The 288358-nt window shown below is 38.2% G+C and overlaps 6 protein-coding genes, 1 long non-coding RNA gene and 1 pseudogene across 21 annotated transcripts in view; 4 read left to right on the top strand and 4 right to left on the bottom strand.

Annotated features, from left to right (window-relative positions):
- Positions 1–539, top strand: part of FNDC7 (fibronectin type III domain containing 7) — a 29971-nt gene extending 29432 nt beyond the window's left edge. The window contains exon 13 of the mRNA XM_019457698.2: positions 1–539. This exon is cut by the window's left edge and continues 425 nt beyond it. The gene's annotated coding sequence lies outside the window, so the exon portion shown is untranslated.
- A 5187-nt stretch (positions 540–5726) lies between these two features.
- STXBP3 (syntaxin binding protein 3) lies at positions 5727–62527 on the top strand. Its single transcript, XM_019457699.2, has 19 exons — positions 5727–5861; positions 19115–19164; positions 19747–19828; positions 24312–24388; positions 26821–26899; positions 28227–28327; positions 32302–32456; positions 36984–37074; positions 39902–40026; positions 42543–42638; positions 42773–42830; positions 47256–47321; positions 48083–48163; positions 50782–50920; positions 51212–51318; positions 51861–51953; positions 54328–54413; positions 57984–58132; positions 58917–62527. The coding sequence occupies exons 1-19, from the start codon at positions 5813–5815 to the stop codon at positions 59009–59011; spliced, it is 1779 nt and encodes a 592-aa protein (XP_019313244.1). The 5' UTR covers positions 5727–5812; the 3' UTR covers positions 59012–62527.
- A 3701-nt stretch (positions 62528–66228) lies between these two features.
- Positions 66229–108008, bottom strand: AKNAD1 (AKNA domain containing 1). The gene is made up of 14 exons (XM_053891645.1): positions 107895–108008; positions 103480–104572; positions 101319–101358; positions 100561–100709; positions 100405–100467; positions 95354–95484; positions 87951–88107; positions 81400–81485; positions 77929–78026; positions 74241–74363; positions 74042–74149; positions 70007–70088; positions 67417–67558; positions 66229–66661 (listed from the first exon to the last, which is right to left on the bottom strand). Exons 2-14 carry the CDS (start codon positions 104467–104469, stop codon positions 66530–66532), a joined length of 2301 nt encoding a protein of 766 aa, XP_053747620.1. The 5' UTR covers positions 104470–104572; positions 107895–108008; the 3' UTR covers positions 66229–66529.
- Positions 75483–102270, top strand: LOC109271973 (uncharacterized). Of its 2 annotated transcripts, XR_002082194.2 has the most exons (5): positions 75483–75530; positions 75906–76077; positions 77537–77720; positions 78188–78297; positions 102149–102270. It is a non-coding gene; the product is annotated as an uncharacterized LOC109271973 (long non-coding RNA). The 2 variants fall into 2 exon arrangements; XR_002082193.2 differs by lacking the exon at positions 102149–102270 and having other exon boundaries at positions 78188–78427.
- A 20948-nt stretch (positions 108009–128956) lies between the features above and the next one.
- GPSM2 (G protein signaling modulator 2) lies at positions 128957–176674 on the top strand. Of its 4 annotated transcripts, none has more exons than XR_008418275.1 (15): positions 128957–129285; positions 149289–149510; positions 149893–150028; positions 150358–150500; positions 151044–151167; positions 151281–151396; positions 153930–154085; positions 155210–155318; positions 156495–156624; positions 159107–159177; positions 163450–163626; positions 166149–166308; positions 167172–167389; positions 174461–174644; positions 175913–176020. XR_008418275.1 is itself a non-coding variant. In XM_019457709.2 (15 exons), exons 2-15 carry the CDS (start codon positions 140843–140845, stop codon positions 176138–176140), a joined length of 2046 nt encoding a protein of 681 aa, XP_019313254.1. In that variant the 5' UTR covers positions 129172–129285; positions 140594–140842; the 3' UTR covers positions 176141–176674. The 4 variants fall into 4 exon arrangements, 3 of the variants coding, with proteins under 3 accessions (XP_019313252.2, XP_019313251.2, XP_019313254.1); XM_019457709.2 differs by lacking the exon at positions 174461–174644 and adding an exon at positions 140594–140898 and having other exon boundaries at positions 129172–129285; positions 175913–176674; XM_019457707.2 differs by lacking the exon at positions 174461–174644 and having other exon boundaries at positions 167205–167389; positions 175913–176674.
- A 2273-nt stretch (positions 176675–178947) lies between these two features.
- CLCC1 (chloride channel CLIC like 1) lies at positions 178948–203384 on the bottom strand. 5 transcript variants are annotated; one of them, XM_053891622.1, is made up of 11 exons: positions 203307–203384; positions 193981–194122; positions 193461–193562; positions 190310–190417; positions 187622–187843; positions 187240–187380; positions 185541–185634; positions 183955–184052; positions 183549–183695; positions 180944–181285; positions 178948–179525 (listed from the first exon to the last, which is right to left on the bottom strand). In XM_053891622.1, exons 2-11 carry the CDS (start codon positions 194107–194109, stop codon positions 179268–179270), a joined length of 1641 nt encoding a protein of 546 aa, XP_053747597.1. In that variant the 5' UTR covers positions 194110–194122; positions 203307–203384; the 3' UTR covers positions 178948–179267. The 5 variants fall into 5 exon arrangements, with proteins under 5 accessions (XP_053747597.1, XP_019313256.2, XP_019313255.2 ...); XM_019457711.2 differs by lacking the exon at positions 203307–203384 and adding an exon at positions 202945–203234 and having other exon boundaries at positions 193981–194121; XM_019457710.2 differs by lacking the exon at positions 203307–203384 and adding an exon at positions 202950–203234 and having other exon boundaries at positions 193981–194121.
- A 3589-nt stretch (positions 203385–206973) lies between these two features.
- On the bottom strand, positions 206974–208567 carry LOC109272183 (proline-rich protein 11-like; annotated as a pseudogene).
- A 2161-nt stretch (positions 208568–210728) lies between these two features.
- On the bottom strand, positions 210729–280346 carry WDR47 (WD repeat domain 47). 7 transcript variants are annotated; one of them, XM_053891574.1, is made up of 16 exons: positions 280238–280345; positions 265220–265267; positions 261645–261811; positions 259352–259435; positions 254640–254745; positions 251424–252226; positions 246230–246356; positions 238358–238536; positions 234412–234672; positions 231881–231956; positions 229238–229395; positions 226780–226949; positions 225839–226009; positions 225026–225157; positions 215371–215589; positions 210729–212082 (listed from the first exon to the last, which is right to left on the bottom strand). In XM_053891574.1, the coding sequence occupies exons 3-16, from the start codon at positions 261800–261802 to the stop codon at positions 211940–211942; spliced, it is 2787 nt and encodes a 928-aa protein (XP_053747549.1). In that variant the 5' UTR covers positions 261803–261811; positions 265220–265267; positions 280238–280345; the 3' UTR covers positions 210729–211939. The 7 variants fall into 7 exon arrangements, with proteins under 7 accessions (XP_053747549.1, XP_053747557.1, XP_053747562.1 ...); XM_053891582.1 differs by having other exon boundaries at positions 246230–246353; XM_053891587.1 differs by having other exon boundaries at positions 254661–254745.
- Between the last annotated feature and the right edge of the window lie 8012 nt (positions 280347–288358).

Below are 288358 nucleotides of genomic sequence, written 5' to 3'. Positions count from 1 at the left end.
ACACAGAGACACTGCTCATCTCAAGACAGACCCCCAGCAGGACCTTGGCATAGTTTGGAGAGCAACAGCTGCCAGGGCAACCTGTAGTAACAAACACCCTCATCTTAAGTTCGGAGGAAGCCAAGTTGCTGGTAGTGTTCGCCGAGACAAAGCATCGTGTGATGTTACCTCTGAGCAAGCATCTGGGAAAGCCAAACTGCCGGTCTGTTGCTAGGAGGATTGCAGTCATGGTTTTGAGTGAGCAAAGACTTCGATGGAGGAATGGCCAAGGCAAAGCCTTACACTGTGGCAGACTGACATCCATGCATCTTTTTCGGGGAGGACCATCGATCTTGCTGGTGGTATCCCCCACTCACACTGTGCTATTTTCACCTTTGGAGAGGAAAGACAAAGATATCTAATATAAATCTGTCATACCTGGAAAAATGTTTGTCCTTTGAATGTCAATAACATTATTAAAAAATAGTGTGAGTGGGATTGCATAACACACATGACCATAGTGCTACTCCCCAAAAGCATAGCCATGGAGCCAAGAATGTCTGTAGTTAGGTACAACCATAAAACTCTGCCCAAAGGGAAGTGGAGCATGGAGTTAAGGCTTGAGGTAAGCTGGGGGGGGGGGGCAGGGAGTGGGGAAGGAACTTTTTTTTTTTTCTATGCCTCCTTTCCCTTTCTGTGTAAGACTGATGGGAGATACATAATGTGACACTGATAAGAGATACTCCCCAGGGCATCTGCTCTTGTAAAGGAGGCAAGACACAGGTCTCAAAAAAATGGAGTTTGCTGCATCAAAGAGCACCAGAGAGGAGAACTGAGTTTAATTCACTTTTGTTCTTTTTTTTTAAAAAATTTTTAATGCTTATTTATTCTTTTTAAACAATTTTTTTTTAACGTTTATTTATTTTTGAGACAGGGAGAGACAGCATGAACAGGGGAGGGTCAGAGAGAGAGGGAGACACAGAATTTGAAACAGGCTCCAGGCTCTGAGCTGTCAGCACAGAGCCCAATGCGGGGCTTGAACTCACGGACCGCGAGATCATGACCTGAGCCGAAGTCAGCCACTTAACCGACTGAGCCACCCAGGTGCCCCTAATGCTTATTTATTCTTTTTTATTTTTTATTTTTTTATTTTTAAAAAAATTTTTTTTTCAACGTTTTTTATTTATTTTTGGGACAGAGAGAGACAGAGCATGAACGGGGGAGGGGCAGAGAGAGAGGGAGACACAGAATCGGAAACAGGCTCCAGGCTCCGAGCCATCAGCCCAGAGCCTGACGCGGGGCTCCAACTCACGGACCGCGAGATCGTGACCTGGCTGAAGTCGGACGCTTAACCAACTGCGCCACCCAGGTGCCCCAATGCTTATTTATTCTTGACAGAGAGACAGACAGAACGTGAGCAGGGGAGAGGCAGAGAGAGAGGGAGACACAGAGTCCGAAGCAGGCTCCAGGCTCTGAGATGTCAGCACAGAGCCCAACACGGGGCTCAAACTCACGAGCTGTGAGATCATGATCTGAGCCAGAGTCGGACACTCAACTGATTGAGCCACCCAGGTGTTCCTAATTCACTTTTCTTCTTAAAAATAACAATTCCCTTTTGCTCTTTTTAAAAAGTTTTATTTGTTTACTTTGAGAGAGAGAGAGAAAGCGTGCAGCAGAGGGGCAGAGAGAGAGAGAGAGAGAAAGAGAATCCCAAGTAGGCTCCACACTGTCAGCACAGAACCCGATGTGCGGCTCCATGAGGTACTCAAACCCACGAACCTTGAGACCATGACCTGGGCTGAAATCAAGAGTCAGACGCCCATGGGGCACCTGGGTGGCTCAGTCAGTTAAGCATCCAACTTCTGCTCAGGTCATGATCTCATGGTTCGTGAGTTCAAGCCCTGCATTGGGCTCTGTGCTGACAGCTCAAAGCCTGGAGCCTACCTCCAATTCTGTGTCTCCCTCTCTCTCTGCCCCTCCCCCACTCATGCTCTGTCTCTCCCTCTCTCTCAAAAATGAATAAACCTTAAAAAAAAAAAAAGATGCCCAACCAACTGAGCCACCCAGGTGCCTCTTACTTTTGTTCTTAAACACCAGTATATGAACAGGAGCCATCCACATCACTGGGAGAACTCATTGCTTAATAAAGATTCCCAGATATCACCCCTGGAGATTCTCATTCAGTATGTCTAGGACCAGGCTTGGGAATCTATATCTTCAACAAACTCACCAAGTAACACGTGGCCAGGTTTGGGAAACTTAACAGGTTTGCAGTGGTGTGCTCTTCCTTGAAGCAAAATTTCAGTGATGAGAGTCTGAGAAGTGTCAAAAGATAAACTGAGGCATACTAATAAATTTGAGAGTTTTACCAGAACCTGATTCTAATTCAGCACCACCAGAACAGAAGTAGTTAGGAGTACTCCACTGACAGGATCTCAAGAAAAGACTTTCATAGAGAAGAGACAGGAGCAAATCAAGTGTATTGTTTAATTGGCTATAGCTTAAGTGGTTTCTGTATTTGGGAAAGCCTAATTGGCTGTTTGGTTGTCCTTAGACTTTGATTTCTTAATCTTGAGATGCTTACAGGCTTAGGTTTTGGTTTGCTTACACAGGATGTCAAGGCATTAGAACCACCTTGCTTTAATAGATTTCTTGTTTAATTTAACACAAGATAGAGGGATATGGCATGTGAGGAAAGATTTGGTGAGAAGATCTAGAAGGGTCCATGAGGTTCAGAGTGGTTCCATGCCCTATGAGGGCACCATGAACTGGGGCAACATTCTGAGCTGTGGTCCAGGGCCCATGTGAGACTGTGTGTTGATCCCAGTTGCCAGCAGGGTGTTCTGAGTAGAGTTGTGTCCATGGCTGATTGGAATGGCCAAAGAGCCAAAGGCCAAGGCCAAACAAAGGTCAGAATCCCTGATTTTAGGACACCAGGGAACTGCATCCTATATACCTATACCTTATGAATACCAGAACACAGAAAATGAAATGGTTATCTATCAACTATTTTATTTATCTATTTTTTAAGTTTATTTATTTTGAGAGAGAGACAGAGACAGAGAGAGAGAGTGAGGAAGAGGCAGAAAGAGAGGGAGAGAGAGAATCCCAAGCAGGCTCTGCACTGACAGCCTAGATACGGGACTCAAACTCACGAACCATGAGATCATGACCTGAGCAGATATCGGACACTTAACTGACTGAGCCACCCAGGCGCCCCATGCCTATTTTAACTAGGTATCTGAGGCTGAGGTGCTTCAGTCAGAATTCCACAGAAGACAATGGGGTCCACACTGGTGAACATAAAACCAAAACATGGATGTGGCACATATCATGTGCTTCTAGGTGCTTTCCACATACTCATTTCGTTCTCAGAACAACTCTATGAGCTAGATAATATTCTTTCATACAGATAAGGAAAATGAGACTCAGAAAGATCAAGTAACTCACTCATGTTTACATAGCTAACCAGTTGAAACACAAATTCTCAGGGCACCAAGTAAAAGTCCATGATTTTTTTTTTCATGATATTTTTATGGAGAATATTTCTCTGGATTATCATGATTAAGTCATCAGTTATTGATAAAGAAGACCTGAGAATAAGATGTTGGGTGAATGATCTACCCTAATTCAGCCCTTGGTTATTCTGGCTGTTTTTCTGCTTTTTGGGTTCTGGGTTTGTTTGTTTTTTTTCCTGCAAAGCAAATTTTTTGCCTCTGACCAGTGTTGTTGGATTTTACCTGTAATTCTGCCATGTCATGTTCAGGGAATTCAAATTCCCTGTTCAATTTGTTTAGGCAAATAAAGTAAAGGAGACTAGAGATATAGCTCAGGGAGGTTATGTGAAATTAAGGCGGCAAGGGAGGGTACGCAATATGGTACGATAAAAAGGGCAATAGTCTTGGAGCTGTCCTGAGGTCTTACATGATTTATTTAACTTCTGAATCTCAGTTTTCACATCTGTAAAATGGCAATAAGTATTTCATCTTGTTGGGCTGTTGTGAGGTTTTAGATATTACACTCATATTTAACACATAAATGCAATCACACTGCTACTGAGAGGCAGAGCCAGGATTTGTAGGTTGTGGACCTGTGTCTTTGTGCAGCTAAGGACCACATTTGTTCTCCTATAACACACTCCCACCTTGGAATCTTCAGGGGCATGAACCACAGCTGTACTCCATGTGGTCCGAGGCAAACTTCCTGCCCCAAAGGGCTGTACTGTTTCATTCTCTGACACTGGGTCATTCTCCTCAAGGTAGGAGATGGAGGAATTTTACCCCCTCACTCCTCTGTCTTGGTTTGACTGTCTAGGGCAAGGAGCTCCATTTTAGAAGGATGAGTCGGCAATGTCATGTCTTTCTCTGATGGCTTGGGGCTCTATCCTGCCATACTAAGCAGAACCTGATTTTAAATTGAAAAGGGAGAGGAAAATAAATGCGTTCATTTGTTTAAAATTCTGAGGAGCTGAGTTCATTTAAAGTAGGTTTAAGAGGCCAGAGCTCCAGCTTCCATTCCCATATAAGCCATGAGTGGAAAAACCATTTATGCCACATGTTGTGCTTGAACCTATTTTATGGCTGCTTTTATTCGTCATTCTCTTTCTCTCCTAAAGAGCAAATACTGCAGCTTGTCCCATTGACTACTTTGTTGCTTTCTGTGTAGCTTATGCCTTATCCTAGTTCCCACTATACCACAAGCTGAGCATCCTTGGGAAGTTATTTCACTATCAGTTTCTTTATCTTTAAGGGTTATAATCCACTTACCATAATACCTTGTATGTAGTAAGCAGTCAGTAAATATTAGCCATTATCATTAAGAGTATATTTCCACTTTCCTATGTGACCAACTTGAATTAAGACCATTGATTCTTTGCAAATCTATGGGAAAGTCTACTTTCTGACAGTGTAAATGATGGTTAGTGACAGATGGGGCTCTCAGCACCTAAACTGATTTCATTCATGACTGATTACTGTGATTTCACCTCAAAAGCACCATCTCAGGAAATAACTCTCTGCTTAAACTTGCTAAGTCTAAGCTCAAATCACCTCCTTTGTGAATCCCTTCTTAACAATAACCCCTTCTTTTAAATCCTAAAGCATTGATGTTCTCTCTCACACAATTTTGCACATGAATTTATGCTTGTTGAGTAAATAATTACTGTTTTATTGGTTCATTTACGTATATTATCATCATGAAGGCATTCGCTTTTTCAACCAACTTTTGACTATCTTCAGCATACCAGGAATTGAGTTCTCCAATGAGATTTATAATTCTTCGGAAGTGGGTCTCTCACTTCTTTGAGTTTCCTGAAAGTCCTGCATAGGTCGGGGCACACTGGAGGGAACCTCAGAGTTCTACACAATTACTATGTCCTTGAAAAATGAATACAATAGACTTTAATGGGTAAATTTTCTATTCAGTAGTTGAGGGGGCTGCTGAGTGGAGTCTATTATGAACGGCTTCGCCAGGTGAAGAGTTCTTTTGCAAAGCGAAAGAATGACCCATTCCTTTTTCAAATACCGTCTGCGTGAATTCGGAATTTTTTATATCAGGTTAACTCGTAACACACAGGCACGACTTCGCTTTTTGACGTCACGGGTCCTTGAACTTCGGCTGACAGAGTCCCGCTAGGGGGCGCACGACTGCCCACACAGATTCCACCCGCACTGCGCAGCCTCCGTCCAGGCGTGGGCGGGAATCCCCTGGCGGTCGCTCGTGACGTTACCGGAGGGCGCGGTCCGTGAGTGGGGGCGGGGCCACTCCGAGCTTCTTTCTCCTAAAGTGGGTTGCCAGCGGGAGGCGGCGGCTGCTCCTCCGCAGTGTTGGGAAGATGGCGCCGCCGGTGACGGAGCGGGGGCTGAAGAGCGTGGTGTGGCAGAGTGAGTGCGGTGGGGCAGGGGCTGAGAGAGGGAAGGCCAGGAGGCCGCCGCGCCGTGCCTTGCTATCCTGCTCCAGACCAACAGTCTCTTGGGAAGCCGCCGCGGGCACTTGTTGCTTTGGGACCCAGGTCCCTGTTAGGACTTTTTCGTGCTCGCCTTCCCAACCCTGTTTCCTGCTAGCCTCAGGGATGGGCAGGGTGCGGGAGCCTGTGGCCTTCTAGCTGTCGTCTGGCACCCCGTCGCCTCGGCCCGGCTCTGGCCCCGAGGCCCCGCCCTGGGTGAGCGGCCCCCAGTCCGGATTTTTCTCCCTCGGCCCCTGTGACTATCCTCGGCGTTGCTCTCGACGCTCCTTGGTACCCCCCCCGGAGCCCCACCAGTCGGTGATGTCTCTGCACCCAGTACGGTCTGGGCACTGTGTTTCTGTAACCCGCCCCTCCCCTTCTCCTCACACTTGTTTCCAAAGACTGCTTGCTATGTTTCTTCATTTTAGTACCAAGCAGGGTTCTGGAATTACACTTTTCAATGTCTTCTAATAGAAGAAAAAACAAAAACAAACGCTGACTGTTGAACAGATCCTTCTTCCTGTGTTTCTAGAGGAGCTCACTTTTCTAAAGAGTTCATGAGAAGGAGCCATTTGGATGATTAAATTTCAGGGCAAAAGCTGCACCTTCACATTTCTGTCTATACTCTGAGGCCCACTCACTGCTGTTAGGGCTGTACTACTGCATGTTGGTTGATATTCTGCTTTTCTGCAATGTCACCTACGGCTTTCATAAAAATCTCTCCAAACTTAGGTCAGCTAGGTTAGAGAAGGAATGAAACCACCAAACCGGAAGAACCATCATTGTTTGGCAGCTGGGTTGAAAGTAATTATGGTCTAGTAGTGGAAAGGGAGTGACATCTAATTAGTATCTCTGACTCCAGCTTGTTGAGCAAAGGACAGAAGTGACTGAGTCAACAAAATTTTGGGAGATACAGTTCCTCGTGCAAGATTAGAACTCCACATCAGTAACTGTCATAGTGCTGAACGTACTAGAACGAGTGTATAAATAAAAGGGGGGAAAAGGTTATGAGACATCTTTTTAAAAATTTGATAATTATAAGGTTGGCATTCTGTTTTTTAAGATTTGCATGGGTGAGTTTTAAGATTTGGTAAGATTTTTATTTGTTATATATATATATATATATATATATATATATATATATATATATGTTTATTTTTGAAAGAGAGAAAAAGTGCAAGCAGGGGAGGGGCAGAGAGAGAGAGACACGGAGCCCCAAGTAGGCTCTAGGCTCTGAGCTGTCAGCACAGAGCCCCACGCAAGGATGGAACCCATGAACCCTGAAATCAGGACATGAGCCAAAGTTGGTTAACTGAGCCACCCAGGTGCCCTGTAAGATTTGGTAATATTTTTATTTATTTATTTTTTTTTCAACGTTTTTTATTTATTTTTGGGACAGAGAGAGACAGAGCATGAACGGGGGAGGGGCAGAGAGAGAGGGAGACACAGAATCGGAAACAGGCTCCAGGCTCCGAGCCATCAGCCCAGAGCCTGACGCGGGGCTCGAACTCACGGACCGGACCGCGAGATCGTGACCTGGCTGAAGTCGGACGCTTAACCGACTGCGCCACCCAGGCGCCCCGGTAATATTTTTAAATCACAGTCGTACTTAAAGTACATTTCTTTGAAAATGGGTAGTGAATTGCATTGTGTAAATAGTTTGCAAGATGTACATGGTCCTTAACATCAGTATTTATGAGGAAAAAAGGTTGATAGTAACATCAGTTTTGATAGCATGGAAACTGGGCAAGAGGGAGATTTTAGAGAAAAGAAAATTTCCATCTAGCGCTATTAACTTGAAGCAGCACCAGGATGTCAGATGGAGTGTAAGATAAGACAGAAGAGTGAAGGGAAGGAAAGCAATGTTGAGGTTAAAAAATAGTTCCTTGAATCTTTGTATAAATAGAAACATGAGCAAAACACAAGATGACATTCATTCAGCATTTAGGGAGTAGAAAGAGAGAAAGAAGGGGGACTGTGAGTTCTGTTAGCAAAAGATGACAGAGTCTGTAAGAAATGATGAAGGAATATCCTAAGAGGGAGGAGAAGCATACATTTGACTGGGGAAAGGTTTTGCTAGGTTGAAGATAGTACAGTTGAGTCGTGGTAGAAAGATAAATTACTTAATCTTCAGTTTACCTAAAATGTAGGGACAAGGAAACTAATATTTCTTGGACATTTATTCTGTGCCAGGCATTATTCTTTACATCTTTTAAAACTTGATAAGAATTACTATCTTTATTTCATAGACATTAAAACTGATACATCTGTTATCATAGCTGTATTAATCATAATAGCCAAAAAATCAAACAACCCAAATATCCACAGATTGATGAATAGGTAAATAACAAGTGGTATATCCCAAAAATGGAATATCAGGCAATAAAAAGGAATGAAGTACTGATACATGCTACACTATTGATGAACCTTGAAAAAGTTGTGCCAAATGAAATAAGCCATTCACAAATAACCACTGTGTGAGTCCATTTACATTAAATATCCAGAATTGACAATATATAGAGACAGAAAGTAGATGAGGAGTTGTGTATGTTGGAAGGTGTAGGGGGTGGGGAGATTCAGGGATAATGGCTAAGGAGATGGTTTCCTTTTGGATGAGTGAAAATATTCTAAAGTTGATTATTATGATAGATACACAACTCTGAATATACTGAAAACCATTTATTTAATTGTACGCTTTGGGTTAATTATATGCTATGCAAATTATATCTTAATAAAGCTATTTTTTAGAAAACTGATAGAGGTATTAAATATAGACTTAGTATTCCACACCCAGATCTTTCTTGTTTTTTCCCCACACCTAGATCTTTCTGACTGCAGAGTTAACATGTCATGTGTCTATGACTTTCTGTAATGTTTAAACCTTAGTTCAGAGCCTTATGCCCACTTTGTTGAAGTAACCTCCTAACTAAGCCTCCAAGCACCTATTCTTTCTCACTCCAGTCTATCTGGCCAGTCGCTGCCAGAATAATTTTCCTGTAACAGTGCTGTGCTGAGATCATGCTCAACTGTTTGAAGACCTGCAGAGAGAGACCCCTCCAGTTGTGTAGAGATAATTTCAGATGCTTAGTCTGCTTTTGAAGACTTACAACCTGACAGTAACCTACCTTGTTATCTACCTTTCCCTTGTGTGATCTTGATGTTCAACTAGTCACTCTTATTGAAATCTTCTGCCTCTACATCTGTATGCCAATTCCTGTCTAGAATGCTCGCCTTATGCCTGTTCTTCACCTATCCAAACTCTAGCTAGCCTTCAAGTCTTGGCTTAAATGGGGCTACTATCACCATAGTGACTTATTTTAACCCAGCCTCTTATATTTCTGTAGCATTTGATTTATCCTTCCAAAATGGCACTTCTTACTACTGCCTAATGTGAGCATCTTGATAAGCTTCTTAAAGGTGGGTCCACCAGTTTTTCTTCTAGAGCTTTAAATTTGGAACAGGCCCTAGAAAAATGGAAATGTTTGTTAAAAGTAAACAGTAGATCAGCTTTATAATTTTCTCCATTTTTTGCTACCTAAAGTCCCCATTTACTCAATAAATATTACTGAATTCCTGTGGAAATACAACAATAGAAGGCAGACAAGTTCCCAGCCTTCTTGAAGCTTGCATTCAAGTGGAAAATAATAGAAAATAAATCTGTAAACAAAGAATAAACATTATTTCAGTTTGTGATACATATAGAGAGAGGGGGCTACTTTGGATAGATGGATCAGGAAAGGTTTTCTCTGAGTAGGTGATATTTGAGCTGAGACCTAAAACCTGAGAAGGGATCAGCCTTTAGGGACTATCTCAAAACACTTAAAAAAAAAAAAAAAAAGAGCTTTAATATTTTGAGTGCAAAGGCTATATTTATTTACAAAACGAATTTCCATACTTAAAATCAGTGAAGTTTCTAGTGCTCAATATTGCTCCCTTGCCACTTTTTACTACAGGAAAGTGGTAGCAAAAATATCACTGATAAAAGGGTTTAAATAAAAATTTGATGAAGTTTATTCAAAAAATAACAAGAGTAATTAAATCAACTACAAAGCAAGCTCAAGCCACCTGTGGCATTTTTCCCCCTTAGTGCAGTCTTTTTTTTCTCCTTATCTATAAACAATAGTCTAGTGTCTGTGATTCATACCACATATTTGACAAATGTTAAGAGAAAATTAACCCAGAAAAATTACAAGTAAAAGTAATCAGAATGTATTTAAGCCAGTTCTTTACATGTTTCCCCTTTTTTCACATTTTCTTTTAGTCCTTGTATAGCTACAGATATATTTTTTTATTTGTCATTCTGTGATTTCCTTTTTAAAAATATCTAATGTTGACATGGCATTTTCCATGCCATTTCATAGTCTTTGTAATGATCATTTTTAAGTACTTAAAAAAATTTTTTTATGTTTATTTATTTTGAGAGAGCAAGTCGGGTAGGGGCATAGAGAGAGGGGAGAGAGAGAATTTCAAGCAGGCTCTATGTCATCAGCACAGAGCTTGATGCGGGGCTTGAACTCATGAACTGTGAGATCATGATGAGCTGAAATCAAGAGTTGGACGCTTAACTGACTGAGTTACCAGGTCCCCCTTAAGTGTTTTTAAATACCTGACTTGGCAAAGAAATTTAGATAGCAGAAAAGATTACACAGCCTCCCTTTTCTGACACAACTACTCTTAGGTTTCTTACAAATTCTTCTAAAGTTTTCTATGCAAATATAAGCATGTGTAAAGCATTTTTGTTTTAATTATTTTAGTTTTATGTGTTTTTTTCATTCTGGTCACTTTTTTTTTTTTCTTTTTCTTTTTAAAAAAAATTTTTTTTTTTTTTTTACATTTATTTATTTTTGAGACAGAAAGAGACAGAGCATGAACGGGGGAGGGTCAGAGAGAGAGGGAGACACAGAATCTGAAACAGGCTCCAGGCTCTGAGCAGTCAGCACAGAGCCCGACGCGGTGCTCGAACTCAGATACCGCGAGATCGTGACCTGAGCCGAAGTTGGACGCTTAACCGACTGAGCCACCCAGGCGCCCCTCTGGTCACTTCTTTAAGTTTATCTTGTTGAGCAAAATTGTATACTTTAATTTTTGGATTTTTCCAGTCCCACATAGTTATTTAAATCAGTATTTATTGAGTATCTACTCTTTGCTGTACACTATTTCAGGTGCATATCCCTTGACTTCCTGCAATTCATAGTTCAGTGAGAGGAGACGGTACACAAGTACTAAGTACTATATTAGCATTGTGGAAAGGGAGAGGAGAAGAAAAAGGAATTATTTCCTCTGTGGGAGTGGATCAGGGAAGACTCCCAAGAGGAAGTGCCATTGGAAGGTGGTAAGATTTTGCCAGACATAGGGAAATTGGAGCCAAATTTGGCCCAAAGAGGAAAAAGTGCATGAGTTTTTTGGAAGAGGGAATAGTTCCTTTTGAGTATAGGGTATTTGTTGCAAGGAATAGGTTGATGAAGACTAAAAGGTAGGTTGGAGCTAAATAGAGTAGACATTAGGCAGTGGGGAACCAGTAAAAAGGAAAGGTTTTTTTTTTTTTTCTTTCAAATATCAGTCACTACCAGCACTGTTTCAGCAGTGCTGAAAGGAAGTCATTTTCTTGTTTCTGTTTTGAAGGGAAATGACTCTAAGATTTCATTTAGTGTAATGGTAAAATGCACTACTGCTAACTGTACAGCTGGATGAATTTTTATCCATGTTAACTACCACCTAGACCAAGTTACAGAACGTTTTCAAGTACTCCATAATCCTTCCCTCTCGTCTAAAAATCCTAAATTTTTAGATAGTCTAAAATAGTGTAAATAGTCTAATAGTCTGAATCCTACCCTCTCCTCCAGAGTAACTACTCTTCTGACTCATACTGTCATTATGAATAATTTTCTAACAGTGGCTTTTTATTTTACACTTTTATGTTCATGAGAGAAACCCTCTAAACCTTACATTGTTATTTTCATTACAGAAGTAAATACAGAATTTACTAACCCCCTACCAAGAAATATTAGCTCTTTAATGTTTGTCTTTGTATACATTTTAGTAGGTCTTCTATTAGTTCTCAGTTTTCATATGTTCTACTTTAATACAATTTTTATTTTTATTTTTATTTATTTTTATTTTTTCATACAATTTTTAGTGTACCTTGATAGCCCTAAGTGGTCTTTTTCATGCACAATTCAATTTGTTTTTATTAAGCTGACTAATAATGAGTATTGCATTTGTCTTTGCCCCAGGCCTCTGGCTTTACCTTTATAAAGATTCTTACCTGCTCACTAAATAACTTGGGCCACAGGCCTGCAGAATCTGTTGGAATCATAATTAGGAATTTAATAATATATTTTGGTTTTCTGAGAATGTAAACTCTTTGTAGCCTACAAGTCTGCTTTTGATTTTTGGCTTTTTGATTTTTCATTATGCATTACTTATAAAAGCTGGTTTATTATTTCTCCTCATTGGACTAATAGTTGGAAGACTTGATTTCCACTCCAGATTGTACTTCACTTTCCTAGCCTAAACAATGAAGAGTTTGAACTACATGTTCTCTAAGTCTTTTTCAACTTGAATTCTTCATGATTCCATTTTTTAGATCTTCATTTTGTTATATTTTCTTTATTTCCACTTAGATTCCTGATAGTTTTCACTTATGCCATGGTTTTCTTTTATGCCATGGTTGTTTTGTTTAGGTCATAAATATTTAATATTAGGTTTTCATTGTTTAATAACATTTTACAAATTTTTGTCTTAAGGTATTTGTTCTGACATCTACTTAGCATGATTCTTTGCTCCTTATTTATTTACTTAGGCATGATCTTAATCCAACTTTAGCAAGTTAAAATGAATTCCATATGTATAAAGATCTAAAATGTAAAATAAAACAATAAAATGGGGAGAAAATATAGAGTAACATGGGTTACACTTTTAAAAAAATTGATAACCCAAATCCCATAAAAAATTTGTTAAATAAAAATTATAAATTCCTATATGGTAGAAGACACCATTAACAAAAAAATCAAGAGCTAAACTCTAGATTCAAAGAAAATATTGACCACACATAGAAGAGAAAGGGTCAATCTGTAGAGAGTATCTGCGCATTGATAAAGAGAAGATAATGACACAATAGAAAAATATAGGATGTGAACAGGTGACTTGCAGATTAGGACATTCAGTTGATTGTTTTTTGAGTGGAAATGCAAATAAAGACCAGTTCCTCTTTTTAACCCATCAGACTGGCATGCTATCGTTGGGAAGTTTGCTGGTGGGAATGTGAATTGTTAAAAACTTTTGACAAAGCATTTGGCAATGTATAGTAACACGACAGACACATCTTTTGATGCCAGCATTCCCACTTATGGGAACCTTTGCTTCAGAAATAAAAGTCTGGGCACTTGGGTGGCTCAGTTGTTTGAGACTAGATTTCAGCTCAGGTCATAATCCCAGGGTCATAGGATCGAGCCCCAAGTTGGGCTCTACACTGACCAACGCTGTGCATGGAACCTGTTTGGGATTCTCCCTCTCCCCCTCTCCTTCCTCTGCCCCTCCCCGCGCTCTCTCTCTCTAAAATGAAGAAATAAAAGTACTGATAATAAAGATATATGTATAAAGATCTTCACTGCAACATTATAGTGGCAAAAACGGAAACAGGATGACTGCCTCTCATAGAGGAGAATAGTTGAATAAATAATGGTGTGCCTGCACTAAGAAATATTATGTAGCTATTAAAAAGAATTATTTAAATCTATATGTTTATATGCTGTATAAAGGGTATCCATGATGTATATTTATTGAAAAAAGCAAGTGATAGAGTAGTGTATATATGTTGATTATCATTGTTGTAATAATTTGATTATTAGAAAAAACTCAGATGTTAGAAGCAGGGGTGCACTTGGGTGATAAATTGGAGTGGGTGGCAGAGACTGGTACTGTTATGGTGTTGGTCCAAGGACGAAGGCCAAAATGTGGCAAAGGAGGTAGAAGATGGCTGAGAGTATGAGAGCAGTTCTGGAGAAAGATTAAATAGGATTTAAGCTGGGGGAGAGTCATCCTAGACTTGGATTCAGGTCTAGGAGTCTAGGTAGTAGTATCTTTATTGATAAAGGGAAAGAGAAGGAACAGTTTTGGAGAGAAAAAATAGTTTAGGTTTAAAATACAGTGAGTGTAAGTGCAAGTTGAGGTATCTAGAAAGCAGATGGAGATACATAGGTATAAATTACAGAAAAGGGAGCTGAATTTGACATCTGGATTTAGATAAGGAAGACCAGATAAAGAGAAAAGGGTACCTTTTCCAGGTCCCTGTTGAGATTGTCTTTAGTGCTAGTATTTTTTTCCCCTCTTATTTCCTAATTTATGATTTAAACGTTGCTAGGCATTTTTGTTTCCTAAAAAACTGTTATTTACAGATGATTTACTATTTTCCAGACAAATCAGTTTCTCTTACAATGTTACCATGTTTATTAACACTTTCTCTGTGGTTTAAGATAGTTGTGCAAGTATACTTTCTGCATTGCTGATCCTGCACAAAACTTGGTTAGCTCTGTTCTCATTTTTCCCTTCCATGTTTTCATTTCCTCTTTGGCATTAGTTTTTTGGGGTTTTTTTGTAATGTTTGTTTATTTTTGAGACAGAGAGAGAGCATGAGCGGAGGAGGGGGAGAGAGAGAGAGGGAGACACAGAATCCCAGGCAGGCTCCAGGCTCTGAGCTGTCAGCACAGAGCCCTATGCGGGGCTCGAACTCACGAGCTGTGAGATCATGACCTGAGCCGAAGTCGGACGCCCAACTTACTGAGCCACCCCGGCGTCCCATCTTTGGCATTAGTTTTAAACACATTTCCTTTTGCATTTAGGAGAAACAGGATGAGCAAAGAGAGTAGTTGGTATTAATAGATAATTATTTGGATATCATTTGGACTGGTGGAAGATCAACTTAGTAGGCAGAGGCCACTTGGTACAGGAGGTTGAATAGTAAAATCTAGATTTTATTCTGAGGCAAGAGTGAGCATTTGAGGGAATTTAGGTGGGCATTGATTAAGAAATTTGTGCTTGAGGAAGATCACTGACAGCAATGTGGAAAATGGATTGAACAGGCAAAAGGATTGGAGGTAGAAAGCAGGAAATCCAGGGGCACCTGAGTGGCTCAGTTGGTTAAGCATCTGACTCTTGATTTTGGCTCAGGTCATGATCTCGCAGTTCATGAGTTTGAGCCCTGCATTGGGCTCTGCACTGACAGTGTGGAGCCTGCTTGGGATTCTCAATTTCTATCTCTCTCTCTCTCCCCCTCTCCTTCTCTCCCTCTCTGTCCCTACCCTGCTCATGGGCTCCTTCTCTGTGTCTCCCTCCCTCTCTCTCTCTCTCTCTCTCTCTCTCTCTCTCTCTCTCAAAATTAAATAAACTTAAAAAAAATTAAAAGCAGGAAATCCGGATAGGAGGCTATTATAGTAGTTGAGTGAGAGATGATGAGAACCAAGGCAATGCTGAGGACTGTGGCAGTCACCAGAAAGAACAATCAACACTGCATGATTATTGGATATGGGAGATGGAGGAACTATCCAAAGACTATGACTAAGAAAATGTCACTAAAACTCTTAGAGAAGTCTAAAGCAGTTTTTAGGGAACTATAATCTCAATTTGAGGCAGGTAGGTGCTTAAACCTGTACTGTATAATTGAATGATGGAGAGTTAGATTTGCAAAAAATTGAAGACTGATGGGGGTTAGGGGGAATGAGGAGAAGCTGGTCCAAGAGTACAGACTTCAGTTGGTAGAGGAGTAAGTTCTGGAGATCTAATGAACAGTACTGTGATTACAGGTAGCAGTACTACTGTGCTATATACTTGGAAAGTTGCTAAGGTAGATCTTAAATGTTCTCACCTCCCAAAATTACTAAAAGAATGGTAATTATCTGTTAACTAACATTACGGTGGTAATTATGTTGCAGTATGTGTATCAGATCAACACATTATATATTTTGAAGTTGTGTTATGTGTCAGTTGTATCTCAGTAATGTTGGGAAAAATTGAAGGCTAGATCTAATAGACGAAACTTTTAAGGACAAATATGGTTTCTGAGAAAGAGACTAGAGCAAGCAGAGAGTAAGAGAATTGAATCAAATATATCCATATTTGGGGTGCTAGAGAAATGGATGTAAGGTCAAATAATTTTCATTAGTATTTGGAGGAAATACTTTTTTAAAAAGTTGTCATATTAGTTGATGTGATTTCCTTTGACTCCCCTCCAAACATACCTTACCTTTGACCATATTACTTTTTTTGGATGCACCTAATTTCTAGTCCACAAAACTGGTTGTTTATCATTTATTGGTTTTTTTTGAAGTTTGTTTATTTTTGAGAGAATCCCAAGCAGTCTCCATACTGAGAGCATGGGGCTCCATCCCAGGAATTGTGAGATCATGACTTGAGCCTATTTTAAGAGTTGGATGCCCAAGTGATTGAGCCATCCAGGTGCCCCTATGCTTTGTTGTTAAGATGCTAACACTAACACTGTCTAGGTATCTTCATATTCCAAGGCAGCACTATCCAGTAGAAATATAATGCAAGCCACATATATAATTTAAAAGTTTCTAGTAGCCACATTAAAAAAGAGAGAGAAACGGATGAAGATAATTTTAATAATAAATTTTTCAAAATATTTATTTGGGGGGAGGGGGCAGAGAGAGAGAATCCCAAGCACTCAGTGTGGAGGCTCATGCGGGGCTCAATCTCATGACCACAAGATCACAACCTGAGCTGATATCAAGAGTCAGATGCTTAACCAGCTGAGCCAACCAGGTGCCCCTAATAATAAATTTCTAAAATATTCTCATTTAAACATGTAAATATAGAAAATTAATGATATTTTCTATTCCTTTTTTTTGTACTAGGTCTTTGAAATCTGGTGTGTATTTTATACTTACAGGACATCTCAGTTCAGGCTAGCCGTACTTTAAGTGCTTAATGGCAACATGTGATGAGTTTTTACCATATACATCAGTGCAGTTTCTGAGGGTTTAAAGACTATAATGAGATGAGTTCTTCCTAGGGAACTCTTCAATCTGCTCCATCATAAATTCCATGAGCATTTATTTCTTTGATTTTCAGCTTGTTTGAGGTATACAGAAATAAAGCAAGCTTAGAAAGGGAAGTGGCATAGTATTTTAGTGTCTGAACTCTGCCTGAGAAAATCCTTTATCTCTGCCTATAGAGTAGAAGAAACCAATGCTTTGGGTTTAAGTTCCCAAATATTAAACACTTTAGGCTTTTGCTGTAATTCTCATTTAAAATTATAATCTTCCTGGCAGGGGCGCCTGGGTGACTTAGTCAGTTGAATGTCTGACTTTGTCTCAGGTCATGATCTCACAATTCCTGAGTTTGAGCCCTGCATCAGGTTCTGTGCTGACAGCCTGGAGCTTGCTTTGGATTCTGTCTCCCTCTCTCTCTGCCCCTCCCCCACTCGTGTGCACTTGTGTGCGCATGTAGTCTCTCTTTCTCTCTCTCAAAAATAAATAATAAACATTTAAAAAAGCTACAATCTTCCTAACAAACACATATAAGCACCTTAACTAGTATTTCTTAACACTTTCAAGCCTTGCCAATCAAATAAAACCTTCCAGATCACACCTCTTATGATGAGTATTAGTAATCCTTATTAAATATACCCTCTGCTTGAACATGTCATTTAATGTGATGCCAAAAATTGATGGTATATTTCCACAAGCATTACCTTAAAACAATTAAAGTTTAGGTATTAAATTAAGAAGTAGAAAAGTTTATCTTTTAATTTTTTTATTATTTTTTTTTAAGTTTATTTACTTATTTAAGTAATCTCTATACTCTCCCTGGGGCTCAAACTTACAACCCTGAGATCAAGAGTCGCATGTTTTGACTGAGCCAGCCAGGCCTACCCAAGAAGTAGGAAAGTTTAAATGAATTATATAAACATCTCATTACCAGGAATTAATGAAATTAGAAGTTACTGTAATTTACATTTTAATTATATTTTATTTGTTACATACTACATATCAGTTTTCAAGATTGAAAATTAGTAAAACTTTGTGAGGAATTGTCTTATTATGAGGTAGAACAACAGATATTTGTGTTGATTGCCTATGTGTGTTATTTAATACATCAGAAAAAAATTTTTGTTTATCAGTGAACTAATTTAAAAAATATGTTTAGGTTAATTTTAAAAATCATTACAAGGAACATGTTAATATTTATTGATTATAAATCAAGACTGAATATCTGTATCCTAATGTTGTAATATAAATTGTTGAAAATTGTAATGCAGTAAACCAGGAAGAAAAGTGCTTACCCAATTTTGATTGTCAGATATAATTTAGCAATGGGCTAGTTAGGGATTTTCCTATGAGTTTTTTTGTTTTCATCTTGTTTACTTGGGGTTTAAGTAGAATAGGAAAAAGCAAATCAGATAATAGTTTCGGAAATATTTTCCAGATATATTTATATACTTATATTAATCTTTTATAGTACTTTTTTTTAAACTTTTTTAAAAATATGTTTTTAATGTTTATTTTTGAGAGAGAGAGAAAGAGACAGTGTGAGTGGGGAAGGGGCAGAGAGAGAGGGAGGGAGACACAGAATCTGAAGCAGGCTCCAGGCTCCGAGCTGTCAGCGCAGAGCCCAACACGGGGCTCGAACTCACAAGCCATGAGATCATGACCTGAGCCAAAGTCAGATGCTTAACCGACTGAGCCACCCAGGCATCCCTTAACTTTTTTTTTTTTTTTTAATGTTTGTTATTTATTTTTGAGAGCAGGAGAGACAGAGCAGGAACAGGGAAGGGGCAGAGAGAGAGGGAGACACAGAACCTGAAGCAGGATCCAGGTTCCGAGCTGTCAGCACAGAGCCTGACTCAGGGCTCGAACCCAAGAACTGTGAAATCATGACCTGAGCCGAAGTTGGACGCTTAACCTACTGAGCCACCCGGCTGCCCCTATAATACTTTAATTCTCAAAAATTTAAAAATATATTGCAGTTTAAATATAGGTTAGGTATTAAAGAGAACTGAATTTTTACTTAGAGATTAACAGGTATATATACTTTTTATGTAAGTTAACAGATTTTCAAATTGGGTACTTCCCCAATCTTTTTGTTCTTTCAGTAGTTATTATGTTTCTAATTGTTGATTTAAATTTGTAAATAATTGTGTTTTTTGTGTTTTGTTTGTTTTTTTTTTGGCAGAGATAAAAGCAACAGTGTTTGATGACTGCAAGAAAGAAGGCGAATGGAAGGTAGAATGCATATTTTGCCCTTTAATTGAGGACATCAATCTATTGTCCTTATTATACTTCTGTAAGAGTGTAGAGTCTGGAACCATACTGACTGCATTCACATCATAGCTTCACCACTTGATAGCTGTGGCTTCTTAGGCAAATTGCTTGACCTCTCTGTTATTTGTCTCTAAAATAGGGATAGTCTTACCTCATAGCATAGTTGTAAAGATTAAATTAATTAATCCATGGAAAATAAGAACAGCACCTGGAACAATTATTATTTTGTAAGTGACATTTTATAATTGTAAGAAATTTGATGTTAAACACAAGATACATTTAAAATGAACAAGTTTTCTGCTTCAAAATGGAAATGTTTCTATTTGCTTATGTATAATATTATATGTATGTATATTGAGAAAATAAATCTCTAGGTCATACAAGTTAAGAGGTGAATTGATAATTTTGTTTACTGTCCTAATATTTTCATTTTATGTTATAAAAGGTTTATGTTTGAGTAAGTTTAATGGATTAAATTGTGTCTATTGTGAATTCTTGGCAATCAGGTACTTACACTATTTCTTAATATATATTCATTTTAAGATAATGCTTTTAGATGAATTTACCACTAAGCTTTTGGCATCGTGTTGCAAAATGACAGATCTTCTAGCAGAGGGTATAACTGGTAAGTGTTACCAATACTCATCATAAAAACTTTTTTATTGTGATTAGGAAAGTTTGAAGTAATAATAAATTTTAGTTAGTCATTGTGTTTTTGATGGGGTTATATTTCATTATTTTTATAACCCTAGCCATAATAATAACACTGGACATTTCTCTGTGAATCTTCAGAATAACCCCTGGAAGTTTTTTCTTAAGATTTGATTGGGGGAGGGGCAGAAAGAGAGGGAGACACAGAATCTGAAGCAGGGTCCAGGCTCTGAGCTGTCAGCACAGAGCCTGACATGGGGCTCGAACTCACAGACTGTGAGATCATGACCTGAGCTGAATTTGGATGCCTAACCGACTGAGCCACCCAGGCGCCCCTCTTAAGCTTTGATTATAAATCAGTGCCTCTGACCAAGAGTAAGTCAATTGCCTTGTTGAGTTTGTTACTTAAATTTTTATTCTTGCATATTTGATAAGGATTATATATGCTGACACTATGTTTACCTCAGTGTTTTTACTAATGTTGGTGGTTTTCATGTATTGCTTTTAAGTAGATAGTAAGATTTATGTTATAAAATCAATTTTTGTACATATTTACAAGTGTATAATACTGACTTTGTAAGTTTTTCTTTATTACCTAGAAATGAAGCAGTTAATTACAAGTTTAAATCAGCTTTATGGGGCGCCTGGATGGCTCAGTCGGTTGAGCGTCCAACTTCAGCTCAGGTCATGATCTCACAGCTTGTGAGTTCAGGCCCTGCGTCGGGCTCTGTGCTGACAGCTCGGAGCCTGGAGCCTGCTTTGGATTCTGTGTCTCCCTCTCTCTCTCTGCCCCTAACCCACTTGCATTCTGTCTCTGTCTCTCTCAAAAATAAATAAAACATTAAAAAAAATTGTTTTTAATCCGCTTTAGAATAACATTATGAATAAAACCATACTGCCATAATCTTTCATTAGGGCAGAATTGTTAATGAGATTTTAATCTCTTTGGGGGATGATACCAATATTTTATAACATTTATAATCTTACCATTATCCTTAAATTCCTCATCCTTTCACTCATTTATTTACATTTGATCTTCATGACAACCCTTTAAAGAGATTTTAAATACCCCCACTTGTAATGAGGAAACTAAGACTCAAAGTCGAATACAATTCTTTTATATTTTGGAATTTAGTGTAGTATGTGTACTGCCTTGTCACTGCTACTTGTGAGGTTCAAAAGTACACTTGGGGTGCCTGGGTGGCTCAGTTGGTTAAGTGACTGACTCTTGATTTTTGGCTCAGGTCATGATCTCATAGTTTGTGGGTTCGAGCCCCACATTGGGCTCCGCAGCTGGCAGCTTGGAGCCTGCTTGGGATTCTCTCTGTCTCCCCCAGATGTCTCTGTCACTCTCAAAATAAATAAATAAATCTAAAAAAAAAAACCAAACTACACCAGTATCTTCAAGAAAACCTGAGCAGTGTATACAAAGGGAGGATTATCTAAAAAATTTTGTAATAATTATTTTGATACTTATATATAAAATCTTTGCTATATGATACTTTATTATTGATCATATATTCAGCTTGTCTTCCTGGTCTTTATGGCCTTTTCAATGGAAAAACTCTCAATTAGACATTAAAAGATTGAAGCCTTGATTTTTCTGACACTGGACAAATATAGTATTGATTAAGCCACGAAGTTGGTTTTTTTTAATGTTTATTTATTTTTTTTGAGAGAGACAGAGACAGAATGCGAGTGGGTTAGGGGCAGAGAGACAGAATTGGAAGCAGGCTCCAGGCTCTGAGCTGTCAGCACAGAGCCCGATGCGGGGCTCAAACTCACGAGCTGTGAGATCATGACCTGAACTGAAATTGGATGCTCAAACGACTGAGCCACCCACAGGCGCCCCAGGCCATGAAGTTTTTTAAGTTCCAGAGGCCATTCTAATTAGCAACTAAAGTGAGAACCATTTTTTTAAGGTTTTTTTTCTAAATGTTTGTTTATTTTTGAGAGACAGAGACAGAATGCAAACAGGGGAGGGGCAGAGAGAGAGAGAGGGAGACACAGAATCGGAAGCAGACTCCAGGCTCTGAGCTGTCAGCACAGAACCCAACACGGGGCACGAAATCAAGAACTGCAACATCATGACCCAAGCTAAAGTTGGACACTTAACCAACTGAGCCACCCAGGTGCCCCTAGAACCATTTGATAATATTTATGAAAATATAATGAAGCTACAGAACCATTTTGCACTGTAAGGAGGTTTTATTTCATTTTTGTAACCATTGTTTATTACTGTGTGTTTGGTGTTGATAGATACTCTTCAAGGAAAAAATTCTATTGCCAAGTAAGTTGGGATATAGCATTAGACAAAGCTAAACAGGTTTCTTTTCTTTTTTTTTTTTTAATGTTTATTTATTTTTGAGAGAGAGACAGAGCAGGGAAGGGGCAGAGAGAGAGGGAGACACAGAATCCGAAGCAGGCTCCAGACTCTGAGCTTTCAGCACAGAGCCTGACGTGGGGCTCAAACTCCAAACCGTGAGATCATGACCTGAGCCAAAGTTGGACACTCAACTAACTGAGCCACCCAGGTGCCCATAAACAGGTTTCTTTAGGACTTTCCAGAGTTGTTTTTTTCCTTAATGTTTATTTATTTTGAGAGAGAGAGAGGAGAGCATGAGTGGGAGAGGGGCAGAGAGAAAGGGAGAGCGAGTATCCCAAGCAGGCTCCACACCATCAGCACAGAGCTCAACTCAGGGCTAGGACACAAGAACGGCGAGATCATGTCCTGAGCTGAAATGAACAGACACTCAACCGACTTAGCCACCCAGATGCCCCTGACTTATTTAACTTCTGAATCTCAATTTTCACATCTGTAAAATGGCAATGAGTATCTTGATCTTGTTGGGCTATTGTGAGGTTTTAGATTAATATTTAACAGCCATTCAGGCATCCTGTAAAAACCTTTTTGTTAAATCACTTATTAGTATGTATCCATTTTTCAGGGAATTGAAGAAGTGGCACTTTCTGCTATTAATAACCAGACATTTCAGATTATTTTCAAAGTCTGTGTTCTAATAAATCATAGCACAATATTTTAACATTTTAACATGTACATTACTCACCAAGCATAATAGTATGTATGCGTAAGATGACTATAAGGCACTTGATTTTGAGTATTAAGTAATAAAAGTAAGTTTGCACAGATTTAACTTTAATCTTTTAAAGGTGAAATTACAATAGTTGGGAATGGAGATTAAAATTAAATATTTCCTTGGAAACCTTATTTGATATCCTGTCTAATAGAAGCTGTGATAAGTCTATACTTTACTAATATAAATGTAAGAATGAGAAGGTGAATCACCATATTTACCAGAGAAGTTCAACAGTAGCCTTCCTTGCCTATCAGGTTAATCTTTTTAATTGTTTCCAGGGCTTTTGCCAGCATTAGTCTTGAAAAGTGGTTCTCTTGATTTGTAGAATAATGCTTAATTTTTTTAAAATATAGCTTTAATAGTTAATTTGACAATTTAGAGTTTACTAGTTTTTTGTGGTTTTTGTTCGTTTTTAATGTTTTGGGGTTTTTTTAAGTTTATTTTTTTGAGAGGGAGAGACAGGGCAAATGCAAGCGTGGGAGGGTCTGAGAGAGGGAGAGAGAGAATCCCAAGCAGCCTCCACACTGTCAGCACAGGGCCTGGCCCGATGCAGGGCTCAAACTCCTGAAACTGTGAGATCCTGACCTGAGCCGAAACAGAGTTGGATGCTTACTGAGCCACCCAGTCACCCCTAGAGTTTACTAGTTTTAAATTCACTTTGTTTTATATTTGTTAATTTTATGAACTTCTTAATTTCAATAATAAAAATATAACAGTAAATTATGGCGATATTTCATTGTTAAAAATACTTTAAAAATATTGCGTAGTTTTAAAAGAGTAAGAGTTAATTGGCAGTGTATTTAAAGAATATTATAGCAGTTAAAAACTTGGGTTCTGGAGTCAGACAGATCTGGGTTAGAATCCTACCTGTTCTACTTTCTAGCTTTCAAGTTACCTAACTTCTTTAAGTCTCAGTTTCCTAATTTGTAAAATACTTATTTTACCAGTTTGTTATATAATAATTATTAGAAAGTTTAACAGATAAGTAATGTTAAGGACTTAGCCTGATATCTGGTATTATATTTGCTATTACATTAGAATATTTTTAAAAAGAAATACAAATTTTAATTTTTAATGCATTTTCTTGCTTCATGGCATGTTGATTGCTTACACTGGTAGATGTAACTATGAAATAGCTGTTTCATCCTTTTTTCTTATGATGATTACTTAGCCCAGAATTTAGGTTTAGGGAAGATACAATTTTGGGATTTTTTAATTTATCAAAGGGAGGCCAAAAAAATGTTAAACCCAGGATATGTTAATGTGTTTCCCTATTATAAATAAGTATAGTTTTATTTTAAAATTGTTTCAAGTGTATAAATACTTGGTTATATAAAATGGACTTTTTTTTTTTATTAGTTGTGGAGAATATTTATAGGAATCGAGAACCTGTCAGACAAATGAAAGCTCTTTATTTTATCTCTCCAACATCAAAGGTGAGTATTTTGAATCTTTAAAAAGTATCTTCCTCATTTATCATTGACATCATTTTCTCATAGGCAATTCAAAGCAATAAAACATACTTTATTAGAAAAATAGTGCCATAAACTAGTTTGCTTAGGAAAGTTTTTCTGTGTTAGAAAATTGTTTCATTTGCACTCTTAATGAGAATGTATAAATGAAAGAATTCTCCCCTCATATCTGAAAGCAGAATTTAATTGTATTAAAATGATGAAGTTTGAGTAGTTTGTTACTCATGCTATTCCTATGCAACCATATTTTTGGAGGATAGAAATGTACATAAAAGAAATAGTCTTGGATTAATCCTTTATCGTAGTTACTTCCTGTAGCATACATGTGTGTATATACACATATATGCATGCATATATATGTAAATATATCTTTTACGTCAAAGGAATTAGTTTATAATCTGTGATTGAATGCATATTAATGCCAAACTTTTAGAGCCAAGTAAATATCAGATTCCTTTATTCTAATTTTTTTTTTAATGTTTATTTATTTTTGAGACACAGTGTGAGTGGGGAAGGGGCATAGAGAGAGGGAGACACAGGATCCAAAGCAGGCTCCAGGCTCTGGGATGTCAGCACAGAGCCCGACGCAGGGCTCAGTTGTGCTACCCAGGTGCCATGTCAGATTCCTTTATTCTGTACAATATTTGAGAATGGATTTTCTAACACATTCTTTGGCTGTTACATTCATCCAGAATGTTAAGTTGGCAATTGCAGTTTCATTTCTTTTGATTCTAGCAGACAGCAGGAAAAAAAACAGATATTCACTATTTAGTTTCTATATGCTGGCTGCTGGTGGGTTTTAATGACATTTTATATCTTAATGCTAATTCTTATCATTAATAGATTAATAGTAGAAAAGACTGTGTGTCCATTGAAAATGAGATTTCTAGGAAATTTTAATGATTTAGGTAAATGTTCATTTTTAATGTTAAGTGACAGAAGCAGGATACAAAATTGTATATTCAGTAAAGGAGCAAAGGGCTCAGAGAAAATAGTACCTGAATGTGACTCTTTTTTCTACTATAACCAACTCCAGTTTCTCTTTCTGTCCTGAATCAATTACCTATTGGGCCCCATAGCCCTATGGGTACCAGCGAGGGCTTGAGCTTATTGGGTAGTAGTGGAGAAGCCTAGTGAGAGACTTCCTTCCTTAGTAGCTGGGTAAGCACCTTAGACACCAGCATGAGAGTGTTCCTAGCCAAAGTCATAAAATGACAGATTTCTGAAGAGTTTAGCTGTACGAGATCTCTGAACCCCAGGGGAAAGGTCATTTGGTGAAAAAGCAAAGCCCTGGTGGTTTGTCTGCTTATATACCTACAGCCCAGAGAAGGAGAAATCTTTTTGCCTTCCCCTCTTGTAGAACTGCCTGTATTTAGGATTCTCCAGCAACAAACCTAAACCTTCAGTGAGTTAACAAAGGAAAGCATCAACACATCTAAGTGAGCCAAGCTGCCAGAAAGAGGAAGTTCAGTAAGAATGAAGAAAATATAAAATATAGCTGCTTAGAGAGAAGGATGATGAACTGAACAGAAAAATGATAACACATAAGAAGAGTCTAGTACAGCATATAAAAAACTTCCTGAAGTTCAAAAGTGTGTGATTTCTCCATTAAATGGTTAATTGCAGAAGAGGATAATCACTATTGAAATTTGAATTAATAGCCGAGTTAAAATGGAATATCTCAAAGCAAAAAAACCCAAAAAACAAAAAAAAACCCCAAAGTCATGGAAATCATGGGTGAAAGATAAGAGATTGCTGGATTGATCTATGAGGTCTAACAGAAATAGTTCTAAAGTTCCAGGAGAAAAAGGAACAGATGGAGGAGAGATCATTACATTCTGTATTCCTCATTTTTGCTTTTAGATCATTGTATCTTTAAAATTACCAGCACTGAGGCATGCAAGAACTACCAGACTTTATTACCTGCCATTCCTCTCCTTGCTGTCGTCTACCAACCTCTCGGTCTTTCATTATCCCTTAACAATTTTACTCCTAGCTCACTGTCACTCTCTTCAGCACTTTCCCAGTTACAGTCACAATGCTTTCATCATCCAGGTAGATAACATTTCCAGTATGCTTATTGGCTTTTCAGTTCCTTGATTTGTTATCTTCTAATGGTCTGTGTGGCTTCAGCTTCCCAGTCACTGGATCGTTCCTGGATCTTCTCATTGCCAAAACAGTACTCTGTTTATACATATTACCTTACTACTTCTTAGGTTTTTAGCTGTTACTGCTAGACAACATAGCATTTAAAAAAAATCAGCTTATAAAGTAAACTTTGAGATAGTTAAGGTTTTGTTTTATTATTGAAAAAGAATAATCTTAGTTACTTCAAAAGCTAGCACGTTTAAATTAGTATTTTGTTAAATGTGTATTAACATCTAACCTTTTTTAAGTCTGTAGAATGTTTTTTACGTGATTTTGCAAGTAAGTCCGAGAACAAATACAAAGCAGCATATATATACTTCACTGACTGTAAGTAGCTTTGTAAAAGTATTGCTTCATTGTTTAAAATCCTATTAATTATAAAGTATTTCTTATAGTACTATTATAATATTAACTTTCTATTTATTGCTTGTTCTAATTAGATTAGAAAAAATCTAAAAATATAAGATCATATCTATCCTAATTCATATTAAAGTGATAGAAAATTAAATTCTGAGTCAGTCATTTTTGCTGGTATACAATGGTGGGGGGTTGGTAGTGAGAGCTGTATCTCAAATTTTATGCTGATGAAGGAGGAATTCTTTTTTAAATCTAAGTTTTAATTGGGGATTTGATTATATAATCAAAAATAAGACCCTTTGGGACGGTACTGGAGAAATTGCCATCTGTTTGGCAAATATTAATGGAGAGAATCTGTCACATTTCTCTTGCAATGCCATATGTTCAGATAGAAAGCAGCTAAACAAAAGCATCACAGAGAAGTCCAGACACACATATAATTCTGCTTTATGTTATATCTTACATAATTATTTTGCAAAATAAAAATGCTGTTCATCTAAGTGTAGTCTTAGTCTGTGCTATTAGAAATTCATTTTAAGCAGTATATTGTTTTTCCTAGAAGTTATTATTTATCTCATGCCTAGTAATAGTTTCCATTTTAAATATGTCATGCCATAAGTATTTGTGTTTTAAATAACTGTATTACACAGAAATTCATGTTTATAGAAGTTATAAAATTTAATGAATGTGAAGCCTCTTTTAACTTAAGGAATCTTGAGGCTAAAGAACATCATGTTAAAAGACACTAGGACCCAATGGTTGATGTTCCAACCTAGATTTAATAGAGATATAGACAGGTAAAGGGAGGGTGGAGAGAACAGGCTCTGGATTAGTCTCAGGATTTCCTGACATTAGAGAAGGTCTTGAGATACAAGGAAAAACTAACTATTTGTGTGGGATGGTTGCACTTAGTGCCACATTTTGAAAAGCAGTATAAATTCCTAAGAAATTCTGAAAGTCCTATGAAAGTTTATTAAGCCATGAGTTTGGATCTGATTTTCCTTCCTAACAATTTTAGTTTGCTGTGTAAGCAGCTCTCTAAGGAAATAATCATAAGTTATGGTGCCTATGAATGGGGAAAATGGAATTTCTGTTATAGCCCTGTTGGCTAGAATACGTTTGCTCTGTAAAGTGAAGAAAAATATTTACATATTGTCTCTGTCCTCATAGTAAATTGCTTTGTGAAAGTCACTAATTATATGTAAAAAATAAATATTCTTGCATGTTAAAATGATTTATTCCAAAGAATAAAAATTTAGATGGAGTTATATGCTTTGATTTTTCCCCCCCCTCTCAGTTTGCCCTGATAGTCTCTTTAACAAAATTAAGACTTCTTGCTCCAAATCAATAAGAAGATGTAAAGAAATAAATATTTCCTTCATTCCACTTGAATCTCAGGTACTTTCTTGTTTTACTTTTAATTTTAGTTTATAATGGATTTAAAATTTTGGTTTTATGAGCTTACTTATTAATAAGGTATATCTTAAAGATGTTTTATATGTTATGTATTTGGTGAATTTTGAATGATCCACAAATAAATATTTCTCATGATGAAGGAAAGGAGAGGAGCATAAATTGGAACAGAACATTATGAAAGTGGAGCTTAAATTTCACAGCTGCCACTAAGTGCTGTGTATGTCAAGTTTTACAGAACTATTAGATTATGAAATGAAAAGATTTTGAACACAATGTTAGATGACTCAAAAGAAATAACCTTTAGCTTCTGTAACCATTTGTGATATTAAAACAAATGTTCTTCAACAAATTTTTTCTATAACATTATATAGATTGCATTAATTTATAAAATGAAGGGTTTTAAAAATTCATTTTGACTTTGGAATAGTTATGATCCTTCAATTAATAATGATGGTGATAGGAAACACCTATGTAGTATTCTCCATGTGCCAGACACTTTCCTAAATATTTTCCGTAAATATATTCATGTAATCCTCATGATAGTCCTATGAATGGATGGTAATTCTGTCTTCATTTTAAAGATGGGGAAATCAAAGAAGTTAAGTAACTTGCCCCAGATCACACAGCTAGTGCATTGCTCAACTTTGTTGTGCTCTGTTCTCTGTGTTTGGATTCTAGCATTTCATAGAATTCTAATAGTTTACTGTTGTTTGGAACTATAAGGTCAATATTTTAAGAGAAATAAGGGTCCTAGAAGAGGAATTTTTCTTTTTCTTTTCTTTTTAAATGTATGTTTATTTTTGAGAGAGAGAGAGTGCAGGGGAGGGGCAGAGAGAGAGGGAGACAGAGGATCCTAAACGGGGTTCTCCCAGCCTCGACCTCACAAACCATGAGGTCATGACCTGAGCTGAAGTGGTCGCTTAACTGACTGAGCCACCCAGGCACCCCAAGAGATTTTTCTTTTAAGCTATTGCTATTTTGGGCAAAGAAAGATTATAATCCAGATTGTAAAATTTTAAGATATCTGTTTAACGTTACACTATTGCCAAAGGTTACCTTTAGGCCTGTTCCTTTTAATGTGATATGTAAGTTTAAAATAGGGTGAAATGGGCTTTCTAAATGATGTGGGATATGAATAGTAGTGTGATAAATATTATAAACGGATCCAGAGCATCTGCTGTACAGATGGTAAATATAGTTTTAGCCTCAAAATTCATCAAAATTCTGCAGTTGCTCTATTTGAAGGAGAGATTTGTGTAGCTATCTGACCAATTTGATTGGTGATGAGAATAACTTGTTTTTGTCTATATAGAGAAATCTCATGAGAATCTTCTTACTGTGTCTTTGCAAAATGTGATTATTTAAGGTCCTGTCTGGTTTGTTTTTCCCCTAAGAAGTTTTTGCTTTTATTTCCTTGATAAGCATCTGAGAGTTTACTTAGTAACTATAACTGTTACAGAGAAATTACAGTGAAAATGTTTTCAACTTTGTTTGCAAGTGAAGATATAAAGGAAATACTACTAAGTGCTTTGAGCTAAGAGCAAAGGCCTATGTGAGCATTTATCAAGGTCTTGTGCAGTGGATACTGTCTGCCAGATGCAAAGTCAGATAGGATAGTGCTCCAAAGAAGACAAGTTGGACGGACATTAAACACATTTAGAGGTTGCATGGAGAGGAAGGAGGTTGATTCACTCCTGAATTTATGAGTCCAAGAGATTAAAGAAACCTCTTGCTTTACTTCTTACAGGATTTAAGATAATTAGTGCTATCACATATACATTAAGGCAATTAGAGGGAAAGCATTTAAGAATGTAGGGAAATTTGATTACAGTGGATCTTACAGAGTACAAAGAGTCTGGTGTAGTTAGTAGGGAGGTGTTTAGGTAGAAATAGAGCTAAGCCAGTTGTAGATTAGCAAAAAAAGTAGATGAAAGTGGCAGGGGTGGGAGGAGTCTTTATTTAAGGAGCTGACTGTGGGTCATAAAGTTGAAGAAAATATTTGGCAATGGTCTGAAGGAACATGTATGGTGGTAATGGAAAGTGGAGAGGAAGAGGAGGAGGGAAATGGAAGAATGGAAGAAATGTGAGAGTAGAATGAAAATAAGGTCTAATATTCTCTTTGGTTCATTGGAGTATTAGCTTAGGTTAAACTGTTGTGATAACTCCCTAAATCTCAGTTCATTACTGTAGCCAAGTTTATTTCTCATATTTTTGTCCATTGTGGTTTGTCTGGGGCTTTGCTGTATATTCTCTTCATTCTGGAACTGAGGCTGAAGGACTAGCCCTTGTCTGGGACATAGCAAAAGGAAAAGAGAAATGTTGGAGACACACAATGGCTTTTAAAGCTTTTGTGGGGAGTAGCATGTGTCACTTCTACTCATGTTCGAATACCCATAGCCAAGGCTGACTTTAGTGAGTGGGAAGTATACTCTTATAGGGAGAGGCCCTTAGGGAGGGGCAGTAAGTATTTTTGAACAGATAATATTATCTACTGTAGTGTAATAGTATACTAAGAGAAGTGCTTGTTGGCAGTTAATATAATAGCCAAGATTTTGAGCAACACAGACATAAGTGGATTAGCTATGGCTAAATCTGAATCCATGTGCAGCCTGCTGCTGTTGGTTATGTTCAGAGAAATGAATGTACAATGAAAGGAAACTTTTCATGAGCAGGTTTATTCATAATGCAATAGTTTAGCATGTAATGTTTATTACATACTTACTTTTACACTCAATACATCATCCTAGGCTAAGAGAGATTATCATCATTGTTTAAAAAAAATAAAAATTGGTTTAATGAAGAACTAACTCCCAACCCTAGTAAAAGAGCTTCTTCTTTTGTATTCATTTTTTAAAAGTTTATTTATTTAGAGAGAGAGACTGCGTGAGTATGAGTGGGGGTGGGGCAGAGAGAGAGGGAGAGAGAGAATCCCAAGTAGCCTCCACACCATCAGCACAGAGCTGATACCACTATCAGTGCGATTGTGACCTGAGCTGCAACCAAGAGGCGCTAAACCGACTGAGCCACCCAGGTGCCTCACTTTTGTACTCTTCAAATAACATAATAATAGTAAATTTCTAATGCAGTTCTTTTTTTAAATATTTATTTTTGAGTGAGAGAGAGCCACACATACACAAGCGGGGGAGGGGCAAAGAGAAGGGGAGAGAGACTCCCAAGCAGGCTCCATACCATCAGCACAGAGCCTGACACAGGGCTCGAACCCATGAATGGAGAGATCATGACCTGGCCGGAGATCAAAAGTCAGTTGCTTAACCGACTGCGCCACCCAGGCGCCCTTCTAATCCAGTTCTTTGCACATAAGTAAATGTTTTTGTTAGTTGAAAAAATGTGTCTTTGAGGTTTCAGTGTGGTCTATGATTAGACCAATTACTATGTCTGGCACAATACTGTGTCTTTTTGGGAAACATATCTCTATTTTAAGGACATGAAGAATATAAACCAAAGAATTGAAGATACATATCAACTATGGAAAATTTCTAGGTTATTCTCTAACAGATTAAGATTTTTAATGTATGTCAAATATATAGACCAACTTTGGCTTTGTTGTATTTCTTTGTGTCAGGTATTAGATTTTTAGTTTAGTTTGACTACCTCAAATTCCTTCATCTGTTGCACAGGTAGTAAGAAACAAATAGTACAGTATGAAACAAGAAATGAAGGAGAGAGGTAGACTAAGCAGGAAAGGAGAGTGGGAAAAGAAATAAAGGATGAAATCAAGATGACTGAGAGAAAATGAGATTTGATTAAGGTAAAGACACAGTGGTCTCAGGAAACAGCATGGTTAAGCAAGTAATTTTTTTAATGTCCCAAATAATAGCCACATTTGTGTGTGTGTGTGTGTGTGTGTGTGTGTGTGTGTGTGTGTGTGTGTGTTAAACCAAATCACCAATTGACACAGTATGACCTTATTTTTTTTTTGGGGGGGCCTAACTTAGGTTTATACTCTTGATGTACCGGATGCATTCTATTACTGTTACAGTCCGGACCCTAGTAATGCAAATGGAAAAGATGCCGTTATGGAAGCAATGGCTGAGCAGATAGTTACAGTATGTGCTACCCTGGATGAAAACCCTGGAGTAAGATATAAAAGGTAGAACACTCAATACTGTCTGTATATGTTATGCTTTCTATTTGATCTCCAATATAGAGGTAAGTAATATCTCTGGGCTAAAGTGTATTGGTTTGCAAGGTTTACTTTGCAAACTCCATGTAAAATTATGCTGTTCAAATAGCAGATTTAAAGTTTAAGGTTGAAATTTCCAAGCAACTAATAGCCCCCTGTTACTAAATTTCAGAGCTTAAATTTGGTATAATTTGCAAGCACTTTTTTAAAAATGTTTATTTTGAGAGAGAGCATGTCAGTGGGGAGGAGGTAGAGAAAGAGGAGAGAGAGAGAATCCCAAGCAGGTTCCACACTGTCAGTGCAGAGCCCAATATGGGGTTCAAACTCATGAACCCTGAGACCATGACCTGAGCTGAGATCAAGAGTTGGACACTTAACCAACTGAGCCACCCAGGTGCCCCTCAAATAAATAAATAACTACATTAATTAATTAATTAATTAGTTATTTTAAAAATTTACATCCAAATTAGTTAGCATATAGTGCAACAATGATTTCAGGAGTAGATTCCTCACTGCCCCTTACCCATTTAACCCATCCCTCCTCCCACAACCCCTCCAATAACCCTCTGTTTGTTCTCCATATTTATGAGTCTCTTCTGTCTTGTCCCCCTCCCTGTTTTTATATTATTTTTGTTTCCCTTCACTTATGTTCATCTGTTTTGTCTCTTAAAGTCCTCATATGAGTGAAGTCATATGATTTTTGTCTTTCTTTGACTAATTTCACTTAGCATAATACCCTCCAGTTCTATCCACATAGTTGCAAATGGCAAGGTTTCATTCTTTCTGATTGCTGAATAATACTCCATTGTATATATATACCACATCTTCTTTATCCATTCATCCATCGATGGACATTTGTGCTCTTTCCGTATTTTGGCTATTGTTGATAGTGCTGCTATAAACATGGAGGTGCATGTGTCCCTTCGAAACAGCACACCTGTATTCCTTGGATAAATGCCTAGTAGTGCAATTGCTGGGTTGTAGGGCAGTTCCATTTTTAGTTTTTTGAGGAACCTCCATACTGTTTTCCAGAGTGGCTGCACCAGCTTGCATTCCCACCAACAATGCAAAAGAGATCCTCTTTCTCCACATCCTTGCCAACATCTATTGTTGCCTGAGTTGTTAATGTTAGCCATTCTGACAGATGTAAGGTGGTATCTCATTGTGTGTGTTTTTTTTTAAATTTTTAATGTTTATTTATTTTTGAGAGATAGAGATACAGAGTGTGAGCAGGGTAGGGGCAGAGAGAGAGACATACACAGAATCTGAAGCAGGCTCCAGGCTCTGAGCTGTCAGCACAGAGCCTGACATGGGGCTCGAACTCAGGAGCGGTGAGATCATGACCTGAGCTGAAGTCAGACACCCAACCGACTGAGCCACCCAGACGCCCCTCATTGTGGTTTTGATTTGTATTTCCCTGATGATGAGTGATGTTGAGCATTTTTTCATGTGTCGGTTGGACATCTGGATGTCTTCTTTGGAGAAGTGTCTATTCATGTCTTTTGCCCATTTCTTCACTGGATTATTTGTTTTTTGGGTGTTGAGTTTGATAAATTCTTTATAGATTTTGGATACTAACCCTTTATCTGATATGTCATTTGCAAATATCTTCTCCCATTCTGTCGGTTGCCTTTTAGTTTTGCTGATTGTTTCCTTTGCTGTGCAGAAGCTTTTTATTTTGATGAGGTCCCAGTAGTTCATTTTTGCTTTTGCTTCCCTTGCCTTTGGAGACATGTTGAGTAAGAAGTTGCTGTGGCCAAGATCAAAGAGGTTTTTGCCTGCGTTCTCCTCCAGAATTTTGATGGCTTCCTGTCTTACATTTAGGTCTTTCATCCATTTTGAATTTATTTTTGTGTATGGTGTAAGAAAAGTAGTCCAGGTTCATTCTTCTGCGTGTCGCTGTCCAGTTTTCCCAGCACCACTTGCTGAAGAGAGTGTCTTTATTCCATTGGATATTCTTTCCTGCTTGGTCAAAGATTAGGTGGCCATACGTTTGTGGGTACATTTCTGGGTTCTCTATTCTATTTCATTGATCTGAGTGTTATTTTTTAATGTTTATTTACTTTGAGAGAGAGCATGTGTGAATGAGCGGGGGAGGGGCAGAGAGAGAGGGAGAGAATTCCAAGCAGGCTCCCTGCTGTCAGAGCAGGGCTCAAACTCAAGAATAGCAAGATCATGACCTGCGCAGAAATCAAGAGTCAGATGTTCCACCCTGAGCCAGCCAGCTGCCCCCCAGTGGCCATTTTAAATAGATTTTCTGTTTTTTTTAAAGAGCTAAAGTTTGACTTTAATACCGTGTACCTTTATTTATTTGCTTCTTTTTAAAAATAAGATGTACTGTGAGGCACCTGGGTGGCTCAGTCGTTAAGCATCTGACTTTGGCTCAGGTCATGATCTAACATTTCACAGGTTTGAGCCCCACATCAGACTCTTATGCTGACAGCTCAGAGCCTGCAGCCTGGTTTGGATTCTGTGTTTCCCTATCACTCTCTACCCCTCTCCTGCTCGTGCTCTCTCTCAAAAAAAATTAACATTAAAAAATTTTTTTTAATAAATAATAAAAATAATAAAAATTTACTGTAAAGTGCATAAATGATATATATATCGCTTGATAAATCATTCCAAAGTGAACATATCCCTCTAAACCTACCAAGGTCAAGAAATAGAACATAAACAGCATCTCAGAGGTTCTGCTCATGATCCTTCTTGATCACTACCCCCTTTTTTCTCCCCAAAGGTTACTACTATCCTGACTTTTAACATGTATTTTAGTTCTGCCTGGTGTTGAACGTGGTAAAAATGGAATCATATGAAATTTTTGTTTCTGCCTTCTTTGTTCAACATTATGTTTTGAGAGTCATCCATATTGTTGTATGTAACCAGACAGCTTGGATTTTAATCTCTGCTAATTACTAGCTGTGTGACCCTTCTGCCCTCAGTTTCCTTATCTATGAAATGGGAATGATAGTACCCACCTTATTAAGTTGTTGTTAGAACTCTGTAAAGCATTCGGGATAGTACATGACACTAGTAAAATGGTAGTAGTAAATATACTATGGTATTACTAGTAAGTATTATCACTCATTTCTTTTTTAAAAGTTTCTTTAAACATTTGCATGTGTCATGTTTGTTGGCTGAGCTGTTTAATTTCAAATTCATATACTTTAAGTTACATTAAAATCCTACTTGTAGTTTCTCAAAGCATTCCTTTATGTCTTATGGACTGTTAAAGTGTAATTCTGACATAAAATTATTTCCTTTTGAAAATACTCTAAAGCTAAACATGTAATAAATTTTTCTTTATAGTTGCTATTTTATTTTTAAGGTATAAAACCTAAAGAGTCTTTCACTCTTGGAAGCCGTCACAATGAGATTTTTGAGATTGGTGTGCTAATTGAGGAGCCTTTCACAGAATTTTTCCCTGTAGATTCAGAAGTTATGCTAATGCCACTGGTCATGAAGTTGTAATTTAAACTATGATTTTATCATTTTAGAAGACTGATATACAAGACTTTATGCAAAAGATTATACTGGAAAGCTAATTAAGTGTTAGCACATTGGGATATCTCACACTGCTAGTAGGAAGGATAATTGGTCAACTCATTTGGAGAGTAATATGCTAGTATCTAGAAAAGTAAAAATGTTCTTCATGATTCAGCAATTATACTTTTAGATGTAGAAAAACATACATGGAGGTATATTTACAAAGATATTTGTTTCACTCTTGTTCGAAATAGTATAAAATTGAGAATGATTTAAATGTCCATCTTTAAGGGGAGGCTGGGTGGGTATCTGACTTCAGTTTAGGTCATGATTTCACAGCCCATGAGTTTGAGCCCTGCATCGAGCTCTGTGCTGACAGCTCAGAGCCTGGGCCCAGCTTCAGATTCTGTGTCTCCCTCTCTCTCTGCCCCTCCCCCCACTCATGCTCTGTCTCTGAAAAATGAATAAACCTTAAAAAAAATTTTTTTTTTAAAGTCCATCTTTAAGGGGATGAATACATAGAATCCAATATAATTATATGATGGAAAATTGTGTAAAACTAAAGTGAGTAAATTTGGTATGTGTATATCAACATAGATATCAAACATATATAACATATACTATTAAACATATGTAAAATAGTAAATATATATAACAGCATTGACAGGAAGAATACACACCAAATTCATGACAGTGGTTGCTATTGGAAGTGGATGGAGGTAGAGGAGAAGATTAGGAGTTGGGAAGGAAATAAAGGGACCTGCAGTTTTATTTATAATATATTATTTTCTTTAAGAAAATTTGAAGCACATATGATAAGGTTTACATTTGTAAAATCCAGACAAATTGGTATAATATTGTATTTGATGTATTATTTGAACTTTTCTGTGTTTATAAAGTCTTTTAAATTAATAAATTATTGCATGGTTTAATTTTAGAATTCAGCTTTATGCTAGTATAACATGTGTTTTGAAAGAAGGATAATTGTTTGAACATTTTTTCCACTTATAGTAAACCTCTAGATAATGCCAGTAAGCTTGCCCAGCTTGTTGAAAAAAAACTTGAAAACTACTACAAGATTGATGAAAAGAGCCTAATAAAGGTAATGTGTAAAAGGCAAATAGTGATTATGAACAAAGTCTGTCTTACTTCTTCATAAACCAAAAAAATTATTGTTCATTTCCAGTGTTGATTTGAGAATCATTGATATAGATCCCCAGTATTGATTTAAGAATAATTAATATAGATGGTAGAGGGAACCTTAATAATGTTGTGGTTTAGTGGGGAAGATAAGAGTTTTGAAGTAAGGACTGTGTCCAACTCCTGGTTCTGCCATTTTTAATTCATAGATATGTTAGTTTGGACAAAAAATGTAAGTTCTCTGTGCTTAAGTTTTTTAAACTGTAAAATGGGGATAATAAGGATACCTATTTTATAAAGTAGAGGGTTAAATGAGTTATTACTTTTAAAGTTCTTACAATGATGCTTGCTGAGTAAACATTTAATAGTTATTCTTATCTTACTGCTAGCTCTGTGACTTTATACAAATTATTTACTCTGAGTTGTATTTTCATCTATAAAATGGATGCGATAAACATATAGCTTGCTTGGTTGGCATGAAGATAGGTGAATTAACATGTTCAGCACGTATAGGAGTTTAATAAATGGCAGCTGTTATTATCTTATGAAGACAGTATAAAGTAATCAGAGACTGAGGTTGAGTCCTGGAGAATAGCAGCATTTAGGCTTGCGTTGGAAAATGAAGAGTCTGAGGAAACTGAAGGAGGTGGGGCCAGGGGGCTCGGAAGCCATATTAAATGAGCAGAAGAAACTGTTGACAGTTTAGAAGAGGAGATGGGCAAGGGAAACCACTGATACAGTGTTCTTTAATAAGTGAAATGAAAAAAATAATACATAGAATGTAGTGGGAACATAGGCAGTGGATTAATCTTCTAACTGGAGTCTTGGAAGGCATCCCAGAGGAGGCTCTTGAACTTAAAGAATGAGTACAACATGATGGAAGAAGGGGTTTGTTGCTTGGATAACAGGATTCTTTGGCAGAGGCATAGTGAAACAGGGAAATTCACAAATACCTGCACTGGATTAGGAGGGTATAAGCTTAGATATAATGTTAGCTTACAACTTTTAAGAGTTGCTAGAGGTCTGGTGAAAGCTGTTCTGGTGTAGTGATGAAGACAGTGGCTCAGTGTGTAGCATAGTAATAGTCAATGTATGTTGAATGCAGGAAGAGATACATGATGGGTATGTTAGTAAATATCCTTTTGTCAGTATGTTAGTAAATATCCTTTTGTCCTTTATGATTTCAATGAAAAAAAACCAAAAAACGGCAAGATCCACACAAAAAAACAAACTTGTACTTTCCATTTTTCTGCCTGGGAAATTATACATCCTTCAAATGCTTGGTATTTTTCCTTCATTTGAGAACATGATGAAGTGTCACATTCTTTTTGAAGCATTTCGTGACTCTTCAGGTCAAATGATACTTCCTCCCACGTATTGTCATAACCCCAAGCCCTGATATAACACTTACATTGCACCATCTTTTTCATATTTGTATTTTTGAGGACCTATAACTTAAATGTATTGAAGGCTTGCCAAATCCTAGGCACTAAGTGTTTCATGGTGTTATTACATTAAATCTTTTTCTTTTTTTTAAGTTTATTTGAGAGAGAGAGAGAGGGAGGGAGGGAGGGAGGAAGGGAGGGGAGGGGGAAGGGGAGGGACAGAGGATCCAAAGTGGGCTCTGTGCTGATAGCAGAGAGCCTGATGCGGAACTCAAATGCACGACCCGTGAGATCATGACCTGAGCCCAAGTCAGACCCTTAACCAACTGAGCCACCCAGGTGCCCCTACATTAAGTCTTTACAATAATCTTATACAGCAGAGGTTCTGGTTATATTTTGTTTTACAAATGAGAATACTGAGATATTTAAGTTAAGCAATTTGTCCAAAGTCATTTAGCAAGAAAGTGGTCAAGACTGGGCTGATACCTGGATCTATGTGATTCCAGAGCCTGTATTCTTAACCACTGTATCATACTGTCTCAAGGTTTAAATGAGTAAATGTTAAATAAAACAATTTTTAAAGGTCTTTCTCATGTAATTTACTTATATCTGATATATGTAAATAAATAGGAAATATCTATCTAATGAGTTGTAGTTATTTCTGACTGCTTTAAATAATAATCCAAATAATTTATTATTTTCTAAAATAGAGCATATGAAAGATACTAGTATTAACAATACTTTTCCTAGCACTGTTATTCACTGTTTAATAATTACTGCTGTTTGTGAATTAATGATAACAAGGCTTTCATTTTGATTTGCCATCTTAGCTGGTATCAGTATAATCCTTTTAAATAGCATAATGGTTAAGAGCATAGGCATGGAATGAAATTGACATGGGTTTGAATCTCCATTCTGCTACTTACTAGCTATGTCATTTAGTCAGGTTGCTGACTTTTAAGCTCTAATGCCTTCGTCAAATGGAGATATAATACCTGCCTCATAGGGTTGCTATAAGAATTGAGTAATATATATTTTTTTGCTTAGCACATGTGTAATACAAAGAGCCTAAGTAGTGACTGCCGTTCATAATTTATATCAGTTTTAATGTTTATGGAACTAAATTCCTAAGAAAATGGGTTTAGTGCAAGGCAGATGTTGCTTTTTTAAAACAAATTTTCACAATATTGTAATATCAAGTTTGGCTCCTTAATTATAAGTTTTCAGTTTTGTAGTCTTGGTTTTTCCCCTATTGTGCCACTCCAATTTTTCTGTTTTAATAGAACTTCACATTCTTAAGAATGAGACAGAAGTTAGGAAAAGTCTGCTTTTGTTTTCTGAGATATTAACAAGGTGTTCACACAAATTGAAGTTTCTGAAGATAATTTTATCTTGTTATTCCAGGGTAAAACTCATTCCCAGCTCATAATAATTGATCGTGGCTTTGATCCTGTGTCCACTGTCCTGCATGAACTGACCTTTCAGGCAATGGCATATGATCTACTGCCAATTGAGAATGATACATACAAGCAAGTATATTTTGAAGGGCATATAAAGGGCATATACAAAGAGCATATAGGATATGAGCATTTAATGATTTGTGTAGGCACCAGAAATCTAATGCCCCTGTAACTTTGTTATTCAGAAACTTTATTATTCTCTTACCCCTATAATCATAGTGTATTAAAAAATACCTTGACCTTGTAAGTTAATGGGTAATTTGACTGCTTTGAAGCTTCTTTGATGTAGTTGCTTCCTTAACTATGTCTACAACAAAGTTACATTTAAACCAGTGGAATTTGGGCTTCTTGCTTATGTTAAGAGTAAATACCTGGCCCACTATTATATTTATTGAAGTGGAAACCATATTCAAACTTATTAGGCTGTAATTATTCTGAATCACCCACCCAAAGGTATCTGTGTGTATGTCTTGTCAACGTAATATCTTTAAGAAGATTAGAATACTGGAAAACTGAATAGGATAGCTATTGAGAATAGATATAGTCTTAACTAATTTAGTACCTATTGACTTAACTCTGATATAAGCATATTTACTTTAAAAGTGAGGCCAAATAGCTAAATGAAAAGTGAAATAATTTTTCTATTAGGGATCCATTTTACTGTATTTTTGTGAGTCATTATGAGTATATATATATATGTACAGGCATATGTATATTACATGTTGTTTGATATCATAATCTCTAAGTCCAAATTGGCGTTTTTCAGCTAAGATTTACTGCTTGAGCATAGTAGTAAAAATGAAAATTAGTTTTCTGAAATTTTGTGTAAATTACTTCAGTAATTTTAATAAATTAAAAAGATCTTTTTTCTGTTGTATATATTTATGTATTTTCTATTGTATGCTTATTTGCATTCTGGTCAAATTCTGGCTTCTGAATTTCCTTCCTGTAATTTATATTACATCTGGTGACATAGAGAAATCAATATAGCTTATTTTTCTAACATAAAAGTAGTTTCAAACAGTTTATTGAGAATTTTCAGGAGAGAATAATACTGTTTACCTCTGTTGTCCTTTAGGTCTGTAAGCCTGCACTGCTCCAGAGATTAGAAAGGAATGAAACTAATAGACACTGAAGGACTTGGCTCCAGACATTTCAGGCAGTTCTAACCTAGTATTTAAAATATTTATCCCCTTTAAATTTGCTGGCAAGGAAAGAAAGTTTTAATTTTTTTAAGAGTAAGGGAGAGACCTATTAAACAAACAAACAAACAAAAAAAAAAAAAAAAAAAACACCAGCAATACTCCCTTTTATGAATCAAAAAAGTCCAGGGATAAAATGAGATGAAAGTTTGAACTCCCTATGGTTTGTGCTCCATTACAATTGTTAATGGAGACAGTACAAAGCAGGAAATTCAAAGTATCCATACTCTGTTTTTTATATTAGTAATTTCTTTAAATGTACTTTTAAAATGGGGTTGTCATCATCTTTTAGTATTGTCAGGCTTGCTGTCTTAATCTTTGTTTATAAATCAAAGGTTAAAAGAATTATGTAAGTACAAAGTTACATTTTAAATGGCAGATAGGCTGCTGTGTCCTTAATGTATCTTCTGATTAAGCTCTCATTCTACCTTTGGGTATTTGCAATTAAGACTGCATAGGTAAATGGTTTTATACGTGGGGCCTGTAATTTTTGGAGCTATGGAAGTGGGATTATATTCATATAGTAGAAATCTATATTTATTATCTTCAGTTTAGAGCTGGGAAAGTTCAAAGCTGTACTTCCTAATCTTGGCTCAGGAAATTGACAGTTCCAAGGATGATTGAATCTCCTTAGCACTATAGATGGAAGGAGGCTATCTGCATTAAAAAAGAAGGGAGATGTTACATTTGGGGAGGCAGTCAAAAAGCCCATTTTGAGTAGGTTCATGAACCTCTTGAATTTCTACTCACCTCGGTAGGACTTATTAAGGCAATCAGAATTTTTTATGACTGCGTTAGTTTTTCTCTCATATCCTTTCTCATTCTTCATTGGAGATGTGGTTATAGGATTAGGGAAGAATGTAGAAACAGATGACATGTGTTTATGATTTTATATACTTGGATACATGTTTGTGAAAATGTGAACTCTGAAACACCTTCAGTATTTAATAGGCTACATTAGGGGTGACATTTAACAGGTGTTTAATAGTTGTGCTGATGGTTATTAGCACATCAAAATAGTATTTTAAGCAATTAGAACACATTGTTAATATAAATTCAGTCTTGTTCTTAGAGTTGATTGTAGAATGTTTAATATTTCATAAAGTACCATTTTGCTGAGCTAAAACTCTTTAATGTAGCTGAATCTAACATTTGAAAGCAAAAATGTCTTGGTAGACATACAACTTTGATTTTGAATGTAAGGATACCAATATGCCTTACTTTTGAGTAGATATTCATTATCCTCCTAAAATTAATGGATTAAATATATATATGTATTGTTCAGTTTCTTGAGCTATGTCTTAAAATTATTGTTTGTAAAGATGTTTCTTCCACTTTAGGTGGGAGATAATCCAAAAGTTTTATATTTCTGCCTGCTTGTAGATACAAAACAGATGGGAAAGAAAAGGAGGCCGTCCTTGAAGAAGATGATGACCTCTGGGTTAGAATTCGACATCGGCATATTGCAGTTGTATTAGAGTATGTGAACCCATTTTAATTCTTATTCCATATTTTTTAGGCACTAAGTACCTGAAAGTACATTTTGTAATCTTAATATATTTCTGTAAAGAGTTAGACCTTAGAAATCTAAATAATTTTCTCAAATTTGACAGGGAAATTCCCAAACTAATGAAGGAAATTTCATCAACAAAGAAAGCAACAGAAGGAAAGGTAAGAATTTTATTTAACATTCAAACTAATGATGGTGGATTTTAAAGTGTGTTTAAAATGTGTATTTTAACTATTTAATTTTCCACTTTGGGAAATTTCTAACACACACTAAAGTAGAAGAAATGAACTCCCATGTACCCATTACCTAGTTTCAACAGTTGGCAACATTTCGTCTGTCTTGTTTCATTTGAGTTTATTTTTAAAAGGCCATTTGGGGCGCCTGGGTGGCTCAGTTGAGTGTTCAACTTCAGCTCATGTCATGATCTCCTGGTTTGTGGGTTCAAGCCCCTCATCGGGCTCTGTGCTGAATAGCTCAGAGCCTGGAGCCTGCTTCGGATTCTGTTTCTCCCTCTCTCTCTGCCCCTCCTGTGCTCACACACACACACACACACACACACTCTCTCTCTCTCTCTCTCTCCCTCTCTCTCTGTCTGTCTCAAAAATAAATAAAAAATATTTTAAAAAATTAAAAAGCCATTTAGTCAATTTCATAAATGCATTCTTGTTGGATTTTTTAATAATGAGGTGTGATTTACCCAAGTGCACAAATCTTAAGTGTATACTGAGTAACTTTTTACATATATATGTATATGTATACACACACACACACACACATATATATATATGGAACCACCACCTAAATCAAAATAGAGAACATTTCCATCATTCCAAAAGAGTACACAATAATATCATCTGTGAATAAAGAAAATTTAGCCTGACCCTTTTCAATTTTATACATTTAAAATAGTTTTTTTAAGTTTGTTTATTTGTTTTGAGAGAGAGAGTGCACGTACACGCCCAAGTGGGGAAGGGTCAGGGAGAGAGAGAATCCTAACCAGGCTCCCTACTGTCAGCACAGAGCCTGATGCAGGGCTCAAATCCACAAAACCGTGAGATCATGACCTGAGCCAAAACCAAGAGCCAGACATTTAACCAGCTGAGCCATCCAGGTACCCCGACAATTTTGTCTTTAATTGAAATGTTTAGTCCATAAATATTTCATATAATTATTGATATAGTTGAGTTTATGTCTACCATCTTGTTTCTATTTGTTTTGTCCTTTTGTCTTTTTCTTTTCTGTCACCTTTATGTATTGTATTTTTTTTAATGATTCCATTTTATCTCCAATATAAATTTGTTTTATCTTTTAGTATCCTTTTTATAGTCATTATGCTAGGTATTACTAAATGTATTATCACAGTCTACCTTAAAGTATACTTTTGCCATGTCCTGAAGAATTCAAGAGCCTTGTAAAAGTTTAACTACATTTTCCTCCTTCCTCTTTTGTGCCATTGTCATCGTGTATTTTACTTTAACATGTGTTTATAAACTTAAGTTGTTATTATTTAAATTCTCAATAGACTTTTATATTGCCCTCATATTTATGAGATGTATTGTTACTTATTCCTTATAACTTCAGTTTTTCCAAGGGCCAGATGAATTCTCTCAATTTTTGTTTTATCTGAGGTTATCTTTGTTTTGTAAGCTTTTCAGCTACACTTTTGCTGCATTTAAAATGAAAGGTTAGCAGTTTGCCTTTCAGCAATGTGAAGATTGTAAAACATCACCTTCTGGCTACCATATTTTATATTAAAGAAAGCAGCTGTCATGTTATCTTCCTGAAGATAAAGTGGCTTTTTAAAGATTTTCCCTTTATCTTTGATTTTTAACAATTTGGCCATCATATTTCTTACTATAATGTGTATAATGTATATAATATATATATATATATAAAATATGTATCTTCCTTGGGTTTGTTGGGCTTCTTAAATCACTGATTAATAACTTTCATCATATTTGTAAAAATTCTTGGTCATTATTTCCTCATGTTTGTCCTAATCTTTCTCCTTTCCTTCTAGGACTCCATTCACTTGTGTTTTAGAGATTTTTTTTTTTTTTTTTTTTTTTTTTTTTACCATATTCCACATCTTTTACATTCTGTTCTTTCCCCCCCATATTTCCCTCTCTACTTTAAATTGAATATTTTCTGTTAACCTTTGAGTCTCCTATTTCTGTCTCTTTTGTGTCCAGTATACTGTTAAACCCATTCTATCTATTATTTTTAAGTTGATTTGTAAAGTTTTCTCTCTATAGTATAAAATTCTATTCGTTTTGACAAATTCATACGATCATATAACTACAGTCAAGTTATAGAATAGTTCCACCACCTCCCCCAAATTCCCTTGTGCCTCTTTGTAGACAACCTCTGTATACAACTCTGATCTCCTGGCAACCACTAATCTGTTTTCTGTCTCTGTAGATTTGCCTTTTCTAGAATGTCATCTAAATGGAATAATACAGTATGACTTTTCTCATTTACGATAATGCACTTGACATTCATGTTGGCTGTAACAGTGGTTTTACCCTTTAATGCTTAGAAGTACTCCACTGTGTTTATTCCCATCTTGCTGAACATTGAAATTTTTTTCAAGTTGTTGGCAATTATGAATAAAGCCACTATAAAACATTCAGGTTTTGTGTAAAAAGATGTTTTCACTCTCTTGGATAGACCATTAAGGGTGAGATTGCTGGGCCATACAGTAAATATATGTTTAACTTCATAAGAAAATTCCAAAATACTGTGGCTGTACTATTTTATAGTCCCTCCAGCATTGTAAAGGAATCACTATGTTTTTGATTTCTAATATTGCATTTAGTTCCAAGACATCCATTGAATTTTTTAAATAAATTCTAATTTTTTATTGAAGTACTGTATCTTTTTATCCATTTAGTCCATCTTTTCCTCTGTTTTCTTTAACATAAATATGCTATTTTTGAATTCCTTGTCTGCTAACTCCAACATCTGGATTGTCCTGGGTCTACCTTTTTTTTTTTTTTTTAATACCAGTATAGTTAACGTACAGTGTTATATTAGTTTCAGGTATACAATATAGTGATTCAGCAATTCCATATATGATTCAGTGTTCATCATGATAAGTGTACTCTTAATCCCCTTCACCTGTTTCACCCATGCCTCCACCCATGTTCTCTCTGGTAACCATCAGTTTGTTCTCTGCAGTTAAGAGTCTGGTTTTTTTGGTTTGTCTCTTCTTTTCTTTGTTCTTTTGTTTTGTTTTTTAGATTCCACATGAGTGAAATCATATGATACTTGTCTTCCTCTGACTTATTTCACTAGCATTATACCCTCTAGATCCATCCATGTTGTTGCAAACGGCAAGATGTCATTCTTTGTTTACATCTGGTAGTATCCCATTGTGTATATATACCGCATCTTCTTTGTCCTGAGTCTACTTTTACTATTTTATCACTTCAATATTGATCACTTTTTTTGTCTTATATGTCCAGTAATATTTTCGTGTATGTTAGACATCACAGATTACATTGCAGAAGCTCTAGATGATGTTCTCCCTGCAAAGAGTATTGAGTTCTGTTCTGGCAGGGATTTAATTTGCTGATGAATAATCTTAATTTTGTTGCCACTTCATGTCAGGCACTGTTATGGTTAGCATATTTCCTTTAGTTCAGAGACATAGTCCTAGACTAGAACTTAATCTCTGGGGATATTCCCTTAACACTGTCTTCTTTGGATCAGAGAATGCCAGTATTTTCTTAGCACTAAGACCCCTCTGAAATCTCTGTTCAGCATTTAGGCACCCAGCCGTTGTTCTCTGGTAGGCCTTTTTTTTTTTGAAGTTTTTTTTTCACGTTTTATTTATTTTTGAAAGACAGAGACAGAGCGCAAGCAGCGGAGGGGCAGAGAGAGGGGGAGACACAGAATCTGAAGCAGGCTCCAGGCTCTGAGCTGTCAGCACAGAGTCTCACGTGGGGCTCAAACCCACGAACCGTGAGATCATGACCTGAGCCAAAGTCGGATGCTTTTAGCCAACTGAGCCACCCAGGTGCCCCTCTGTGTTAGACCTTTAAAAGTTTTGCCCTTTACATGTGCAGGTTGGTGTTTGGCCAGGGATCCAAAGACAACCCTTCTTTGAGTTATATCTTTGAGTTATGTTGTGACTGCCTCTTTCCTAGCACCCTGCCCCCCAAACCCTGTCTCACCAGCCCCAAACTCTGACCTCTTTTTCCTCTGCCTGGAGAGACTAGTGCTTTTTAGTTGAATTCTATTTCCTTTCACCATGTTTTCTAAAGTGCTCAAGGGAAAAGCTAGGGTAAGTGCAGGGATCGCCTTCAGTGCTTTCTTCTGCTTACGTATCTTAGCTGTGAGCAGTTTTTCTTAGCCATTGCCTGAGAGTTGTCTTATTTACTTTGTCCAATTCTATTTTTGTTTATGGAGGTAGAGTAATTTTGAAATTAGCTACTTTATTGTGACTGAAACTGGAAGCCTCTTGAATTTTTTTAATTTGCCAAATACTTAGAAAATTAACAATAAAACTACAAGATTTAACAATTTTTATATAAAATACCAGAATTATAAGTTTGCTTTAAAAATGTTTGATTTTTTTCTAGACATCACTTAGTGCTCTTGCGCAACTGATGAAAAAGATGCCCCATTTCCGTAAACAGATTACTAAGGTAAGCAGTATTGTATATGAGATACTTTATCATTTTTAGTTTGTTAGTCGTCCAGTTCTATAGTCAGGTTTAGTAGTGGGTGTCATGGGATAGTTGGTGTTAGTTAACCTCTAAAATTTTAGTCTAGGTCTGGGAAATTTTCCAAATACTTAAGCTTCTCAGTAGTATTCTCTGTATATAATGTAGATTCATCCAAATCCAGCTTAAACTTTTTATACCTTTGTCTTGAACAGCCAGACAGAGAATTTTGTATTTATCAACTTAATAAGAAAATTTAATATTGGATTGACCATTGGTTGTTACTCTACTTGGTTCCTTAATAGTTATGTGTTAGTAGTTAAGAGCAGTTAAGCCACGTTGGTAGGTAAACTTTTGTTGGTGGTGGTGGTGTATCATTCTTTCTTATGAGTCATTATCAGAATAATTTTAACTCATTTTTTATCATATGGCACCCTAATCAAGAACCAATAATATAAATTCAAACTTTAAGGACTTAGCTGATTTTCTTTCTCTGCTTCTTTTTCATTACTCTTAAACCCAACACATACTCAACCCTTCTGTTTTTTGCTGTCTGTTGATTGTCTCCTGTGGACCATGTTAATTGTCACTTTTTTCTTTTTCTTGAGCTATTTTCCTTGCTTTACACGGTACCTACTTTCTGCCTAAGCCCATAATTTCCTTCAGGCCCATCTTACAAGTTTAGTATTATCAGTTGCTTAAAAAGAAATTAAAATGATTTAAATGATTGATTTGTTTTTCAGCAAGTTGTCCATCTTAACTTAGCAGAAGATTGCATGAATAAATTCAAGCCTAATATAGAAAAGCTCTGCAAAAGTGAACAGGTATGTGCAGAGTGAGAAATACGTATGTCCTAATACATTTCCGGAATGAACTTTGTAAGGTGTGCTAAACCACAAAATCTCTCTTAGAAGGGGACTCAACTAGGCAGTATTTAAATACATCACTATTCACCAACATTATCATGTAGCTATAAGTATCATAGTAAGCAGTTCCTCCTAATCTGTGATTATGTGTTTTTGGTTAAATGGAATAATTTAAGTATTTAGAACATTGTTTCAGAGTAGCACTGTTGGCAGGCCTTTCTCAGTAGGTACAACATTTAATGCAGCATCCTGCAGAGTACTGCATTGGCACATTTAACTTGTTTTAGAGGCCCCTCTTTAACGCCAAACTATTTAGTGCAAAGAGAAATAGAATGCAAGCCATATGTGATTTTAATTTTTTTAATGTTTATTAAAAAACATTAAAAGAGAGAGAGAGAGAGGCAGTGAGACAGGGAGAGAGGGAATCCCAAGCAGACTCTGCATCATCAGCACAGTGCCTGATGTAGGGCTCAAACCCACAAACCGTGAGATCATGACCTGAGCCAAAACCAAGAGTCAGATGCTTAACCAACTGAGCCACCCAGATACCCCATGTAATTTTAAATAGTATAGTACAGTTGACTCTTGAACAAGGATCAGGGGCGCTGACTGCCCACACAGTAAAAAATCCATGTATAATTTTTGATTCCCCCAAAACTTAACTACTAATAACATCTGTTGGCCAGAAGCCTTACTGATAACATAAGCAGTTGATTAATACATATTTTGTATGTTATACATATTATATACTGTATTCTTATGATATTGTAAGCTAGAGAAAATGAAATGTTTCTAAGAAAATCATAAAAGAAAATACATTTAAAGTACTGTGCTGGGGTGCTTGGGTGGCTCAGTTGAGTGTCCAACTCTTGATTTCGGCTCAGGTTGTGGTCTCTCTACCCCTCCCCCACTCATGTGCCTGCACATTCACACATACATTCTCCCTCTAAATTGATTAATTAATTAATTAAAATGAAATAAAATAAAAGTGCTGTGCTAAACTGGTGCAGCCACTCTGGAAAACAGTATGGAGGTTCCTCAAAAAGTTAAAAATAGGACTACCCCATGATCTAGCAATTGCACTACTAGGTATTTACCCACAGTATACAAAAATACTGATTCGAAGGGCCAAATGCGCCCCAGTATTTATAGCATGTTCAACAATAGCCAAATTATGGAAAGAGCCCAAGTGTCTATCGACTGAGGAATGGATAAAGAAGTGTGTGTGTGTGTGTGTGTGTGTGTGTGTGTGTGTGTGTGTGTATACAGGAATATTACCCAGCCATAAAAAAAAGAATGAAATCTTGCCATTTGGAACAATGTGGATGGAGCGAGGGACTATTAAGCTAAACAAAATAAGTCCAAGAAAGACAAATACCATATGATTTCATTCATATGTGGAATTTAAGAAACAAAGCAAATGAACATTGATGGGGAAGGGAAATAGAGAGAGGCAAACCAAGAAACTTAGAGAACAAACTGATAGTTAACTGGAGGCGAGGGGAAGGGAGTGGGTGGATGGGCTAGATGGGTCATGGGTATTAAGGAGGGTACTTGTTATGATGAACACTGGGTATTGTATTTAAGTGATGATGAATCACATAATTCTACACCTGAAACTAATACACTGTATGTTAAATAACTGGAATTTAAATAAAAACTAAAAAAAAATAAAAATAAAGTCCTGTGCTATATTTATTGAAAAAATCCAGGGTGCCTGAGTGGCTCAGTCAGTTAAGCATCTAACTCTTGATTTTGGCTCAGGTCATGATCTTAGGGTTTGTGGGTTCAAGCCCTGTGTCAGGCTCTGTGCTTTGTCAGCACAGAACCTGCTTGGAATTCTCTCTCCCTCCCTCTCTGCTCTTCCCCCACTCATGCTTGCTCACTCTCTCTGTCTCTCTCTCTAAATATAAATAAACTTAAAAAAAAAAAAAAGGAAAAGGAAAAATCCATGTATAAGTGGACCCACACACTTCAAACCTGTGTTGTTCAAGGGTCAGCTGTAATCATATTAAAACGTAAAAAGAAACACATATAGTTAATTTTAGTAATATACTTGACCTAACATAATAAATTCAAAATGTTATTTCAACATGTAATCAATATAAAATTATTAGTGAAATATTTTACATTCCTTTTTAAAAACTGAGTCTTCAGAATCTGGTGTTTTCACTTGTAAGCACATCTTAATTTAGTCTAGCCACATTTCAAATGCTCATTGACCACATGTGGCTCAAGGCTACCATATTAGCATAGGTTTAGATTAATGATTTTCTTTGAATTATTTTTTGACTTTTTATATTTTAGACAGTCAATAGTTTACAAGTGATGCCTACTTTTTTGTGAAGTATCATCAGTGTTACATTAAAATTTGGCATAATTTAAGGTATTTTTAAAAAGATGTTATTTTTAAGTAATCTTTACATCCAACATGGGACTTGAACTTACAACCTCGAGATCAAGTGTCTCACACTCTACTGACTGAGCCAGCCAGGCACCCTTGGGTTTAAGATGTTTTTAATTAAAAAAAATGAATTTGGATTATAGGCCGCTGACTATATTTAATTTTCATTAAGGACCTGGCACTTGGAACTGATGCAGAAGGACAGAAAGTGAAAGATTCTATGCGAGTACTTCTTCCAGTTCTACTCAACAAAAATCATGATAATTATGATAAAATAAGAGCGATTCTACTTTACATCTTCAGTATTAATGGTAATTGAGACTTTATTTCACGAATATATTGAAATACTCAGCTCTAAAATCACTTTATAATTAAGTACTTTACTATTCATCATAAGAGAGTCTTAGAAAATTCAAAGATAGTAGCTGAAGTTGGTTAAGATAAACATAAAGAAAAATAGGAAATTGGGAGAACACCAAAGGGGGTATGTAATTAAACATTTGTTTTTTATTTAAAAAGCTTTATTAATGGGTACTACCTGGAACCTAGAGATGATTGTGGTGGCAATTATGTGACTGTTCACTCATATATTTTTATCTAAGGAACTACAGAAGAAAATTTGGACAGGTTGATCCAGAACGTAAAGATAGAAAATGAGAGTGACATGATCCGTAACTGGAGTTACCTTGGTGTTCCCATTGTCCCCCCAGTAAGAAATCTTACATTTGGTATATATTCATATACATGCATGTGTGTGTTTACATTAAATATGTTTCCTCATATGGGAAATCCATGTGGATAGCTTAATTTCACTCGATAGATTTGGTAAGTAGAAAAATTTTAATTTTATTTTCTGTATATGAGTAATTTGTACAAGTACATTTTCTAGTGAATTTGTATCTTTTGTTTTCTGTTGTAATTTGCTCTTATACTTTTCTGTATGATTCATTTATAGCAAATTTTGAAAGAATTCTGTTAAGAATCCCAGTCTTTACCATCAAGTTTTATAGCACTTTTGAGTAAATATAATTTCTGACACTATTACAAATTGTATCATTGGAGCACAAAATACTGTGAAATTTTGTGACCACTCCTATTCAGATTTTTTTTGAGTAAGCATTTCCACTCTTAGTTCTAAGTCAAATACACATAGTATTTGGTGTAAATTACGTATGTTTTTAAGAAAATATAATAAGTGAATATTACTAAATAAAATTACTGGTTTTTAATTTTTTCCTCTATTTGTATTAGTCTCAACAAGGCAAACCATTAAGAAAGGATAGGTCTACAGAAGAAACTTTTCAACTCTCCCGATGGACACCTTTTATCAAAGATATTTTGGAGGTATAATTCATTAAATTTTACTTATACGCTAAGCGCCTTTCTGTAGAGTATTCTTTACTCTTTGTATATTTGTCCGTCTGAGCATATCTATGGGTCAGGAATTTTCTGCACTACTGGGAGAGTTCACAAAAGAAGGCTGTATCTGGGGTCAGGGGGAGAAAGGAAACTTGAAGATTCTTTCTGTGAAGATATCAAACAAACTTACACACTAATGGCCTCAAGATAAAAATAAGTACACATACTGCCTTATGAAAAAAACTATTGTTTTAATAACTCTATGTAGCATAAATATAAATAATTTATTTGAATGAAAGTTCAACAAAATAACATTTGTATGTTACCACTGTTAGAAAGTGTTAGACTCCAGGGGTACCTAGCTGGCTCAGTCAGTTAAGCATCCGACTTCAGCTCAGGTCATGATCTCACTGCTCATGAGTTCAAGCGCCGCGTTGGGCTCTGTGCTGACAGCTCAGAGCCTGGAGCCTGCTTCGGATTCCGTGTCTCCCTCTCTCTCTGCCCCTCTCGTGCTCACACTCTGTCTCTTTCTTTCAAAAATAAACATTAAAAAAAAGTTACACCCTAGTATTCTTGGAAATGTATTTGTGATATTAAACTGTAAATTGTAGTTTGCTGTTATATCCAACAGATGGTTTATGCCTTTAATACTGTTTCCTTTTAGAAATTAATATTCATTTATAGGAAATTAGAAAATGAACTAATAAAAATTATATTATGAACAATAAAATCATGGCATTGATTCTTCAGTTATAATCATATAGTTCTATTTATTCCAATTTTCCTTTGACTTAAACCCCAATTTCTATTTTGCTTTGGGAACTAAATGTTTATAATTTATTACTATGATTTTCCTCTTTTGCTTGGCTAATTTTATGTCATTCATACATGTTTAACATAGATGAAAAGTTTAAAGAATTTAGACTTTGTTATATAGCATACGATTTTTTTCCCTATCCATAACAAGGATGTAGAATTAAGTAGTCTTTCTTGGCTAGTACTTTAAAAAGTATATATCTTAATGTTTGAGAGCAAGAGAGCGTGAGCAGGGGAGGGACAGAGAAAGAGAATCCCAAGTAGGCTCGGCGCTGCCAGCAGAGAGCCTGACAAAGGGCTTGATTTCTTGAACCTTGAGTTCATGACCTGAGCCAAAATCAAGAGTCGGACACTTAACTGACTGAGCCACCCAGGTGGCCCTTGGCTAGTACTTTTAAAATGAGAATTGACTATCCTGAACCCTGTAACAAGAATTTGCATGTTAATTAAACAATAGTCTGTTTTGGCTCAGTGACATTCTAAGGCCTTCAAGATTTCTCCTGAAACTTGGTTTCTTTGCTTCTTACAATCTTTTTATTTATGTATTTATTTATTTAGTTACTTTACTTACTTACTTACATGCAAGTTAGGCTTCTTACAATCTTAATGAAATATTCTTGGACTACTCAGTACCTTGTGCTCATTCCTTGTGCCCACCTACTGATACCTATTATACTACCATGCTGTAAAGCAGTGGTCTCCAAACTGTTTTAATCATGTACACTTAACCATAAAAATTATGAACATGAGTTATAGCATATGAACTATCTGTGAACTATGCATTACTGTACTGATAAAGCATAATGTATGTATATAGTATACCCATGCATATAAGTATATTATAAAATGTAACCCTTAAAAAAAATTTTTTAAACATAAAGGAAAACTTCTCTCATCCCCTTGGATTGTCTTGATTACCCCTAGGTCAGGAGCGCACATTTTATTTTAGAGCCATTGCAATGAAGGGCAAAACCTGGACTCTCCAGTAGCCTAAGAGGTATGTCAGGACTAGGATGGTATTTAGAAACCTGTAGTGCTCTAGAGATAAAGGTTTTGATAAAGTCTCTGTAATCCTTACACCAGTAGACCCTCCAAATGAAACTTAGACATTCAGTAAATATTAATTTAGTAAGTAAATAAAGGATTGCATTAATTTTTGAAGCAAGTAAGGTTTGTAAGTTTCAGAGAGAGGGTTAACCTTATTTTATTAAATATTTATATATCTTGAGATTCCTTAATTGTTAACACAAATTTTGAGTTTTATGTAAAACATACAAATAAAAAATCCTGGAGGGGGCACCTGGGTGGCTTAGTCGGTTGAGTGTCCCACTTCGGCCCAGGTCATGATCTCATGGTTCATGGGTTCAGGCCCCGCGTTGGGCTCTGTGCTGATAGCTCAGAGCCTGGAGCCTGCTTTGGATTCTGTGTCTCCCTCTCTGTCCCTCCCTGGCTCGTGTTCTGTCTCTGTGTCTCTCAAAAATAAATATTAAAAAAATCCTGGAATTTACATTTTTTTGATGGTGTTAATTTTTTTCTTCCCTAGGATGCCATCGATAATAGATTAGATTCAAAAGAATGGCCATATTGTTCCCAGTGTCCAGCAGTATGGAATGGCTCAGGGGCTGTAAGGTAAAAGCTATAGAAGTATGATATTATAGACTAATAATTGAAAGTACTCTTACGTTGAGAAGTACTCTTATTTTGAGAATTCTCCTGGAAGAATAGTTACTTAGAAGACAGTTTTTCCTTAACTGTGACCTGTTTTAAATGAGTCTAGGTAAGCAATATGAAAACATACCATACTGTAGAACAAATGAATGTCATGATCTTATGTAATGCAGGGGTGTCAACTCCCAGACCCTACTTTGCACAATACCTAAGGCTTTGTCTCCTTTGTTCATTAAACTGGTAAACATCCTTGTTTGCCAAGACTAAGCTGACATTCTACAAGGCAGACCAAGCCTCACCTCAGTTTACCAGCCTAGTTTTTAGCTTCCTTTTTACTGCTGGCCTTTGGGAGATTTCTCTTACTTGTTTACTTTCAGCTGTGCTTTTAAAAAGAGTTTCACTCTTATTTTAACCAAAGCTTCTAGATGCTTTCTAGAGTGAGATTTTTAGGATCTAGGGATTTTAATTACTATTTGTTTAATCTATCAGAATGTAAAACACTAGCACAGCATCTTATACATATATGTGAAACAAATTAAATATAATCCCTCAAAACTGCTATTCAGAAGTTTAAAAATTGTTAGAATCACATAATTGTTTTGAGCAGCATGATCCCATTTTTCTTCCCTTTTTTTTTTTTTTTTTTTGCTTCCTTACTCTAATTCTCTTACTTTGGAAACAGTTTTTAAACCAAAATTGCACTTTTAGTATCTCCTTGATGTATCTTTTATGGGAATCATGAGTGTATTCCTGTTTCATCTTTCAAAACCAGTTACTGATTCTTACTTTTTTTCCTGTTGTTGACTCCTTCGTCATTCCTTAAGATGTCAGATGGAAATGATGTAAACAAGAACATTATTAAAAGTTTACTATGGGATCCTACATTGCAGGATCTTAGAGGTCCTCTAGAACATGGTCTCCACAGTGGGTGACAAGATGATTTGAGGGTATTTATTTTTATAAAAGAGGGAGAAATTAAAGCTTTATTAATATGCACCAATACACATATAATTTAAAAAAATTTTTTTTAATGTTTATTTATTTCGGAGAGAGAGACAGAGCATGAGTGCGGGAGAGCCAGAGAGAGAGGGAAACACAGAATTGGAAGCAGGCTCCAGGCTCTGAGCTGTCAGCACAGAGCCTGATGCAGGGCCTCAAACCCACAAACCATGAGATCATGACCTGAGCCGAAGTCGGACACTTAACCAACTGAGCCACCCAGGCGCCCCTAGATGTACAAAAATTTTATTTTGAAATATTTACTTTTGAAGTAAAAGCTCAAAATTTTGACTAGTGAAGTGTGGGAACATGATTCCTGTGAATAGCAGTGCTATCCAGTAGAACTTTCTTGCAGTAATGGAAATGTCATATATCTGTCCTCTATAGTATGATAGTCACTAGCCACATATGGCTGTTGAGCACATGATATGTGGCTAGTATGACTGAATTTTTAATTTTATTTAATTTTAATTAAATTTAAGTAGCTTTGGGGCACCTGGGTGGTTCAGTCGGTTGAGCGTCTGACTCTTGGTTTTGGCTCAGGTCATGATCTCATGGTTCATGGGTTCGAGCCCTGAATCAGGCTCTGTGCTGATAGTGCAGAGCCTGCTTGGTATTCTCTCTCTTTGCCCCTGTCCCACTCACGCTTGCTCACTCTCTCTCTTTCTCCCTCTCTCTCCCTCTCTCAAAATAAATAAATAAACTTTAAAAAAATTTTAATAGCCTCATGGAGCTAGTGGCTCCTGTATTGGACAGTGCAGATCTAGAGCAATCTGGGGGAGGAAGTGACATATAAATAATAGCTATTATTTATTGAGTGTTTCCTTGGTACCAGATTGCATACTTTGTGTATCCTGTACATTTTTTCATTTAATCCGGAAACAACCCTTGAAGTTTAGAAAGAAGTTCCGTAACTTGGTGAAAAGTGCAACTGAATTAGAAAGCAACAGAATCAGAATTGTAACCCAGGTCTAACTCCTTTTATCTTTTTTTTTTTTTAAACAACTTTATTGAGGTGTAATTGACTTAGAAACACTGTATATATTCAAGATCTACAGTTTGGTATTTTGATACATGTATATTGTAAATGATCACCACAAGCTAATTAATGTATCTATTACCTTTACAAAGTTATCATTTTCTTTCGCATGTGTGTGGGTTGGGGGGGGGTGAGAAGGCTTAATTTAATAATTTAAGATCTAACCTTTTAGCAAATTTTCAATATACAATATAATTTTTGTTAACTATAGTCACTAGGCAGTACATTAGGTCTCCAGAATTAATTCATCTTGCATAACTGAAACTTTGTGTCCTTTGATCAACACTACCTCATTTCCCTTTCCCGCCCCCAACTCCTGGCAGCCAGTAATCTATTCTCTGCTTCTGTGAATTTGTTTCATATTCCACAGAGAAGTGAGATCATGCAGTGTTTGTCTTTGAGTCCAATGTAATTTCACTTAGTGTAATGCCCTGCAGGTTCATCCATGTTGCCATTAGCAGAATTTCCTTTTTTTTTTTTTTTTTAAGGCTGAATAATATTCCACTGGATATATACACTACATTTTCTTTATCCATTTCTCTACCAGCAGACATTTAAGTGTTTTCCGTATCGTCGCTATTGTGAATAATGCTGCAGGTAACACAAAAGTACAGATATATCTTCAATATCTCCTGCCATCATACTCCAGTGAGTTCCAGCATGGAATGTCCCAGTACCACATCAACTGCAAATCCATACCTGTGCCTCCCTCCCTATACCTATAAATACAGCTGACATTCTCATTTATTTCACATGAAGAAATAATATACCTGAGAAGTCTGTGACTTTGTGAAGTTAAAAAAAATGGAGAAAGTGGCACTGAAGCAAGAGGGTTTTAAAGACTCCAGAAAGTCATAGACTTTTCAGGTATATAGAGTTTTATCTTATTTTTATTTTATATTTTATTTTTTACGAGAGCCCTCAGAGACCACTCTTTTTAAAAAAAATTTTTTTTAATTTTTTTTTTTTTTTTTTTTATCTATTTTTGAAAGAGAGACAGAGAGAGAGTACAAGCAGGGGAGGGGCAGAGAGAGATGGAGACACAGAATCTGAAGTAGGCTCCAAGCTCTGAGCTGTCAGCACAGAGCCCATTGCAGGGCTTGAATGCACGAACTGCAAGATCATGACCTGAGCTGAAGTCAGGTGCTTAACTGACTGAGCCACACAGGCATCCCCCCACTTTTTTTTTTTTTTTAAGTTTATTTATTTTGAGAGAGAGAGTGAGCAGGGGAGGGGTAGAGAGAGGGAGAGAGAATTCCAAGAGTTGCACCGTCTTCCAGCTGAGCCAGCCAGGCACCCCTGATCAAAATTAAACTTGAAGTGACGCTGTCCTATCTAATTCTTGATCCTCCAGTCATACCATAGTTAAGTCATTTCCATAAAATCAGTGTAGTTGGTGCCAAATTTGAGTTTGCTTGAATTAGCCTTTTTAAGAAATCTACAAGCACTATGGTTTTGGAAATGTTTCTAACATGTTTGTGTTTATTTTTTAGTGCTCGCCAGAAGCCCAGAGCTAATTATTTAGAGGACAGGAAAAATGGCTCAAAACTGATTGTTTTTGTAATTGGAGGAATTACATACTCTGAAATGCGTTGTGCTTATGAAGTTTCTCAGGCACATAAATCCTGTGAAGTTATTATTGGTAAGTCTTTTTTTTCCACTTTTCAATTTTATTTTAAACAAACTCTAAATGCAAGAATATATATGTAAAACTTTATGTTGTATTTTATATGTAAGACTAAATTGTTCAGTGCAAAAAGATATTAATCATAGTGTGTTTTATGTGATGTACTAGTTTTTCCTGGTTGACCTTTTTGATAATTTGATTTTTAAATACTCTGATTTTGAAGGAATAAGCTTGAAGATACTATATGACTTAAATATTAAGTATCTTTTAAAATATTATGTTCTGCTCTTATGAAATAAATTTTGAGACATAAATACATTTTTATTACAGAAATATTTTGAATATTTTTGTGGATGTGACATTGGCAAGTCTTGTGTGGAATTTAGTTTTAAGAATTTTATCAAAGCCACTGATATATAACCTCTCCTCGTCTATGGAATGCAACATTTGTACACCAGGTCTAAATCTAGAGCACTGCTTAATGATCCTGTGGTTGAACAGTGACTATTGTGTTCTGCCACAGGGATAGAATAACTTCCAGTTTTGCTGTTCAGCATATCAATATATAGCACAAAGAAGACAGAGCCCTAGGAGTGAATTATTAAGCCTACTGTTCAATGAAGAGGAAGGACTTGAAATATTGTGGTATAGGCAGATTTCAGGAACGTGTCCTATAGAAATTTTGCTAAATTGCTCCAAGCTATGGCACTTTGCAAATTTGAGGGACAGGGCAATATAATTAACCAAGAAGAATCTATTTAAGTGCTGGCCTCTGAAAATTTATCTTTTCTCCTACCAGGTTCTACGCATATTTTAACACCCAGAAAGCTTTTGGATGATATAAAGATGCTGAATAAACCCAAGGATAAAGTCTCCTTAATTAAGGATGAATAGGGATTTTTTTTTTTTTTTGAGATTCTTATTAATATGTTCAACTAAAATAGATCAAGACAAGGTTGCTACCATGTAATTTAACACTGTAAATATTTTATGGAATAATGATTTTTCAAACATACTTCTTAAGGGACTTTATGATTACATATCTTTGGATTTGCCATGTTTAATAATTTAAATAGTGTTGCTTTGTAGATGATGAGAAGAAATGTTAAAATGCTTTCTAAAAGGAAATTTTTCACCTTTGGGACTGAATATATTAGAATTGTGGGTAATTTTTCACAACTACCTATGTACATATTAATTACTTACCAGATGCTTATCTGTCTTATACTGAAATATAGTTTTTTGGGAAAGAATTATTTTAAGTGAAAAGGTAGTAAAAGTAAAAACTTTAAGTGTGTGTATGATAGAATGATTTTCTATAAGTGCAGGTTTTTTTCCATTTGAAATTCATAATTTCTTTTATGTGTAAAATAGTATTGTCATTAATAGAAATAATTTCACAGTGTATACTGTCTTCCCAGATACTTCTAAAGAACACAATTTTATGTAATTTCAGAGTCATGTATGTTTAAATTAGAAAGCCAAAATTAATTGTGAATATTCTAAGAGAAAATAAATGTATAGTTACAAAAATTATCTTTTGGGGGGCAGGGGAGGAAAGGGAAGTTGGGAACTTAAAAATTCTAAATCAGAGAGTTACGAAAAAAAAAGAATGCACCATAATCTTCCCATCAAGATAGCCCGGGTTGATATTCTGTAAAAACAATGTAATATTTGTATAGGTTGGATAATATAAGGATGTGTTTGCACAGGTATTACACAAAAGGAATGTCTTCATTTCAAATATCTCTTTTAACCTGTCCTCCTAGTGTTGTCACATTATGGACCATAATTTTATATATTACTCATCTTCAGAGTTTTGCTTATATATAATGCTGCATTATTTGGGTACATAACCTTCGCAAACACTCAAATTTTTATAATATAAATTTCTGGCAATGGCATAGCTGGTCAAAGTATTTGTGCGTTTAAAATCTAGCTGACCCTGGGGCGCCTGGGTGGCTCAGTCGGTTAGGCAGCCAACTTCGGCTCAGGTCATGATCTCGCGGTTCATGAGTTCGAGCCCCGCTTCGGGCTCTGTGCTGACAGCTCAGAGCCTGGAGCCTATTTCAGATTCTGTGTCTCCCTCTCTCTGACCCTCCCCTGTTCATGCTCTGTCTCTCTCTGTCTCATAAGTAAATAAAACGTTAAAAAATAAATAAATAAATAAATAAATAAATAAATAAATAAATAAATAAAATCTAGCTGACCCTTGAACAACATGGGTTTATGGACACTGACCCCCACCCTCCCCAACCATGCAATTGAAAATCTGCATTTACTCCTCAAAAACTTCACTACTAATAACATACTGTTGACCAGAAGCCTTAGCAATAACGTAAACAGTCAATTAACACACATTTTGTGTTATATGTATTATATACTGTATTCTTACAATAAAGTAAATGAGAGAAAAAATGTTAAGAAAATCATGAGAAACAGGGAGCCTGAGTGGCTCAAGTTGGTTAAGTGTCCAACTCTTGATTTTGGCTTAGGGTTCAAGCCCTGCATTGGGCTCTGTGCTGACAGCACACAGAGCCTGCTTGGCATTCTATTCTCTCTCCCTCTTTCTCTGCCCCTCCCCTGCCTCTGCGTTCTCTCCCTTTCTCTGAATGAATGAATGAATGAATGAATGAATGAATGAAAATCATGAGAAAATAACTTACAATACTGTACTGTATTTTTATCTAAAAAAATCTATGTTGTTCAAGGGTCAACTGTGCTGATAGGTATGACCGTTATGTAGTAAATCCATCACTTTTCCTTTATGGCTTTGGTATTATATGTTGTACTTAGAAATACTTCTTACGCTCAATATTATAAAGTCATTCACTGTTTCTTCTGGAACATTTCAATAAGTTCATTTTATTTTTACAGATAATTCATCCATCTGGAATTGACTTTAGTGTGAGAATATATGCTAGGTACGGTCTCTTAGCACTTGACATTATGTCCCATGCCTCCCCATCTCATACCAAAGGGGATGAAAGGCCAAAAATGAAGTTTTGTAGACTCCAAGGTAAGTAGGGTTCGTTCTGAACAGGTTAGGTTCTGCCAGGGATTTGCATTTGGTCAAGATTTGGAAGGTAGAGACCATATACCACGGCTGTGCTAGTGGATAAGCAAGCTCCTGCCACCTGAAGTTTGTAGCAACCAGACTCCATGTTTTAGTGTCTGTCACCTGCTGCATGGGCACGAGGCAATGCTGGTGGCAGTAGCAGCACTGAATTTATATTATCTGGATCACAGAAGGTGATATAACCTTGAGTCTAAAAGCATGTTGGCTGGGGCATCTGGGTGGCTCAGTCAGTTAAGTGTCCGACCCTTGATTTCAGCTCAGGTCATGATCTCACAGTTTGTGAAGTTGGGCTCTGTGCTGACAGCTCAGAACCTGCTTGAAATTCTCTCTCTCTCTCTCTCTCTCTCTCAAAATAAAAATTTAAAAAAAAATTTAAATTAAAACATGTTGGCCCCCACTTTCTGCCCCTGCAGCTTTTTCTCTTGATTTTTAAGGACCTATATTCAGTCCCATTCTTTGAAATACCTAGCAGAGTTTCTGTTCCTACAGTGAACCCTGACTGATAAATTATTTAATAGAGATCCAGCTTTCTTCTTAAATACCCAGATATTGTACAGATTTTATTGGGCAATTTCTCCTTCCCCAACTAGTCTGAAATACTCCCTTTATCATAGACTTTATTTGCATTTCGGTCTGTTTCTGAATTCTGTTTTATTGACCATTAGTTTGTATTTTTCCCTATTTTAATTCATGCTGTATTTTAATGTGTGATAGATATAATCTCTACCTAAATCACTGTTACTTTTCAGAAATTTTCTGGCTATTACATTTTTCTAAATGAACTTTAGTATCATTTTGTTAATACCACAAGTTATTTTGGTATTTTTATTAGGATTGCAGTAAATTTGTAGGTTAATTTAGGAAAAATTGACACCCCTATAATATTGAAATTTGAAATTTAGGAATATATAATGTCTTTTTATTTACCTAAGTCTTTATAACCTTCAGAACCTTTATTTTCCTCATATAGGTACTGTATATTTCCATAATATCTTTCTTTTGTGATTCCATGTGAATTGGATCTTTTATGTTATTTTCAAACATTTTTTATATAGGAAAGCTATTGTTTTGATATATTAATTTCATAACTTGCTGTTTTACTAAGTAACAATATGCAAGTGCTGACTTAGAGCATTATATGTGCCAAGCAGAAGTGCTTATATTACCTCATTTAATCTTCTCATTTAATCCTATGAAGATAGGGACTATTATTATCATCTCCATTTTAAAGCTGAGGAAACTAGGGCACATAAAGGTTATGTAATTTAACCTCGATGTTTATGTGGAGAGGAAAGGCTTGACATTAATAAACAGCTCTCTTTGAATATCAAGCGTGGGAACAGTACTTTGTCAGTGAAAGGGCTGGTTTTGGGTGTCTGCATTTTATTTGTGGTCCTTGTAAGCCTTGGTTACTATCAGTCCAAGGTTAGTACTTGTGTGGAACAGAGATTTAGACTAATCCAATGCCCTGTGACAAATGGAACCAAGAGTGTGATGACAGCAAACACTGGCCCATTCATTGAGTCACTTAACACCTCAGTGATGATTTGTCCTATCACAATGATGTGAGATCCTTTGAGGCCTCCATTTTACATGTATTTTAGTCTTAGAATTGGAGTGATCCTTTGTTTCCTAAATCTCTTACTGAATTTGAAGATGTAAGTGTTCATCTCACATAAATTCTTAGTATAAGCTAATTCCACCTTCAGAATTAGCAATTACAGATTCTGATACCAAGACCCTGAAGAAGACATTTCACTGTTACAACTAAATGAAACCATTTATTCAGTATCTCTGAAGCCCACATTAATTCCTGTTGATGTGTGCTTGGCTTATAAAGTATAGTGGATTCACATTGTTCAACCATATTCACAAAAAAATAAGAAAAATATCAGTCGTTCACAAAGACAAAAATTCTTGGATTTGAGCCCAAAAGCCCAGATCCTGGCAGTTTATTTTTGTAAGATGTGATGCCTCCATAACTCACTTCTCCTGTAGGTATTTGTAACTTTCTGTGAATTCTGTCAGGTTGCAGGCAGATTTCTTTTAAAATCAAAGGACCAAAAAAGTCTTCATCCCACAATAAAATTTCTGCTACCAAAACAACAATTTGGGCATTAAATATATTCGTATTTAATATGAATTAGGTCTGTTTTAAATCTTTAAGATTCAGGGGTGCCTGGGTGGCTCAGTCGGTAAAGTGTCTGAGTTCTACTCAGGTCATGATCCCGCAGTTTGTGAGTTTGAGCCCCGCGTCAGGCTCTGTGCTGACAGCTCAGAACCTGGAGCCTGCTTCGGATTCTGTGTCTCCCCCTCTCTCTGCCTCTCCCATGCTCATGCTCTCTCTGTCTCTGTCTCTCAATGATAAATAAATGTTAAAAAAAAAAATTTTTTTTTTACGTAAATCATTAAGACTCAAATCAGTAAGATTACAGTAGAAAGGAGTGATAAAAAGATGGGTTTTCATTTGTATAATCTAATAGTTAAAGTGGATGGCTAGAATTTTTTTTTTTTTTTAGGATTTTACTTTTGAATAATCTCTCTACACCCATCCTGGGGCTCAAACTCAAAATCCTGAGATCAAGAGTTGCATACTCTCCCAACTAAGCCAGCCAGGCGCCCCCTAGAATTTTATTTTCATTTAGTTTTATAATTTTAGAGAATGAAAGCTGGGGAGAGAGGCAGGGGGAGGAGAGAGAATCCCAAGCAGGTTTCATACTCAGCACGCACTCTGACACTGGTCTTGATCCCATGACCCTGGGATTGTGACCTGAGCCAAAATTGAGTCACTCAGCTGACTGAGCCACCCAGGCACCCCTAGAATTTTTTATTAAAGAGATAAAAGCATTCCCCCCTCATCCTGCTTGCTTGCTCCTGGCAACCTGAAGCAGCCAGAGCACAGCTACACATTGGAAGTAGACATGAAGAGGCCTCTGGACAGTGGAAGCTGCCAGATGTTTTTTTACCACACCGCCGCCCTCAACAATGGTGAGTCCCTTGACTCAGCATTGGAAATAAACAGTTAACGAGCTCGTTTTTCTGGTCTGTTACTGCATCAGAATTAAAAGAGAGATCTGTCAGAATTTACACAAACAAGGGAGGAGACAGCCAAGACTACATGATCAGTAAATATAAAATTACCTTTGTAAATCAGAGCTTAGCACTTTTCCAGGACTTCTTAAGGACATAGCTCTATTTCTGTTTCTTGGATTAAGCCTGTCACAGTGATTGTTCATAATGATCCTCAGTCATTAAGGAAATATAAAATTAACATTTAGAATATAGTTTAATAAAGTAGAGGTGGGCCATATTTTTAAATAAATGATTACAGGGGTTAACTTTCTATAAAGGTTAATTGAGGGCTTAGGAACATTCACTTATGGTGGTCCTTTCTAACTTGGATTGCGTGGATTTGCTTCAGGTGTCTTTGAACTTTTAAAAATTGTGTGCAAAATTGTGTGTTCTTACATCCCTTTTCCCTGCAAGAGTGGAGTATGGGGGAGGGAGACTCCATAGCTTTCATCAGATTCTCAAAGAGCGTTGAACTCAAAAAAGGTTAAGAACTAATGAATCATATAAGAACCCTTACAGCCAGAGAAGTATAATTTTAAACTTGAGGACAGGATAGTGATGCTTGGCACATAAAACAGGTTATCAAGTGGTGATTAAATTTAGGTAAGTGCTGAATCTAAAAGCCTCTTGAAAGAGCATATACACAGTTTAAACTCCCTTTTTTCTCTTACAGTGCTACTACCAGTGTTCACTATCTTCCTTATAATGCCACAGCTTAAAGTACCTGTAGCCACAGAGTCAGAGGCATCTTCAGGCTGGCTCTGCTTTATCTCTTCTAAGGCACTCTTAACCAGTTTCCAAGCTCCAAAGTTAAAAATAGCCTATTCTCTAGCCAGCTCTAGACAAATAGCAGCTGCCTTGGCCACCGCAAAGATCTTCAAAGTGGGAATGGATTCAACTCTCTTTACCACTAAGCAAAGCTCTGGGGGTTAGGAAACCATTTGTTGACTGTTTTGAGTGAATACAGGCCTCAGGAAAGAGGGAAAGAGCTAATGATGTGCTGCTCTGTCATTAAAGAGGTTCTAAATCAGCCTTAAAGAAGCAAATCAGAATCTTGTTCTGGCATTCTACATGAAATGTAGTTAATACCTGGTACATAGTCGTAATGAATTGTCTTTACTTTTGTCCCAAATTCATTAATACAGGACTAACGTGTTTGCGTATTTCTGACTTTAAGAGATCTTCACATAACTTATGATACAAACATAAGAATTTCGTATTATACAGAAAGTAAACGAAAAGGAAAGATTCTTCCTTCCCTGGATGACTCCCATCTCCATTTCTTAGAGGTCCACAGAATATTTCTGTGTGTGTTTCCAGAAAATATGTATGCCCTTTGAAAAACATACACAAACGAAGTCACACTGCATGTATTATTACGTGTTTGCCTTTTTTCACTGTCTTCCCTACCCACCCCCACCCCCCCCCCCCCCCCCCCCCCCCCCCCCCCGCCCAGTGGCTACATTTTTTTCAGTGGCCGCAGAGTACTGACTGATTGCAGGACTGTTGTTATTTATGATTCCTCATTTGGGTGTTTAGATTAGCTCTACTTGGGGGCTCTTCCCATCAGTGCTTCGGTGGCCATCCCATGTGTAATACCATGGCCTATTGTGGGAGTTACCTAAAGTCATTGCTAATAGTGGAATTGCTGCTCAGAATTTAAGTGCTTTGACATTTGTAGAATTTGGTACCAAGTTGCCTTCTTTCCACTAGGTTGCACCAATTTATACTTCCACCCTCAGTGTATGAGAGCACCTGTCATCCCCAGCCTCGCTGATGCTGGGTTTTCTAAACTTTATTTTTTGCCATACTAAAAGGCAAAAGTATAGTCTGTTTTGTTCTGTCCTTTTTTTAAGTGTTTGTTTTTGTTTTTTGTTTTGTTTTGTTTTTTAGTAATCTGTATACCTAACATGAGGCCTGAACTCATGACCCTGAGATCAAGAGTTAGATACTCTTCCAATTAAGCCAGCCAGGTACCCCTAGTTTATTGTTTTAATTTCTTCCATTATGAGTTAGGAATAACAGATTTATTTGAAAATAAATACTTGTTGATTTCAATTTAAGAATCAGGGTCCATTGTGTTTTTTTCCTTTTAAGCACTTGGTGCCCCCCATTTTCTATGGTTTTGGTATTGTCTCTAGAAAGTCACCTTCCTAAATTGTGTAATAAAATACTTTTTGAGGGAAGATAAAGTTTTCTTTGCATTTTTCTTTTCTTTTTCTTTTTTTTTTTTTTTAAGTCTTTGGTTGCCTTGGGTCAAACTAGTATTTCAGCCGATTCCTCCATCTCTGTACTTTGGCAAGATCTTCTGCAATAGTTCTAATCATTCGATCAGTAGTTTCTTTCAAAATGGTTGCTGTCCTTAGGGCATGATCCAAAGACGAGTTTAAAATCTACAGAGGAAAAATTCACATATTTAAAGTTACTGTTTCTGTTAATTGGGTTATCTCATTATTAAACATTGCAAGGTGGAATTTTTGGAGCATTCTTTTCCCACCCGGTCTATTCCTGTTTTTAACGGTTGGTTTCCTAGGAAACCAGTCTGAGATGGAATATATTTTTTAGAGAAAGGGACAGAAAAGAGACCCAACACGTGACTGATGAGTGTGAATCAGAGGGTGAGGTCAGCAACCTGCTGGGCTGTTGCCCTGGTGCAGAGGAACAAATTTGTGAGAAAGAAGGAAAGCTATTGGGGCTGATTGAAGAGGATTTAGGGGTCATAACCCCTGAGAGGGCACCCAGGGGCATTAGTGCTTGCATTCTAAAGCATTTGAAGGTGGCCTGGAATTTGATTTGAAAACAGGGAAGTGCTGGCAGCTCTAACCCCAGTGTCACTGGAACAGACTTGTGAGCAGCTGGAAACAGTCCACTACCTTCACTCCTGGGCCAGGGGGATCCTGTAGTGGAGGCACCACCCACAAAACACTTTCTCCAGGAAATTTCCCTTGGAACCAGTTTAGGAATAATACAAACCATGTGGCTGCTCAGGCTGTGTGTCTTTATGTTAGTGCTGAGCACAAAGTGTTTTTATTAGCAGAGCATTTCCTGGTGCCACCATACTGTAATAATTTAAAAGCCATCAGTTTTGTGACCAAGACCATACTTACAAGCTGCAAGGATTCTGGTATGGATTTTTCTAAGTCCTCACCTCAGATTCCGTTTCCATACTGTGCAAGTTGCTTAAGGATTTGCTTCCAGAAATCCTGCAGAAGTGGAAATGGGGTGTGGGTGTAGCAAGGTCTGAACTGTAGGTCATGAAAATCTTATTTTTTCTGGAAGGCAAAAGCACACTGATACTTGTGTAAAGCTCCCCTCTCTTCCCTAACTCTGTGGTTCAGTAATGGCTGTGTGCATGTTGGGTGTTAGGACTTTGTGCACTCTCCGCTTTTTGTAGCTCTTATAGTCCCCGTGTGGCTGACCACAGATGAGCTTCAGAAAAAGATGGTTCCATGACCATGATCTGGGAAGTGTTTCCTCCCAGAATCTTTCCATTGTCACAGAAAGAGGCAACACTCCAGTTTATTCAGTTTTCATTCTTTAGGGGCCAACCTTCTACCTTGGCATATTTATAAAACAAATGCACACAAATCTGCCAATTGTAGGCACTTTGAGTTCGCTTCAGCACCAGGGAGCTTACATAGCAATTAGGCAGCAGCAATAGAAAAATAAAAGCTGGGGTGCCAGGGTGGCTCAGTCGGTTAGGTGTCCAACACTTGATTTCAGCTCAAGTCATGATCTCACGGTTCATGAGATCAAGCCCCACGTTGGGCTCTGCACCAGCTCTCCTTGGGATTTCTCCTTCTCTCCCTCTCTCTGCCCCTCCCCCACATGTGTGCACTCTGTGTCTCTCAAAATAAATTAAAAGAAGAAAAGCAGCACCTCTTTAAATAGGCACCTCTGGACTACTACACTAAGTATGACTGTCTCTGATGATGGTCTGGGTGAATAAGGAGAGCCAGGGTCACTATGTACAGTTGTTCGGTTGTGCACTGCATAGCTCTGGGAGGTTTCATTCACACATTCTCTGTGAAGGGCACTGCCTGGAGTTATGCCATGAATAGTGGCTGTAGGGGATGCCACAAGTCTTGCCTGTTGACAGGTGGGCCATGGAGCCATCTTAATATCTCCCCGACTTGAGAGTCCTTCTGTTAAGCATTGACTTCTTTGGTACTTACAGCACTTGTAAGCAGTCATCTCCAGGAAGTCTGATTTCAAATGTTTGTGACTCTAAGCCTCCCTTCGTGTCTCTCCTCTACCACATTAACAGGAGTTGGTTCTTCAGGTCACTTTAACACTTTGGATCTATTATCCGGTTGAGAACATCAAAGACCATCAGCGGCCCCTAGCTAATAAAAAAACTTCAGGCAAGGCAGGGCAGTGTGGTGCAGTGGGAAGGATATGGGCTTGAGAGTCCTCTCTCTCTTCACATCCAGTCTGTCATGATGATCAACAATAATCACTTGCCATCACTTGCTGAGTGCCATGTACCTTTCCACGTGCTTTATATGTATTGACCCAATTCTTAGTTTGGTACTACTATTATTCCCATTTGGAGAATAATGAAGACGCACAGTGGGGAAAGGGAGGCACAAAGAGGTCAAGCAACCAGCCCAAGGACACGGAACCAAGATGCAAACCCAAGACCTGCCCAGAGGCCACATTCTTAAACACTGCACTGCATATGGTAGTAACTAGTGAGTTCAGACTGAGTGCAGAACCTGAACTTTTAACCACTCTGCTACACTATTGATTTTGCCTCCTAAATAGCTCTTGAATACTAGACCTCTGTCTCTCCTTCTCTTTCACCCTTGGCCAAGCTACCATCACCTCACTTGGATTATTGCACTGGGCTCTTACTTGGCCTCCGTGCTCCAATTCTTGACATCTTTAATCCATTCCCATTCCTTTAGTAGTTAGAGTGATCTTTTAAAAACACTGGGAAACTTTTTAAGTTTATTTATTTTGAAAGAACACAAGCAGGGAAGGGCAGAGAGAAAGGGAGAGAGAAACCCAAGCAGGCTCTGCTCTGTCAGCGCAGAGCCTGATGGGGGCTCAATCTCATGAACCTTGAGATCATGACCTGAGCCAAAATCAAGAGTTGGATGCTTAACCAACTGAGTCACCCAGGTGCCCCAACACTAGGAAACTTTAAAAACAGCCTCGTTAAAAAACTTCATTGGCTTATTATACCCTTGAGTCTGAAATACTTCCTGTAGCTGACAAGCCCCTGCATGGTCTAGCCCTACCCATCCCTTCAGCTTCCCCTTGCCAGCCCCATCTTGCCCCACAGCCCCTCGCACTACACTGTTCCTGAACTTGCCAAGGGGCCTTTCGGCTCCAGGAAGCCTTCATAGACTAGATGCCCTCTTACCTCCACATCCCTTTGCTAGTTGATTCACACTTATCCTTTGGTGTTCAGCTTCCCTGAACCCCCAAATTAGGTAATAGCACTCTGTACACCCCCTTTGTGGCACTTAAAAGACTGGCTCTTCTACCAGAAAGGTAACTTCCATGAGGGTAGGGACAGTGGTTTAATTTTTCACTGTGTCCTCAGGACCTCGACCAAGACCCTGCTATTGACACTCAAAATACTTGTTGAATAAATAAATGAATGAAGTATTAGCCATACTTTGGTTTGAATCTTGGCTCTACGATTTATGATCTCAGTGACCTTGAGCCAGTAATTTAATGCACTAAGCACATTGCATGGTTATTATCATTAATAAAATCATACTTACTTTTCTGGTATGGGCTCATGTTCGTGTTGAGAGGATTTTGGATTCGATGTCTGGGAACAGATCCATTCTGGTTTTGAACAAGCTGAAAAATGTTAGCTATGATTAAATTCAGAGTATCAAAAATGACCCCCAAATGGTGGACATATGGGTAGCATTTCCTGAACTTTTCTGTATGAATGTAATATTTCATGAAATCTTAATAAGAAAACTAGGGAACATAGAAAACAAAGAACTTTCTTTCTGAATTCAGGAAAAGAAATTCAGCTTATTTATTTATTTTAAGAAATTCAGCAATCCCTATCAAAATAACACCAGCATTCTTCACAAAGCTAAAACAGACAATCCTAAAATTTGTATAGAACCAGAAAAGACCTCAAATAGCCAAGGCAATCTTGAAAAAAAAAAAAAAAAAGCTGGAGGAATCACACTCCTGATATTCAAGATGTATTACAAAGTTGTAATCATCAAGACAGTATAGTACTGGCACAAAAACAGACACTCAGGTCAATGGAACAAAATAGAGAACCCAGAAATGGACCCACAAACATATGGTCAACTAATCTTTGACAAAGCAGGAAAGAATATCGAATGGAATAAAGACACTCTTCAGCAAATGGTGCTGGGAAAACTGGACAGCAACATGCAGAAAAATGATCCTGGACCACTTTCTTACACCATCCACACAAATAAACTCAAAATGGATGAAAGACCTAAATGTAAGACAGGAAGCCATCAAAATCCTCAAGGAGAAAGCAGGCAAAAACCTCTTTTGACTTTGGCTGCAGCAACTTCTTACTCAACACGTCTCCAGGGGCAAAGGAAACAAAAGCAAAAATGAACTATTGGGACCTCATCAAAATAAAAATTTCTGCACAGCAAAGGAAACACTCAGCAAAACTAAAAGGCAACTGACAGAATGGGAGAAGATATTTGCAAACAACATATCAGATAAAGGGTTAGTATCCAAACTTTATAAAGAACTTATCAAAGTCAACACCCAAAAAACAACCCAGTGAAGAAATGGGCAAAAGATATGAATAGACACTTTTCCAAAGAAGACTTCCAGATGGCCAACCAACACATGAAAAAATGCTCAACATCACTCATCATCAGGGAAATCCAAAACCACACGATACCACCTCACACCTGTCAGAATGGCTAACATTAACAACTCAGGCAACAACAGATGTTGGTGAGGATGCGGAGAAAGAGGATCTCTTTTGCACTGCTGGTGGGAATGCAAACTGGTGCAGCCACTCTGGAAAACAGTATGGAGGTTCCTCAGAAAATTAAAAATAGAACTACTCTACAACCCAGCAATTGCACTACTAGGTATTTGCCCAAGGGATACATGTGTATTGTTTCGAAGGGGCACATGCACCCCAATGTTTATAGCAGTGCTATCGACAATTGCCAAACTATGAAAGGAGCCCTAGTGTCCATTGATGGATGAATGGATAAAGAAGATGTGGTATATATCTACAAAGGAGTATTACTTGGCAATCAAAAAGAATGAAACCTTGCCATTTGCAACTATGTGGATGGAGCTGGAGGGTATTATGCTAAGCAAAATTAGAGAAAGACAAATATCATATGACTTCACTCATATGAGGAATTTTAAGATACTAAACAGATGAACATAAGGGAAGGGAAGCAAAAATAAAAACATGGAGACAAAACAAGAGACTCTTAAATATAGAGAACAAACAGGGTTGCTGGAGGGGTTGTGGGAGGGGAGATGGGCTAAATGGGTAAGGGGCTTAAGGAATCTACTCCTGAAATTGTTGCACTATATGCTAACTAACTTGGATGTAAATTAAACAATATATAAATTTTAAAAAATAGATAAATATACTGAATTCTTTCTGCACTGAAAAAATAAAAACTAAAACTCTCAGAATTCTTACCTGCGGAGAGCAAAATGGTTATTGGGGGTAGTCTTTGCACTCCTTGATCATCTCTAAAATTCTGTGATTATGTTGAATCTATTAATTTATTTGGAAATAATTGACATCTTAGAATAGTCATTAAATTCTAAAAAAGAAAAAAAAAATCGACTTTTTTTTTTAAGTAGGCTCCACACCCAGCATGGTGCCCTATGTGGAGCCCGAGCTCACAACCCTGAGATCAAGAGTCAGACACTTAATTGACTGAACCACCCAGATGCCCCTTTAAAAGGAGTTTTTTCAGTAGACAAGAGACCAGGAGTCTGGATTTAGGTTCCCTGGGTGCTAACTCTGTGACACCTGGGCATGCTGTCCAACTTCTGTGGACTCAGCTACTTCATCTGACAAGTGGAGGGATAATCCCTTTCAAGAGCATGGACCAAATGGATTCCTGGAAGTCTTCAAATTCAGGTGCAAGGATTCTGGGGAGTCAAAAACTAAATTATGTTACTAAGACAACTCCAGAAAATAGAGACTAAACAGAGAAGATCAATGTAAGAAAGTCACCATGGAAGACAATAATAAAGCCAGGGAAAGGAAAGGAGAAGAGTCAATGCCCAACAGCCAATAAATCTGCCTTCTCTGTTGCTGGGTCTCCTCCCACGTCTTCTATCTTATTCACCAGTCTCTGGTAGCTAGGTTTCACTCCCCCTCAGGAGGGTCCCATTTGACAAGCAATCTGGGAAATACTGTCCCTAAGACATGGAAGGTAGAAGCTAGAAAGCCCAAATTAATCATGCTGACCACCCAAACGTAAGTCCTGATGAGCAGAGGCACAAATGAGTTCAGTCTTAATCCTTTGCTAGTCTCCAAATATAATTTTGGATTTTATTTGAAACATAGAAACTCAGAGTTGGGAAGGACCATAGTGTCATCAGTTCTGATTCTAGTCCAGTCCACAGATTTGCAGCATCCTGACAAAGTACATTGGCTCTGGATGGGATCTGTAGAGACATCTCTACAGATGGGGCTCACGTCCTCCTACAACAGCCCACTCCATTCCAGTTTCTGAAAGGTTCTTTTCAACATTGAGCAGATATGCCTCCCTATGAATCTACCCTCTTAGCCACTATACATTTACTAATGTAGTTCAAGGTCACACTTCAGATGACATAGTTGATTCCCTCATGCCCTCATATATCAGAATAACAAGTCCCATGGGCTGTAGACTCAAAGGCCAGGGAGATGATAAAGAAATTAGCCCTGTTGCTTCTGCAGTTTTAGTGGCTGTCGTCTTGAGAGAATACATCCAGTTGGAGGATTTAGCAGCTGGGGGATGGCGGTGTAGGGGACTCACCAGCTGAGTTCAATCAGGTAAATGGCATTCTTTCGTCTTGGAAATTGGCAATTGTGAAAGATAAGAAACATTCTCCCTGACGCCTTGTCACTCAGGAGAGAAAGAGCTCTGGAGGTATGAACTTTCCCACAAGGAGAGGATGTCGAAGAACCAGATATGACTGTCATTCAGAAGTACAACAAGGAACAGGTCCTTCCCTCCTTTTTTGTACCCTTAGCACACTCTGACTTTGTTAATTCTAGCACCACGTTTTGCCATGAACTTTCCTTATTTGGGTATGAGTTCCTCTTAAGAGATTGTGAACTCCTTGGGTGGGGGGCATGTTTTATTCATCTTTATAAATAAATGTGGGATTTTAGTTTTTTCCAAATTGCTAATTGAAATTAGCAATATGATGTTTAAGGAGTGTAAAAATAGTCTATTATTTTACATGCTGACTTTCAGTAGGGATATATTTAAGGTTTTGACCACTCCTGAATAACAATAATAGTGGCAATTATTTAGTTGGTCATTTGTTTAGCAAATATTTGCAATTTGTTACCAACTTACACTGAGTTAGCCCTTAAAAACTTTTAGAGTCCTTTATTGCTAGGATTTCTTATCTCCCAGCCCTGGCCCAGCCTTTTGCCATCCAGGATGTGGGAGCGTCAGATGAGTACTAGAGATCCAGACAGCACACTGGAGAGGGCAGGGCCTCCCCAAACAGAAGCAGTGTCTGGTGTGATGTGGGTCCCCCACGCCTGGGAGACCAGGTTGTTTACAAAGATGAGATCATGCAGCAGATGTACTTACAAGATGAAGAATTTTTATTTTCATTTAAAAAGCAGAGCTGGACAAAGTTGCTTCTTTCACTATGATATAAGTAATTCTCTCCTGGGGTGTTGTATCTATAATGAAATTCTAAAAAGAAAAGAGAAATACAGCTCACTGCCTGGGAACAACAGCTGTCCCCACTTATGCCTTCCTTCTAAGGCCCCTAAGTCTCACTCACCTTCAGGTGGTTTTTTGCCACAGGTTCTTCCAGAATTATGACTCTTAGTGCCGCAGTTCTGACATTTATCACTCAGCAGTCCGGTCCCAGGAGCAGAATAGCAGCTGTGGCCTGTATCAGAACCTGAAAAATCCCAAGTTACACAAAGGACAGGTGAGTTTCTTCATTATAGTCATAGAGTGTGTGGAAAGTAGAGCTCTAACCACGGGAGGTATGCATTAGGTGCAGAAGTGTTCAACTTCCCCAGCTGCATTACCAAGGGGAGTCACCAGCCTCAGGATGGCATTTGGAATCCCCTTATGACAACTGAGAGATGTTTTCAGAAGTAACAAATCTGATAGGAAAGTCTCAAGGTTTTCCTAGCACATGTAGGTGTTTAGTGAAGGCCTGCTGAACTGATGGGTCTGTGAGAATTTGACCCCCTGAATTAACTACAAACGCAAGATTGGTATTTTTCCAGATTTGCCCTGACACACCCACATTCTCTTCTCAGACCCTGTTTTGGCCAAGAACTTGTGTTTTGTCATCCAGACAATTGAAAAGATGGTTTTACTCTACATCAAATTCATGAGGTGATATGGGAAACTGAATTATAGCTTTGCCCTCATCTCTGCCAAAGAGGGGCTAGTAATAGAGAGTGTGTGTGTGTGGTACCGGTCTAGAACCTGGCAGGCTGTGGGCAGTGGAGACTTCCAGATAATACCAGAACATGAGATCCTGGGCCGGATAGGTAAGCACACAGGCTTGGGTGTTCAAACAACATCTCAGTTCCAGGAGAGATGAGGCCGAGTGACAAAGCATCTGTCAGGGCTACCTGCCTTACTTCTCTCGTGATTACGCTCCTTTGTAACATTATCTTTCAAAGAGTAAGTCATAAATGGAATGAGCTCTAGGGATGGTTTTCCCACCCCACCCCCCCAAATCTCAGTCAGTCAATAGTCATTGAATTCCTTCTCAATCCAGAGCTCAAGGAAATTACAATAGCATGAGGTTCAGACAGACCTGAGTTTGCAGTCTGGGTCTACCACTAGTTAGCTGTGATGGTTGAAAATATGTCCACAAATTCTTTTATATGTTCTTCAAAAGGTATAGCGTAATTCCACTCTCCTTGAGTGTGGACTGGACTTAGTGACTTGCTTCTCACAGATAAAGTGGTAGTGATGGTGTATAACTTCCAAAACTAGGTCATAAAAGACCTAGATCACTTGGCTGCCATGTCATAATGACACTCAAGCAACCTACTGGAAATGCCCACATGATGAGGAACTAAGACCTCCTGCCAATGGCCACGTGAGTGAACCATCTTAGAAGCAGATTCTCCAGTCCAGTCAAGCCTTCATATGATGGCAGTATTGGCCAACATCTTGACCATAGCCTCATGAGAGAACCTGAGCCTGATTCACCCAGCTAAGCTGCCCCCAAATTCCTGACCCATAGGAATTATGAGATAGAAAATGTTTTTTGTTTTGAACCATTAAGTTTTGGGATACTGCATTACACAGCAGTAGATAATACAACTGCTCTTTGACTGGCAAGTCATTAAATTTCTTTGAGTCTCCATTTCCTTATCTGTAAAATAAAAATCATAATTCCTACTTACAGGGGTATAAGGATAGCTAAATGTTATACACTATGTCAGCAGTTCTCAATTTTTTTTTCTTTCAGAACCCTTTTACACTCTTAAAATTGAGGACCTTAAAGAGCTTCTGCTTATTACAGTTTTTATCTATCATATATCATAATATGCACCCTTTTTTATACCTGTGGTGAAAAATCTCCCCCTGTATTGGAGAAGAGCTATTATACAACAGTCAGTTGATGATGGACTGGTATAGAGGTACCTATTTATAAATTTCAAGTCATTTTTGCTTGTGCAGAATCATTCAAATTTTCCCAAGACTGAATGGACCGTCCTAGGGCTTTAAGTTTTTTTTCTTTATTTATTTTTATTATTATTATTTTTTAAGTACGCTCCATGCTGGGTGTGAAGCTCAACACAGGGCTTGAACTCATGACCCTTAGATGAAGACCTGAACTGAGATAAAGAGTCAGATGCTTAACTGACTGAGCCACCCAGCCACCCCAAGGCTTTTTTTTTTTTAATAGAATGTTAAACTGAGGCATTTAAAAATATTTTATTTATTATGTCATTTAAAACCAACAGTAATTCATTTTATGCTCACCAAATAACAGGTTTTTAATGCAAAGAGGTTTTTTTTTTGTTTTTTTTTTAATGAAGAGTATTAGAAGAGGCAGTATTTTATGTTTGGGCAAGTGTCTTGAATATCTGGCTTAATAGAAGGCGGCTGGATTACATAGCTGCACCTCCATTCAATCTCCTTCAGTATTGGCTTTGCACAGATATGTAACTGGGAAAGAGAGGACCTCGTGGTCCCCTGAAAGGGTCTCAGGGACCCCCAAGGGCCTTCTGATCACATTCTGAAAGCTCTGTGACAGCATCTGATATAGTAGGTGTTCAGTCAATGAAACATTACTATTACCATCAGAAAATGAATCATCTGGGCGCCTTGGTGGCTCAGTCGGTTTAGTGGCCAACTTTGGCTCAGGTCATGATCTCTCGATTCATGATTTTGAGCCCGGGTGTGGAGCTCTGTGTTGACAGCTCAGAACATGGAGCCTGCTTCATATTCCATGTCTCCCTCTCTCTCTCTGCCCATCCCCCACTCATGCTCTCGCTCTCTCTCTCTCTCTCAAAAATAAGTAAACATTTAAAAAATTTTAAAAAGGGAGGTGGGCGCCTGGGTGGCTCAGTCAGTTAAGCGTCTGACTTTGGCTCAGGTCATCTCATGGTTCATGGGTTCAGGCCCAGCATCGGCTCTGTGCTAACAGCTTAGAGCCTAAAGCCTGCTTTGGATTCTGTGTCTCCCTCTCTCTCCGCCCCTCTCCTGCTCACTCTCTGTCTCTCTGTCTCTCTGTCTCTCAAAAATAAACATTTAAAAAGTAAAAAAAAATGAGTCGTCTGCAGAGAAGAAGTAGAACTCCATGTGACATAGCAAAAAAATACTGACTTGAAGGAAAGGCTCTTGACTAACAGCTTGTATGAATGTAAACAAGCCTCCTTAGCTCTCCGGACCTGGTTTCTCACGTAGAAACAGGGTAGACTAGGCTCAGGTGGTGATTTTCATGCTCAGGAGCTGCCTGAACAGGCAGGCCTTGGCCTCACCTCTTCCTCACCCAGGGCGGTTCTGCCAGGGATGTTTTTCTGCTTAAACTACCTTTGGAGGAAGGCTCCTATGACTAAAAATCATTGAATTCCATGCCCTGGTGCTCTCCAGGTCCCCTCCCAGCTCTCATTTTCTTTGCTTCTGGGAAATGTTATGGACAAGTCGGCAGCAACTCTCCCACGTCCTGTGAGCTCACCAGGTGCAGATTATGGGTCGTGCTGCAAGGATGACACATAGAACTAAGGCCACTGCACGACTGAGTGCATGGAGTCCTGTGGCTCCCACACAAACAGAGGTGGGCACTTTCGCACTCTCTGACCACACTTGATCTGTTTGAATCTATTTAATTATTAATTTTTTACGGTTTGCAAAAAAACACAATATGTAACACCCTAGTCTGGGTAATGCTATTTGGTGTGGCAGATGGTCTGCCTGAAGTGGGCAGACCCCTGGAGAGGGACCTTGAAGACAGAGCACCCACAGCACCAGGCCCCTTAACTTACCGAGAATTGAGTCTGCGTGCAGTGCCTTTTCTTGAAGGGCAGTGGGACACCTTCCACAGCTGGGCCTTCTGTGCCCTTTTTTCTCCATATTTTCCTTCCTAAAAAAAGATGCATAAGATCCAATAAACATTTAACATACTTCTTCTTTTTTATTTTTTTTACTTATTTTTTATTTTTTATTTATTTTTTTTATTAACATACTTCTAATAGAGATCGTGAGAGTATCGGTAAAACTGAAATGTTAAATTTCTTGTATCAGAGACTGGGATGATACGGGCGTGGCATGTTGTCCTCTACACAGAGATCCCTTCTGCCTGCCTTTCTGAGAGCTTCCCTATAAGAAACTGCACCCAGCGACAACTTGGCCTGGTAAGAACAGGTCTACCAGATGTTGAAAGTAAATCTGGTTTGTTCCCCAGAGGATAATATCTAATTATCATGCACACATATGCAATATAGAAATTTGAAGTATGGAATTATATTTGGAGTTTTCTTCATACTCATGTCTCAAATTCAATTCTTTTTAAATGATTTTTTTTTTAATTTTAGTGAGAGTGTGTGCATATGAGTAGGGGTGAGGGAAAGAGAGAGAGAGAGAGAGAGAGAGAGAATCTTAAGCAGGCTCTACGCTCAGTGCAGTGCCCAACATGGGGCTCGATCTCACAAACTGTGAGATCATGACCAGAGCCAAATCAAGAGTTAGACACTGAACCGACTGAGCTACCCAGGCACTCCTCAAATTCACTTCTTATCAGGGGAAGAAGATGTGCCACATGGCAGTACTAGGTCCCGTGCTTTGGCTCCGTAAGTATAAGCTGAATGTGTCTAAAAAGCCCAGCAAGGTGGATTTTGTCCGGTGTGTATGGGGCTAAAAGCTAAGGGAGGATGTAGGGTTAACTTTAGCTATACAAGGCCACCAGGGGGCATCAGAAAGATGCCTTACAATTTCAGTTACCAGGACACCCTCTGACTTGGCTGTAGCTTCTGCCTGCCTTCTTCACAGAAATCCTAACCCTTTCAAAGGAATTCTAGTTAATCACAATTCTTAACAAAGCCCTTGCTCAGCCCCAGCGATATGGTAATAGCCCCTCCGGGAAAGTGGCTCATTCTTAGTGTGGAAGGCACTGTGCCCAAGATCTGCTGCACATGGCTGGTGAGAAATGAGGCTGATCCCCTCGAGGATGGGGTGAGAGCCCTAGGAGTTGCTTGGCAAATGCAGCACACCCAGCTATGCCTAGGCCTATGCCCAGGCCGGCCTTCTGTGGAGAGAGCCACTGTGCTCTGGAGTTGGTGGGGTTGGGGGCTGATGAGCTGGGCCCTTCCCCTCTCCTTGGAAAAACATGCTCTCCTCCTGAGTCACATATTTTCTCACACCTCATTTTCTGTCTCCACCCTCCCCCTTCGGGGCATTTGAACATCTGCTCTCCAAAGTGGAAAACTTGGATCTCTTTCAAGTGAGTTCAGTCTAACACATGACTTTCTTTTTCTGCCTCTTTTAAACTTCTTTGTGCGCTTAAAATCTTCTTGCCAACCATAAGAGCTAAGGGCAATTCTACTTGAGAAGACAGTTTTCCAAGAAGACTGAGTAGCTAAAGTGGACTCTAAAATCCCAAATCCTGCATCAGACATAACACAAAGGGATTTGCATTTTATATGTAGCATATAGACCATTGATCTGCATATATATAAAAATATCCCTCAAAGGCCAGCTAGCTTCATAAAGCACATGTCTTGTCTGAGAGATATCAAATCTTTTAGAAGAGCAAAGAGTATATATAGCCCTTTGTTCAATTAATTCCTCGGAGTATTAGGTAGTTTACCAAGATTTCAATTTATAAATCGTGTATCTCCACTTCACACCCCAGCGTTAGATGCATTGTTAGATCTGATTTCGCACTTGGTTGTGTTTTTCCTTCCCTCTTGTCCATGATAAAACAGAAAATTTAGTCTGGGACATTGGTCCTTGACTTGGTATGTAAAGAGTATCTGAAGTTCTAGACTAGGAATCTGAAAGACAAACATTTAGTACCTTGAATCCTTCATCAGAATGGTTTTGAAATGTCAAACTATCTTTATTATACTTAATAAAATCTAAAAAAAAAATCCCAAAACCTAGGTTTAACTCAATAAATAAAAATAGTGGGCCTGTGGTGACTCAGGGAGTAGGCATCACTATTGCCTCCTATATTTAAAAGGAGGGTCAAAGCTGATGACTGGCATGTCAGTTAAAATAATGGTCCACACCAGATGACGCATGGTCATATTTAGCACAAACAGCATGCTGTTTCCTTTTTCAGGGGGCGGAAACTCAGTAGAACACTTATGACAAGTGCCCATTCCCGTGGCGGAATGCTTTCTAACTTCAGACCTTGTCATCTGCTTCTATTAGAGCTTATTATGTGCATGTAATAGTGGTTGCTAAACCACAAGGAATGGTTGCTCCTCCCTCCTTGACTCTTGACCTTTGGAAGGTAAATTAGCCAAGCTTTGGCAGAAGTCCACAGTGCCTCCTGAGCTTGGAGTTGGTGCCTCTCACTAACTGATAGAAGCTTCAAATAAAGGATTTTGAATCCATATGGCCTAACAGTTGAGCCAAAGAAAGTTGTTTTTTTTTTTTAATTTTTTTTTAACGTTTATTTATTTTTGAGACAGAGAGAGACAGAGCATGAACAGGGGAGGGGCAGAGAGAGAGGGAGACACAGAATCGGAAGCAGGCTCCAGGCTCTGAGCTGTCAGCACAGAGCCCGACGCGGGGCTTGAACTCACAGACGGTGAGATCATGACCTGAGCCGAAGTCGGACGCTTAACCGACCAAGCCACCCAGGCGCCCCGAGCCAAAGAAAGTTTTAAGAACACGAAGGATTTCTCCTTAGGATTTTACATCTATAGCTTTTTTTTTGCACAATTACAGCTTGTAACCTCCAGATTTCTTGCTGAAGAATGGGGAGAAGTAAACCCCTATACATGGGATTAGGCTTATTTCCAGTGGGACTGGGGACAGAGGGAAGGACAGGGAAGATTTTCACTCATCATGAGAAGTTGCTATATAATGGTGCCCAATAATCTCCCGTGGGGATAATGTTCAAATGCAGCCTACAGGACAAACCACCCTTCGTGTTCCGCAGCCCTGATTCTTAACCAAGGGAATTAGGAGAATCTTGAGCAGATTTAAAAGTATTCCTACTAGGGCTCCAGCCCTGGTGAGTCTGATATACTAGGTGAGGTTGAGGCATGTGCATGATCAAAAAATCTCCCCAATGACTCTGATGCTCTCCTCACTCGAGCCACTGCTAGAAGGGTTTGTGAATCAGGAGGGAGGCTGGGCATGCCCAGCCCTGAGATCTGTGATTCTGTGACTTGGCCAGTGGCTTCTGGCACCTGTTCCAGTAGTTGACGCCCACTCTCACTGGAGCTATTATACCAGAACCGGCTTCCACCCACCCTGGGAATTTAGCAGTGAGAAGCCCTCACCATTCAAAGACCAGGTGGCTACAGGCACAGCTTGGACTGGCTGTCTCTGCATGACTGGGCCTTCCTGAGGTGTTGTTGGGGTTCTCCTGCACCACAAAGCACAGACAGATGTGGATGTGATTGAGGAAGTGACTCATCCCTCTGCTGCTCACACACAGAGGCAGCCAAACTCACCACTCCAGGACTCCTTCAGTTCTGATTTCTCACTCCCTCGATGGGGTCTGTGTTGTAATGGCCTGGGGCTCAGAGAAAGAAGGCCGCAACACTGGCTTGGTTTCTTTCCTTCTCCAAACATTTGAAAATCTAGTTTACAGATGAGAGAATACTTCCCTGCACCCCCTTTTTTTCTTTCCTTAGTTTCAAATGACCCCAAGCTCCACCAGGGGATGAACAGATTTAAGAAGATACTTAAATCCATCAATCTGACCACTGTTAGTAGAGGTCTAAAAGCTTTTCCAAAGAAATGCATTAAACTGAATTAAAATGAGATTTAGAAATCATTTAGAGGCTTAAAGTGTCTATATGTCCCTTTTTTTTTTTTTAATTTTTTTTTTTCAACGTTTTTTATTTATTTTTGGGACAGAGAGAGACAGAGCATGAACGGGGGAGGGGCAGAGAGAGAGGGAGACACAGAATCGGAAACAGGCTCCAGGCTCCGAGCCATCAGCCCAGAGCCTGACGCGGGGCTCGAACTCACAGACCGCGAGATCGTGACCTGGCTGAAGTCGGACGCTTAACCGACTGCGCCACCCAGGCGCCCCTATATGTCCCTTTTTAACACAGAGAAATTACACTACTTCACCGAAAAGGCCTGACGCCGCCCCCACCCCCGCGCCCCATGTGTATTTTTTTACTATGGTTTTACCCTTTATGTAAACAGAAACCGTGCTCTTCTCGCCATTATAAACAATGCTGGCATAAGCATCATTGTACAGATAGCTTTTTCCATATTTTGAATTACTTCCTTAGGAAATGTCTAGGTCAAAGGTTGTGAACATGTTTGCATGATGATACATATTGCCAAATTGCTTTCCACAAACGTGGTAAGAATTACACAACCGCCAAAATGTGGGCAGCTCAGTTTGACCACACCTTCCTCTGCATCAGGAATTATCCTTGAAAATGTTTTTGGTAATTTCAAGAAGGGGAAGGTGGCACCTTTTGTTAATTAGCATTTCCTCTATTATTAAAGGAGATAAACATTTTCCCATGTGCTTATTTATTGGCTGTGTTTCCTACTTGTGACTTTTAGTTCATATCCTTTGTCCATTAATTTTTTGGAGGGTTTCAGTGTTTCCCTATTAATAAAAACAACCATTTGTTGATCACTCATTGGGTCACGTGCTTCTCATACAGCCTCCTTTGTTCCTTCCCACCATCCTGAAACGTTGTGCCCATTTTAATGCCCATTTTTAATCATCTGAGGCTCAGAGGATTTAAGCAACCTGGCAAGGTCACACAGGGTGTAAGTGGCAGAGCTGGGATTTGAACCTTTACCCATATGTTTGTGTTATTAACCATAATTTTACTACTCCTTTGTGCATTTGTCAGAGCACTTTATGTAATAAAAACCTCAATATTGAACATTATTGGTTCTTAATATTTTTCAATATGTCTGCCTTAAAAAAAGTGGCTGCGGTTTCAGTTTTGCAAATATTAGTTAAAATGTTGATGTTGTCAAATGGCCAAGAAACGTGAAAATGAGTTAAATTTCATAAATAGTCAAAGAAATAGAGATGAAAACAATGAGAAACTGGTTTCACTTATCACTTTAGCAAAGGTTGGAAAAAAATACCCAGGGTGCACTCAGGTGAACACATCTCCTTTCCCGTGCACAGCTGGGACAGATACCACCTTGCTAAGGGCCAGCTTATCAGAATTTGCACTCTGTGCCTCTTGAACCATTAACTGCACTCCTAGGTTTTTATTTTAAGGAAATATCAAGTATGGCCAAAAGCTTGCATATAAAATGATGTTACTGAAGCAGTGTTTATCGTATCAAAGAACTGGAAAAAACCTGAATGTCCATCAACAAGGGACTAGTTAAATGAATTGGTATAATGAAATACAATGGAATCCTTAAAAATGAAGCTATAGATCTATTCTAAGTGATTGTTGAGATGCCCACAATAGAATGTTAAATGAAAAAAAAGCATCATAAAACAATACGTATGGGGCAACTATATGTATAGCCTGACTGGGTGGCTCAGTCAGTTAAGCATTTGACTCTCAATGACCTGAGATTAGGTCAGGATCTCACGGTTCATAGGATCAAACCCTGCATCGGACTCTGTGCTGCCAGTGTGGGGCCTGCTTGGGATTCTCTCTCTCCCTCTTTCTCTCTGCCCCTCCCCTACCCCACCCCCCTCAAAATAAATAAATAAACATTAAAAAACATCTATAAAACACCAATACATACAGTATTGATCTCATTTTTGCAAAAATGTATATGTATGCAGAGAAGAAAAAAGACTGGGCAGACACACACTAATATATTAGCTATGCTTTTTCTTTCCGTGAAATGTTCTTTATACTTTTTTTCTACCTTCTAATTTTTTTTTTTTTTTGCAGTAAGCATGAATCATTTTTATAGTTAAAAAATAAAGGGTTTTCCCTGTGTTTTCTTTGATCAGTTCTCACTTTTAGGCCTACAGGGGTTGCCCTGCACTTCACATTTAAGGCAGATTTACATGAGCAGAATGTAGGCAGGTGCCCCCCACCTGAACTGGGGGATCCAGTGTCCCGTGATATTTGTCCTGGGCAAATCTTACCTTCTTAAGTTTCCAACTCTTCTTCTGCCTAATCTTCACAAACTGTGGAGCTTTGAACCACCAGAACTATTACTGTTTACTGCTTATTATAGTTTTGTCATTATCATTTTAGACCCAGGGGGGTTATTTAATCCCAGTACTCCCAATTCATTCATAATGAAATACTCTCAGGGTGCCTGGGTGGCTCAGTTGGTTAAGCATCAGACTTTGGCTCAGGTCATGATCTCATGGTTCATGGGCTCCGTGCTGACAGCTCAGAGCCTGGAGCCTGCTTTGGATTCTGTCTCTCTCTCTCTCTCTCTCTCTCTCTCTGCCCCTCCCTCACTCACACTCTATTCTCTCTCTCTCTCAAAAATAAATAACATTAAAAATTTTTTTTAAAAAAGAAAAGAAATACTCTCAAGGTGTGGTCCCCAGACCAGAAGTATTGGCATCACCTGGGAGCTTGTTAGAACTATAGAATTGCAGGGGCGCCTGGGTGGCTCAGTCGGTTGAGCGTCCGGCTTCGGCTCGGGTCATGATCTCACACTCCGTGAGTTCGAGCCCCGCGTCGGGCTCTGTGCTGACAGCGCAGAGCCTGGAGCCTGCTTCAGATTCTGTGTCTCCCTCTCTCTCTGCCCCTCCCCTGCTCATGCTCTGCCTCTCTCTGTCTCAAAAATAAATAAAAACATTTAAAAAAATTAAAAAAAAAAAAAAAGAACCATAGAATTGCAGGCTCACCCCAGACCCACTGAATCAAGCCTGCATCCAGTAAGATTTGCAGACAATTCCTAGATGCACTGCAGTTGGAGAAGCCCTGATCTAGAACAGGTGCCTCAGACTGGTGTTTCCTGAGTGCTGAGAGAGTGGGAAACATTAGCAATACCAGCAGCTGTCTCCAGCACTAACACCCAAGGTGTTAGTATAAGAGCCAGGTGATCTCAACAATGCCAGTTTCAGAGCCACATTCAGTAAGTAACACTGGTTATGGTCAGAGATTCAACCGAATGAACTGAACTAAGCAGGACTGGGCTGCTGGACATGACCCTGGAATCAGAGGACAACCTTATGGCCATTTGATCTAGTTACTCCGTGTTGTTGTTGTTGTCGTTTGGGTTTTGGTATTTTTGTTTTTTAAGGAAGTTTTTAGAATCAGTTCTTAGGCTACGTGAGAGTCTCACTTTGGGGGATTATTTGGCTAACAGTCAGTGGGAATTTAATTTCAGCATTCCTGGGATAATGGGAAGGAGCAACCTAAGGTAGGGTGTGATGGGGACATCATGTGGCCACTCTCCCTCTTTCCTCTGGGAACTTGTCTGAGAAGGAAGGGGCCTGTCGCTGTGTTGAGGGAGCTGGTAGGGGGGCCTGCAGGGCTGAGGACTCAGGGCTGTGGGGCCAGGCCACCAAGCCCCTCGGAGGAGGGGGTCCTCCTGCTGGGGTGCCCTTTGTCCCCTCACGCCCACATGGGCTCCAAAGGATGGCCCCAGTGTTCCTTGGGAATCCACGGAGCCACACAGAGGGACTGCCTTTAGGGTTGCAGTCCCAGGGGAAAGGGCTCCAATCAGTTCCCATGGGAAAGGGCACCAAGGGCTCCAGCATCACCACCCCACCCCTAAGGCACCATCACATCCTACCTGGAGTCCTTGTCCCCAGACTCCTCACCTACCTACTGCCTTCTCATCCCTCCCTCCCAACCAACTCAATTCAAATCTTACCTTCCCTGACCATGTCTCCCGAGTGACTTTGCCCTCCCACAGTGAGTGACTTTTGGTCACATTCCATTACTTAACAGTCACGAAAGCTAACACCCAGGTAGTATGCTTTCTATGAGCCAGGCTCTGTTTCACATATTTTACTTATATTAACTTGACACTGTAGCATCATGCCAATTTCTAACAAGCTGCCAGGTGATGTTAATGCTCTTGGTCTGGGGACCACACTTGAGGTTATTTCATTATAAATTAATTGGAAGTGCTGGGATTAAAACTCTGTGGGCCTAAAATGATAACAAAATTATAATGAGAAGTAAACAATAATTCTGTTGGTTCAGAGCTTTACAGTTTGCAGAGACTTTTTGCAGAAGAGGACTTGGAAGCTTGGGCAGATCTTATTATCTTTATTTTACAGAGGAGGAAACTGAGGCACAGAGAGGGTTATGTAACTTTCCCGAGGTCACAAAGCTGATGAGTGACAGAGCCAGTACTCAGACCCAGGCAGTTCGGCTTCAGAGTCACAGGAATGTATAATGTTAAATGCATCTCACTTTTAACATTCTGTAACCACACATTAATTTTGTTTATTGTATGTGTCCCTCACAGAAATGTAAGCATCTTGAGGGCAAGTAATTTGTCTGCTTTTTTTTTTTTTTTTTTTTTTTAGTGTTTATTTATTTTTGAGAGAGACAGAGTGTGAGCAGGGGTGGGGCCGGGGCAGAGAGAGAGGGAGACACCAAATCTGAAGCAGGCTCCAGGCTCGATGCTGTCAGCACAGGGCTTGATCCCAGTCTCAAACTCACGAACTGTGAGATCATGACCTGAGCCAAAGCCAGACGCTTAACAAACTAAGCCATCCAGGTGCCCCTGCTTTGTTTATGTTATACCCCAATACCTGAAAAGTACCTGAATGAATGAAGGAATGAATGATCCTAGCAGTAGACTCTCTTTTCAGGGCTATTTATCACAAAGTTACAGAGTTCTCATTATTTCACAGCAAGTGCTGTAAACTTGGGACCAAATAAAGGAGAGCAAACCCAGACCTGAGGGAGCTGCTGGGCGGAAGGCTAAGCTGACTCCTGGGCTCCCTCGCACCACCTGGAAGCTAGTTCAGGTTCAGAACTGGAGGCATAAAGTGCTGTGAACCTTGGAGACAGTTGTGAGGTGTTGAAACTCTTAAATCCACAAGGGCCCAGAGGTTACTATACAGAGCATTCATGCTACACCAGGCGTTTAGTCAGATGTTTGGGATAAAAAGATAGGTACAAAGGCACAGGGACAAATGAGACACAGTGCTGTGGGGGCACAGAGGTCTGAACAAAGAATTCTGCCTGGGATGGGGAGGCATTGTGTCAAGGTTATATAAATGGATGAAATTTTGCTGGGCAGGTTGTTTTGAAGGGGCAACTGCACTTCTTTGGCAAGGCTGATATTTATATAATCTTCAGCATTTTGTTCTTAACTCTAACAAAAACCTATTCAGATTTTGAATGTCAGCCACAGGCAAATTCTGTCTGAAACAAAAGAGTCAATTTAAGGCAATTATCCAGATGATTCAGTTTCTCAGAATTTTAATTTAGTCTGAATGTTCTGATAGTTGAGGCCACAAAGACAAAAAGTGTAGAAATACTGGGTGGTGATTGATTTGAATTCCTAATCTTGCATATGTAAACAATCCAAAAGAATTGAACTTGAGAGAAGGAAAATGCAGAAGTGGACTCGTGGAAAATAGTTCTTCCTGCTGAGTATGTTATTCTTTATGTAGAAGAGGGAATATAAAACTATTAAGAAGAAAAATTATTTCTTCCAGGCATGATCCACAAAAATGTTGCTATTCATCCAGAAGAAATAGCTTTTCAGTGGTTCATCAGTTTAAACTGAGTTGTTACATCTTAAACTATTAAGATATTTCAAAAACCAACACTTAAAATAGCTTCTAATTTTTAAAAGCTGGTTCCATGGGACTTTGGAAAGTTAAATTTCCATGAGATATTAAAATAGAATTCATGAGTTCATGAATTAGGATTCTATAAATGCATAAAAAACATCTTTTCCTGGCATAAAATTAGGCTGTAGGTTGTTGTATTACCTCATTTGAGGGTGGAGAGGATGTGGATGCCAACTCATCAGGGATGATTGGAGAACTCCCGGGAAGACAGACGGCTGACGTATATTTGCCCTTATTAATTTTCTCCTTAACATCTTCAAGTAGCATCTCCAACTTGAAGATTTCACCTTCCACTTCTCTAATAAACATAAACAAGCATCTTATTGGATATGCAGTCAACATTCTAATTAGTAACAACAGTTCTTGAATATAGCATTGGTCTATATTATTAAGGTGGTTTGGCTTCAGACAGGAAGGATAATGGACACCCGCCCTGACATGCATCCTGTTTAGAGTTTCATTCCAAAGGCCTGGGCTCTAATCCTCTATTTGTTATTCCTTAGCTGTGTATCCTTGGGAAAATCACTTAATCTTCCTGTGCCTCCAATGTCTCAACTATAACATGGGAAAACAATACTCTGCTTATCTGGATCTCTGGATCTAATTATTTTGAGATCCCTTACTGTTCTTCTTTTTTTTTTTTTTACATTTATTTATTTTTGAGAGACAGAGAGAGAGAGAGAGAGAGAACAAGTGGGAGAGGCGCAGAGAGAGAGGGAGACGCAGAATTGGAAGCAGGCTCCAGGCTCTGAGCCGTCAGCACAGAGCCCGACATGGAGCTCAAATCCACAAACCACAGAGATCATGACCTGAGCTGAAGTCAGATGCTTAACCGACGAAGCCACCCAGGCACCCTGAGATCCTTTACAGTTCTAAGAGCTATGATTCCATGGAAATAATGATTTATATCAATTGAAAAGAGGAAGGAAATGAACTATCTGAAGAATTTGATTAACAAGCTGCATCTATATGCATCTGTACACATATATATATATATATACATGTATACATATATGTATATGTGTAAATGTATCTATAAATATAAATACCTATTTTACCCAGGAAGAACCCATTTTCCTCAAATCCATTACATTTATAAAAATTTACCTTATATTAATCCACAAAGAAGAATCTCAACAAATTCCAAATCATTAATAATTATATCACTGTTTTCTCACTAAGATCAGGAAAAAAGCAAGGAAGTCCCTTCTCACCACTCCTTTTCAACATTGCACTGGAAGTCCTACTTAATGCAATAAGACAAGAAAAGAAAATATAAGGTATACAGATTGGAAAGGAAGAAATAAAAGTGTCTTTGTTCACAGATGACATGATTGTGTAGAAAATCCAAAAGAATCAACAGAAAAACAGGAACTAATAAGCAATTATAGAGAAGTTACAGGGTACAAGTTTAATATACAAAAGTGAATCACTTTGCTATATACTATCAATGAACGAGTAGAATTTGAAATTAAAGACAGTACTATTTACATTAAGATCCAAAAAATGAAATACTTAGGTATAAATCTAACAAAATATATACAAGATCTGTATAAGGAAAACATAAAATTCTGATGAATGAAATCAAAGAGCTCAATAAATGGAGAGATATTCCATGTTTATGAACAAGAAGACTCAATATTGTCATGATGGCCATTCTTCCCAACTCAACCTATAGATTCAATGCAACCCCTGTCAAAATCCCCGCAAGTTCCTTTGTGGCTATTGACAAAATGATTCTAAGTTTATATGAAGAGACAAAAGACTCAAAATAGCCAACATAATATTGAAGGACAAGAACAAAGTTGGAGGACTGACACTACCCAACTTCAAGACTTACTATAAAGCTACAGCAATCAAAGCAGTGTGGTATTGGTGAAAGACTATACAAACAGATCAGTGGAACAGAATAGACAACCCAGAAATAGACCCACATAACTATAGTCACCTGATCTTTGAGAAAAGAGAAAAGGCAATTCAGTGGAGCAAAGAAAGATAGTCTTTTCAACAATTGCTGCTGGAACATATGGACATCCATGTGGAAAAAAGAATTTGAATCTGGACACAGATGTTATATCCTTCATAAAAATTAACTCAAAATGGATCACAGGCCTAATGTAAAATGCAAAAGTATAAAACTCCAAGATAACATTGTAGAGTACCTAGATAATCTTGGGTATGGTGATGACTTCTGAGATACAACACCAAAGGCATTATCCCTGAAAGAAATAATTGATCAGTTTGACTTCATTAAAATTAAAACTTATGTTCTGAGAAAGACAATGTCAAGAAAATGAGAAGATAAGCCACAGACCAGGAAAAAATATTGGCAAAAGACATTTCTGATAAATGACTAGTACCCAAAATATACAAAGAACTCTTAAAACTCAACAATAAAAAAAACACACACAACCCAATTTTAAAATGTGCTACAGACCTTAATAGATATCTCACCAACGAAGATATAAAGATGGGAAATAAGCATATGAAAAGATGCTCCATATTATAGTTCATCAGAGAAATGCACATTTAAACAATGAGATACCACTATACATTATTAGAATGGTCAGAATATGGAATGCTAGCAATACCAATTGCTGGCAAGGATGTGGAGCAATAGGAACTCTTATTCACTGCTGGTGGGAATGCAAAATGGTACAGCCACTTTGGAAGACAGTTTGACAGTTTTTTAAAAATTAAACATATTCTCACCATACAATCCAATGCACTCAGTATTTACCCAAAGGGGTTGAAAACTTATGTCAACACAAAAACGTGAACACAGATGTTTATGGCAACTATATTCATACTTGTCAAACTTGATAGCAACCAAGATGTCCTTCAGGAGGTGAATGGATAAATAAACTATGGTACATCTAGACAATGGAATATTACTCATCACTTAAAAAAAATGAGTTATCAAGTTGTGAAAAGACATGTAGGAACCTTAAATGCATATTACTAAGTGGAAGAAGCCCAATCTGAAAAGTCTACACATTGCATGATTCCAACTATGTGACATTCTGGAAATAGTAAAAAGCAATAAATAGTAATAGTAAAAAGATCAGTGGTTGCCAAGGGTTGGGGTGGGGACAGAGAGATGAATAGGTGGAGTACAGATGATTTTTGGGGCAGTGAAAATTCTCTGATGCTATAAAGATGGATACAAGTCATTATACATTTGTCCAAAACCATAGAATGTACAGTACCAACAGTAAACCATTAATGCAGAAAATGGGCTTTGAACAGTTAGGATCTGTGTAGGTTCATCAGTTGTAACAAATGTACCACTCTGGTGAGGGGTGATAATGGTGATAATGCATGTGTGCAGGCAGAGGTATGTGGGAAATCTCTGTATCTTCCTCTCAATTTTCCTATGAAAAATGCTCTTAAAAATTAAAGTCTTAAAAAATTAAAGTCTTAAAAATTTGATCACTGGAAATTAATAACAAAAAGATAGCAACAACAAGAACAAACAACTAATTGGAAATTTTAACACTCATCTTACTAACTCTTGGGTTAATAGACATTAAGGATACTCTATAAGTGAATAATAAATGTGAAAAAAACATATAAAACCAATGTAATGTAGCTAGCGCAGTACTCTGAGAAAAATTTATAGCTTTAGCATGCATTTACAGGGGAGCAAAGTTCAAAATCAATAAACTAAGTATCCAAAACAGGAAAATAGAAAAAAGAACTACCAAATGAACCCCCCAAAAGGAGAAATAAATATAATTTAAAAGAATTTGATTAATAAAATAAAACATTGTCTTTGAAAATATCTATAAAAGAAACCACAGGAAAGTCTGACTGAAAAGCATAAGTAACATTAAGAATGAGAAAGGAAATATACCAGAAGAAAAATTTTAAATCAAATGGGATTGAACAACTTGATGCCAATACAGTTCAGAATCTAGATGAAATGGACAAGTCTCTATAAAAACATAAATTATTAAAATCTACTCAAAAAGAGGTAGGAAATCTGGAAAAAAAACTAATAACCAGAGAAAAATAGAAAAAATAATCAAAAATCCACCAGCCCAAAAGGCACCAAATCCAAGTGGGATTATGGGTGAGTTCTAGTAAGACTTTAACCCTTTTGAAACATAAAAAGAAAAGGGAAAAATTTCCCAATCATTCTATAACTAAACATTAGGATATTTATTAATACATTTTATTATTATATTAATAGAGTTAGGAAATAAACTAAATAGATTTCTAAATCCCATTTGAGTAAACATTAAAACATTAAAAAAACAAATCTAATCCTAGTAAATCAAGAATAGAAGAAAACTTTCTTGATAAACTTATCTTCTTGAAACTACAGCAAGAGTCATACTTGAAAAAAATCCCATTACTGTTTGGAATATGAAAAGAATGGTTGCTTTTGCTAGTATTATTTAACATTGTTTTGGAAAACCTAGCAAATAAAATAAATTGATTAAAAAATATGATATATAAGAATCATGGAAGAAAAGATAAAGTATAAATATTTAGGGGGAAATGGGAGTTGGGGGAACCTGTCATTATTTTCAAATGCTATGATTGTCATACCTAAAAACTAAGACAATCAACAGCTAATCAAAAAACACTATGAACAGAAATACATAAGATAGCCCAGCAGAAGTTAAATATATTGTTTTTCTTTATTTCCTGTATATCAATTACAGAAAACATCTGTTAATAATGCTGAGAAAACCTACAAAATAGGTAGGAATAAATCTAACAAAACATGCATGAAATCTGCATGAAGGAAACATGCTCCTGGATGGGACTACTCATTGCAAAGATTTCAACTCTTCTCTAATCTGTAAATTCAACACAATTCTGAACAAAATTCGAGTGGCATGTCCCTAAGGAGGTTTGGTGAGCTATTTATAAAGTTTATTAGTAAGAAGGGTGTTCAAGAACAGCTAAAGAAAATTTAAAGAAGAAATATGTCAAAATATACACTAGACTATAGTAATTTATTTATTTATTTATTTATTTATTTATTTATTTATTTAATGTTTACTTTTGAGAGAGAAAGAGAGCATGAGTGGAGGAGGGGCAGAGAGAGAGGAATGAGGGAGACAGAATCTGAAGCAAGCTCCAGGCTCTGAGCTGTCAGCCCAGAGCCCAACACAGGGCTCAAACTCACAAACCATGAGATCATGACCTGAGCCAAAGTGGGGCATTTAACCGACAGAGCCACCCAGGCAACCCTAGACTATAGTAATTTAAAACTGTGTGGTTAAGGTAGAAATAGAAACGCAGATCAATGGGATGGAAGAGAACCAGTCCTATCTATATGTGGAGGATTTTTTATATGATAAAAGTGGCCTTTTCATCCCGTGGGAAAGGCTGCTGTACTCAGCAAGCGGTGGGACAAAGATCTATGCATGGAAAACTGTTGATAATCAAGTAAAATATAGAAAATATGCTCTAATCTAGCAGGCAAATGAGAATTAAGCAGAGGACAAGGAGAGGCTGAAAATTTGAAGGAAGTTCTGAAATGGTGGAGATAGACCTGAAGGTAGTGGGAAGAAATGGGCCCAAGGTCCAGGGCCAGATGGTTTGGAGGTGAGTGAAGGAAGAAAGAGGAGGTGAAAACATGCAGATCTGGAGATGGAGAAAAGACATTTTTGAGGGATTCTGTGATCTTTTCCGTAAAGCAGAAGATTGTATGTTGATAATATCAGAGAGAGGGATTGGTGGAGGCAGAACCCCATTTCTTGACTCCTTGACTTCTGGGGTCAGCGTGTGAAATGACTATCAGACTACATTCTGACAAACAAGATGCATGAAATAAAAGAATTATTTTTGCATATTACCTTTTAAAGGCAATAATACATTTGTTGTTTTTTTTAACGTTTATTTATTTTGAGAGAAAGAGTGCATGGGAGAGTCAGAGAGAGAGAATCCCAAGCAGGCTCCACACTGTCAGCACAGGTCTCAAACTCATGAACCACGAGATCATGACCTGAGCAGAAATCAAGAGTCGGATGCTTAATTACTTGAGCCACCCAGGTGCCCCAATAAGGTTTTAATAAGAGCACATAGCAGACTTAAACAAGTAATTAGTCAATGAACTTGCAGAATTCTTTCCCTTGCAGAAAGCCATCTACAGTGGCCTTTAGATTCAACACTTAGAAGGTTCTGGACAATTAATTGTATGGGGTTCTGCTCACTGCCACATTATGCCCATGAGAGAACAAGAGGACCAGTGTCAAACCGAGCAGCCTTGCTTGCTCTGAGGTGGTTTTAACCGAGTTTCGGAGAGACTGGGTCTTCCCTTGCCCCAGTGTTGAAAGCTTTTCCTGTATATGGGACATAATTATAGCTGAAACTTTTTTGATTTATACTGGGTCCAGCACACTGTGGGTGTAACTAGGATATAAATAAGGTGTTGCATAACTTTGGTCTTAATGTGCACAGAGGCCCAACTTTAAAATGACTGCCTAGACAAGTGGGATTCCTCGGAAAATAAATATCCTTACTCTATTAGTTTTTAAATAAATAGTGAAAGTATGTAGAGATCTTTCTTTTCCCAGAAAACAAAATAAACCTTTGGGCAAAAAAAAAATCAATATTAAAACCTCATCCTTGCTGTCTAATTACTCAGTATTGAAATAACAGTAGACAGAGATTTCATTCATTTTGAAAAGGTGAAATTGTACTTTGGAAAAAATACCTCAGGACACTAGTGCCGAAATATAAACCATTAAAGTAATCTGGCATCAAGAAAGATTCCATGTTAAAATGCAATGAACAGAAAGAGTTGAATTTACAGAGATTAAGTCTCCTAAATGGATTCTTTTAATTCATACCAGGAAATTAAATGGAAACAATCCTAGCCTTGAGTCCTGGAATACATCTTAAAATTGTTTGGATTGGAGAGAGAGGAGCACAGGGCCATAAAAATGGCCAGTTGGAAACTTCAGTGAGTTTGCATCCAAGTTTCTAATGTGAATTAACTCAGAAGTCATTTTGACTTTAAGCTTTAATATTTTCCCTAAATTTATCAGGCTTTGTGGGTTCTTCACCCCCACATTAACCAACCTAGCAATGGTCCTCTCATACCCACTGCCCCTTTGGAATTGTCTGCAGATAGGAAAGAAAAGGGGGAAAAAGGGAAGGACAGAAGAACCAGGCAGGGGAGACAGAGGAAGGAGTGGGATGAAGGCCAGGACACAAGGAGCTTAGAGAGAAGGCCCTCTGGGGTTAGCGTGTGAGCCTTTCCAGGATTTTCTTACACTGTTCTGGGTCTCAGAACCAGTTATGACACACAACAAAGGGCAGGATTGTAGTACAAAATCGCTCCTCTGGGGGACAATTGTTCATGTGGAGGACTCCACCTGGGTCAGTGCCCAGGACAGGACCTTATACGTAGCGGGAGTTCCACACTGTTTGTCTCATGCGCTAACACTTGTTCACTGATGGCACAGTTTTTGCTGACCCTAGGCCAGGGGCTGTACAAGCATTAAGCCAGCAGCCACATCGGAATCCCACCTGAAGGAGGTTGCCTCTGACCCCTCTACCTCACACAGTTTAAGCCTGACCTTTCTGGATCAAAGTCACCGACAGCTGGGGATTCATGCCTGTGAATTTGCTTCAAAGTCAGATGCTTCTCCTTGTTGTCCCTAAACTCCTGCTCCAGTAGTTCAAGATGTCCCTGCAGTTTCTCCAGGACCTGCAGCAGTAAAGTCACCAGGATCACGCATGAGTGGTTGTTTCCCCCCAAAATACAAGGAGGGTGTACACTATAGTAGTTTCAAAATGAAGCCACCATCTTTCTCCTGGCAATTGTTTTGTTTCAGAGACTGACATCTAAAACAGAGGCAACTCAGGCATCTCCACATTCACAATGCCCTTCTAGCACACAGCTTTTTCAAAACGGTGACTTCTGATTTCTTCCCCAGAGCCCACTCAGAGGCCTCTGAACTCCTTAATAGGATATCAATAGTCCTGTGCTATTGCAGAATGGCTTTTAGCTTATAGAGCACTTTCCTGAGCATTATCTTACTTAATCCACACATCAATGTTGTAAATGTTGCAAAGTAGATTTTATTATCTCGATTGTATATGGGAGGAAATTGGAGCTCTAGGAGGTATGTCTGAAGCCACAAGGACCTTAAAAGGGACTGAAGTTAGAGGATCTGAGTTTGAGTCTATGGCACTTGGAGGGATGGGGCATTAGGAAGTTTAGCCAGAGCTTCAAATGGGTCTTCTAGACGTCAACACATGCAGCCTCGTGCAGATTAACACTTACATGGTGCAGGTTAAGGTCTGGTCTTGATGTATAGAGGCTTCAACACTGCAGCCCCAATAGCTAAATATTCCCTGAGCACTGCCTATACGTGGCCCTGGGCTAAATGTGTGAGAGATACAAAAGTTACATCAGTCTCAGGGATTTTATTCCAGTTGGGAAAAGAAACTGGATTCAAGGACTTTGCCATGGCACTTTGCCATGGCTCAGTGGAAGAAGTGAGACCTACATCAGGCTCGAAGGATGCTCAGGAAGGCCTGGACCAGGCAGTGTCCATGAACATGGAGAGGAAAGGATGGTTGCAGGGACACAACAATAGGGTTACAGGATCAGACACCCCAGGGTTCAAGTTCAGACTCTTTCACCTAATAATTATTATGATTTTAGTCAATTTGAACTCTAAACTTTAGTTTTCTCATCTGAGACAATAATAGCCCTCACCTCATACTGTGAAAATTAAATGAGTTAATGCTTAGTGCCAGGATCATCACCATCATCATTATTAAATCTGATTATTATTCCAAGTTTGGAAACATATTGACCATAGGGCATAAAAAATGGCAAGTGTGGTAGATGTCTTCCATGTTCCCCCCACCCAGATTTGTCCTCCATCTTCCTCCGTGCCCCAGCCAGGAAGCTGACCTTCAGTGGACTGCACCAATAGGCTCCCCTGCCCTGGCATTGGTTTCAGTCAATGGAAAGCAATGGCAGAAGAGAGGAAATGAAGAAAGATGAGGTAGGGGTCTTTATTTCCCTGATGTCCTCCTGCCTGTATCCCAGTGGATTGGTTGTGTCTCTCTACCAAAAGCAGAGCTTGTCAGCTACTCCTACCATTATAACTACTCTCCCTAGGCTCCAATATCTGCTCTTCCTCCTTCCTTTCTGCCCCACTGTTCCTTCTATGAGATGCTTTCTGTCCCTTATTGGTTTCCCTTAACCTTACCCACGCTGTTGTAAAATGATGCCTTATTAAACTCCCCTCAGTTGTTCCATCGGAATAAACCATCTAGTTCCTGCCAGGACCCTGCCTGGTACTACTGTAAATCTCACTGACAATGCTCAGGTTTCTAGCTTGGGAGGTGGAAAGAATGTGAACCCCTGACTAAACTGAGGAATTTGGAAAGGCTAACAGATTTGAATGGAGCTGTCAGTGTTGGACATGTAGAATTTTCAGCAAGAGTGGGAGAGCCAAGTAAAGATACACACAAACATTTGGAGCTGTAGATGAGAAAGTAGGACCAGGAATTTAGGAATTGGTAGCATGCAGATAGTGAAAACGTAAGAAGGAATTAGGTGTTCAAAGGAAAGAGAAAAGAAAGTCAATTACAAATTATAATTTAAGACCTTGGGATTTAAATTGTGTTATATCTCAGAAGAAGATAGGGCACAGTTTTCTAGCTGTAAATGTACCTCATGTAATCCTCATGGCAACTCTGAGATGGGAAGTGCCTAAGATCATACAGCCAGTATATAGAACTACATTGTCTGTTCCAACATCCAGATGCTTTCCATTCTGTTGTGTTGTTCATGCTGAGAAGGTTAGTGTCGCCCTCTCTGGCCTTCTTCCAATGCTGAATCAAATGGGCCTGGAAATCTCAGGCCAAGGCTGACACTGTCAGGAATCACCTTGACTCTCATCTCTGCCCTAATACGAATCCCCTCATATCCTCTAGCATCAAGGGGAAACTTCCTGGATTGGGCCTCAGAAGGCTAGTGCCTTGAACCAGTTCCCTCTGCTTTGCTCAGCCCTTTAAAAATCTGTGTTCTCCCAGTTCCTGAAAACCAGACTTTTTAAAAAAATTTTTTTAAATATTTATTTATTATTTTTGGCAGAGTGTGAGCAGGGTAGGGGCAGAGAGAGAGGGAGAGACAGATTCTGAAACAGCCTCCAGTCTCTCAGCTGTCAGCACAGAGCCCGATGCAGGACTCAAACCCACGAACTGTGAGATCATGACCTGAGTCGAAGTCGGATGCTTAACCAACTGAGCCACCCAGGCACCCCAAAACCAGACTTTTTTGATATCTCTTTTATTATTCACTGCTTCACTCCGGCAATCTGGCTTTTACAGAATCACTTCATTAAATAAAACTGGGCTTGTCAAGGTCCCTCATGATCTCTTGGTTGCCAAATCCAATTCACTTCTTGATTTTTTTTTCCTGTTATTTGAACATGTGTTGTTGTGGCCCATACCCCCTTCTTTTCTTTTGGCTTTACAGCTCTTCCCCTTGCAGGTCTGCCTTGAGCTTTGAGGTCACTGCTTGTCAGTCTCCTTTGAGGAACCCTCTTTTACCTGCCCCTGTTTGCTGATTCTTTCCTTGGGCTTCTTTACTGCTTACTCTGCAGGTTTGCCTGGGAGTAAACTTCATATACTTCATAGCTTCAACCCACAACTATATCCAGATTTACATTTCTGGCCCAAGCAACTCCTCTGAGGTCCAAATCCATTGCTCTAATTGCCTACTGGATCTTTCCAATTGGATGTCCTACAGGGACCTCAAAATGAACTTGGCACCTTGCCTCCTGCCTGCCTCCCACACCCATTAGGAACTGGATCTTCCATTTTTAGTCCTGGCCTTGGTTGCCCACGCTAGAAATCTGAAACTCATCCAAGCCTCCTCCCTTCCTTTCTTCTCCCCTCTTAATGTGCAACCACTTTGTTAAACTCTTAGATTTGTCCCCTTCTCCATCCTCATTGCTAGTTTTGGTTCAGGCGCTCATAACTTGTTACCTGGAGTATGGCTTCCTAGCCAGGCTTTGTCCCTAAGTCTTGCCCCCATGGTGCTCACCATTTCTTGGCTTTCAGTCCTCCAGTGTTGCCCCCTCACTCAACTCAGGGTGAAATATAATCTTCTTAGCATGGTTTAGAGGTCTTTCATGAATAGTCCTTGTCTTGTCCCTTCCTCTTCACCACATGAACCCTGGATTCCATCTGGCTAATTACAGTACCACACGATTCCTCATCCCATCAGGGTTTTCTGTCCCCTGTGCCATTGTGACTGGTGATTCTTTTTCTTGGACCACTGTTTTGTAACTACCCTGTCAATCTCATACATATTCATCCTACAGTGCCAAACTCTGAGGTCAGTCACTTCCAGGGAGCCTTGCAAAGTACCCTCTAACTGTCAAGGGTGAGCCGCTTCTAAGCTGCCATTAGCATTATTTCTCAAGCTTCGTGTTGCTTGTCTATTTACCTATCTGTTCCCAGGAGACTGTAAGCCACTTGAAAAAGAAATTGTTTCTTTGTCTCCAAATCTCTAGTGCCTGGTACAGAGTCTTGGACATAGGAAGTACCTGATAAGTATATGTTGAATTAATTAATTACTTAATATGTTATTTAATTAATACAATAGATGAATGAGAGTGATCAACTGTGTCTCTTAACATTTGAGTCCTCCTTTCCTCTGTCTATACTGTCTGGTTTCTACCGCACAGCCTGCCATTGCTTTGTTCGTGCTCCTTCACATCAGGACTTCTGACCACCTGCCTTGTTGCTGACCCAGTGGCCTGAATGACATCTTTGACTTTGCACATTTCTGGCTCTAACAATCTCAGCTTTTTGCCCCATTACCATGTTCCACCCCAACTTCCCACAACTCTGGCACTGATGAACTGTGGTTACAATATAAATTAGTGATTTGATTAAATGCAACAACAAGCAAGGATGTGAAAATCACAGATTTTCATTTGAAAAGCATAGTTTTAAGATCAGGTTTGAGTTTTCAAAGTTTTATATGTTGAGTTGTCAGATATTGGCAAATTTTATAATCTGTATCCCCCAGGACCCATCAACTCTGGATGGACTTGCCCTGTATAACAGCTGGCATGTTATTCTCTTAAGCCTACCATTGTCTCAGATTTATTGTTGGGTGGCCACTGAGGAACAATAGCCATAAGTAATAGACTCCTCTGAGAATGAACGAGGGATAAATACACATAGAAATAGAACTCTAAGCTCTTTTAGCTCCTATAACACAAACCCCTGAGCCAGATAATCAAGGAGATCCTGAACCTCAGCATGTTGAGAGGTTGGGTAGAGGGAAAGGGGAAATAGTATAAATTAAACATTGACAAAATTTTGTACTAGTTACCAAATATATCAAGCTTGAAATAGATTATTAAAGGTCTTAATTCAATTCATTAATCATTAATAATTAAGGGTACAACATATGTGAAACACAAAGCTAGACCTCTGGAGGTCACAGCCCTTAATCTTCAGCAAAACATTTCCACCAGAACATTTCTATGCTCCCCAGTGTAGAGGAAACATGGTGCTATAAAGTCATTCATACTTATGCACATCAAATTCCCTAACAAAGATGTTTAAAACTTGATAAAATTTTTACCAGCTTCTTGTCTTGCAAATGACAAGGAGACTCCTGTGCTATGCTTTTGGAAAATTCTTGTACCTGTAGTGAAAAAATGCAATATTTCATTAATTGCATGATGTCTTATGTCTGAATTTGGTCACTTCTATTGGTCATAATCTTTAAAAATATTACTTTAGTCTTCAGTTGATCAGTCTGTTCTTTTAACTTCTGGCACATCTGTTTCCCTTCAGTTATCTTTTGAAATATGTAAGAAGACCTTGGGCAAGGGTCTTTCTGAGAGGTTGATGACACCTTAAAGAGACTTGTCTCGGATTCTATTCCTGTATAAGAGAGAATAAGTTTTGGCTTCTGTTCATCTCAACTTCACTGCAGATTTATGAAGTACTAAAAACAGAAGTCTGTGGCAACCATCACCATTTGCTATTAAAAAAAAAGTTTTCAGGGCGCCTGGCTCAGCCAGTTAAGCATCCAACTTCAGCTCAGGTCATGATCTCACTGTCTGTGAGTTCGAGCCCTGCATTGGGCTCTGTGCTGTCAGTTCAGAGCCTGGAGTCTGCTTCAGATTCTGTGTCTCCCTCTCTCTCTCTGCCTCTCCCCACTCATGCTCTGTCTCTCAAAATATGAATAAACGTTAAAAAAAAGTTTAAAAAAAGTTTTCAAAATGTATATCTAAATCAGAAGTTTAAAAATGCTAGTGGGGCACCTGGGTAGCTCAGTCAGTTGAGCATCCAACTTTGGCTTAGGTCATGATCTCACAGTTCATGAATTTGAGCCCCACATTGGGCTTGCTGTTGTCAGCGTGTCCACACAGAGCCTGATTCTGATTTTCTGTTCTCCTCTCTTTGCCCACCCCCTTGAATTTGCGTTCTCCCAAAAATAAATAAATAGTAAAAATAAAATAAAATAAAATAAAATAAAAATGCTGGTACCTGTGAGATGTTCTTGGTGAATATGTATTGTGGGCTCCATCTGCACAATTAAAGGATAAGAAAACATTATTGTTGACACAGATCGGTGACGCCATTATTCAAAATGATCCAAAATGTTGTGGTCATCATGGAGGCAGCCCAGAGTTGTGTCAAGAGCTGGGCTCCCAAAGCCAAGGTTGAATTCCACTCTGACACTTACCTCCCAGGTGACCCAAGGCAATGACTCCATCGCTGTAAACCTCAAATTCCTCAGCAATAAAATAATGGTACAAATAGAACCTACCTCCTAGGGTTGTTACAAGGATTAAGTGTTAGATATTACCATATCTGTTACTACTACCATGTTTGATACTATTGTGGGGAACACTGAAACGTTTCTCCTAAAACTGGACCATGAGGTCCATGAGGGCAGGGGCCATGGTCTTGTCGCCAGCTCTGTCACTGGTACTCTCACTAACACCATGCACACAGTAGCCACATTCTGGAGAATAATATAAAATAGTATGCATTAAGTTCCAAAATGTATGTCATGATAGTGCTTGTTTACTTGCCATAAGCTAACAGGACAGGAGCTTAAATTCCAGATGACTCACCTTGAGAGTCTACACATAAAGCTCAGAAACATGCTAGTGCCAGAGAGCTAAATGGTGGTGGTCAAATTAGACTTTGGTTATTATGAATATCTCAACTGTATGACAGATAGAGAACTGATAGAGTCTAGTTCTCCAACCTCCATTAGCAGGACAAGAGAAAATAAGACACCTGACTTTAGACTTCCATTGCCAGAGAGAGGTGAGCCTAATATCCATTTCTGTTCCTGCTAACCTCAGGGCACTGAGGACTGTGCACCCTTGTGCACCCAGGGGTGGGTGCAAGCAGGATGAGGACCCCTGAGACTTGCCAATGTCAGATATAGAGAAGCATTCCAGTCAAGGCCAAGTGGAGCTGCTAGATTCAGGTATGGGGGGGGAGGGGTGGAGGGGTAGAGTGGGGGTGGGGGAGGGGTTCTGTTCAAGCTTCCCAGAGCATTCAGTTGCTAGAGAAGGGAGTTGAAGCATGAAGGAGTAGAAATGGAAACAGGCATAGAGTGTTCAGTCCAGAGTGCCCTTCATACAAAGCTTCAGGGAAAGATCATACTGTCCTGACAAAGTGCCAGAGAACTGAAATGTTTACTTTGATCATTAATGTGAATTTACCTCACCACTGAATCTTAAATAATCGAGGCCCTGAGCCTCAACGTGTTGGGAGAGATGGGGGGACAGGGAGATGAGGAAAGGGGAAATAGTATAAATTAAACATTAACAAAATTTGGTCTTTGAGAGTTCCTGGCTGCCTCCATCAGTAGAGCCTGTGACTCTTGATCTCAGGGTTGTGAGTTCGAGCCCCGTGTTGGGTGCAGAGATTACTTAAAAAAAAAAAATCCCAATATAAGCATTTAAAAAATGGTACTAACTAGTTACCAATGTAGCAAGCTTGGATTATGTTATTAAAGATCTTAATTTGATCTGATTTAGTGTTAATAACTAAGGGTGTAATATATAGAAGACACAAGGCCAAGCCCCTAGGGGAATTAGGCAATGGAAAGATGAAGACAAGGTTACTGCCCTCCACAGTACTCAAATCTAGTGGAAGAAACAGATATTTCCAAATTATTATGATCCAAAGCAGGCTGAGATAAATGCTCTGAAAGAAAACTAAACAAAAGAGGATGTGAAGGACTGAATGGGAGTGGGAGTGAGGGTCTGAAAAGTCCTGTGGCCAACAGGGAATTGAAAGAGGCCATGAAAATGACCAGATTTTGAATAGGCATAGGTGGGATGTTCCATGGAGGGCAGGAGCTCAGTGGGTGAGCGGCCAGAGAGCTTAGGGACCAGCCAGGTCACTGAAGATGACTCCTGAGGGATGGGAGCTAAGTTTATAAGGGTAGGATGAAGCAAAAAAAAAGCAGGGCAGCGGGGGGACTCAAATTCCAGGTCAAAGAGTTTGGAATTTATACTATTGTGTGTTGTTTGTCCAGCCCCTGATTCTTCTCAGGAAGACACCCACTGAGCTTCTGAGGGGTCAAAGACTAGAAGTCAGTTCCATGCACCTTGCAAAGGCCCACTGATATGGATGGGAAGTTGCCCAGATTATGCATTTCCTGGAGACTACTTTTACTCACCTCTGTCTGTTGTGAAGAATCAGTAGTTTTCCTTTTCTGCTTTTGTTTTTCAATACAATTTGACCTAAATATGCTTTCTAAAATATCTTGCATCATAACTGACTTATCTCTCAGTTTAGGAGAAAGGCTGGCTTCTGTATCTATTATAAGTGGCTTATTAATTATGTTATTTTTAGGGATTTTCACTTTGGGAGCAACCTTAAAGAAATCAGAGAACTGGTAATGAACCTGGTCATGGCCATATTTGAACCAATTGCCTGAAATTGCTTTTTCAGTCTGTTGTTTCTGGGGTGGCTGCCCTTGGAAACTTTTTGGTTTATCACATAGACTCTTGATCTTAGTTAGAAAATTTGAAGTTTCTTGATAGCTGCTCTCTCCAGCAACCACTGGCTCTTCTAAATTAGAGGTGTTTTCTTCTCTCATAGTTCGAGAACAATAGGGCTTATTGCTGCTTTCATCATCCCTTTTGGGGCTGAGAGGGCCCGTGAGTTCTGGGGTTTGTTCTTTTGGCCAAGAATTCTTAGCATAGTGCAAAATAATATTTTTAATAATGGCTTCATCAGAACAGTCAGCATTAGAAATCTCAGGGAAAGTTTCACAATTAATGCCTTGACCTTTTAAGAATTCCTCTTTGGAAAGATGATGGAGTAAAATATCAGAAAGGTTTGACTTTGAAGGGTCTCTTTCATTAGCTGGAATGTCAAGATTTATGGTGGATTGTTTCTCTTTATCATAGTTTTTGTTAACAACAGTTTCAGTCATTTTATCCCAAGTCTTGGTTATGTCTGCATTTCCACAAATCTCTTTGTATGTGGCCTTTTTTTGAGGATCATCTACTGTTGACATAATTTGATATGAGACATCAAGGATGTCATTTTTTGAGGTAAAATTGTAATCGTTGTATATCTTAATTTGGGAGAAATCCCTACCAAAAAGCAAATGTTCCTGTGGCTTAGGAGTTGTGTCTTCTGAGAAAGTGGCTTCCTCCATGTATGTGCAGCCTGACTTCCTTTGTCCTTTGCTGCCTCTTTTTGATGTTCTTAATTTTAACTGTAGATCTTTTGGTTTTCATTGGTTGTCTTCATTGTGTCTCCTAGTCTGTGCAAAACAAGAAGAACGTCATTGTTAAATATATTGGAATAATGTATGACACTATGCTTATATTGCTGTCTATGCCAGAACAAAATGAATGCTTTTCATTTAGGGAAATTCAGTTATAAATATGAAGGCAGAATGCTCAGCCAAGTGGTATATAAGCAAGGAATTAAAAAAAAAAAGGTTGGGAGGAGGTTTTACATGTTTCATTCATTAAATTTTGAGGGAGAATTTGATCTCCAGTTGATGAGCATGTATTTTTCAATCTCTCTTAGGAAATGCTATTTGGAATATATATTCCACAAAATAAGAACTTAGGGTGAAAGTGAAAGATTACTATTTTAAAGTAGCAGGGCTAGGGGTGCCTGGATGGCTCAGTCAGTTAAGTGACCAACTTCAGCTCAGGTCATGATCTCATGATCATGGATTCGGGAATTCGAGCCCCACAGCTGGCTCTGTGCTAACAGCTCGGAGCCTGGAGCCTGCTTCTGATTCTGTGTCTCCCTCTCTCTCTGCCCTTCCCCGCTCATGCTCTGTCTCTCTCTGTCTCAGAAATAAATAAACATATAAAAAAGAAAAAGAAAAAAAAGAGTCTCTTATGGTTTGCCTCCCTCCCTCTCTGTAAAAAAAACCATCCATTTAGATACCTCTTCTCAACTTGCGAACTCCTGGAACAACTCCTTAGAAGCGGTAAGATTTCCTCCAGTTTTAGGTGGAGTAACTGAGGCTCTGACTCAACCAGGGGGCCTGCAGCCACCAGCTACCTCCCTTGACCATATAATGACAGGGTTGGATGAGTGGATCTCTGCGGTTCTCTCCCCTTCTAAATTTTTCTGAGTCTGTGAACTTGTGGTTTATTAGATAACCTGAAAATCTAAAATAATATGTTTGACCAAAAAAAAAAAAAAGAGCTAAATTGTCCAAGAAAAAAGGAGTACAAACTAAATGTGGTAAAGACATCTACAGAACATTGTTCAAAATCTTAATTTATAGATATATGCCAATGTTAGAGAACTCAAATCAAAAAAATATTTTGTTTAAAGTGAGGGGAGAGGGGAGAGAGAGAGAGGGAAGGAGGGGGAAAGAGAGGGAGGGGGAAGAGGGAAGGAGGGAGGGAGAAGAGAAGAAGAAGAGGAGGAAGAAGAGGAAGAGGGGGAGGAGGGAATAGGGAGAGGAGGAGGAGGATGGGAGAAAGAGGAGAAGAATCACTGAAGGATTACTGTGAATTATTTAGTGCCTAATATTTACTGTGAAGTGAGGCATATCTTCATGAACAGAATTAAAGAATACTCCAACCCAAATTGAAGAACAAGGAAAAATGCTTCCCAGGAAAGTCAAGAGCACAGTGGGAAAGCAAGAGTTGAGAGACTTAGATGTGAGTTCCAGCTTCTCTACTCATTAGCTATATGCCTTCAGGCAAGTTACTTAATTTTTCTGAGTCTTGGTTTCCTCTTCTGAAAAATAGGAATAATAATACCTAGTTCATAGGATTGCTAGGAGAACATGAGATAATGCATGTAAATCTCTTGGCATAGTGTTTGGCACAGAATGAGCATTCAGTAATTTGTAGTTTAAAAATGAAAAAGAAGGAGTTCCTGGGTGGTTCAGTTAGTTAAACATCTGACTCTTGATCTCAGCTCAGGTCTTGATCTCAGGGTCGTGAGTTCAAGCCCCATGTTGGGCTCCACACCGGGCGTGAAGCCTACTAAGAAAGAAAGAAAGAAAGAAAGAAAGAAAGAAAGAAAGAAAGAAAGAAAGAAAGAAAGAAAGAAAAGAAAAGAAAAAACAATACTGAAGAATGCCCAGATATAGAAGGCTAGGTACTCTATTTGTGGGAATATTTAAAGGATCAAGGAAGAAACAGCATATATGAGACACGATCTCTATAAAAGCTTTAAAACTATTTTAAAAATCTACCTATAAATGAATATATTGTTTGGCAGTGAAAACTATCACTAAATAAATTTAAACAGAATGTGTCTAAGACATCCAAATGGTCAATAGGTACATGAAAAGATGCTCAACATCATTCATCATCAAGGAAATGCAAATCAAAACCACAATGAGATATCACCTCAAACTAGTTATAATGGCTATCATCAAGAAGACAAGAGATAACAAATATTGGCAAGGATGTGGAGAAGAGAGAACTCTTGTAACACTGTTGGTGGGAATGTAAATCAGCTCATCTACTCTGGAAAACAATACGGAGTTTCTTCAAAAAATTTAAAATAGATCAACTATATGATCCAACAATCCTACTTCTGGGTACATACCTAAAGAAAATGGAAACAGGATATCAGAGAGATATAGGCCCTTCCATGTTTATTGCAGCATTATTCATAGCAGCCAAGACATGGAAACAACCTAAGTGCCCATCAGTGGATGAGTAGATGAAGAAGATAAGAAAGAAGGATGTCCTTCCATTTGCAACAACATGAATGGACCTTGAGCACATTATGCTAAGTGAAATAAGTCAATCAGAAGGACAAGTACTGAATAATACTCCTTGTAGGTGGAATCTGAAAGAGCCAAACTTGTAAAAACAGAAAGTAAAATGGGTGATGGGGGTTGGGGGTTAGGACAGATGTTGTTTTCTGGTGTAAACTTGAAATGAGTGGCAAATAGGCCCTACAGCTCTAATGCACAGCACAGTGAATATAGACAACAGTATAGTATTATAATCATAAAACTTGCTAAGAGACTAGAACTTAATTATTCCAACCACTAAAAAGAAATGATAATTATGTAATGTGATAGAGATGCTAATTATCACTACAATGGCAGTATATATATATAAATGTATCAAATTAAATGTGTACACTTTAAAATTACACAATATGAAAAGTCAAATATACTTCAATAAAAAAGTCTGATTTCTGAGGGTAAAAAGAGTATCTTTAAATGCCTACAGAGAAAAGAAAGATGAATTCTAGTTTTGCAAGACTTGTAGTGACCTAGGCTATAGCCCCAAACTCCTCCTCATGCCTTCTTTGTATCTTGAGATGCTCCTTGCTGACGTCTAAGTCTTTCTTGCTAAGGAAGGAAAGATCCTTTGTTAACCAGATCCTACTTTCTAAAATATCATCCCACTTAAACTGATAAAATTTAATTTATGCTAAGAAAAATAGAAAGAGACCACCAAGATAAGCCAGAAGTTTAAAGAACTTTCTCATTAGACATGGGAAAACAACTTCTGTTACTATTATTGTTATTGTTGTGTGTGTGTGTGTGTGTGTGTGTGTGTGTGTAAAATATCAAAATGATTTAGTCTAATTAAAGGACAATCTACATCCTTGGCATTATAATGGGCCCCTTACAGGTAGCTGGAGGGAACTGGAACATCTTCTCACGTCAAACCCAGCTCAGTCTTGGAATTCAAAGGCGCATCCAGTTTCCAGTCAGAACCCAACAGAACCTCTCTATAGACCCAATTTGACTTACTAAGTTCAAGTGAACACATTTGGGGCCAAGACTGCTTATGTAGCTGTACTGACCATTATGTGCTCAGCAATAGCTCATAAATCACCCTGAGCATGAACACTTTGAGCAAATGGCTAGCACATCCCAGGAGCCCAGCCCTGTGAAAACACTTTTAGTCTGGGCCCTGAGAAGGGATGAACAACAAGGTGCTCACCATGCTACATATCTATTCCCTGTGTAGTTTACTTTTTTTATAAAGTTTGAATTTGGTGTTGAAGTGCTGACTTACGCTCAGTAATTTGACTAGTTTAAGAGAAAAAGGTAACTATGGCTGGGATGACTAGGAATCTCATAGAATCAATTAAGAATGTCTATACAAGGGGGGCACCTGGGTGGCTCAGTTGGTTAAGTGTCTGACTTCAGCTCAGGTCATTATCTCATGGTTCATGAGTTTGAGCCCTGCATTGGGCTCTCTGCTATCAGCACAGAGCCTGCCTTGGATCCTCTGTCCCCCCTCTCTCTCTGCCCTTCCCTTGCATGCATGTGCACATTTGCAGTGTCTCTCTCTTTCTCTCTCAAAAGTAAATAAACATTAAAAAAAAAAAAAAAGAATGTCTATACAAGGGAAAACCAAAACTTCTTACTGGTTAGAGGTCAAAGATGGTCAGAAAATCATTGTTTCTGGCTAGTGGATGATGTTTGTTTTATTCAATGTTGTGTATCATGTTCTATATGGGAAGATAATTTCTGTCTTCAAAAGAAAACTGTGGGACCATGTGCCTGTGACAATCTCTTAACCTCATCCCCAATACCTTCTGTTCTGTGTTTAGACCTTTGTTAGCCTCCAGACATGGTGCATATGACTCAAAGATGGAGGAGAAAGCAAACATTGTTTCTACCTACCCTTCTAAGACTCCCTGCACTAAAGTATGAACCACTTAACACTCAGGTGTTAAGGTGTCTTGAACGCCACTCTTCTAAGACCAACCCTAGTAACTAATAAAAAATAGTTGACTATTGGACCCAAATTCTCCTTCCTCCATTATATGTGTGTGATGAAGAATATGAATAGATTACAGTTAGGAGCTCTAAGTTCATGATCCAATGACATATATAGTTTTAAAGATTTTATATATTTTTTAAACATTTTTTTAATGTTTATTTTTATTTTTGAGACAGAGGGAGAGAGCATGAGTTGGGGGGGGCGGTGCAGAGAGAGAGGGAGACACAGAATCTGAAACAGGCTCCAGGCTTTAAGCTGTCAGCACAGAGCCCAATGCGGGGCTCGAACCCACAAACCGTGAGATCATGACCCGAGCCAAAGTTGGACGCTTAACCGACTGAGCCATCCAGGCACCCCTAAAGATTTTCTATTTTTAAGTAATCTCTACACCCATGTGGGGCTCAAACTCACAACCCTGAGATCAAGAACCCCATGCTCTACTTTCTGAGCCAGCCAGGAGCCCCTGCAACAATATTTTGTACCACCTAAGGCAATATGCTGTTCTATAAGACTTCAACCAACACATGCCACAGTCAACACGAAGAAGTAAAACAATAGCAGTAGCAATAGAAACTCACCTCCATCTTGGGGTCTCTGGGCATCGATGGAATGAACCAGTGAACCTTTTAATACAGATAAGCAATCCTTTAACTCTAAATCATCTTTCTTTTTTTCAATAGTAGGAAGTTGGCTGCAATTAATTAATAGAACAAAAACTGAGCTTCCAAATCATGGTGTGCCTGCTTCTTCCATGTTCCTTCCATTGCAAGAAATGACTATAAGACTATATATGGCTATATAAGGAACTTCTGATGTGATCAAAACGTGTGTGCGTGTGTGTGTGGTCTTTTAAGAGCATTCAAAAATACTTAGTTTGACTCTGTTTTAATTTTCAAGCTCTCTCCCTCTATTTCTAGCTCAAGATTTCTGTTTACCCATGAAGGCATATAGGAGATCGTTCAGAATAATATGTCCTAGGCCACGCCCAGAGGCCAGGTATTCATGGATTTTGTATCCAGTGTATGGTGTTTCTAGATTCAAATATTTTCAAAGGTAACGTGATACAGGTTCCCTCTGCAATGACTGCATTTGGTTACATGCTGGTAATGCTATCAGCTAACTTTATCTCAGAAATGTGGGTGCCCACAAATGCAGTGTCTATAGCTGTAACCATATACCTTTCAGCATGGCGTCTGGTTCCCTCCTGTTGTTGAGCGGTAGAATGGAGACACTGTGTTGGAACAACAAATCAACCCAGTGCTCCCTCGAGAGCCATATGGGTATATTATTACAGCCCATCTTAGGTGAGTGTGCATGAATCTGATGACCAGCTGTTACAAATTATTTATTCTGAAACTATTTGAAAAATCTGATCAAAAAACCCTTTTGAAACTATGTGTGAACCAGTATTTGGAAAAGCTTCCTCCCTGTGTTTTACCAGCAGACTTTTCTTGGTTTTCTTATGCTTTGGGAGATCAGTGCTATCTCTTTATCCAATTTTCCCGTTGACATAACCATATAGTCATAGATTGTCTAATTTGTGCTGTAAACCATGGACCTTTGCTGTGCTTTGGAAACATTTAGAAAACTCTTGCCAATTGATTTTCTGAAAATAATTCTAATAATAATTTTTTTAAGTTTTATTTGTTTTGAGAGGGTGGGGAGGGGCAGAGAGCAAGAGAGAGAGAGAGAATTCCAAGCAGGCTCCTCACTCTCAGCCCAGATCCCATATGGGACTTGAACTCACGAACTGTGCAATGATGACCTGAGCAAGGATCAAGAGTCCAATGCTTAACTGACTGAGCCTACCCAGGCACCCCTCTAATAACAAATTTTAAAGCACACTGATTTAAAGAAGTATAATTAAAAACAAACAAACAAAAAACATCCACCTTGTCCTTTCCCTAAACTTTCTAGCTTAAGTTTGGCAACCCCTGGAGATAAGGGCCAGAATATAAATTATGCCCTTATAGAAGAATACTAGTACTACTTCCTTAACCCCTTTCTTATTAAAAAACAAACAAACAAAAAACACCGAGAGCATTTTACATAGTAATCAATTAGACTCCCCCCAGCATCACTATGAAGTAAATATTAATCAGATGCTGAAATACCAATTTTTTTAATTTTTTTTTTAATGTTTTATTTATTTTTGAGACAGAGAGAGACAGAGCATGAACGGGGGAGGGGCAGAGAGAGAGGGAGACACAGAATCGGAAGCAGGCTCCAGGCTCTGAGCCATCAGCCCAGAGCCCGACGCGGGGCTCGAACTCATGGACTGCGAGATCATGACCTGAGCTGAAGTCGGACGTTTAACCAACTGAGCCACCCAGGCGCCCCTGAAATACCAATTTTTATTGGACAATTTTGCTTGCTATATTAAGATCCTAGAAATGACAACGATACAAAAGGAAAAATAATGCTCAACATTAAGCCAATTATGATTGGCTTGTGTAGGCTTAATAAACACTAATTAATTCAGACACACAATACCCAGATGAGGTATTTCTTCATCCACTCAAGCAATATCATCATCTCAGAAATGGAAACTCAGTACAGTGCTAAACAATTTAGGACAGGAAATAATTACCTGTTCAAAAGATAACAGTACTTTGCATCTAAACATTGCTTTTTAACCAAGCATATCCAGCCACATTACAAACGCTAAGTAAACACTCTCAGAGACTTAATAAGTATTTCTCTTTAACCTCAACAGATTGAAGGAAAAAAAACAATTTAGCCAAAATTACACAGAAGGTCACTAGCAGCGAGGGTTTGGTTCCTGAGATTCTAGTATTAGGTGGAAAGTAAAGAAAGCATGTGTTTATAGACGGCCAACTATGTGCTGAGCCCTTTGTGTATTTCATCTCATCAGTCCTCTCTGTGGCCCTTAAGATAAATACTCTATGATCCCTACTGTGCGCTGAGAACAGGTCAGTCTGATTCCAAAGCCAACTTGCTTCTGTTCCTATTAGACCACGTGGCACAAAGTGGGAGGAAATAGAAAGTTCAGACTCACCAGAACTTTAAAAAAAAAAGAGAGATTGGTAATTAGTTTTCTATTCCTGCTGTAGCAAATTATCCCAAACTCAGTGGCTTAAAACAACACAGATTTATTATCTTCTAGTTTTGGAGGTCGGAAGTCCAAAAATGGGTCTCCCTGGGCTGAAATCAAGGTGTCAGCAGTCTGCATTCCTCCTGGAGGCTTGAGGGGAGAATCCATTCCCTTGCTTTTTTTAGCTTCTAAACACAATGTGCATTCCTTGGCCAATGGTCCCTTTCTCCATCTTCAAAGCCAACATCATAGCATCTTCAATCTCTTTTTGACTCCGACCCTGGTACCTCCTCTTTCACTTAACAGGACCCCTGTGATTACAAAAATGGGCCCACCCAGATAATCTACAATAACTTCCTCACCTTAAAATCCTTAACTTATCACCCGCAAAGTCTCTTCTGACAGGTACAGGAGCATATTCACAGGTTCTAGGGCTTAAGACATAGGCATCTTTGGGACCATTATTTTGCTTATCACAGTACTTTATATTTTGGAAAAAACTTTTTTAAATATTTATTTATTTTGGGGAAAGCACAAGCAGGGGAGGGGCAGAGAGGGGGACAGTGGGTCTGAAGTGTGCTCTGCACTAATAGGCTGACAGCGGAGAGCCCAATGTGGGGCTCAGACTCACGAACCTCAAGATCATGACCTGAACTGAAGTCTGAAGCTTAACCAACTGACCACCCAGGTGCCCCTATTTTGGAGAATTCTTAGAAAACTAGGATCTAGGGCACCTAGGTGGCTCAGTCGGTTGGGTGTCCGACTTCAGCTCAGGTCATGATCTCACAGTCTGTGAGTTCGAGCCCCGCGTCAGGCTCTGTGCTGACAGCTCAGAGCCTGGCGCCTACTTTGGATTCTGTGTCTTCCTCTCTCTCTGCCCCTCCCCTACTCATGCTCTGTCTCTCTCTGTCTCAGAAATAAATAAACATTAAAAAAAATTAAAAAAAAAAACTAGGATCTGTGCCTCATCATTTCTTACCCAACTAGTATCTCTTATATCTGTTACCCCCAAAGCCCCTCCTAAAATGGAACTCTGTCATCTCATGGAGCAAACTGAACACTATAGGAGGGCGTACCTCAAACATGGAAGGTTTAAAAAACAGAAAATGATAGCTGTTGATATATGCAACTACTTGGATGTATCTCAAAATAATTATGCTATTTGAAATAAGCCAGAAAAGAGTACATGTTTATATCAAATTCTACAATACGCAGACTAATATATAGTGACAGAAAGCAAATCACTGGTTGCCTTGGGTTGAGGGGCAGGCTGGGGGAAGGATTACCAAGGGACATGAGAACATTTTTAGGATTGATGGATATATTGATTGTGGTGATGGTTTCACAGATGTATAAATATGTCATACAAGTGTCAAACTTAACAAATTGTGTACTTTAATTATGTACTGTTTCTTATATGTTACAGCTCAATAAAGCTGTTTAAAAACACATGAGGGGCCCCTGGATGGCTCAGTCAGTTGGGCATCTGGCTCTTGGTTTTGGCTCAGGTCATGATCTGAGGGTTCATGGGATCAAGCCTGGTGTTGAGTTCCATGCTGTCAGCATAATCTTCTTGGAATTCCCTCTCCCTCTCTTTCTTCCCCTCCCCCATCTCTTTTTTTTTTTTTTTTTTTTTTTTACTCTCTCTCTCTCTCTCTCTCTCTCTCTGTTATCTCTCTCTGTTTTTTGCTCACGCACACACACGCACGCATGCCTGTGTGTATCTGTGCTCTCTCTCCCAAAATACATAAATAAACTTAAAAAAAAAAAAGATTCTCTTTCTCTCTCTGCCCCTCTCCCCTGGTCTCACTCTCTCTCTAAGATAAAAATAACAAATAAATAAACAACAGTATTAAAACACACATGAAAAGAAACTTCAAAATCCTCCAAGGCACCCAAGAACTGCATAATGAGGTTCAAGAGCCACAGAGAAACTTGTGTCATGCTTCACTAACCTTATCTATATAGCTCTTCAGAAAATTCCTAAACACCTCATTCAGATGTTATCATTTCAGGATGATTGAAAATTTGCAAGTATAACACATTTGGGAGCTTATTTTGCATATTATCTCGGTTCCTTAGCTTGGCATAGGAGATCCTTTGTGAACTGTGTGGGCCGCCTACCTCTCCAACCTGTCTTCCTACCACACCTGGACTTGAAATTCATGCTTCAACAATGCCAAGCTATTTATAGCTGTGCAAGCTCACCTGGTGTTTTATGTCTCCATACAATGTGCTGCTGTCCTCTCTGCCTCCTTGGCCAAGAGAAGCCACCACTTCCTCTTCCACCACCTCCATTTCTTGGACAAGCATCTTTGGTTGCACTTTCCTCACCGTATTGTAACTAATCGTTTCACATCTGTCTCTGTCACTAGCCTATCTGTACTCCCAACCTTGGCATATAGCAGAGACTCAACAGCTATTTCATGGAATTAGAAGTGCTCCCAGTATGTCATAGAGACAAACATCAGAGCCATTAGGGTATCTGTAGGGAAGGACATCCACCAGAAGAGGAAATTGGATGCTAGTGGATGAAGGGATAAAGCATGGTCATGAAGTTGGTGATGGTGACACTACTGTGGCCCCAACTCGAGCGATGGCTGTCAGTAGGAGGCAGGACCACTCCAGAGGATTTCAGAAACTATGGGGTGCTTTTGGTTATCACAGTGCTGTCTGACCAGGAAGGTGCTACCAGCACGTTGTACCTGGAGACCGGGTGGAAGCTATGTACAGAGCAGCCCTGTAAAAAGAAGAATTATCACATGCAAGATGCCAATAAGGCCTTCATTTCGAAATAAAACACACTGCTCTAAAGATAAAGGGTGTTTTCTTTATAGAGACTGAAAATATTCCTCATCCTCAGTGCTTCAGGGAAAGGACCAGAATCCTCTCCCCCAGCTGCAAGCACTCACTCTCCCTGCCCCTGTCTGCTTCACCAGCCAAGTGTCACTTTTCCCTCTTACTGTCTGCACTTCATCCTTTCCTTCCCACCCTGGGGTCTTCACTTCACGCTGTTCACTCAGCCTGAAGTGGCTGCTCCCCCTCCCTCCCTTCTACCTGGTCACTCCTTACTCATCCTTAGCATGTCATTTCCTCTAGAAGCTTCCCTCATCTCCTATATTAGGTCTGTTTCCCCTGATATAAGCTTTCAGAGCATTCTGCGTATCTCTCTAATAGCCTTTATTACAAGGATAAAACCTTGGTGGAAGGAAGAAGGGGAAAGAGGGAGGAGGGAAGCAGAGAAGAAGACTCATTTGGCTGTTTGAGGAGGATGGAAAGAGCACACATTTTATTTTATTTTTTAATGTTTATTTTTGAGAGAGAGAGAGAAAGAGAGAGAGACAGAGCACGTGTGCGAGCAGGGGAGGCACAGAGAGAAAGGGGGACAGAGGATCCAAAGCGGGCTCTATGCTGACAGCAGAGAGCCCAATGCGGGGCTCCATTAGAGGCTTGATCTCACAAACCGTGAGATCATGACTGGAGCTAACTCCAAAGCTTAACGGACCAAGCCACCCAGGTGCCCCGGAAAGAACACGCATTTGAAAAAAACCAGACTCTTAGCTCTGCTCCTTATTAATTGAGGAACTTGAATAAGTTACCTAACTGATTTGAACCTTGGTTTCCTCATCCACAAAATGGGGCTAAAGGTGTTAGTGACAATTAAAGGACAGAAGTATAACAGAGTATCTTGTTTAGCGTCTGACACATGGAGGGTACTCGGTAAATGCCAAATCTTCTTTCTCTCTCTCCCTCCTCTTCCCCTGAGGGAAGGGCATGTAAATGCTGGACTGAAAAAACCTTGATGCCTACTTGACGGAGAGCAGTTCTATAAGCCTTCTAAATGGACTTAAGTGACTCTGAGAACTCACAAACGTCTTAAAGAAAGCCCATGGTCAGGGGGTAGACGGTTGTAATAGACTGTGAGTAGAAGCAATGAGGGGAATTCATAGACACTGAAGTGGAGTGTTGCTCAATATTTTTGTAAGACCTTCTCTTCATAATTCCTCCAGCATGCAACAAGTATATGTTGGATGGCTATACCTGGTTTCTTGGAAGCAATATGAGCTAACTGGGAAGTGAGGCACCTCTAAAAAGTTACTTGGTCCTTTATGTCTCTGAGATCAGGGTCCTACTGAAGTCCCACTGATGCCAAAGGGACCGGGGGCGGGGTTCGGGGCGGGTAGGCTTGGAAGGGTCAGTAAAAATTATATGAGGTGTCTTTTCTAGCCACTAAAGTAGAAAGAGTTCTAAATGACCACAATTTAGATTCATATGATTTGCCATCAAGGGAACCTCTGGGCACATCTGCAATCCCATAATTAAGACTGATAATAGCATCATAAAATAATGGGTATAATCTTTAGAGGGAAACATCTGAGTACGCATACTATCCTAAAGGCAAACAGACTCTTAGAAGTTGGACACATGGGAGACTGCAACAGGTAAGAAAGTCCCGCCTCCTTTCTAAGCAATCCACCCTAAGTGATCTTTAGAATAACAGAGTAATAAGTTAGGTTCATTGTGCAACTTCTTTCTGCCTGACATCACTGGAATTAAAAGCATTTGATTGCTTTGCTAACAAGAGCCTCCAAATCCGTTGTTAAGCAGTGATATTGACCACTTGAACTTTATTTAGAGAACCCCAAAAGTTAACCCTGTAAAGTAACACAGGGCTGTTTCCTGATCAGAGCCCTGAACTACTTACTTGCTTTTCTTTCTCAGACAGGCTTCTTAAAAGGATCTTCTTTTTTCCACAAATCTTAAAGGGTTGCCTTGCTCACCTGCCTTTACCAACTCCTGTTCTGGATTTAAAGTAAAAATTTCTCATCCTGGGATGCCCTCAGTCCAAGAATGTAGTGTATGGCATTTACCCTCACCCCTGCCAAATTCCTAACCTGTTATCCTCTCACCTCTAAATATTTATCCCTGTTTCATATCTCTTTTTTAAATAGAAAGCATCAGAAGGAAGTAACAGAGAGCATCCTTATGGGCGAATATTCATCTCCATAGTATTTTGTCTTAGTTTTTAAACCTTTTTTATTGCTTTATGCTTTTAACTTAATGTATAAAATGGGAAAATACAGAAATGTCCAGCGTCAGAAAACTTCAACATAATTCTTTCTCTTTATTAAACATGTTTTACATAGTTGGGGTCATAATAAATGAGCAGTTGTACAACCTGCTTTTTTTTCACCAGACATAAAGAACATTTCCCCATATTATACTTTGAAATAAATATCTTTTTAATAGTTATATCTACTACATGGCTATATTGCAATCATTTCTCTAACAATAGACATTTAGATTGTATCCAGTTTTCAATATTTTTAAATTTTTTTAATGGTTTTTTTTTTTATTTATTTTTGAGACAGAGAGAGACAGAGCATGAACGGGGGAGGGGCAGAGAGAGAGGGAGACACAGAATCGGAAGCAGGCTCCAGGCTCTGAGCCATCAGCCCAGAGCCTGACACGGGGCTCGAACTCACAAACCGTGAGATCGTGACCTGAGCTGAAGTCGGACGCTCAACCGACTGAGCCACCCAGGCGCCCCCAGTTTTCAATATTTTTAAGTGACATAACAGTAAACATCCTTACCTATATTTTAAATTATCTCCTCAGGATAAATTCTTATGTGGGAAAGTGTTAGGACACAGCATAAACATTTTAATGTTCCTAATACTGAATTCAAAAAGGCTGTACAAGCATATACTCTCACCAGCAACATGCCAGTGATTCTTTGATATGCTCTGTAACACTGAACAGTAACATTAAAAAAAATCTTAGTCAATTAAAAAAAAAGTATTTCAACACTGTTAATTTGCAGTACTTTGATGACTGGTAAGGTTGGACATTTTTCATATGTTTATTGGTCTTTTTTATTTTTTCATTTGTGAATTACCTCAGTCCTTTGCTCATTTATCTACTATCTACAATATGACTAATTTTTTCTTATTACAAAAGTAATACATGTTCGTTGTGAAATGTGTTAAAAAATGCTAGTATTGATAGTGTTTTATAACTGTTTATAGTGCCCCTTAAAGAACTCAATCCAATATATTGTATCTGTCAACCAGTGTATGTTTAAGCCATCTTTTTTTGAAATATAGTTGACACCCAATGTTACATTAGTTTCAAGTGTACAACTTAGTGATTCTGACAACTCTATACATTATGCTATTCTCACCACAAGTATAACTACCATATAATCCTATTGCAATACCATTAACTATATTCCCTACGCTGTACCTTTCATCCCCATAACTTATTCACTCCATAAAAGGAAGCCTGTGCCTTCCACTGCCCTTAACCACTTTTTGCTCAACAGCCCCCCTTCACTCTGGCAACCACCAGTTTGCTCTCTATATCATTGGTCTTTTTCTGCTTTGTTTATTCATTTGTTTTGTTTTTTAGATTCCACACATACGTGAAATCATATGGTATTTGTCTTTCCCTTTCTGACTTATTTCACTTAGCACAATACTCTCTAGGTCTATCCATGTTGTCACAAATTGCAAATTGCAAATATTGTATATGTATCTGATATATATATATATATATATATATATATATATATATATATGATTATGATATCTTATCCATTCATCTCTTGATGGACAGTTGGGTTACTTCTATATTTTGGCTATTGTAAATAATGCTGCAATAAATACAGGGGTACATATATCTTTTCAAACTAGTGTTTTCATTTTCTTTGGGTAAATAAATACCCAGTAGTGGAATTACTGGATCATACGGTATTTCTATTTTTTTAATTTTTGAGGAATTGTTGTTCTGTTTTCAACAGTGACTGCACCAGTTTACATTCCCACCAACAGTGCATGAGTGTTCCTTTTTCTCTATATCCTTGCCAATACTTGCTATTTGAAAAAAATTTTTTAATGTTTATTTATTTTTGAAGGAGAACGAGACAGAGTGTGAGCATGGGAGGGGCAGAGAGAGAGGGAGACACAGAATCCAAAGTGGGCTCCAGGCTCTGAGCTGTCAGCACAGGGCCTGACGTGGGGCTCGAACTCATAAACTGTGAGATCATGACTGGAGCTAAAGTCGGATGTTTAACCAACTGAGCCACCCAGGTGCCCCAACACTTGTTATTTCTTATCTTTTTGATAATAGCCATGCTGACTCATGTGAATTTATCTCATTGTGGTTTTGATTTGCATTTCCCTGATGATTAGTGATATTGAGCATCTGTTCGTGTGTCTGTTGGTCATTTGTGTGTCTTCCTTGGAAAAAAAATGTCTATTCAGTTCCTCTGCCCATTTTGAATTAGGTAATTTTTTTAGGTTGAGTTGTATAAGTTCTTTATATATTTTAGATATTAACCCGTTATTGGATATATCATTTGCAAATAATCTTTTCCCATTCAGTACATTGACTTTTGTTTTATTGGTGGTTTCCTTCTCTGTGCAAAAGCTTTTCATTTTGGTATAGTCCCAATAGCTTATTTTTGGTTTTGTTTCCCTTGCTTAAGATGAAGTATCTAGAAAAATGTTTCTAAGCTTGATGTCAAAGAGATCACTGCCTATATTTTCTTTTGGGAGTTTAATGGTTTGAGATCTCACATTTAGGTCTTTAATCCATTTTGAGTTTATTTTTATGTGTGGTATAAAAAAGTGCTCCAGTTTAATTCTTTTTATAAATTTTCTTATTTAAAAAGTTTTTTTTAATGTTTTTATTTATTTTTGAGACAGAGAGAGACAGAGCATGAGCAGGGGAGGGGCAGAGAGAGGGGGAGACACAGAATCTGAAGCAGGCTCCAGGCTCTGAGCTGTCAGCACAGAGCCCAACGCGGGGCTCAAACTCATGGAGTGTGAGATCATGACCTGAGCTGAAGGCAGATGCTCAACCGACTGAGCCACCCAGGCGCCCCATCCAGTTTTATTCTTTTGCATGTAGCTGTTCAGTTTTCCTGCCACCATTTATTGAAGAGACTGTCTTTTCCCCATTGTACATTCTTGCCTCCTTTGTTGTAGATTAATTGTTGTAGATTTATTTCTGGGCTCTCTATTCTGTTCCATAGATATTTGTCTATTTTTGTGCTAGTACCATACCGGTTTATTATAGCTTTGTAGTATATCTTGAAATCTGGGATTGTGATACTTCCAGCTTTACTCTTCCTTCTCAAGATTGCTTTGCTATTCAGAGTCTTTTGTGGTCCTGTGCATATTTTAGGATTATTTGTTCTAGTTCTGTGAAAAATGCTATTGGTATTTTGAAGGGGATTGCGTTGGATCTGTAGGTCACTGTGAGTAGTATGGACATTTTAACAGTATTAGTTCTTCTAATCCATGAGCATGGAATGTCTTTCCATTTCTTTGTGTCATCTTCAATTTCTTTCATTTGTGTTTTGTAGTTTTTAGCATACAGGTCTTTTACCTCTTTGGTTAACTTTATTCCTAGATATTTTATTCTTTTTGGTGCAATTGTAAATTGAATTGTTTTCTTAATTTCTATTTCTGCTATTTTGTTATTACTGTCTAGACATCCAACCAATTTCTGTATATTAATCTTGTACCCTGCAACCTTACTAAATTCATTTATTAAGTCTAACAGGTTTTTTTGGGTGGAGTCTTTAGGATTTTCTATGTATAGTATCATGTTATCTGCAAATAATGACAGTTTTACTTCTTCCTTACCAATTTGGATGCCTTTTATTCCTTTTTCTTGTCTGATTGCCATAGCTAGGACTTCTAATACTATGTTGAATGAAAGTGTCAAGAGTGGACATCCTTGTCTTACTCCCGATCTTAGAAGAAAAGCTCTCAGGTTTTTGGGTTTTTTTCTTTCTTTCTTTCTTTCTTTCTTTCTTTCTTTCTTTCTTTCTTTCTTTTCTTTCTTTCTTTCTTTTACCAGTGAGTATATTAGCTGTGGGTTTGTCATATATGGCTTTTATTATGTTGACATATATTCTCACTATCATTCCAAATTTTAGTATATGTGCTGCTGAAGCAAGCATGAGGTATGTTCCTTCTAAACCCACTTTTTTGAGAGTTTCTATCATGAATGGATGTTGAATTTTATCAAATGCTTTTTCTGCATCTATTTTTTTAATGTTTGTTTATCTATTTTGAGAGACAGAGAGAGAGAGAGAGAACATGCTCGTGAGCAGGGAGAGGGGCAGAGAGAAAGAGGGAGAGAGAGAATTCCAAGCAGGCTCAATGTGCATCACAGGCCTGACATGGGGCTCAATCTCATGACCGTCAGATCATGAACTGAGTCTAAATCAAGAGTTGAATGCTTAACCAACTGAGCCACCCAGGTGCCCCTTCTTCTGCGTCTATTGAGGTTATTATGTGATTTTTATCTTTCATTTTGTTAATGTGTTTTGTTATACTGATTGATTTGCAGATGTTGAACCATTCTTGCATCCCTGAAATAAATCTTATTTGATCTTGGCATATGATCCTTTTAATATATTATTGAATGCAGTTTGCTGATATTTTGTTGCTTGATATTTTGTGTTTGTTTCTATGAATTAGGCAGAATAGCTACTTTTTCTAAACTTGAGGGAATGGCTTTGTGTGTGGTCATTCCACTGTGTATTAACTGTGTATTAAGCCATCACTTTAAATGGTTGTATAATATTCCATTGTATGGATGAACAAATACTGTTTTTACCAATCTCTGGGCATATAAATTGTATCTCATGTTTCCATATTACAAATGATTGTGTGATGAAAGTGATGAACATCTGGTACATTTATTTTTCACACCTGTCTGATCATTTACATAGGTAAAGTCCATAAATAAAATTATTTGGTCAAGGGGTACTGAAGCTTTTGATATACCTTACAAAATCTCCCTTTAAAATGGTTATGCCAATTTCCAGCCCCAAAAGCAACATGTGAGAGGACTAATTTCATCATATCCTCACCAATATTGAGTATTATTCTTTTTCATCTGAAATCTGGTAGGAAAAAAAAAGTGTCCCATTGTTTTAATTTGAATTTATTTCAACACTAGTGAAGCTGGAATTAATATATGGGCTCATTGCGGTCTCTTAAAATTCCACTAGAGAGTGCTAGTACTTGTCCTTTGCCTTTCTATTTGGATTGTTGTCATTTTTTTGTTAGGCTGTTTCATTGTGAGAGCTCTTTAAATATAAGTATTTCATAATTAACCCTTTGCCTATCACATGTCTCCATTTGTCATTTTCCTTTTAACTTTATAAGAAGCAATATAGGGAAAGGTTAAAAGCATGGCCCTGAAACAGACTGGCTCTGCCATTTACTAGCTGTGGTTTTGCTGCTTAGGTGCCCTGTTCAGATACCTTTTACTGACCAGTACCCACATCTCTCAGACCTGTGAGGCTGGCTACTAAGGATTACAGCTGTCCCTCTCTCTAGAGTTTGCACTACAGGGAGCTGGGGAAGTTACACCCCATCCCATCCCAATACAGGAATACAAAAAGCTGCCACTCTTCTATAAAGTGGGGGCTAATTTTATGGTTTATGCTCTACAGTCTAGAGACCTCCCTGTATAAATCAGACCAAGGCTTAGATTTTCTAAGATACAGTCTTGCTTGGCTGTTTTCTGTTCCCTATCTGGTTTTACTCTTTTCCTTACAGGTTCATCCTGAAAAGCCCTCCCTCAATAAATCATGCATATTTAATCCCTGTTTCAGAATCTGCTTCTAGGGAACCAACTTAAGATTCTGTAAAAGGGGATGCTCTTAGTACCTATGTCATAGAGTTGTGGTAAAGATTAAATATTAATTAATAGTATCTTGTACTTATTATGGGTAAGGCATTGTCAGACACATTTTACACATGTTAATTCATTTAGTCCTTAAATCAGTCAGGGTCCAGGTATAATCCTGAAACATGTAAAGTGCTTAGAACAGTGCTGGTGCATATTTAGCATCAATAAATCTTAGTTATCATTATTTATTAAATCATTCTACATTTCAAATGGAAGATTAAGCCTACAAATAGACTGTTTCCCCCGGATTTTGATGTCTCTGTTCCATGCCCCTTTTCTTAGACATTCCTTTGGAAAACTCTTTCCCTCTCATTTCCCCCCTCTTTTATTCCAAAAGGTAGAGAGCTACCAAGTCCACATCTTTGTTGAGGAACCCCTATACCTAATATTCTGACTTGGTTTTAATTAAGGAAGCACTCTTACACTCTGATAGACTTTGTTGGAAAGGGAAGAAAAAGTGTTTTCTCCTTGATTATTCAAATTTGCCTTGACTTGGGTCTTTTATAACTCAGAGGAGAGTCCAGCCACCCTAGCTTTATCTTAAACCCAAAACGAAACAAAACAAAACAAAACAAAAAGAAGACATTAAGCTTGGGCTATCCTAACAACCTTGCATGTTGTAAGGCTATGCACACTCTCATTGCTCTCTCTCTTCTCCAAGGCATTGGAAAATGGTCAAGAAGTGTCAATGTCAGCAGTGTCAACACCAGAGGGGTTTTCAAGAGATGTGGAAATGCAGTAAAAACCCCACTATGTCCGAGCACCCAGAATAGTGTTTGGCACATAGTAGTTATTTAAACATAGGTGTTATTGAACAGATGAATGAGTGAATTTACAAAGAAAGAGCAATGACATTGGTTAATAGTGGTTTATATTTATTCACATATTTACCACTTACTGTGATTATCACTTCCTTCCTGCATCTTTATCTATCTAAGATCATTTTCCTTCTTGAAACAGAACCTTTATAAGTTCCATTAGTGAGGGCCTGTGATGGCAAAATAACTTTTTGTTCATCTAAAAATGCCTTTCTTTCACTCTCCTTTTTAGATGATATTTCCACTGGTTAAACAATTCTAGGTTGACAGTCATTTTCTCTCAGCACATTCTTTTGGCTTATATTTTTACAGTTGCAAACTCACCTATCAGCTAAGTGTTGTTTCATTGGAGGTAATCAGCCCTTTCTCTTGTACAGCTTGTAAAGTTACTTGTTTTTGGTGCTCTGCATTTTCATTATCTTATGTGTAAATATCTTTTTTCTTTTTTTCTTTTTAAAATATTGCCTAAAGTATTGTCCATTTTTCTTATTTTAGAATTTCAGTTAGACACATTAGAGCTCCCTCTATCCTCCATGTTTTTCTTTTACATGAAAAAATGAATTTGGTTCTAGCTTCCAATTTGCTAATTTTCTCTTCAGCATGTCTGATCGCTGTTAAACCTGCCCATTGACTTTTGAATTCTAATTATTATGTCTTTTTTTTTGTTAAGTCTAGAAGGGTTTTTTTTTAATTCTTTAAAAAAAATTTCTTTTAACATTTATTTATTTTTGAGAGACAGAGAGACAGAGCGTGAGTGGGGGAGGGGCACACAGAGACACAGAATCCGAAGCAGGCTCCAGGCTCTGAGCTGTCAGCAAAGATCCTGACACAGGACTTGAACTCACAAACCGTGAGATCATGCCCTGAGCCGAAGTCAGATGCTTAGACGACTGAGCCACCCAGGCACCCCTGAATAATTTTTTAAGTCTGCCTATTCATTTTTGGCAGAACTTTGCTCTTTATTTATATTTTCAATCTTTTATTGCTTTAAATATATTAAACATATTTATAATCTATGACTGGTAATTCCAATTTCAATGTCTTTAAGAGTTTGATTCCATTGTCTTTCCCTGCTAATTCTTGTTTAAGAATAATTCTTGGAACTTTCTCTGTGTAAATTTTTGGGGTCTGGATTAAGTTGGTGTCTTAGTCCATTTGAACTGACAAAATACCATAAATTGGGTTGCTTAAACAAAACATTTATTCCTCACAGTTCTGGAAGCTGGGAGGTCTAAAGTCAAGGTGCCAGCAGATTGTGTCTGGTGAGGGCCCATTTCTTGGTTCTCAGAGCACTTTCATTTCACTGTGTCACTGTGTCCCTGTGTAAGAGGCTGTTTTTAGGGTCTTTTTTTTTTTAACAAGGGCACTAATCTCATTCATGAGTGCTCCACCCTCATGACGTAATCAAAGACCCTATCTCCAAATACTGTTACGTTGGGAATTAAGTTTAAGCATAAAATTTGGGGGAGACACAAATATTCAGTCTATAGCAGTTGGTTTTCTCTAGAGGTGATTTGGTTTACCTTTGCCAGCTGGCTGGAGGCACCACCAACCTGAAACCACTTTAAATTATGTGCTTGAGTTTCAGACAAAGCCAGGTAGAGCAGATTATTGCCTTTGGTTTAAAAAAAAAAATCTTGGGGCACCTGGGTGGCTCAGTCGGTTGGGCGTCCGACTTCAGCTCAGGTCATGATCTCACTGTCCATGAGTTCGAGCCCCACGTCGGGCTCTGTGCTGACAGCTCAGAGCCTGGAGCCTGCTTCCGATTCTGTGTCTCCCTCTCTCTGGCCCTCCCCCACTCACACTCTGTCTCACTCTCTCTCTCAAAAATAAATAAACATTAAAAAAAAAAATAAAAAATAAAAAAAAATCTCAGAGGAGATATCTCCTCTTTCATTCTATGCTGAGGATGATTACAGGTAATTTTCTTTTGTTGTCTTCTGGTAAAAGACAGTAAGAAAAGATCTAGGGGATGCTGACCTATGTGTGGAGTCTCTCATTGGATTCCTCATCTTGGTAGGATTTGGCCTTTGTCTCCTTTTTCCATGCTTCATGAGACCATGACAACTAAAACTCAAGTTCCTCTGCTAATCTATTTTACTAGTTCCTAGCTTCTGAGTAATCCTAATCTGAATGCTGGTTCATTAATAAATTTTCTATTTTTAAAAAAATATTTAAAAGCATTTTAAGTTGTTTTAGTTGTTTTCAGTGGGAGAGTTGAACAGGGAATCTGGTTTACTACTGTCAGACATGGAAGTCTACAGATTGATTTTCTTTGCTACTTTTTATTCTGAAACATTCTAAATTTCTAGCAAATGTAAAAGAATAATACGTGAATAGTATAGTACAAGAATAAGAGATATGTCTTCACCTAGATCTAATTGCTAATATTTAGTTTATATTTCTCTCCTTTCTCTGTCTTTTGCTGAACCATTTGAATATAAGGTGCAGAAGTGATGAACCATTTGAATATAAGTCGCAGAAGTGATTTTTTTTATCCTTGAGTATTTCAGCTTGCGTTTCCTAAAAATAAAAAAAAAAAAAATCTCCTATGTAACCATAATTCCATGTCACCTCTAGGAAAATTAACAGTAAATCTCTAATATTATGTAATATATTATCTACATTCAAATTTCCCCAATTGCTTCTAAAATGTGTGTCTCTCTTATTTATGCCAGGTCTTCCTGCATCCTATTATGCAGATGTTCCCTGGAATGTTCTTGTACTTCTGCAATAAGTTGTTTCAGACTTTACTCTCCATCTGAATATTCAGAAAGAGGTTCCCTCTCCTTTATTTTGTGGGGGATTTCATAAACCCTGTGATGAAATGTTTTCTGTTGGCTTATTCAATAAAGAGAAGATATCCATCTGGATTCAATGTTTACTGAAAAATAAAATAAAATGTGTATCTCTCTCCCTTTCTTTTTCTTTCTCTCCCTCCCTCTCTGACTTAGGACTCCGTAAAGATTCATGTACCTTTTTTTGATTGGTTTGTTTTTCATGACAATGATGTTTATGAAGAGTCTGGGCTGTCTTACAGAATGTCTGAGATTCTGGTTTTGTTTCAAAGTACTCCTTTAAAAGTATAAACAAATGAAGTTGTTCTCAAGTTTAAAAGCGTCCTCTGGCTATTATAACATTTAGAAAATAAAACCCAAACTCGTTATCCTGGCTTACAGAGGTCTACATGATCTGGTGTGACTTCACTTTGTATGTTCTTCTCTACCTCACCTTCATTTAAGCCATAGTGGTCTTTTTACAGTTTCCCAGACAAAGCTTGCCCTCACAGGGCTTTGCATTAGCTGCTCCCTCTCCCTAATATTCTCTTCCCTGAGCTTTACTTGAAAGTTGGCTCCTTATAATTAAAGTCTTGATTTGAATACCATCTTCCTAAAGTGAACTTTCTTTCTACCTTGACCCTCAATGCAGTCTTTCAGTCACTCATTCTCACATCACCCTATTTTGAATTCTCTGCTTGGTACCTGTCACAACCTGATATTTTTCTCATTATTTATTTTTATTGAGCTCCATGAAAGCAGGGGCTGTGCTTGGTCTTGCTCATTACTATATTCCCAGCACCTACACCAGTTCCTGACACATGGCAGAAACTTAATAAATACTTGCTATATACTGTAATGAATAAGCTGAAAGCTGAGGGCTGAAAAGTACCCAGCCATTTAAAGGACCGGAGGGGAAAAATCTTGGCAGGGGCAACTGCCAGGGAGAAGGCCCTGAGAGAACCCTGAGGCTTGGTCTATTCTAGGGATGGAGAATCGCTTCTCGGCCTTTTGTCTAAGATCAAGTGTATTCTAGGGATGGAGGAATGACCTGTGTATTTGGAGGGAAGTAAGCTAGGAGAGAGAAATACAGGAGAGGGGAGAGGTGAGTAGGGCAAGATGACCGAGAGCTTTGTGGGCCCTGATAGGGAATTTAGATTTTATTTTAAATCAAATGAGAAATTGAAATGAATGTAATCTAAATGAAAACTAAAAGTTTCTAATAGGAGAGTGACATAATCTGAGTTATGCCTTTTAAAAGATAATTTAAAAACTAATTTAACTTGAGTAAGATGGAGATAACTAATACCAGTGATAGAAAGTCATATGTGTAAGAGAAGATCTGCAGGCGGGAAATAATGATTTATTTTTGGACATGTTGAATTTGACATAAGGCATTTCCTTTGTGGTTTTCCTATCAACACCCAAAAAAGAATTTATGAGTAAGATGGTATTATAATACCTACCTCTGAAATGTTACAGCCATCTAATTCAGTTGTTATTTATAAGTACCTGATATTAAAGGTAGTTGTCGATAATAAGTACCATATAGTAAGCAGTCGGACACTATGTTAACTCCTTAACAAAACTTACCTCACTGAAGCATCACAACCACCCTTATATTACAACAGGATTTCTTTCCCGTGTTTTACAGCTGAGAAAACTAACGCTAAAGAAGGATAGGGAACTCGTTTAAGGTCAATCAGCCTATAATTGGCAGAGATGGAACTCAAATCCAGGTCTAGTCTGATGCCAAGGCTGTTATTTTAACCAATTTGCAGCAATACATTCCCAGCAAGAGAAATGCTGCTTGGATCACTGGTTATGGCCATCATTCAGAGAGATACTGAAAGTGGGGATTTCTCTAACACCTCTTTAAGCTTGCAGAAACATGTAAATTTCATTTTGGTGGAGAAATAGTTGAGAAATAATCTAATTAAATTCATCTGATTCTTCAGCCCAGAGAGACTTGCTATTTTTGTGAAAAACTGAGACCAGTTTTTTGGTTAAACTTGACGTGGAGAGGAGGTGCACGGAAATAAAACTACTCTTCCCAGTGTGTTTGGAATGCATTGGCCTGAAACTGAGTAGACTGCCACCCAGTTTTCCTGGGAACCGGCAACTCTGCAGTCAACACAAGTTTGCTTTCCTAACAGATGGAAACGCCAGAATTGTGACAGGCCCGCAAGAACTGAGGCTGCCTTGTTCGACTTTGACACGGGTCCCTCTGTTCCTGTCACAGAGCCCTCTTTTTTCTTAAATATCCCGCATATGCCGCTTGGGAAACTCATTCTCCAGGCCGTCGGAGCTTTAAGCGCAGATCGCATTAGTTCTCGGCGCCCACCCTCTCTGAACATTTTCCTGGGAGATATTTATCGCTCCACCCTTCAGCGTCTGAAGAAGAAATAATAGTGCAGTTTCAACTTGACGGTTGAGGATAGGCCCCGGAGCGGCAGGGGGCCAAGCCCCCCAAAGTCTCCCAGTTCCCCTCCCGCACCCCCGTCCGGAACCCCAGAGGCAAAAACGCCGTCGCCCGCCCCGCCCCTCCTCCCCCACGCCGGCCATTGGCGGGTCCGAAAGACGCGGGGCGTTGTCGGTTTGAATGGGAGAGACGAGCTGGGGCGCAGGCGCAGAGGAGGGAGCGGCGGAGGCCGGGCGGTGTTGCGGGACCCCTGGACAGGGGAAGGAGGCGAGGGGGGCGAGGAGAGCCGCAGGAGCTCTGGCTCACGTGACCCGCAGCGAGCTGGGGCGGGGGCCGCGCGCCTGCCTGCCGCGGTGCCCTTGCCTGGTGAGGCGCCCGCGGCGCGCGGACTCGCCTGGGGGAGGGGCCACAGCCACCCGTCCTTCGCCCCAGGCGGCCGCTGCCGCGGCTCAGTGGCGTCCGCCGCGCTCCCGGGACTCGCCGGCCCGCGGGAGGTGAGTTCTGAGGCGTCTGAGGGCGCCTCGCGGAGGGAACTGACGGGGAGGGTCGGGTGTGTGCGGCACTGTGGGGTAGGGGGTGGGTTCAGGGTCCGGGGTCCCGGGGCCGTCCGCTTTGTTCTGGGTGGTCGGCGGGGACAGGCGCTGCCAGGGACCCGAGTGAAGAAACCAGAAACGGGATGCGGAGTAGCTGGCTGATGTGCGAGGTGCTTTCTTGTTGAGAGATTTTTTAAGTTTTTTCAAGTTTAAGAGCTTTGTTCCCTTTTTAAAATAAAAAGTATGATAGGGTACAGCGACTCCTCACGCATTCTGAGTGTAACAAACAGTGGCTTAAAACCCCGAACGCCTGTGGAATTAACCCGAGGCAGACAGCATTCACTTGTAGTCTTGCGCTTGCCGACTGAAGCCGGCAGTGTTTGTCGGACACCTGCGTCTCCTTCGTTTTCAGTTCGCGAATTCTGGGCACAGACTTGTCGAATTACCGTAGAAATTGGTAGTTGCTGCGGAAAGTTTTCGCAAGCAGAGAATGTTGAGAAAGCCCTTACCGAAAATCTATAAAAAACCTACGAAGAGTAAAAAGTGGAAAATCTATACTTTCCTTGTTTAAATGGTAACTAGTTAGATCGTGTTAACTAGTAGCATTTGAACTCCGCTCAAGAAAACGAGTAAGGGTGGCAATTTTATTTGCCTTCATGCATAATTTAAGCCTGCCACAGAGTTAAGCGGAGTAGGTTCTTGGCTTTCCTTTCTGCCGGCTTGTGTTGGAAGCTCTCGTGGTGTGTGTGTGGGGTTAATGTACCAGCCCAGCTGAATTTTCAGGCTGCCACTTTAGGAGGGTGCGCGAAGATTTCCGGTCTGATAACCACCGCTGTGATTACCTCAGATAAAAACCACTTTTGCTAGGGTTGTCCCTGTTGGAGAAACAGCTTTAGTTGATTTTTCTGCTGCCTCCTTCTAAACAAAGGACGATCGCAGTTGGTTGACCCGGGCGGGTGTGAGAAGAGAGAGGGCTCGGGACGAGGGCAGTCTCGGACCTCCTCTGCTTTACACCTTACCATGGATTCATTCAGGCAAGCTCTTTCTTTAGGCTGTTATTTATAATATAAGCAGTGGAGCAGATACAAAGTAAAAAGTTGTACGATATTGCTGTAGAATCATTTCCCCCCAAATCTGCTTTGGCTAGATCAGCAGTTTAGCTGTATTTTCTAATGTTATTAAGTCAGGCATGAAGTGTTACAAATATTATATTTTAATATAAATTCCAGACTTGGTGCTAGGCTAATTACAACGAAGATAGCCTATAGTGATTTTGTAAATGGCCTTGTACTTAAGCATAGAATATGTCTGAGATTTACCCAAACAGTAAAATTTTGTAATTTTCTGGAATTCAAAAACCTGATGCGGATTTAGATTAGTCTAATAGTAGACATTTAAAAAAATGTCATCTATCATTACTACTATACTTTATACTTTTGTTAAGTTCCAGAGCCAGGCACTGGGTTAGGTACTTTATAAATCCTATCTCTCATCATCACAACACATGTTGCATAAGTGTCATTATGCCCAAACCAACTCTGAGAGTTTAACTAGCTCAATATCACATAACTAATAAGTCACTGTGCTAGGATTCAAACTGTGGCCTGATCCCAGAGCCCTCGCTGTGTTGCTTCTGTGCGATTGTTTAAATCTCCTCCAGATCTCTGGATTCCATTTGTAGGGACATAATTCACTTTTAAGATGCCTTTAGGTGTTGTGTGTTGGTAACCATGCAGAAATATTTCAGTCCTCCTTTTAGGACAACTGTCTTCCTTTTAGGACCTTTTAAATCATGTAACACTTTCAATATCCTTTAATCATCTATTTTATAAAGACAGTAAAAAATTGAGTAAAACTTTTCTGAGGTATTTACATGAATATGAATTTACTCTTTACTGTGGAGCAGATATGTGTTAAGGCCCAGTTTTCTCACTATGCTAGGATTCTTTGCCACTTCATAGTTCTTCTTCACAGGCAAGAAGTCAAAAGTTTGTTGACCATCAATTATGTGCAAAGCAATTTGCTTGGTGTTTGTTGTGAGATGACAAGAGAAAATTTCCTGTTCAGTAGTTGCTTCTGGAATTTTTCCAAAACTTTTCTTTAAAGTTTATTTATTTTATTTTGAGAGAAAGAGCAATCAGGGGAGGGGCAAAGAGAGAAGGGGAGAGAGTCCCAAGCAGCCTCTCTGCTGTCAGCACAGAGAGCCCCATGAGGTGCTCGAACTCACCGTGGCATCTTGAAACCAAGAGTTGGATGCTCAACTGACTGAGCCACCCAGGTACTCCTGGAATTTTTTTTTTTTTTTTTAATATTTATTCATTTCTGAGAGAGAGGGTGTGAGTGGGGGAGGGGCAGAGAGAGAGAGAGAGAGAGAGAGAGAGAGAGAGAGAGAGAGAGAGAGATCAGAGGATCTGAAGCAGGCTCTGAGCTGACAGCTGTGGGCCTGAAGCAGGGTTTGAACTCAGGAACCATGAGATCATGACCTGACCTGAAGTTGGATGCTCAACCAACTGAGCCATCCAGGCGCCCCGCTTCTAGAATTTTTTGAAGTATCTATCTTCTTTCTCCATGTTCTACCGTATGCATTGCTGCCAGTTTATCTTACTAACACAGACCCAACTTTGTTATTCCTTCGTTGAAAAAATTACAGGGTTAAATACAAGGCCACATATATATTCACAGCCCCTAATACTTTAATGTCTTTATTTTTGAGAGAGAGAGTGGGGGGGGGGTGGGCAGAGAGAGAGAAACAGACACACACACACACACACACACACACACACACACACACACAAAGTCTGAAGCAGGTGCCAGACTCTGAGCTGTCAGCACAGAGCCTGATGCAGGGCTTGAACTCAGGAAACTGTGAGATCATGAGGTACACTTTAGTACCTTCTTAGACTTGTCTTTTCCTACTCCTAATCCAGTGTGCTTGTCCTGGGCACACATTCTGTGCATTCCTACCTCCTTGCTTTTGCTTGAGTCATTTCCCTGTGACTGGAATGCCTTTCCTCCATTTGCCTCACAAGGGTCCACCCATCCTTTAAGGTGCAATGTGGATTCCTTGCTTCCAAAAAGCTTTCCCTGGTCCTTTTTATTTAGAATCATTCCAGGAGCACCCAGGTGGTTCAGTCGGTTATGCGTAGGACTCTTGGTTCCACTCAGGTCATGATCTCACAGTTCAGTGAGGTTGAGCCCTGTGTTGGGCTCTGCGCTAACAGGGCGGAGCCTGCTTGGAATTCAGTCTCCTTCTCTCTCTCTCTTCCCTTCCCCCCATTCTCTGTCTCTCTCAAAATAGATAAACCTAGAAAAAAAAAATTAGAATCATTCTTACCATATCTCATAGCATTACTGAATTGACTAAGCACATTTTAAAAAAACTATTATTTTTATTTATTTTAATTGAAATCCAAGTTAATTAACATACAGTGTAATAATGATTTCAGGAATAGAATTTAGTGATTCATCACATATATAACATCCAGTGCTCATCCCATGAATAATCATATTTTTTCACAGGATAGTGGTAACTTTTGGAAGAAGATAAAGTTATATTTTCCTATAAAGAATTCTAAATTCAAACTGTCTAGGGACCCTTATAGACATTTTTAACCATTGTGCGTTTGGGATTTATTTCTACTTAAAAATTTATTTGAAACCAGTTATGCCTCTTTAAAGTCCTTCTGCTAAGAGAACTAGTTTGTTGTCACTTAACTCTAGAACAATGCCTAATACAAAGGACCACTTCTGTTCACTACTCAGTTTTTCATATATGTATTGATTTAAGCTGATGACTCACCAACACAGATAGTACTAAATAGCTATAAGTCAATATTCTCTGGTAACTTGGTAACGAGTTTTTCTGTGAGTTGTGTTCTCCTCGTTCTATCTCTTCTGTCTCTCTCTCTTTCTCTCTTTTTTTTTTGGGGGGGGGCACAGCAGTGTCTTCAAAAGCTGTATTTTTAATTTGTTTCTTTGAGCTCCAATTAACTGCATCATGGTTGTCCAAAATTTATATAGGCCCTAAAAAAGAAAAACACCTAAATAAACTTATTTATTTATTTATTTATTTATTTATTTATTCATTTATTAACAAAAAGATTACAGATCAGAAAGGGCAAGAACTAATATATATACACTTAAGGGTTTTGTTTTCTTTTGGTAGAAATTGGGCTTAGTGTAAATTGTCAGTGTTTTTGGATTGCAGACATATTCTTGTGATCTCTTGGTCTTTTAACCTGAGTAGTCATTTGGAAAGCACTGAATATATAATTGGGAATGATGAAAATTTAGAATGTGTTTTTTTTTCCTCAGTCCTTACAATGTCGTTTGTAACTTTGGTATTGTAATACTTCTATGAATCCCATTTTTATGTGTTTATAACAGTTAACTATAAATCATTTTTCTTATGTGTCTAATTGAAACTCAGAAGATTGTTAATTTTCTAATAGATTAAAAGGACTATATTTAACATTGTTTTGTAGGAGAGAAAATTAACATTATTTGCAAACTCTGGGCTTTAGTTTGATGAGAAAACCGAGTAATAGGGAGAAAAATACTAATTTTATCTAACGAACATACCTATTCCTTTACCTATATTTTTAAATATAAAGTCTTGTTGGAGCAGTACTTGTGATTCAGTAACTGCTTTGCAGGGAAAAAAGGAAACCAAGATTAGGGATGTTACATAAAAGTAATCTGTCTTTTGTCCTTGAAATTTTTAAACAACTATTTCATCCTCTTGAATTATTGTAATCACTGAGGATTGTAATTACAAAACAGCAGTTTTAATGATTGGTGTAGTGATTGGCATAATTCAGATTGACTCCATGTATAGTATAAAAATGGAGCCCCTTTCTAGTTTATCACCCCCCAGAAAAATCTTCAATATTCTTCCTGATTTATCATGGCCTGCCAAACCAAAGACACTGAGTTTGCTCATGCAATAATTATTATATCCATAGTGCTTTGTGTGGAGACTTTTGGAAACTGCTGTTGACCTACAAACATTCAGCATTTCTCATATAAGTAGACGCATACTTGGTCCTTTCTCGCTGTTTAACAACAATGCTAAGATGAAGGTTTGAAATATTCAAATCTTTTTCTTCTACATTACATTTTCTTTTAGTATTTATCTAATTTGAAATTTCATATATATTTGTATTTGGTTATCCAGGGATAATTCATTGGAGTCTTTAAGTATAAATTTTCCCCATCAAAAAAGGAAGATTATGCGTAGTTTAGTTGTTTAGAGTGGTGAGCTTTTAGTTGTAAACATTGAAAACATGAAAAGGAATTCTTACTGTATATCATTAAAATTGTTTAGGTTATAGTACTCTGAAATGGTTGCATTTGTTGTTTTGACATTTCTAAAGGCCATAGCTCTGGATATATGTATACACACACACACGTATATCCAGATTTTTTTTTTTTTTTTTTTTTTTTTTTTTTTAAAGAGAGAGTGTGAGCATGACTGCGGGAGAGGCACAGAGCAAGAATCCCAAGCAGGTTCTGCACAGTCAGCAAAGAGCCCAATATGGGGCTTGAACTCAAAAACTGTGAGATCACGACCTGAGCCGAAATCCAGAATCAGATGCTTAACCGGCTGAGCCACCCAGACACCCCTGGATCATAATATATTTTTTTAACCTGCCAAGAATAAAAATGAGAATGTTGCCTGGGTGGCTCAGTCGGTTAAGCATCTGACTCTTGGTTTCGGCTCAGGTCATGATCTCGCTGTTGGTGAGTTTGAGCCCCACATCTGGCTCTGTGCTGACAGCATAGAGCCTGCTTGGGATTCTCTCTCTCCCCTGTCCCTTCCTTCCCTGCTTGTGCACGCGTGCTGTCTGTCTGTCTCTGTCTCTCTCTCAAAATAAACCAATAAACTTAAAAATAAATAAATAAAAAAGTTTGAAATAGTGCCTTTAGTTTGCATAGATTTGCTATCTTTCATAATGACCTTGAGGATTAATTTCAAATACACTTGGAAAGCCTTCTGACTGGTGGTATACCTTTTTAAGATTTATTTGGAATCTAGAACCATTAATCTGTTCTTTGAATTTTATTCTATTTATTTAGCTGATTGATAGTCACAAACAGCTCATTAGAAAGTTACACTGTTACATAGCAGTTACACTGTTAACTATGCTTGTTTTCTAAACTAACTTGGCCTACTGTCTCACAGACTAACATTGATTGTTGCAGATTTAAAAATTTACAATAAATTAAGACGTAGCCTTAATTGGAGTATGTATTTAGGATTATGTATTTGCTTAAGGAAAATTTTATTCAGACAGTTTTACAGCATAATCAGTGGTAAATTTGCATTTCTCCAGAATGATAGAGAATAGAATGATTTGCTTAACTAAGCACTGTGATTATTTATTTTATTAACTTGGGATCTTGTAAAGTAATTTACATTTGCTATATATGACAATTATCAGTTGATACTAAAACCATGTTCAACACTATACATAGATTATATATGGATACACAGGTATAATTTTGAGTTAACTTTAGTTCAGAGTATTATGTAAAAATTTGGTTATAGTATTGGTTTAGAGATTGAGTATGTTGAAAAAAGAATCAGAACTTTTATACATTGCTTTAATTTTTATTTCATTGCACTTTCTCTTTAATTTTGCCGCTGACTTATTGCAGGATTAACATTTAGATCTCATTGGTACTTTAACAGTTTTTAATGTAAGTTGTGCAAAAATTCAGTAATGTCGGTCACTCAGTTCTACTTTTTACCCTTCTGATTCTTTCCCATTTACCAAATTTTATATGATTTCAAATTATCTCGTTTGATATCTTTATTTTTTCCAGCTATTATTTGTGAATATAGCACTTTACCAAGTACAAGTTTAAAAGAAGTATTACACTTTTCCCTCCTCAAAGTCTAAGATTCCATTTTCTCACCTTGGAAGTATCCCTCTTGCAATCCGATTTGTCATTCACTGTGCAATGCTACTGTTCCATCTACCTTGAAAATTGGAAATATTGTCGTGCTCTTTGTTACTGCTTGACCTTTACTTCTCGTATCTAATCAGTGGCCATTGTTTTTCATTTTTCTTTAGGTATTCCTAGCTAGATTACCTAATCAAGTACCCAGCCATTCTAGGGTTTGACTTCCCTTGCTTTAGGCACTAATTTCCCATGTCAGTCATGTATTCTCATGTCAAAATAATTTTTCTTGCTTTTATTTTGTTCCCTCAGCACCTGCCACACTAAAACCAAGCTCTGAACTTTTCTCTCTATTGGACTTTATTTTGGCATTCTTTTTTTATTACCCCCATTATTACTGTGATGTGTATTTGTTATAACCTGTACCCTTAAGTCTAATATAAAAGAACTTCATTTTAAGTGTGTTCTTGATTCTTTGTCCATATTTATCCCTGCCCAAATTGTTAAAGGGCTACTGTATCTGACTTGAAACATTACAATTGAAAGGGATTTGGAGAATTTGACTGTTGCTCCTTACAGGGAATTATTAGGATAAAAAGTTTAAAGAATTTAGATTATCTAACCAGGAGGCAAAAAAAGTAAGTTATATTTATTGTCTGATGAGTGTTACCAGTTTATAGAGATACTTAAAGAATCAGACCAGAGGTTATCGGCATTTAAGTTGGATAGTTTGAATAAATTGAAAGAAAGGACAAATGATAATACATGTAACTGTGTACTATGTTTCCCCATTGCTTAGTTTGCAAATATTTTACTGTTGATGGAGTAAAGTAAGGATAGGATTTATTGTTTACTCTGATTACATACCTTGGACAGTGCCTAGAAGTCCACCTAGCTGTGTAATGGGAGTCTGCCTATTTTGACTTCCTAATCAGGTAATTAAAAGTGAGGCTGGGGCGCCTGGGTGGCTCAGTTGGTTGAGCATCCGGCTTCGGCTCAGGTCAGGATCTCGCGGTCCCTGAGTTCAAACCCCGCGTCGGGCTCTGTGCTGACATCTCGGAGCCTGGAGCCTGCTTCTTGTTCTGTGTTTCCCTCTCTCTGCCCCTCTCCTGCTCGTGCTCTGCCTCTCTCTCGCCCTCTCAAAAATAAATAAATATTTTTTTTTAATTAAAAAAAAATTGAGGCAATCAGAATTATATACTAGCTTATCTTTCAATATGCTTTTGTCAATTTCTAGCATATAGAAAAAAATATATATCTTTCTCTTTATTTCTGTATGGTCAGACCAAAAGATGCTGAGGGTTTTTGTTAGCAGTGAGGTTTTAGGAGCATTGTTTTTTAAAACCTGGGAGATACTACTAAGCACATATAATATGTTCCTTGTAAAGTATTAGTTGTAAGTCTTAATGGAGATTGGAGGTTAAATTTGATGACTTCTTAATATTCTTTCAAACCTATAATTTCCATTCCATTTCCTGGTCCTGTCATTAAATTTTCTTATCCTAATGAACATAATTTAATATTTATTACAGATTTTATTACTGTCACACTGGTAATATATAAACTGTGTGTTAAATATGAAGTGGGTTAACTCTTTGTAATGTGGAGCATAAATGAACACATTGTTACTAAATCAGAGAGTTCTTGCAGAATTAATCATTGAATCAAGAATTGTTCAGTGAATAATTATAAGATAAATGCTACTTTATTATGGAGATTGTAAATGAAAGAGTGACTTCTTTGGGTATACATTTCTTTTGGGAATAGTAAAACCATGTTATAAATTGTCCATACAGAAATGGTGAATAGCATTCTATCTTCTTGCTTGTTTTAATTATTTTTAAAATGTTTCTCTATGCAGTCTTAAATAAGGTATTTCACAATTCCATTTATTTACATTTGTTAATTTGACTACATGTATCCATTTTAATAAGTATGCAGTTAATATAGTTTTAATGATTGCTAAAATTTGGAATTTCATAATCTGGATAAAATAACATTCCAATTAAGTTATAACTTAATTCAAAATTTAATTTATTCTAGTACTTCACCTTCTGCCCCATTTTATAAATAACAGCCTAAATAGCCTAAACCGCAATGTGGATAGGGGAAGACCTTTTGGTTGACAGTTTAGCTGTTGTGTAATCTAGATGTACATTGAAGCTATTGCTGTTAATATCTACACTAATAGTGTTAATAGAGTTTTATTATTAAGGAGGCACAATGGAATTCTGAACAAAAGAAAAAGAGGTTTGTTGGATTAATAGCTGCTACCCTGTCTTTCATCATTTCTTAAGACACTTCCTTTTGCTGGCCAAGGGAAGGATAAGAGGAATAATATTTTGTGTTTTTTATGTGTCAAACTGGTTATTAATATGAAAACGTCATTTCCTCTGGGAAGCTTGTCAATATTCCCAAAGCTAGTCCTTTCCACCTTCTACCTTCTTCCTCCTCAGGAATCCTTACTGCTCTGTTTCCTACTAACCTCTCTCAAACCGTACTTGATTAACAAAGCAGTGGGTATGTGTGATTTAGAGTCTAGTTTATGTTATAGTTGAAATATTTATTCATTTATTTTTAAAAGTTTATTTTTGAGAGAGACAGAGACAGCCTGAATGGGGGAGGGGCAGAGAGAGAGGGAGAGAGAGAATCCCAAGCAGGCTCTGCACTCTTCAGCACAGAGCCCAATGCAAGGGTCAGACTCCTAACCGACAGAGCCACCCAGGCATCCCTAGTTGAAATATTTAAAAGGATGATGTGCAAAAGGAATTAGGCTTATTGGATGGAGCAGAAGGGAAAAAATAGGTAGAAATGGAAAGATTATTCAAACTATGGAACAACTTTCTAAAAGGACTATTCAAAATTAGGATTAGCTGCCTTAAGACTTTTCCGGGAATGAGGTAGTAAAATGTTAGACTAATTTACCTATAGTGTTGTTTATAACATTGAGATTCCAGGACTTAATAATTGTGTTTGTGTGTGTGTGTGTTTATAAATTACATCTATTTATATATACACATACATATATCTTCTTTGTTTCTGTCAGTTGTTACCTTAGAAGTTATAGTTTATATCTGATGTTCTGTAGTTTCTCTGTGATAGATCTGGGTATGGGATTCATTTTTATTTATCCTGTTTAGGACTTAGTGTGCTTTATCAATCTGCTAATTCAAATCTGTCTTCAATTCTGAAAAATTCTCTTTATCACTGAAGATTTTGCCTTTACTTTTCTTTGTTTTTTCCATCTAGTACTATAATTAGACCTCTGTCAGAGCCTCTCATTTTGTCTTCCTGTTCTCTGAACTGCTCTTCAGTGTTTTTTTGTCTCTTTAATCTATTTGTGAATGTCAGGATAATTTCTTCAGATATCCTTCTAGTTCACTCATTCTCTCTTTTGCTTATCTGCTGTAGTTTTTAACCAGTACATTGAGTTATTACTACCAATGTTCATAACAGTACTTTAGTAGTAGCAAAAAATCCAAAAATTACAATCCAAATGCCCATCAGTAGCAGAATAAAAATGTATTTGGTCCACAGCAGTAAAAATATGCAAACTGTAGTTATGTGCAACAAGATGAATCTCAGAAACATAATGTTAAGTAAAACCACATAAAACTAAATGATATGATTTTTAGGCCTATATAAGCATTGTACTAAAGTTATAAAGACAAGAAAGGAATAAGGAACAAAATTCAGTTTAGAGATCACCCTAGAGGGGAAAGGAAGATGTGATGGGTTAGATTGAGGCACCCAGGAGACTTCAAAGGCAGTGATAATATAGTTGTTTTTCTTAAATTAGGTGGTGTTATATAAATGTTATGTTATTCTACTATACACATATTTTCTAAATTTCTTTTGTACTTAATAGTAATAAAAACATTTTAAAGATCTTAAAAAGTAAAAATAGAATATGCTCTGAGAACAAATGAATACAAATATAATCTAATGATCAGCACAAATATAGTGAAGAAATAAATTTAAAGTTTGGATTTGACTTGTTCGAATAATTACCAATTTTTCATTTAACTTGTTACAATAGCAATTTTTAAAAGCTTGAAGTATCATAATTTTGTTTTTAGATACTCCAACACATTCTCCTAAATTTGTGTATAAATAGAAAATAATACATAAAATTATCGTATTTTAGGATGATTTAAAAAATTAAAGTACAGGCCTCAGATGAATCTCATCTATTCATTCACATCCTTATTTAGAAGCTGTGTGATGACAGTTAAGCCCTCTGCTGTTTTTCTCCCATGATTGACATGACAGCAGTCTGTGTGATTATGTACGGCTTGGAATTACTTTAGGTTATTGTTTGAAAATAGGACTTCAAGCAAAGCATCTTGTATTCCTTTTGCAGAAATGTTGCTGAAGTGCTGCTGAAAGGGCCAAAGATGCAAGGATTTGGGACACATTTTGAACCTTTAAGCTGTCTGACATTGACCTCCTTTCATTATTAATAAAGAAGAAGCAGGAGCTTAGGATGTATTAACACCAACTCATTAATATACTAACTGGACAATGTTCTGCAACAATTCTACATTGTAAAGAACTGGATTGGCTGAAAATAAAATAATTTCATATTTTACTCAGCTTATAATATGACTCGATGGAGGAAAATTTGATAAGCATGAGGGAAGACCATTCTTTTCATGTTCGTTACAGGTAAGACCACTACTTTCTTAGTGGGTGACTTTTAATCCTTATTAAACATGTATTTCACTCTGATCATTTCAAATTTAAATTTGAATATATTCAAATTATACTAGCTGTAGTTAGTATCTCCTATAAACTATATTTTCTTTTTGTTGTGGTAAGATTTTATATCCTTTCTATGGGAAAATAGTGGTAGAGATCAATTACATATTATCGTTTATTAACATTTTTTGGAAGAATTTATGAATAGTTACTTTATATTTTGTAACTTATAATACAGGTATAAAAATGAAATCTGTTTCTAAATGTTTGAGGTAAAAGCTGGATTTGTAATAGGACCATATGTGAATGACCTGATTTTTTTGTTTCAGTTTTTGATGGTGATCTTTTATGAGTGAACTTTTAAAAAAGTCAGTAACGGAATGGATGGGTACTTTCTTAACATGATAAACTAATAGGTTAATATTTAATGATAAAATATTAGTGACATTTTGGATACATTTAGGAGCAAAGCAATGATATCTTCATTTTTATTTTAAAATTTCTGTTTATTTTTGAGAGGGAGAGAAAGAGAGCACAAAGTGTGAGCAGGGGAGGGGCAGAGAAGTGGGGGGGTGGACAGAGGATCTGAAGCAGGCTCTGCAGTGACAGCAGAGAGCCCAATGTGGGGCTCAAACTCATGAACTGTGAGATCGTGACCTGAGCTGAAGGCAGATGCTTAACTGACTGAGCCACCCATGTGCCCCCATCATTATTTAACTTTTATTCTAGAAGTTCTGGTCATTGCACTAAACTATATAATGAATATAAACATAAATATTAGAATGAAAGGCATGTAACCATTAGTAAGGTGATTAGAATACTAATAGATTCTTTAACATAAATGTCATAAGCTAATAGTAAATAAAACTTGTAGCAGTGAGGATTATTCAGCATATCTACTAAGTTGAAGGTGTTGGTTGCCAAATCCTAGATATCTTAACACACATTTAAGAAATAGATGTATTGTACTTTGGAGCAGATTTGTGTTAGGGCATGGTGCCGAGGAAGTCTGTATAGTCTGTAATATGAGGGTATTTCTATTAAAAATAAAAAAGTTTTAGGGGCAGTTGGGTGGCTCAGTTGGTTAAGTGTCCGACTTCAGCTCAGATCATGATCTCACAGTTCGTGAGTTCAAGCCCCATGTCGGGCTCTGTGCTGACAACACAGAGCCTGGAGCCCACTTCGAGTTCTGTGTCTCTCCCTCTCTCTCTGCCCCTCCCCTGTGCACGCGCGCGGTCACGTGCTCTCTCTCGCTCTCTCTCTCTCTCAAAAATAAACATTAAAAAAATTTATAAAAATAAAAAAGTTTTGAATAAAGAAATGGGGGACATTCAACATAATTAAAATGAGCTTTTAATATAACTCTACCCTTTTGGGCATGGTTCCAGAAGTTTGGGAGTTATCTTACATGCTTTTTTCTGCTTCTCACTCTCTGTATCCAGTGTGAAGTCATGTCAGTTTTATCTCCTAAATGTTGCTCGGAATTATCTACCCCATCTGTATCCTCCCTATCACTGTTGTGGTTTAGGCCCCCTTCATCTTCCTCTAGACTCACTCCATTCTCCATTCTCACCTCTTAGAAGCCATCTTTTTAATTTGCCACTAGGGGGCTCAGTCTAAAAACACAGAGCTAACTGTGCAAATTCTGCTTAATCACTGGTGCCTCCTAGTCACCTGTAGGGCAGAGCCAAGCTTAACATAGTATACAATATCTTCCTTTTTCTAGCTTCTGTGTATTCCTTTGTTCTTACTTTCTTCCAGTCCTAGCCTTGCACTTTGAGCTCTGGTTTCCTATACATATCTTGCTGTTCCGTGTCTCTGTGCCTTTGCTCATGATGCACTCTATGACTTGAATTATCTACTTTTGGAAACCACTTCTAAATGCCATAGTTTGGCTATGTGCCCTCCGTTTGCTCCCATAACATGCTTTGCATATCTCTTTCTTTGCATCAACTATATTAAAATTCATTTGATCTGTTTATAAGTTTGTGTCCTCTTTGGCCTCCCTTTGACCATTAACTTCCTTAGGGCAGCCATGATGCTAAGCATGTTATCTGACTCATAGTGCACGTGTGATGGAATGTATATTGAACTTCATTGGACATAACTATCAGTTGAACCTAGTGAGTAAGATTTCGTCTTGCTAAACATTTTCAAGAGTGGTATACTTCTTAATACTGTGTAAGAGCAGCAGGTAAGGAGGAGTGGATTATACATCTACCTATGGGAAAGTTAGATTTGTCCTTTTTCTATGATATAGCATAGGTCAGACATAGTTGTGTATTGGTATAGGACTTCACCAAACGAAACTTTAAACACTGTAACTATTTTTAGTAAGAATATGCCATGGGGGACTTGGGTGGCTCAGCCAGTTAAACATCCAACTTGATCTCAGCTCAGGTCTTAATCTCAAGGTCATGAGATTAGGCTTAAACAAAAACAGAAACAAACAAACAAAAAACCAAATCCCAATATGCCAAACAAAGCTTTAGCTTCTTCAGTGCTTTAGGATCAGTGTTCTGTATATTGATATATATTCTGTATATTGGATTATTGTATAATTGCAGGTAATACTTTTTATCCTTTATGTTAGGACTCATGGCCTGGTATAAGTTATTACTCTGCTCTGGTAAACAGGTAGTATATATTGTTTTATCCTTCTTGTTCTTTCATTTTGGAAGTCTTCATCCATCCCTGGAGAACATTCTGTGACACAATGAGTTTATAATTTTGAAATAGAATAATTCTTTAGACACTAAGGTACCTCCTGAGAGAGATTAGAATACTTTATGAAATATTTTGTGACCTATTTATGAAGGTAGAGAGAAATGGAGACTGATAGTAAAATGAAGTTAGTTTCTAAGCTTTAAAACAGCATATATATGATGGGGGTGTCTGGGTGGCTCAGTCGGTTAAGTGGCCAACTTCGGTTCAGGTCATGATCTCACAGTTTATGAGTTCAAGCCCCACGTCGGGTTCTGTGCTGACAGCCTCTGTGCTGACAGGCCTAGAGCCTGCTTCAAATTCTGTGCCTCTATCGCCCTCTGCCCCTCGCCCACTCATGCTGTCTCTAAAAAATAAACAAAAAAAATGTTTTAACAGTATATGATTGTTTTTAAAGTAATTATAATTAGTTTTCGTAGGCATGATAGTATTAATTTTTTTTGAAAATGACTCTTTTAGAGATACATACTAAAATATTTACAAATGAAATCATATGCTTTCTGGAATTTACTTTAAAAGAATCTAGGGTTTGGGGCGCCTGGGTGGCGCAGTCGGTTAAGCGTCCGACTTCAGCCAGGTCACGATCTCACGGTCCGTGAGTTCGAGCCCCGCGTCAGGCTCTGGGCTGATGGCTCAGAGCCTGGAGCCTGTTTCTGATTCTGTGTCTCCCTCTCTCTCTGTCCCTCCCCCGTTCATGCTCTGTCTCTCTCTGTCCCAAAAATAAATAAACGTTGAAAAAAAAAATTAAAAAATAAAAAAAATAAAAAAAAAATAAAAGAATCTAGGGTTAGAGAGTGAGGATGGAAATAGAGATGAAACACACTGGTAATATTATATATTGGTAATTGTTGATGTTGAAAGATGGATGTATCAGGTTCATTAGTAAACCAGTTTCTCTTGTATTTCTTTGGAAAATGTCTTTGTTCCTACTTCAGTAACTTTCATATTGTAAAAATTAGACTATTGCACACAATTTGTAAAGGAATACAGTTTTGGTGTTGAATTCTTTAATTTTGCTAGGTAAATGTAGTGGTTAATATTCTTTCCTGAAGAGTATTTGAGGAATATTGAGTTTGAGGTAATGTTAGTGGAAAGAGCATTGGATTTAGAGACAAAGACAGGATTTCATTTCTCAGCTTTGCAGTCCTGTGATCTTAATAGGTCACTCCACCTGTCTGAGCATCAATTTCCTCTTCTGTAGTAATACCTCTACAGTAATTCTCAAGAAGGTTATTTTGAGAATTTAACTTAATATACAGTAAAATCACTTTTAAAACTAAGTTACCAATCAAAACTTAAATCTAAATCAAGGTAAATTTATACTACTTTCCCTTTCGCAAGTAAACTAGAATAGATATATGTGGTAAACAGAATGGATGAAAATTGTTTGTGGGAGGTAGGATTGGTAATGGAAAAGATCCATGCCCAATTAGAACACATGGAAGGTGGAACTAAGGTCTGTAAAGAGATTTGACAGCTATAGAAGACAGCACAGTGGAGAAGAGGCAGAACACTCTTGTATTGAAGCCTGAGACCTCAATCCCATTGTTTATTCTTAAATAGTATGTAAACCTTTTGAGGGTAGGGTCAAATTTGAACATAATCTGTATGAAATCTTTTTAAATGATGTAGCATTGAGGTTTTAATCCTCTCTTGTTTTCATTGATATACTATGAACACAAGAAACTAAAATTAAGAAGGTAAAGGAAAAATCTAGCGTGGAAGAAAAGTGAATAGTAATAATAATTAAAAATATAAAAATTAAATTGAAATGACATGGGGTTGTGCAAAAAATGAGGAATTATAACTATAATTATAACATTTTGGCAAAATGAAAACATTTCAGTTAAGTATAGTAGTACTGTGCTTATTTGTAGTTGTTAGGAATGTACTTTCTTTGATTCTACAACTAGTTAGGCCATTAGGAAGAATAAAAGAAACTTTGTATGTGGGATGTATTTTAATGGAGGTATTTTCCCAGTTTGTCTTCTACTCTGAGTGTGTTCTTTGTTTCCAACCCAGCTGGTAAACAAATGAAGTAATTCTATTCTCTCATAGAGACAGAGAGGATATGAAATTACTTTCTCTCTTACTATTTAATGATCTTCTAAAAAATTTATAAGCCAACCTGCCTTGACTGTTATGCAATTAGATATATTTGATTTTAGGTGTTGGAGATTTTGCCAAAATGTTGACTTCTTTTCTAATAAAACATACCAGAGCTACAATATATCTCAGAATTAATCATTACTAGAGAGTTGAGGACTTTAGTTTGGGAATTACTTACTGAAATAACTTTTCCAAGGTAGTTTCTCTTATAGGACATTCTTACTTCATGGACTTCAGAGACAGCTGAGCAGCCAGCAGGGTTCCAGTTTGCTGTCACTGTTTCTAATGAAATTATCTAAAATGTCTTTTTAAAAATTTGTAGCTATAAATTCAGTCTGCAGCTAAATTTTGTTACATACATAATTTGGATTGATGGTTCCGGTAAAACGTTGTGTAAGTTTCAAACCAGAAAGTCAAATATTTGTGGTGAAGATGTTTATTTGAAGAAGACACTTCTCTGGTTTATATGGATATAGGCAAACATGTTGTAAACTTCCAATTTTTACATGTCTTATCTATGAATAGCCAGTTCTGCCTTGTCCCTAATTTCCTGGCCAGCCAGCTAATCATCCTGAACTGATGGTGCTGCTGTATGTAACTATTTCTCTACTTCTCCTTCAGTGAAATCATGTGCCATTATTAGTATTCAATTGTACAGTGGCGTGTAATTTTCCTTAACACTCTGTTGATGGACATTTAAGGTGTGTGTGTGTGTGTGTGTGTGTGTGTGTGTGTGTTTGCTGCTGTGAATGTCCTTTCACATATATATTCTTGAATTTGTGTACATATAACTTTAAGATCAATTCCTACCAGTGAAATTGCTCAATATATAATTTTCTTACATAATTAGAATCATGCTTAAGTTAAAAATTTTTAATAGAAAAAGTATTTTATATGTAAAAATATCATTTCCAATTTTTTTTTCCTATGGTAATTCTTGAAAGTTCAGTGGTTTCAGTATTCAGACAAATAAAGACACCTAGTTTAGGTAGCCAGTCTAGCAAAAGAATCCTTTAAGAAAATCACATTTTTTACATAGTAGTCTTTGTACTGCCTTCATACACAAAATACAGCAATCACCTCATAAAACCTCAAAAATAATCTTTTTCTTTATGAAGTCCCTAATTTTCAAAAATACAGTTTTTTTAAATATTTAATTTTGACAGAGACAGAGATGGAGCATGAGTGGGGGAGGGGCAGAGAGAGAGAGGGAGACACAGAATCTGAAACAGGGTCCAGGCTCTGAGCTGTCAGCACAGAGCCTGATGAGGGGCTTGAACTCACAGCGAGATCATGACCTGAGCTGAAGTTGGATACTCAACCCACTGAGCCACCCAGGTGCCCCTCAAAAATACAGTTTTAAAGGGCAGTTTTTACTTGTGAAAGATGAAAATTGGTTTTATTAATTTGAAATGACATGAAATATAAATATAGCAGGGGTGCCTAGGTGGCTCAGTCAGTTAAGTGTCCAACTTTGGCTCAGGTCATGATCTCGCAGTTTCGGAGTTTGAGCACCGTGTCAGGCTCTGTGCTGACAGCTCAGAGCCAGGAGCCCGCTTCGAATTCTGTGTCTCCCTCTCTCTCTCTCTCTGCCCCTCTCCAGCTTGTGCTCTCTCTCTCTCCCTCAAAAATAAATGAACATTAAAAAAAATTTATAAATAAGTAAATATAGCAAAAATTCTAAGTTTTCTGGTTTAACTGATTAATTTTTCTGTGTGCTTTAGATCTTTCTTCTTTGTATATAATTGGTCTAATGTTGAAGCAAAATGTTAAATAGAGGTTCATTTGCATTATTTTGCCTAAATCCATTAAGTGGGGGTGAAATCACTAGTGTAATTGTGATCACACTGTATCCTTTTACTTAATTACTTGAATTATAAAAAAAGGATACCTGGATGTAAAACTTGAAATTTACCTATCATAGATAACTACATAAATCTGCTACATAACCAAAAGTCTGCTTTGAACCTTTGCAATTGGCTCTGTTAATCTTAGTCCAGACTTTTCTCTTTATCAGATTTATTTTCCACTTTTGCAATCCCATTTTAATTTATGGCTTTAAGGAACCTTGGAGTTTTATAGGCTAAAAGACAGCATCTGAAGAAACATGTTAATTGATTGGCCTGCTACTAGAAATACAAAAGTATAATCCTATTTGAATGAATTTAGGGCGAGTTGTGGTTTAATTTCTATTTCTTGTTAAAGCAGTGATTCTCAACTCTGGCTTATATGTTGGAATTACTTGGGGGTGTTTAAAAAATACTATGAGCCAGACCTCATACCTAGAGAGTGGGACCCAGCATTGAGAGCTTTAAAAAGCACTCCATATGAGCTCTGCTGTGGTGCAGCCAGGATTAGGAATCACTGCTCTGTTAGAGTTGTTCAAAGCTAATTCCAGTAAGGAGTAATTTCATGCTGCTCAACAAAATTAGAATGTTTGATGAGCTTAATCAGAGTTTCCCAAAGGGTGATATGTGTCCCTACCACTGGTGTTACATAAGGTAATTTTACTTTTTTATTTTAATACTTACATATTTGTTTTAATGTGCATTAGAAAATAAGTATCACACCAAACTCCTCACAGTTCCATGGATACTGCTTTGAAGCCAGATTTTTAAAAATTACATGTGCCAATTTCAAAGAAATTTGCCAAATTGTAGAAACACACTTAAGTGGATGATTATGTAAAATATAAACATGGCAGAAATCATAAAAATGTTAAAGAAACACAGTGGCAACTTTGGTAAAAGTCACCTTCTAAAATCTAGGATTAGAACCTAAAGTATCATTGCTTTTTCTCCAATGTATATTTAAAATAACTTAATTCTTCTAGCTTTTAAAAATCCAGTGACAGACTTTGAGAATTAGAATTTCTGAAAATATTTAAATTACTGCTTTCTAACAAAGTTTCTTGTCACTTAGTTCTCTTATAGAAGTATGCCTTATAGATCAAAATACTTTGCTCCTTTTTTTTCTGAGGTAGAGATACCATGTGGTGGTAAGGACAGAAAGGAGTGTGTGTGAGTGTTTGAGACAGAGAAAGGGATAGGGATGGTAGGAGGGCTTGATGTATGGCTGAGTAGGTCACTTAGATACCTAGATAGAGAAGAGTATTAATTATAAGACATCACCTTCCCCAGGTACCTGTTTTCTCCCACACTCTGAGGAAGTCCATAAGTCTGCCACAACTCAGAATACTTTAGGAAACACTACTTTAGGTTCTCTCATTGGTGAAGTGGGTTGCTCTGGGTGGGCCAATTAAAATGGGCTCCATGTAGAGGTATTTAGCTATCCTATATAAAAGACCTCTGGGGCTCAGAGACATTTGATTAGGCAAATTAGCTCATGCTATAAATAATAGTTTACTGTTTTATCAATAATGTATATATACTTTAATTATAGAGGCAGCTCTTCTAAGCAAGAGTAGACACAGCCAACATTAAAATTGTATTACCTGAAGTTAAAAATACTGTGGTGCAGTTATAATATAATGTTGTAAATGTCTGTCCTATGTAATTTTATAGAATGGAAGCTTCTTGCCTAGAACTGGCCTTGGAAGGGGAACGTCTGTGTAAGTCAGGAGACTGCCGTGCTGGTGTGTCCTTCTTTGAAGCTGCAGTTCAAGTTGGAACTGAAGACCTAAAAACACTTAGTGCTATTTACAGCCAGCTGGGCAATGCTTATTTCTATTTGCATGATTATGCCAAAGCATTAGAATACCATCATCATGATTTAACTCTAGCAAGGTAATTAATTTAAGCTTTTTAATACTCTTTCTCCTTGAATGTTTCTTAAAAAATGTTTATTCAATTAAAAAAAATGAACTTAATACATTTTAGTGAGTTCTGATTCAGTAGCACTGCATTTTAAAACTTTAGGCTGATCACAGTTTAATGAAATGATTTAATAGTAGTGAAATGACACTAGAGTTTAATTAAATGAATGAAAATTAATTACATTTAAATACAGAAACATAAGTTTTACATTTTTATTTAAAGTAGGTTTCAAGGCTAATAACAGGTCCTTCTTACCTAAAGCATGTCAGTTGTCCTCTAGGGAAAACTATACTCTGGCTGCTTGCTTTATTTTTAACACCATTTGCTTTCCCCTCCCCTCCCCTCCCCCCAGGACTATTGGAGATCAGCTGGGGGAAGCCAAAGCTAGCGGTAATCTGGGAAACACCTTAAAAGTTCTTGGGAATTTTGATGAAGCTGTAGTTTGTTGTCAGCGACACCTAGATATTTCCAGAGAGCTTAATGACAAGGTAATAAGGAATATTACATAGTGGGCCAAATGTTTTATTTGAAATTGCTTTGTGTTTTAATTTTACTTAATTATTCTGTAGTTTATCTAAAAGTTAATACCAATAAAGAAAATATTCATAGAAAAATAGAAGTAAGAAATTTAAAATAGTGGAGAAAAAATAGTAGACATTCTTTCATAAGTAATCATTTATTTGGTTGTATGGATGGCCATCGTAAACATTTCTTTCTCTTGACCATCAAGGATAATTATAAATAAATATATGTGATAAGCATTATAATACCTGGCTTCTGATTTCAAAACGTAAACTCTGTTGATATCTTCATCTAGGTGGGAGAAGCAAGAGCACTTTACAATCTTGGAAATGTGTATCATGCCAAAGGGAAAAGTTTTGCCTGCCCTGGTCCTCAAGACATGGGAGAATTTCCAGAAGACGTGAGAAATGCTCTGCAGGCAGCTGTGGATTATTATGAGTAAGTAGCACTGATGCAGTCCTGTGGCCCACGTAAGGCTTGGACCTGCTCTACATTCTTTATCCAGTAATACGTTTTTAAGTTTGGGAAAGGTTTTAGAATTATGGACTAGCAAGTAAAAATAAACCATCAAATCGCTGCTAAAATGTTATAGTGTTGGAATAGAGTAATCCCCTCCCCAGGAAAGCTTTCCTTTAAATTGTTAACCGGTGCCACTTAGTGGCAAAAACAAGAAATATCAATCGTTAGTCTAAACTATTTGGAGTAAATTTAGTTTTTTATCAGTAGAATTTCATAGAACTTCTTAGCTGTAACGGTTCCAAGATTGAATCTGTCCTTGACTCTGGACAGAAACCTGCCTGAATGGTTCAGTAAAGTGTTCCCATTTATTTCCCATAATCATCCTCCATCATACATATACCTCTAAAATTTACACTATGACTGTAAGCTTAGAAATTTTTTTGATAAGAATTTGATTTGTAAATTAAATCAATACATTTTTTTCTCAAACGTATTTTTTTCACAACTTTTGTTATCATTTAGGGAAAACCTATCACTAGTGACTGCTTTGGGTGACCGAGCAGCCCAAGGACGTGCCTTTGGAAATCTTGGAAACACACATTACCTCCTTGGCAACTTCAGGGATGCGGTTATAGCCCATGAACAGGTATAGTGCAAGGCTTTGAGGCCAGATCATTTTCCCCATCAGTGTTCTGAATAGTGATTAGATTATTCTTTAGTTTTATTATAGCTATATCTAACTAGAATTTTCTGTTTCAGCGTCTCCTTATTGCAAAAGAATTTGGAGATAAAGCAGCTGAAAGAAGAGCATATAGCAACCTTGGAAATGCATATATATTTCTTGGTGAATTTGAAACTGCCTCTGAATACTACAAGTTAGTCTAATATTTCTATAGATAAATGTAAAATGAATAGTTATGCAGTCCTATAAAATCATAGACTTTGGGTTTAAAACTTGCTTTTTGCACATACTAGCAGCAGGAACTTATAGTTCTAAGCCTCAATTTCTTCATCTGTAACGGATGATGCCCAAAAGCAACGGATGATGCTTTTGGGATTGTTGTGAGGATTGAATGAAAGGATATATTAAGCATTTACTTTGCATAGGACGTGGCACATAGTCCTAAATAAATATTGTACCTTCGATTTAATCATAGCAGTATGACTCCTTTATATTTTTGTTATTTTTTATCTTTAAAACTGTTTTTAAATGAAATTCTAAACTTTTAAAGTCTTTTAAACCTGTTTAGTGTGTGGGGTATGTATATTTATATGCTTTTTTTCACCCAGTTATGTGTTTGCAAAAAGCCACAAGAAAGTCTGGTAACAAAAATATGCCCTAGTTTTCATCAGTGATCACTTAATTCTTTTCCCCACCATTGTACCCTCGTGTTGAACATTTCACCCACCCTCTCCTGCCCATCTTTGATCCTCACCATAAACTGAGGCCCCCATTCACTTGCCTGAGGAGTTGGCAAACCAACTCCTCTGGGAAAGGTCTTTCTGGTCTTTCAATAGACTTGATACATAGATAATAGGAAAGTGTAGACTGTTTGAGATTGTCTGGTCTGTGCTTTCTAGTTTGGAGTTTTCTCTAATTAGTGGGGATTGAAGGCCCATATAGACCTTAGGCAGAAGCCAGTTTGAACCAAAGATACAATGATTGAGTTGTATTTTATTGTTAAAGAATCCAGTGTGAGAGGCTTTGGGATAGTTTGTCATCTAAAAACAAAAGGTAAAATTGCTTTAGGTCCATCTTAAAAACTAGAATGTCATCCCACCCTACTTTAAACATTGACTAATGGGTAATATTTGTTCGTTGATTAGTTAGATATAAGATATCCTCGTAAATAAAATACATTACTATATAAGGAATACGTAGTTTGATTTTGATTTTATTTTGATTTATTTTTTAAGTTTTATTTATTTAAGTAAGCTCTACACCCAACATGGGGCTCAAACTCCTGACCCTGAGAGTTGGATGCTATTCTGACTGAGCCAGCCAGGCACCCCTATATTTTGATTTTAAATATAAAAGTTTCTTATATTTTAAAGCCAAAAGACATGGAAATGTCTTAATTAATAGATGATCTACTTGTATTAAATACTTAAAAATTCTGCAATAAAGTGGATGGTGGCTGTTTGAGTAAAGAACAGGAGTATGAAGTAATGAAACTTCTTCCCGCTGCCCTCTCCATTAGCAGGCTAAAACTCAGAACTCTCAGGACTGCACAAGAAGGCTATCTTAATGTTTTAAATCGCTATCCTTCAGGATAGAAAGCAGTAGTAGTAGCAGTTTGGTAAACCTACTTTAGCAATTGAATTTGTTCCAGAAGGACTTCTGAATATTTACATATTATACCGTCGAAGAATAATGGTGTGCCAGAAAAATACTCCAGGAACTCAAAGCAATTCCAGAAGTCTTGCAAAAATGTTTGAGAGGAGGCAATGTTAGAATAAGTGTGTGGTCTCCCAAGGTGACGGCTTTGAAGGTATCACCATTAAATATAAAATTTCAGGCTTGTTTGCTTAAAACTATATTACCTATCATATACCTATTTTTTGTATAATTATAAATCACATGAAATATTTGTACTATTTGGCATAAACTGTAGGAGTCATTTAAGTTACTGGATCTAAAGCATCTGTAGGCTTAAGTGCTGATAATAATAATCAAAACAGTATTTACATTTGTTAGCATCTCCTGCGAACAAGATGCCATTCTAAGCACTTCATATATACTAATTTGTTTCATCCTCACAAAACCCTGTGAGGTATTTTCCCCATTTTACAGACGAGGAAACAGAGAGTTTGAGTGACTTGCCCTGTGACAGAGCTAATAATTGCCAAAGTTGGGATTTGAACCCATTCTAACTTTAGGGTCCACACTCTTAACTGGGACACTAGGTTCTCATTGATTCAATGTGTGTTAGGTAGAATCTGGTTAATGTTTAAATGTGGTATTTAATATTTTTCATGAATCAGGGACTACTGATTCTACACATTCTACACATTAGAATTTTGAGTACTATGTTTTGAATTTTGGCAAAATGCAAAGACAACAGTATAATTGAAAAGAGAGGTTATGTGGACAAAATTTTCTTACTTCTAAGCTATTGCCACTACAACTTGGATAGTTTTTTTTAGAGACACTTGGTCTTGTGTCAGTATTCCTTTTCTCTGAAGAATATTTAATAGGGCTCTCAAATTTATTCTGAGAGTCTGGATTTGGTTCTTGTGTTTCCAAAACAACTTCATTTTGTCTGAAAGTGATGGAGAAAGTATGAGACATTAAACTCTAAAATAAATTTACTTTAGAGGCAGGAAGAAAAATTAGTGTTTTATTTTATGATTATTATAGCCAAAAATAAAAATGATCATTATGTAAGAATTAATTTCTTTTTTTAGAAAGACACTACTATTGGCTCGACAGCTTAAAGACAGAGCTGTAGAAGCACAGTCTTGCTATAGTCTCGGAAACACATACACTTTGCTTCAAGACTATGAAAAGGCCATCGATTATCATCTGAAGCACTTAGCAATTGCTCAAGAGCTGAATGATAGGTAAGTTATACAGCTCCCTACTATAATTATAGTAAAATATAGATGCATTATTGAATCCTTAGAATTTTTCCTTTGTTTTTAAGTTTGTTTCCTTTGTTTTCTTTTTAATTCTTTTTTAAGGAATTTCTTCTGTTTTAGTTACCTTCTCTGTACGTTATTGCTTGAAGGGCTAGCATGTCATAGGAGTTTGCAATGGTCCATATAGCCTTGAACCAAGATCAATAAGTAGGTCACAAACTCGGTTGCCTGCAAAGGTCCTCCTGACTAGAACAGTGTGGGAATTGTGGTGATCTTAGAGATAAGGCCCAGCGTAAGGGGGCAGCTGTTACTCAGCTCCAGCTAACTGATGCCAGGCAGGACCAAGGGTCTGTAATGTCCAGGTACTCCTCTGTTTTCAAGAGAAGCTGGAAGTCCTGAGTTTTATTTGAAATCTTCTGATTTTTAAATATTGGTGGCTATTTTTTTTAAATAAAAAACTGTATGATAAAACAGAATCTGTGCAGGCATTTAGTCTGTGATGTTTGCTTTAGAAAGAGATTTTTACTTCAGTATGAAGAACTGCTTTTCTGTAATTGTTCAAGATGAAATATGTTACTTCAAGAGGTAGTACATTCTCTCTCCCCAGTGGTGTTCAAACCTGGACTGAATGATTACTTGGTAGGGCTGTCATGGAAAGAAAATGGGCAGTTTAACTAGAAGACCTATTAGATTTTATTATTTTATAATAAATTGTATGTTTGAAAAGGATGTTTCCCATTTTTTGCTTGACTCTGAGTTTGGTATTGTCTGGGTATTCTAATATGTCTCCAGTGATGTGATAGTATGTTCTTTATATGAAAGACCAAATCCAAGAGTGGGAGAGAGCCAAAGCATAAGAGACTCTTAAAAACTGAGCACAAACTGAGGGCTGATGGGGGGTGGGTGATGGGTATTAAAGAGGGCATCTTTTGGGATGAGCACTGGGTGTTGTATGGAAACCAATTTGACAATAAATTTCATATATTTAAAAAAAAAAAAACAAATCCAAAACATTGTTTATACCATTAATTACTGCTAAATAGCTTTTATTCTACACACAGCTCTCCTTTCATATAACTATATGTTAGCTTTGAATTGTTTTGTAGAATTGGTGAAGGAAGAGCATGTTGGAGCTTAGGAAATGCATACACAGCTCTAGGGAATCATGATCAAGCAATGCATTTTGCTGAAAAGCACTTGGAAATTTCAAGAGAGGTATGTAACTAAAAAACGCCTGTCTGTGCTATGTGATTCACAAATTAGCACGGGGGAAGCCCTATTATTTCTCTGGATTTCTCCTGTATAACCTAGTAATAAATCTATGTTATTCCCTTGGCATAAAAACTGCACAAAGCATTTTGAGATACAGATCAGAGGTCTGTTTGCATTGGCTTTGATGTAGGAAGATAGGAAGGTAAGACCAGGCATAGGGGAATGGAAAGATTACTAAAATATGCCTCCTGTCTCTACATGGAAAAGTAGCATGGTATGGAAAGAAAAAACGGGGTTTTTTGTTGTTGTTGTTGTAGTTGTCTTTTTTTTTTTTTTTTTTTTTTAACGTTGTTATAATCAAGGATTTATAATCCAGATTGTATCTGTTCCTGGGGCACCTGGGTGGCTCAGTCGGTTGAGCGTCTGACTTCGGCTTAGGTCATGATCTCGTTGTCTGTGAGTTTCGAGCCCCATGTCGGGCTCTGTGCTAACAGCTCGGAGCCTGGAGCCTGCTTCGGATTCTGTGTCTCCCTCACTCTCTGCCCCCTCCTCCGCTCATGCTCTGTGTCTGTCTGTCTGTCTGTCTCTCTGTCAAAAATAAATAAACATTAAAAAAGTAAATTAAAAAAAAAAAAAGATTGTTATCTGTTCCTGTTCCAGTTCTGCTTTCTGGCTATTTGAGCTTGGAAATCTTTTCTGAACCTCATTTCTCATCTGTAAAATGGGAAGAATAACATCTACCTTGCAAATCATTGTAAGAATTAGAGATAGTGTATGTACAAGTGCCTAGTGTAATATCTGTTGCTGGCTTAATAGATACTATTACTATGGTATGGAAACAATATTCTAAGGAAATTTTATTCATGTGTTGGCAACTTAATGTGTCACAAAATAACCTACGTTATTATTAAATATGATTGTAGAGATTAAGAGCAATTAGTATTTAGAGAATGGAAGTATTGGTAGAATGTAATCAGCTTTCCTATTGCCATATTTTAGAAGCTTCCCTTTTCTTTAAAGCAACTATTATTAAAAAAACCCATTTCATTCAGTCTCTTAATTCTAATAGAACTGTTTTCATTTCTATTTTCTTCCAGTTTTAGGTTCATAACATTTTCAGCTAATCTTCACCATTGTCTTTAAATACTACTCTAAAATATAAATGCTTGTTGGTTGTAGGTTGGGGATAGAAGTGGTGAACTAACAGCACGACTGAATCTCTCAGATCTTCAAATGGTTCTTGGTCTGAGCTACAGCACAAATAATTCAATAATGTCTGAAAATATTGAAATTGATAACAATTTGCATGGTAAGTAACAGGTCTTCAACCCAATTTCTTTATCCTCAATTACATTTAAATTACTCATAACATGTTAACCATCTCCAGAGAGAATATATAACTTAGGAAGCTCAAATTTTTATAATACCTTTTTGCTTTACCATAGTCCTGTTGATGTATCACTGTAGAATACGGTATTTTACGGTTGTTATCTTGAACTTAGGAATGGTAAAGGTATGATTATTTTCTATAGGGTCACTCAAATTTATAAATGTTTGATGACAAAATTAAAATATTTTATTGTTTATTCTTTTTGATTCAAGTGTTTTTACATATTTGATTTTTGTTTAGCTCTTGTTTCATTTCTAAGGTTATCTCTTAGATGAAAATTAAAAGGTCTGATAATACCAGTATTGAAACGTGGGTAATGGAAGCTCTCATTCAGTGTTGATGGTGACAGAAATGTGTTTACTCTCAAGAACAATGTGGCAACATTCTGGTAAAGTTGAGGATGTACTGAGCATATGATCTGGCATTTCCACTGCCAGTTACATACCACTGATATCCAAACTGGAAGAAACACTTGCTTGTGTCACTAAGAGAAAGAGACATTTTCAAGAATTTCTGTAATAGTACTGCTTATGATAACAAAAAATAAGAAGCACTCTAAATCTCTGTCCCCAGTAGAATGGATAAAGAATTTCCTAGTCCTAAAATGGCAGTCAAAATTAAACTACACATGAACTTGGCTGAATCTCACAAACATAAAGTTTCTCAAAGGAAGCAAGTTAGATGATATATACAGTATGAGAGCATTTATTATAAAATAAACTAAATTGCTTGGAGATCTATATATATGTAAATATATAGATGAAACATGAAATATATGAAAATATAAAAAATTATAGGGAGGAGGAGGCACATTTTCAGAGAGTCACAGAGGAGTTAATATGTTGATAGTGGTTTATTTGTTAAGCTGGGTATTAGGTATCATATATTCCTTATGCCTTTAAAATATTGCTTAATCTTTAAAATATTGATTGGATATGAAAATGTGAAAATGGATATGAAAATATATTTCTCTATATTCAATGCTAACTTTATTGAAAAAACTTTTGAGGACCATGTTTATGTTTATTTAACATGTTTCCTGGTCAGCATTAAATCTCTCATCTAATGTGATCTTAAAATGAATATGAGTAACAATATAGAACTAGAGGTGTTACTTTGATTCTTACCTTGAAATTGAAGGCCTAAAGCCTTTTCCTTGGGTTTTTACTTAATTAAAAAAAAATTTTTTATTGTTTGTTTATTTTTGAGAGAATGTGAGTGGGGGAGGGGCAGAGAGAGAGAGAGAGGGAGACACAGAGTCCAAAGAAGGCTCCAGGCTCTGAGCTGTCAGCACAGAGCCTGACACGAGGCTTGAACTCACGAGCCATGAGATCATGACCTGACCTGAAGTTGGGTGCCCAACCGACTGAGCCACCCAGGAGCCCCTTATTATTTTTTTTAATGTTTATTTATTTTTGAGAGAACATGAGCTGGAGAGGGCCATAGAGAGGCGGGGGATAGAGGATCTGGAGCGGGCTCCATGCTGAAAACAGAGCCCTTATGCAGGGCTCGAACCCATGAACTATGAGATGATGACTTGAGCCAAAGTCAGAGATTTAACCGACTGGTTTTTACTTACTTAAACTACCCTACAGTTTGTTTTTTCCCCTACTATAATCATTTTAGTGGTTTTTTTAAATTTGTGTTTTTTCCAGTTTGAGAAATATTTGACATACATGATTGTAAATTAAAGGTGTACAGTATGATGACCTGATTTATACCTAGTGAAATGATCACCACAGTAGGTTCAGTTAACATCCATCTTCTCATACAGATAGCAAAAGGGAAAAAAAATTCTTCTTATGATGAACATTCTTAGGATAAACCCTCCTAGCAACTTTCCTAAGTGTCATACAGCAATGTTGACTGTAGTCATCATGATGTACGTTCTATCCCTAGTACTTATTTACCTTATAACCCGAGGTTTGTACCTTTTGACCACCTTCTTCCTTTCCCCCTCTGTAATCTCTGCCTCTGGTAAATCACAAGTTTGATCTCTTTTTTTCCTAGTTCAGGTTGTTTTTTTTCTTTTTAGATTCCACCATAAGATCATACGGGATTTGTCCTTCTCATTTTCTTTTAAGAGTTTCTATGGATAGTATAAAACCAGTTATTATAAAATGCCTTTTCTAAATTAAGGGGTAATGTCAGTAACCAAAGTTAGTTTCCAACCAAAATGTAACTTCCCTACATCAAAGCATTTTAGAGGGAGTGTATATTCTATTTTTATGTAGTTGGTATGGAAAATTATTATTCTTAAAAAAATACATGTTTGTATGTTTCCTCCTTCCATATGGGCTTGTGTAAAAGACTTTAAAATTGAATAACCTAGTCATGCTGAATTTGTAGTCTTAAGGACTTCCCCATGTATTTGAATTTTTTTTTTTTTTTTTTTACAAAGGTGCACGCCCGAAGTTTGGACGCCGACACAGTATGGAAAACATGGAACTTATGAAGTTAACACCAGAAAAGGTTGGCAGCCCTTAGGTTTTTAAATTTCTTGAACTGTTATAATCAAATATTTAAGTAACTTTTAACTTACATGAATAGTTTAAATAAACCTTGTGTTGTATGGGTATCACTTTAAAATTTTCCTTTAAAAAGAATTTTTAAAAAGTGCAGTCTAAAAAGAATGTGCCTAATATGCTGCCATCTGTTTAAGAGAAGCATTATGCATCTATATCCTTTGTAGATGCTTAAAACATTTCAGGAAGAATCTCTAAGAGACCTGCTAATAAAAATAACAATTGCTTCTGGGAAAAGGAGTGGATGTCTCAGAAGAGATACTTTGTACACAGTTTTAGTTTGAACTGTTTGAACATTTTAACATGTACGTGTATTACTTTTCTTAATTACTTTTTTTAAATGGGAAAATTAAAGGGTTAGGAAGCTTTTTTCCCCCAACTAAGTAACAGCAACATTATTAGTAAGATAAGTGATATGTATGATCAAGCTAGTTTTTCTGGCTGCATTTCTTAAAAGCATTTTCTTCACTAACAACTGTTTATTCAAGATGCATCTTCCTTAGGCTTTTGTTTTCAGTAACAGAGAAGGGACTTTATAATTAGAAAAGTTATTTTTTTCTTTTATAATTTTCTATTAAGTTTTTTAATTCCAGTGTAGTTAACATACAGTGTTATGGGAGTTCCAGGTGTGCAGTATAGTGATTCAGCACTTCTGTGCATTACTCAGTGCTCATCATGCTAAGTGTACTCTTTAATCTCCATCACCTAGTTCACCCATCCCCCCACCCAGGGAAAAGATTAGTGAAGAAAAGAAATCTAGGTCCTTTCTTCCACCTTTAATTTTTACATTGTTAAAGCAGGCTGTTGTTCTTTTATGGTATATTTTTTAAAATACTTTTTATAAAATAGGTTCATTATAATAACTTCAAAATTTCAACAAGGAAATTAAAATTATCAGTAATCCCACCCTCAGTGGTAACTACAAGTAATATTTTGGTATTTATTCATCTTGCATTTTCATGTGAATATTAATATTTTATAGATATTTTATAATGTGTAGTTAATATTATTTCCATGTTATTAAAAATTTTTCTGCCCTATTATAATAGGCATATGATTTTTTAATATTGACATTTTTTGTGGGAAAAGTTTTCATAAGTTCAAATCAGCCAGATATATATATATAAAGTTCTTCAGAAATCCTAGTTAACTCCTGAAGGACTTTGTGATTTCCCCAGATATCTGTCTACATCTTATCTTGTCAGTTTGCAAATCTGACTAATCTGCAATTAATTAATTAGGCTAATCTGCAATTTATTTATTTAATGTTTATTTTTGAGAGAGAGAGAGAGGGAGACAGAGCACAAGCAGGGGAAGTACAGAGAAAGAGGGGGATACAGAATCTCTGAGCTATCAGCACAGATTCCGGCTTGGGGTTTGAAATCATGAACTTGAGATTATGACCTGAGCCAAAGTTGGCCACTTAACCGACTGAGCCACCCAGGCACCCCTGCAAATTATTAAGAGAAAAAAAACAAACAACTTTTAAGTCAATTTAGGTCTCTTTTCCTATTTCTTGTAGGAACATACTAATTAGCAAAATTAATTTGCTGCCTTGTGCCTAGCTCTGAAGTGGTACTAACAATAGATTTCATTAAGAAGCTGACTAGATTCAACCCTTTAATTTTCCAAGAGCCAAATAATGGCAAAGTTTTGTCTCTAAAATATGTTTGGAATTAGTTCTGTGTTTTCTTTCCCTCATAATAAAGTTGCGATTCATTATTTCATTATTCTCAACCAAGCTAAGAAGCATATGTAAAGAAAAAAGGCGATTCTGTGTTAAAGATATTTCTTAGGAAAGAACACAGTTGAAGGGAACTCTTGAGACCCTGGATGTCTGAAAATGCCTTTTTGCTACTCTCACATTTGACTGATAATTCTTACTATGGAATTACTAATTGGAAATAATTTTCCTTCATAATTTTTAAGACATTGTTCCAGTCTGTATTCTTCAGTGTTTTTGTTGAGAAGTCCAAATAAGTATATAGGAAACATTAAAAATTTTTCACATTTCTGGGGCACCTGGGTGGCTTAGTCGGTTGAGCGTCCAACTTCGGCTCAGGTTGTGATCTTGAGGCTCACAAGTTTGAGCCCCGCATTAGGCTCTTTGCTGACAGCTCAGGGCCTGAAGCCTGCTTAACATTCTGTGTCTCCCTCTCTCTCTGCTCCTCCCCTGCTCACACGCTGTCTCTCTCTAAAAAATAAAGATTAAAAAAAATTTTTTTTTCACATTTCCACTTGGGATTTAGGTAGAGTTTTATGTTGTTTTTTTTTTTAAGTTTATTATTTATTTCTAAGAGAGAGAGAGAGAGCATGAGTGAGGGAGGGGGAGGGAGAGGGAATCCCAGGTAGGCTCCAGGCTGTCAGCACATAGCCTAACATGGGGCTCAAATCACAAACCGTGAGATCATGCCCTGAGCCCAAATTGAGAGTCAGGTGCTTAACTGACTGAGCCACCCAGGCACCCCGAGTTTTATGTTCTAATAATTGGGCTTGTTTACTTTTCTCGAGTCAATAGACCCTGTAGTCCACCCCAACAAATAGTTTCTCCTTATCACCTGTATGAGAAAAGGAACAGAGGGAAAAAAATAAAACAAACTTCATTTGTTACCCAGAACTTACCCAGATAGCTGGCTTGTTCACTCACTAGCTATCTCTCACTCAGGTACAATAGCCTCAGGGCAAGACTTATCCTAATTTGTGTCTCATGTGATGTAACTTTATTATCAATTACTACATTACATAGACCTTTGGACTTACAAACACTTAAGACCGAGTGTTAAAGCTGCAAATGTCATGTAGCTACTACACATACTGTGTTTTTCCTTTCCACTCAGTAAATATTTGTTTTTTGTTTTTTATGGTTTTTAGTCATTCTTACTATTTTAGGGTTTGGGGTTTTTTTAGTAACTTTATTTTTAATTTACATCCAAGTTAGCATATAGTGCAACAATGATTTCAGGAGTGGATTCCTTAATGCCCCTTACCCATTTAGCCCATCCCCCCTCCCACAACCCCCAGTAAATATTTGTTATATTGAGTCTGTTGTTTAGAGGTTAAGTATATTTATTTATTTATTTTTTTAATGTTTATTTATTTTTGAGACAGAGAGAGACAGAGCATGAATGGGGGAGGGGCAGAGAGAGAGGGAGACACAGAATCGGAAGCAGGCTCCAGGCTCCGAGCCATCAGCCCAGAGCCTGACGCGGGGCTCGAACTCACGAACCGTGAGATCGTGACCTGAGCCGAAGTCGGACGCTCAACCGACTGAGCCACCCAGGCGCCCCTAGAGGTTAAGTATATTTAAACCAGGTCTAGACCTATATAAATGACTGATGTTTTCCCTATTGAGAATTTAGTAGTTAGTGAAAACAAAAAATGACCAAAAAAAATTACTGCTGTATGGCTTAGATGTTAATTTATACCGTTAAAAATTCCACATATATCCAGAATTTCCAGTTGTAACAGGTTCTTAATTAACTCACATCCACAATAAAACTTGCTCTTTGACCTTCCATATTTTTATGGGATTTTGGCAAACTTTTCTTTTTTTTTTTTTAATTTTTTTTGCTTATTTTGTTTTGAAGGAGAGAGAGACAGAGTGTGAGTGGGAAGGAGCAGAGGGAGAGGGAGACACAGAATCCAAAACAGGCTCCAGGCTCTAGGCTCTAGGCTCTGAGCTATCAGCACAGAGCCCGATGTGGGGCTCCAACCCATGAACTGTGAGATCATGACCTGAGCTGAAGTCAGATGCTTAACTGAGTGAGCCACCCAGGCACTCCTTACTTTCTTAAAAAATTATTTTGAGAGGGAGACAGAGGGCACAAGCAGGGAAGGGGCAGAGAGAGAGAATCCCAAGCAGGCTCCATACTATCAGCTCAGAGCCCAATGGGGGCTTGATCCCACAAACTCTGAGATCATGACCTGAGTGAGAATCAAGAGTCAGATGCTTAACTGACTGAGCCACCCAGGTGCCCCTGTTTTCTTACTCTTAAGTTCCTAAAAGTCACCACTTTAATGTTTTGGTGATGAAAAATTCACAGTATGCATTTGGTACAAGCTGTTGAAAATAGATATACTGGCAAAAAGGAATTTATTAAGAGATCTAGCTGCACCCCACACTAGAGGAGTGGCAATGGCAGGTTAATATGATAGAAAACCAGAAATAGCTTTGGTTTTTTTCATGCCCTGTTTTCCATATCTGTTTATAATTTTGTAGGTACAGAACTGGAACAGTGAAATTCTTGCTAAACAAAAACCTCTTATTGCCAAACCTTCTGCGAAGCTGCTCTTTGTCAACAGATTGAAGGGGAAAAAATGCAAAACTAATTCCTCCACTAAAGTTCTCCAAGATGCCAGTAATTCCATTGATAATCGAATTCCAAATTCTGAGAGGGTATGTATGAAATAAGTTTTTGAGTATTCTGTTTTGAGTACCTACATTTTAGTTTTCTTGTATTCATACTGAATATTTGATAAATTATATTAGACATTTAATATAAAATATCTTTTTTTATTCAAAGAAGTCTTCCATATTTCCCTATCTTTTCAGTCTTCTTCAGAGCTAGAAACTGTAATTACTCCATTCATGGATATGTTGCTTCACTGCTCTGGACAGTAATTATTTGTCACTAATTACAAAAATACTACCTTTTAGTTTACTACAGTGTCTCCTAGTAAAACTCCTTTCATTGTAGAAGTTAGAACAAATTAAATTCATATGTTCAAGGATTTTAAAATGCTGATTTAAAATAGTATCTGCTAGCATCAACTTCTATTTATGTTGAAATTATAACAGTTAAAAACTGTTTTGATGAAAAATGATCACAGGAATCAGCTTATTAAATATAACTTAAAATATTTAGAAATAAGAAAATATCAGGAATATCTCTAGTCTAGCTACCCTACACTCTGATAAAAGAACCAAAATAAATTACAAAGATGATACTTCCAATTATCAAGTCCATTTTCCAGTGAGTTTTTTTTAAATTCTTTGTTTATTCATTTTTGAGCAACAGAGTGCAAGCAGGGGAGGGGCAGAGAGAGAGGAAAACACAAAATCCAAAGCAGGCTCCAGGCTCTGAGGTGTTAACACAGAGCCCGACGCAGGGCTCGAACTCACAGACCATGAGATCATGACCTGAACTGAAGTCAGACACTCAACCGACTGAGCCACCTAGGCACCCCTCAGTGAGAGCTTTTGGAAAAACTGCTGGTCTTTTATTTTTTTGACCAATTTCTCTTGGTCCTCTTGTCAGCATCCCATCATATCTGTACCCTGGTAGTGTCTTTTGTATTGATTTTTACCAGTTTTTTATGTGTATGACTAACAAAAGGAAACTTTATGGGTATATAAAAATGGCTCAGGAATATTTTTATAGACGTAGAGCAGATCTCAAAGGCATACCCTTTGTTCAAGATTTCAGGTTTTAGCGAAGCCCACTTAGCTCAACTGAAAAACATCCACTTCTGGACCCTTCCTGCGTTTTAATGTTTAGAAGTTTGAATTTGAGCCTTTTTTGCACCTAGGAAAGTCTTGTTAGTGATTAATACATCTTACTATAGCTTATGTATATATTTAATACCAAACCTCAGATTGCACATTAAAAACTGTACTCTCTCAAACCCTCCTGTTTCCTTTATGTATGCTATGTACTCGGTCACCCAAGTTAGGTGACATTCTTGACTCCTTCTCCCCTAACCATATCCAATCAATCCCTACCTCCCTTAGATCTGTCCCCACCCCCACCTTTTGAAAATAAACCTCTGCTACTGTGTCTTAGTTCTTAGGGCAGTACTGCATCTCTTAGCCAGATTTTTGGAATAGGCACCTGAACTTGATCTCTTTCCCTACGTAATTTCTGCAACCTTTTGGAGGCGCCAGTTCTGTTTAAAATTGTTACCAGTGCTTCTCTTATTTCACACAGTATAACTTGTATATCATACAGAGGCCCTTGCTTTGGCAGCTTCTTCCTTCTTCACCTCCCCAACCCTTCAGTTCTTAATCCCCTGAATACTACAGACCTTTGGAATTGCACATTAATCAGTATGAAACATATCTGCCCTGCTAATGGTTATTCATTCTTCAGGAGCCAACTCAAATACCAGTTTCCCCTATTTCCCTGAAGAATTAGTTCTGCCTTTTTCCTGAGGCCTAGGACATTATATATATATGTATCTCTACTATAATATTTACATCATTGTGAAGAATGAAACTTTTATTAAACATTGCATCTGTCATATTAAGCTTTGAAGCCTTCCAAATAAAGTATGACCAGTTCCCCTCTGCCTCAAATACTCATTTATTTGAAGTTCACATTTTTTTCAAGATGTTCAAATCTGTAAATATGATAAAGGATCTTGGAAATCAGTGTGCTTTCTTAGTTTTCAGTTCTTAGTTTACTTTTAAATTCTGTTGTAGAATCTTAGAACCAAACTTTGAGCCTGGGATCACTAATATTTACATAATTCATTCAATATCTGGAGCAGTTCCCCAGAGTTGAGGTACATTTCTTTATTCTTTAGCCTTGGAAATACAGAGATTAAAAACTAAAATAACTAGAAATGCTTTTTGTTAATTGGATTGAAATAACTTGATTACCAGGGTTGCCATCTTGAATTCTTTATAATGAAAATGTAAGTTTTTCTTTAAAGTTTATTTATTTTGGGGGGGGGGGGGGGGAGGAACAGAGGTCCCAAAGCGGGCTCTTCACTGACAGCAGACAGCTGCATACAGGACTCGAACTGAAACCACGAGATGATGACCTGAGCCAAAGTTGGACACTTAATCGACTGAGCCACCCACACACCCCGAAAGTGTCAATTTTTAATCTTAACCCTTTTGCATATATATCATGATATTGTTCCCTTGATCTCATGATAATGCTGGAATATTCAGATTTTCTCTCAATATTTCAGAAAATCGGTGCAGATATTATTGGAGACGAAGGGTTCTTTGACCTGGTAAGCCGATTTCAGAGCAATCGGATGGATGATCAGAGGTGCTGCTTACAAGAACAGAGCTGCGGGACTGCTTCAGCTGCGGCTTCTTCCACTCCACCTCGAGTAATGATGAAAGGTGAGTGATCTGTGCTTCTCCCCCAATTTTAGTAGTTCCCTTTGATATTCTTGTGATTTCTTTCTGAGAGTTTAGTTCTCATCAGAGCAGGTACAGTAAATGAGCCTGAATCCAGGTGTATCTGAAATGCTGGTGTTTCTTCAGTTTGAAACAAGGTTTTGTTTCGGTTTCCCTAGGTTTATCTGTATTTTAGTCCAGGTACTTTCTACTAACTATATCATATTTCCTCCCTAGATTCTTCGGGACTGGAGGAAAAAAAAAATCTAACTTTAAAAATAGGAAAAAATTTAGTTATAATTCTATGTAAAAGACAAATGCTTTCTGTCTGGATTAAAAAGAAAAGCCAAGACGGACTGAAGAGGAACCTCTAACTCAGGCTGAAGCTAAGGCCTGCCTGAGCCTTAGAAAGGTCTAAAATGGATTATCTAAGATTTTCTCTTTCAGCTACCAGAAGATTTCCTCTGTAGACCAGGACTTAGCAGCAATAATTTAAGTTAGCTAAGTGGTTCCCATGCAGGGCAGAGAATAAAAACAGTCTCATTCATCCTCATGTGAGAAATTATGTAAGAGAGATTATTTACCTTCTGAAATCTAGCCCAAGATCTTGTAAAGTTACATTTTGAGCAGGTGGTTGATAAAAGGAAAGATAGTCAAATCTGAATAACCTCCAAGTGAATCACCTGAAGTATTCTGGGATTTATTCTTCCCTCCCTGCCCATCTGGTCAGGCCCCAGCCTCTCAGTGAGAGCTAAAGCAGGAGGCAGTGGATGTTGGGACTGAAAAAGGCAGAAAGAACTAGATGTATGTTAAAAATATGCTTAAATATTTTCATAATGTTTGGGACTTTTTTCCCCTGTTCATAGCACCATCTGTTTCCGTGGTGTCCCCCAACACAGATGAGTTTTTAGACCTTCTTGCCAGCTCACAGAGCCGTCGTCTCGATGACCAAAGGGCCAGTTTCAGTAATTTGCCAGGGCTTCGTCTGACACAAAACAACAATAAGTCCGTACTTGGCCACTTGATGACTAATGACAACAAAGAGCCTGATGAAGACTTCTTTGACATCCTTGTAAAATGTCAAGTATGTATGCATATTTTTATTGGTCTGTGTGTAGCTCAGATGCTGTTGAGAGCTTTGGCAGTATTTTGATTATAATTTGGGAAAGGCTCATTTTGTATTGGGGACACACTTATCATTCAGGGATCCTTCAGACACTATAGATCCCTGTGATAGCTTCTTATTTTGTATTTTGGGTGGTAAGGTAAGGTGTTGCTGATGCCTCTCTCTGACCTGTGGTGGAGAGGAGACTGAAGGGCATTGGGAGGAGACCTAGAAAAGAGCCCCACTTTCCTGAATGTTAGTATCGGGAGCAACCAGTGATTAATATGGGGAGAGTCTAGCTGGGGCCCTTTATGCTGTTGAGAGCTTTAGGAGAAATGTTCTTACAGAGATAGCTTTCATTTTTTATTTTAATAATTATTTGCCACAATGGTTAAGGAATACCTCAGATGGCTTGAACACGACCATGAGAAAAATAATCCTTATTTTCACTAAAGAGACATTTCCACTTCCTGACCCTAGTTGTGTCTGTTTTTTCATTCATAAAAAGAGGAGATGATGATACATACTACCAACCTCTCATTTATTCAGCAAAAAAATTGAGTACTTACTATGGAGATATCGTACTTGCTTTTAAAGTTTTTTAGTTATTTTTGAGAAAGAGGGAGAACCTGAAGCAGGCTCCACACTGTCAGCATAGAGCCTTAACATGGGGCTCAAACTCCCAAAACTGTAAGATCATGACCTGAGTCGGATGCTTAACCAACTGAGCCACCCACGTGCCCTGCCATGTACTTGCTTTTAAAGGATCCTATGTGTTAATGGGAGAGACAGTAAGTAAGTCTCTGCGCGTGTAGATGATAGATACTATATGACAGGTACTGATACTTGCTATAAAGAAAATTAGAGCCAGATAAAAGGGTGGGGTAGCCAGGGGGTGGTGGTGGTTAGGGAAGATGTTCTTGGATTGACAGATGAACAGAGATCTGAATAAGGTGAAATAGCCATGTGAATATTTAGTGAAATAGCATTCTATGCAGAGACAAGTCCCTTCTTGGATATAAAAGCTTAGCAGGTTCAAGGAATGGCAAGGTGGCCAGTGTGACTGGCATGGAGTAAATAAAGGTTAAGGGAGAGTGGTAGGAGATAAGGATAGAGAAGTAACCAGCCTAGATCTTATGATCTTATAGGCCATGATGAGGTCTTGTGTTCCAGATGTGATAGGAAGACATTGGAGGGTCTGAAAGATCATCCTGTCTACTGCTGAAAGCATGTGGAGTGGCAGAGGCTGTTAGTAGAACCAGCTAGAAAACCAATGTGGTAATTCAGGCAAAAGATACGACTTTGACTAGTGTGGTGGTAGTAGTGATGATAAGCAGTCACAACAGGGATATATTTTGAAGTTATGGTTGATGGGCAAGACCTGTTAATAAATCAGATGGTATAAGAAACAATCAAGAAGGGCTCCTGCCTTTTTTGCTTTGAATAACTGTTGTCAGTGGATGGTGCAGTTTACTAAAATAGAGAAGTTGAGAGGAGAAACAGGTTTGGGAAGAAAAAGCAGGAGTTCTACTTTCGGTATGTAAATTTGAGTTACATAAATAGGTATTTAAGTGGAGATGTTGAGTAGACAACTGAATATAAAAATCTGGAGCCCCTGGGTGGCTCAGTAGGTTGACTAGTGATACTGGCTCAGGTTGTGATGCTTGCGGTCATGAGATCAAGCCCCCTTCACACTCGGCGCAGTCTCTGTCCCTCCCAGGCTCATGCATACTCACTCTCCCCTCCTTCCCCCAAAAAACCTATAGCCCCAGAGAGAAATGACTTTGGGAGTCATCAGCATATAGCTGGTATTAAAGTCCCGGGAAGATACTACCTAAAGAATAGATACCGAAACAGGAGGACTAAGCCCTGAGCATTCCAAAATCTGACTGAATAGAGGAAGATGAGCCAGCAAAGCAGCAGTCAGCCTGGAGAGTGGTAGGAAGCAAATTGAAGAAAGTGTTTTAAGGAATGTTCAACTGTGTCAGACACTGCTGAGAAGTGGCTGATCTACTAGCTTTGGCAATGTGGAGATTATTAGTCATTATGAAAGATACTGTGATGGGGACAAAGGATTGAGGGGGTTGAGAAAATGGAAAGTGTTAAAGGGGAGACAGTAAACAAAACTTTCAAGGGATTTTCAGAGTTAAAGATGAAGTATATAGAGGTTGGTTTTTTTCTTATTTTGGGAGTTAATACCTCATGTCTGCTGATGTAAATGATCAAGTAGAGGGAGGAACCGGTGATGCAGCAGAGTATGTGTGTACAAATTTGGTTGTTTTTCTTTTCTTAGCAAAGTAAGAAGTAGGGCCATTAACAGAGATTGGGGTTGGAGCATTGTAATTTTGAAGAGAATAGAACATAGTTACTTTGAGAAACTGAAAGTATATTGACCAGCAAAAAGTAATAGGATTATTGAACTACACTGAGGACTCCTTCGAAGTTCACAGTCACTGAAGTAAGTACAGTGATGTATTTTCTCAAGGCATAACCAGCTACTTAAGGATAGAGATTTAATCAGGGTCAGTAATTTGATAGACTAGGATGGAGGAGGAGAGAAGCACATGCCAGGAAATGATTTTAATAATGGACTTTGGAACCTAGGCTGCATCTAAGAAAGGAGGTAGGAAAATGAAGGGTATGGAAGTGACAACTGTCAGTAATCCTGGTGGCTTTAATAGCGAAGACCTGGGGCAGCTGAGTCAGTTAAGCATCAGACTTCGGCTCAGGTCATGATCTCATGGTTTGTGAGTTCAAGCCCTGTGTCAGGCTCTGTACTGATAGCTCAGAGCCTGTTTTGGATTCTGTGTCTCTCTCCCTGTCTCTCAAATAAACATTAAAAAAAAAATACTGAAATCCTAGTAACAGGCCATCAACATAAAGAAAAAAAATTGACAGAACTGAAGGGAGAAATGGACATTTCTATAAAAATAGTTGGCGATTTCAAGACTCTCCACCCCAGTGATAGGTAGGACAACCAGACAGATGATGAACAACACAATAAATCAGCTAGTTCTCACAGAATACACATTCTTCTCAAATGCATATGGGACATTCTCCAGGATCGACCATGTTAGGCCACAAATTCTCAACAGTTTTATTTTTGAGACACACACAGAGCATGAGTGGGAGAGGGGCAGAGAGAGAGGGAGACACAGAATCCGAAGTAGGCTCCGAGCTGTCAGCACAGAGCCAGACATGGGGCTGGAACTCACAAACTGCAAGACCATGACCTGAGCCAAAGTCATATGCTTAACCAACTGAGCCACCCAGGTGCTGCAAGTCTCAACAATTTTAAAAGATTAGATACCATACAAAGTATCTTCTCCACAACAGGATGGAGTTAAAATAATAAGTAATAAGGAGGGGCACCTGGATGGCTCGGTTGGGCATCTGACTCACGGTTTCATTTCAGGTCATGATCTTATGGGTTCAAGCCCCGTTCTGGGCTCTGCACTGAAGGTGAGGAGCCTGGTTGGGATTTTCTCTCTCCCCCTCCCCTGGGTCACACTGTCTCTCTCTAAATAAATAAAACTTTAGAGAATTCCCAAATTTGTGGAAATTAACCAGTGGATAGAGAGGAAAACACAAGGGAAATTAGAAAATACCCTGAGACTGATAAAAATGAAAATACAATATCCTAAAACCTTGGGATGCAGGGAAGGCAGTACTCGGGGGGATATTTAGAGCTGCAAATGCTTATGTTAAAAGAGGAATATCTCAAATCAACAACCTTTTTTATAGCTTAAGGGGTTAGAAAAAGAACACACTAAACCTAAAACTAGCAGAAAGAAGGAAATGAAGAACAGAATTAAAAAAAAAAAAATCAAATCCAAAAGCAGGTTAGTTAAAAGGTTTAACACAACTGACAAAGGCTCAAATTACTAAAATTACAAACCAAAGTAGGGACATCACTTCTAATTACAGAAATAAAAAGAATTTTTGGATAATACTGTGAATGCTTATAAGTTGGATAACCTAGATGAAATGGACAAATAACCAGAAACAAAATCAGCCAAGACTTAATCATGAATAGAAAACAGACTCATAATCTATAAGGATACTATATCAGTAATCAAAACCTCCCAACAAAGAAAAGCCCGGGACCTGCTGGCTTCACTGGTGAATTCTACCAAACTGAAAAAAAGGGAATACTTTCTATTCCTAAGTCATTCTGTGAGGCCAATATTGCCCTGATAACAAAGCCAGACAAGGCACTACAAGAAAACTATGTGTCCAATATCCTTTTTGAATATAGATGCAAAAATCATCAATAGAATACTAGTAAACAGAATCAAATGGCATATTTAAAAGATTATACACCATACCTAGGTGGAATTTGTTACTGGAATGCAAGGATGGTTCAACATAGGGGAATAATCAATGTAATATATACACTACATTAATAGAATGAAAGAGGGGGGAAAAAAGACACCTGATCATCTAAATTGACATTTGACAAAATTCAACACATTTTCATGATAAAAACACTCAACTAACTAGGGATAGTAAGAAACTACCACAACGCAATAAAGTCACTTATGAAAAACCTATAACTACCATCATAATGGTAAATGACAAAAGCTTTACTCTAAAAGCAGGAATAAGACAAAGATGCTCATTTTTTACCGCTTGTATTCAAATGGTACTGTAAGTTCGAGCAGAGCAATCAGGCAAGAAAAAGAGACAAAAAGCATCCAGGTAGGAAAGAAGTAAAATTATCTCTGTTCAGAAAGGAGTCTTATGTGCAGAAAATCCTGAAGATTTCACCAAACAAAAAAACCCTGTTAGAACTAAGAAACATGGGGTGCCTGGGTGGCTCAGTCGGTTGAGTGTCCGACTTCAGCTCAGGTCATGATCTCACAGTCTGTGAGTTCGAGCCCCGCGTCGGACTCAGCTGAGCGCTCGGAGCCTGGAGCCTGCTTCCGATTCTGTGTCTCCCTCCTTCTCTGTCCCTCCCCCACTCACGCGCTCAAAAATAAACGTAAAAAAAAACCTAAGAAACAAATTCAAAATAACAGGGTACAAAATTAACATCCCAATATCAGTTGTGTTTCCATACACTAACAGTAAACAGACCAAAAAGGAAACTAAGAAAACCTTCCTAAAACAGCATCAGCAGGAATGAACTTAACCATGGAAGTGAAAGACTTGAACAATGAAAATTATAAAATGTTTCTGAAAGAAATTACACTACATAAATGGGAATATTGTTAAAATGCCAGCACTACCCAGAGTGTAATCTATGGATTCATATAATGCATTCCTTATCAAAATGTAAATAAGGTATTTTATATAACAGAAAATTCCATCTTGAAATTCCTATAGAATCTTAGGGGAACCCAAATAACTGAATCTTGAGCAAGCAGAACAAACTTGGAGGACTCCCACTTCCTGATTTCAAATTCTACTGCAAAGCTACAGTAATCAAACAGTATGGTACTGATATTGACAGACATATAGACCAATGGAAAAGAGGGCCCAGAAATAAATCCTTGAATGTGTCTTCAAATGATTTTCCACAAGTGTGCCAAGACTATTAAGTGGGGAAAGGAGTCTCATCAACAAATGCTTCCGGGAAAACTATCCACATGCAAAATAATGAAGCTGGGCCCTTACCTAACACCATATGTAAAAACTGAGAATGGATCAGAGACCTAAATGTAAGAGCTAAGACTTTAAACTTATAGAAAACATAAGAGGAAAGCTTCAAGATTTTGGATTTGGCAGTGATTTCTTAGTTATGAGACCTTAGTTATGAGGCACAGGCAACAAAAGAATAGACAAACTAGACTTGATCAAAGTTTAAAACTTTTGTACATCAAATGACACTATCAACAAAGTAAAAAGGCAACCCACAGAAGATACTTGCAAAACATAATCAATAAAAGGATTAATTCAGAATATAGAGAACTCTAAAACTTAACCACAAAAAAAGAAACAAAAACCCTATTCCAAAAATGGGCAGAGAATCCAAATCAATATTTCTCAGAAGATCTACAGATGGCTAATAAACACAGGAAGAGATGCTCAACATCACAAATTAGAGAAATGCAAATCAAAATCATAATGAGATACCATCTCACGAACCCATTGGGAAGCTACCATTAAAACAAAAAACAAAAAAATGGGTGCCTGGGTGACTCAGTCAGTTAAGCATCCCACTTCGGCTCAGGTCATTATCTCACAGTTCGCGAGTTTAAGCCCCAGGTAGGGCTCTGTGCTGACAGCTTGGAGCCTGGAGCCTACTTCAGATTCTATGTTTCCCCCTCTCTCTCTGCCTCTCCCCCACTCATGCTTGGTCTTTCTCTAAACAATAAACATTAAAAAAAACAGTTGGCAAGGATGTGGAGAAATTGGAACTGTCGTGCACTGCAGGTGGGAATACAAAATGGAAGAGCTGCTATGAAAAATGGTTTGGTGATTCCTCAAAAAATTATTTAAAAACAGAACTACCATATGATCCATCAATCTCATTTCTGGGTATATACCCCAAACAGTTGAAAGCATGGATATGAGCAGATATTTGTACACCTACCTTCAGGCAGCCAGCATTATTGACAAGAGCCAAAAGGTAGAAGCAACCAAGTGCCCATTGGCAGATGGATAAATAAAATGTGGTGTGCATGTACAATGGAGTATTTTTCAGCCTTAAAAATGAGGGAAATCCTGACACAGGTTACAACATGGCTCAAGACACTATGCTGAGAAGTAGGCAGTCACAAAAGGACAAATACAGTTCGACTCACATGAGGCAAAGTAGATTCACAGAGACAAAGAATGGTGGTTACCAGGGGCTGGAGAAGGGAGGATGGGAGCTACTGTTTTGGTTTTGCAGAATGAAAATGTTCTGGAGATGGATAATGCTGATGACTGCACAGCGGTATGAATGTGCTTAATACTGAACAGTACACTTAAAAATGGTTAAAGTGGTAAACATTCTGTTTTACCACAGTTTAACAAAAAATTCCTGGGGGAGTACTCTCTAGCCTGATCTGGAAAATTGGAGGTGGCAGTCAACATGAGATGTTTGAAATCCTGATTTTCAAGACAGTGCAGTTACTGAGAATGACCAAGTCTGGCCTAGGACGATGGGAGCTTATAAGGCAGAGGTGAAGACTGGAGACCAGAGGAGAGGAGGTCTAAGGTGTGAAGTACCGAAGTGTTGGATGAATTGGAGGACAATGAAATCACCCCAACTTAAAGACAAGAGAAATGAAGAAGCAGGAGCCAGGTGTGTGGGTGGTGGGGGGCTGCTGACAAGGCGGCCACTGAGAGTCACAGGGCTGGCCGTGGGGCGAAAGGTTAAGGCATATAAATGCACGGTGCCCAGCAACATAGTAGGCACTCAAATGTCAGCTGTCACAGTCCCACTCTGGAGCTACAATACCAAATACTATACTGTACACATTTAAATGCTTATATATATTTTGTTTTAACGTTTATTTACTTTTGAGACAGAGAGAGAGCATGAACGGGGGAGGGGCAGAGAGAGGGAGACACAGAATCAGAAGCAGGCTCCAGGCTCTGAGCCATCAGCCCAGAGCCCGACGTGGGACTCGAACTCACGGACCGCGAGATCATGACCTGAGCTGAAGTCGGACGCTTAACCGACTGAGCCACCCAGGCGCCCCTAAATGCTTGTATTTTTTATTTGATGGGTAACATTTGTAATGTACTTCTAAAAGAAGAATCAGAAGTTAGAACTTCAAGGAAAAAAATCTGGCTTGTTTCTTTAACAGATTTAAATGTTTAAGATAGGGCAAGGCAAACTTTCTGTACAGGGCTACATAGAAAATATTTTAGGCTTTTCAGGCCCTTACAACTGCTGGACTCTGCCAGCCACACTTAATTCGTAATTAGTAGACACATGAGCATTGTGGTGAAACGGAAAGGAAACTTTATGCACAAAACAGGCAGCAGGTTATGGTTTGCTGACCCCTGACCTGACAGAGTAGTGCTGCAGGGGTTTTATATATAACATTGTATTTCTAAGGATTGGTAAGTTGTCAATGCCAATTATGTAAGATTTGACCTTGTATCTTAAGTAATCTTACCAAAGTCTTGAGGTTATGGCTATACTTTTTTTTTTTTTTTTTTAACGTTTATTTATTTTTGAGAGACAGAGCATGAACGGGGGAGGGGCAGAGAGAGAGGGAGACACAGAATCGGAAACAGGCTCCAGGCTCTGAGCCATCAGCCCAGAGCCTGACGCGGGGCTCGAACTCACGGACCACGAGATCGTGACCTGAGCTGAAGTCGGACGCTTAACTGACTGAGCCACCCAGGCGCCCCTATGGCTATACTTCTACATAGTACTTGTTATGTTCTGATTATGTAAGTCTTTGAAAAGGTTTTATTAGGTTTCAGGTCTAAAGATTAAATTTCTGAGACAAGGCAAGAAAAAAAAATGTTTTTCTTGTGATGACAACATAATGTAAGGTGGTGTTCTCCTTCCCTACAATATTTGTGTTTCAATCTCTCTCTCTCATAAATTTTCAGGGGTCCAGATTAGATGATCAAAGATGTGCTCCACCACCTGCCACCACAAAGGGACCAACAGTACCAGACGAGGACTTTTTTAGCCTGATTTTACGTTCTCAGGCGAAAAGAATGGATGAACAGAGAGTTCTTTTACAAAGAGATCAAAACAGAGACGCTGAATTTGGGCTGAAAGACATTTTGCAAAGTAATGCTTTGTTGGAATTTAAAAATACAGGAAAAAAATAAACCACTAGTTATTACGGATATATTTTTTTAAATGACCTTATTTCCTTTCAGAACACTGCAGGGAAACTATTTTTTTCCTTAAAAGGAGAAATTATAGCACTGTAATACAGCTTAAAATGTTTTTAGAATGATGTAAATATTTAACCTTTAATAGTATAGCATTAATTCACATTTCTCTGGACACTCGTTTCAGGGTGGAGGTGTCTTCTACAAGGTGCTTCATCAACTTTTTTGAATAATGCTTGGGATTGTGTTCTTTGGCAACTTTTTAGATTCCTTTACCTAGTGTTTGTAAAGTGATAATTTTTTTAACTCTTGATGATGGCATTTTTTAAATACTGAACCGTGGATATAGTAAGAAATTAGGCTGTTTAGTAAACAATAACATACTTGACCAATGTGTAAAAAAGTTATATAGTCTTTATTAAAAGAATCTAGATCTTTTTTCTGCTAAAAATCCTGTTTTCAGTATGTTATTAGTTCAAACCCATTATAAAAACAGCTCTAAGAAATAAACTTTTAGCATGTTCTGGACCCTTGAATTTTAAAGTGTGTGTGGCTTAAAATTATATCTTCTGTTGCAAAATACTGTTTAAGACCTAATATCAAAAAACAAACCCAAACTCCTGTGGTTGTATCAAGAACCTAGGCCATGAAAATAGAGAACACATGAAAACTCACAAAATTTAAGTATGAAAAATGTAGGTTAAGCTCTCAGTCGTCATTAAGCCTCCCTTCATCTCAGGAACTGAAGGCAGTTTACAAGGGTACGCAATACGACATGACAGGAAGTAAATTTAGCAAAAGAAGACAGCAAGGATGGGACAGGCTAAGGCTGAATTGTAAAATGCAAATGCCCACACCCAGAACTCATTCACCTCTGGTTGCTTTTGATTCTGCACAGCTGGGATGGTATCTGGGGCTCTGGGCCTCTGTCCTTTCTCAAAGTCCTTCAGATGACTTGATGGGCAGTGAGAATCACTTCTCCAAATGGCCAATGTTCACAAAAATAAAACAGAAGAAAGTTACTCGATCTGGAATCACATTAAAGGCTCAGGAAAAAAAAAAGTATTCTTGGTTCTAAGATCAGACAAATTTTGTCAAAAGTACTCTGTTAACACCTGGATCACTTTATGATGTATATATTATATATAGGATATAATGTCCTAGATAGCGTCCTTTTAAAACCTGTATGTAAGTTTCATGGGTTTTTTCTTATAAGCATATTCAATGAGCAAAGACAGCATACCAAACCACAATAATGTAAAATATTTTGTGTATACTGCAGTTAAGAGCCTGTAAACATTCATTAATTCCATTTAAAAACTGCTTTTAAAAAGCTGTATACCTTACTGATTTTCCTAAAAGCCTGTTGCTACAATTCTTGATTTTGATAAATATGAGCTGGACAATAAACAAGCCTATTACTCCAAGTTCTAGACTGCCCTTGATCTGTTCAGTTTGCTTTAGTCTTCCCTATTTGCTGTCATTCGACAGCAGTTGAATGTATGTTGCTTTGCTGTCAAAGTGGACTGCATCCCCAACAGTTATCTGTAATGAAATAATACAAAGACGAAATTTTAATTTTTTACAGACTTGTTTTTAGATTGATAAAAAGTTCAAACAGCATTAACTCCACTCTCATTGTTACAGTCTGTCACCTGAGGCATTCGATACTCTTTAGAGTCTAATCACAGCTCAAAGGACACCTAACCACCCTAGGTGCATATTTACCAACTAGCATGAACAGGTCTGGCCCTCAAAGAGGTTTTTTCAATGTTTATTTTTGAGAGGGGGGACAGAGAGAATGAGCAGGGGAGGGGCAGAGAGAGAGAGAGGGAAACACAGAATCTGAAGCAGGCTCCAGGCTCTGAGCTGTCAGCACAGAGCCCGCTCAGGGCTTGAACTCACAAACCGTGAGATCATGACCTGAGTTGAAGTCAGATGCTTAACCAACTGAGCCACCCAGGTGCCACAAGAGAGGCCTTTATATGTATTGATGTTCAAAAATCCCCAAACTGCAGGCATCCTTGCATTAGTTCATATATCACATACCTACTATGTTACAAATTTTTATACAAAATTCTGTTGTATTTGGGGGGGGGGGGGGGGAATACTGCCTTTTTGATGAAATACTAAAGATGTTTGCAATATTAAACTAGAAAATAATATTAACGTTAAATTTTACACCCTCTTGCTGAGGTAAGTTTTTAAAAACTTAAAAACTGACATTTAAAAAATGACAGTGGCATTTTTTAGTATTTGACCAGGGATGTAGAGAGATTATGCTGTTTAGCAAAAATAATGTACTTGACCAATGTGTAAAGTACATATTGAAATAGAGCTATTCTCAAAGTCTACGGACTATGTAAAACCCAGATTACCGACTTAAACTGTGCTAATAACTAAATTCTCCTGGCAATCTTCAGTTGTTAGCTGAGGGTAAAGTAAGATAGGTGGCCAGGAAGCAGGCCCAGTCATCGCTGGGAGAGTTAAGAGACGGAGATGGGATAGGGAATGACAAAGCCATGATGAGCTAAGGCAGCCTACACAGAGACAAACGGACACACACTCCATGGCTGCATGAAGACACCGAAGTGCATGACAAGAGTAAACTTGACCACAGTGGACTCTCCTTAAAAACTATTTTTGGGTACTCCCACTTGCAGAAACATATCGAATCCAATGCACGACTAACAAATTATTAACTAAGGTAGGTGTCCTCGGGCTTCGCTAGGCACCACGCACGTTGGCTAGTTGGTTCCTATCTAAGCCTGTGAACCATCAACTTCTTTTTCACTGTCCCCTGAATCAAACTGACCTCTTTATTTGAAATCAGTGATACTTGCCATGGTGTTCATCGATGAATCCCGTTCCAAAATTAAAACTTTAAAACTTTTTGGGAGGTTTCAATATGAAAATGAAATTAAACTGACAAAAGATTAAAAACTAAACAGAAATACATGTGTATTCATTCGTTCTGATGGTCAATAAAAATATTAATGTAGAAGTTGGCACCTGTATAGTAAATGTCAGAATATGTGTAGAGAAGAGTGCACGGTTGTGAAGAGTATACTTTACAAAACCCAAAGACGACCTCGGAGCTGTGGTCCGAGTCTGTGTTCCTCTAGCCACATGGGCCAGCATCCAGGTCCTTTCCACAGCTGGCGGGGCTGGATGCACCACCGCCTTCCTCTGGGCTGCCTCTGGCCTCGGTCCTGAGCTGGCCCTTTTCCTCCGCAGATGTACCTTCCGCCTTCTCTGATGTCTCTGCACCAGAGACACGCTTAGTGGACTGGCTGCTTTCAGTGCTGCTTTCTGGCAGTGTGCTTTCTCCTGGTATTCCAATCTCTTTGGGCTTTGCATCCAAAACAGGAAATTTATGCTGTAGAGAATTACATTTTAATTGTTTAATTAATGCAATCAAACATGTTTAACAAGTTCCTATGCAAATCTGTTGTATCAAACTTGGAACTCTTTCGAATCCCAGCTCCAGTGCTGTACTGTAAGGATACAGATGTTATTAAGCCTCACAGAACTATACACGGAGGAATGGGGCAGGGGCACGGAGGATATGGCAGGTGGTCTAGTGACCCAGGTTTAGGAAGGGACAAGAGGACTGGTAAACAGTACTGCTAACTCCTCTTGCCTGGTGAGAGTAATTCATTTGAATTATTTATTAAGTCTGTATTAAGTTCTATGTGCTGGGGATACAGCAGGAACAAAACCGACAAAACCCGTGCCCTCACTGGAACTTCCAATTAGCTTGGGGGAAAGAAGCAACAAATTAACAAACTACCACGCTGGGTTTACATCAGGTGATACAGGAGTAAAGGCCTGAAGAAATGAACCATGTGAATATACGGGAATGGCATTCTAGATAGGGAACAGCAAGTACAAAGGTTGTAAGTTCACGGAATAGTGAGGAGGCTCCTGTGGCTGAAGGAGAGTAAGCACAGCAGGAGAGCAGGAGGAGAAGAGATCCATGTACCAACGGAGCCGGGCTGTGGGCAGATCAAGGGAGCCCCGGGTCACCATGATAACTAGCTTTCCCTTTAAGTGAGATGGGAAGTCACTTGAGGCTTGGGATGAACGGTATCTTACCGTTACCTATTAAAGCTGAAAGGCACATCTGAAAATTTTCTAGATGTACGCAGGTATGTTTATTCTTATAAGAAACTCCGTGGAAGGGATTCTATAATCTCCTAGATTCTGCACTCACAGCTATTTCTCAAAGGTTTACAGTTGCAACTTGAACTTTGCAAATGACACTATAAATTCCTCTCACAAACAGAAATGGCAATGTCTCTTCAAATGACCCATAATGTAGAGAAAACACCTCAACATTCGGCAGGTAGAAAGTAGACTCTAGCCAGCCAATGATACCAAAGACTTGGGAAAGTGTGGTGTGGCCCCTCCCCGCCCACTCTTCCACCCAGCTGAGCCTTTAGGGCTCTCCTGCGGGCTCCCCAGGGCTCCAGGCCTTCAGTGGGGACTTCTCTCTGAGCTCTTTACGGGTAGAAATTTTAGTCATGCTCGCTCGGTTTCCTAATGAAATTTCCTATGAACTACCACCTGTTCTAACTTGTTAAATAGTACTTTACATAAAAATTAAATCTGGCTTTATTTCTTCTGAGAAGGCCAAACTTTTGACTAGAAAGGAGGAGAGAGTAAACAATTATATCAATAACGATATAATTAACTGTGAAAGTTAAGAGAGGAAAAAACGCTTAACCAGAAGCTCTGTAGGAAGCACTCAGGCCTAGCATGACAGGACGGCAAAATGAACAGTTGCTGACTTACACTGGGTACCGCCTTGGGATGCTCTCTCGCCTCTGCGTCTGGTAAATCACATGCCCGGAGCACTTCGGGGCTCTTGTTGCCAGTCTTAAGTCTCAAGTCAACATCTCTCTGTCTCAAAACATCTCTTCTACCCTCATATGTTTTGTCATAAGGGCCTTGCTCAACGGGGCCGATCGGGCCTCTATAATAGAAATCTGTATCACCTGCTCCACCATGGGGTCTATAATCAACTTCCTTCTGCCGTCCTCTGTCACCTGGCTCAAGTGCCCGGGGTGGTTCTCTCTCGGGACCACTTATTTGTCTCAGCATATTAACTGATTTTCCAGCACCATAGCAGAAACTCTAGAAGGAAAAGAAATACATAGTCCTGAGTATTTAATGGCTGACTCACAATGAAATTATTCAGGATGCTAACAAAATTACCTAACTTGACTTGTGGCATTTGGAGACATATTCATTTCACTATTGTTTCATTAGAGGTCTCTTCTTTAGATTAATACTGGGCCAGAATAGCCAATAAAATGTGAGAAATCATGAAGTGTTAAGTAGACATTTCAATCAGCTGAACACATTCTGAATGAATTGTACCAAGGGAAGTTTGGCTAAAGTCTAGAAACTTAAATTGGAAGGTACTAACTGATAACTGCTCATCAGTTGTCTATTTTCACACCCACCATATAAGGTAGTTGCTAAAAATCAGAATTGCACATCATTATGGAAACATTCTCAGGTAGGGTAAGTTTCCAACAGGCTTTGAGTCCCATTTCATGAGAAAACCTAGGCAGCATTTCTCAATGTGTGGCCCAGGGACCCCGAGGGGGATCCCTGAGACAGGTTCAGGGATTCTGTGAGGTCAAACTTTTTTCTACTTCAAAGACCTTAGTCTTTCTCACTCTTCCCTTCTGAGTGTGGAATCTTCTGGGGCTGGAATGACTTCCTCACTCTGACAGCTCATGGACCGTGTGCTCATGTAGATGTGAATTTTAAATTTTTCTTAGTTTTAATTCCTAATACGGTAAACTATCAATAAACAAAACCACCATAAATAGGAGCTCTTCGTGGTCCTCCGTTTTTGTTTGTTTTGTGGGCTTTGGTTCTTAAGAGTACAAAAGGGTCCTGAGAATAAGAAAGTTGAAAATCACTGAGCTAGAGAAACTATTTGAAGACAGAAGCAGTAAAACCCTTTCCGCAGGCAGATGAATCAAGAGATGATGGGCTTTTGTCAGACACTAGATTATAGGGAGTCCACCCCTTACAATGGTTCGACTTACAACTGTTAGACTTCACAATGGTGAGAAAGTGATACACATTCTGCAGAAACTGTACTTCAAATTTAGAATTTGGATCTTTTTCTGGGCTAACAATTTGAGGTATGCTCTTCTCTGGTGATGCCGGGCAGGGCAGCTCCCGGTCAGCCGCGCGGTCACAAGGATGAACAACCCCTTCACCTCAATCACTCCTTACCCGCACAGCCATTCTGTTTCTCACTTTCAGTACAATATCCAAAAAACTGTGCGAGATATTTGACACTGTACTATAAAATGGGCTTTGTGCTAAATGATTTTGCCCAACTGCAGGCTAACATAAGCATTCTGATCACATTTAAGGCAGGCTAGGCTAAGCTATGACGTCCGGTAGGCTAGGTATCGTAAATGCACTTTTGACGTATGGTATTTTCAACTTACAATGGGTTTATCGGGATGTAACCCCGTAAGTCAAGGGAAATCTGCACTACTACACAATTAATGTCACCTAACAAAATCATCCCCCTAAACCTGACTCCTAAAATCACAAGCCCAAAAAACAAAAACAAAACAGGAACAATTTCAAAATGAATAAAGCATAGTAAATTTTGTACCCTTAGGGAAGATAATCCTTTTTAATTTAATAATTAAAATTGGAAGGTACTAATCGTCTGATAATTGCTCACGTGTTGTGTATATTCACACCCAATATAGAAAGTCAATGCTGCAAATTCTTTAAAGTTGTACATTTTAAATAGCTTAATTTCTTTACAGATGCAAACTTGGCTTTTCCCATGGCACATCTGGGTTCTTTGTATTTTGTTTTATGTGACAACTACTTCATTAGGGTAAGGGCTGAAAATCAACAATAAGAAAGCTGAAGAGGCCGTGGATGAATGACGAATAATGTTTCTACATAATCAATGTCTGTTCCTGGATCCCCAAACTGTTTCCCAGTACAACACCTTCTTCTACATCCCTGCCTGATTCTGCGCTTAAGCCAACGCCCTTCCCTTCTCAGGGCTGCAAAAACTCAGACTGAAACAAGGCCCCCTTTCTCAAAGAGGACAAAACAACTGATTTCATCTGTATTACTTCAACAAGTTAAAGAACAAATTTAAAAGGGTGTTATTACTCGAAGTCCCTGCCACGACACCCACAATCAAACTTGAGAATCATCTCCTTGCTTATACACGTAAGAATACACACGTAAGTATAAATAAATCCGCATCACTTTAAAATCATCTTTTCATACCATTAAGCATGACTTAGCCTGATTTACACAGCAAAAAAAGTCTGCAATTTTAGAACTGCCTTTTTCCTGCAAGTCCTGTTAACAGTCAACAGTGCTATGTACTAACCAGGACAGCCAGTGCCATAATTATCAGCACTGGAATGTGAAGTAATACTGGCATCTCCTTCATGAGCGCTTTAATAAATTCACCAGCTCCTTTTCCAATGTGTTTCAATGGCTCCGTGACAAAGTTGGTGAACGTAACTGCCAGTGCCTAAAACAAGACATAATAGCAACTTAATTTTTCCCTCAAATGGTTGAGTGCACAGAACAAGCCAAAATTCGCTGTGCACTGGGATGAAATTATGTTCATAAACTAAAATGCGTTTAATGTGAAAATCATTTGTAACGGAAGTATTTTTTCTAGAGCAAAGGTTTATTAGTAGCAAAATGACGGTAAAAACACTAACTTTTAATAAATACAAGGGATTTTTGACTTTGTATAAGTAATTTTGACAAAATGTGTTCTATACCTTCGTTGGTGGGACCAACCAAATAGGGTTGACTAACAAGAGCTCATAGTATTTTTGGCATGGGTCATCCTTATAGGTCCACGAACTTCTAAACACTTCTATTTAGAGAAACAGACAAAACACTGAGTCATTAAAAAAAAAGTTGCATTTCATTCCCAAATAAGACATTTTGGTTTTGTCCCTGTCCCTGCCGCCAACCAATTTTAACTGCTGTACAAATAGACTCCCTATAACACTGATTTAAAAAGTTTTCACCTTATGCCCAAAATGTTTAAAAATCCCCTCAAATTATACGAGTCTTATGCAGATAAAACATACTTTATGAAAATTTCTAAACAGTAAACATTAAAAACTGTTCTTTATACATACAAATGAATCCAAGGAAAACGGGAAATCAGAGATCGCTGGATTATGTGGAAGTTAATATCCTGGCTGTGATGCTGTGTTGCTATAGTTGTGGAAGATGGTTCCACTGGGGATAATGGGGAAAGGGGGCACAGGATCTGTTTTACTTCTTACAACTACGTGTGCATCTAGAATTATCTCAATAAAATTTCAAGTTTTATTTATTTTGAAAGAGACAGCATAAGTGGGAGTGGGGCAGAGAGAGAGAGAGAGAGAGAGAGAGAGAGAGAGAGAAAGAGAATCCCAAGCAGGCTCTGGGGAGGAAGAGAGAGAGAATCTCAAGCAGGTTCCAAGCTGCTAGTGCACAGCCTGCTTGGGATTCTCTCTCTCTGCCTCTCTCTGCCCCTTCTCCACTTCTTTGCTCTCTCTCTCTCTCTCCCTCAAAATAAACATTAAAAAAAGAAACCAATTCTTACTTTACAAAATAAAGAACGTTAGTTCTCCCAATTTTTCTAAATGTATGTACACGGTACATTGCATACTAGCCTGGGCTAGAGGATATATTCACTTGTCTCCTGCAGCCAGGAAGCAAGGCTGGATTGGTTTAGTTCCCATAACTTTTGAAGAAACGCTAATTTGGACACCCTGTTTTGTACAATCTGCCGAGAGTCTATTCTGGGTCAGCTATTACAGACGTGCATTTATAAAGTGCCTTTGAACACTAAACCATTCCTATTGCTAGATATACAGAAGTAAAGACAGTCACATTAGTGAGAGTGTTTATAAAGTCTGTGAGATTAAAAAAAAGTCAATTTTCCTCTTATTTAAAAAATGTATAGTAAAGTTACAATATAAGGTTTCATAAGTCATTATCAGGAGATTAAGTCTAAGCTGGATATTAATTTATATAAACACGATTCACTTCTTTAATAAACATGCTGAACCCTCTTCCTAAGGACTAGATGAACGACATGAGCACAGGCTCCATCACAGTCCAATAGAGAAGACAGGTGACACTGGAGCCGGCAAAGACAGGTCCTATTCCTTCCCTGTGATGTTACATGAGCACAGGTGTCACGGTCTGAAACCCGACGCTTCTGGCATGTTCTTCTGATACTGAAGATTCATTTGGTCATGGGAAGCGTCTTTCCGGCATTTTATCATTTCTCTGTAATTACTAATATGTTCTCTCCTTCTCGGAAATTCTACTCAAGATAAGGCCCAGTGAACCAACACCTTACCCCAGAGACTTCCAATCCAGTCCATCTTCTCAGCACACACGTTGTTTAACGGCTCCATCTTGGCAACCTCGGCCTGATGCTGTGCGAAGGCTAGCTGACCAACACCAAGAGGGAGCTGTGAGCGGCCGCTAACAGGAGGTTATGTCTACATATCCAAAACCTTACTTCAAAGAGTGTCTGTACCAGACCCCAGACTGTTCACATTTTGTTCGATACAAAAAAAAATACGTATTATTTTAAAATAGTAGCTCTTTTCAGTTCATGGCAAAGCACAGTCTCTTTTTCTTTTTAATTAAAATTTTTTTTAACATTTATTTATTTTTGAGAGAGACAGAGAAAGACAGAGCATGAGCAGGTGAGGGGCAGACAGAGAGGGAGACACAGAATCTGAAGTGGGCTCCAGGCTCTGAGCTGTCAGCACAGAGCTGGAAGTGGGGCTCGAACCCACGAACTGTGAGATCGTGACCTGAGCTGAAGATGGACGCTTAACTGAGTCACCCAGGTGCCCTCAAAGCACAGTCTTAATATTAACAAGTGAGGATAAAGAATTATAGTTGCCTTCTTTGTACATACTTTTGATGAGAAAGGAAAACCTTTGTACTAAAAAGATTGTTTTAAAAAATTAGTTCAAGGGGCACCTGAGTGGCTCAGTCGGTTAAGCGTCCAACTTCAGCTCAGGTCATATCTCACCATTCGTGAGTTCGAACCCCATGTCGGGCTCTGCTGACAGCTCGGAGCCTGCTTCCAATTCTGTGTCTCCCTCTCTCTGTGCCCCTCCCCCACCTCTCTCTCTGTCTCAAAAATAAATATTAAAAAATTTTTTTTAAATATCAGTTCAAATATAATTCACAGCACGTCCCAAAATATATACATTAAATAACTACTTCTCATTTTCTTTTTACAATTCACAATAAAGTGTTTTACTCTGGATGATTTTCAGCACAAGTGGTCCATATAAAGATACTATATCTTTTTATATAAAAGCCCTGGGGGGAATCACCAAGATAACAATATTCAACCAAACTTTCTTCTTTAATCTGTGAAGAATTAGTTCTAGAAGCTGCAGAACTTAGAGGAAAAAGTTAAGGATGTATCGCAGTGACTTAAATCAGATAAATGCATCGAAAACACTTTGCTACCTGACTCACCCTGCGAAAATGATCTAAAATTGCCCTTCATTGGTTATGCTATTTTGACAAGAAGAATAGTGCTTCATTTGACTTTCTGTATTCAGTATGATCCCAATTTTGAAAGAACTGAAATTTATTTAAAAAAAATTTTTTTTATGTTTTATTTTTGTTGATGATGTGTCTACCATCAACATATCGCTTTCATATTCAGAAAATAACCGAACTTTTAAAAAATAATCTTTTGATATCTTTTCTGGCAAAGAATAAAAGGACATACCCTAAATTACCTACATAAAATTTTAAACAGTCTATCTACCTAGCTTTATTCTGATTTAGCCGCCCAGCTGCCACCGTCAGGAACTGGGCTATGAGGACGAGGACCACGCCAGCTGGTCAAGGACCCAAAACACCAGGTGCAGGTGAGCAGCTGCCAGTTTCCTCCCCCGCCTCATCTCCAACCACTGCCTCCAGCCCTCAGGAAGGTTATGTATCAGCTCTTGATGCACGGTCTTCTTCTTCTATTATGAAATGGCATTTGAACGTTTTAAAGCCTCCCGCGTATTTAATACCTTATATAAATACATCCAATTCCATCCCAAACTGACGAGAAAACTGATGAATAAAACCCGTCTCAGCTGGGTGTACCAATGCACATAGGTCCACAGCTCGGTAGCCACCAGTGCCACGATGCAGAGCAGACACAGAAGCACCTCAAAAACAGGAAGAAGGGGAAAGCAAAGTTACTGCCACACCATCCTCCCCACCAGAAAATGGGAACTGTCAACAGAGACCAAAGAACCGGACTCCTAGGCCGAATCGGGTGTGCTCTTCTGCCGCACGCTCCTCAGTACAGCAGGAGGGTCTCCATACAGGCTCCTACCAATCATGGTGGAGATTTTAAGGGATTTTTAAAGCTGAGCTGTTACTTACGTCCCCCTCATCCCATCTTACCATCAACACGTTATACGGATCCACTCCAAAAGAGTCTTCAAATCTCCACTTCCATGTTTCAAAATCATGAAGCTTAAAATTAATTAAAATATCACTTAGTGCATCATCCAAGGCTCCTGGCTTCCAATCCTCTCCACTGAGAAACTTCTGTATTTCTAACAAGGTTTGTCTTCTTAGGATAATCTCAGCATCATAATGCATATCACCTTTGTTTTCTTCAGGCTGAATTAAATTTGCCAAAAACAAACAATAGAAGAGAGAAACATTGTAAGACAACAGCCAATCTGGAACTAAATATGTATGTGGTTCTTATTTCACATGTATAAAATAAGGATAATACTATCCACCTATTTTTCTCACATACAAACCAGAGATTTTGTTCTATAAAGTCACCTCGGACGCTAGTCAACAAATACTGAACCATGGATCCTACAGGAAATACACGGTCAGGTTCCAAACACATTTTCATCAGCCTGTCAATGCACAGCCCTTTAATGTGTGTTTCTACTTAAAGATACCTTATTTAATCTTGTTGATTAACACTTAACTCACAGCCAACAGCACTGTAACTCATGCCCAAACGAAGCTTATCTCACACGCATATTTTTCTCTGTAAGGCACATCCCAGCCTTCATGTGCTCGGAGGCACTGGACAGGATTTTTCTTGGGAATTTTTTTTGAGAGTGCATGAGTAGGGGAGAGGGGCAGAGGGAGAGAGGGAGAAATCTAAAGCAGGCTACATGTGATCTCACAGTCTGTGAGTTTGAGCCTGTCGGGCTCTGTGCTGACAGCTTAGAGCCTGGAGCCTGCTTCAGATTCTGTGTCTCCCTCTCTCTCTGCCCCTCCCCCGCTCATGCTCTGTCTCTCTGTCAAAAATAAATAAACATTAAAAAAAAAAAAATTAAAGCAGGCTACACGCTCAGCATGGAGCCTGATACAGGGTTCGATCCCACAACCCCATGAGATCATGACCTGAACCAACATCAAGAACTGGACACTTAACTGAGCCACCCAGGTGCCCCTAATCTTGGGCATTGTTTTAAACAGCCAAATAACAACATCAGCTTAAGTGTGAAATATGTGGCACTAAATAAAGCATGAAAAAGTAATTGTTTATAGTCTGAGAACTGAAACAAGGCAAAACACAGCATTGCGCAGCCTCGGCTGGGAATGGGTGCACCAGACAATTCAAATGCTGTGCTGCTCTGTGCATGTCTGAGCGACACAAAAGCTCTGCAAGGATTAACTCTGGGGTCACAAAAGAAGTTCAGTGTGTACACAAATTCGCAAATATGGAATCCACAAATAACAAATGTGAGCTGTTTACTTTAGGATTCATTTATGACTTTCCATCTGACTGAATTTTCAGAAGTCCTAAAATATGCAGTAATACAAAAGAGAAAATGAATCTCGAAAAACAGCCCAACTGGAGTTTCTATGAACATGCATATTTTTTTTTAATTTTTTTTTTAATGTTTATTTATTTCTGAGACAGAGAGAGACAGAGCATGAGTGGGGAAGGGGCAGAGAGAGAGGGAGACACAGAATCCGAAGCAGGCTCCAGGCTCTGAGCTGTCAGCACAGAGCCCGACACGGGGCTCGAACTCACAAACCATGAAATTATGACCTGAGCAGAAGTCGGCCGCTCAACTGACTGAGCCACCCAGGCGCCCCTGAACATACATATTTATAACTATTTTTATTAGCATGTATTCAGGTTAGCAAAATCATTACAGACATTTTACTTTCATTAACCAGTTAACACAAATAGAATATTCTTTTTTTCTAAGAATGCAGATATTTATATAAAAAGCAAATATAAAATCAGAAGAAACCAAAGTGTCATGTGCTATCACAAGTCGTCACTGAGCTAAAAAAGCAGTCATTGATTACTATTTTTAAAAAACACTACATTAAATATTTCCATCGTAGGTATTTTCTGCCTTCATCTGTGTCCTCACCCCACACACTTGTAAGACTTGAATTAAATGGTGCGTGTATGAGAACATCTGCTTTTTCACTTCCAAAATAAGGTGGGATGATTAAATATTCATCTAACATTCCTTTCCCCTTAAAACTTTTCTTGATGTTTAGGGGCACCTGGGTGGCTCAGTCGGTTAAGTGTCCAACTTCAGTTCAGGTCATGATCTTGCAGTCCATGAGTTCAAGCCCCGTGTTGGACTCTGTGCTGACAGCTCAGAGCCTGAAGCCTGCTTCAGATTCTGTGTCTCCCCCTCTCTCTGCCCCTCCCATACTCACGCTCTCTCTTGAATGAAAGAAAAACATTAAAAAAAAAAATCACTTTTCTTGATGTTTTGAATCCCCAGAGTGAAAACAATGACTCTAAAAACTGGAATCCTAACATTAATTATGAACAATATGCACATGATACGCAATTCTACAAAGTAGTACTTGACATAGTAAAAAGCTTCCGCGATGGGGGGAAACTACTTAAAAAACATTGTTGTCTTTCTCAACACAGAATGATCTTACATCACGAGAATGAGAAAGTGTGTAAGTGGTAGAAAACAAGGGCCAGCATAGAATTTCCTTGCCAAGTCATGAGTGTATTACATTTCCAACCATTTAGTAAAGTTCAAATAGCAAATTTAAAGCACCTCCTCCCATGTGAAATTAATAAATAATGAAAAGATCCACCATACTGATGAATATCACATCAATACTCACAAGTCCGAGCTTCCTGGCTTCAATTAAAATTTTATTTAAGTATCTCCTAAAAACAGGATTGCTTTGACTTTCATAGTCTTCCCTCTTTTTCTTTTCACACTCACTGATCTGTAATCACAGAATAAATTCAACATTAGTTAGCATCAAAGTTTAATGTAAGGGTCAAGTTTCTAGCCTAGAGATCCCATCAAGATCAAGGTAGGAGCTTGTGATTATCAACTATATGAAAACTATAGAACTTCCTACTTTCCGTGGGTTCTCTTTGCAAAGGGCAGGAAGGCAACAAATGAGAAACACACGTTCAGCACTTGGCTCTGGCAATTTTAAAGCTAAAAATCATGAAACAAGGAGGCAGAGATGTGGATGAGCAGAACATCTAGGACCATCTGCCTCTTCCCAATTCCAAAGTAATGATTCAATGAACAAAGGAACAAAAGAAGAAAGGAAGAGAATAAGGAACAGAGAGATAGAAAGAGAAACACACAAGAGGAAGCCGGAAGCTGAAATGAAGGGCCCAGCAAGGAGTTTCTTGAATGTGCATATTACTTTTTGCCTTTTATCAATTTTTCCTGTAAATGATCGATCATCCCCAACTCTATGTATGGGCTGCTTCAGAAGGGCAGGAACATGGCTTCTCCAGAGTGTCCAACACATGGCAACCCCTCAGCACGTAATTCATCATTCAGATTTCCTCTGAACCTAGCTCTACAGACACCACAGTGGTCAAGTTGCTAGGTGAGGGTAGTACCTATCTTACAGACATTAGAACCTGTGATAAGCAACTTTTATTTTCTAATTGAGTGTGGACCATGAGTTGAGTTAGCATGGAAACAGGCTTCAGATGATAAACAGAATAACCGAGCATTACACTCAGACTTAGGATAGACGGACACTTGAGAAGTCATGTGGCAGCTTCCTCTGCTTGCAGGCAAGGTTTAAAAACCTTTTAAATTTCTCTTTAAGAGAATGTGTGGGTTTTTTTGTTTGTTTTTGTTTTATTTTGAGACAGGGAGCAAGAGCATGTGCATGAGCGGGAGAGGGTGAGAAGGAGAGAGAGAATCCCAAGCAGGCTCCACGCTGTCAGCACAGAGCCTGACTTGGGGCTCCACCCCACAGACTGAGATCATGACCTGAGCCGAAACCAAGAGTCAGACACTTAACCAACTGAGCCATCCAGGCGTCCAAAAGGGAATGTTTTAATTTTTTTAACGTTTATTTTTGAGAGAGAGACAGAGAGAGAGAGGGCCAGAAAGAGGGAGACAGAGGATCTGAAGCAAGCATTGTACAGTGAATACAGAGCCCGACGTGGGGTTTGAAGTCACGAACTGTGAGATCATGACCTGAGCCAAAGATGGCCACTTAACTGACTGAGCCACCCAAGCGCCCCAAAGACAATGTTTTTTAAAATAAGAACTCAAGGGGCACCTGGGTGGCTCAGTCGGTTGAGCGTCCGACTTGGGCTCAGGTCATGATCTCGCAGTCTGTGAGTTCGAGCCCCACGTCGGGCTCTGTGCTGACAGCTCAGAGCCTGGAGCCTGCTTTGGATTCTGTGTTTCCCTCTCTGCCCCTCCCCTGCTCATGCTCTGCCTCTCTCTCTGTCAAAAATAAATAAACATTAAAATAAATAAATAAATAAAAATTAAAAAAATAAGAACTCAAGACTCCATTTTGCCAATCATATTTTTACAATTTTGAGCCCATGTTGCAAAGAATGGAATAAAAAAATCTCTGTAAAAAGGCATTTCTGCATTTCCTAGTGTGCAGCCAAACAAACTCAATGATACTACAAAACACAACTAAACTGAGGCAAATCTTATCCAAGCATTACTTTACTGGCATTGGGTGAGACAGCATTCACAGCCGGTTAGCACCACAGCAGTGCTTACAGATCCATAATCGAGATCTCTGTGCCTCCATTCACAAGCTCTCCCAGTGTCTCAAGCTGGAAACCTCTGTCCTTCACTCCATCCCTTTCCCTTCTCCCTCAGCTACCCAAATTTGCCTATTCCACCTTGAAGAAGTCCCACATTTCCCTCTTCAACCCTGGTCACTGCCTTGGTTGGAGCACTGAGCACTGCTGGGCCCCTGTCACCCCCTCTCCTTCCAAGGCCTCTCCATGGGGCCACCAGCTCATGGTCTCCACAGCCAAGAGGTTGGTTCCCACCCCACAACACACATTCAAACCCTTAATAATAGTGACTTATTTCCTTTCTCATCACCTCTACTTCAGTCTCACAAATAAAAGGACTGAATAAATGAAGGAATAGCTACCACACACTAAATTATAATAATCCCTTATATGTGCAAGAGTAATTCTTATGCTCATCAGATGATCATAGGCCCATTTCTTCGTGGGCTACATTTGTCATGAGTCTATGACCAAGCACTGTGACAGGTGACAGAGAATCAAAAATGACTAAAACAGGGGTGCCTGGCTGGCTCAGTCAGTACAGCATGGGACTCTTGATCTCGGGGTTGTAAGTTCAAGCCCCATATTGGGTGTAGAAATTACTTAAAAATAAAAAAATAATAATAGGGGCACCTGGGTAGCTCAGTCGGTTAAGCGTCCAACTTCAGCTCAGGTCATGATCTCACGGTTCGTGGGTTCGAGCCACGCATCGGGCTCTGTGCTGACAGCTCAGAGCCGGGAGCCTGCTTCGGATTCTGTGTCTCCCTTGCTCTCTGCCCCTCCCCCACTCGCACTCTGTGTCTCAAAAATAAATAAAACATTAAAAATAATAAAATAAAATCTTAAAAAAGTAAATAAAACATTCTTGATCCCAAGAAATGTTCATCTCTGAGGGCTGATGGGGGGTGGGAGGGAGGGAAGGGTGGGTGATGGGTATTGAAGAGGGCATCTTTTGGGATGAGCACTGGGTGTTGTATGGAAACCCATTTGACAATAAATTTCATATATTTAAAAAAAAAAAAAGAAATGCTCATCTCATAAAGAAATAATTACAACATGGTGAAATAAATGTTATTACAGGAAAATAAAAGTACTATTTTTAAAAAAGTTCAGAGTAACTAAAAAAAAATTCTATATCAATATTGTACAGTACACAGAAGCATATGTAATGTTAGCAAATATAGGAAGCAGCAATTAAACATACTATGAATATAAAATTCATGAATTAAAAAAAATTCTAACCTTATGAGTTAAAGAATCAAGTTTGCTATAACATTCCGACAATTCATCAGCACATGACAAGTCAGGACTGACATCTTTTTTCTCTGATACATCATATTTCACCTAAAGCAAAACAGAGATTTTTATTTCCTTTATAAAACCTATAGTTAAGACTAAAACCTATAGTTAAGTTGTAAAACCTATAGTTAAGACTAAAATTTGACTTCATTTTATGACTTTGTTATATTCTTCAATTGTATTGAACCATCAAAAAAGAAAGAGTCTCAAATTTCTATACTAAGAGCTAAAATCAAATTAGTTGCTGCTCAATGGGCTTTACGTTCCAATTCAAAACAAAAATAACCAGGTGGGATTGAAATCATTTTAGATGAAGCAGGTCAGGGAGATAATCTGCACGGCTACTAGTCACTGATATACAATTCTTACAGCTCTGTGAAAAACGGCAATCGAAGTGGACTATTTCCAGTACAGACCTGGGAAGGTCTTACGTACACACACGCTTTTCTTTTTCTTTTAATACCTGAGATTTTCTCATTGTTCCTGAAGCAGCATCATAGTTAAGCATGTCTGTGGGATCAATCCAGTCATCATCAGAAGCATAACCAGTTATAAGCCACAGACATTCACAAAGGAGCAGAGAATACAGCATCCTGCATGAAGGCTAAAAAAAAAAAAAAATTTAATAGATATAATGAAATAGAATTATTTTTAGAAGACATGGTTTTGTAATAAAGGCTATCTACTTCCTTCTAGTGCTGAGATAATGCTTTCTTTCTGAATAACTGAAATAAAAATACTCAGTAAAACGGTATTCACATATAAACATATACACACATATTTTTGCCAAGACAAAAAGAAAGTAAGAATTTTTCATAAGACTCAGAAGAATCCGATTCCCGGGTTTATATCCAAGGAATGAAAATACCTATCCACACAAAAACTGATACACAAATGTTTATAGCCACATTATTCACAATAGCCAAAAGCAGAAACAATTCAAATGTCTATCAACTGATGGATAACTAAAATGTCGTCTAGCCATACAAAGGAATCTTATTAGGCCATGGAAGGAATCAAATACTGATAAGTGCTACAATATGGATGAATCTTGAAAACACTATGCTATGTGAAAGAAGTCAGTCACCCAGGACCATAATATGATTCCATTTACGTGAAATGGCCAGAACAGGAAAATCTAGAGAGACAGAAAGTAGATTAGTAGGTCCTCAGGGCTGAGGATATAACAGAGGGTTGGTAGATAAAGGATACAGGGCTTCTTTCTAAGGTGATGAAAAATGATCGAAAACTCACTGTGGTAATGGTTGCAATTATCTGTGAATACATTAAAAACCACTGAGTCGTGCTCTTTAAATCGGTGAATTATATACAGTATGTGAATCATTTATCAGTAAAACTGCTTTAAAATAAACAGGTATTTAACCAAACCCTCTCCCCCCAACTTTTTTAACACATGGAAAATTAGAAAGGTATAAAATTAAGATTCAAATGAGGTGACTGAACTCCCAAACCTTTCAGAAAAAGTAACCTGCTTCAGCTAAGTCTCGGCAGAAACACTGTCAAATCATTTTTGTTTAAGTTTATTTATTTATTTTGAGAGAGGGAGGGTGTGGGAGGGGCAGAGAGAGAGAGAGAGAGAGAGAGAGAGAGAGAGAGAGAATATCCCAAGCAGGCTCCACAGCAACAGCGCGGAGCCGAATGTGGGAGTCAAACCCACAAACCTTGAGATCAGGACCTGAGCCAAAATCAAGAGTTGGATGCTCAACCGACTGAGCCACCCAGGTGCCCCAAATCATTTCAATACTTAATACCTCTTCTATTCAACACTGTCCAATACATAAACAACCAAGCACATGTGGCTATTTAAATTTAAATTACATTAATTACAAATTCAGTTACTCAATCATGCTAGCAGCATTTCAAGTGTTCACACACCCACAGGGGGCCTGTGCCTGCCAGTACAGACACAGAACAATTCCATCACTGCAGAAAGTTCTGTTGGACACCTTATCTTATACCTACTATGAATAAAAATCAAATAAGAGAATTCTAAGATGAGAAAGCCCTGGGTTTATAGTCTACCTGTAGAAATAAAGTAGCTCCAGGCTAAATTAAACACTTCTTTGTGCTCCCCGAGTGCTCTCTTTATTCTTCCAGCACAACACACAACAAAATTAGCCACTTATTGGCCAATCTCTTCCACTGGCACAGTGGCTGCCCATCTTGGCTGTGTGTTAAGAATCACCTGACAAGCTTCTAAAAATCCCAATCTTCTGGCCACATCTCAGGCCAATTAAATCAGAATCTCTTAAATGTGGGACCCAGGCACTGGAATTTTAAAGCGCCTCCTCAGGTGGTTTCAATACGCAGCCAGGATAGAAAACCACTGTGCTATAAAGTGAACTTTTCCAGGGGAAGGTATCGGAATTCACCTTCCTGATGGCTCTCCATCTTGTCCCCTCCACCTCTCCAAGCCCAAGGCCTAGCCCGGTGGCTGGTGCATGAGATACCCAGTAAGTTTTAAGCTGCAAATGGTGAAAGCCATACAGGGATTCACAAGGTTTTAGAGGTTTAGAGGCTTCAGAGGCCACTCTCTGACTGGAAGACATAGGCACGATTTCATGGAGGAATGGGGTGTGGGAAATAGACCGGGAAGTGTGCAAGGTAAGGGAGGCAGAGGAGCAAAGTGAACCTTCGAAACCATCAGAGGATGGACATGGTGGGAGATAGACAGGAAGATGGCGGGATGGCAACGCTGTAGTGACAATGCTGATGTGAAAGGTTATGGCCAGACTTCTCGGCTAATAGTTCTCAAAGGCATGGGAGCTACATTTGGGGAAGATGAAGGTAGCACTAAGTGTACAGAATGAGGGGGAAAAGCTGGATTCTGAGAGTCCTCCAAGGAGGCTGAAGTAGCAAAAGGATGCCGAATCACATTCTGAAGATTGGCTATACATACAGGCCTCAGCTACTGAACGCACAAAAGAGAAGAAAGATGGCAGGCATGACCAAGATTTCAAGGCTGACCAACTACAAAAACATGGTATTATTAACCTCAAAAAGAAATTGAGAATGAGAACATGGTTTTGGGGGAAAGTCAGGCATTCGTTTGTACAGCATTTACTAAATACCTACTGGATACTGGGCACTGTCTTATGTGACAGGGATACCAAGACACTAGACCGACCACGATTTGTTAAGAAGCTACATGGAAGGAGGAACACACGGGGACGGGGGACAGGATGGGACAGTAACTTGACCAAAAAATAAATATAATTTCAGGTAGTGATATGTGCTGTGAAAAAAATAAAGGGGGACAATGGTATGGATGAGTTAGGAAATGTTGAGTATTTTAGGGAAGGTCTCTGAGGAGATTAAAGATGGCCACAAATGCTGTCAAGTCCCCAGGGAGAGATGGAGTTTATTTTCCCTCCTCCCAAATCTGGGCTAACCTTGTGACCACTGTCAACTGAGAAGAGAGGAAGAACTGATACAAAAGCATTTATTTTGGGCTTAGAACTATAATTTGGGGAGCAGCCCAAATTGTGGCCCCACTGCAGGGAAAAAGGGTTTGTTGTTTTTTTTTTAATTTTTTTTTTTTTTAACGTTTATTTATTTTTGAGACAGAGAGAGACAGAGCATGAACGGGGGAGGGTCAGAGAGAGAGGGAGACACAGAATCTGAAACAGGCTCCAGGCTCTGAGCTGTCAGCACAGAGCCCGACGCGGGGCTTGAACTCACAAACCGTGAGATAAAAACCCCGAAAAAGGGGTTTTTATAAGAAAAAGGAGGAAACAAAATACCTTACATCAGTTGTTTCCCAAGTATTGTAACTGGGAGATACTATTACAATTTATAATTCATTGGCTTTCTAGGTATATTGCATTAGTTGCTAGCAAAGTCCCTTTTGCAGAGTGACCAATTTTTGTTAAAAATACAGATACAGCAGTCAGGTGCTCAGTCATATGCCCTTGCCCAGTTCAACAGTGGAATGCAATTCCTGTTTCAAAAACAGAATGAATGGGGCACCAGGGTGGCTCTCAGTTGGTTGAGCATCTGACTCTTTGAGTTCAGCTCAGGTCATGATCCCAGACTTGAGCCCCAGACGGACCCTGCTTAAGATTCTCTCTCCACCCCAGTCCCTCTCCCCCCCACCCCTTGCGTTCTCTCTAAACAATGAAGAAAATAAATAAATAAAAACAGGATGAAGTTTCAGTCACAAAATGAAGTCTCTTATGCACAAATGTTTTACACAGGTTCACAATATTTAGCCAAAATATTGTGGCAGAAGTGATGCTGTGTTGGTTCTGGGCCGGGCCTGGCCTGGCCTGGCCTATGTGACACCCAGCTGCTTCTACTTTATCACTTTGGAACACCTGCTCTTGGACCTCAGCTGCCATACTGTGAGAAGACCTAGCCACATGGAGAGGCCATGTGTTGGGACACGCTAAGCTCCCAGCTGGCAACCAACATCAATGGCCAGCCATGTGAATGAGCCATCTTGGTAGTTCCAGTCCAATCCCACAGTATTGGGCCTGTGACCCAGCCAACATCATGTGGAATAAAAGAGCTACACAGATGAGTCCAGTCAAGCCCCATAAGCCTACAGAATCATAAGAATAAAATGTTTAAATGCCTCTAAACTTTGAGGTGGTTTGTTACACAGCAGTAGATAACCACAACGACATTTAAGCAGAAAAATGGTAAGAAGCTAACCTTAGAAGACTTGGGAAAAGAATATCTAGAGAATGGGCATAGCAAGCGTAAAGATCAGAGTGGGGAGAAAATTTGAAGCATTCAAAGAACAGGAAGGTCAAGATGCATAGTACACCGTACTCCAAAGCACTCCCTAGACTCCTACTTCTGGCCAAGATGAAGTAGCAGGGGCCAAATGTACTCTCCTGCCTGAAAAACCGAAACCTCTGCGCAAAATCTATGAGACAACAATTTTCAAGACATTGGATACTAGGTGAGCAAGGCTAATTGTCTTTGAAAAAATGGGAAATGGGCGACTGGGTGGCTCAGTCAGTTAAGCTCCCAACTTTGGCTCAGGTCATGTTCTCAGAGTTTATGAGTTTGAGCCCCATGTTGGGCTCTGTGCTGACAGCTCAGAGCCTGGAGCCTACTTTGGATTCTGTGTCTCCCTCTCTCTGTCCCCCACCCCACTCCACTCTCTCTCAAAAATAAATAAAACATTTAGAATTTTTTTAATTAAAAAAAAAAAAGAAAGAAAAATGGGAAACAAACACAGACAGTCCTTCCATTGCCCCAGCTTACTGTCTTAACAGTTTGCAGGCCATGAGCACAGGGAGGGGGAACTCAGGCACAGCCCAGAAAACAGAGGAAACAGAGCTGAGTATCTGGGGGGACCAAGGCAGAGAAAGCTGCAGAGAGACAGAACCCCTTTATTATGTGCAGAGGGTCCCTGCCACATAATAAAGGATATCTGGTCTTTGACCACAGTTCCTCCAAATGCCCTAGAAATTTCCTAAGTGATGGCAGTGTCTGTGATGAGGTGCTAATGAGGTGACTACGTTGGGCCCAAGGTAGCTTCAAGGTGGAGGATGGTCATCAGAAAGACCAAGCACAGGATTAGAGGGTTGGAACTTTCATCCATCCAACCTCAGGGGAGGGAAGGAAAGTGGAGATTGATTTCAATCACATGGCCAATGACTTAATCAGCCATGCTCTGCATCTGGCTCTGCACCAACAGTGCAGAGACTGGGATTCTCTCTCTCCTTCACCCAACTCATGCTTGCTCGTGTGTGCTCTCTCTCTCAAATAAACTTAAAAAAAATTAAAAAATAAACATGAGTAAAAAATTTAGGAAACTGGTAATTGAGAAAATAAAACCAAAAGTTAGTTCTTTGAAATGACTAAAAAAGTTTGATATACCTATAGTAAGATTAATGAAGAAAAAGAGAAGCCCCTCCCCCAAATCAAAAATGAAACAGGATAAACTTATTCCTGATTAAAACACTTAGCAAACCACGAATAAAAGAAAACTGCCAGAGTACTACCGGCAAACACTACACTTGATAAATACTGAAATCTTTCCCTCTGAGATCAAGGAGACAAGGGAAAACCTCTGGAAGGTTTCTGGGATATTGACAGTGTTCTAGTTCTTTTTTTTTTTTTTTTTAACATTTATTCATTTTTGAGAGATGGGGAGAGACAGAGCATGAGTTGGGGAGGGGCAGAGAGAGAGGGAGACACAGAATCCAAAGCAGACTCCAGGCTCTGCCTGTCAGCACAGAACCCAAATTGGGGCTCAATACCATGAACCAAGAGATCATGACCTCAGCTGAAGTCACTCAACAAATGAGCCACCCAGGTGCCCCAACAAGTGTTCTAGTTCTTAATCTAGATAGTAGTCACATAGGTGTATGCTTTTTAAAAATTTGATAAGAACATTAATATTTTAGACACTTTTCTGTATATGTATTTCAGATTTTACAAAAGCCTTTTCTAAAATGGAAAAGAATGAGATACCGTTATGGTCTGAACTGTATACCTCTAAAATTCATACGATGAAATCCTAAACCCCAGTTTCACAGAATATGACTGTATTTGGAGACAGTGTCTCTAAAGAGGTAATTAAGTCATAAAGAGGTCATTAGCATCAGCCCTAATCCAATATGACTGGTGTCCTTATAAGAAGAAGAAATCTAGACACAGGTCAGAGAGAAGACAGGAGGACACAGGAAAAAGGCAGCCATCCACAGGCCTAGAGAGGCCTCAGAAGAAACCAACTGTGCCGACAACCTGATCTTGGATTTCTAGTGTCCAGAATTGTGAGAACATAAACTTCTGTTGTTTAAGCCACCAATCTGTGGAATTTGGTGGTATGTGGTATAGCAAACTAACACAGATTTCTTCAGACATAAAAAGACTAAGAAAGATTCCAACCCACAGACTCTTGATATGTTAAAGAAGTTTAACCTCAATGAGAAAAGGTGTGAATAAAAGAAACAATGATGAGCAAAGGAACTGGTCAAATATACTAATTAAGTAAACCACTAATAAAAACAAAACACCCACAACTCTTTTTACCCCACAACTTTTTATGTTTAAAAATGTAAAACTGGGGAGCCTGAGTGGCTCAGTCAGTTAAGTGTCCAACTCTTGATTTCAGCTCAGGTTATGCATGATCTCATGGTTTGTGGGATCAAGCCTGGCCTCGGGCTCTGTGCTGACAGTACAGCGGCCTGCTTGGGATTCTCTCTCTTGCTCACTACCTCTCTGTCCCTCTGCCGCTTGCTTGCTCGCTCGCTCTCATCCCCCCACCCCTCAGAATGTAAATGTAAAAAAAATGTAAAACCCAAATACGAAGTAAAACAACAGTGGGAAAGGTATCCTAGGATCCCTGTCACACTCTAGAGACTGTTAGAAATACTGGATGACTGTATACTTTATTGGGGGGGGGGGGGGAGAGGAGGAGTTAAACTAAGGAATAAAGCCTTGAGAAGGCCCAAACACAAAAGAAAACACTTAAGACTAATAAGCACGGTAGAAGACAAGCTAAAAAATGCAATGTGTAGAAAATGAGAGGAGCTTAATTTGAAAGAGGCATTAGTCAACTGTTATTAAATACTTCAAAGAAGCTGAGAAAAATAAAGTCTGGGGGAAAAAACACACAGGATTGCTTAATTCATTGGTCATGTGTGAAATGACTTTCACAGACTAAAAGGGAGAAACCTAATTCTAAGCAGTGAAGAACTAGGTAGGTGACAAAGGGCATCTCTGAATGGAGCAGAAGCTCTGAGAAGATGGCAGTGTATAAAATCAAGTCTACAGAAAAGGCTTTTCATAGGCAACAAGATTTTACCCTCCTTCATAAACAGAAATGAATAAGGAGGAATGGAAATAAAGGTTCTAAAGCAAAAAGAAGAGAAGCTGACAGAGTTCACATTATTACATGTATCAAGAAGATGGTGAAATGATCCACTAGGAAGCCAGGAATGTCACTGGGTGAGGAAGCTGGGATGCAGGAATGGAGATTTGGGAAAACAGCTCTATAGGGAGCATTATGTAAAGGGAGATGAATCAAACACCTTTCAAGCAGGGGCACCTGGGTGGCTCAATCGGTTAAGCACCCAACTTCAGCTAAGGTTGTGAGTTCAAGCCCCACGTTCGGCTCTCTGCTCTCAGTGCAGAGCCTTCTTTGAATCCTCTATCGCCCTCTCTCTCTGTCCCTCCCCTGTGCACGCTCTCTGTCTCAAAAACAAATAAACATTAAAAAATAAAAAAAAAGCCACTCCTTAAAAAAAAAAAAAAACCACAACCTTTTGAGCAGCTGAGTTTTGACTATGACCCCTACAAAGTCATGCTATTAGCAATTATGCTACTTTCTCCAATAATGATCAGCAGATCCAGAGCTTCATCCAGGACTAAGAATTAGAAATGAAAAATCATGCAAGACCAGGAGCTGAGGTAGAAGAGTGGAACCAGCTGCAAACTCAAGTCCTCCTGCCAAATCCCAGTGGTCACTGACTGAAGGCTGTAACTCCTTGAGCAATCTTATAGCTGATCTCACGCTTCCTCCAAACAAAGCTGCATCTAAACCTGCTGGGGATCTTGTTAAAAACAGCTTCTGATTGAATACATCTGACGTGGGCCTGAGATTCTGCATTTCTAAGAGCTCCTAGTGATGGCAGAGACATTGGCTCACAGACCACACTCTGAGCAGCAAAGTGTTAAGTAACCATCCTGTGTTGGTTTAGTTTAATGAGGGGCACCTGTGATTCTACTTGACAGTGACTAATAAGCTTACTTTAAATCACCTTTCTCATCTGCTTCAGGCTTTGACACTAATATCAAAATTATTATATATATAACAAATATATATAACAAGTATATATAATATATATAAATATATAATAATATAATAAAACATGCATAATATATAATTATTAGATATATAATATATATTATATATAGTCCTCTTACTACATGCCAAACACTGTTACATACATTCATTCATTGAGTCCTCACAAAAACTCTTGGAAGTAGTACTGTCATCTTCATTTTACAGTTTGGGATAACAAATAACTTGAGTGGAGAGCTACCAAGAAAGACTGAGATCTCCAAGGGAAGTTACAGCTACTGAGTGGAAATCAGCAAAGAAAAGTATCTGATTTCAATGAATTACACACGTATGAGAAAGACAAGACTAACTTGAGTCAAATTCTGTATTAACCAAGAAGTTGCATGGCACAAAAGTCAGGAGTTCGCAATTTAGTTCGTGTGCCTATGTCTGGTTTGCTGGAGTCACGGCTCTCAAACTTGAGAATCTGCGTCTCTAACAACCTGCCAGATGGCGATGATGACACTAATCTGGGGACCACACCTTCATAACCACTGCCATGGAGAAAATATGAATTGTTTTTCACCACCCACTCATAAATATGTATCTCTAATCCTTATATTCAAATCAGATTTGAAGTTTTAAAAAATTAACTACAACCAAACCCGAGCTATTCCGCTGGCGGTATTCGATCAAACGCTGCGTAAAGTTTTCAGAGATAACTGAAGCCCAGGAAATTCAGCGTTCGCTCGACTCTGGCTTTGCAGTTGCTGCCCCTTTCCCTAGGCCGCTCTTTGAACAGTGTAACTCCCCAGCAGCCCGCTCTGCTCCCGAAGATAAGGCGGCCAGTCCTCGCCGATCCAGGCACAGCAGCCCGGGAGAGCGCGGCCCCCTGCCCCGGGCAGCGCCCGCCCAACCCGCCGGGGCCGAAGCCGTAATCCGCCCCCCGCACATACACCCAACCGCGCCGACTCAAGGCCGGGTCACCAGCCTGCGTCTCGGGAAGAAAGGCACCTACCCGCCGGCCTGCTGGAAAAGATGGCGAGCCGCCTAGCGGAGCCGCCGAACGCTTCAGCGGGCGCCTGGTTTCTGGCACCGCCTCATCGACTTACTCGGCTGGCAGCTGTGTGTCCTTCCCGGGCGCGCGGCTGATTGGCCCGCCGAGGGGGCGGGGCCTGACTCTGTCGGCTAGGTTTAGGCCAGGGTTTTTTACTTTGATCAGCTAGCTGAACTCTCTGCAAGTGGAGCCAAATGTATACGAATGGGTAGCGTGTTTTCTTAGTATTGATGTATTTTGTTAAGTCCGAATGTGCAACATCTACAAAAATTGTTTAAGTAAGGTATAATGAACGACGAGGATAGTCCTATGTATGGGCGTGGAGGAGGACATGCTCACTATGGTGTAATTGGAAATTGGAAATTTTGTTTGTTTTTGTCTTTAACTGCTGCCCTGGCAGTTTCAGGAAACTCTCCAAAGACGAAATGATGAGTTTTACAAACTAGGAAGAAATGAGAAGTACACAAGAATTACTGGCCACAAATTTGAATGCTTTTTAAATGTGTAATGTGGTACACTTAAGTGTGCATGTTGCTTATTACAATTTTTTAAGATTAAAATATACCTCACGTAAAGTTTACCATCTTAACACTTTTTAATATTTTTGAATGTTTACTTATTTTGAGAGAGAGAGAGGGAGGGAGAGCACGTATGCAAGCGGGGAAGGAGTAGAGAGAGAATCCCAAGGGGACTCTGCTGGTAGAGCGGGCTCCATCCCACCAACCCTCAGATCATGACCTGAGCTGAAATCAAGAGTGGGAAGCTTAGCCGACTGAGCCACCCAGGCTCCCTAATTTTAGCCGTTTTTAAGTATACAGTTCAGGGTCATTAAGTATATTCATATTGTTGTGCAACAGTCACCACCATCCATCCTGCATAACTCCTTCATTCTGCAAAATGAAAACTCTACCCTTTAAACAACTCATCATTTCCCCACCCCCTTTCCCTGGCCCCTGGCAACCACCATTCTACTTTGTATCTTTACGAATTTGACCACACTAAGTACTTAAGTAGACTTGTACAGTATTTGTCTTTTTGTTACTGGCTTATTTCACTTAGCATAATGTCCTCATGTTTCATCCATGTTGTAACATGTCAAAAATGCCATTTTTTTTAAAGGCTGAATAACATTTCATGGCATTGTTTACCATAGTTTGTTTATCCATTTATCTGTTCATGAACTCCTAGGTTGCTGCTCTGAACATGGGCGTGCAGATATCTCTTCAAACTCTGCTTTTAATGTTTTTGGGCATATATCCAGAAGTGGGATGGCTGGGTCACATAGTACTTCCATTTTTAATTTTTTGAAACCCACCATGCTGTTTTCTACAGTGCATGAACCATTTTAATATGATTAGCAACAGTTTAATGAAGCCATAGCATTTAAAGGATTCTCAAGTGGAAATAATATAAAACCTGCTATCAAAATTAGTAACAGATGCAAGACAGAACACATTTTAATACTGGTACAATGGCAAATGACAGCCTTACAAGTATTTATTTATAGGATTTCTGCAGCATTTTTTTTTTTATTTTATAGCATCTTTTATGAACCATTATTCCACAAGAATTATCAAATCATCATTTAGAGACAGTACATACTGGTTTATTTTATTATAAACATTATAAGTGCCCCTGTAAAATATTGTCACAAATACTCAAATGTCTTATTCTCAGTGATTATTCCCTTTATTCTCACATAATACAAATGTAGTTAGCAGGTTTTTTGAAACAAACTAGAATCATATATGTTTCATAACTTCATCATCTGTTTAATTTTCATTCATAAATGTGTTGTAAACATAAATGTGGGTCTCCTAAGAACAAAACATTGTCCCCAGGTCTGCTTTCCAGGCTGGTGACTTTCCACAACACTCACTATATTTGGCATCTCAAAGCAGTATTTATCTGTGGAAATCTAGGCATTTCTGGGAAATTACTAAAATATCTTTTTTAGCCTATGCTAACGGGGGGATATTTCAAGGATACCATATATATAGCTGCTTCCTGTCAGGCTAGAATTTCAGTGAAGATCTAAAACCCCTTGTTTCCTATCCATGAGGCACTGCTATCTTTATTCTTGGAACTGCAAGGGGAGGTTATCACCATCAAAGCTAATCCTGTGCCTTCAGTCACGTTCACCCCTAATGAGAGTTCCCCTTCCTCCATGATACTTAACACATTAGTGATGGGGATCCTGGCTGAAGCTATAGTAGTGTCCACTGTTAAACAGATACAGCTGACAAACGGGGGGCTCCCAGAAATACTTAGCAACTTTGTAGGGGACTTACTGATAGGGTTGCCTAATAAAATATAGAATGCCCAGTTAAATTTGAATTTCAGATGAAAAATGAATATTTTTTTAGTATAACTATGTCCCATGCAAAATTTGGGACATGCTTATACTAAAAGAAATCATCTATTGTTTAATGGAACATACTTATACTTAAAAGTTATTTGTTGTGAGGTACCTGGGTGGCTCACTGGGTTGAGCGTCTGACTTCAGCTCAGGTCATGATCTCATGGTTTGTGAGTTGAAGCCCTGTGTCAGACTCCAAGCTGATTGTGGAGCATGCTTGAGATTCTCTCTCTCTCCCTCTGCCTCTCCCCTCCTCCCCTGCTTTGCATGCTCCCTCTCTCTCTCTCTCTAAAAAAAAAAGAAAGAAAGAAAGAAAGAAAGAAAGAAAGAAAGAAAGAAAGAAAGAAAGAAAAAGTTTTTTGTTGTTTATCTGAAATACAAATTTGATTAAGTGTCGTGTATTTATAATTACTGAATGTGGCAACTCTGGACTGGCAGGAAAGAACAAAAATCCAGTGAGGTGTGCGTTGTTACTGTTATTGAATTGACAGGCTGTTGAGGACAAGGAATTAGGTCTCACAGTGAATATGTCATGGACTTCAGAGAATCCTTCGGGGAATTGTGGAAAATACAAGCAAGGTTCATGCTGAGGTCCTCGTGAAACTTATATATAGCTGCATGAATGTGGACAGCAGATATCAAAGTAAGGAAAATTTCAGACTTCAGTGAGCCAGATAGAACTACCTACTTATGATGCTAGAAATGATACATTCTGACTTTTAAGGTGACATTGGACGTTTTGCTTCAAATCCTTTTGGAAAATAATTGGGTTTGGATGGGGGGATGGTCTTACCTCTTAACTGCTTATAGAGAACAGAAAACAAATCTAGAGGGTCTTTTTTACTGATCAAGTTTCAGCACTTAATGAATGAATTACCTTTATAGGCTGAAATACTTTTATTTTTAATTACCCAAGAATATTCAAGATGAATGGACATTTCTTAATGTCATAACTGTACCTATTAAGTACAAATTAGTTATCTAGTTAAATGTGAACAATGTTTCCAACCTAATTTGGGTAATTGCAGGATAAACATCACTTTGGGGATTGCATTTTCTTGAATCTGTTCTCTTATTGTTTATACAAACTAAAAAATATCCAAATACCCACTTTATACCACAGTATGTATGGGCTCCAAACATACTTTAATCCTTCAGATAGAATTATAGACTAGTATAATTATTTATACATATTCTACTACATTAAAAAAAAGTTGGCTGATTTTATCTGTGTATTTTTTGGACCATCACATGCAGTCAGGCAGAGTTGGCATCAGTTTTGTTCAACAAAGCTGCTTATAGAAAGTGGCAGAGTTTGAGTTGGGCTTCTAAGGTGACTCCACTAAAACTTTCTCCTTCTGTCCCAGTCATGACTAGAGTCAACCTAGCTCCTGTTTCCATATTTTTTTTATTGGTAAGTGAGGTTCCACCTGGGCTCCTCTCTACAGCAACTTTCCTAAGTAGTTTCCACAGATTTATCTGGCTTTTACCAGGAATAAGTAAGACATTTGTCAGTTGAGTTGGTTACACTTTGGAGTTGGGTTTCAGGATAACACCCTGCAGGTCAGAGACAGTAACTAGTGGATTCCATGCCTTTGGTGCTGGTACAAACATCTCCATCAAAACTGTGTCGTCTTGGGGTGCCTGGGTGGCTCAGTTGGTTAAGCATCTGACTTCTGCTCGGGTCATGATCTCACAGGTCATGAGTTCCGGCCCCGCATTGGGCTCTGTGCTGACAGCACAGGGCCTGGAGCCTGCTTTGGATTCTGTGTCTCCCTTTCTCTCTGCCCCTCCCCCACTCATTCTCTCTCTCTCTCTCTCTCTCTCTCTCTCTCTCTCTCTCTCTCTCTCTTTCTCCTCTCTCTCTCTCTCTAAGATGAATAAACATTAAAAAATTAAAAAAAAAACCTGTGTCTTCTTTAATTTCAGTAATAGATCTTTAATTGTTGGCTGCATGAATCCAACTTTTTTTTAGTGGTCCAGGCTGAAGTGTTTTAATACAGTCAGAATTTCTGAGGGGCACCTGGGTGGCTCAATCAGTTGAGCGTCCAACTCTTGGTTTTGACTCAGGTCATGATCTCCTTGTTCATGGGTTTGAGCTCTGATTCAGGCTCTGTGCTGACAGCACGGAGCCTGCTTGGGATTCTCTCTCCCTCTCTTTCTGCCCCTCCCCTGCTCGCTCTCTCTCTCTCTCTCAAAATAAATAAAAATAAACTTAAAAAAAAAGAATTTCTGAGCAGCAAAGGTGCTATAGGTGGTGGAGGTACAGGCAGAGGAGGAGGTGGAGGGAGTGGAGACAGAATCGGATGAGGAGGAAGATGGCTGGCCGGCTGTGGCAGCATGGGAGGAAGTGCAGCTCAGGATTCTCCAGGGATGGTTAGGACACAGGCAGGCACATTTGTAAATTTACCACTTATGTGACACATTTGACCAGAGCTCGGACAGGTCAAATTTTCCAAGATGGTCCTTCAGTGCTTCCTGGAGTTTGCACAATTCACTTTCCAAAATGCAAAACCATTGTTTTAGAACAGAAAGTTCTCAGTGGCAGATACAGAATGGAAAGATGGGGTCTTTCAATACTTCTAACCTCTGGGCCATTGTAGTTCCTACACCAGTTGTACATAGACCACACTCTATTTTACTGTATCTTTGATACTGGGAAATTTGAAGTTCCAGTATGATCTTAGCCAGCTTCTGCTGAGTGTTATCTGTTGAAGCAATAACCACTCTTTCTGGTGATGGTGGCAGACTGGGAAGTATAATTAGCTTGAACTGAAAGTGAAAGGCTTTTTTTTTTTTTTTTTTTTTTGGGATAATCTTTTCACTTTGGCTTTTAGCTTTCTTCCTCATTGTGTGAACTTGGGCATGATTTAAGTCTAAGAGCCTGGGAATTACATAGAGTCAGGGTAGTGGCCTTTCCCTTGCTATAGGGGCTACACGATTTTATGCAAGAGTTCCAATTTCTCCACATCCTTGCCAACACATATAATCTTGTGTTTTTGATAATGGCTATCCTAATGGGTGTGAGGTGGTATCTCATTGTGGTTTTCATTTTCACTTCCCTAATGAATAGTAGTGTTAAGCATGTTTTCATGTGCTTATTGATCATTTGTCTACATTCTTTGGAGAAATGCCTATTCAAATACTTTGCCCATTTTTTAAATTTATGCTTTTTAATGTTTATTTTTGAGAGAGAGACAGAGTACGAGCAGGGGAGGGGCAGAGAGAGAGGGAGAACAGAATCTGAAGCGGGCTCCAGGCTCTGAGCTGTCAGCACAGAGCCTGATGGGCCCAAACGCACACAATGTGAGATTATGACCTGAGTCGAAGTCGGATGCTTAACTGACTGAGCCACTCAGATGCCCCCCTTTGCCCATTTTTTAATCTGGTTGGTTTTTTTTTGTTGTTGTTGTTTTTAAGCTATAGTTCTTATATATTCTGGATATTAATCCTTTATCAGATATATGATTTGCAGATCTTTTCTCCCATTTTGTAGGTTGCATTTTCTCCCTGCTGATTCTGTCCTTTGGTACCTGAGTGGCTCGGTCAGGTAAGGGTCCAATTCTTGATTTCAGCTCAGGTCATGATCTCACAGTTCGTGAGATCCAGTCCTGCACAGTCAGTGCAGAGCCTGCTTGGGATTCTTTCTCACTCTCTCTGCCCCTCCCCTGCTCACTCTCTCCCCCTTTCAAAATATTTTTTAAAAATATAAGATTTGAGGGGCGCCTGGGTGGCGCAGTCGGTTAAGCGTCCGACTTCAGCCAGGTCACGATCTCGCAGTCTGTGAGTTCGAGCCCCGCGTCGGGCTCTGGGCTGATGGCTCGGAGCCTGGAGCCTGTTTCCGATTCTGTGTCTCCCTCTCTCTCTGCCCCTCCCCCGTTCATGCTCTGTCTCTCTCTGTCCCAAAAAAAAAAAAAAAAAAAAAAAAAAAATATAAGATTTGAATCAGACTTCTGTAGGAAGGGGTTAAACATTTCTGCACCCCCTCCCTTCCTCACTGTCCTTCCCCAACCCCACTGAGAAGGGTTCAGAGAATGTAGATACCTCAATTCTCTTATTTTCTTGTTTACATGAACCTCTAAGAATCTATTCACCTCCATGCCATGGAGAAGACAGTGTGGAGGCATGGGAAAAAGGAAATATATAATAAGATGTTTATTAAAATAATTTCTAGTGATTATCTAATGCACTGCAAAATGAATTCTATATCCCATATATAGGAGGATCTTAAAGTTCTCTCCTTGATAGTGATGGAATAATTTTATGAACACTTTTTTACCATGAAGTTGAACTGGTCTGTATCAGGAAAATACCTTTTTTCCTAGTTTTAAACTTAACACTAATGACCTGCTGTAATGTGTAGAATGTGTAAAATTAAGCATGGAAGTAAACTGAAGAGGAGATGTGGCAAATTTTAACAGAATTCCCTTCTGCAAAGGTAGGAAAACAGTGTACCCGCAGAATATACACAACTAATTAGATTTCATTTCTTTCCAAAGCACTCAGTTCAACATATTTGTAGTCTAACTTGCAATTTATGTATTTTCCTGGGCTTTTATTAATTAACTTTCACAATATATCCAGGATGGACAGTTCCCTAGACTGTGAATAAAAGAAATAGGAGACACACAAAAGTTAGGCAGTTGCCAGGGGTTAAAAAGTAAGTTAGTAGGGGCACCTGGGAGGCTCAGTGGATTAAGCGTCCAACTCCTGATTTTGGCCCAGGTGATGATCTCATGGCTGTGGGATCGAGCCCCACATCAGGCTCCCACACCGAGTGTGGAGCCTGCTTACAATTCTCTCTTTTTTTTCTCTCTCTCTCTCCCCCTCCCTTCTCCTCTCCCCTGCTCATGTTCTCTTTCTCTCTCAAGTTAAAAAATAAAAATAAACTAAAAAGTAAGTTAGTGGAACTATAGGAAGAAATTTAAGAAATTGATTGTGGGGTTCACCCCCTGGCCACAACACTTCCAAGTAAACTGGAAAAAATAACACTCTAAATTGAAAGTCACAGACACTGAGGAAGAGGAATTCTTTTAGATGTCAAGAGGTCTTTATTGAAATAATAGCACAGTTACACTTCTAATAATATCCTTTCCACTTGTATACAATAGATTAAAAATGCTTGCTACATACAGTGCACAGACAGTTCAATAATTAGAACCAACTCAACTGCATTTGAAATAAATAAAATAGCCTATTTAATAATTTAAAGTAAAATTACTGTACAATATGAAAATAAAGATACATAAATGTTAGGATCTACAATGCCATAGAAATAAAATCATTATTCTGCATTACACAAAACAGTGCAAGAAACAAATCCAAATAAGCTTTTGGAGTGCAAAGTTTAAATGTTTCCATTTTAAATTATCATGCAGACATAGCATTTCAAACCATGCTATAGTCTATGGCAAATTTTTTATTTTTAAGAGGAAAAATGCTAGCCAGTCAGTTTACTGTACCATCAAGTGTTGCATCACATAGCGCTGCTGCTCTGCTTCTACAGTACAGTTTAGAAGGGAGGTATCCTGTTGCATTCAAAAAACTGAAATTAACAAGTTTCTGAAGCAAACATATTTACCTTTTAAGCCTGAAACGAAATAATGTGACAAAATAGTAATTATATCCCTGGGTTTAAGAAAGAAAAGTCCAATACCACATAATGAACTAAGAAGCAGTTTTCCATCCATCTTTCAACTCCATAATGATCCTTAGTGAAAATAACCATGTAACTTTTGAGAGACATAAAAAATTCTGACCTCCAGCTGACAAATGATACAGTATCATGGGCTTGTGAGAAAAGTAATTTCTGAACACCTATGTTTAATTCGTGTAGAGCTTGGTTGCGTTACATGAAATAATATGCTTAAAGTATAGCTCAATTTCAATGTGTATATAAAACTGTTATTTAGGCAAAGACCAAGGAATGCATTTAATACTAAACCGTAAACACATCGTCCACCTCGGAGTGCACACTGACAACATAAGAGCTCTTCCGCAGACTTTGGCAACAAGACTACATATAGCAGATCACAGCAGCACGAGCTCACGTGGAAGACTGAAAGCACTGCAGAATAACACCACCCAACAGTTCCTATCAAAGGGATACATGGTAATAAGGGGCCTCCTCGTGCTAAGTCACTTTCCCAGTCAGTCTATGTTCTTCAGATTTGTTATTTTCACAACTCAGTAGTCTTAAGTCTCTGTGCTTTCACTGCATAGATTGACACTGGGTTACTCTATCCGTTGTAAGTCCAGAGGGTTACAGTTCTGTCTGCAGAGGATGACAGGAAGGACAGATCCTGGGTGTGCCATCTGCACTGAATCACTTTGTCCTTGTGCTCCCCTACCACCATGATAGGAAGCTGCTTAGTGAGATCTCCTAAATTAAAAAGAGAGATACTGATTTACAATACAAAATAAGTATATGTATAGATTTCACACACTTCCTGTTACTTGAAGACATTATAGTATACAAGTCCTAAACTACATCAATTTAATACATTTAAAGGTTTAAACAGGGATAAATTATTGAATATCTGTTAGTAGGATTGGGTAAAATATACACAGCAACATTGGACACAGCTGCCACTCTCTCCTTGAAACTATCTCTCAACTTCTCTCTGACTTTGGTGCCACTACATCTTGGTTTCCTTTGCTGGTTTGCTGTTGTTCCTTTCCCAGGAATCAGCCTTCAAATTTCCTGTTTACTTTATATCCACTTCCTATGAAATTTCATCTAGTACCATGATACCATGGCCATTTGTATACTTATGACTCACACATTTCACCTCCAACCTTGACTTCTCACCTGAGCTCCAGACTAGAATGCAAATAGCTATTCGACATCTCACTTGACTGCCTCATAGTCATCTTCATTTGTTCAAACTGAACACTTGATTTTCTTGCCCAAACCTGTTCCTCCTCCTACCTATCTTCCTTATCTCAATTAACGGCACCACCTAGTTGCTCATGCCGAAAACCTAGGAATCAGCATTCCTCTAACTCCTCAAATTTAATCCAAATTAAAATATATCCCAAATTCAGTCACTTGGCACCACTCTCCACCTCTACCACCCTAGCCCAAGCTACTATCAATCCCTCAACTGAACTGTTCTGATAATCTCCTGATATTTATACTTATAATCCATTCTCCCTACAGAACTCGAAATTACCTTTTGAACAATATCAATAGATATCAAATCAGATCACTCCCTGTTTTAAATATTCCAAAGGATTCCCATTATGCTTTTTAAACATGCCTATGAAACCCTGCCTCAGATTTATTCTTCTGTCCCTCACTCCCTTAGTTCTCTAAGTCCCAGCCACACTGGCTTCTTGTAGCCTCGTGAACATGCTGAATTCACTCCTGCTTAGCACCTCTCCAGAAGCTACGATCTCCTCCTGGGGTCCTGCCCTGGCTGTGCCTTCTCATCACACAAGTCTCTGCACAAATGGCATTTCCCTAGAGAGATCTACCTGAGCCTACCTAAAATAGCCTTCCCCATCCACCCACTCTCCCATCTTGCTAATTTTTTAACTGCACTTACCGATACCTGAAACTACATCATTATCTGGTCTACTTTTTATTGACCTCTAAAATGTAAGCTCCAGGGGTGCCTGGGTGGCTCAGTCGGTTAAGCGTCCGACTTTGCCTCAGGTCATGATCTCATGGTTTGTGGGTCAAGCCCCATGTTGGGCTCTGTGCTGACAGCTCAGAGCCTGGAGCCTGCTTCAGATTCTGTGTCTCCCTCTCTATCTGCTCCTCCCCTGCTTCCACTCTGTCTCTCTCTCTCAAAAATAAATAAATATTAAAAAAATATATTTAAAATGTAAGCTCCATCAAGGAGGAAGTTCCCTGTCTTATTCATCTCTCTTCTGTCTCTAGTTGATACAAAATAAATGATTGCTTACTAAGTGATTAAAAATAAAACTAGATGCTGAAGATATAATTACACATATTATACGTTTTTTAAAGCAGAAGCAGGGGTGCCTGGGTGGCTCACTCGGTTAAGCAGCCGACTCTTGGTATCAATTCAGGTCATGATCTCATGGTTCGTGCGTTCAAGCCCTGTGTTGGGCTTGCACTGACAGTGCAGAGCTTGCTTGGGATTCTCTCTCTCTCTGCCCCTCCCATGCTTGAGCTCTCTTTCTCTCTCAAAATAAATAAACTTTAAGTAGAAGCAAAGTGGAGTACATAAATGTGTATTTTAACATCTACCATCGTTGAACTCAAAATGATTCATTGTAATAAGTGCTGATTCTTTTCAATATTTTAAGAACTATTTAATAAGACTATTCACTTGATCTGTTTAATAATTTTCTATAGGTCACATCAATACAGTACCAGTAATTTGACCACTGAATACTATAAAACTAAAATTTGAAAATATTATATAGTCGATTACAGCAGATTAACAACAACAACATCCCAAATAGCCATAAAAATCCTGGAAGAGAGCACAGGCAGTAATTTCTCTGACATCAACAGTAGCAACATTTTTCTAGGTATGTTTCCTGAGGCAAAGGAAACGAAAGCAAAAATGAACTCCTGGGGCTACATCAAAGGAACAAGCTTCTGCACAGCAAAGGAAACAATCAACAAAACAGAAAGAGAACCTATGGAGTGGGAGAAGATACTTGCAAATGACATATCTGATAAAGGCTTAGTAACTAAAACATATAAGAACTTACACAAACACACACACACACACACAAACCCCAAATAATCTAATTAAAAATGGGCAGAAGACATGAACAGACATTTCTCCAAAGACAGACAGATGGCCAACAGACACATGAAAAGATGCTCAACATCACTTATCATCAGGGAAATACAAGTCAAAATTACAAATGAGTTATCAACTCACACCTGTCAGAATGGCTAAATCAACAACACAACACAGGTTTTGGTGAGGATGTGGAGGAAAAAGGAATTCTTGTGCACCCAAAAGGTGGGAATGTAAACTAGTATAGCCACAATGGAAAACAGTACAAAGGTTCCTCAAAAAATTAAAACTAGAGTTATCATATGATCCAGTAATTCCATTACTGGGTATCTACCCAAAGAACACAAAAACCCTAATTCAAAAGATATATGCACCCTTGTATTTATTGTAGCATTATTTACAATAGCCAAGATATGGAAGCAACCCAAATATCCACAATAGATGAACAGATATGGAACACACACACACACACACACACACACACACACAGGAATATTACTCAGCCATAAAAAACAATGAAGTCTTGGCATTTGCCAACAACATGGATGGAGGGTATAATACTAAGTGAAATACATCATTCAGGGAAAGACATATACCATATGATTTCACTCATATGTGAAATTTAAGAAACAAAACAAAGAAAACAAGGAACAAAAAAACCAGAGTCTTAACTAAAGAGAACTGATAGTTACCAGAGGGGAGGTGCATGGGGGATGGATGAAATAAATGAAGGGGAAAGGGATTACAAGTATAATTATCTCAATGAGCACCGGGTGATGTATGGAATTGTTGAATGGCTATATTTTACACCCAAAAGTAATATAACACCATATGCTAATTATACTGGAATTTAAAAAGAAAAATTAAAAAAAAATATGTGAATTAAAAAAAAATCCCAAATAGGAGAGTCCACAAAAAAGGAAACAGTCAATCTTTCTCACCTTGCAGGTCTGTCACCTTTATTTTCATATCATAGGATCCTGTTAGCAAGTAGTGAGCTCCAGGAGAGAATCGAACAGAGCGAACATCGCTGGAATGAGGATGATAACTTTGTACCATTCTTCCTCCTCTTATGTCATACAACATGCAGCTAGAATCTTCTTGTCCTGTGGCCAAGAGACGTCCACTGGGATCTACAGCTACAGATGCCACTGCACTGCCTGTATAGAAGACAGAATAAAAGTTTCACATGGAAAAACCAATACAGCTAAACTACAACAGCTAATTGTGTTCATGGAACCATACATTAAAAATTTAATGTAGCTGGGGCGCCTGGGTGGCTCAGTCGGCTGAGTGTCCGACTTCGGCTCAGGTCATGATCTCACGGCTTGTGAGTTTGAGCCCTGCGTCGGGCTCTGTGCTGACAGCTCAGAGCCTGGAGTCTGCTTCTGATTCTGTGTCTCCCTCTCTCTCTTCCCCTAACCCACTCGCATTCTGTTTCTGTCTCTCTCAAAAATAAATAAACATTTAAAAAAATTTTTTTTTAATTTAATGTAGCTTGTCAATACTGTTAAGGAAAAATCCAAATCAACATTCAACCATGGACACCTGGATGGCTCAGTCAGTTTAGTGTCTGACTTCATTTGAGGTCATGATCTTGCCATTCATGAGTTCGAGCCCTGCAGAGGGCTCTGTGCTAACAGCAAGGAGCCCACTTCAGATCATCTGTCTCCCTCTCTCTCTCTGCACAACCCCCCCATGCATGCATACACTCTCATTCTCTCTCTCAAAAATAAACATTAAAAAAAAAACATTCAACCAATAAACACTTTCATCCTTTTTAGAGACAAAGTGTAAGCAAGATTCTATGAGAAACAAGAAAGTCTGTTGTTTTTTTTTTTAATCATCTGGGAGAACCCCCTGGGACACCATTACCTATAACACAATAGTACAATAGATGAGCCACTATTCCTAAGGTAGTGCTATCACTGCTGGGTAAGTGTCCAGAAATACTCATAACCAGCTCAGAGTCTAGTTAAGGGAATAAGAAATTAAGTAACAAAATATGTTTTAGGACACAGTAGAGGAAATGTGTCTAAGCAACATAAGAATAACTGCCAGCAGGAACTGGATGAAAGTAAGTGCTGAGTTCACAGGCTGCATCCCTAAATCCAGATTAGGCATTTTCAATGGGGGGGTAATAATGCCCCCAAGGGAGTGCAAAATGGTTTCCAGGGGATAGAAAAACTCTTAAACATTAAAAAAAGTTTGTTAGCACCCCCACCCCCCGAAGCTTAACCCCACCCAACAAAATCTTACTCCTTAGTATTTAATTTCTCTTGTTAGGAAAAAGTTTAATTTAGTTTTTCTCCTCACAGGGGGCAATAATGAAAATAAGGTTGAAGAACACTGCTCTAGGCTGAAGTGGCTTGGGAATACTTCACAGAAAAAAGGGACATAAGTTAGACTTTAAAGAACAGTAAATAGTATAAAAAAGAGAGAAACTGTATTTATTATACACATATGTAAAAATAATCTTTGCCTAAGATTTTGATAGAGAAAAGATGAGGGCTATTACATGAAACAGAATTACATGAAATAACATTTAGAGGAAAAGTATAAAAATGTTTAAGGACAGGTGGCTTAGTTTGCTGGAGTCACTTGGTTCAACAAGTTAACATAAAAGGTAGTTTGTAGTTGAGCCATAAAAGGCAGATTAGGGTCAAGGGGTGCCTGCATGGCTCCGTTAAGTGTCCGGCTCTTGATTTCAGCTCAGGTCATGATCTCACGATTCATGAGATCAAGCCCCACATCTGGATCTGCACTAACAGTGTGGAGCCTGCTTGGGATTTTCTCTCTCCCTATCTCTGTGCCCCTCTCCTGCTGTGCTCTATGCTATGTCTCTCTCTCTCAAAATAAACAAACATGAAAAAAAAAAAAAAAAAAAAGGCAGGTTAGGGGCAGACTTTTAGGCATCTGCAGTGTCAAACTGCAGAGTTTGAACTTGTTCTTATACACAGTGAAACATAACTGCAAATTTCCCAGCAAGAGAATTATATAGTCTAACCAGTACTTTGAAAAGATTAATCTATGTGAAAATGTGTTTCAAATTCAAATAGACTTTGAAGTCTAAAAGGGTAACCTCTAGAAGACAAGACAACTAATAGAATAACAAGAGAATAAGAGCCTAAATGAAGACGGACACATTTTACCAAAAAAAATTGAATGAAGAATCAACAGTCTTGTCCTCAATGGGGCAAAAAAAGAAAAAAAAAATGAGTCCTAGATTTCAAATCTAGTTGCATGAGGAAATAAGAGAACCATTATCCAAAAAAAAAAGGGAAAAAATGAGAAGAAGAACTGATTTGCAGGGGAAATATAATGACTTTAGCTTTTTTTTTTTAATTTTTTTTTTTTTAACGTTTATTTATTTTTGAGACAGAGAGAGACAGAGCATGAACAGGGGAGGGTCAGAGAGAGAGGGAGACACAGAATCTGAAACGGGCTCCGGGCTCTGAGCTGTCAGCACAGAGCCCGATGCGGGGCTCGAACTCACAGACCATGAGATCATGACCTGAGCCGAAGTCAGCTGCTTAACCGAATGAGCCACCCAGGCGCCCCATGACTTTAGTTTTATACATGCAAAGTTGATGATGCCAACAGAAATCCAGGAAAGTCTGTTAGGCTCCAGGCTCTGGGCTGTCAACACAGAGCCCGACACAGGGCTTAAACTCACGGACCACGAGGTTATGAGCTGAGCTGAAGTCGGACACTTAACCGACTGAGCAACCCTAGCGCCCCACAAATATATAATTTTAAATAGTGATAAGAGCTATGAAGTCAACAAATGGAGTTCAGTGATAGAAAATAATGGTGAGGTCCCAATTAGTTCAAAGAAGGCCTCTCTGGCAAGGTGCTACTGGAGCTAAGACGTAAAGATTAGAAGGACCTAACCAAGAGAAGACAATGGAAGAACATTTCACGTCAAGGAAACAGCCATGTGAACTCACTAGAGGTGGGAAGTTTGGTACATTCCAGGAAATGAAAGGAAAAACAAGTGATCTGAGTTAAGACTAGAGGAATACACAATGCCAGATCAAGCAGGGTCTTGGGGGCATGGTAAAGAGTCTGCACATTAACCTAGGAGCAATCAGAAAGCACTGAAGTGCTGTAAGCAGCATCTGATGTGCTCTGGCTGTTGTGTGGACCGTGGGCTGGAGGTGGCAAAAGTGTAAGTGCAGACTAAGGAAGCTCTTGCAGTGGTTAAGTTGAGAGATGGTGGTGGTTTATCCTAGAGTGGTGCCAATAAAAATGGAAAGCAGTAGATGGATTTAAGATAAACTTTGGAGGCTAAAACAACAATTTGGTAATGGATTGATTACTGGAGGGAAGGAGAGAAAGAGGGATCTGGGGAGACTCCTTCTGGCATGGACAATGGGTGGTAGTACCACTTAGGTGAGGAGGTGTGGGGCAGTTTTGTTTAAGGAGAGAGGTCATTGATTCAATAGTTTGGTTTAAGACACGTTAAGTTTGACATATCCTAGAAGATATCCAAAAGGAGGTTAGAAATATGAGCCAGCCATGCAGAAAAAGTTTGGGCTAGAGACAAAAATTTTAGGTCTGTCAACATATGAATTACACTTAAAGCTGGAGGAACAGATGTAGTCAAGTAGAGAAAGGAAGGAGACAAAAGTCCTAGTCCTAGGGAATGTCAAATTTAGAGACTAGGCAGATAAGAAAGAATCACAAAGGAACAGTTATACAGAAATGTAAAAGGAGAATAAAAAGCCCAAAAAGAAAAGAGAAAGAGGTTAACTGCTGCAAGTCACCAAGAACTGAAGTAAAATAAGGATTTAAAGGTGATGCGACAGGGGTATCTGGGTGGGTCAGTCAGTTAAGCGTCAGACTGTGGCTCAGGTCACGATCTCATGGCTCTTGAGTTCGAGCTCCATATTGGGCTCTCTGCTCTCAGCACAGAGCCTGCTTTGGATCCTTTGTCTCCCTCTCTCTCTACTGCTCCCCCGCTGGTTCATTCTCTCTCTCTTTCTCTCTCTCAAAAATAAACTTAAAAAAAGAAAAGGTGATTTGACAAAATGAAATTGTTGGTGACCTTGAAAAATGTAGATCTTGCTGGAGTGGAGGAAGCAAGAGACAGACTGGAATAGGTGGAAGACTAAGGGTGAGGTAATGGAAACAATATATGTAAGCAAGACTTCTGAGACATCTGGGTAGAAAGAGCAAAAAATTGGGAGGGGGATAAGGAGGTCAACAGAGGAACTTTGGGGCATTGCCAATTCTATAACATTTTTGTAGGTCTATGGTAGACAAGAAAGAAGGGCAGATCCAGTAGAGGAGATAATGTTGCAAGAGAGAGGAGATGACCAAAATGTTGAAGTCTCTGAAAAGGAGAGAAAAGGGGGTGAAATAATTTAGACAACTAGGGGAGAGTTTGGAGATAAGTCAGTGAGATAAATGTATAGAAACTAAGCAAAGAAAACCAAAAAATACAATTATTAACACCAAGAAAAACAAAAGATATGAAAGAAAAGGAAAAAAAAAAAAAAGATATGGATAGCACAGTAAGTGCTCAGAGTGGTTAAAACAATGTAAAGAATGAATACTGATCTAACCAAAAATGGTACAGCTATATTGAAAAGATAGGAGACAGAAAGTATGTGAGTGGATGAGGAACAACACGAATCAGAAAGGGACATGAAAAGTTAAACATTCATCTTTTATGGTGTTAAGGGAATAAACAATCCTAAAAATCTATGATTATGGGTATGTTATTTAGAAATATGGAAACTATGAAAATACAACTACTACAAAAGTTTAAAATGGTTGCCTTGGAGGGAATCCTAGGTGGCTCACTCAGATAAGCATCCGACTTTTGATTTTGGCTCAGGTCATGATCTCATGAGGTTCATGAGATGGAGCCCTGTGTCAGGCTCTGCGTTGACAGTTCAGAGACTGCTTGGGATTCTCTCTCCCTCTGCCTCTCCCCCACTTGTGCATGTGACACATGCACACGTGCGCACTCTCTCTCTTTCAAAAATAAATAAACATGAAAGAAAAGGTTTCCTTGGAGAAATGGGAAACGAGGCAATGGCTGAAGGACAGGGGACAATTCTCAGGGTACTGATATTTTTCTTAATCAAACCTTATTGAACTGTTTGGTTCTTTAAACCATGTTACACATTAACTTTGGTGACAGTGCAAACTAAAGTTTAACAAATCAGTGATCACATATTCATATATAAAAATACACATGTGTGTGTATTCCAGAATCAAGCTTGCTAGAACAAATCATATCTGGTTGGAATCAAAGTATAGAAAAAGGTCCATGTAAAAACTAAAAAAACAATAGAACAAATCAATGAAACTAGGAACTGGTTCTTTGGGGGAAAGAAATCAATAAAATTGATAAACCTCTAGCCAGAATTATGAAGAAAAAAAAGATAAAGGACCTAAATAAATAAAATCACAAATGAGAGAGGAGAAATAATAACCAACACTACAGAAATACAAGTAATTATAAGAGAATATTATGAAAAATTATATACCAAAAAATTGGCAACCTGGAAGAAGTGGATAAATTCCTAGAAACATATAAATTGTCAAAACTGAAATAGGAAGAAATAGAAAATTTAAACAGACTGATAACCAGCAAAGATACTAAATTAGTAATTGGGGCACCTGGTTGGCTCAGTTGGCTAAGTGTCCAATTTCAGCTCAGGTCATGATCTCATGGTTTGTGGGTTCGAGCCCCACATTGGGCCTGTGCTGAAAGCTCAGAGTCTGGAGCCTGCTTTGGATTCTGTCTCCCTCTCTTCCTGCCCCCGCTCATGCTGTCTCTGTCTCTCAAAAATGAATAAACGCCAAAAAAATATTTTTTAAATCTATAGATAGCATCATCCTTAATGGGAAAAAACTGAGATCTTTTACCCTACGGTCAGGAATAAGACAAGGGTGTCTACTCTTACCATTTTTATTCAACATAATGCTGGCAGTCCGACCCACAGCAATCAAACAGCAAAAGAGAAATAAAAGGCATCCAAACTGGTAAAGAAGAAGTAAAACTTTCACTACTTGCAGATAACATGATACTATATATAAAAAAATCTGAAAGACTCCACCAAAATCCTGCTAGAACCTAATAAACAAATTTAGTAAACTCACAGGATACAAAAATCAATGTACAGAAATCTGTTGCATTTCTGTACACAAATAATAAAGCAACAGAAAGAGAAGTTTAAAAAAAACAATCTTAACAAATGCACCCAAAATAATGAGATACCTAGGAATAAACCTAACAAAGAGGTAAAAGACCTGTACTCTGAAAACTGTGGAACATGATGAAAGAAATTGAAGATGACACAAAGAAATGGAAAGATATTCCATGCTCATGGACTGGAAGAATAAATATTGTTAAAAATGTCTATACTACCCAAAGCAATATACACATTTAATGCAATCCCTATCAAAATACCAACAGCATTTTTCACAGAACTAAAATAAACAATTCCAAAATTTGTATGGAACCACAAAAGACCCTGAATAGCCAAAGCAATCTTGGAAAAGAAAAGCAAAACTGGAGGCAACACAATTCCAGACTTCAGTTTTATTACCAAGCATTGGTAATCAAAACTACAGTACTGGCACAAAAATCTACAGAACAGAACAGAAAACCCAGAAATGGGTTGACAACTATATGGTCAATTAATCTTCAAAAGCAGGAAAGAATATCCAATGGGAAAAAGACAGTCTTTTCAACAAGTGGTGTTGGGAAAACTAAATAGCAAAACACAAAAGAAAGAATCTGGACCAGTTTCTTACACCATATACAAAAAGCAATTCAAAATGCATTAAAGCCCAAAATGTGAGACCTGAAACCATAAAAATCATAGAAGAGAGGGGCGCCTGGGTGGCTCAGTCGGTTAAGTGTCCAACTTCGGCTCAGGTCATGATCTCACAGTTCATGAGTTTGAGCCCCACATTTGGCTCTCCATTCTCAGCACAGAACCTGCTTCAAATCCTCTGTCTTCCACTCTCTCTGCCCCTCCCCTGTTCATGCTGTCTCTCAAAAATAAACAAACATTTTTTTAAAAAATCCTAGAAGAGAACACAGGCAGTAACTTCTTTGACACTGGCCAAAGCAACTTTTTTCTAGACATGTCTACTAAGTAAGGTAAAAGAAACAAAAGCAAAAATAAACTATTGGGACTTCATCAAAATAAAAAGCATCTGCATACTGAAGGACATAATCATCAAAAGTAAAAGGCAACCTACAGAATGGAGGAAGATATCTGCAAATGACATATCTGATAAAGGGTTAGTAACCAAAATATATAAAGAACTTACACCACACAACACCAAAAAAAAATCCAATTAAAAATGGGCAGAAATATGAATACACATTTCTCCAAATACGTCCTACAGATGGCAACAAACACACGAAAAGATGTTCATCATCACTTACCATCAGGAAAATATAAATCAAAACTACAATGAGATATCAACTCACACCTGTCAGAATGGCTAAAATAAAAAACACAAGAAGCAACAGGTGTTGGTAAGGATGTGAAGAAGAAAGGAAGTCTTGTGTACTGTTAGTGGGAATGCAAACTGGTATAGCCACTCTGGAAAACAGTACGGAGGTTCCTCAAAAAGTTAGACATAAAACTACCCTATGATCCAGCAATCACACTACTGGGTATTTACTCAAAGAATACAAAAATACTAATACAAAGGGACACATGCACCCCTATGTTTACAGCAGCATTATTTACAATAACCAAATTATGGAAGCAGCCCTAGTGTCCATCAACTGATGAATGGATAAAGAAGATGCAGTATATATATACACAATGAAATAATACTCAGCCATAAAAAACAATGAAATTTTGGGGCACCAAGGCGGCTCAGTCGGTTAAGCACCCAACTTCAGCTCAGGTCATGATATTGCAGTTTGTAGGTTTGAGCCCTGCGTTGGGTTCTGTGCTGACAGCTCAGATTCTGGAGCCTGCTTCAGATTCTGTCTCCCTCTCTCTCTGTCCCTCCCCTGCTCAAGTTCTGTCTTTCTCTCTCTCAAAAATAAACATTAAAAAAAAAAACGAAAATTTGACATCTGCAATAACATGGATGGAGCTAGAGGCTATAATGCTAAGTGAAATAAGTCAGTCAGAGAAAGACACCGTAAGATTTCACTGATATGTGGAATTTAAGAAACAAAACGGATGAACATAGGGGGACAAAAAGAGACAAACTAAGAAACACACTCTTAACTATGGAGAACTGATGGTTACCAGAGGGGAGGTGGTTGGGAGGATGGGTTAAATAGATGATGGAGATATTAAGGAATGCCCTTTTGATGAGTACCAGGTGATATACAGTATAGTTGAATCACCATAATATACACCTGAAACTAATGTAACACTGCATGTTAACTACCTGGAATTAAAATAAAACCTTAAAAAAACAAAAACCAAAAACCTAAAGCACTGAGTGAACCTCAAGTGAAACACCTAGCAATATTCGCTGTGTCAATGCCAGTCCCTAGTGAGCTGTTTATTGATAGCTGGCTGGTAATTTTATGCCACCTCTAGTCATAAATGAAAGTTTATTAAAACAGTAAGTAAAATATTCCTGGGGAAAAAAAAGTTCCATGAAAGCCAAGAGAATTGATAAAGCACTAAAATAACAAAACAAAAACACCACCAAAAATTAAGAATGAAAAGTAGTCCTTTTCATTTTGAACAGTGCCATAAAAACTACAAAGCAGAAAAGGGACTCTAAAATAAAAACAATTGCAGGATATTGTGCTTCTCTTAAAAGGTGATATAACATGGGGTGCCTGGGTGGCTCAGTTGGTTACGCATCCAACCTCGGCTCAGATCAGGATCTCACCATTCGTGGGTTCAAGCCCTGTGTCAGGCTCTGTGCTGACAGCTCAGAGTCTGGAGCCTGCTTTGGATTCTGTGTCTCCCTCTCCCTCTGCCCCTCCTCAGCTCACACCCTGTCTCTTTCTCTCCCTCTCTCAAAAATAAATAAACATTAAAAAAAATTAAAAAGGTGACATAACACAAAGAGCAATACCCTCGGTTTACATGGAACGATCCAAGGTATATTGTTAAGTTCAAAAAGTAAGTCATGTATTATATGCTACCATTTCTGTGTGCATTCTTTAGACATATGTTTAAAGAAGACAGGAGGTTATGACATATACAAATTTCTTCGTTATACACTTAAAGAATATTTATAGAAGAATAAATAAGAAATTGGTTCCTTAGGGAAAGATACCAAGGAATGGGAGTGAGAAGAAAATGATCTTGTTCAATTTCAATTTCTGCCGTGTGTATTTTAAAACATGTTTTTTAAAGGTCTGAGTTCTAAAAGAGCCCTGCTGACAGAATAATTGCCGCATGACACTTAATGTCTCTGGGCCTCAGTTTCCTAAGCTGAATGTTATTTTTACAAAGAAAGTAAGATGAAAGTATTTTGAGAGAATTTAAGGTAATCTGTAAAATACCAACTATTTGTTTTACTATTTATTCCTATTTTTTTTAACAGATGTGTTGCAGGGGAGAGGAACTAGACAAGCGCATTTTACAAAGTTTCTTTGTCATATAAATTCATTTAAATTCCTGAAAAACCTACCAGTTCCATGGAATGTTGTGCCAACAACACGAACGCAGCTTGGTACTCGAAGATCCCAAAACCTAACAGTCTTATCTTGGGAACCAGATGCAATCATCCAGCCACTCCAGGTATAAAGTGCTAAAATATGCCCTATAAAAGATCATATACTCAGTTATTATGGTGAACAGTACTTTTCTTAAACACATTCAAAGCTAGGTACTCATTATTAGACATGCGATGGTCTGGTTAATCAAATACACTGGGTAGTAGAGACTTTCCATATATATCAAATATACTGGCAATGTTCAAAACACTAAAATTCAGTAAACTGCACATCAAAATCATACTAAACAATCTTGTTACTGACCATTTCAGGATACCATAATTAGTACTGAAAAAAATATTATCATTTGAAATTATGGCAAATTATGGCAAAGCACAGGATCATGGTGTTAGAACACTGGCTTTGCAAGAGGCAGACCTGAGGTCTTATCTCAATTCTGCCATATTCAGCTGCAAGATACTGGTCAAGTCATTTTGCCTTTTCAAATTTTGTTTATTTCATATATAAGATGAAGATACAACTTCCTGCCATATAAGATTATTGTAAGGATTAAATTATGTGTATAAGCAAGGGATTTAGCGCACAGGGAAATGTTACCTATTGTTACTGTGTTGTTATCTAAAGTTCCCAATTAAAACTTTTAAAATAAAAATTTCCTGTCTTGAAGAAGTCACTTTTGATAAAATATACCCCATTAATGAAAATGCAGAGAGGGAAAAAGCACAGGTTGAACAAAAAGAAAAGTAGCATCTGAAACTATCACATACCGGTATGTCCACTCAGAGCATGCAGGCCCTGTCCTCTTTGACAATCAGTTGTATAAATGTTACAATCCCCTGCTCCAGCACTTATTAAAATAGCTCCACCACTTTCTGGGCCTTCCATAAATGCCAAGTCTCTAATTGTCCCATCATGCATACTAAATTCCAGATCCGGTCCTGAAACAACAATAAGAATTAAAAAAAAAGATGCTGCTCAACTTACTGTGATAATTTGGTATTGCTAAACTGTCTCAAAACTAAGCAAGAATAATGGTAGAGAGGAGTGGTTTATATTTTCACGTAGGGATAATACTATTATCAATTTCATTTTACTTAAAGAGCAAAAAACTTCAAGAAATCAAAATACTGATTCAGTTATCATCATCCTTAAAACAGCTAGAGAGTTATCCTCTCTTTTATGCCAAAGAAAAAGAAAGAGAAGACAGGTACTCTCTGTAACATATTCATTAATGCACTGCTGGTAGTTATTTAAAAGTTATCTTTCCTTTTTTTTTTTAAATGTCTATTTTTGAGAGAAAGTGAGCGTGTGTCTGTGGGGGAGGGGCAGGGAAAGAGGGAGACAGAGAATCCCAGTTTCCTCACTGTCAGCACAGAGCCTGATGTGAGGCTCGAACTCACAAACCATGAGATCATGACACAAGTCAAAATCAAGAATTGGAAGCTTAACTGACTAAGCCACCCAGGCACCCCAAAAGTTATCTTTCTGAATAACAATAATTTTCTAAGAATTAGACAACACTGATTAAGAACTTACTAAAAAAGAATAATGCCTTATGAATGCAACTAAGCAATTACAAGAAAACTCTAAAGGCTATATTCTTAGATTTTATTGAAAATAAAACAGATATATCAAAGAACATAAGGAAAACATTAAGAATACATTAAGAAACATTAAGAACACTACTGCTTACATACTTGGGACCTACCTGTTGCATTACAAGTCTCTGCATTGAAGGGCAGCACTTTAACATATTTGTCATTTGATCCTGTTGCTAATAACTGTCCACAAGGACTCCAGGCCACACAGTAAATGGATCCTTTATGATGTTTATTCCTTTTAAAACGTACCACTGGCTGCTTAGGGATGTCATGTGCACTAAACAGAAACATTACAGAAAGACATTTCAATTTTTTGCTTGCCAAAGTTAATGAAATTCTATGTTATGATTGTCTTGAGGGAGGGAGCAAAAAAGTGTATCAGACAACATGTCAATAACAATCTTCAAAATCTCAAAGCAAAAGAAATGAATTTAAAGTGTATTTATTTATTTATTTATTTATTTTAACGTTTTATTTATTATTGAGAGGCAGAGAGAGACAGAGCATGAACATGAGAGGGACAGAGAAAGAGGGAGACACAGAATCCGAAGCAGGCTCCAGGTTCTAAGCCGTCAGCACAGAGCCCGATGCAGGGCTCGAACTCAAACCGCGAGATCATGACCTAAGCTGAAGTCAGACACCCAACCGACTCAGCCACCCAGGCGCTCTGAATTTAAAGTATATTTAAAATTGAAAAGTAAAATTATAAACTATTATTAGACTAACCTAACTCTGTTTCAGACCACATAAGGAACAAGATTATTTTTTAAAAATTCTTCATTTCACTTGGGGCATCTGGGTGGCTCAGTTAAGTGTCCGACTTCAACTCACGTCATGACCTCACAGTTCGAGTTTGAGCCCCACGTCTAGCTCTGTGCTGACAGCTCAGAGCCTAGAGCCTGGAGCCTGCTTTGTATTCTGTCTCCCTTTCTCTATGCCCCTCCCCTACTCACGCCCTGTCTCTCTCTCTCTCACAAAAATAAACATTTAAAAATATCTCCATTTCACATATTTTTCATAGATTTTAACTCAGAAACACAGAGGAATGAAAAAAAAGAGCTACTAAAGCTTCCAAATTCAAAAAACATATATTAATATTATATTAAACATATAATATGAGCAATTGGCTGGGGCTGAGGGAATGCAAGGGATGAATCAAAGAGAAAGGAGGCGAGAGTTCTTTCTAGAGTTTAAAATCTTACCAAGGTTGGGGTGCCTGGGTGGCTCAGTTGGTTAAGCATCAGACTCTTGATTTTGGCTCAGGTCATAATCTTGCTCTGCTCTGAGCATGGAGCCTACATGAGATTCTCTTTCTCCCTCTCCCTCTGCTCCTCCCCCGTGAGCCCATGAGCATGTACACTCTCTCTCCCGCTCTCTCTCAAAAAAAAAAAATCTTGCAAGGGTCGATATTGTCATGACTACTCACAAACAGTAAGGTAAGTGTAAGTGTTCTGGTCCAGTACAAAAGTACAAGGCCTTAAAGGACAGGGAGAATTTTTACAGAAAAAGATGACAGCAGAATCACTCCAGTGAAGATAAAATATAGTATGGCAAGTGCCAGCTGCAGACTGAGTGGGATGGACATGGTAGGTGAGGAGTTGCAGGCACGGTTATGGAAGGTCCTGAATGTCATGCTCATAAATTTGGCCTTGAATGGGAGTCAAACATTGGTTTAGTGGAGTAATAGATCTTACCTGCATTTTAAAACACAGACTAATATTCGGTCAAAGAAAAACAAAAATCATATGACTTCACTCATATGAGGACTTTATGAGACAAAATAGATGAACATAAGGGAAGAGAAACAAAAATAATATAAAAACAGGGAGGGGGACAAAACAGAAGAGACTCATAAATATGGAGAACAAACTGAGGGTTACTGGAGGGGTTGTGGGAGGGGGGATGGGCTAAATAGGTAAGGGGCACTAAGGACTCTACTCCTGAAATCATTGTTGCACTATATGCTAACTAATTTGGATGTAAATTTTAAAAAATAAAAAAATAAAATAAATTAAAAAAAAATAAAACACAGACTAACACGAAGATACTAAAAATTTCATTAGGTATGATGATAACATCAAGTCTGTAAGAACTGGAGATTCATCCTAAAGGGTGAAATGACATATCCAGGATTTACCTTAAACTATTTTAACAAAAAGGATAAAGCAAATATGACAAAAATCTCAACAATTACTGCACTGCACTGTACTGACATCTAATTTTGTGTGTGCTTGAAAAGTTTCGTAATTAAAAACATAAAAAGACTGATAAATTGCCAATACCTAGAAGGTACTTAATATTGATCTAGAAAACAGATCAGATCAAAAGATTTTCTTTTCAGTTGCACATTGAATTCATGGCCCAATAAAAACATTTTATGACAAAAACTTATAAAATTAATTGACAATTCTGATGTGTATTTCCTAAGCATTGAAATAAAAATTTTAATGTTTAATAAAGAGAAATGAAAATTAAACACTACTGAATGGCAATTCTGAAAAAAGAACTAATATAGCTAAATTAAAAACTAAGGATTGACGGTACAAACCATCTATCCTTACTTACCTTGGATCGATTACTTCTGGATAGGCACATACTCTCAGAGTTTTTGAATTTGAACCTACAGCATATAAACCACCACCTGGATGAAAAGCCACTGCTCTAACAGCTTGTGTGTCTTCTAGGGTGTTAATACAAACAAATTGTTTTTTTGATTTGTCATCCTATGGAAAGAATAAATATGAAAGTCATTCTATGAAAAAAGCGAATTTAAAAGAATTCCTCTTTAGTCCATTTTAAATTCATCTGAACTGTATTACTTATCACTTTATGTGATAAATAAATCACATATAAATAAATCACACATAAATAAATCACTACCTACAATCACATATTCTTTTAAATGGCAAATTCAAATTAAGCCAAATTTTCCTATTTTTTGCTGCCCATTGCTAAATTCAGAGAGCACATAGACATTCAAGTTTTTCTTTGCTTACTATGACAAAATATAAGACTATGCAGTCCCATATAGTTACCTTTAACTATCAAGAAAAAAAATAGCCCACATATATAATTCTCACAAAGTTAACAGAATATCATTTGTGCTTCTAAAAGTAGGAAGTATAAAAGACTATTATTCAATCCACTTGGGGGTTGGGAGATAGTTTCACAATCTCTAGCAATGAATACTTTAATATTTCAAATTGAAATTATAAAATACTCTTTCAAAATTGTGAAAAGGATTTTAATCAGAACATTTAATTTGAACCTCATTTTTATTTTAAACTGTCAAACTCTGTCCTCTTCTGAGGAAGGTAGGTTGAAGCCTGGGTGGCTATATAAAAGCTTTTGTGACTCCTGCTATTAGTATAGTTTGAAACTACCCTGCTACCCTGACTACAAGGACTGGACCTGGAACAGGGACCTCTAGACTAGGTGTGGTCAACACACGTCACCAAATCCTGTCTTTGGGAAGTACAGATGTCAAGTACACATACAAAGGCAAATGTCTTCCGCTATGGTTGTAACCTTACAGCTCTAGGACCCACAGTCAGTGAAGAGATCATGCCTCTTCCTACACAAATTTTTATGTCTTCATGTAATACATCCTCATGGGGGAACAGGGGAAAAACTTGATAGATCATACTATGTCTGCCTTATGTAACTGAATTCATTTCTTAAATTATTCATTTGAGGGGCACCTGGGTGGCTCAGTCGCGTAAGCATCTTACTTTAACTCAGATATGCTTACAGCTCAGAGCCTAGAACATGCTTCAGATTCTATGTCTCCCTCTCTCTCTGCCCCTCCCCTGCTCATATTCTCTCTTTCTCTCTCTCTACCTCCCTCTCTCTCTCAAAAGTGAATAAACATTTAAAGTTGTTTTTTTTTTTTAACATTTATTTTTGAGAGACAGAGAGAGACAGAGTGTAAGTGGGACAGGCGCAGAGAGAGGGAGACACAGAATCCAAAGTAGGTTCCAGGCTCGGAGCTGTCAGCACAGAGCCCAACACGGGGCTCAACCTGCAAATCGCGAACTGCGAGATCATGACCTGAGCCGAAGTCGGACCCTTAAACAACTGAACTACCCAGGTGCCCCAAAAGTGTATAAGCATTTTTAAAAATTGTTTTAAATTACTCATGTGAATTTATTTGACTAGAAATGCTATATTTCCCATTGATCCACATATAGGAAATGTGATCGTCAAACAAATAGCATTGGTAGATAAGAGAAAAAGGGAGAAGAATGACTAACTGATTAAATGGCCTATAGCACACAAATAATAATTACAAAGGGTTGCTTTAGAATAGATGTAGCAGAGCCACCAATTAACTCTATGTGCTCATCTGCAGGGTTTAAATTTTTTTTTTTTTTTTTTTTTTTTTTATTTATTTTTTTGGGACAGAGAGAGACAGAGCATGAACGGGGGAGGGGCAGAGAGAGAGGGAGACACAGAATCGGAAACAGGCTCCAGGCTCCGAGCCATCAGCCCAGAGCCTGACGCGGGGCTCGAACTCACGGACCGCGAGATCGTGACCTGGCTGAAGTCGGACGCTTAACCGACTGCGCCACCCAGGCGCCCCTGCAGGGTTTAAATTTTTAAAAAACCTGTTGCTATTTTTAAAATATATTTCAAATAAAAATCTACATTCCTACAATTTCTTGAAAATGAAAAGAACTAGAAATACTAGATAAGCAGATTTCTTTGTGCAAGTGAAAAATATTCTTATGTGCTGCTTATCACAACCATAGCCAACTTTATTCATTTATGTTATCTGGCCCATAAGCATCTGGAATAATGGCTGTGTTTATGGGGTTAAAATTTGAACTAAGAAATAAGATAGAATGAAGTTATATAGTAATTAGGTAAGGATATCTGGTTCCAAAGCAAAAAAATAGCTGCATTGAAGATAAGCCCATAGGAAAAACCAATAATATCTAAAGAAATTAACCACAAGGTTCAGAGAATAGTGCACAGGCCCAACTCAGGAGCCCAGATTGCTACTGGACCATTAAAATGAATACTTGCAAGTATTTTCTGAGGCAACCTCTTCACTTAGCCCAGTGAATGTTCAATTACCTTGAGACAAATAACAGCATTAATAATAATGATTATTTCTAAAATTAGTTCTATGAATTGAGAATTCCTTAGCAAAATTTGCAAGTATATATAAAAATAATGATGAAACCTCCTTCCCCAAAGTATTACCTCTTCCCCTCTTGACCTTGATAGATTCCCTGAAGAATCTCCAAGAGGTGGTTTAATGACCGAATGTTCTGATGAGCTGTATGAATAGAAATTCAAATAAAGTTTACTCTGAATATCAAAACATAAACTGAATTAATTTATCCTTTCAATTTCCAAATTTTTTTTGGCAAACGACCTGCACTGACCCCAAAGTTACGCTCTGAAGCCATTTATTAACAGGTTCTGGGCTCAATGACACCAAGCACCATTTTAAGGAGAAGTGAGAAGTCATTCTGGAAAGGAGATTGAGTCAAAATCCATAAATTTTATAGTGAGATGTCAAGTAGTTTTCTCCTGCTAAGTTCTAGAATCCTGGATGCTATGCTTAAATGCTACCCCAGACAGGAACTTAGATTGTTCTTTAGGAAAATTTTCTCTGGTCCAAGAGAAAAGACTACAGAAACTGACAGTTTCAAGTCCTACAATAAAACAATGTTTCTCCTTAATTACTTTTTGCCATGTTCCATCTACGTCCATAGCCTTCCAATTGGCTTTTTTTTTTTCTCCATTAATGCTGCACTCTTTATAGACAGTCAAAGGTTTCCAGATAGTTTAAGAAAGTCTACTATATAAAAGTCAGAGACTAGGGGCGCCTGGGTGGCTCAGTTGGTTAAGCATCAGCTTCAGCTCAGGTCATGATCTTGTGGTTCATGAGTTCTAGCCCCACAAAGGCACACCAAAAATGAGGCAATTACTGTCTCCATGAAAAATAAGAAGTTATATGAAAAGGAAACATAATCATATTATATCACACAAGTCAGGTATCACATTACGTGACCATCAACATTGAATATTGATTTAAACAAAAATTGATACATATTGGAAAGAAAGAGTAGACAAAGTAAATGTATTGTGGGTGAGGAGTATGGTAGCTAAATCTAATTAGCAGGAAGTCAATGGATAATAAAAATAGTAACAGAACTATGTTATTTCGAAATGTGGAAATATATAGCAAAAAAACCCAGCTAACTGGGTTGAAAACGGCAGCCTACCAGAAATTGAAATCATAGATAAAGACGGGTAAGATTACCTTCACGTGCTACTTGTCTTTTTAAATCATGAATGTAGGTTACTTTAATTAAAAAAACAACAACACAATTTTAAACTTTGAGTTCTAGTTTTGGGAGTGCAAAAATACAGCTGTTGAAACTAATAAGGAAGCAAATATTAGATGAACTTATGCTTTTATATATAAAACTAGAATTTTTCAAAATAAAATAATAAAAATAGAAAAATAAATAATTTTTATTTATAATAAATAATAAAATAGATAATAAATTTAAATATTTATATTTAATAATGAATATAGACTATACAGTCTATAGTTATATAGTAAATAATACATAAATAATAAATACTAAATAAATAATAAATATATATTTATTTAATAAATAATAAATAATAATAAAACTAGAACTCTTGAGACAAAATTTATAAAGCTAATCTAATTCCTATAAGCGTCCAAAGGACAAATGCAAGTTATCCATTTTTAAATGAACCACTCTCAAAGGTGTTTAATGTTGAGAATAGATGAAGAAACTCCTATGTGGAATTTAAAAACAAAACAAATGAGCAAAAAGTGGGGGGCGGGGGGGGGGGGCAAAAGAAAAAAAAGACAAACCAAGAAACAGACTCTTAAGTATAAAGAACAAACTGATGATTACCAGAGGGGAGGTGGGTAGGGGGACTGGTGAAATAAATAGGTGAAGGGGATTAAGGAGGGATTAAAAAAAAAAAGAATAGATGAAGGAAATGCTCCTTAACTACTCCCATTGCATAAATTAACACTTGTTTACTAATGACAGCATGATAAAACTCTTCCCTGATTAGTGAAAACATAAATATGCAAAATGCCTTCAATTGCTGTAACTGCCAGAACAGCCAAGAGTGTCTTGCTGCAATCATCCCAACATGTTATAAAACATCTTGTGCTCTCAACATCTGTTAACTAAATATTATTTGTTGAAAGGTACCAATGGCAAGAAAAAAGAAAACCAGGGAGAAGATAAAACTGTAAGATCTTTGAGTACAATAATGTATTAAAAGATAGAATTTTCTTGGTAGTGATGAGAAAGCAAAAATAAAAACAGGAGAAAAAAAACTACTAAGAAATTTAGAAGTTCGTAGAAAAACATAAAGATGGATTAGAAAAAGATTTGGTAGGTAATGAGCTCTAAAAACTTTTTAAAAATTTGTCTATTGAGAGAGAGAGAGGAGGCCAGAGGGCGGGGCGGGGGGGGGGGGGGCGGGATACCAAGCAGGCTCTGTGCTATCAGTGTCAAGCCCAACAAGGGGTTCAACATGGTTGGTGACAACCATGAGATCATGACCTAAGCTGAAACCAAGAGTTGGGCACTTAACTGACTGAGCTAACCAGGTGCCCCATGAGCTCCAAAAACTTTTATTTGTACGGCTCCAAAGAGAAGTTCAACTTTTTAGGTTTCCATTCATTAGCAGGAAGTTAATATTTCCAGGTTTTATAAAGTACTTACATCTGGTTTCCACTAGAAGGTGACTCCTCAAGAAAAGGTATGTGATTTGTTGATCCAGGATTACGAGGGGTGCTTGTATGAATATTTGAAGCATCATGTGTTAATCTCTGACTAGAGTCTTGGGGAGGTGTAGCAAAACTAGTTACAGAAGAATTATTAGATCCATTGCTTTTACTCCCATTACATTGCTGGTTGAGCACTGATACCTCATTACCAAGGCTATCCATTCCAATATTTAATTCACCAAGCTTCTGAATAGACCTATAAAATAAAACAATGCAATTATATTAAAAAAAAAAACTTAATCACATTCCTTTTTTTTTTTTTTAAATTAAGTAAAGTCCACACCCAATGTGGAGCTCAAGCTCACAACCCCAAGATCAAGAGTCACATGTTCTTCTGACTGAGCCAGCCAGGCACCCCAATCATTCTTTCCTTTTTTTTCTTTTTCTTTTTTTTTAAATTTTTTTTTTCAACGTTTTTAATTTATTTTTGGGACAGAGAGAGACACAGCATGAACGGGGGAGGGGCAGAGAGAGAGGGAGACACAGAATCGGAAACAGGCTCCAGGCTCTGAGCCATCAGCCCAGAGCCTGACGCGGGGCTCGAACTCACGGACCGCGAGATCGTGACCTGGCTGAAGTCGGACACTTAACCGACTGCGCCACCCAGGCGCCCCTCTTTTTCTTTTTCAGAAATAAAGAGAGCATGAGTGGGGGAGAGGGGCATAGGAAGAGACAGAGAATCTCAAACAGGCTCCATGCTCAGTACAGAGCCCAACATGGGGCTTGATCGCACGACCCTGAGGAGCATGACCTGAACTGAACAGTCAAGAGTCAAGACACTCAACCAACTGAGCCGCCCAGGTGCCCCACATTCTTAACATATAGATTATTAGAAGTTTGAAAAGGTAAATACATGCACATGTAATATATATATGAAATATATAAATATGAAATATATAAATGGTAATAGATAAATGGTAATTTTTTAGTACTAAAAAATTGGCTTAAGACATAACCAAGATACCAAAAGAAGATCCACATTTTCCTAAAGTATGCCACTGTAGAAGGATATAGGCCTAAAAGCACCTTTTACCATAATAGCAAGAAAAAAAAATCTGTTTCTTCTCCAGTATAACTGGTTTAATTTTCCACTTAAAACTTAATTTCCCAAAATAGTCAACAAAAATATCACCACTACCAAAATTTCTCACCAACAAAACAAATCATTTTCATTTCATCTCTGTAGTTATATCACATCAAGTAGGAAATGTATGATTAGAGCAGGCCATGAGGGAACAGTCAAGTGGCATCCTATTATTCACATATTCAATCTACACAGACTCTCTGGCAGGCTCTGATCTAGGTACTAGAGGGATAAAACAGAAAGCAAAGCAAGTGAGCCTCAAGGTCTTTCCCTCATCACAAGTCTCCCTACATCAGGATAGACTGACTTCTTTTGTTGGACTCAGGGCTCCAAAGAGCACAAAGAGGAAGCTGACAAGCTCTCTTAAGACTGAGACCCAGAACTGGCCCAGCATCACTTTTTACAGCTTAGATTCAATATGAGAGAGGAGTCACAAGGGGTATGAATTCCAAGAGGTAATTTGGTTTATTGTATTTTGAAAGTTTTCCTACATTAAACACTGGTGTGTGTGTGTGTGTGTGTGTGTGTGTGTGTGTGTGTGTGTATGTTTAGGGCTTAGAAAAGACTTTTAAAAAGTAACTCAATATTATTAAAGGAACTGCCAGCCATTATTTTTTATGTTAAAATTTTTAACTAGGCATTTTCCAAATTGTGTTCTATGAAACACTAATCCTGTGAAATGCTCCTCATAAAAAATGAGTCTGAGGTCGAGTAAATTTGGTAAGTGCTAAGTATAAAGAGTAAAATGCTAACATCATTTTGACTCTCTAAAGTGGTGAGGATGGGGATGTGGCAGAATATGCCTCTAAGTGCCAAATCAGCAGTGCCGATTATTAGTAATAGAAGAAACAAAATATCAAGAAGTATAAAGTAGTGACACAGTACGGTTAATGAAAATTCTATCATGCTTTAGTTTATTTTCTTCTATAAGATCTATTATGTAACATGACTCATTTCTTTCCCTCTGTCTATGCCTCTTGGAAAAAAGATGCAAAATTTAAATCTGGAAACTATGCTCTATTGCTAGAATGATTTGAAGAAATACAACATTAACATTTCAGGGAAAGGATATTTTATTTTATAGATTCTATCTCTATTCAATTTGTCCATGGTATTAGGTATTTTAAAGTTCTGGTACAGCGGGGCACCTGAGTGGCTCAGTTGGTTAAGCATCTGACTTCAGCTCAGGTCATGATCTTACCGCTTATAAGCTTGAGTCCCACATTGGGCTCTGTGCTGACAGCTCAAAGCCTGGAGCCTGCTTTGGATTCTGCGTCTCCCTTTCTTTCTGCCCCTCCCCTGCTTATGCTCTGTCTCTCTCTCAAAAGTAAATAAACATTTAAAAATTTTTCAAAAAGTAAATAAAGTCCTGGTACGGCCTCAGATATATGAAAAAAAGGATTGAATAAAATATTAAAGGGTTAGAAAACAATAGATAAGAGAGGGCCAGGAGAACAACAGAATTTATACGAAACTAATTTTCAAAAGCTAAATAACAAGAAAGAACTTGAATTCTATTTATAATGGTCTTTAAAGGAAGGATAAACCATCTTGAATAGTTTTTTCCTGAGGAAGTACATCCTTTACTACCACTGTTAGGATCACAGAACCTTGACATTTTATCTTCTGATTTAATGCCAGCTATCTGTTTTCACTGCAAAATAAAATGGTCAGAGAATCCAATTGCAACCATGACTTTTATGGATATGAAGAAGACATCCAAGAACCAGAAATGGCAGTTCATCAAATTAGGATAATTCTAATAAACCATGGACTTATCAGAGGAGATAAGAAAATGATCCTCAAATGCAATGTTCAAAAGCCTACTTAGACTCTAGACTACCACTAAACATTCCTGAAGGTTTGAAGACAGAATCAATTTCAGGCTCACTGACTTGCCCAACCCTCAGAATTTCAAGCAGATTACTTCCAATATTATTGAACCAAATAAAGAACTGATAGTCACCACTGAATTGCCTAATCATAATGACAATAATAACCAACATTTATGGTACACTTCTTATATGCACCAGGATTTATTCTAAGTAATTTGTTATATATTAACTCATTTAATCTTCCAACAAGCTTTGCTCAGAGACATATATTCTAGTTTACTGATTTTTAAAAAGACACATTACTATCTACCTGTCCATATACATACAAACACACACACACACACACACACACACAAAAACACACACACACCTCCTATAATTAAAAGCAATGTAAGGTCATATTACCTTGGCAGAAATTATAAGAAAGAATAACTTTAATATATTGAATTCAATAATAATTTTAATATACTGAATTCAAAAGAACCTGGAAGTTCTTAGCTAAGCACCCAAAATAACTATAAAAACAACAGTGAACACTTAACATAGTGCTTACTATATGCCAGATACTGTTCTAAGTACTTTGCATAGATTAACTCATTTCATCTTCATGGCTGTTCTGTGCAGCAGATGAGGAAACAAGCAAAACGAAGCTAAGTAACTAGGACCCTTAGGACCTGAACTACCCTGGGACAGAGCTGGATCCACCTAGCCATTTGCTTCCAGCTGTCAGCTGAACCACCACACTTCTGCTCTCGTTGCTTCGATGTGAAAAAAGGTTTAAAGGAAAGAAGAACAAAATTAGATGGACCCTCAGAATGCTGTGACAAGAAGATATTCTGTAACTCTGTATTACTTCAAACACTTTAAAATTACAAACTATACATGGAAAGCAGCAGTCATTGCCTGCTTGTAATCTCTTTGAAATAATTCATTACATTTTAAAAAATGACTGAAAGACATACCTATTAAGAAATTGTTCCGTAAGATTCTGCTGCTGATCAGGACCATCCTCCTGATTCACACCTCCTTCGAGCAGCATTTGTTGGTATATCTGCCGCTGTTGCTCCTTCTGTTCTAAATGCTGTTGATAGCGTAATCTTTGCCTATAATATTCTTGAAATTGTTCTGTTGAATCTCGAAGCTTAAAAATATTAGAAAATATATTTTAACAGACTATGATTAAATATATGTCCCTACTCAACAGTAACTTCTATAAACGCTGGATGAAATGTGCAAGTAGCTATATTTAACAATTAGAAAATACTTAATATATTGCTCTTTGAAAAATAACACAGTATCCATGAGTTTTTATAATCAAGTAGATCAATTAATTTACTTTATTCTATAGCAAAAGACTGACCAAAATGAATGGTTATCCTGGATCTTTGACTAATGCAAAAGAAAAATATATATTATAGTTGTCACAAGGGGGTTAGATCTGTATTGCTTGAAAAAAATACTAAGAGAAGACATTAGGATTTAATAAACACAGTATTAACCTTGTCCAACACACTTAATTTAAGCAGGTAAATGGTTTAATAGGTTACTCTAGAGAGAAACTTTAAAAATTTCCCTCAAAAACAGTACCTTAATTCAGGTTTCAAATGACCTTTCACAAGAAAGTGGAATAAATGAATGGTAAACTTAATCCCAACATTCCTGCTTCATTCTTCCAAAGAACTGTATAGCACTCAAATTTACAGGACTTGGATATTCAGTAAATTTCAATATTGGCAAAGAAAGACTCCTCTGCCAAGGTGGAGTCTGGTCATATTACAAAGATCATGTGAACCAGGGTTACCCTGGAACTAATCAATTATCTTTGAAATTGGCCAACAGTGACAATAAGCTTAGCTAAGAGTCTTATACGGCTAACTTAAGCTAAAACTGTCTCCCTTTTCCAGGAAATAGTAACAATCCTCTTCCATTTCATAACTTAATAGCAATAACTCTGAGAAAAAATTATGTGTCCTTTTAAATTTTTTATTGTTGGTAAAACAGAAAACTTGTCATCTTAACCATTTTCATGTGTACAATTCAGTGGCATTAACTATACTCACAACATTGTGCAATTACTACCACTATTTCCAAAATTCTTCATCACCCTGAAGAGAAACTCTGTAACCATGAGGCAGTAACTTCTCATTTCTCTCCCTCCCCCAAGCTCCTGGTAACCTCTATTCTATTTTCTCTATGATTTTGTCAATTTTAGATATTTGATATAAGTGGAATCATGTAATATTTGTCCTTTTGTATCTGACATTTCACTTAGCATGATATTTTCAAAGTTCATCCATATTGTAGCATATGTCAGAATTTCATTCCTTTGTGTGGCTGAATAATATTCCATTGAATGGATATACCACTTTTGTTTATCCATTAATCTGTGAGTGGACACTTGGGTTGTATCTACCTTTTGACTACTGTGAATAATGCCTCTATGAACATGGATGTACAGATACCTGTTTGAGTCCTTGCTTTCAATGTTTTTGAGTGGAATTACTGGGTCATACGGTAATTCTAAATTTAGCTATATTTAAGCTATATTTTATTTATATATTTATATTCTATATTTAATTCTATATTTAAGGTACCACCAATCCATAGTGACTGCACCATTATACATTCAAATCAACAACATATGAGGGTTCAAATTTCTCCACTCCCCACCAACACTTATTTTCCACTGCTTTGAGTTCAGCCATCCTAGTAGTTGTGAAGCTATATTTCATTGGGGTTTTGATTCGCATTTCCCTAATGACTAGTGGTATTCAGCATCTTTTCATGTGCTTATTGGCCATTTGAATATATTCTTTGGAGAAACGTTTGTTCAACTTTTTTTTTTTAAGTAGGCTTCACACCCAGCGTGGATCCCAATGAGGGGCTTGAACTCATAACCCTGAGATCAAGACCTAAACTGAGATCAAGAGTCAGATGCTGAACCAACTGAGCAACCCAGATGCCCCTCAACTCCTTTTTCATAAGTTGAATTGTCTTTTTGTTGTTGAGTTGTAGTTCTTCATATATGCTAGATATTAAACCCTTATTAGATATATAATTTGCAAATATTTTTCCCACTCTGCTGGCTGTCTTTTCACTTTTCTGATAATGTCCTTTGATGCGCAAAAGCTTTTAATTTTGATGAAGCTCAATTTATCAATTTCTATGTTTGTTGCTCAAGCTTTTAGTATCATATCTAAGAATACATTACAAAATCCAAGATCACAAAGATCTGCCCTTATGTTTTCTTCTAAGAGTTTTATACTTTTAGGTCTTATAATTAAGTTGTTGATCTGTTCATTTTTGTACATTATGTGAGGTGGAGATCCAACTTCATTCTTTTCCATGTACAAATCCAGCTGATCCCTCATCATCAGTTAAAGAGACTATTCTTTCCCCGTTGAATGGACCTGACATCCTTGACAAAAGTCAATTAGCCACAGATATATGGGATTACTTCTAGTCTCTCAATGTAGTCCATTGGTCTATATTTCTGTCCTTATGCAAGTACCAAACAGTTTTGATTACTGTAGCTTTTGTAGCTACTGTAGCTTTGTGGCTTTGCAATCATGAACTGTGTGTGAGTCCTCCAACTTTGTTCTTTTTAAAGATTGTTTTGGCTATTCAGGACACATTACAACTCCATATGAACTTGAGTACTGGCTTTTCATTGCTGCAAAAAAGGTTGCAGAATTTTTTTAAAGGAATTACATGAAATCTGTAGATCATATTGGAGAGTACTGACAATATTAAGTTTCCCTATGTGTGAACACAGGATATCTTTCTATTTATTTAGATCTTTTAAAATTCCTTTCAGCAATGTTTTATAGATTTCAGCATACAAGTTTTTCACCTCCTTGGTTTAATTTATTCCCAGGTATTTTATCCTTTTATATGCTATTGTAAATGGAACTGCTTTCTTAATTTCCTGTTCAGATTGTTCAGTGTTGGTAGTATAGAACCACAACTAACTCTTATTGTTGCTCTTGTACCCTGTAACTTTGCTAAACTTGTTTGTAAGCTCTAGTAGCTTTCTTATGAATTCTTTGGGATTTTCTATAAACAGGATCATGTCATCTGTAAATGGAGATAGTTTTACTTCTTTCTTTCCAATCTGGGTCGGCTTTTGATTCTTTTCCTTGTCTAATCTCTCTAGCTACAACTTCCAGGAAATGCTGAATAGCAGCGGTAAAAATAGGCATCCTTGTCTTTGTTCCTGATCTTAGGGGAAAGCTTTTAGTTTTTTCCCCAATGAGTAAGAGGTTAGCTTGGGTTTTTCATAAATGAACTTTACCATGCCAAGGAAATTCCATTTTATTGTTAGTTTTCTGAGAGCTTTTATCATGAAAGAGTGTCTGATTTTGTCAAATGCCTTTTCTGCATCAATTGACATGGTCAGATGTTTTTTTTTGTCCATTATCCTACTAATGTGACATACTACATTGATTGATTTATTTAATGTTGAACTAACCTTGTACTCTGGGATAAATTCACTTGGTCAGGGTACATAATCCTTTGAATATACTGATGAATTTAGTTTGCTAGTATTTTGTTAGGGTTTTAGTTTCTATTCATGAAAGAAATTGGTCTGTAGTTTTCTTTTTCTTTCTTTTTTTTAAAGTTTATTTAGTGTGAGGGGCACCTGGGTGGCTTAGTTGGTTAAGTGTCCGATGTCAGCTCAGGTCATGATCTCACAGTTTGTGGGTTCAAGCCCTGCGTGAGGCTCTGGGCTAATAGCTCAGAGCCTGGAGCCTGCTTTGGATTCTGTGTCTCCCTCTCTTTCTGCTCCTCCCTGGCTTCTGCATTCTCTCTCTCAAAAATAATACACATAAAAGTTTATTTTGAGAGAGAGACAGTGTGTGAGTGGGAGAGGAGACAGAAGGAGGAGAGAATCCCAAGCAGGCCATCAGCACAGAGCCTGACACAAGGCTCAAATCCATGAACCATGAGATCATGATCTGAGCTGAAATCAAAGAGTCACACCTTAACCGACTGAGCCACCCAGGCTTTAATTTTCTTTTCTTGTAATGTCTTCATCTGGCCTTGGTATTAGGGTAATGCTAGCCTCACAGAATGAGTTAGGAAGTATTCCTTCTTCTTATATACTTTTAGAAGATTTTGAGAAGGACTGATGTTAACCCTGCCTTAAATGTTTGGTAGAATTCATCCATAAAGCCACCTGATTCTGGATTTTTCTTTGTTGGAAGGTTTTTGATTACTGATTCAATCTCTACTCATTGTAAGTTTGTTGAGATTTTCTATTTCCTCTTGAGTCAGCTTAGGTAGTTTGTGATTTCTAGGAATTTGTCCATTTCAACTAGGTTATCTAACTTGCTGGCTTACAGTGGTCATAGTATTCTCTTATAATCCATTTTATTATTGTAAGGTTGACAGGAAAGTCCCCAGTTTTATTTCCGATTTTACTTGTGTCTTTTCTCTCTCTCTCTTTTTTTTTTTTTTTTTTTTTTGGTTAGTCTAGCTAAGGGCTTGTCAATTTTGTTAATCTTTTCAAAGAATCAACTTTTGATTTTATTGATTCTCTATTGTTTTCCTTTTCTCTATTTTATTTATCTCCCCTCTAATCTTTTTACTTCCTTCTGCTAAAATTTGTTTTTCTTTTTTCTAGTTCCTCAAGGCATAAAGTTAGGTTATTACTTTGAGGACTTTATTCTTCTTCTTTTAAATTTTTATTTACTTATGGGGCACCTGGGTGGCTCAGTCAGTTAAGTTGGCTCAGTCTGACTTCAGCTCAGGTCATGATCTCACAGTCCATGAGTTTGAGCTCACATTGGGCTCTATGTTGACAGCTCAGAGCCTGGAGCCTGCTTTGGATTCTGTGTCTCCCTTTCTCTCTGCCCCTTCCTCACTTGTACTCTCTCTCTCAAAAATAAACAAACATTAAAACATTAAAAAAAAAAAGTTTTATTTATTTTGAGAGGGGAGGGGCAGAGAGAGAGGAAAGAGAGAATCCCAAGCAGGCTCCATGCTGTCAACACAGAGCCCAAATCAGGGCCCAATCTCATAGACTGTGAGATCATGACCTGAGTCAAGATCAAGAGTTGGATGCTTAACCAACTGACCCATCCAGGCACCCCTTTTCTTTTTTAATGTAAGCATTTACAGGCATAAATTTCCCCTGAGCACTGCTTTTGCTGTATCTCATCAATTGGGAATGTTGTATGCTTTGGTATGTTGTATATTCATTTTTATTAGTTTCTAGGTATTTTCTAATTTCCCTTGTGATTTCCTTTTTGACCCACTGGTTATTTAAGAGTGTGTTAATTTCTACACATTTGTGAATTTTCCAATTTTCCCTCTGTTATTAATTTCTAGCTTCATCCCATTATGGTCAGAGAAGACACTTCATGTGATTTCAATTTTTTAAAATTTATTGAGATTTGGGTCCTAATATATAGTCTATCCTGAAAAATGTGTATTCTGCTATTGTTGAAGTGTTCTTTTTTTTGTTAGTATCACTTTATTTACATATCTGTATTCAGATATTGTTAGTATTCACATATTCACAAAACAAGTTACAAACACTTGGAATACTATCACTGACCTGAGGGCCTAAGAAAACAACTTCCTCTAAAAAGACTGATACAGGCACCTCTGGGTAAAAAAAAAAAAAAAAAAAAAGGTGCACTGGGGCACCTGTGTGGCTCAGCTGGTTGAGCGACCAACTTCAGCTCAAGTCATGATCTCGCAGCCTGTGGGTTCAAGCCCTGCATCAGGCTCTGTGCCGTAAGCCTGGAGCCTGGAGCCTGCTTTGGATTCTCTGTCTCCCTCTCTCTCTGTCCCTAACCTACTTACATTCTGTCTCTGTCTCAAAAATAAACAAACATTAAAAAAAATTTTTTTTTTAAAAAGGTGCATCCTCTAAAGCAACAAAATTGTTAAGAGTATTCTACAGATGTCTGTTAGGTCTAGTTGGTTTATAGTGTTGTTCAAGTACTTTGTATCCTTATGGATCTTCTGTTTAGATGTTTTATCCATTATAGTAGGTAGGGTATTGAAGTCTCCAACTATCATTTCTCCCTTCAACTCTGCCAATGTTTGCTTCATAGATTTTGGGGTTCTACTGTTTGGTGCATATTCACACATATTTTTAAATATATTAAAAAAACCTTTTTTTTAACTTTTATGTTTATTTTTGAGAGAGAGAGAGAGAAACAGAGTGCAAGTGGGGGAGGGACAGAGAGAGGGAAGACACAGAATCTAAAGCAGACTTCAGGCTCTGAGCTGTCAGCACACAGCCTGATGTGGGGCTAGAACCCATGAACCGTGAGATCACAACCTGAGCCGAAGTCGGACACTTAACTGACTGAGCCACCCAGGCGTCCCTTAAAAATTTTTTTTTTAATCTTTACTTATTTTTGAGAGAGAGAGAGAGTGTGTGAGAGGGAGAGGAACAGAGAGAGGGAGACACAGAATCTGAAGCAGGTTCCAGGCTCCGAGCTATCAGCACAGGGCCCAACACAGGGCTTGAACTCACAAACCATGAGATGAACTCACAAACCTGAGCTGAAGTTGGATGCTTAACTGACTGCGCCACCCAGGCGCCCCTATATTTTTAAGTTTATTTATTTTGAAAGAGAGAGCATAATCAGGAAAGGGGCAGAGAAAGAGAGAGAGAGAGAGAGAGAGAGAGAGAGAGAGAGAGAGAGAATGAATCCCAAGCAGGCTCTGCACTGTGAGCACAGACCCCAACACAGGGCCCAAACCCACCAACTGTAAGATCATGAGCTGAGCCAAAATCAAGAGTTAGACACTTAACCACTGAGGCACACAGGTGCCCCTTATATGTATTTTTAACAATAATTTTTCTGCTTTATTCTTAATATTTGGTTGAAAACAAAAAAATTTATTGAACGTTTTAAAACTACCTCTTCATTTCTTCTAAGTGGCATAATATATAAGATAAAATTTATAATCTCCTTCATAATACAATTTCCTTTCTAAAACACCAGAGAAAAATAATTTAGAACTCTAAAGACTTGGATAAAAATGGCACCTGGGTGGCTCAGCAGGTTAAGCATCCGACTTCGGCTCGGGTCATCATCTCACAGTTCATGAGATCGAGCCCCACGTTGGGCTCTGTGCTGATAGCTCGGAGCTTAGAGCATGCTTCGGATTCTGTGTCTCCCTCTCTCTTTGCCCCTCCCCTGCTCAAACTCTGTCTCTCTCGTTCAAAAATAAATAAATATTAAAAAAGAAAGACTTAGATAAAAGTATTTTCTATTACAAATGTCATTTCTGAGGTGCCTGGGTGGTTCAGTCAGTTAAGCATCCGACTTTGGCTCAGGTCATGATTTCACAGTTCATGAATTTGAGCCCCGCGTCAGGGTCTGCGCTGACAGCTCAGAGGTCTGTGCTGACAGCCCAAAGCCTGGAGGCTGCTTCGGATTCTGTGTCTCCCGCTCTCTCTGCTCCTCCCCTGCTCACTCTATGTCTCTCCTTCTCTCAAAAATAAAAAATAAAAAAATTTTTTAAAATGTCATTTCTTGTTCATTACATCTAATTAATAAAATATAGAGCATACCAAGCTATCCACATTTAATGTGAGTTCAATTACTTGAGTCTTGAAATATGTAAGATTAATGTAAACTGTGGTATTTTAGATTGCTAATAAATTCACCTGTTAAAAATTCTCCAAAATACATGACAACTAAAGATACCATATATCCTTAAGGGAGAAAATGACTTAATAAGTCTAGATATTCTCTCATCTACTCTCAAATATTAAAAAATTCCATTTACATTTACTCAAGCAAACACTATTATTTCTTACAAAGAGAACAACTCTAAAAGACACTAGATGTATTAAATTATACCTCATTTTTTTCTTGCTTAGCTGGTCCTGGATTCTGTGCTCCATTTGCAGGTTCTTTTTCTGAAACTGAACTCTGGCCCAGGACTTCACTGCTTATAGGCCGCTGTGCCTCAACAGGTGTATCACTTCTTCCAGAAAAGTGCAAAAAACAAAAAGGAAGAGGTGGGAGTGAAGGAAAAGATATTTCAGAGAAATTTTAATTAAAACAATGACTATTTAGTCTAAATTTTACCAAATGTTCAAAAATAGATTTTTAAATTTTCCTTTCTTAAGTGTATATATAAGGTTTTTTTTTTTTTTAATAGAATATGCCTATAATGGAAGAGCACTGGATTATTAAGCAAGGAGGGTAGGGGGTCCAGTCTAAAACAAGATTTGTGGTCTTTGGAAAATCACTTACATTCTCTGTGGCTCAGCTTCATCTATAAACTGAACTGAATAATAAGCTGGATGACCTAATGCCTAAATTCTCTTTATGAATCTTAATCTGTGATTCTGTTACCCAAACATTTATTTTTCCCCTCCAATATGTTTCAACAAAAATTTAAGAACTGTTTATTAAAAGGCTTTCTTTGGTTTATTTGCACTTAACATAAAAGCTAAACATACATGTTTCCAATATTTTTAATGTATACTAGTTAGTGAGCTTAACATCTGTCAGGTTGTTCCTAATATTCTTCTAAACACTAGCAATTTCTACTTTTCGTAGTTATTCTGTTCAAAATTTTTAATAACTAACATCATCCAAAAATGATGAATACCTCAGACACTTACACAGATAACCTGTTGGCACAAGGCACCATGGGAACATATACAAAAGTAAAATGACCTCTGCCTTGAAGGAATTTGATTATGAGAGGGCTTCATAATGGCCTCTCCAGGTAGAGTATGTAATACATAAGAAATTACAGTTGTAGAGGTCAGGAAGCAGAGCTAAATAGTCATCTTCACAAAGGCACCATTGGTCAGAAGCTTTCTAACTGATAAGTACCTCAACATACATATATACACATGCGCCCAGAAGAGGAAGGAGAAAGACCTGGAGAAGTTTTCAGGACCAATCTCTGCTGTAACCTGCTAATGCCCATAAGAAGCCCAATTTTATGCCCACAAGATAGATTTAATAAGAGTTATTAACTATATATAAAATAAAATGACCTTCATAATGTAACATTTAATTTTGCAATCTATACATTTCCATATGTATTGTCTCATTTAACTTGCACAGTAACTTGTGAAATAGGTTGTAACTCTCATTTCACAGATGACGAATAAAGTTATTTTCCTAAAATTGCATAGCCAGTAAATAAAGGATTTCAATCTAGATTGTCAGGTTCCAAATCCAATGCTGATTCATTCCTGAGATGTTTTTGGGTTGGGTTTTTTTGTTTGTTTGTTTTTTGTTTGTTTGGTTTCTTTTTTTTTTTTTTGCCATTTAATTTTGAGACCATTACACTGAATAGCCAAAGCTTATATTTTTTTCAACGGATTTTTCTTCCTTTTTTGTTTGGAGTTTGTTTATGTTTGAGTGAAAAACTATCTTTACAAAACCCACACTCTCTTATAAACCCTTCTTTTGTGTTTTATCTTCTTGTTCACCATAGTAATTCCATCACTGTATCCCCGGAATGCAGCATGACGCTAGCAGAGTAGACACTCAAAATATTTTTTTTTTTTTTAATTTTTTTTTTTTCAACGTTTTTTATTTATTTTTGGGACAGAGAGAGACAGAGCATGAACGGGGGAGGGGCAGAGAGAGAGGGAGACACAGAATCGGAAACAGGCTCCAGGCTCCGAGCCATCAGCCCAGAGCCTGACGCGGGGCTCGAACTCACGGACCGCGAGATGGTGACCTGGCTGAAGTCGGGCGCTTAACCGACTGCGCCACCCAGGCGCTCCAAAATATTTTTAAACAAATACTGACTTCAAACGTATATCACCACAAATAAGAGGTTTCTTCAAGTGGCATCTTCAAGATAATTGTGTAATAATCTTACCAATATTTTTAAATTACACCTAAAATATTTTTAAGTTTATTTATTTTGAGACAGAGAGAGGCAGAGGGGGAGAGAGAGAGGCAGATGGGGAGAGAGAAAGAAGCAGAGGGGGAGAGAGAAAGAGGCAGGGGGGAGAGAGAAAGAGAGAGAGAATGAGAGAGAGAGAGAAGGAGAGAGAGAGAGAGAGAGAGAGAGAATCAATATCCCAAGCAGGCTCCACACTATAATAAGCACAGAGCCAGATGCAGGGCTCAAACTCACAAATCGTGAGATCATGACCTGACCCAAAATCAAGAGCTGGGCACTTAACTAACTGAGCCACCCAGGTACCCCACACCTAAGATAATTTTAAAAACAAGGTTAACTTTTTCCAAAGAAAATTTTTATACTTTATCCACAGCATAGTAGCTTACCTATAGCATGCTATTAGCAGCCCTTTTGACATATTGTCTTTACCAGGAGTATGACACTCAGAAGGGAGGAAATCTGTATTTACTAAGCACCACGCACATGCTTGCCACTCTGCTAGGAACTTTATCTCACTTTGCAAGTCAACACCCTATTTTATACAGATGATCACTTAGGCTCAGAGAGACTAAGTAATAACGGTCCCAAGGTCACACAACTAGTAAATGGCAAACTCTTGCTCAAGTCCAAGTCTGACTCCAAAGACCATTCATTATTCCACACTGCTTTGCCTCTTAAGTCTTCCAATTTCACAGGCATGACAGATATTTTCTTGGTTATGCTACTGCTCAGCTAGTAACACATGTATTACTCACATTTTAATATGTCACATTTTACCTCTCTACTTATTCTATAATGGTCTAGTAGCTTATACTCCACTTCTTTCTGTCTTTAGTCATTCCTCAATTTCTACTACTCCTTTTACATAGGCAACAGCACATGTAGAGTCAGAACTGGATAGATTTTTGTGTCTCTTTTCTTTAGAAAGACCATCCCTTTGTGGGAACGCAAACTGGTACAGCCACTCTGGGAAACAGTATGGAGGTTCCTCAAAAAACTAAAAATAGAACTGCCCTACGACCCAGCAATTGCACTACTAGGTATTTATCCAAGGGATACAGTTGTGCTGTTTCGAAGGGACACATGCACCCCCATGTTGATAGCAGCACTATCAACAATAGCCAAAGTATGGAAAGAGCACAAATGTCCATCGATGGATGAATGGATAAAGAAGATGTGGTGTGTATATATATATATATATATATATATATAGAGAGAGAGAGAGAGAGAGAGAGAGAGAGCACACACACACACATATATATATATATATATATATATATATATATATATATACACACACAATGGAGTATTACTCGGCAATCAAATAGAATGAAATCTTGCCATTTGCAACTACATGGATGGAACTAGAGGGTATTATGCTAAGTGAAATTAGTCAGAGAAAGACAAGTATCATATGACTTTACTCATATGAGGACTTTAAGAGACAAAACAAATGAACATAAGGGAAGGAAAACAAAAATAATACAAAAACAGGGAGGGGGACAAAGCATAAGAGACTCATAAATATGGAGAACAAACAGAGGGTTACTGGAGGGGATGTGGGAAGGGGGATGGGCTAAATGCATAAGGAATCTACTCCTGAAATCATTGTTGCACTATATGCTAATTTGGATGTAAATCAAAAAAAATTAAATTAAGAAAAAAAGAAAGACAATCCCTTTGGTGTACAAGTCCAAACATTATACTGACGAAGAAGTTCCAATCATCTTACGTACCCAGAAGAATATCAACAGTTCTCCTCAGAAGAATATCAACAGTCCCTTAGAATTGAAGCCCAACATACCAGACAATGAAAATTTTCTTTAAAGAGATTGGAAAGTCCAAGAAAAGTTTAAGATAGTCTCTACCAATGTTCAAGACTCTATTCCTTTGGGATTTAGATAATAGGATCCTTCGATATTAAGTTATACTCATCCATTTTCATTACTAGATATCATCTCTATCTTTCAAGTAGAGCAATAAGATGACTCTTAAGTCACCCTACGCTTGGGGTGCCTGGGTAGCTCAGTCAGTTAAGCATCCAACTCTTGATTTCAGCTTAGGTCGTGATCTCGTGGTTTATGAGTTTGAGTCCCGTGTCAGGCTCTGTGTGCTGACAGTGCAGAGCCTGCTTTAGATTCTCTTTCTTCCTCTCTCTCTGCCTCTTCCCTACTCATAGTATCATACTTCATAGTATCAACTCTGAGTATAGGAAACCAGCCATATGTCCCAGTGGTTTTCCTAGAAAGTGAGGGAAGAACTTTTCTAACTCTTGAAATAAAGAACCGCTAACCAGGAAATTATTATTTCATGCCAAGTTTGAAAGAAAAACTGAGTGCTGGCTTTAACACTTATTTCCTTCATGTATATTAAGAGTTACTAGAGGGATGCCTGGGTGGCTCAGTCGGTTAAGCATCTGACTCAGGCTCAGGTCATATCTCATAGTTCGTGAGTTTGAGCCCTGCATCGGGCTCTGCACTGACACTGTGGAGCCTGCTTGGGATTCTTTTTCTCTCCCTCTCTCTCTGCCCCTTCCTGTTTGCTCTCTCAAACTAAATAAATAAACTTAAAAAAAAAAAAAGAGTTACTAGAAAAAATAATCAGAGTGGAAATAATCAGAGATTTTTACACACACACATTCAACACTATTTACTATTCAGTACTATTCATATAGGAGAAAAAAGTGGAAATAATCTGCTATCCTATGATGAGGAATTAGGTAAAATTATGATACAGTCATACAGTGGAATACTGCATACATCATTAATCATTTATCCCAATAAATGTTTAAAAATACGGGAAAGTATTCAAGATCAAATTTTAAAAAGCAAATTATGTGAATATATATAGTACATTCCCAATCTTTAAAAATGTATTCATAGAAAAAAGACATCATCGAAGTGTGAGATTACAAGGGATTTTAATTCTCATATTTATACTCTCCTCTATTTTCCAAAATGTCTTCAATGCACATCCATTGCCTTTATAATAAGTAAAATAATAATACAGGATATAAAAATATTCTCATTGATAATTTTAATTATCAAAATTTATTTTAGAAATGCTTTATAAAGTTTAAGGACTAACTTTCAACTAAAGGGACTTGAACATTAAACACACACACAATCTCACACTTTGAATAATTTCTAATTTTTATGAGGAAATACTTACCGTTCAGGGGATTCTTCATAAATACTGTGACATTCTGTATTCTCAAGCATGAGACTTCTACTGAGGTTTTGTACCCCTGGATAATGAAAGTTAGCAAAGGAGTGTGACATTGGAGACGTTTTGTTTCCAAGGTCTGAGATTCTCTTATCATGACTGGTTAGGCCACAAGTGAGGCCATCTAAAGCAGGATTCAGAGAGCGGGTCATATAGGCGTCAGCTGATTGAGGCCTTCTCATTGGAGACGATGGATAGGGAGAAAGTTTGCTGATAAGAGGAGTCAAAAGATCAGCGTATGCAGCTTTTGTAGGTTTCAGAAGTTTGTCAACATGAATATTAAGCATTTTCTGTTCAAAAGCACAAGAGAAGACAGAAGATGGGAGATTCTGAAGCCATGACAATAAACTCAGATCCAAGTCATCACAACCATTACCACATAAAAGGTCAATGCCAAGAAGTACTTCACTTTCTGTAATTTCTTCTCCAGTTGCTTTACTTTGACAAAATTCTACACAGCATTCATAAAGTAGGCCCTTCATTACAAGCTGAAATAAACGATTGTTACTTGCTTTAAACCCAGCCTCACTTAGCTTCCTATCAGCAGGGATGAATTCTGCAACCATGACACAAGCCTCTTCAAAACAGTGAACTCGTGCAGTGCTTGGATTCCAGTCCTTAAATTCAGCATGATTGGTCAGACGAGGCAAAGTCAAAAGCAAACAGAGCTTGCTGTAATCATCTTTAGAAGGACAGTACTCTTCTAGGGCATGCAAACATTGCACAGCTTCTTGCATGGTAAATTCCAGCTGTAAGAAAAATATAAGTGATCACTACAAAGAAAGATGCTGTGAGATATGAAAACAAGAGTATTTTAATCAAATACATTTAATCAAACGTTTTATAAAATATTTTATAAAATGTTTTAAAAAATATTTAATCAAATATTTTATAAGCTTTCATAAACTTTAATTGCAAAAGGATAAACTCTAGTGTCACAGAGTACTCATATAATTTTCAGGCTATGTAACAACTCTAAAGTCAGGAGCTAAAATGTTTTTTCACTATTAAAATAAAAATATGAAATAATTTGGTTACTTAGCAAATTAAACTCTTACTATAAGAATAGCGTTCGGGGCACCTGGGTGGCTCAGTCGGTTAAGCGTCCGACTTCAACTCAGGTAATGATCTCACAGTTTGTGGGTTCGACCCTGTGTCCCATAGGCCTGGAGCCTGCTTCAGATGCTGTGTCTCCCTTTCTCTCTCTCTGCCCTTCCCCCACTTGTGCTCCCTCTCTCTCTCTCAAAAATAAGTAAACATTAAAAAAAAGATATTAAAAAAAATAGTGTTCTAGGGATGCCTGGGTGCCGGGTGGCTCAGTCAGTTAAACACATACTCTTGGTTTCAGCTCAGGTCATGATCTCACAGTTCGTGGGATGGAGCCCTGAGTCAGGCTCCGTGCTGTCAGCGGATTCTCTCTCTCTCTCTGCCCCTCTTCCACTAGCACTCTTTCTCTCTCAAAATAAATAAGTAAACATTTTTTTTAAAATGTTGTTCTAGTTCAGGCTTTGGACTATCATTCTCAAATATATAATTTTTTAAGGTCAAGAATAATTGAGCACTCTAGAAATGAAAACTGAAGCATGCCAATATTCAATGGTTTATGTAGCTTGCTATCACTCCAGCTTACCCAAAAAGCAAAAAAGTCATTCTTAAACTTGCTGTAGGAGAAATTTGTGTGGGGAAAGAAAGCAAATTGGGGGCGGGGGGGGGGGGGGGACTCTACAGTTCATTTACTACAAAAATAGTATGTGAGGTGCCTGGGTGACTCAGTCAGTTAAATGTTTGACTCTTGATTTTAGCTTAGGTCATGATCTCATGGTCATGAGATTGAGTCCCATGTTGGGCTCCATGACAGGTGTGGAGCCTGCTTAATATTCTCTCTCCGCCCCCATCCTTTGTCCCTCCCTGACTCATGCTCTCTCTCTCTCTCTCAAAGACAAAACAAAACAAAACAAAAAACCTAGTATGAAGACAGAACAAAGAAAGCTTAGCTGAGAGAAAAATTACAGTAATTTGTATACTGAATATTATCTTAAATCATAAGCTTTTAATGATGTAAGGAATCTCAGAGTTTATGGAATTCACCTTTCTTTAGCTTACATATGGGAAAAGTTAGGAAGCAGATTTAACTAAAGTAATTCAGTTGGTTAATGACAAAGACAAAGTAAAAATTAAGTCTTTCGACTTACAGTGTTCTTTTCAAATTTAAACGTCACTGTGGGGGCAACTGGGTGACTCAGTGGGTTAAGCATCCGACTTCAGCTCAGGTCATGACCTAACAGCTGGAGTTTGAGCCCTGCATCAGGCTCTGTGCTGACAGCTCAGAGCGTAGAGCCTGTTTCAGATTTCTGTGTGTGTGTCTCTCTCCCCCCGCCCCCACTCATGTTCTGTCACTCTCTCTCAAAAATAAATAAACATTAATAAATTTCAAAAATTAATAAATAAAATAACCATTACTGTCTGGCAAACATTTCTCTTACTATATATGAAAGTTCTCATTGTAATATCTTTTGAGTTTATTTCAATGAACACTTACTTACTGGCACTTAATAAGTTTCCTTGGTTTGGGATATAACAATACTATAATTAAAACTTTAAAAATAACTCTTTAATCAAAAAAACCCTTAGTATCTTTAAATTTGAATTGTCATAAAGACACACATATTTTATCAAAAACCACCTCTGTTGTACTGATCATTGGGGTATTGTATGTAAGCGATGAATCACTGGATTCTATACCTGAAACTAATATTACACTGTAAGCTAACTAACTGGAATTTAAATAAAAACTTGGAAGGAAAAAAAAAACACCTCTGGATCAATGTAAATACTGAAAAAACAAAACGAGGAAGTAAACATAATCCACTTCTGGGATAAAAAAAGAAGCAATGATGTAGAATCTTCAAGTCAAACATCTACTGTAATCTAAATCACCTTAAACAGGAAAAGCACACACTCTCCAACCAGCCAGCCATTCATTTATCGTCTGTGTCTAAATCTTGGAACAAGTTCAGAAGCATTATAGATTGAAAGTACTCCAGCTACAAAAGAGTAGATCTTATTCCATCCCAGCTCATAAAAACTTTGAAAACTCATGATACTAATCTTTTGTTTTAGTGAATAAAATACTTATGACTGAAACAAGACTATAGCGCAAACCTTCAGGAATAAAAATCTTACATGCTGGGGCTCATCTTCTGCTGACATTGCATTGTTAACACACAAGGCTTCTAAAAACTTCTGCTTCAGGATAATATAACGAAACCTGTGAAAAATAAAATACAAAACATTAAAATGATTAAAAAGCCGAGTTACGACAAAGTCAAAGATTGGAAATGAAACCCAGGTTCTTAGAGCAAAACAGACCAAGTTTGTCTTAAAGGGCTAATTATTCCTCTAAAAAAAGATTTTTAAGAAAAATTAATTTTCCAATGTCTCATAAATCAAATGCCCTTATAAGTTACTATAACCACCTTTGCTTTCAAAAAATTATTTTTTTATGTTTATTTTTGAGAGAGAGCAAGTGTGCGCGCACACGCGCACACACACACACACACACACACACACACACACACACACACACGCATGTACACAGGCAAGCCGGGGAGGGGCAGAGAGAGAGGAAGACAGAGGATCCAAAGTGGGGTCTGTGCTGACAGCAGAGAACTCAAGGTGGGGCTTGAACTAACAAATCATGACCTGAGCCGAAGTTGGATGCATAACGAACTGAGCCACCCAGGTGGCCCTGCTTTCAAAAAATTCTTAAAATCTGGGGCACTTGGAGCATCTGACTCTTGATTTCGGCCTAGGTCATGATCTCGCAGTTCATGAGTCTGAGTTCTATGTCAGGCTCCACACTGACAGTGCAGAGACTGCTTGGGATTCTCTCTCTCCCTCTGCCCCTCCCCTGCTTTCTCTCTCTCAAAAATAAACAAACTTTTAAAAAATTCTTAAATTACTATTTTTTTTTAAATTTTGTTTTAACATTTGTTCATTTTTTTGAGAGATGGAGACAGAGCATGAGTGGGGGAGAGGCAGAGAGAGAGGCAGACAGAATCTGGAGCAGGCTCCAGGCTCTGAGCTGTCAGCACAGAGTCCAATGTGGGACTCGAACCCACAGACTGCAAGATGACCTAAGCTGAAGCTTAACCAACTGAGTCACCCAGGTGCCCCAAAATTCTTAAAATTCTTAAAAGCTTATCACATTGAAGCCACAATTAAAATAATTTCAGTAAGTAAATACAATTTAGTACTCGAAGGATTTCTATTTCCAACACTAATTCTAACCAAAAGCCAAGTTTTATGAAAGATGAAAATTATAATCTAATATGAAATCAAAATCCTTTACATTCAAAATGTTTTGTTTTATTATGTTTTGTTTTATTATTTTGCATTTCATTCAAAATATGTCCTTTTTTCTTTTCGAACATGAGAAAAGTCTAATAAAAATCAGGCTGAAAGAGGAAGAAATGAACATTTCTGAAGTCATAAAATAATCATAAACTTTAAAGCTTTTTAACAGAGATTTTTCAGGGAGAGGTCTACTTGACTTGTCTAAGAATAAAAAATTCTGGATGCTTTAAGCACCTTAAAGAAAAATTATTTTTAAGGACTGAAAGAAAATGAAACTTCAGTCATTCCTTCAACCATTGTTACAGTAGCAAATGTATGTCCAATAAAGCAAAATCATCTAATAAGTTGTATGAAATATGTATACTGTTTCAGCAAAGTCTCAAAGGAATGTGAAAACAATTCTGTCAGAAGGGGTGGAAAGTATAAGGCAAGTTTTATAAGAGCTGACTCTCAGAAGATGATCAGGTGTGTGCTGTATAAAGGTAGGAGATGGTGAAAGGAATACTATTCCAATAAATGAAGAATGTGCAAAAGCAAACAGGTATCAAATAGCACCAGTGGTATGAACAGATGATCAAAAAACAATATAAGGTTGTACTTCCATTAATGGTAGAGTCACTTGTTATCTGGCTAACCTTTCTACAGATAACAATGATAAATCCTAGATAAAATTTTAAAAGTAACTATTTGAAAGCAATGAAGAACAACAAAAAGCTGGTACAACTAGAGGGAAGTCAATCTTTGGCGACGGGGGGGGGGGGGGGGGGGGGGGGTATGGGGGGGCGGGGATAAAAAACCTTTGGAGTGAGATTCAAGGGTATAAGGTCTTCCAGCTGGGGGCACTCTCCACTCAACACAATGTGAGCTAAAACTCAAGTAGAAAGCTACAGTTTCACTTTCTTAAAAAGTCAGCAAAAAGTTTGGTACTGCAAGAGTAGCTGAAAAGCAGGAGGACATCCAAACACAAAGGAAGCCATAATGCAAAATACACCAAAATCTACTGTACAAACTCAGATAAAATCTTTGGCTGTCCCTGAAACTGTGAAGATGCCAGGGAGACTCCAAGGAGCCCAGGGAAAGCAACAGATGAAAGGCTAATTAACTGACAAAGATCTCAGCTGGCATCCACTAAGTGGGAGTGTAACCAAGTTAACTACCTCATGAATAAAAGTCAACACTTTTCAAAGGCAGATAACAGAATCCAGAGCCTCAGCAATGAATCCACAATGTGCAGAATACACTAAAAAAATTTTTTTAATGTTTATTTATTATTTTTAAGAGAGAGACAGAGTGCGAGTGGGAACAGGGCAGAGAAAGAGGGAGACACGGCATCCAAAGCAGGCTCTAGGCTCCGAGCTGTCAGCACAAAGCCCAATGCAAGGCTCGAATTCATGAACTGTGAGATCATGACTGAAGCTGAAGTCAGACACTCAACCTACTGAACCACCCAGGTGCCCCATATTTTAAAAGTGACTAGATATGTTTAAAAAAATAAAAGTTAGGGCGCCTGGGTGTCTCACTCAGTTGAGTGTCCAACTTCGGCTCAGGTCGTGATCTCAAAGTCTGTGAGTTCAAGCCCCGCGTCGGGCTCTGTGCTGACAGCTCAGAGCCTGGAGCCTGCTTCAGATTCTGTGTCTCCCTCACAATCCACACACAAAAATAGTTTTAAAAAAATGAATAGCACCTCAGTCCTGTGGGACAATATCAGTTATCTAATACTGCATAGAGTCCCAGAAGGAGAAAAGGGCTAAAAAAAATATTTGAAGAAGTAATGGCCAAAAACTTCCCAAATTTGATGAAAAATATAAACTTACAGATCCAAAAAGTACAGCAAACCCGAAGCAGGAAAAATACAAAGAAACCACACTTAAGCACATCATAATCAAACTGCTAAAAGCAAATGATAAAATCTTGTTGCCAGAGGCAGGAGTTGGAAGGGTAGGCAGATTGGGTAAAGTGGGTCCCAAGATATAAACTTCCAGTTATAAAGTAAGTCATGGAAATGTAATGTACAGCATGGTGTACATTATATAGTTAATAATACTGTTTTGCACATGTGAAAATTGCTAAGAGAGACCTTAAAAATTGTCATCACAAGGGGCGCCTGGGTGGCTCAGTCGGTCACGCGTCCGACTTCGGCTCAGGTCATGATCTCATGGTCCGTGAGTTCGAGCCCCGCGTCGGGCTTTGTGCTGACAGCTCCGAGCCTGGAGCCTGTTTCAGATCCTCTGTCTCCCTCTTTCTCTGACCCTCCCCCGTTCATGCTCTGTCTCTCTCTGTCTCAAAAATAAATAAATGTTTAAAAAAAATTAAAAAAACAAAAACTGTCATCACAAAAAAGTGTTTATAACTATGTATGGGGATGAATGTTAACTAGACCTACTGTGATCACAATTTTACAATATATACAAATATCCAATCCCTGTATTGTACATCTGAAACTAATATAATGTTATTTATATGTTAAATATACCTCAACAGGGGCACCTGGGTGGTTCAGTCGGTTAAGTGTCCGAATTTGGCTCAGATCATGATCTCGCAGTCTGTGAATTCAAGCCCCACATCCGGCTCTGAGCTGACAGCTCAGAGCCTGGAGCCTGCTTCAGATTCTGTGTCTCCCTCTCTCTCTCTCTGCCCCTCCCCCACTCATGCTCTGTCTCTCTCTCTCAAAAATAAATGAACATTGAAAAAAATACATATACAGGGGCACCTGGGTGGCTCTGTTGGTTAAGCGCCAACTTCAGCTCAGGGTATGATCTCACAGTTCATGAGTTTGAGCCCCGCCTGCTTTGGATCCTGTGTCTCCTCTCTCTGCCCCTCCCCCCACTCACGCACTGTCTCTCTCTCTCTCAAAAATAATAATAAAAAAAAGAACATAAAAAAAATACACACACACACACACACACACATATACACCTCAATAAAAAAAAAAAGATCTTGAAGGCAACTAAAAAAGAAAACAAAAACAAAAACAACAACAACAACAACAACAACAACAACCATACAAGAGAATCCAGACACAAACACAGCTAAGTGTTCATCAGAAAATAATGGAGGCGAGGAGACAATAGAATAACATCTTTAAAATCTTCATATTATTGGGGCATATGGGTGGCTCACTTGCTTGAGCTCTGTTGGGACTCTTGTATCAGCTCAGGTTGTGATCTCTCAATTATGATATGGGAGCCTACTTGGGAGTCTCCTCTCCCTCTCTCACTCTGCCCCTCCCCAGCTCATGCTCTCTTTCTCAAAATAAATAAATTATGAAGAAACAACTGTCTCAGATATGGCCCTTGTGACTTTTTATATACACTGTCAAAAAGGTAGGTTTATAAATCAGATTTTCAACCAACTGAAGTACATACAACTTGTCCTCTAGAAGTGCTCCAACTCAATGGTATTGAGTATACTATTTTCTAGGAAAGCTAACAGTCTTGTTTTTAAATTTTTGTTTATTATTTTGTTTTGCTAAGCCTATACCAGTGATAAGACAATAAAAAATTTTCATGAAATCTTACCTTTTTTTGTCAAATTTTTCCATACATTCTAGAGGCTGTATAAACTGAAGAACTTCATCCCATTGACCATCAAGGATTAGCTGCCTATATAAAGAAAAACACATGCATGTTATCAAATTTGGGTTATACTAATTAAAAGCAGAATAAATAAGAATGAATAAAAGCAGAATAAATGATAAGAATAAATGATAAGCAGAATAAATGAAGCATTAAAACTTCAGTCTGAAGTCTGTAATGAGGTTAACATCCTCAACCACTATACTAAAATAAATTTTTCACACCTTATTTGTAACAACATATCCTATATGAGAAGAATTTGTGAATCTGCATCCACTTCTCATTCTAATATATATGTGGGGTTTTTTTCACCTATATAAAAACACTGGGCTAAGTCTAAACGTTCCTTTATTTTCCTACTCATCTTAACAGTTTTAAAGCTCTTCTGTATTATTTAGGGGCCAATGTATGGCTATATTTCAGACTCACCAAATCAGAGGTTCTTAATTGGGGGTGATTTTGTCCCCAAGACATCTGGCAATGTTTGGAGACATTTTGGTTGTCACAATTTGGGGGTGCTACTGACATCAACTGAGTATAGGTCACAGATGTTGCTAAACATCCTACAATGCACAGGAAAACCCCCACAGCCCCAAAGAACAAAGAATTATCTGGCCCAAAATGTTACTTTTGCTGAGGTTGAGAAATCCTGCTCTCAACTGTGATTTCTACATCTTTCAGGCATATAACACTAAAATGTATACTCTGAGAATAAAAACAGCAAGGAATAAGATCAGGTTTCATTCCACTTTAGTGGTCTATGGGAATTTCCAAAAGTTATAAGGCATTCTTACTGCTGTTCTTCTTTTATAATAGCAATTTCCCTACTTCTGGATTTTTAGAACAATATAATTTAAAAAGGGATGGGCAGGAGGATCTAAATAAGATTGCCAACTTTTAAGCCTGCTAATAAGGAATATTAGTAAGAAGCAATCATAATATATCATAATCATTTTACAAAGAGGCATTTTAATATTTAAAAAGAAAGGGCAGAATTTCAAAGGTTAGTCCTTTAAGATGAATACATTTAGTTTAATGAAAAACTTAACTATTCTACAATTCTTTGCATTTTACCTCAGACCAGTAAAACTTCATCAGAAACCCAGCTGGTTCTTGGAGGGGGGATATTTGAGAGCCACTGCTAAATTCCAGGAGTAGCAATGCTTGAAAGACAGGGCCGGAACGGCCTCAGTGTTGGTTCCTGAGAATATTGACTAAGCTCCCCAGGGCTAAATGACATTCATAACACCAAATACAAGGAAGTTCAAGGAGTTTAAATAAACTCTTAATACATTGAAGTTTTTTGTTTTTTTTTTAAGTTCCTTTTTCGTGACTTAGGAATGCTTCATTTTTTAAAGCTTTCCAAGTCACAAAATGCCACATGTCCAAGAATCTGTACTCCTCATCAAGGATATTCAGTATCACATAAGCAGAGAGTGCATTTCTGTCTGGAAATCTGGGTTTTTCTTTTTCCATCTAATTCAAGTTAGGATATATTTAGCTTCCCATTTGGCAAATATGTTAATTCTCTTTTGCTCTGCAATTCCAAGAATCTTGTTCTAAGGAAATAATTCAAGATACAGAAAAAGTCCTATGTATAAAAGATGTTCAACAGAGCATTTATTTAAGATAAACTGGAAATAATTTGTTTAAAATTGGGGAACCATTAGGAAATCAATTAAATCAAAAAATTTTAAGTATAAATTTGTAATAACACAGAGAATCCTTATAATGTTAATGGATAAAGGATACTAAGTTATCCTTCTAATAGAATGTAACAGAATTGCTTTTTTTTTTTTTTTTTAACATGCACAGAAAATCATCAGCATGTAGTATGTCTGGGTGATGGGTATTTTTCTCTTTTCCTTTTCTATATTTTCTATAACGAATATATCTATATTCATTTCTATGGCCAAAAAGATGGTATTTCAGAATTTTTTTTTATCCTTCTGGAGTCTCTTATTTTTTAAATCAAGAATTTTTCATGATGATGCCACAACCACAATGGAGTTGTGACTCTAGTTTTTTTAATGGACTTCTTGATCTTACTATTGAAAAGATTCTATAGAAAACATGACTTTGTAAATGTTCTATTATAAAAACAAACATTATTTTTACAAATTATATGGCCTTTTCACGATTATAAATATCCCACCTGAAATACACATATTATTTCATTAATACTTAACACTTCTTTGAAGGAGCTACAAACCTTATAAAACTAATGAAATCATACCTCAGAAAAAGCATATCGTCTGAAAATAAGCCGTTTATGACTCCACTTTCTTTCTCGAGGGCTAACATACTAATGTGAAGTTTCTTTGAATTCAAGAAGTCTAAAATTAGTTTAATAATTTCAACCTCTTTTACATTCACTGTTTCTTCAGCCGTCATGTTGATAGCCTAAATATTAAACAGAACAAAAACAAAAATTAGTCCTATTATTTTATTTCTAAGTGTTATTAACTGTCTGGAAACTCTACATAATACGTTTCTTGGAAATATTTAGTATAGGTATTTTGAAATTAACTTAATATTTATCAAAACCAGTCATTCTTTAAGGTGGAATAAAGGTTATGGCTATAATTTTTTTAAGTCCTTATCTTTGAGAGATACACACTGTAATAATACAAATTAAATGATATAAAGTCTGTGACTTGTTTCAAAATAATATAAGAGGGGACTGGAAGAGGTAAAGATGAAACAAGAATAATGACTATTGAAGTGGGGTAATGGGTAAATGGAGGGAGATTCATTTATATTTGCTATGGTCTAAACATTTGTGTCCTCCCAAAATTAATCTGTTGAAATCCTAATCTTCATATTGACAGAATTAGGAGGTGGAGCCTTTGAGAGGTGATTAGATCTTGAAGGCTCTGTCCTTCACGGGATTAGTGTCCTTCAAGAGGCCCCAGAAAGACAGCTCAACCCTTCCACCTTGTAAGAATACATTGAGAAGTCAGTAGTCTGCAACCAGAAAGAGAGTCCTCATCAGAACCTGATCATGTGAACATTCGGATCTTAGATTTCCAGCTTCCAAAGCTGTGAGCAATAAATTTCTGCTATTTATAAGCCACCCTGTCTATGGTATTCTGTTACAGCAACCCAAATGGACTGAGACAATATTATTCTATGTATTCTTACACATTTTTAAAATCTGTCATAAAAAAGAACATTTTAAAAGTCATTAATAACCATGTTTAGCCATGTCCTAAATACCTTGCCGTAGGCATACACTCATTCAATAAGCAGCTTTTTCTCTGTGATAGGCACTGTTCTACTTAGGAGACACTGGCCTTGTCCTTAAGAAGCTTATAGTCTATAGCAACACAAACTATTATATCTTGTACTTTGGAGTCAAACAAAACAAGGCTGATTAAAAAGTACAACTTTAACTCATATCAACCTAAACATGAACAAAGATATTTCAATTCTCTACAATCTCTTCTAACTTTTACCTAAAAGTTTGCAGTGATACAATTGAGCACATAGGTTATGAATTCATAAAGATTTAGAACTAGGAGGAATTCTGAAGATCATTTCACGGATGAGATCACACAAGTTAAATGGCCTAAGCTGTTGGAATTTTCAAATGTTAAGGCTAACAGCAGTACAAAAGACTACCATGCTAAAGGGACTAGCTGCAAAGACACATCATCACGCATCATCAATGAAGCAGACTATTGTAAGCACATCTTTCTCACAGGACCGACTAACTTTAACCAAGTTCACAGAAACAAACACACATATGTATGCAAATGTGTTAATTTTTTTCCAATTTGTTTATTATCTTGTCAATTTCTTTCTTTATAATGAGAAGTGTAAATGTCCAGCAGACTATAATGCTCATATCAGATGAATAGATTTTCTCTTTTAGGTAGAGAAGGTGGCAGGGTAAACAAGGGACAGAACATGGGAAGATATCATATGACTCAAATATTTAATGACATCAAATTAAGCTAATCTCCTACATCAGGCTAATCTCCTACATCCATCACCACAATAAGGACATGCTTGCCTCAAGAAACAAACAGATCACCAATCTCTCTCTCAAAAGGGCAGCTGACCAGTCTGCATGCTTTGGGTTTCTCTTTGCTCTCTTTTGAGCTGACCATCCTCCTGTTCACAGACTTTGTCCAAAAAAGGATACAGTAAAATTAGTGATATTTCTGCTCACTAAATTTTAATTACATTTCAGAGGTGCCTGAGATTACTCCTAGAGCACAAGGGTTAGTGGTTTTAGCATTCCCCAAATCTTCATATAATTTTTACTAGCAAAAGAATGGCTTTTACTAATTTAATTATCAGAAAAAAAATTGCCCCCTCCATCTTTTAAGTTTTTAGTGGGTACTTCACTTATATCACTATGTATCAACCATACAACTTGGTGCAGAATTGAGATGCAATTTTCTATTGTTGTTGAATATACCCAATGATATCGAACATTTTATAGGCCTCAATTTATTTTACATTCAGCCTCAATATGGGAGAACTCTAGAGTTACTATGAATTTCACGTTATGGGGTGCCTGGGTAGCTCAGTCAGTTAAGCACCTGACTCTTGATTTTGGCTCAGGTCGTGATCTCTCAGTTGGTGAGACTGAGCCCCACATCGGGCTCTGCGCTGACAGTGCAGAACCTGGTTGGGATTTTCTCTCTCCCTCTCTCTCTGCTCCTCCCCAACTTGTGCTCACGCGCACTCTCTCTCAAAATCAATAAATGAACATTAAAGAAATAAAATAAATCATAACTACAAGTTCAATGCCACCATCATTTCTGATTAATAAAGTCTAAGAGAAGAAATAAATTCTTACAAATACATATTTTTATACTGACTTTACATTTAAACTTTGAATAAATACAAAAAATGTATACTAATTAATGTAGAATTGTTCAGGGTTTTTAAAAGACAAGCTTTAATTCTATACTGTGAAATTCCTAGCAGAAAAGTATACTATTTTAACCACTCAACCCAGAATTTTAATTCTTATAAGATTCACTGTTGCTAGATAGCATATATAACATAGGCACATGCTTAATGACTATATCTTCGTTATTCTTTTCTAACCACTCTGTGTTACTGAAACGTTTGTAGAGGCTCCCCAAATCCCAGCTATATAATTTAGAAATTAAATACATTATTATAAATATAACTTTTAAAGATAACACATAAAAACATAATTCACATTCTTTTTAAAACTTTTTTTTTCAATGTTTATTTATTTTTGAGAGAGAGAGAGAGAGATAGCAGGGGAGGGGCAGAGAGAGAGGGAGACAGAATCCCAGGCAGGCTCCATGCTGTCAGCACAGAGCCCGACGTGGGGCTTGAACCCACGAACCATGAGATCATGACCTGAGCCGAAACCAAGAGTTGGACGCTTAACCAACTGAGCCACCCAGGCGCCCCCATAATTCACATTCTTAATCTCCTTAAGCTATTAATCACTACCAAGCAGAATTTTTCTCTAATTCAGAAGAGTAGAATTCAATAATAAATGTTTCATCCTCCCTTCTCAGGGAAGATATAAAACAGTAAGAGTTAACTAGCTTAGAAACAACTAAAATTATCTTTTAAATGAGATGTACAGTACATAAGTGTACAATAAAGTTTACTTGAATTAACTTAAGGTGCAAAAATCAATGAAGAAATGCCTCTTAAAAGGTACGGAGTAGATGATTTTGTTTGCAACTATTCTAAAAATCATTCAAAAGGACAGAACTCTGGCCCTTTAACCTATTTAAGCCAAAGTCAGCTCTGACAACACTGTAGGTTAGATATACCAGCGCATGGTGCATGTGAACGATTACTCACCAGGCAGAATTTATGTAGAGCCAACAATAAAGTGTATTCTGCTGAAAACTGAAAACAAAATGAAAAAAAAATCAGAATGTTTCTGTATTTCCATAATAAATGACACACTTACCTATAAGAAAAAAATCACAAAAACATCTCTATGTATTTAAAAAAAATAAGTTTTTACTTGGGGAGTCTAGGTGGCTCAGTTAAGTGTCCAACTCTTGGTTTGGGCTCAGGTCATGATCTCATAGTTTGTGAGTTTGAGCCCCACATCTGGCTCCATGCTACTGGTGCAGAGACTGCTTTGGATTCTCTCTTTCTGCCCCTCTCTTGTGCGCTGTCTCTCAAAATAAATAAATAAGCTTAAAAAAAAAAAAAGAACTTTTTACTTATATCCAATCCTGGACTAGGTGAGATAAAGAAATGTTTTCTTTAATAATAAGTATATCTGGACACCAGCAGGAAGGTAGTTAATATTTTAGTACTTAGATACAATTAATATCTACAGAAACTAAATTCCAGATGCCGTCTCTATACTCATACTGATTCCTATCTTAGTCAAACAAGATTAGAAGACTATATTAAGGGGCAAGAAATAAAATTATTTTTAGAAATCTAATGTTAAAGATAAAATGTTAACAAGAAAAAAAAAGAATGTCAACAGAAATATATTGACCTCTATGTATATTTCTATACATGGATATGGAAAAAGTTTTATGAAAAAAATATCAGTGGTAGCTTTCTGATCAAATATAAATAGATAGGATTTAAATGTTCCTTTGCAATGAGGAACATTTGAAATGTTTCTTTACTCACTTGTAATACAGATTAGGAAGGAAGAAAAATGCACAAAACTAAGAATGACTCACAAGTACAAGATTGAGGGAATCAAGGTACAGCCATTATAAATTTTACAGTCAAGAAAAGAATGCTGAAGAAAAGTTCCATTAATCTCCAACTCCATCCCACACAATAAAAACCACACTCTTTAATCTTCCAAGTATTACAGAGCATGTAACAATGAGTTACAGTGCCTTAAGATTCCTGTTTACAGACAAAAATGCAGATAACAAAATGAAGTACATGAACCCTTTTAATACCAAACTGTAACACCTTTTAATACCAAACTGTAACATAAAACTACTGCACCTTTTCCTTTAAAAAACAGAGCAATAAATTTAATAAAATAGCATTCTAAAAACTTAAGTTGCTGCCAGGTCAGTTAACTGTAAATGTCTGGTCCTTCAGAATTACAAATGTGATGTTGCAAGTCACTTAACCTCTATGGGCCTCAATTCTTCATACATAGAATAAGAGGGTTAGGGGCACCTGGGTGGCTCAGTCAGTTAAGCATCCAGCTTCAGCTCAGGTCATGATCTCGCAGCTCATGGGTTCAAGCTGCTCATCAGGCTCCACACTAACAGTGCAGAGCCTGCTTGCGGTTCTCTCTCTCCCTCTCTCCCTGCCTCTCTCTCTCTCTCTCTCTCTGTCTCTCTCTCTCTCAAAATAAATAATCTTTAAAAATAGGGGCGTCTGGATGGCTCTGTTGGTTGAGTGTCCAACTTTGGCTCAGGTTGGTGAGTTCAAGTTGGTGAGAGCCAACTTTGGCTCTAGTGTTTGGTGAGTTCAAGCCTGGCATCGAGCTTGCTGCTTTCAGGGTAGAGCCCAATTCGGATCTTCTGTCCCCTTCTCTCTGTGTCCCTCCCCCACTCTCTCTCTCTCAAAAGTAAAACGTTAAAAATTGTTTTAAAAATATAAAAAATATATTAAAAATAGAATAAGAGGGTTAGTTTGGGCAATTTCTATGATTTCCCTTTAAGTTTTATAATATGCTTTAAGTCACATTTCAATATACTTCTTGTTATTGATATACATATATTCTTAGGGGGAAATATAAAGTCTTGGATAATTAGAAGTCTCTAACATATAAGGTCAGTTTAATAAAAAAGAAAATAGATTTGTTTTAAATCATATAAGCAAGCAAACAAAAGCCCTTCTAACTGCAAAGCTCTGTCATGTCTGCTAATCAACTAATGTTTATAACATGGATACAGCATGTGTCCCTTCTTATTGTTGACAGCTGTTCTTCTATTCATCAATTATTCTAATTTACTTTCTGGAACTGTGAATAATTTTGGCTTAAAGACCAAATTATCTTTAAGCAGGTGTTGCTTAATAGAGCTATAAAAAGAAAAGAATTCAATTAACATAAACTATATGTTGTGTATCTGCATAAAATATCTCTGGGGAAAAAAGACACAAAAAATTGATAAAAATGGTTCTTAAAGGGTCTTAAAGGAAAACTGGATAGTTAAAGAATAGAAATGGTAAGACTTTCCACTACATACCTTTTTATACCTTTTGAATTTTGTACTATGTACAAATATTACCTATTCAAAAAATTTAAATAATAATATGAAATATAAGTAAGAATTTCCAATTGCAAATTACTTGAAAATTCTAATTGCAAGTAAATGAAAGGTATTAGTAATAAAATGAATATAATATATTCATTAGGTATGTACAGAAGTAATATTTCAGAATGATTTGTAAATTTTTGGTAACACAAGACCTCTTCTCAGATCTGATTCAAATATTATTTCAATCTTTCTTTATGAGATTAAAGTATGTGTGTTCTTTCCATATTGAAACTCACAAAAATTTAAAAAACATATTTAATTGCTAAAGAACTAAAAATTTACAAGATAAGCAAAACTAGTTTTGACTCAGACTGTATAATTAAGTCTTGTAACCCAGAAAATGTAAAGGAAAAAATGGTCAAATCTGGTACTAAAAATGTAAACTGTAAACCTTCCATTTAATAGAAGTTGTCATAAACAAGAGACAAAGGACAAATCAGGAATAAACATAACACACATAAACGGTTAAATGGTTACCAATGAGAACAAATAGGTAGCATCTTCAAATCAATACCCCCCCCCCAAATTCCAGTTGAACAATGAGCAAAGACTACACAGACACTTCACAGAACTACAAAAGAGACCAAAAATTTATGAAAACATGTTCAACCTCACTAGTGGTACTAAAACAAGACACCATTTATGGCCTACTAATTTTGGCCTACCTGATAATACCTAGTTTTGGCAAGAGTGTGGGTAAATGCCCTTTCACACATTGTGTTAAAAATGTAAATTGGGACAAACTTTTTGAAAGAGACTTTGACAGCATGAAATTCTTATCTATAAAAAGATGTTTTTAATGTTTATTTATTTTTGAGAGAGAGAGAGAGAGAGAGAGAGAGAGAGAGAGAGACAGACAGACAGAGCATGAGCAGGGGAGGGGCAGAGAAAGGGAGACACAGAATCCAAAGCAGGCTCCAGGCTCCAAGCTGTCAGCACAGAGCCCAACGCAGGGGGCTCTCACGAACCGTGAGATCATGACCTAAACCAAAGTTGGACGTTTAACTGACAGAGCCACCCAGGCACCCCCTCTATAAAAATTTTAAATGTTTATACTCTTTGACTCACCAATTCTAATTCTACTTCTAGAAACTGATCCCAAAAAAGTACTTGCAAATACACACAAAATACATATACAAAGATGTTCCTTGAAGATTTGCTTGTAATAGAGAAAAATGAGTAATGAACTGAGCTCTCATCATAGCAGTATTGTTAAATTATGGTAAATTCATAGTACAGAATACTAATGCATCCTCACAGTGCAAAGGCACATCACAGAATATAACTATTAATAAACATCCGTTGAATGGATAAATATAAATGCATCCACTTATTTTTTTAATGCATCCACTTATTTTTATTTTTTTATAAATATAAATGCATCCACTTATTTTTGATATCTGTCTAAATAAAGAAAGGTCTGGAGGGATACATATCAAACTGGTCAGAGTGGTTACTTCTGAAGACAGGAATTGTAATGGATGCAGGGCATGAAACTAGGAAGAGAAAGGAGTTGAAGGGGGACCGTTTTACTCTTCATCATTTGTATTATCAGAATGGTTTACAACCAATATATATCCATGCATTACTTGTATATTTATACATACATTTCTTACATGAATACAATTTTTAACTCTAAAAAGAAAAAAACTATGAAAAATTACAGGATTAGATTCCAAAGGTTCTCTTCTATATCAAGATAGTAACTAGAATAGAATCCCAAAGATAGGATTAACTGCTATGTTTACAATGAAATAATTATTGGGTACTATTCTAAGATCTTTACTTATGTTGTTTAATTGATCCTTATGAGATAGGCAATTTCATCCCCATGTAACAGATGAAGATATTGGGCTTTGTAAGTTTAAGAAATTAACCCAGGGGCGCCTGGGTGGCTCGGTCAGTTGGGTGTCTGACTCCGGCTCAGGTCATGTTCTCACAGTTCATGGTTTGAGCCCCGCATCCGGATCTGTGCTGACAGCTCAGAGCCTGGAGCCTGTTTCAGATTCTGTGTCTCCCTCTCTCTGGCCCTCCCCCACTAATGCTCTGTCTCACTCTCTCTCTCAAAAATAAATAAACAACAACAAAAAAGAAATTAACCCAGTATTTACATTAAGACTAAACATAAGGATGGAGCTAAAATGTATTATGCTAAGAGAAATAAGTCAATTGGAGAAACACAAATACCATCTGATTTTATTCATATATGGAATTTAAGAAACAAAACAGATGAACATATGGGGGTGGGGTGGGTAGAAAAGGGAACCAACCACAAGAGATGCTTAATGATAGAGAACAAACTGAGGGTTGATGGAGGTAGGTGGGTGGGAGATGGGCTGAACAGGTGATGGGTATTAAGGAGGGCACTTCTTGTGATGAGCATTGGGTGTTAAGTGATGAATCACTGAATTCTACTCCTGAAACCAATACTGCACTCTATGTTAACTAAATAAAATTTAAATTAAAAAAATAAAAATGCGGTTCCTGAGTGGCTCAATTGGTTAAGCATCTGGCTTCAGCTCAGTCATGATCTCACAGTTCGTGGGTTCGAGCCTCCCATCTGGCTCTGTGCTGACAGCTCAGAGCCTGGAGCCTGCTTCAGATTCTGTGCCTCGCACCCTTTCTGCCCCTCCCCAACTTGCACATGCGCTCTCTCTCTCTCTCTCTCTCTCTCTCAAAAAATGAATAAACATTAAAAAATAATAATAATAGGGGTGCCTGGGTGGCTCAGTCAGTTAAGCATCAGACTTCAGCTCAGGTCATGATCTCCCGGTTCACCAGTTCCAGCTTCATGTCGGGCTCTGTGCTGATGGCTCAGAGCCTGGAGCCTTCTTCGGAGTCTGTGTCTCCCTCTCCCCTGCTCATACTCTGCCCCTCTCTCTCTCTCAAAAACAAATAAAACATTAAAAATAATAATTTTAAAATAATAATAATAATAATTTAGAGGCACCTGGGTGGCTGGCTCAGTTGGTTAAGCTACCAACTTGGTTTCTGCTCAGGTTATGATCTTGTGGTTCGTGAGTTTGAACCCCGTGTCAGGCTCCAAGCTGGCACTAGGGACCCTTCTTGGGATTCTTCCTCTCCCCTCCCTGGCCCCTCCTCCCACCGCTCTCAAAATAAACAAACATGAAAAAAGATTTTTAATAATAAAAAAAAGATTAAACATATATTTCACCAGCAACTGAATACTTCTTTCAGAAGTACATCAGGACATACATCTTGATATCAGCATCCATGTCAATCAGGAAATCTTTAAAGTACCAGAAGGAACCTATTTAACAGGGTAGCAAAACAAAGGGGAGGCAAATTTTATATTTACATATATATTATATATGATTAATTTTTGTATGTTAATCATGATTAATTTTATTACGTATATATATATGATTAATCTTTAGATCAATTTTTCATTAGCTCCTCAAACATCTGAGCAAGTAGAACTCTTCAACTCTTCATTTTTTCCACAAGCATCTGGGCTGCCTTATCTTGGTAAGCCAGACAAGAAATTGTCTCCCCCTCCCCAATTCAAATCCTAAGCTTTGCAGCAATGAAAATTAGAATTTCTGACTGTGAAAGGGAGACCGAAATACAGAAACAGAGAGGATAGGCAGAGAGCGAAAGAGGAAGAAAAGGAGAAAGGGTAGGAAAAAGGAAAGAAGGAAATACAGTAGCCAAAGGTTACAACCCTGGGCAAGAATGGAACCATAGTTTGTGAGATGCTAAAGCTCTTTCTGCTATATCACACTAATTCCCAAGAAAGGGAAGGGCAAAGATACTTCACAAAAATAAGGAGAGTCATCTAAACATGTTAAAGGAAAAAACTTCACAGTAGTGAAATAATTTTTAAAAATTATTCCAACTGAGGACCCTAATTTTATGATCTTTCACATTGTTTTTCTATTAAACAATGTTAATAGGGTAAATAGACTTCTAGATAAAATCCTGCATTAATAACAGTCTAACCAGAATTTTAAACATGCACTTTTAAAATTATTTTTTTAACATTTATTTATTTTTGAGACAGAGAGAGAGAGAGAGCATGAACAGGGGAGGGTCAGAGAAAGAGGGAGACACAGAATCTGAAACAGGCTCCAGGCTCTGAGCTGTCAGCACAGAACCCGACGCAGGGGTTGAACCCACGGACCGCGAGATCATGACCTGAGCCGAAGTCGGCCGCTTAACCGACTGAGCCACCCAGGCGCCCCTAAACATGCACTTTTAATAGGAGAGACAAAAAGGATTAGCCCAACTGTGTAAGAAACTAAAATAAAATTAGATATTACTTTTCTCTTTTTTTTAATAAAGGTTTCCGGAAGATCATCAGTTCTTTTTTTTTTTTTTTTTTTTAAGTTTATTTATTTTGAGAGACCAAGAGAGAGAGAGCAAGCAAGTACACGAGCCAGGGCAGGGCAGAGAGAGAGAAAGACAGAGAATCCCCACAAACGGTGGGATATGGTGCTCGAACCTACAAACCATGAGATCCTGACCTGAGCCAAAGTCAAGAGTCAGATGACTGACTGAGGCACCCAGGTGCCCTGATACTACTTATCATTAAAAAAAAAAAATCTCTCCAGGTCTAATAAAATATATTTCTTAACCCTTATTTAATCAACCCCACTTAATTTAAAATTGTTATCTAAATGAATATTGCCATCAAAAAATAAGGAATATTGAAACTGATAGGAGGGAAGGGAACCAGAGGGAAGGAAGGAAGGAAGGAAGGAAGGAAGGAAGGAAGGAAGGAAGGAAGGGGAAAGAAAAGAAAAAATTAGATCTAAGAGCTCTAGAGTTTAACTTTCAACTTTAAAATGGACCTCGGTCTTTAAAATATCTATGAAAACCACACCAAATATAGGGAAACCTAGATAAACCTAGATAAATTTAACAGTGTGTTGCTACAAATGCTTCACTCTGAACACAATTTAGCTTTTAGAGCACAACTAAAAGCAAAATCAGTGTTGATTTAAAGCATAAGAATTTTTATTTAATTTTTTTAATGTTTATTCATTTTGAGAGAGAGACAGAGTGCTAGTGGGGGATGGGCAGAGAGAGAGGAAGACACTGAATCTCAAGCAGGTCCCAGGCTCTGAGCTGTCAGCACAGAATCCGACGCTGGGCTCGAACCCACAAATCACAAGATCATGACGTGAGCTGACGTCAGACACTTAAATGACTGAGCCACCCAGGGGCCCCTATTTTTATTTATATAAAAAACTGTTTTAATGTTTATTTATCTATTTTGAGAGAGAGACAGAGAGCATTTGAGCAAGCAAGATAGAGGGGGTAGGAGAGGGGCAGAAAGAGAAGGAGAGAGAGAATCCCAAGCAGCCTGTCAGCACAAAGCCCAACATGGGGTTCTCGAACTGAGATCTTGATCTGGGCCGAAATCAAAGAGTTGGACGCTAAACCACCTGAGCCATCCAGGAGCCCCTACTGCATAAGAATTTTATATCAAAAAACAAAATGTGTAGAGAATTTTTTTTATTCTTAAATAATACACTTTTAGTTCACTTGCCTAGAACATGGTTCGGCAGATCTCTTTAAGACCTATCAGACCTTTGGGGCACCTGGGTGGCTTAGTTGGTTAAGCCTCTGGCTCTTGGTTTTGGCTCAGGTCATGACCTCCTGGTTTCAGGATTTCAAGCCCTGTGTCGGGTTCTGTGCTGGCAGCATGAAGCCTGCTTGGGATTCTCTTTCCCTTGCTCTCTGCCCACCTCCCTCACCCTGCACTGCCTCTGTCTCTCTCAAAATAAATAAATAAACTAAAAAAACAAAAAACAAAAAACCCTATCAGGGGCTCCTGGGTGGCTCAGTCAGTTGAGCATCTGACTTTGGCTCAGGTCATGATCTTAAGGTTCATGAGTTCGAGCCCCACATCAGGCTCTTTGCTGACAGCTCAAAGCCTAGAGCCTGCTTCAGATTCTGTGTCTCCCTCTCTTTCTGCCCCTCCCCTGTTCACACACTGTCTCTCTCTCAAAAATAAATAAATATTAAAAAAAAAAACAAAACCCTATCAGACCTTTGCTGTGTTCTCTGGTCTCAGACTGAACAGCTTCATCAGAAAACTCACAGATGGTGTCACTGAACTCAAGAGAAACCTAGCAGTAGGTATGGGCAGACCAAAGCAAGTCTATTCTTTAAAACAATTTAAAATGAGAATCCCACTTACTAGTGAGCAACAGTGCCACTGCTTGATTACACAATTATTAGACATTAGGCAGAACTAAGAATTCCAGGTCTCCTGACTCACAGGCAAAAGCTTTAGGTGTTAATCATACAAAGAATTAAAAGATTTTTTAAACGATTTATTACTTAAATCATCACAGCAGCTCATGGTAAAAATTCAAATGTTTATTAGGCAGAGTTTCAACCTATAAAGATGTAAATAAGAAATGTAGAAAGTATATACTCTTTTTTTTTTTTTTTTTGAAGTAGGCTCACCCAACATGGGGCTTGAACTCAACTTTGGGATTGAGAGTCACATGCTCCATCAACTGAGCCACCCGGTGTCCCTAGAAAGTTTATAATCTTAATATTTGTAATAAAAATTAACTCCAAGCACAAATTAATGCTATATCAACCAAGGTCAAAGTAAAATATTCATATAAACTCATACTATATTCCTTATTTATTTTCTTATTTGTGTGTTTCTACTTTATTTATTTATGGTAAAAATAATGTTTTATCTAAGAACACAATTTCACCTTTCATTATATGAGACCTCTAGTATCGTTTTCTGTCACACCTAAAGCCAAGGTACAGAAGTGTGCTTTGTAAAACAGATGAAGAATGTCCTTCATGGGGTGCCTGGGTGGCTCAGTTGGTTAAGCACCCAACTCTTGATTAAAGCACAGGTCCTGACGCTGGGGTCATGGGATCCAGCCCCTCACTGGGGTTAAACTGAACGTGGAGCCTGCTTGAAATTCTCTCTCTCTCCTTCTGCCCCTCTCCCCAACTGGAGCTCTCTCTCTTAAAAAAAAAAAAAAAAAAAAAAAAAAAAAAGTCCTTCATGTTGTTTTACTCCCATACACACTTTATTATTTTCAAAGGGAAAAACAGAACTTAAGGTATTTGTGTATACTTCAGAAATTGAACTACATAAAAAATGGCTTTTTTTTTAAAGTCAGTAGGTCAACATACAGAAACACAGCAGGAAATGTACTGAACCAAGAATCACAAAAACTTGAAAATGTACTGAAAAAGACAAAATTATATAAGCATTAACTACTGAATTAAGTACATCAGAATATATACTATATAATTACCTATTAAAGTCTTTCATCCTTAGCTTTTCTACTTCCTTACCTTTTATATATTCATCACAGAATTGAGTCGGAAGGTACATTAGTCCACTTTCCTATAATGCAGAATATCCAAAACTTACCTCTAACAGATGGTCTGCCAACCTCTACATAAATGCCTCCAATGAGAGAAAATTTTTATGCCCCCCTTACAAGCCACTTGTGGAAGGCAGTCTCTAAGATGGTCACCAATGAGCCTACTAGTGTTTACAACCTTCTGTAGTCACTGGCCCTTGAATGTGCGCTGGATTTAGTGACTCACTTCTACCCAAGAACATAGCAGAAGTGTTGGGCTGTCACTTCCAAGATTTGTAAAAAGATAGTAGTGTGAGTCCTGAGTGCAGGCGTGTGTCCTCTCTCTCAGAATGTTCACTCTGGGGGAAGCCAGCTGCCATGTCATGAGGCAACCTTGTGGAAAGATCCAAGTGACAAAGAACTGAGGGAAGCCTCCACTCACCTGCTGGCAAGGAATGGAAGCCTTCAGTCCAACAGCCCACAGGAACAGAGACCCAAGCCACTGAGCTTAGAAGGAGATCATCCCTGATTTGTGTCTTCAGATGACACCAAAGCCTTTGTGGCAGCTTGACCGAACCTCAAGAGAGATCTTAAATCAGAGGCACTCAGCAGGTCTGTGCTCAGATTCCTGACCCTCAGAAACAGTGAGATAAATATTTGTTGTTTTAAGTGACTGTTTTGGAAAAGGTAATTTGTAACAATAGATAACACTCATTTAATTTTTTCACAAGTATAAAAATTTTGCTTTCCTAATACTGAAATGAAATCTACTTTCTTGCAACTTTCATCTAGTTATTCACGTCTTCGGGTCATCATGATAAAAGTTTATTATGTTTCAAACTTTCACACATTTGAATCTGACCAATAATCATGTCTATTTTCCTATACGCTTTAGCAATTCTTCATATAGCTTACAGAACCCCTACCATTCTAATCATTCTCTTCCTAACATGTGTTAATCACTCTCTTAAAACATCCAAAATAGAATACAACACTCCAGGTATGGTATTTCAATGTATACATTGAAATCAACACTTCCCATGATGTGTGCACTATATAATAAACACACCCAAACACCTAAAGTTGCTTTACATCATCATCTGCTCAGCAGATACTGTTTTTGCACTTCCCAGAATTTAATTTCTAAAGCTTCTCTTGAAGTTGGAAAGAAAACCAATCCAACGCAATTTCCAGGCTTTCAAAATAACATTTTAAAAAAGGTTAAACCAAAAAATGGACATTAAGCCTCCAATTTTAGTTCAGTTCTGTAAAGTTTTCTCAAAAATTTTATTACAAGATTCTATTTTCTTTTCCAATACATCAACAAAAGTCACAAAACATACTTAGCCATAGAAATCTGTTCATTTTATAGAATTCATTATTTAAGTCAATGTATCAAATAGTATAAAATGTTTATGTCCTTTTTCATGTAGTACTGTTTCTCTATAAAATAGGGTATTGACTTGCAAAACAAGATAAAGGTCCAGGCAGAGTGGCAAGCATGTGAATTGTGCTTAATAAATATAAGTTTCTCCCCTTCAGAGTTCATACCCATGGTAAAACCAGTATGACAAAAGAGCTACTAAAAACATGCTATGGGAGAGCTACTGTGCTGTGGATAAAGTGTAAAAATTTACTTTAGAAAAAGTTAACCCTGGTTTTAAATATATTTTAGGTGTAATTTTAAAATATTAGGAAGCTTGAGGCCCCTGGGTGGCTAAGTCCATTAAGTGCCGGACTCTTGATTTCACCTCAGGTCATGATCTTGTGTCTTGTGGTTCTTGAGATGGAGCCCCACATCAGGCTCTGCACTGACAGCATGGAGCCTACTTGGGATTCTCTTTCCCTCTCTCTTTCTGCTCCCCTCCCCTGCTTACACATGCACACACTCTCTTACCCTCTCTCTTTCAAAGTAAATAAACATTTAAAAAAAAAAGATTCTCTCTCTCCCCCTTTACTCCTCTCCCCCACTCACATGTTCTCTTCTCTCTCTAAAAAATTAAAAAATAAAATAAAATAAAAAATAAAACAAAATATTGGGAAGCTTGATTAGATCAAATTATGTTGCAGATGCCACACGAAGAGACTCTTACTTATGATAATGTTTGTTTGAGGTCAGTATTTGTTTAACAATATTTGAGTATCAGGGCGCTTGGGTGGCTCAGTCAGTTAAGTGTCCAATTTCTTCTCAGGTCATGATCTCCTGGTTCGTGAGTTCAAGCCCCACATGGGGCTTTCTGCTGTAAGCAAAGATCCTCTGTCCCCCCTCCCTCTGCCCCTCCCCTGCTAAATCTCTCCCTACCCTGTCAAAAATAAACAAATATTAAAATAATAATAATAAAAATATTTGAGTATCTACTCTGTGCTAGTACCATGCTGCGTCCCAGGAATACAATCACTGAGTTACTACAGTGAAGACGACAAAACATGAAAGCAAGATTTATAAGGTAGTGTGTGGTGTTTTGTAAGGATAGCTTTTTACCCAAACAGAAACAAATTAAAAAGCAAAAAGCAAAACAAAAAACAAAAAAAGCAAGAAAAATCAGTTGAAATATATAAGCTTTGACTATTCAATGTAATGGTTTCAAAATTACACAGAATAAAAAAGTATCCTTAGGTATGGGCCAGCGTTGGACTTGGAGTTTGAAGACCTGTTTTCAAGTCTTCTATATAAAAGTAATATGCATAAAATATAAAGAGCACCATAAAAGAATTACAAATGAAATGCCATGGAAGTTCAGAGGAATAATAGGGTTTCCTGTTAAGAATGGGTTTGAGAGATTGTTAATATCCTAACATGCAGAGATGGGAAAGGAAAAGCTACTAACATGTACTGTGCATTTACTATGTCAGGCCCTTAATACTCCTATACAGTATTTATGAATGGGACAAGAGGGTGTATATGACTAAAATCCTTTGACCTTTCCACTACAATATTCTGACATTTACAGGAGGCGGGGGGAACAAGAGGGGATAATCAGAATAATAAGCCTAGTGTCAAAGTTTTAGAAATTGAAATTCAACTTATTTCCTGTGCTAAGTAGTGATTCATTAGCTGAGTGAGTCTAAGGCAATGCTTCTTAAATTTTTTTCCATAGGGGCAGAAAAAGACTGAACACATCCCCAGGGTCCCTTAAGCATGAAATTTCTTTGAAGTCTCTGAAATCTACCTTATATTCTCTAAATATAAGAAAATCGTACTGAAAGCAGGAAAGCAATCCTTGCACACATATAGGAAAGAAACACCCTTTTTCCATGTCACCATGGTAATAAAGAACCTCCATCAAAGAGTAAGGATGGATGCACCTTAATAGTTCCTGTGAGCCCTGTAAGGCCATTATAAGAAATAAGGTCCTGGGCCTCAAAATACTAAATAGATCATGCAGAGTATTTTAATTATCTTTGCCAACGCTCCACTCTATTAAGAGGTAATCAACAGATGCCTTAATTTTTTTCCAAAGTGCTTTCAAACAGACTATCTTGTTCAACTTAGAGCCCATTCCAGACTAAAACAACAGTAGGTATTATCCCCATTTTACAGATCTAGATATTAGACTCAACAGTAGGTTAAGTAGCTCTTCCATGATTGTAATCAATAGCTAAATGACACTTAAATCCAGGCAATCTGATTTCCAGCTTACTGATTTGCTAAGGAAAACTGCATCTTTTCATACTTATTTTGAAGTATTTCTCAAACTACAGTATATATCAACCATATTCCATGCTGTCCATTCAGTAACTGATAATTTCACAAACAGAAACAGAGGCTGAACACAAGTATGTAACTAGGAACTTAGAATAATACCCCTGTTCTCTAATGATATAGTCCTAATACTGGCTTTAAAAGAGAGAGAGAGAGAAAGAAAGAAAAAAGAATTAGAAGGTAGGAAGAAGAGGTAAACATTGAAATCCCTTCACAAAAAATTACATATTATTATGGCATATAAGTTCCAGTGTTCTGTGGTGCTTTTTTTTTTTTACCTGACAATATACTGCTAATGGTTTAATTGCTTGTCTTTTCCCGCACTGTATAATAATTTTCCTTTTGTGTGGAAGCAATCTCCCCCCTAAAACCTAAGGTAAAATTGTTCATTACATCTTTGTCCTAAATGAGACCCCTAGAATATGCCATATAAAGGAAAATGGGCTCTTAGGCGTTTCTCCTTCCTAGTAAAATTTCAATGCAACTCAAGCCAACACCGGAGACAAAAAAGATTCTACTTGGATTTACTGTGAAAAAAGATCTGTAGCATATTTAAAGCCTACATGTTAATTTCTGTGCCATTAACTTCTTGAAGCATTCTATGAAGTCTACAACAAAGGGAGGCAAATAAGTGTTAGATCACAACCTATGAATCTGGGTGGAACAAAGGCTTCTCCTTTCATTATGCAGAGAACCAAGTTGCCAAAAACGCTCCGCTCAGATACCATGCGTGGTTACTGACTGCACGTCTGGGTATAGAGATGAAAAAAAATCAAATGCTGTTCAAATGCCGCCCAGCCTACCTTGCCCCTTTTGCCCAAGGCCTCGCCCCAGAGCTGGAGCCCCAATCTTTCTCCCCAATACAAGACACCGGCTGAACCCTAGAGTTCTACAGCCTCCCGCCTCTTCTACGCCGGCGCTCCTCAGCCCCAGCAAAGCCGGGTTCCAAACCCAGTCGATTCCCCTCTCCCCGCCCCCCGCCCAGACCCCCAAAGGCTGCACCCACAGAACCACTGACGTAAGAAAGGCCAAAGCCGGCCCCGCGGAGCTGCCCCACGCCGCCGCTCGGTTCCCAGCCCCGCAGCTTCCTCCCCTCCTCCCGGCCAAGGCGTGCCCAGACAGGGACGCGAGCGCGCCCCTCAGTTCTCGCAAAGGCTCGGCCGCGGGCGAGGAAGGAAGAAATCAACGCAGCCAGCTCCCCTCCCGCCTCTCAGCAGCGGCGAGGTGGGCACTGGTCCTGCGCTAGCTCCCCGCTCCGGGGCCGACGGTACCAGGCGAGGGGTGTCGCTCTACCCCAGAGCCGGGCTGGAAGAGAGGGGAAGGTGTGGTCCAGGACAGGCGGTCTCGAAATAGGGGCCGGCAGTTCCCAGGTCCTCATCCGGCGGCGCCGGGGCCTCACTCAACGACCCCAGTCCCCACCCAGGAGGCACCGAAGCCTACCCGAGGCCCTTCTCCCGGGCCGCAAACGCCGCCCTTTGGGCCAAGGGCCGCCTGGGTCGGAGCCCTGTCAGCTGGTGACAGGTGGCGACTGGTGACCATGGCAACCCGAGGTGCGACGCGGCCGACCCCGCCTCCGCCTCCCGGAGTCACTCACCTGAGGGTTCCCGGACGAGTCCAGAGAAGCGGCTGAGGAGAAAGCGGCTGTGAGGCTGGCGAACGGGGCCCCGACGCGGCCGGGTCCGGGCTGGGGCTGGAGCGCGAGGGCGGAGGTCTATGTCTGGGTTTGGCGTCGGTCCTCCCTCCTGCCGCCCGCGCGTCAATCCATCAGATCGTCAGGCCGTCCTTCCTCGCGTCTGCCCCTCCCGGAGGACCGCTCGGCTCAGCCTCTTGCAGACTGCGGTTGTCAAGCGGCGCTGGAGCAGAGCTCCAGCCCCGACCGGCAACCAATCATCGCGCTCCTCCGAGGCGCCTCAGGACCCCGCCGAGGGGCGGCCAGGCAGGTGCCTGAGCCAAAGGGAGAGTCGGCTGGGCGGGCCCGAGCCTGGAGAGGTGGGGACCTGCCTAGACAGACAGGCTCTGGCCTGCCCTCCAAGGACCTGCTGGACTCGGAGGAAGAGCTGGCCTGGCGATTGGGTGAGAGACCAGCAGCCGGGACGCAGACGGGTCGCTGGCCGGTGACCCCGCGTCCCGAAATAGCGCGGAGGGGGCTGTCGCCTCGGAATCGAGAAGTCCTCTGCTCATTAGAATCGCCTCTATAATACTCTTTCCTGACAATTTATTACTGAACGCAAATGAAATAAATCTAGCCTCCCCTTTTCTCTCCGCTCTTCCTGGCCTCACTTTCTTCCTGAAAACTCCAGCTGCTTATTTGCCCCATTTTTGATTTCTCCTTCTGTGATGCTGATATACCTTGGAGCATTTTACAGTTACTTAACTTGTTCACAGATTTGGTTTTTTACTACCCTTTTTATTAGTTGCAAGGCCCATGACAACAGAACCTCACTTTCCGACCCCACCAGTGCAGTCGATTCCACAAATATACATGATGCTTAACCCAGCTGAATTGAGTATTCAGTGGGTATAACGATGTAGAAGAGTTAAGAATACAGTGATACAAACCTGTAAGAACCTCGCCTTCATAAGGGCCAAATGCCAAGAGTGAGCTGGGCCTTCAGACTGAGGGAAAGGACATAAGAAAGAGCGGTAATAATAAACATCAAAAACACTTAAGAACAGGAAAAATTTAATCTAATTCAAGATAAAAGAAGCTATCGTGTGAAGGAAAGGTTCTAAGAAACGTATTTACGAATTCAGGGAAAACAGTTTATGCAAAGCTTAACTAGTCCTGATTAACTCCTATAAGAAAGTCTTCATTAAGAAACTCTCTCAGTGATGTGACAGGCAAATGAATATAAACACAAATTAATGTTACCCAGGGTCTTGATATCAAAAAGAAAAAAAAAAAATTTTACGGAGTATTTAAATTGAAAAAGTGGGCAGATACAATATATCCTGGAAATGCCAGTATGGTTTTTGCCAGTATAGTTCATCTGAGAGTCCACTTCTTAAATTTGATTCTCAATACCACTGCAAGAACCAAGCACTATTTATTTAAATTTTCAGCTAGATCTGATGTGGTTTAAAGTGTTGGGGTTTGGAGCCAATGGCCAAGAAAGAATTCTTGAGACGTCTTCAGTGCAAAAAAATGTCTTTATTAAAGCACAAGGACAGGACCCATTGACAGAGGACAGAAATAGCTGCCCTTGGGTTGTGAGGAGTGACTGATTATATAAGATTTTTCTATCCTACGGAAGGGATGGTGGTGTCAGGGTCCTAGGAAATTCAATCTATAGGTTTCTAGAAGTTTGACTATTGATAAGATTGCTTTTTTCTTGTAAATCATTAATACAGTTGCAAACTGGGGCTTCTGGGCAGCTCAGTCAGTTAAGCATCTTGATTTCAGTTAAGAGTCAGTTAAGACTCTTGATTTTGTCTCAGATCATGATCTCACGGGTTCATGAGATGAAGTCTCTCATCGGCTCAGCACAGAGCGTTTGGGATCTTCTCTCTCTCTCTCTCCCTCTCTCTCTCTCTCCATTTGCCCCTCCCCTGCTTGTGCTCTCTCACTCTCTCAAAATAAATAAACTTAAAAAAAAAAAAGACCATTGCAAGCTGATAGAGGCTCATGATAGAGGCATCACTGTGATCTTTATCAGTTAACCACTTTTTTCTCCCTTTCCTTTGTTCTTGGGCAGCCAGGAGTGCTTGAGGAATGTCACACATATCCCACCTTGGGGGGTGGGGGGTAGCTGTTAGCTTGTGCTTTGCCCTCAGCTTGCCTTTGTTTCTCACATCATTTCTAGAAAGAGTTACTAATCAGGGAGCCTGACAAACATTTGACCACCTATTAGAGGCAGAGTGCTACATAAAAGGAAGAACGTGATCTGGTACTAGATTGGTTTGGGCATTCATAAAATAAAGTACTTTACTTATGCTCTCATTTAAGCTTCACAATCTCCCTTAAGATGCCTGTTAACTATTCCCATTTTAGACGTTAAGGGATAATTTGCCCAAGGGCAAATAGCTGATCTGTAGGGGAGCTAAGATTTCAACCAATATGATTCTTAAACCCTTCTTTTTGCACTCTACTTCAGTGTATCAACTGGATATTTTAGTGTGAAAAAAAATGGACTTATCCGAAAAGGTAGAGGGAATAAGGTCTTGTTCATGTTTATATCCCCCATATCCTGTGGCAGTGTTACCTGTGTCTAAATTTTGAACAAGTCCTCAGAATTGTTAGAAGCAAACGCACAACCGTATTTCCAGAAAAAGGGGGTGGGGAAAAGGGAGAAATCAGGCACTGAAATATGACATCTGGCACATCTTGTTCAGTAATAAATGCATTGACTGTATATTCACTTCCTAATGTAACATCATCAAGTTTTACACTACAACCTTAATAGCTGTTAGCCTAAGGTATCACCTTTCCTTCTATACTCAGCCACACTGATTAAGATTAGATCTTCTTGTCTTTCACTCTAGTTGCTGCAAAGCAGTGAATTGTTCAGAAAGGACAAGGCTTTCTCAGTTGAAGGACTGTCCTTGGATTCTGAGGTACTGCCTCAATCATTCACCAAATATTTATCAAGTGCCTACTCTGGATGTGGAACTAGGTTAGGCATCGTTTGAAAATGCAGGTCCTAACTTGACAGAATGATTCATAGTGCTTGTGACTTAAATGCCTATAGGCTAAGGTGTACCCCTTTTAATAAGATTCTCAAATCTCATTTCTAAAAAGGGAAATAGAAGTTTTTGGTTTTCCCCAAATAGTGGAAAGGAATCTGAGCACAAGCCTAAAATAGGAAATCTTGCCTCAAGCTGTTCAGGGGAAGTTCAACAGGGATATGAGCACTTGTTTTAAAAGTTCCACTCTCCTTATTAGAACACATACATAAATACACACACCAAAGAGCTGTGTGATTTATAGCCAGCAGTGCCCTGGCTCTGGGAGAACAAACGAGACCACCACTGCTTCTCTTTCAAATAGTCTCAAAGATTACGTAGGTAGAATACCTGCGTCTACCAGCACTCCTCTCCAGACCCCTAAACAAAAGCTTAAATTATATGTCAATGACTAAACCTAGCAACACACACACACACACACACACACACACACACACACACACACACACACATATTCTTGTTTCAACATAAAAGAGATGTGCTTTTTTATGTTAAGTAAATAATTGGATGTTCTACTGAAAACAAAAATAAAAATTCTTAAATATTCTGTTTTGAGAAAAAAATTCACCCTATTTAAATGAAACCACTGGCATACTTCAAAGTCAAAAACGGGGGAAACTACAGATTAAAAATATTAATAATACATAAATCACATTAAGCATCATAATTTTGGATGGGTATTTTAGGGTAAGGTTAGTAATTTTCTAGTAATAATCTTGAGACTATTTAATAGAACTTGCTAGAAAGAGCAAAGAAAAACAGAGATTGACCAAAATGAGTCTAGGTAGGTGTCTTATTGTAAGTCATGTGCCCCCAAAATATTTATAAAAATCCTATTTCAGAAAAATTAAGTATCATATTAGCATTTCTTTTAGAGTTTGGTCAGTAACTAAATTGGCCCTTTCCAACTAAATTTTGAGTTATTTATCTGAAATAGTCACACAGCCCCTGGATGGCTCAGTTGGTTGAGTGTCTGACTTTTTTTTTTTTAATTACTTTTTAATGTTTATTTATTTTTGAAAGAGAGAGACAGAGAGAGACAGAGTGTGATCAGGGGAGGGGCAGAGAGAGAGGGAGACACAGAATCTGAAGCAGGCTCCAGGCTCTGAGCTGTCAGCACAGAGCCTGATGCAGGGCTTGAACTCACAAACCGTGAGATCATGACCTGAGCCGAAGTCAGAATGCTCAACCAACTGAGCCACCCAGGCACCCCTGAGTGTCTAACTCTTGATCTTGGCTCAGGTCATGATCCCAAGGTCATAAGATTGGGCCCCGAGTCAGGCTCTGCACTGAACACAGAGCCTGTTTAAGATCTCTCTCTCTCTCTCTTTCTCTCTCTCTCTCATCTCTCTCTGCCTTTCTCACCCCCTTTACCCCTCTCCCTGGCTCATAAATAAATAAATTAATTAATTAAATAAATAAATAAATAAATAAATAAATAAATAAAGCCACACAAAGGCAAATGACAAAATGCTTTGTTTCAGTGATTGTTCTTCCTATCCTAAAAGAATGCACCCAAGTTCAACACAGTTTACCAGGGTTTCTGTGTAAGTATAATATAGTGAGCATATGCATAGAAGTCTCAATGCTACAAATTACACATGAATTGGGATTTTGTACAAAAGTTCAAACCTTAACTCTTACCAATCTACAGGTAACATAAGAAATTTCTCCTTACTTTATTTCGATAACTTTAGAATTCCACTCATACAGATACCATAGAGCAAAATAGTATCAGTGCTATGTCTCAAATAAATTATAGGTGCTTAGTAAATACATGCTGACATATCAAAATATTTTCTGTGATCCTATCCCATAATGTTCCAGGATTTTTTACCTCAATACCTGGGATTCGTTCTCACCGCTTTGAAGAATGAAGGGGTGGACACAAAACAAAATGAGCAGCAGGCAAAAGTGTAATAGAGTAGGGATGCCTGGGTGACTCAGTTGGTTAAGCATCAGACTTCGGCTCAGGTCACAATCTCGATCTCACAGTTTGTGAATTTGAGCCCCACATCAGGCTCTGTGCTGGCAATTCAGTCTGGCGCCTGCTTTGGATTCTATGTCCCCTCTCTCTCTCTGGCCTACCCTGGCTTGTGCTCTGTTTCTGTCTCTCAAAAATGAATAAACATTAAAAAATCTTTTTTAAGTTTATTAAAGATTAGAAAGGAAGAATAGTATGAAAGCTCTTTTGCAGAGAAGGGACATTTTGAAAGTGAATTTCTGCAACAACAGGCAAGAGTCTTTGTTTTATAAGATTCTGGTCAGCCCTCCCTTCCCTTCTCCCTTGTTCCTTTTCAGGTTCTACCCTTACTGGCTAGATAACTCTAGGTCCTGGCTTGTCCATTCCTGATTGGCTTGACTCCATTGTGTGAGGAGTCAGACTATGGTCATACTGTCCCTCATGTAACACAAGTTTTATGGTTTACTTTTGTTAGTTAGGTATTTTGATAGTCAAATTCCTGATGGGAACCTGAGGGAGAGTAGGTGGTGTGTTAAGTTCTTAAGAGGAACGTTAAGCCCGAGGGGGTTTGCTGTGGTCAAATGCTCCCAGCATTGTTCCAAAATATGTGTTTTTCCCCCACCCAGGGACCTCAGGTCCTAACCTTTCCCTCTCTGCCTATTTTATCCTAGCATTTCCCAATCATAACAATCTAGCTCATGTAGTCATTTACCAGGATCCAGGAAAAGCAGCAACCTGTAACAACACATTTAATACCTTGCTCACTGGTCATCCACCTCTCAGTCTGTGCTAAGAAGGTAAACATAGGGGGGTGCCTGGGTGGCTCAGTCAGTTAAGCATCCAACTTCAGCTCAGGTCCTGATCTTGTAGTTTGTGAGTTCGAGCCCCTCGTTGGACTCTGTGCTGACAGTTCAGAGCCTGGAACCTGCTTTGGATTCTGTGTCTCTCTCTCTGCCCCCTCCCCCTCTCAAAAATACATAAACATTAAAAAAAATAGAAGGTAAACATAGGGCCCTCAGAAAAATCAGGCCTAGAGATTAGGAATGTTCTGGGATACAGGCAGAGTTCTTGAAAAGTTCCTGATTTTCAGGCACAATGTTTAGTGTTGTCAGCTCTTGGGAACAACTACGAAGCTTCCCTGAAGATATTGAAAGTAAAATTCCCCTCTTTGAATTACCTCTGAGCTCAACATGTGAATAAATTAGAGTAGAAATACACAAAGTCACCTGAAAGCCACAGACAGACAATGCTTGGATGCCTCCTGTCACTGGAAATGAAAACTCAAACCAACTTTCCAGTACCAGTGACAAAGGAATCTTAAAGGATGCTCCTCAGGAAACATACCCCAGTGCATTGCTTTGGGCCCTGGGGAGCCATTCTTCCTGATTCTGTATTAATTTTATCCTCTTATTTGGTGCTCTAGGCAATGCATTCATCTAATTCACCTTCATATTTATGTTTTGATTTCCCACATTGTCTGCCTAGGGAAAGGAAAAATTGGCTGGTCAAACCTATACCAGACTTTATCTACGTCTGTAAATTGGCATCCATGTTCATACATTGGTCTTACTAGCTTGGTTTCTGTGAGTCCACCCTGAGAGATGGATGTGCTTTCCATTTGCTAACAAAATCAGTTTCCAAGCCTGCCGTGATGCAAATCAAACTTTGGACCACATATTCACCCAAGTAATGCAACCTCTAGAGGCCTCTTGGGAAGTGGCCAACAGACTCTCCAGATACCACCTCTCTCCACTGATGTGAAGTCAAGTGAGCTATGGCCTCCACTTAAAAATTTCTACCCTTAGTATTAATATTATAGCTTTTACTTAAGAAAATCAGTTTAAATACAGTAAAGCCCATTTCAAGTGAATCACAGATTATATTAGATATTCTGCTTGAACAGCAAATAAACATGCTTGTTTAAAAAAAAAGTTATAATTTATTTCAAGAGAGAGCCTCATTAAACAAAGTGTGGGGTGGGGGGAAGAGCTATTAGAGATTAACAGAGATTTAGACTTTACCCAATGCAATCAATGGGCAACCAAATGCAATGGGGGACACCTTGTTTAGATTCTACTGCATGGGGTGCCTGGCTGGCTCAGTCAGTACAGCATGCAACTCTTGACCTCAGGGTTGTGAGTTTGAGCCCCACATTGGGCATGGAGCCTACTTTAAAAAAATATTCCACTGCAGACAAACAGTGGGAGGCAGAATAATAGCCCCTCCCAAAGACATCCACATCTTAATCCTCAGAACCTGTGAATATGTTACTTTTCATGGTCAGAGACTTTGCTAGTGTGATTATGTTAAAGATTTTTAAATGGGGAGGTTATTCTGGGTTATAATCACTTGGGTCCTTAGAAGCAGAGAACCTTTCCCAGTGGGGGTCAGAGGGAGATACGACTATGGAAGGAAAGTCAAAAAGATGAAACATTGCTAATTTGGAAGGCAGAAGGGGACTAAGAACCAAAGAATGCAGGCTGTAGATGCTGGAAAAGGCAAGTAAACAGATTCTCTCCTAGAATATCCAGAAAGGAATGTAGTACCTTGATGTTAGCCCCAGGGATTCCCATGTCAGACTTCTGACCTAAAGACCTGGTAAGATAATGAATTTATATTGTTTAAAGTTACTAAATTTACAGTAATTTGTTATAGAAACAATAGAAAAGAAATATAAAAACTCAAAAAGATATTTTGAGACAAACTAGGAGATTTAAACAGGGATTGGGTATTAAACGGAGTATTGAGGAATTAATATTAACTTTTGTTACAGTATGATAATAGTATCTGGGCTACCTTTTAAAATTTTTTGCTAGAGATGACATAGTGAAATATGTATAGATGAAATGATACAATGAAAGCTGGGATTTGGTTTAAAAAACTGTCCCTTTACCCCCAAAAGGTGGGGGTATAGATAAGACATTAAAATTGGCAAAAGATTAGTTAATTGTTGAAGATGGGGCTCATACTATTCTATTATTATGTATACTTGAGATTTTTCATAGTAAGTTTTTTTTAAGTGAATTAGCTTAGGAAAGAGCACCTGAATATTACAGATCAGCCCTGTCC

This window comes from Panthera pardus, unplaced genomic scaffold (assembly GCF_024362965.1).
Source record: "Panthera pardus isolate Hobbes unplaced genomic scaffold, ASM2436296v1 HiC_scaffold_11, whole genome shotgun sequence".
NCBI lineage: Eukaryota > Metazoa > Chordata > Mammalia > Carnivora > Felidae > Panthera > Panthera pardus.
Note: the sequence above shows the minus strand (reverse complement) of the source record. Positions and strands in the feature narration are given on the sequence as shown.

Coding starts and splice junctions, on each gene's coding strand:
- STXBP3 (XM_019457699.2), top strand. CDS start 5,813: ATGGCGCCGCCGGTGACGGAGCGGGGGCTGAAGAGCGTGGTGTGGCAG. Junction 19,165..19,746: donor AGAAAGAAGGCGAATGGAAG/GTAGAATGCATA, acceptor ATTCATTTTAAG/ATAATGCTTTTAGATGAATT. Junction 50,921..51,211: donor TTACATCTTCAGTATTAATG/GTAATTGAGACT, acceptor TTTTTATCTAAG/GAACTACAGAAGAAAATTTG.
- AKNAD1 (XM_053891645.1), bottom strand. CDS start 104,469: ATGGAGGAAGCCACTTTCTCAGAAGACACAACTCCTAAGCCACAGGAA. Junction 100,710..101,318: donor TCACCAAGAACATCTCACAG/GTACCAGCATTT, acceptor TCTCTTATACAG/GAATAGAATCCGAGACAAGT. Junction 74,364..77,928: donor GCACGCAGACTCAATTCTCG/GTAAGTTAAGGG, acceptor GGGATTTTTCAG/GTTCTGATACAGGCCACAGC.
- GPSM2 (XM_019457706.2), top strand. CDS start 128,972: ATGGGAGAGACGAGCTGGGGCGCAGGCGCAGAGGAGGGAGCGGCGGAG. Junction 150,029..150,357: donor CCAGAGAGCTTAATGACAAG/GTAATAAGGAAT, acceptor ATCTTCATCTAG/GTGGGAGAAGCAAGAGCACT. Junction 159,178..163,449: donor TGAAGTTAACACCAGAAAAG/GTTGGCAGCCCT, acceptor ATAATTTTGTAG/GTACAGAACTGGAACAGTGA.
- CLCC1 (XM_053891622.1), bottom strand. CDS start 194,109: ATGCTGTATTCTCTGCTCCTTTGTGAATGTCTGTGGCTTATAACTGGT. Junction 187,844..190,309: donor AAGCCAGGAAGCTCGGACTT/GTGAGTATTGAT, acceptor AATTTAATTCAG/CCTGAAGAAAACAAAGGTGA. Junction 185,635..187,239: donor ATTGGATGTATTTATATAAG/GTATTAAATACG, acceptor GGTGTTGGTCAG/CTAGCCTTCGCACAGCATCA.
- WDR47 (XM_053891579.1), bottom strand. CDS start 261,802: ATGACGGCTGAAGAAACAGTGAATGTAAAAGAGGTTGAAATTATTAAA. Junction 246,357..251,423: donor TATGAAGAATCCCCTGAACG/GTAAGTATTTCC, acceptor CTTTTCTGGAAG/AAGTGATACACCTGTTGAGG. Junction 238,537..246,229: donor CTAAGCAAGAAAAAAATGAG/GTATAATTTAAT, acceptor AATATTTTTAAG/CTTCGAGATTCAACAGAACA.